At 42.9% G+C, this 288,358-nt stretch overlaps 1 protein-coding gene across 1 annotated transcript; it reads left to right on the top strand.

Annotated features, from left to right (window-relative positions):
- Nucleotides 1-82,763: 82,763 nt before the first annotated feature.
- Nucleotides 82,764-219,989, top strand: PLCB3 (phospholipase C beta 3). Its single transcript, XM_063437490.1, has 33 exons — nt 82,764-82,992; nt 155,223-155,300; nt 164,525-164,593; nt 184,092-184,232; nt 184,343-184,422; nt 186,218-186,271; nt 187,269-187,344; nt 188,884-188,984; nt 190,887-191,053; nt 191,220-191,366; nt 191,916-192,073; nt 192,845-192,927; nt 193,044-193,128; nt 193,597-193,777; nt 194,225-194,329; nt 194,445-194,509; nt 194,597-194,693; nt 198,263-198,347; nt 198,886-199,010; nt 201,229-201,383; nt 201,636-201,797; nt 201,975-202,074; nt 206,109-206,213; nt 208,784-208,881; nt 209,742-209,868; nt 210,179-210,214; nt 210,308-210,515; nt 213,278-213,413; nt 214,407-214,483; nt 214,681-214,770; nt 214,911-214,968; nt 218,990-219,076; nt 219,240-219,989. The coding sequence occupies exons 1-33, from the start codon at nt 82,894-82,896 to the stop codon at nt 219,465-219,467; spliced, it is 3,663 nt and encodes a 1,220-aa protein (XP_063293560.1). The 5' UTR covers nt 82,764-82,893; the 3' UTR covers nt 219,468-219,989.
- Nucleotides 219,990-288,358: the final 68,369 nt, after the last annotated feature.

The raw sequence follows: 288,358 nt of genomic DNA, 5'->3' as shown, positions 1-288,358 counted from the left end.
ACGGCCCGCTCAGACTATCAGCCGGACGTTAGCACGTTATTTGATCACATTAGTAGAGAGCGCGGCTCTCTCATACTCTCGACGCTCTACGGTGCCATCCGTTTGTTCATCACACTGGCTTGTGCCTGTGCAAGACATCGAGGACTACATGGAGGGGCGTCCCTCCTGCATTCAAGTAGATCTGACGTCCGTGCTACTGGTTCCGATATAGAGGACTGCCTGGTTCATGCAAGATATCCATATTTAGACTGGATTCCTCTAGTCTATCTCCTGCAATGGAGGGATATTCTCACAGAGGTATAACGAGGGGTGACTCCCGCTTATTTATACACATTCCTGGAGATGGTTCGCCTATCGGATGGAACTCAGGTATTATGTGAGTGCAGGTTTGGGTATATTCGGCACCATAGAAAGCAGAGGATTGCTTTCTGTTTTTGGATATCCAGACCATTGTAACAACTGCTCAGACAGTTTTTCTCCCATATTTAGGTGGCAGGAGATACGGGGACCTACATGGAGCAAACGGGCTCTGCCTTGCTCGGGTAACAGGATTAAGGAGGGCCTATTACCCGCTCTGAAGGTACAAACCGTACGTATGGTTCACATGGTAAGACCGGGAAACCCGGTTTGTCTTGACCTCCCCGGTCATCAGATCTTGGGATAAGATGGCAGGACTGCCCCGTCTCCTCGAAACGCATACCTGGTGATCAGAGTTCGGGGATGGAGGACCCTCCGTCTTTACTCTAGTTATTCCTCACGGGAGCCGTTTTTGTTGGATTCGCGCTACCCTACTCTTCAACTATCGTCGAGGAGACCTACGAGACCTTATGGTGGTACCTGGTATACCACGACTCCTACACAAACATCTTTCACTCTTGGACGGGGGCATTTCTGGATGGGAATCCGCGTTCCTGTTTTCACTTTCCATTCCTTTGAAGATTTCTGGGATTCCTTATTCCCAGAATAGTCGACCACCGTTCCTCCACCCAAGTTCAGTTCGGAACCCTGAATGGACGTCCTTTGGAGCCTTTTCTCTACGGCGTCCGAAGTTACACAGTCCGTTTGGAATATTGGAATCACTTAGTATGCGGCTGGTTTGCCCACACTATTGCCTGCATTATGAATTTATACTCGGATGCGACACCCCACCGGGTGGAACAGGAAGGTACGAAAGTTCCTCCTCGATTACTTTTGCGATTTTGGTGGTGGTCTTCGGTGCATTCCTTGGAATTGGAGATCTCCCTGCAAGGCCGCATCGCCGAATGGCCCTGGCACGATCGGAGGAGCCGCCTTACGGGTCATGAGTTGAGACTTGGTGTTAGTTTTCTCCTCGCGACCCTAGGTCCTAGATCGGATTTCGAAGTTATACAACTATAGGAATGTGGCTAATAGGTCAGCCTACCAGCTCATGGACCGACTTCTAGGAAACAGGTTGCTACACCACGTACAATGGATTTACCGGCGGATGGTGCTTTTTTTCCGTATCTGAGATTCTTCGTCGGTTGGCATCTTCTTTGACCCGTCGGCTGTCATCTATCGTATTGGGAAGGTCCAATTAGGATTACTCTGATATTTCCTGGAATATTACCAGCGACACAAACAGCGTTGGTTTGGTGAACTGAGCGTTGAAACAGCAAATACGAAGCCTCCTGTCATGTTATAAAATTGTAGATTATGCTAGCTTTAGTGTACCTATAATCTTAATTTTATTAATGACAGGAGGCGAGTATTTCCCACCCATTCTTGTCCCTCCCTTGTTTAAGGTTATAGTTTAGATTATCAGGTAAGTATGCAACTCTGTTTGTTGTCTCTGCTACCTGTCGCTTGTTCCTTATGTCTGTGTTTTTTTCCATAAGTAGGGTTGGGATATTTATATATTAGGTTAATTTTGTTGCTACGTTGGGTACCTACATGTTTATTCAGAGTACATTTCATTGGATAATCAACCTGTTCGATTCTGTTTTTCTCTCGTTTCAGTTTACAGTCCATCTACACTATCTAGTTTGACGGTTACACTTGGATGGTGGACATCGTTATATTCATCGTATCTAGGACTTCGTTTCTTCCCCATGATGTTCTCTGCCTTTTATTCTGTTTTGTCGCAGCTTGAAAGAGGAAATGATGCATGGGGAGGGGAGTTTTATAGTACCTAACTTTTTTCTGATTGGTTGTTTTCTGTGCTGCTGTGGAGTTCTAGTAAAGAGAGACTTAAGCAAATACTCGCCTCCTGTCATTAATAAAATTAAGATTATAGGTACACTAAAGCTAGCATAATCTACAATTCCCTTGCATCAACTCTTGTCTGTCTGGAACTTGCCTTCAACCTTGATTAACCCCTTCAGTGCTGTTACAACTTTGATTAACCCCTGCAATGCTGATTCGACTTTGGCTAACTCTGACCCTAACTTGCCTTCAACCTTGATTAACCCCTTCAACGCTGACCCAGCTTTGATTTATTTCCTGCAATTCAACTACAGCTTCAATCAAGTTTCTCTTCATTTACCAAGTGCTGAAACTTTGGTAAAAGAACTTTATTTTCCTTAAAGACTTTTATTTTTTTATGAAGGAATTGCTTTGTTTACTGTTTATACATGCATTGGGACTTGAAAATTCATTTGCTTTTCAAAAATAAAAAACTTTTAATTCAGTGACTGTGCCCGTATAAATCTCTGCATACCGAGCCCATTCACCCTAAACCTGTGACATACTTCTAAGTACACTTTGATTAATAGCCCCCAATATTTATATTTCTCTTCTTCTTAACTTGCAAAGTTTGCCCTGGCTTTGCCTTGTCTGCGAGTATGATATAAATATAAATCACATGAAAAAAAGGTGGACACACGTTATAGGTGATTTTCAGTATTCTATTCAATTGTGTAAATTCATGATAAACGCTGGCTCTCTATTAAAACTCAGGTAGGTACCGTATTTTATAAATGGCGAGCTACTTATTGGCATAAAGCATCAGCTAACCGCCCCAGCCAATCAGCAGCGCCCCTGCCCAGCCACGCTCTGTGCTTTCTGTAACTCAGATGCAGAAGGCGGATGCCACCTTGGGGGCCTCGAGATCAGTGCTGGAGGCAACCTTTGGTGTTTAACTGTTCGAGAACGGTTTAACCCCCTAAGGTAAGAGTGGGCTCAAGGGCCTCCTGGCACCATAACAACTTCATTTAGATGTCTCTTTGATCTAAGGCAAACAACAATTGATCTAACAAATATCCCACGATCTGCAAGCTTTTGTTAAAAATCTTGACTTGGTGCAAGGCTAACCAGGCCGTGGTACTCAAGAGTGAATAACCGTAAGAAAATCTTATTTTTTTAAAGAACAAAAGATCTGAGATATTTTTTGCATGTTTAAAGTTGCTTAGCTACAGTCAACATATTATTAAGTGCTTGTGATGTTTCCTAGATACTTCAGATTTATGAAGATAACTACCTCCTAAAAGCAAAGCACTGTTTGTGCACATTTATCTTGTGGCATTAATGTCAGGGTGGGTTATCTGCCTTATATATAATTACATTAAATATGGTTCATATATAGTCATGGCGATTTACTTTTTGGCTCATCCAAGGCAGGGATTAAACCCATATAATTTGTGTAATAAAATGACCTGCCTGTATTTCTTTCAGCGTGGCATTAACAGTTATACACTAAATGCCTCTAGAGCAGGGGTGCCCAAAATGTAGATCCCTAGGTATTGTAGAACTACAACTCTCATGATACTTTGCATACTTTTAGAATGCCTTCCGAATGACAAAGCATCATGGAAGCTGGAGATCTAACTTTCGGGCACCCATGCTCCCATTCGGGCACCCATGCTCTAAACGGGAAAAAATAATGATATTGTGTATGATTAGAACGGCTTCTACTTCTGGGTGCAATGTAGTCAATGACTGGCCCTGGCTTCATCCTAAATTACTCTGTGTTTGGTTTGGATTTTCCTCTCATTTGAACAGTATGCATGGTATTGCTGCTATTGTCTCATTCATAATATGATTGATTGTTTTTATTATTTCCTCAGAAAAGGTTTTAAACCTTGAGCAGTTCCACAACATGTCTTCATGACAGTACAGAAGCCTTCTAATTTCGTACTTCTCTCACCTTTCTGATGTACTCAAACAGGGACTGTCCAACTAGGATTTAATACTATGTTTATTTATTTATTATACAAATAACTGGGGGTTAGGCACTGTCCCACCTACTCCTATGGACCTCCCACCTTTGTGTAGGTGCCCTGGGCATTGCTAATGTGGCTATTGTACTTATTTACCAAAGGTTCCATAGTTGTCCATAGGGATATCCTTCACTGCCCAGGGCATTTCCCTTAGGCCCTTTCACTTTGACTCATTGGGCTCTTTAAAGCTTCACTCCTCACCTACAAGGCCATCCCATTCTAATAAAAAAGTGGAATGTGTTAACCAGTCAGGGGTACAGATGCCAGACTGTACAGTCTTCTGCTCCTTGAATAAAACTGCTCAGTCCCGTGCAGGGAATCCTGCTGGTTTTTATGATCCTACAGTCATTCCTCATACTGTTCCTGAGCACATCTAACTGGATTTGATGTGTCCTTTCATGCTGCAGTTAGTAGATTTCATCTGTCACACATACAATAATTATATGGCTGGGATTTGCACCGTACACTAGAATGCAATCTCTCACACTCTTCTTGACCGGCCTTTTCCATTTTAACACAGCTTTTCGTCTTTTCACAGCTCCTGCTGCATCTCCTGGTGCAGCGCCACAATGGAACCCTTTTCAAGGTGGTAATTCCATGTCTTCCACCAAAAGCAGCAGGGAAATTAAGACGGGACCCTGTTTTAGGATTTGGATTAATAATTCTGCCACAGTGTATATTTCTTCTCCAAGGAGAAACCCATACCAAAGAGGCAATCTTTTCTCCTTGGAGAAGAAATATACACTGTGGCAGAATTTTATAACATGACAGGAGGCTTCGTATTTGCTTAAGTCTCTCTTTACTAGAACTCCAGAGCAGCACAGAAAAAACAACCAATCAGAAAAAAGTTAGGTACTATAAAACTCCTCTCCCCATGCTTCCTTTTCTCTTTCTTTGCTGCTCCGCATCAGTACAGGTCAGTACCACTGCCTCCTGCTTATAGTGGGTGGCTTTGGGATTTTATTGCTTATATTCAGTATTTTAGATTCTTTTTTGTAGGTTGCACTTGTGGTATTTTGTCATAGATATATTTATCTTCAGTAATCCGTTTATTTATTTTCATGTGAGATTTTATTCTTAGGTATTTACATTTTCTGCCCTTGCTGGATTTGTTCCAATCATGCTGTTTTATGTCTTATGTGATTTCTTTGTCCCTGCAACTTCGTTGTAGTTCCTATATATTTGTGGGGGGCCTTTGGGGTCCTTACTGTTCTTTTCTTGGACTTGTGCCCCCCCCCCCCGTCCGTTTCCCTTGGATTATGTATCCCCATTTTTAATGCTATGTGCTTCCGCCTTTTCCTGGTGGTGTGTGTGCCGCTCGGGGGCTTCAGGAGGCTTACTTCATCTGCCTCCTTCGACCCCCGAGCTCCGGGACCGCGGATTTCATCTCCGGCGGTCCCATGTACTTTGCCGGCCGCGGGGGTACTCGTGTGCGCTTCCCCAAGTACCCAGCGGCCGGATCTTCTTTCCCTCGTGGCCGCTCACCGCGGCCGCCTCCGCCCGCGGACCTCGTGTGTCCGACCGGGCGGGGGAGAGTCCGACCGGGAGAGAGTGCAACTGCTCGCGGCCCCTCCCCCGTCGGTACACTTCATTACTTGGCACGTTGGAGGTCTGCCTCCACCCGTTTCTGTTACCATGCTGCATGTCAGTTTTTTTTTTTTTCATTAGGTGACTGCATTCAGCTTGTGTTTGCACCTTCTGTTTAGGGGACAATGTAGTGACAGTTTTCACATGAGATTTTATATCCAGGCTGATGTATGTATATGTGGGTGTATGTATTTGTATATATGTAGATTTGTGTGTGTGCATGTGTGTATAGATGTTGGGATGTATAGATTTAGATTTATTTTTTACTGGGCTGGAGTACATGCCTATAGGCAGTATCCATGTACTGCTCTGTCTATGGCACAGGCCCTTTTTTGTTTTTTGTCGCTGTAGGCGTACTCCATACGCTTACTTCCTATGGGAGCCCGTACCCTACATGCACCATAGCTACTGTGTCAAGGCCGACGCCTGGCCCATTATCGCATGGTGGACCAGGACCTATTATGTCGCTCAGTTTGCTGTGTGTTTGGCTGACAGGGTATATCACAGATTACTGCGAGTTCTGCTATCAGGCTATATACGATTACTGCGGCTTACAGGTTTATTGGAAACTCAGTTCAGGTCTCTGTACATGGCGTACACGGCGCCAGCTATTCTAGGATTCGTGTGCTTCTCAGTATATTTTTCTGGCCCAGTTATGAGGAATCAGATGAGTCTACTCTGGTATGGATTCCCTGTCCACGACACATATAAACATGCCTGGACCGGGCTCTGACTACCGGTCTACGCTGTTACTATACATTTAGTCAGGTCGTGGGGAGAGCCACTGAGTTCGCTATTTAACCCTACTCCTGGAGGGTCCATGGTTACAAAGGTGATATGATGGTAACCTATGATGAGGCTAAGAGATGTCAAACGGACCTGTGTGGGTATGTGCATACCGATTCCCAGTTTAAGGAGAGTATCGCTCAGCGTATCTTACATTCATTGACATGAGGGTCACTGGGACAACTTCCGCTTATACCCACTACAGCTGGCATTCCACTGTTTGCCTGCTGGGCATTTAGGGGCTGCCAGTCCCGGTTCGGGTTACTCACACGGCACCACGATGTCTAAGGGTTGGTGCATAAGGGTCCTATGTCACAGGATGCCATGAGGATGTACTATTTTTAGGGACCTCTACCCGAACTCAGAGGCCCCCGTTACTCGTTCAATACCCTTTGTAATGCGCTACGGAATTGGAAGGCGCTATATAAATACATGATAATAATAATATACTGGTAATTCACCACCCATTGATTGGCCTGCTATGTCTGTGCCCATCAGATTGGCCTGCTATGTCGGTGCCCATAAGATTGGCCTGCTATGTCTGTGCCCATAAGATTGGCCTGCTATGTCTGTGCCCATAAGATTGGCCTGCTATGTCTGTGCCCATAAGATTGGCCTGCTATGTCTGTGCCCATAAGAACGGCCTGCTATGTCTGTGCCCATAAGAACGGCCTGCTATGTCTGTGCCCATAAGAACGGCCTGCTTTGTCTGTGCCCATAAGAACGGCCTGCTATGTCTGTGCCCATAAGAACGGCCTGCTATGTCTGTGCCCATAAGAACGGCCTACCATGTTTGTGCCCATTAAAACGGCCTGCCATGTCTGTGCCCATTAAAACGGCCTGCTATGTCTGTGCCCATTAAAACAGCCTGCTATGTCTGTGCCCATTTAAACGGCCTGCTCGGTCCGTACCCATTTAAACGGCCTGCTATGTCTGTGCCCCATTGAATGGCCTGCTAGGTCGGTACCTACTTGAATGGCCTGCTATGTCTGTGCCTATTTGTTTGGCTAGCCATTCTGTATCCGTTCCTTTGGCCTACTCACGGGCCTGCACTATTGTTACCGAACCCCCTTTTGGCCGCAGGCCTGGGGGAATATCATTGAGGAAAACCCAGTGGCCGCCAGTGACATGGTGATAGGCAGGTGTCCAGACCAACACCATTGCCATAATGTTCAAGTGGACACCAGTTTACCGCCATCTGAATATGGTGGGAAGGGTGAAGGCCCTAAACCTCATGCCTGTAGGGCAAGTTTCTTATAAAGACCCCGGACACACCCACGGTTTACTCCAAACCGGCGACGGCACGTCTCCAAGGACCGATACCCAGACCCTTCAGGAGATAGCGTGTTTTTTCCTTGTCTTTGCCAGCTACTCCGTATCTGCCTCCCGGAATCCTTATAGGTGTCGGTAGTTTTTTTTCCCACGTTGGGTTCGCTCCGGGCCCTGTCCAGTGGGATTTACCTTTGTCACCTTCCGGCCTGCTATTTGCCTTCTATCTGAGATAGAATTGGTGTTTCTTTCTCTTATCTTCGTTAATTGTTGCCTTTTGGTTTTTTTCATGACTTCCTTTTCCTTTTTGCTCGGGTCGTCGCGAGGCCTGATTTGACCTCCTCCGACCTCCCTGGGAACTCGTGGATTGCGGAGAACGTCTCCAGCTTTCCTCAGACTACCAACGGTCTACCTGGACCCCGCGCGTGCGCGCGCACGGGATCCGGATAGTCGGTTGATAGTTTTCCATCGTTGTTTCCGAAGATTGCCCTCAGCCTTATGCTGACATTTATAAGAGGTGTGCCCTGCAGTTTAGTCACCTTGAGTCTCTAGGGACTCTAGTTTGCATCACAGGAGGGTGCGGCCCTCCATCACCTCGATCCAAGTATATTTATTTTCAGGAACAGAGGACGTATCCCTCTCATATACAGAACCAGATACTGATTTGTTTTAGAGGGCGCAACCCCCTCCCTCGACCTCAACATGATACTGGACTGGATACAGAGGACAGGTGGGAGGACACATTCTCATAGAGAGAACCGGTCACAGAGGTAGACTGCTGTTGGTTATTAGGGTGCGGCCCACTCGGGCTAGCACCCGGTCGTATTGCGGTATGCGATCTCATTAGTAGAGAGCGCGGCTCTCTCATACACTCGACGCCCCATTTGTTCATCACACAGGCTTGTACCTGTGCAAGTCTTTGAGGACTGCATAGACGGGCGTCCCTCCTGCATTCAATTAGAGCTAACATCCATGCTACTGACTTCGTTCTAGAGGACTGCCTGGTCATGCAATATATAAATTTTTGGACGGGATCCCTCTATTCTATCTCCGGTAATGGACCTATTGGATCCTGACCACTGTAACACGCGAGAAATACTCACAGAGGTATAACGGGGGGAGACTCCCACTTATTTACGCACACTCCTGGAGATGGTGCGGCTAAAGGATGGTCCTCCGGTATTACGAGTGTGCAGTTTTTTTGGTATATTCTGCACGATATAATACAGAGAATTACTTTCTGCTTTGGATATCCAGTCCATTACGAACAAACTGCAAAGACAGTCTCTCCCATGTCAGGAGATACGGAGGCCTTCATGGAGCAAACGGGCACTGCCTTGCTCGGGTGACAGGATTAAGGAGGACTGTTACCTGGTCTGAAGGTAAAACTGTACATATTGACAACATGGTGAGACCTTGGGTTAAGATGGCAGGACTGCCCTGTCTCCTCGGAGCGCGTACCTGGTGGACATGGTTCGGAGATGGAGGACCCTCCATCTCTGCTCTATTTATCCCTAACGGGAGCCGTTTGGTTGGATTCGCGCTAACCTACTTTTCACCTACTGTCGAGGAGACTTTAGGGAGGTGCCTGATGTGCCCCGACTCCTACACAGACATCTTTCACTCTTGGGCGAGGGCATTTTCTGGATGGAAATCTGCGTTCCGGTTTGCTTTTCCTATCCCTTTGAAGATTTCTGGGATTCACTATTCCCAGAGTAGTCGACCACCGTTTCCTCCGCACAAGTTCAGTTCGGAACCTTGAATGGAGGTTCTTTGGAGTCTTTTCTCTGCTGTGTCCGAGGATTACACAGTCCATTTAGAATATTGGCATCACTTAGAATACGGCTGGTTTGGCCACACTCTTGCCTGCATTATGAATTTATTCTCGGATGAGACATCTCACCGGGTAAGACAGGAAGGAATGGAAGATCCTCCTCAGTTTTCTGTTGCGACTTTGGTGGCGGACTTAGGCGCATTCCTTGAGATTGGAGATCTACCTGCAAGGCCGCATCACCGAATGACCCTGGTACGATCGGAGAAGCCGCCTTACGGATCATGAGTTAAGACATGGTGGCTGTTTCTTCTCGCGACCCTAAGTCCGAGATTGACCTTCGATATGACATCCCTATGGGAATATGGCTAATAGGTCAGCTGGCCAGCTCCTCAACCGACTGCTAGGAAACGGGTCGCAACACCACGTACAATGGATTTACCAGCGGATGGTACTTTTTTTCCGTATTTGAGATGCTTCGTCGGCTGGCATCTTCTTTGATCCGTCTGCTGTCGTTTATCGTACTTGGAATATCCAATTAGGATTACTCTGATATTTCCTGGAATTGATACCAGCGACACAAACAGCGTTGGATTGGTGAACTGAGCTTTGAAACAGCAAATACGAAGCCTCCTGTCATGTTATAAAATTGTAGATTATGCTAGCTTTAGTGTACCTATAATCTTAATTTTATTAATGACAGGAGGCGAGTATTTCCCACCCATTCTTGTCCCTCCCTTGTTTTATGTTATAGTTTGGATTATCAGGTACGTATGCAACTCTGTTTGTTGTCTCTGCTACCTCTCGCTTGTTTCTTATGTCTGTTTTTTCATAAGTAGGTTGGGATATCTACATATTAAGGTTAATTCGGTTGCTACATTGGGTACCTGCATGTTTATTTAGAGTACATTTCATTGAATAATCAACCTGTTTGATTCTGTTTTTCTCTCGTTTCAGTTTACAGTCCATCAACACTATCTAGTTTGACGGTTACTCTCGGATGGTGGACGTCGTTATTTCATCGTATCTAGGACTTCGTTTCTTCCCCATGATGTTCTCTGCCTTTTCTTCTGTTTTGTCGCAGCTTGAAAGAGGAAAGGAAGCATGGGGAGAGGAGTTTTATAGTACCTAACTTTTTTCTGATTGGTTGTTTTTTCTGTGCTGCTGTGGAGTTCTAGTAAAGAGAGACTTAAGCAAATACTCGCCTCCTGTCATTAATAAAATTACGATTATAGGTACACTAAAGCTAGCATAATCTACAATTATTAATCCAAATTGCCTCTTTGGTATGGGTTTCTCCTTGGAGAAGAAATATACACTGTGGCAGAATTATTAATCCAAATCCTAAAACAGGGTCCCGTCTTAATTTCCCTGCTGCTTTTGGTGGAAGACATGGAATTACCACCTTGAAAAGGGCTCCATTGTGGCGCTGCACCAGGAGATGCAGCAGGAGCTGTGAAAAGACGAAAAGCTGTGTTAAAATGGAAAAGGCCGGTCAAGAAGAGTGTGAGAGATTGCATTCTAGTGTACGGTGCAAATCCCAGCCATATAATTATTGTATGTGTGACAGATGAAATCTACTAACTGCAGCATGAAAGGACACATCAAATCCAGTTAGATGTGCTCAGGAACAGTATGAGGAATGACTGTAGGATCATAAAAACCAGCAGGATTCCCTGCACGGGACTGAGCAGTTTTATTCAAGGAGCAGAAGACTGTACAGTCTGGCATCTGTACCCTTGACTGCAGGGCCGGACTGGCCCACCGGGATACCGGGAAATTTCCTGGTGGGCCGCGGCACCTGGGGGCTGCAGAGGTATGTGCCACCGGGTGGCCGGTCCGGTGGCACACTCAAAGGGGGCCGGCCGCTTTCCACGCTGGTGCCGCCGGGCCGGGTGGCAGCCTCACCGGTCCGGCGGCACTTCTAATGCTGAGGACGGAAGGAGGAGGAGGAGGAGGAGGGAGGAGCATGTCTCTGTACCATGCTCCCTCGCGGTTCCTGTGCTGTGAATTGTGGGAACCGCGAGGGAGCATGGTACAGAGACATGCTCCTCCCTCCTCCTCCTCCTCCTTCCGTCCTCAGCATTAGAAGTGCCCGGCGGCACCAGCGTGGAAAGCGGCCGGCCCCCTCTGACTCCTCTCAGGTAAATGGAGGAGAGGAGGGGATGGGGGGAGGGATAATATAGAGACACAAAAGGGGGGGGATAATATAGAGACACAAAAGGGGGGATAATATAGAGACACAAAAGGGGGGGACTATAGAGACACAAAAGGGGGGGGGGATAATATAGAGACACAAAAGGGGGGGGAATATAGATACAAAAAAGGGGGGAAATATAGAGACAAAAAGGGGGGATAATATAGAGACAAAAAAGGGGGGATAATATAGAGACACAAAAGGGGGGATAATATAGAGACACAAAAGGGGGGGACTATAGAGACACAAAAGGGGGGATAATATAGAGACACAAAAGGGGTGGAATATAGAGCCAAAAAAGGGGGGAAATATAGAGACAAAAAAGGGGGGATAATATAGAGACACAAAAGGGGGGGATATAGAGACACAAAAGGGGGGATATAGAGACACTAAAGGGGGGGATATAGAGACACAAAAGGGGGGGATATAGAGACACAAGGGGGGAATATAGAGACACAAGGGGAGGGGGGAAAATAAAACAGAGATAGGGAAGAAAGAGACAGTGGGAGAATAGAGAGAGACAGAGGGGGAGGGAGAGTGAGACACAAGAGGAGAAAGATGGGGGTTAGAGAGATAGTAGAGAGGGAGAGAGAGACAGGGATAAGGGGGAAAAAGAGACAGAGGGGAAGAGAGATACACAAGGGGAGGGGGAGAAAGAGGCAGAGAGGGAAGAGAGTGACTGGGAAGGAAAGGGGTGACATGGACACAGAGGAGCAGTGAGGGGGAGAAAGAAATATATATATATATTTATATATATATATATATATATATATATATGACTGGTGGATCCAGGGGGGGGGCAACGGGCAATTGCCCTTTCCCCCCCAGATGCTCTCCCCTGCTGGCCAATGCAAGGCTGGCACTGTCCAAGCACCATGTGATTTCACGAACCGGAGGGGAGATCAGAGATATCCCTCCCTGTTCTGGAGGCACCATGCAGGCAGCCAGCAGGGGAGGGAGGAAGAGAGGAACCGGGAGCTCAGCCTGCAGCTCCTCCGGGTCCTTCTTGCGCGAGTACAGAACGTTGCCGCGGTTACAGTGGTAACGCTCCAGCTCTCCCGAGAGTGAACTCTAGCGCTGGAGCTACGGGCTAGAGTTCACTCTCACCACTGCGACCTCTAGCCCCATACACACACCCAGACCCCCCCACACACATTGCCCCCCCCACACACACAGCCCCACACACCAAACCTTTCAGACAAACTGCACCCCTCACACATTGCACCACTGCTCCTATACCCTACTACAGCCCCAACGGTTTGACTACTTACTCTGGGAGCGGGTCCCGGCACTCCTGGCACCATAACCACTACACAGAGCAGTAGTGGTTATTGTGCATGGATTATTTCTTTAAATCTATAAGTGCCCCTCCCGAGATCAGGCTCTGGATCCGCCACTGGTGTGTGTGTGTGTATATATATCATGTATATTTATGTGTGTATTAGTTATATATATATATAATTATGCCTATTATATTTACACATATATTAATGTACATATATATATACGTAATACACAGAGAAATTTAATTGATATGTACCATATGTAATGAGCAGATATTGGCCCAGTCTTGTTGCTAGGTGCATACTCCAGCACAATAACATATTTAAAGTGAAGAGCGCACCCACAGGACTTCAAAATAAACAAGATACCGTCATTTTTTACAGTTGTGCCCTACATACATTCACCATTTCAGTCCCATTACCAAGCTTTTCTTAATATGTCAAGGTAGTTGGACTGAAACATTGGTTATATGCAAAGGCACGTCTGCTTAAAATGAATCTGCACTCTTGTTTTTTTTTAAGCCTATATGTGCTTTTTTCACGTTGGAGTAATAATTTTTAATCTTAAATTATCTTTTCTAACGCTGTATTTGCACACTATGCTGGCGCGACGCATTATGGGGCTGGTAAATATTTTTTTCCAGGGCTGCTTTTAATTCCCAGTCCGGCCCTGCTTGACTGGTTAACACATTCCACTGTTTTTATTAGAATGGGATGGCCTTGTATATCCATGCCTTTAAGCATGACCTCACTAGGAGTGACAATTATCTCCAAGAGATCCACTGTTGCAATGGAGAACAAATTGCCCAGACTCCCCACATGAATCAGCTAGATGAAGAGAATGGGTTTACTAGAAGGAATACCAGATCTTTATATACAATAGAATGTTTTCTTAATGGGGTTGCAGACACAGGTGTGTGGAGCAAATGGCCAAGACTCAAGACAGCCAATATGGATTGGTTTAGAAAACCTCTACTGGTAAAACACTGAAAACTGAACAGTAGAAACACCACAGCACAAAAAAAAAAACAATGATTTACCTTAAAAGTATTCACTCCATAAAGAAAGACATGCAGCAATAGTAATAAGCATGTGTGCAAAAGCAATTAAGGAATAATGTACCCTTTCATTAAAAGCAAACAAATGCAACCAAAAACACAACCTGATTTGTATTAGATAAGTTAGATTTATGAAGATAACTACCTCCTAATAGCAAAGCACTGTTTGTGCACATTTATCTTGTGGCATTCATGTCAGGGTGGGTTATCTGCCGTATGTATAATTACATTAAATGTGGTTCATATGCAGTCATTTCCTAAGGTATTGCAAACAATTATGAAATAAAGTAGCAGGCAAGAATCCCCACAGAGTGGTTATGGGGCCCAAGGTAATAAGACAGCTATCCTAAAGAAACAGTGATCTAAGCCTAAATTGGAATAAGCAAACACTGTTGAGAAGGAAGAAAATTATATTAATAAGGGGTTTGAAAATAACATAATAAGAAACTTGGATTAGCTACTCTTTCAGCCTGTGCCATCTGTTGTATGGGTGACAAAGGGAATGATATATGACATGTCCCAAGTCTTAGGAGGCTCCAGCAGGGGTAGACCAAGCGACTTTAGGAAGGAGTATTGTCCACTACAGAGGTGAAAATGTAAATCTTGCCATATTTTGTAGTGGATGGAGAGCGTGCCTGTCCCCACCGATGTTGGCGTCCCACAGCGTGAAATGATCTTCTCCATTCCTGTGTGCACTTGCATAGATCTTGCAAGAACATGAGTAGCATTGATGAGTGACACACTGGATTTCAGCTCCTCCAGAACAGCCAATTTATCTATAGGTTTTGTAAAGTAAAGCAGAACATCCATGGTAGCTTCAGCTGGTTCTCTTGCTGATTGTTCAAGGGGCAATCAGCCATCAATATGGACAGATTTCACCTGCCTTTGTGGCAAAATAGTAGCCAATAGGCGACAAAGTGTGCCAATTCTTTTGCATCAATTGCCTCGGCAATGCCCCATACTTTGCGGTTATTGTGTCTCTGATTGTTGTTCAGTGCATTAAATCGAATTTACATCTTTTGGTGGGAGGCATGTAGCTGAGTAACTTCTTGTGCCCACCTGGTTCTGCGCCATTGAAGAAATATCTTCCTCTGCCCTCTGCACTCTAGTGGTAACAGCTGTAATCCCTTCCCTCACCACCACCAAATCTGCATTAAAAAATCTCTGTATGTTTTTCATTAGGTCCATTTCCATTATGTCACCTTTAGTAGCTGGAAAGTCTACATCTTCGGGCATTAGGTAAGTATACTAACCACCTGCGATCGGGAACTCCTCATGGGCATCCTTAGATAAGGGTGAACAGTCTGGGTTCGGCTGCAGCGCCGTCTTAAGCAGATGCTTGGCCAGTAGTAGATCGCTGATGGAGTGGGGAACCTCACCCAGGAAGGTTTGGAGTTTCTTGCTCTTCTTCCCCATGGTTGTCAAGGTGTGAGAGGATCAGTTTGGCACTATTGTCCAGACGATTTAGCATGCAAATCTGTGTATTTGATAAGATCTGGACAGAGCTCAAAAAACAACCGCTTTCCGTGCTGTCAAGACCACGCCTCATCTGTTTGGCATTATCATAGCTATGTGGGTGTTCTATACCTTCTCATCCTCTGTCTATGCGTGCTCATTATGTGTTCATACCATCCAACTTTGAGAGCACTTCCTGTCTGACCGGGCATAGCAGTGAGTGGGTACAGGATGGGAGGGGGGAGAAACACACGCAGGGAGGAAATGGGACACATGAAGGGGCATGGGGGAAGGTAATGGGACATATGAAGGGGCTGGGAAGGAGGGAATGGGACACATGGAGGGGCTGGGGGAATTGAATGAGACACATGGAGGGGCTGAGGGGAGAGAATGGAACACATGGGTGGGCTGGAGGGAGGGAATGGGACACATGGATGGGCTGGGGGGGGGAGGAATGAGACATATGGAGAGGGAGCAGGGCTATTTTCTGTGTGGTTTCTAATTATGCATTTGAAATGTTGTGAGCAGAAGCATAAACAGGGCTACTTTAATTTTAGGGGTGTGTAGCCAGGGGCAGGCCTGGTCTAAGACATTTTAGGTAACTTACTAATAGTGTAACTAAAATTAAATTTAGAACAATGCACCTAATTTACACACACTGATTTCTAAACACATTTATTGTAGTTTAAAGACACATTACTGGGAGTATTATTGCTGTGGAGCTCTGTTATACACAAGACATACCAACAATATGGAGTTCCCTTGAGTAAAAAATAGTGAATCTTGCTCCTAAATATGGACACTTGGGAGGTATGTGAGTTATGCATTTTGTTAGCTTTGCATTTGTTTTCCAGATGTTTTTTTACATGTCTGAGGTTACAACATTTCTCTTATTTCATCATCTAATCACAGTATATGGGAATTTATGATGCCTTCAGACAGTGTTTTGTAAATTGAGGAGGTTTTCCCTTTGATCCAATTACTTTTTCAGTTTTCTTTTTTTTTCCAGAATTTGTTAATCTTTGGTTTGCTTCCTTCCAAAACCATGATTTATTCTCCGAATCTCTAAGTTGTAATTATTTAAAGAAACTCGAGAGTTTGCAATGCTGCTTTTTGCTTCATGTGCTCTTGACCTTTCTCTTAAGTATCTTTATGAAGGAGTTATTTTACGTACTGCCAGATTCTCTTAGGTGTTTAAAGTTACAGGTTTTTGAATTAATATCATATATTGCATTAATAAAGACTGTTAAATTCAAAAGCCTGGAATGCCATTTGCTGTGAAGTGCACTTACTTTTTAAAGGAAAATTTCAAGGACAGCAAACACTACAGTCTGCTGTTGTGATTGTGGTCCCAGGAGTGCACTGGCATAAGATGCTAAACTATTTTAGTACTGTCTGACAACTTGCAGGACCATGCTCATTGGCTGGGATTGGTCACCTGGGCATGGCCCTGTTTTACCCGTTCAAGAGACCTGCGGTGAAATTTTGAATCTCGTGGTGGAGAAGATCGGATGTAGGGGAGGTGGTTGCAGATGGTTTGACATCTTTCTGTGGGAAGGTGCCAGGGTATTCCTGTCACTATAACCAATACAATGGGCTGCGGTGGTTATGGTGCTTGTGATGTTTCTATTAGTAACAATAGGCACTAGCCACAGTATATTCAAGATAGCAAGGAATCTGTGGGACTAAATACTGGCACTGGGTTTTCCAGCATCCCTTTGCTTATAGAGACATGATCAGTGGGTCCAGGTCAGATCCATAACAAGAGGTACATTCTAAAGTATAAGTTAAGGTCAGCATCTGAAAATGAAACAGAAAACAAAACCAAACATCACAGACACCAGAACGAGCCTGGAACAAAACAGAAGGTCAAAGCAGAAGTGAGACAAAGACAAATTAAAAAACTGAGCTGAAAACAGAAATCTGGGAATCACAAGAGGAACAGGGTCACAGGAAAACAGTAAGATCAAGAACAGGCTGCTGCCATTTAAAGAAAGAGACACCAGAGCATTTAAGCACCTCTTGGAGTCTGTTTAGGGGTTATATAGGCATGTGCCATGATATCCAAAGCATTAGTTGCCATCCTTTGCAATATGTGAGATAATGATGGAATAGACAACATAATAACGGTTTGCAGTAAATTATAAAAAAAAAGCCATCTGGGTTTGAGGTTTTCCAATGCTCTAAAGATGGAATAGTTATCTAAACTATTAAAGATTTAATGGTTATCTCCTCTTTAGTTTCTGACGTAAGTTAATAAATCATGCATTGAAGAAGAGTGATGAAGCCTGGGGACTTAAACTATCTCTGTAAAGTGTTATATAAAGAGGCATTAATTAACACAGCAGGTGGGGAATGAATCTATAAGGATGTGTACACATCCTTATATAATGTATGTATGAGAACACATTGGTACTTTCAGCAGGAATCCTGTAGTCATCGAGGTCTCCAATTTGAGTGATACGTTTAGATGAACCTCATCAGCATTGAGGAAGCATGCCAAAATCAATTTTATTCATTTTCTTTTTCATAATATTTCTAAATAGCACATTGAAGGTCCCAAACAGAACTGATAGTGTAAGGCAAATATCAAATATACTGGGTAAACACTGCAGTCCTATGTATCAGCAAAGACAAAAATAATTAAAATTCGGTTCCTGTCTTGTACAGAACAAAAGATCCATGGGGCTAGGAGAGCTGCATTGACCTCTGAATAACATAAAATTTGTAGCCAGAACTTCTGGAAGGAGAAATGGCCTAAACTAACCCTCCAACAGACCGGGTTTGAGAGTAAACAATTGCACATTATGTCTTACATTGGATGGCATGAAGTAATCTTTTTTGTACCTGTCACAGCATTTACTGGCAAAATAAGCACATTATTTCTGAGTGCATTATCTGAAAGCTTAATGAAGTGGTATGTGAACTTGTCTTTGTTCTTATGTCCTCTGCTGGTAGTTTTGTGGCCCATGGTCTCTAAGCATCTAGTCAAGCCTATTGCAACATGTCCCAACTATAATATTAAAGGAATACCATAACTCTTTCCTCCATAATCTTTTTCAAGTTTTATTCTGCCCTATTGGGCATATGGGTTTCTATAAAAAAATATATATATATGTATTAAATCATTTTTAAACATTCTTTCAATATAGTGCCAGACGAGCTCCTCCTCGCTCGTTGCCATGTCCCATCTGAGGTCACACTGCATCATCTGGGGTCCAAACAAATTGAGTGGACCTTTTTTTTCTGGGTTAGAGCACATGTGTTCACTCAGAGCTGTAGAGTGTAGGGAGGGAGTGTTACAGTTTTGCTCAAATGTTTTGGTAATATATGTACCAGTTTGAGTGAGCAGGAAAAACGCATTTCTTATGGGGTTCGTATTCAACTGTAGCTTATGACAGAATGACACAATCATAAATAAAAAAATGGCAACAATGACAAAAATTAAATGACCCCTGTTCAAAAGCCTAATTTCTGTGTATTGCCCCTTTAGCATCAATGACAGCGTGCATTCTTTGTAATAGTTTTCTATGAGGCCCCTATTACTTGCAGGTGGTATAGCTGTCCATTTGTCTTGGCAAAATGCCTCCAGGTCATGCAAAGTCTTTGGTCGCCTTGCATGAACCGCACGTTTGAGATGTCCCCAGAATGGCTCGATGATATTAAGGTCAGGAGATTGTGATGGCCTCTCCAGAACCTTTACCTTTGTCTGCTGTAACCATTGGAGGGTTGATTTGGCCTTGTGCTTAGGGTCATTCTCATGAAGGGAAGTCTAAGAGCGTCCCATGCGCGGCTTTCGTACAGAAGAATGCAAATTGACTGCTACTATTTCCTGATAACATTCTTGCTGTAAATTTTCACAAGATTCCCTGTGCATTTAGAGCTAACACACCCCAAAATATCAGTGAGCCACCACCTTGCTTCACAGTGGGGATGGTATCCTTTGCACTATAGGTCTTGTTGACTCCTCTCCAAACATAGCGCTTATGGTTGTGACCATAAAGCTCTTTTTTGGTCTTGTCACTCCAAATTACAGTGTGCCAAAAGGAATCACATACTCTATGTTTGACGCACATGCGCGAATGTGACAAGCGCAGTGACGATTCAAAGGAATCACATATTCTATGTTTAGCGTACATGCGCAAATGTTTTGACATGCGCAGTATTCAACTTCTCGTAACGAGATGTTTGGACGACACCGGTTGATGGCAATTAGCGAGAGGCGTTGGGAGGCATATAGGAGCTATTTAAATGGAGGAGGGGTGAGACCTAAACACTTTATCTTGCTCTTGAGAAAGGCGGTTATTCCGCAGAAACGCGCGTCGGGCTTTTCACCGATGTAATTTTTGTTTGTTTATTTTGCTTTTTATACCTTTAGCGAACTCTTATTAATAGTGTGTTGCAGCTACTTTGGGGTTGATCGGGTCTGGCTTAATACGCAGGGGTGAGCCTTAGTATGGAGTTTTTGTTAGTTCCAGCTCTTGTCTTATCTGGACTTACGCTATACCAATTTTTACTTTATATTTTCCTCTCCATTTATATGATCTCCCCTATCCTTTCGATTTCAACTATGTACTTGTAACTTTGCACGTTCTGACCTTTGGCAAGGCTTAGTCCTTTTTGTAATCTTCACTTCTAGCATCAACTTTGTTTAAGTTTAACTGCTACACTTACTAGTGATTGATATATGTTATTGTTACTTTAGCCGTGCAGCTAACAGGCTAGATTTATATATGAGTTCCTAGGTAATTTGGTTTTAATACTTTATTCTTAATCATAATTACTTAATAAAATGTATTTATTTTTCCTAGACGTTGCCTTGGGGTGGTTTGAAGGAGAGCGGCCCGTTTTGATACGAGGTGGTTTCTCCTTCACCTTTCGTTTTTTGTATATATTATATTATTATTCTGTTTTTTTTTCTCTCCACATAATAGTGTACTCTTATTATTATCCACTACCTTCTATTTATATATGTTTCACTATTTCACCCTGCCCCTATCCCCCATCACTAAACTATAATATGGCCGCTTACGTATTCATCCCACTTCCCTGCATCTATTTTCTATCCCCCTTACTGTTACTATGAGAAGAGTGATTACAATCACTCCCTCCTACTTTTGGCCGCTTAGGACCGCCCCCTCTTCTCTCTGATCACGTCCTGCAAATGGACGCGATCATAACTACACTCCCCACCCTGCTCTGCAATTTGCCGGCTCCCACCTCCTGTCACTTTAAAACACCCACAGTTAAAAATGGCTGCGACCTCGCGACCTTTCACCCTCAAGTTCAAAGCTTAAATGCTTACTTTTACTTTCACCATATGTCACTTTTCCTCAGTTGAATAAAGGTTCTGCAAGGGATTCAAATGTCCCTATATATAATATATTGGAAAACGAGCATAATCTACTGTTTTACTTGTTTTATTGTTTTAATGTGTATAAATAAAGAAGGAAAAAAAAAAAAAAAAAACATTTTTATCATGTGACCACAGTCATGCGGAAATGACGTCATTTTGGCGCCAATCTTCACATTTTAAGCCATTTTACTTGCCTTTAACCCCTTAAGGACCAAACTTCTGGAATAAAAGGGAATCATGACATGTCACACATGTCATGTGTCCTTAAGGGGTTAAAAGGTGAATAGCCAGGATCATTTGTTTACACTTGATAAAGCCTGTTTTGGCGAAACACATTGTGTTTTTATAAAAATCCAATAAAAGTATTTTGCACACTTACTTTTATTTGTTGCTGTTTTATCCTGGCTGATTTTTTAAAGATCCAGTACTACAAAAGAAATCCCTGGTGGGGATTATTCCACCTACGCCTGGTTCATAGAGCAGTGTGGCTGCTCTGAACACTGTAAGTACGTTTCATTTGACCTTTTACTGCTATTTTTTATACGGTAAACACTATGGGCCCTCTCTTGTGATTTTATTTTCATAAGACCGGCACTGCAAGCATCGCTAGAAGGATATCCAACATGTGGGGAGTTTAACCCCTTAAGGACACATGAGATGTGTGACATGTCATGATTCCCTTTTATTCCAGAAGTTTGGTTCTTAAGGGGTTAAATACCACTGTATGCTGTTTTACTCAGAGCTGGTTATAGCTCTCCCAATTGTAAGTTGGCACTCTTAGGACCTCAGTGTTGTCTGTAGTTGCAGTTAACCTACGTTATTGCACCATTGGGTTTTTCCCCCTTTTATGTATTTTATATGCTGACGCTTATCTGGAATGCTGTAAGAAGTCTTGAGGATACACCTCCAAGTGTCCAGTTATATCCTACATGTGGGGAGTATTAAATACCAGTGTATGCTGTTTTACCTAGAGCTGGGCATAGCTCTTTAAATTGTGAGTTGGCACTGCTCTACTTCTATGTTGTTCGTGATCCAGCTTTCCTAAAACGGTTTTGCACTATTGGTCTCTATTTTTGCTTTTGTATTTCATATTTACCACTGAGGATTCAAAGCAAGAACTGAAGAATATACACTCCAGGTCTTCGCTGTACTTTAAGAGACTTGTTTATTATCTCTCATTGTCCTACTTAGCGCACCCTGTATTTGTTGTATCTTGTTCTCTCCATTCTTTGAAGGGTCTGAGGGTTACCATTCCCCTCAGGTGTGCAGCTCTATTCTCCCCTGTGATCAGTACTGTAGCGCTGTTCCTCTCCTATTTTTTTTTTCTGTTATCGTCGTATTGTGCTCATTGAAACATCCACACCATCTTTTTCCAGAGCAGCCTGTATTTCTCCTCTCTCTTTGTATCCCGAACAATTTTTCTGGCAGTTGTGGCTGAAATCTTTCGTGGTCTAACTGACCATGGCTTGGTATCAAGAGATCCGAATATTCCACTTCCTAATAAATTATTGAATAGTACTGACTGGCATTTTCAATGCTTTGGATATCGTTTTATATCCTTTTCCATCTTTATAAAGTTTCATTACCTTGTTACACAGGTCTTTGGACAGTTCTTTTCTGCTCCCCATGGCTCAGTATCTAGCCCGCTCAGTGCATGCATGTGAGAGCTAACAAACTCATTGATTATTTATACACAAACACTAATTGCAATTTAAAAAGCCACAGGTGTGGGAAATGAACCTTTAATTGCCATTTTAGCGTGTGTGTCACCTTGTGTGTCTGTAACAAGGCCAAACATTCAAGGGTATGTCAACTATTGATCAGGGCCATTTGGGTGATTTCTGTTATCATTATAAATTAAAAGGAGTCACACAACTATGTTATAATAAATGGCATCATATTATCACTATCCTTAAATAAAAAAAGAAAAATTTTTTGCATGATCAGTCATATTTTCAAAATCAATGCCAAAATTTCACAATATATTTCTAAATGGAAGCAGGTTAGAAAATATGGCAGGAAGGAGGGAGGGAGGGAGGAAACTGTGAAGCTTCCCCTTGCAAGAGTGCTTCCAGTGCTGGCTGCAAGAGTAGAAGCCAAGTATGGCTGCCTCCAGCAAAATTTGAGCATTTTAGAAAAAAACCTATAGAATACGAAAAATTCGACACCAGTGCACGCTGACGACAGACATACTTTTTGCACAGTACTCACATTAGGCCCAAGTCACGTTTGCCTGGATGCAGGTGAACATGTGCAGAACACTTTTTCCCAACTTGCCTCTGCAGCCGATTTTGAGGTTTCTGCAGCTCACGCGTTTGGGTGAACTCAGATTTGGTGTTCTCTTCTGGGCATCCCCACTCTGGGTAAGAAGTGTGTGTTGTGGAGTAATTGGAGGTAAGGTAGGTGCCAACTGAACCTCTATAGATGCTCCCAGACAACATGCAAGTGCAGACCAAAAGTCTGCAAACTATTTATCCAATTTCTCCAGGATAGAGGGTGTTGGGTCTCTTGGTGCAAGGCTACACGTGGCATTCGCCATTATGTTAGAGACAAGATAGCTGAAACCATTAGAACACTGCTGTCACGTAGACAGTAGCTCAGGTTGTAAGTACAAGGATATCCCTCATCGGTGATGGGGGGGGGGGGGGGAATTGAGGAAGACCTTATGAGATCCGCTGCAGAAGGTGGAGGGATTGACTGCCTTCCCCCTGCAGTCTGTGAGTAGGCCTCTTGCAGTCCGCAGGTCAATCCCCAGCAGGAGGTATTAAACCCCGTCCGATTCGTTGCGGGGCTGTGTCCAGGGCCCCAGCGGTGAGTAGGCCTGGTAGGGCCACGTGGGGTACCTCGGTACCGCCATTGAGGACTGGGGGGAGGACCTCAGGTGGTCCGGGAACCTCCTCTGCCGGTGAGGTAGGCTCCCATGGGCCTCTCTCCCCTGTCCCCCCTTCTGTCTCTTCCCATCCCCTTCCTTTCCCTGGTTTTACCCTTGGGGCCCCTATGTGTCTGTTGGTGCCCAGCTTGCTCTGGGGGGGGGGGTCTGGTTTACCTCCTGCTTCTTGCGATCCTTTCCCCCCCCCTCCCCCTCCTTGCTGGGTCCTCCTTTCCCCTTTCTTCTTTCCCTCCTATGTTCTCTCCCTGCCCCTTCCAGGTCCCCTCTGCCCTCCTCTCCTGTTCTCTCTGTGTCTACCCCTCTCTCCCCCCCCCCTGGTCACTTACCTCAGCTGCCTCCTGGTGTGGAGCTTGGGCTCACCTCCTCTCCATTGCTCTTATCACAGGTCCTGGCTGCTGTTACTAGAACTGCCCAGCAGGTGGCGCCTGGAACACCTTTGAGGAACACAGTTGACTCTGGTTTATATATCTATCTACTTCCCCTTCTGTGCTTGCTGTGCTGCGGTCGGAATGCCAGGCTTTCACAGGTAAGTGTGTTTTTTCCCTCTTCGGTAAGTCATTCAGGTCTCTCGTTGGGGTGGTCCTCTCGGGTCTTTGTGGGTTTCTAGATCAGTGGGAGCGGGGGGCGGCAGTTTGCGGGGAGTCCATTAGAGATAGTCGACTCGGGTCTGTTTGGTCCACGGCCCCACAAGCGCCCTCTGTGTGGTCCTCGGGGCCTGCTGTATATTGTCCTTCATTGGTGGTGGTCCGTTGCCCGCCCATCCCCCTCTTTTTTTTGTCTGTGGTGTCTTGCTCCATTGCTAGAACAGACGGAGCTTCCCGCGATGTGGGTGTGTCGGACATGGCACAGGGCGCTGCTTACGGGTGCTGGTATGACCCACTGGGGCTTGCACTTGGGGTAGGAAAATAGGGATAAGATTTGAATAGTGGGGTTCATGCAAATGTTTTCCCTCCTGCCACCACAGGTCAGTAAGGTGTTTGTGAAGGTCAGGGAGGATTTCTGCTACGGAAAATTCCTGAGATGTTTGGGAATTCGTTACGGGCGTTTTTTCTATCCTGGCTAGCTTGTTGGGGGGGGAAGTCTCCCCAGAAATGCTCTGCATTGTTCGGCTATCAGGACACTATTTGGAACGCTTGTCGTAACTATGAAGGCCTGGGTTGGTGGAGGTACGGCTGGCAGTGTGACCCTCGTTTGTCCTGGGACCAGACGGACATAGGCCTCTGGCTCTCAATTATGACTTACTCTGCGGGGCGCTTTTCAGTCCTTTCTTTGGTGGAGCCGGTGGAGGGACATCCTCCTCCCCATCGGCCCCCAATCAGGGGTCATTCCCCATCGGCTCCAATGTTGTTGGAAATTCAATGACGGTCACTGTAAGTGGGGGTCCTTGTGCCGGTTCAAGTACGAGTGCTCCGGTTGTGGTGGTGCCCATCCCAGCTCCCGCTGTTTCAAGCGGGGTAAAAATGGGCTAGTGGGGGCTAAAGGCGACAGCTCTGATGGTTGTAAACGCGATGCACCCGTGGCTTGACCTTTTCAGGTTCGGCGGGCTGCACAGATCATATTGGAGGGTTTTGAGCAGGGTTTTGACACTCCCCTTTTTCGGAGCACCCTTCCCCTCTCTCGGTTTCGGAAACTTGGTTCTGTACGGGAATTCCCACAGGTGGTTCAGGAGAGGCTTGCTGAAGAAGTCTCCTAGGGCCGGAGGGCCGCCCGCCCCCCCTTTTTGTGTTCCCCCTATGTCCTATTTGAGGGTTTTCACCTTTGGGCATGGTGCCAAAGAAGGAACAAGGGAAATGTCATCTGTTCCCTCATTTGTCGTACTCTCCTGGGGGTTCGGTGAATTGTTGACGTTGCTGCCGAACTCTGCCGGGTTTCCTACGCGTCCTTCAATGCGGCGGTTCGCATGGTACGGGCTGCGGGCCCCGGGGCCTTGCTGGTAGGGGCGGTTGTGGAATCGGCTTTCCGTCTGCTTCCGGTGCACCCGGATGGTCACCGTCTCCTTGGTTGTACCTTTGACGGTCAGTTTTCTGGGGTTATGTGCCTCCGTAAGGGTGGCTCCCTGTCCTGTTTGTTTTGAGAGCTTTAGCACTTTCATGGAGTGGGTGGTGCGTGGGGAGGCGGGGGTGGGTCCCCTTCTGCACTGCCTGGACAGCTTCTTGTGTGTGGGGCCGGCGGAGTCCCATGTTTGCGCTCTGCTGCTGCGGGTTCTGGGGTCCGGTTACCTGCCTTAGTTTTCTGGGCATCGGGACTGTCGGTTGCCCCTGACTAGGGTTCATGACCTGCGGTTGGACGTGTCGCTGGCTTTGGGGCGACGTGTGATTCGGCTGCGCTGCCTGCAGTCTCTTCTAAATAAGCTGGACTTTTGCCTGTCGGATTTGAACAATGGGGCTGTCTGGGATTCCTTCTCGGCCTCCTATATTGGTAGAATGTACTCGCAGGCCCTGGAGGTCTCTAACGCAGACTTCCGCCTGTTTGCCGCTGCTGCGGGCTCGGGAGGTTTTGGGGCCATTTGTCTCTCAATGGTGGGGCTGAAAATTGAGAGCCAAATGGCCCCAGTAGACTGGCAAGCGGCAGGGCTTTCCCGGAATCTGGCTGTCCTGGAGCTCTGGGCATTGGAGGTGTGGGTTCCCACCTCACTGACAGGTGGGTAATTTTCCATTGCGACAATCTGGGGGTGGTGCCGGCTGTCAATCACTTGACCGCATCCTCGGCCCGCTTGCTGCGGCGCCTAGTTCTGCGCTGTTTGAGTCTTAATGTGTCTGGTAGGGCGGGGCATAACCGGGAGTTCACGATGTATTGGCCGATGCTCTCGTTCGCAATGGGACGTACTTCAGCAGTGACTCCAAAGGGCGATTTAGAGGGCATCCTGTGACCGGTGGAGATGTGGTCAACTTGGTCTGGCGGACTGATGGAGCTGGTCCGTGGGTCGGTCTCTGTGGCCACGTGGGCCCGCTACAGTATGGTGTGGAGTGACGGGGACGGGTAGGTGCGTTCCCTCTGGGGTTTCCAGGATTTGTCCGCTCGCTTACATGGTTTGTTACGTCTCTTAAGGGCGTTGAAGTCTGCGGGGTTGTCCCCCTCCGCGATTTCTTTGCGCTTTGCAGGGCTCAGCTTCCTGTTCAAGTTACGGTCGTCTCAGTGGGCCGGATTTACTTCAGGTTTCGCCACTCAAAGACTGTTGTCTTTGGGAAGGGTAAGTAGGTCCGGTTGGGAGTGGTGCCGGGTTCCGGCATTTGTCCCGTTTTTTCCTTCGGTGAGTGCTGTTCCTTCCACCAGGCTTCTCAGGTTCTCCCAGCTTCCAACTTGTTAGGGTGTTCCGCTTGGGGCTTGAATTCCTGGGTATTCCTTACACTTTAGTTCCTTTTGGCCCCTCCCCCACCTTGCACCTTCCCCCTTCCCCTGTGACTGCAACTGTTCGAAAAAACTATTTTAATACTTACCCAATTCCAGCACAGGGGGGCTAAAGCACAGAGCGTGGGGATGTCAAGCATCAATTAGGTGATTAAAAGTTGCTTAACCACCAACAAGTGCCTCTATCATTACAGTTTCAACAACTGCAATGATTTACATTGCAGGAGTAAGTGGGACTTGGACACTGCACCCAGAACACTTCAATGAGATTAAGTGGTCTGGGTGCCTATAGTGCCATTTTAATAAACACTTTGTAAATGTGAGTATACACTACTACATACTTTCAGGTTGGGGACTGAGGTGGGTACACTAGGCCTCGACTATAATGGTGTGTAAAAACAGTTCTCTGGGCGGAGCCGAACAGCCAAGCTGAACAGACGTGCCGAGACCCAGCTCCTGAACCAAATCGTACTTTTATGGGGAAAAACTCACGAATCTCGGCACGTCCAACTCTAGAATAGCTCCTGACAAGCGGAGGGCACCCAGGCGCACAACCCGATACCTCAAGCGAGCAGTTCGACCGCCGGGTACCCAGATCCAGCTATTGAGGCCTGCTGACACACCAACATGCGGCACACTCCCATGGGCAGCGCGGGAGAGACGGCCGCTCTCTCGCGACTCTCACACCCAGCAGAGGTACCACAGAGCTCACGTCCCCCCCCCTATGGACCGGCGGGGGTCATCCCGGTCCGTGCCACTCAGGGCCACAAACTCCTTCAAGCTCCTGCGGGCGTACGCAACCCGCAATCAGTTTCCAAAATGGCGGACGCCGACCGAGTTCAGGGGCCCACACTCACCCAGCCTCTGCAAGTGAGACCTACAAGCGGGACACCCCACGAGGCCGGTATAAAAGCAGCCTTTGACCACTTCTGGGAGCGACTATGGGCCACTTTGGCGCAGACCCGAACAGCCAAAACGGCCTCCCGCAAGCCAATCACCCCTCCGGCGCATAAACCAGCACCGACAAGCATCATAGAGCTACTAACCGGGACTAAGCGAGATAGAAGAGCGACGGCTACCCCCCGACTATTATGCCGCAGACCACGCATCGGAAACTGCCTACCTGGGTCCCGACACAAGCGGAGAACCCACAAGCGGAACCCACAGCTGCTCAAGCACAAGAGAAACAAACGGGGGACTTCTGCGTGGCTCTCAACCAACAGAGTCAAGATGGACACACAGCGCATTGCCCGCCAACAAACCAGCAAAGCTGCTACAAACGCCCTGAGGGGCTCTGACCCTCTGCTCGGAGGAAACACCCGGACATCTACTCGCAGGTCAGCATGGGGAGAGGCGAAGCAGACACGTCGCCGAGAACATAGGCTCACCACCCAAGGTACCCATGAAAAACTGGGGAGTTGTAGCGGAGCCTCCCTGATTCCCAGCGGTGCCGAAGTCTTACTGAGCCGGGATTGCGGAATCGGCTGAAGCCTTGGTCAGAGGCGCTGAGCCTACCTATTGCTCAATTGACTCACGAAGCTGTTTTACATTATACTAGTTTATCTTTGTATAGGCATTACTAAATCTTATAAAATGCTAAAGTTATGTTTTACCATATGAAACACTTAGGAGTATACTTTAGTTAGCCACTTAAACTAACCTCTCACCTATGCCGCACACCTGTCACTCTAAACGTAACTTTTATTTGCACATGCTCAAACAGCCTAGCACAAACACTACAGTTCACTACTGATCTAATGCTTGTTATTCTATACACACATATAGTGCAAGATCACTCTATGTTAAGTAGACTAATGCTAAAGCGACAAATGTTACAGGGACAAATGTTAAAGCGACAAATGTTAAAGCGACGAATGTTATAGCGACAAAGGTTAAAGCAACAAATGTTATAGCGACAAAGGTTAAAGCGACAAATGTTCTAGCGACAAAGGTTAAAGCGACAAATGTTAAAGCGAAACGTTCACTACAGTAACCAAACCTGTATCTTTACGATGTTCACACGATGATTTAAAACACAAAAAATATGGCGATCTTTCTTTGGAGGGCACTGCATACCTTCTTGTTATTGTTAATCTATGTTACCCCACAATGCCTCCTTTTTTCTATTCTGGATCCCATAACGTATATGCCATAATAAAAGAAAGATTTACAAAACAGTTCTCTGAGGGAAGGTTTAATATGCAGGAGTATGTCAGCCCAGTACTGCAATGTAACTAATTAGCAGAGCCAGTGCAAGACTATTTTGCGCCCTATGCAAGACTAGCTACTTGCACCTCCCCCCCCAAATAAAAATGGCAATTTGTTTGTTGCTTTTTTCCCCCAACCCCTTTGTGTGTGTCTTTCTCTCCCAACTCCTTTGTGCATCTATTTTTCCCCTTCACCAGCCCTACCGTATGTCTCTTCACCCCAAGCACTTTTGTGGGCTTATTTCTCCCCCCAGTTCCTCTGTGGGTCTCTTCCCTCCCAATAACCTTTGTATGTCTCTGTAGCGTATCCCGGGTAACCCGGCTGGTTACCTCCGCTAATTCCCTTCCTTCAGGAACCATTTCGGAATATCAAGAGACCCCCCCAGTAACTAGACGACACACAGTTCTGGAGGTACAACACAATTTTATTGAGCCACACTCGGCTTCTATGCATGTCCCCGAGCCTTTGTCTCCCAGGAACATAAAAACCTGCCAAAGTAGCCAGTGCCTCAAAAGTGTCCCCACCAGCCTCAGGTGTCCCCAACAGAACGCCTTCCCCGACCACTCTCCATTTGCAAGGCTCCAGTGCTGAAACCTGCAAGGGAAGCGTCTGCAAATGCTCCCCCTGGTTGGCGTTCGTCTATACAAAAGGGCGGCCACCCAGGGGAGCACTCATTAATTACTTCCCTTGCGGTTTCACACTATGTTGCCAGTGCGAACGTTGAGGTTTCACACTTATGTTGCAAATGCGAACGTTCTGATTAATTGGGGGGAACGTTCTAATGGGGCACCGGGGAGGTCCTCGTTCGGGAGACAAACAAGTCGGGAAACAATCCACGAACACTCCCCCTGGCATTCGTATGCACTGTAGCGGCCACCTGCCGGTCAGTGCCCTTGTTAGTCCAGCAGCCCACCCACAAAGCAGAAAAAACAGTACAGCCCACCCACAATAAATGGTTACTACACCTGGGTAGAGGAGAAGTTTGTCCATGTCCAGGTGCCTCACCACGGCTGTGTAGGGGACTGGTAGGTTGCCTTGGTGGGTTGCTGAGTGGGCAGAGACCAGCGGTACTCTGTCCTGGTGCCAGCACTACCACCGGAGTAGTCTGGTTGGAGCCTGTTTGCTGGAGACGGACTGTCTCCCCCTTAGCTGCATAGCTCTGCTGTGGAATGGGGAGACCGGTTGTCTCCCCCTTGGATACACAGTTCCGTCGTGGGGGGGTAGGACCGACCATCCCTACCCCCTGTGGGGTAAGTGCAGAGACCACGGTCCCATCTGCACCGGTGGGGGGCTTACAGTCTCCCCCTGGTACATTAAACTGCCGCTGGGGAGAGGGGGTAACAAGCTCCTCTCCCGATAGAACACTCTGCCCATTGATGATCCGCCGCTGGGGAGAGGTGGTAACAATCTCCTCTCCCATACATACTTCTAGTTTTTGCGGAGGGAGACCGACTGTCTCTCCTCCCAATACAGAGTCCTGCTGCTGGGGAAAGGAGACTGGGCTCTCTATTCCCTGCTGGATACTCTGCCGCTGGGGACTGGAGACTGGGCTCCCACTTCCCAACAAATCACACTGCCGCTGGAGAATGGAGACTGGGCTCCCAATTCCCGGCACATCACACTGCCGCTGGGGAATGGAGACTGGGCTCCCAATTCCCAAACAATCACGCTGCCGCTGGGGAGGGAGGACACTGCTCTCCTCTCCCTGTATTTCCCACTGCCTTCCTGGCATACCACTCTGCTGCTGGGGGGCAGGAACAACTACCTCTGCCCCCTGTAACTCAGCCTGCCGCTGGGGAGGGAGGATGCTGCTCTCCTCTCCCTGCACTTCACACTGCCCTCTTGGCATATCACTCTGCTGCTGGGGGGCAGGAACAACTACCTCTGCCCCCTGTAACTCAGCCTGCCGCTGGGCAGGGAGGAGGCTGCTCTCCTCTCCCTGCACTTCACATTGCCCTCCTGGCATATCACTCTGCTGCTGGGGGGCAGGAACAACTACCTCTGCCCCCTGTAACTCAGCCTGCCGCTGGGGAGGGAGGAGGCTGCTCTCCTCTCCCTGCACTTCACATTGCCCTCCTGGCATATCACTCTGCTGCTGGGGGGCAGGAACAACTACCTCTGCCCCCTGTAACTCAGCCTGCCGCTGGGGAATGGAGACTGGGCTCCCAATTCCCTGCAATTCACACTGCCTCTGGGGACTGGAGATTGAGCTCTCTTTGTCCCGTAACTGTAATTTCCGGTGGAGGTCCACCCAACGTGGCAGCTGACCATCACCCTCTGCCCGGTATAGCAGAGTCTTGAACACTAGACCCCTTACGAACTTCACGGATTTCTCAGCTGGATTAGGTCCGTAGAAGTTCAGCCGCAACCACATCATACGGTCAAATTCCTCTACAGAATATCTGTACTCCACTGCTGGTTCCATCCTGGTGCTGTCAGGGTCGCTGTACTGAGACATGCGTTGCCCTCAAATTGTAATATCCAAAGCAATGGTGTCTCCTGTAGCTGTCCTTCTGGCTGTAGGAACGATCCCGCCGCTTGCCACCAATTGTTACGGACCGTTTCAGCATAAAAGGGGAAAAATCACCAGGCTCCTCCAATACAATGTGGCGAGATTGGTTTCGTCACAGGGGTGGTCTCCGTTCGGAAGACGAATGAGTTCCTTTCGTGGTAGCTCTCCCAAACGGAGAGGGGCACAGTATACGGAAATTACTAATGAAAGTATTTAGGAAATTGGGCAAACTAGATGGGTCGAATGTTTCTTATCTGCCATTACATTCTATGTTTCTATGTGCTGGTGCACCCTCTGTGCGCCTTTTTGCTGCCCCTCAGCTCTCTGTGTGCCACTTGGCACCTTCTCTCCCCATGCCATTTTGTGCACATCTTTGCCCCACTCAGCCCTCTATGTACTTTTTTGTTCAACCACCCTTCTTTGCGCCCCCTCAGCTTCCAGTGTCTGTCTATCCCCCCAATCCCTTTGTGGCCTCTCCCCTCCCCACTTACTTACCTCCCTCTATGTAGCATGGCAGAGCCACAGACCGCGGTAGAAGAACTTGCTTTCTTATATAGCCCATCAGTGGTTTTAATGTTGTGGCTGATTAAAGGGTTAAACCATTCTCAAACGGTTTAACCCCAAAGTTGCCTCCACCACCGATCTCGACTCCTTGGACGGCAATCCGGCTTCGGAAATAAGAGTTTTTAGGAAGCGCGGAGTGCCACTGGGCAGGGGCACTGCTGATTGATTCAGAGCGGTCAGCTGACACTCTCAGCCAATATGTGACTCCCATTCAAAAAGCTGGCTTGGAAAATATGAAGTTGTTATGGTTCCTAAACTGTCCCTTTAAGTGCATCTTATTGCATTTTAATGATGGACAAACAGAACAACAAACGTTTGGGGTTTAATCACCCTTCCTCAGTGTACAAAAAAAGAAAAAAAAAGTTCATTTATTCACTTACCTGGCAAGCAGACAGCACAAGGATGGCCAGTGGGACCAGGCAATAGTGCTACTCTTCTGCTGGCTCATCTTCATGCATCCAGGATATCTTTCTGATGCTAGGAGGTAGACAGTTTTACATGGGGGAGTGAAAAGCTTAAAACAAAGGCAGAGAGTTTTTGCATGGTGCAATCCTGCCATCACAAAGATTGCAAGTTACAGCATCAACCTCAGACGGGCACCAAATGGCAAAATACAGTCAAATGGAGTGTGCCTTCATACCATGAAGTCATGCTGCAGCCATCAGGGGGAGCCACTCAGAGGAAGCTCATGAAGACAGGCATGCACGCATATTGCAGCCACAAGGATAGGGACAGAGATGGCTGGAACAAGCTCTCTAAACACACTGTGTAAGAATGCTGGCAGGCATACCAAATTACTGCAATTTAGTAGGCCCAGCATCATGCCCAGGCAGCCCTCCTATGTAAAGAGAGCCTGTAAGCTGACCTCATGGCCGCTACAGGACTGCAGGGAAAATGGAAGTAAACCAACAATCCATTCCCTGATCTCTTTTAGCCAATGACGGCCCCAGAAGAAAGGACAGTATGCAGGACTGAGTTTTAGGACCTGAACATATGTCGCCTAAAATAAAGGCACATTATATGATGGGAAGGCAGGCAGCCAATCAGAAGAAACAAAGTATTTTAAACCTGAAAACTGTGTTTGTTTTAAAAGCAACCAAAAATTAGGACATTAGGGTGGGGGCACCCTCAGGGCACTCTAGTGCCAGGAAAACGAGTATGTTTTCCTGGCACTAGAGTGGTCCTTTAAATAGTTAAAGGACCACTATAGCGTCAGGAAAACAAACTCGTTTTCCTGGCACTATGTAGTCCTTAGGTCCCCCCCACCAGTGGTGTATTTTAGTTTTGAGCTGCCCTAGGCATGACTAAACCTGGGCACCCCCCTAATCTAAATGTGGCCCACCCCTTCCTGTCCAGGCCACACCTCTTCCTCTTTAAACTACACCTTTTCCTACTACTTTTAGAGGGAAACTATAGTGCCAGGGAAGCAAAGCTGTTTTCCTGGCACTATAGTGCCCCCCTCGGCACTGAATGGATTAAAACCCCTTCGGTCACTTACCTTAATCCAGCACCGATGTTCCTCGGCGCTTGGTCAAGCTCCTCCTCTGAGCTTGCATTAGGCTTCCTCATAGGAAAGCATTGTATCAATTATTTCCTATGGGGATTTAGCAGACGCCTGATGTCCTCATGCACGTGAGGACATCCAACATCAGTTAGGCGACTGATAGACAGTCACTAGAGGTGGAGTTAACCCCTCAAGGTAATTATTGCAGTTTCTGAGACACTGCAATAATTACACGTGCAGGGTTAAAGAGATTGGGACACTCCACCCAGACCACTTCACAGAGCTGAAGTGGTCTGGGCTCCTATAGTGTCCCTTGAAACACACTCTGACACACACATTCACTGACAGTCACACACACAATGACAGACACACAGGCGTCACTGACAGTCACACACACTGATTTGACACACATTTATTGACAGACACACATGGGCAGATACACACACACACACTCAGTGACAAATACAGAGTCACTGATGTGACACAGACACATTCACTGACACACTCATTCATTGACAGACACACACGCACACTGACAGACACACACTGACTCTCATTGTCAGACATACTGATAGTCACACAATCAGAGACTCACTGATTTGACTCACATTTACACTCACAGACACACACATACACTCACAGACACACACATATACACAGAGACATACACACACTCACAGACACATACACACACACACACACACACAACTTAATAATGTAATTAAGAATTTTCCACCCAGCCTCCCTACCTGGAGAGCTGGCATGGATCCATACCTTGGGTCCAGTGGGGCTTCAGTGCAGCAGGCGGCTTCCAGGGCCGGACTGGGTATGAAAACCAGCCCTGGAAAAAAATTACATACCAGCCCCATAGCATTGCGTAATTATACCGGCACAACGTAATTTTCTTGTTCATAAAAGGTAAAATCATGCATTTTAAAGCACATCTGAAGAGTGAACTATTTATAGATAAGAGATATAAAAGCACACAATGCCTTATACATAAAGAGTAAAAAAAAGTGTAAACATGGGGCAATCATCAAGAGTAGACCATTTTTTGCTAGGGTGATTAGACTACATTTAGAACTTTGCCCCACAATAGCTCTTTATGTAGAACCCCCATTGTTCCAAATATCATAGTAGACCATTATCCCATGCAATTGTGTCTGCCACATCAATATTGTCCAAATAAAGAATAATCAAAGAGCTTTACCTCCAAGTATAGCAAACACAAATGGTTTCCAAAATGTATTTAACTTAACATATATAAATTACTCAAACACACAAAACAGTAGTAAATAATTTTTTAGAGGTAACAAAAAGTGCAAATGTTATACTAGACAGTAATTAAATATTTTAACAGTTATAATAAACTTGCTGTTAATTCTGTAACAGTACAAAATGTGAGAAAACCTTTGGAATTCAATAAAGTTTAAATACCTTGAAACATATTGCTGACTAGCTTTCTAGTCCAATTGTAGAACAGTAAAATTGTACCAGTACCATGGCAAGCAACCCAACAGTTTTCAAAATGTAATGTACAAACAGTAGATAAATACAGGGCTCATTACCCTTTAGGACAGACCTGTCTAACCTGTAACCTGTGCCCCCCCCCCCCCCCCCCAGATGTTGCTAACTACAACTACCATGATTCTTTTAATGAAACAGATGGCCAGGGAATTGTGGGAGTTGTAGTTCAGTAACATCTGGGGAGGGCGCATGTTGGACAGCCCTGCTTTAGGAGGTTGCAATATGTAAACTGTTTTCTAAAGTTTTAGAGGATAAAATATGTAACAACTTTTAAAAGTAATTATGACTTAAAAAAAAAACAACAAAAAAACTAAACTAATCCAGTCAAAATTTAAAAAAATAAATATTGATCAACATTGTAATTTACTGACATGCTTGTAAGTTATTTAAGCAACATCCCTTGTAGCAAGCTGCTTTTTGAAGCCAAACCATCAATGATGGTTTCATTGCTTAGTCCAATCAAGGCCTCTTTCTCCACGGACATTAGCATAAAGGCCTCCAAATGTGTTTGAGAGAGGACATTTCTCAGTCTGATCAAGATGTATTTAAGTTTTGAAAACGACCTCTCACATGCTACTTGCAAAGAGGAAAGTGTCAGTGTCAATTTGTATGCATTAAAAAGTGAACTATACGTTAGACTGTATAAGTTGTAACGCAATAATACATTGTAACAGCAGCTATACAGCTCTTATTTTGCACTTTCCACTTTTATCACCAACATTGGAGTATGGCTGTTCCTCAGTTTCAGAGATAAGATGAGAATGGATGGTGTCTTCATCTTGACCTTCATTGTTAGCATCAGTATATTCTTCATCAAGGGACATTTTCAATCTTTGCCACTTTGATGCAAAATCAAGTAGCTCACTTTGCAGTTTCTCTTTAGTTGCATTGGAGTCAAATTTAATTACAAGGCTACTCAGTCGTTCTAATGCACTGCTGGGAAGGTCTAGTAAAATATCTTCAAAATTTTGGGGATCTAAACATGCCAAATCTGCAAATAACTGACCATGTGTTGTAAATCGGCTATGCAGACTCACCAGCCATTCTTTTCTTACGTTGTATTCATCGAGGTGATGGAAAGTCTTCCTCAATCAAAACTTTGCAGTCGGTTGTATGCAACTTGCTGTTTGCCCAGACTGCAAACTTCTTTGCAGCATCTATAATAATTTGGGAATCACGATCATGTGCTTGCAAGTTGTTTACCGTTTCTGTCACCATTCGGTATGCCTGCAATACATCCATACCTTGTGTTTGCAGGTACAAGGATAGTGGAGTGGTATTCTTGAAAACAAATAAGTACTGCTGTGCCGTTATAAGTGTGTGGAATTTTTTGAGGGATTCTAAGTAAGTTCCAGCCTTGTATCTGATGTCAGCATTAAAATGATCAGAACGTGATATTTCTGCCATGGTCTGGATCAAATCTACATACAAGGCTTGACTTGGATCATTAAATGAACCAAACACCTTTGTAAGTGCTGCATCACTGGACCACCATCTTGTTTCTCCAATCACAGAAAGAGATCAGAATCTTTCTTCCTGAGACTTTTCACGCCATACATTCATCCGAAGGTAGGATTCACGGATAAATACAGCACAGGAGTTTAACAAGCCGAACAACAATATTGCCTGAACAGATATCTTTGTGACATCCATCATCACCAAATTTAGTACATGTGCATAGCACCACACATGAATCTGGCCAGGTGCTTTATTACTCAGCCATGTGCTGAATCCGTTGTACTGACCCTGCATATTAGAAGCTCCATCTGTTGAGTTCCCAACACAGTTCGTAACATCAATTTCCATGGATTCCAATACATTGCAAACCAGTTCACACAAAGCCTTACCTGTCGTGGATGTGCAATTTACCACAGCAACCAGACGTTCATGGACCACATCTGTGACATACCGAATTATTATTTAACACTGGTCTGAGACGTTTATATGCTGTGTTGTATCGAGCTGTATTGAGAACATGCCAGCATCTCTGATCTCTTGGGCAATACCTTTTTTCAAAAGTGCTGAAATTACACAGATGATATTGTTGACTGTAGTTTTTGAAATTAATGTAACAAAGCCACCACGTCCTTTGCAACTTGTTGCACTTTGATGTTGCTTTTTACTTTTTTTAATAACTGTATCAAGGTGATTTTTCAGCAAGGGATCAAACTTGCTTAAGAGTTGCAAAATCTCAAGGAAGTTTCCATGGTCCAACTTTTCATTATCTAACGTATATGCTGCTTCAGCTGTTGCCCGATAGCTTAGGCCTCTTTTTCCAATCAGCTTTATGGTTTCAATTATCCTCTCTAGGATGGCACGTTTTCTCTTCACTTCCTCTTTTCTGGCTGTTGTTTGTTTCTCAAAGAAATGACTAGATGTGTCCATATTCTTTGACCTCATCAAAAAAGATTCAGAGCTATTATTGTGGAGGTTGCTTCTTTCGTGCTCTTCAATTCTCTGGTACATGTGCTTTTCGTCTTTTTGCTGAAAGCTAGACACACCATGCAGAAAAAGGCACCATGTCCATGTGAATAAGTCAACCAGTGACGCTTCTTTCCATCCCTCCTCTGATGTAACTTTGTTGAATTAAAAGAAAGGACAACTGTTTGACATGGATGAAACAATAGGAAGGAATTCACATTTTCAGATTTTGGTCTGATAAACCACATTTTATCATCAACTGTGTCAGACATGCCCTCCTTAAGGCCAACTACTTCTGGAATATCTTCTTTTGCTAATGATTCTTCATGTTCAACAGTTTCTCCCTCAACAGGAACTCCAATACTGTGGTGAATATCTTCACCTGCATCGGAATCTATATCCAACTGTACAGTGCTTTGCATAGCGTTATGCATTGCTGTGCTACAGCTAGCGCCAATGTCTTCATGTGGAGATACGGGTGGTAAGTCATGCTTTGTTGCCACTATCTTAAACAAGCTACTGACTTTTTGATACTGGTGTGCATCTTTTTCTAACAGATTTTTTTTTTCACGTTCTTTTTCTGCTCCACCTTTCTGTTTTCTTTTACTTTCATCCTTCTTATCCATGGCAATCACTAAAAAGAGAAGATATATTTGCTATATTTGATTCAGCTACAAAACACAAATTAATTACACCTGAACCATGGGCAAAACGATCCAGAATCCCAAACTATGGGAGTGGATTGATTAGAACGGTGATTCTAATCAAATTGATTAAAATTGTCCGCTGGGTTATTTGAAAATGATAAAGACTGAAACATGTCCCAATGAAGCCAAATAATGACCCTCCCCTCCCCTCCTCAATACATTAATACCCCCCCTCAATACATTAATGACCCCCCTCCCCCATACATTACTGACCCCCCCTCCCCTCCTCAATACATTAATGACCCCCTCCTCAATACATTAATGACCCCCTCCTCAATACATTAATGACCCCCCTCAATACATTAATGACCCCCCCTCAATACATTAATGACCCCCCCCTCCCCAATACATTACTGACTCCCCTCCCCAATACACAAACGGCTCAGGGAAGAGAGGCCGTGATGCAGTCTCAGTAGATCTGCCGCCGCGCAGCTGCCGGATGTGACGTCATGTCGTCATTTGCCGCTCACATCTGGCGGCTGACAGGAAGTATCTGTGCCCTCGCACAGTAAGCAGCAGCGGCCGGCTCAGGTGTGACTGCGGCTGCGCGGTTGTGGCTGCGGCCGCATGGCCGCATAGGCTAACAGAAAATAAAATGTTTTTCATGTCTTGTGGCTGAGTGCAGCCACATGTCAAAGCGGCCCCAGGGCTGGCGGCCTACCAGGAAATTTCCTGGTATCCCGGTAGGCCAGTCCGGCCCTGGTGGCTTCCCATCCGAGGCGGCGAGGGAGCTGTGTTCTCTCTGCTCTGCTCCCTCGCAGGCTGTCTACTGATGCTGGAAGCCGGAATGACATCATATTCCGGCTTCCACGGCATCATTAAACGGCGCACGAGGGAACAGAGCAGAGAGTTCACAGCTCCCACACCGCCAACTGGAGGGAGGGGTCTCTATTAGCTGGCCAGCAGGTCAGCTCTTGCCCTCCCCCTCACCCCACCCCAATGACAGGGGAATCACACGGGACGCCTCAGTGGGCGTTTGGGGGCGGCAAAAAAATAGTGCAAATGCCTAGTTTGCCTTGTGCTAAATACACCCCTGCCCACCACCCTCATGGCCCTGCTCGGCTGCAGGGGTTAAAATCAATTCAGCAACTTACCTTTCCCCAGTGCTGGGCTCCCTCGGCGCTGGTGACCTCTCCTCCTCCTGCCGACGTCAGCGCAGAATGCGCATGCGCGGCAAGAGCCGCGCGCACATTCAAACCGCTTGTAGGAAAGCATTACTAATGTTTTCCTATGGACGTCAGCGTCTTCTCATTGTGATTTTCACAGTGAGAATCGCGGAAGCGCCTCTAGCAGCTGTCAGTGAGACAGCCTCTAGAGGCTGGATTAACCCCAATGTAAACATAGCAGTTTCTCTGAAACTGCTATGTTTTCAGCTGCAGGGTTGAAACTAGAGGGACCTGGCACCCAGACCACTTCATTGAGCTGAAGTGGTCTGGGTGCCTATAGTGGTCCTTTAAAATGCCAACCAGTATTCTAAAATGAAGAATGTGACTAGAATGTATGTACATTGTAAGACTGTGTACAATGTGTGTGATCTGATACCCTTTGTACATTTCAGTAATCTCCTCTTTCTACAAGCAAATAAAGTATGTTTGCATAGGGAAATGAAATGGTTAGAACACTTCTGTTATACTGGAAATTGCTTTCAGAGGGAAGAAAATCAAATCACTTGTTTTGAAACCTTTACTTCAGGCTTTTTGAACCAGTAAATTTGAGATTTTGTAATAGTTTGCAGATTGGAAGAAACTACAACTTTCATGATGCGTTGCCAATCTTAAGTATACTGCAGGCACCCAAACCACTTCAACTAAATGCCCAACTGGTTTTAACTCTGCAAGTGAAAACATTGCCATTCTGCAGGACCGCCAGTGTTTAGTTGGCAGGGTTTAGGGGGCGGAGTTTGACTGTGGAGCTGAACAGACATACTTTCTGTGAGCTCCCGAGCCCGGATCAGATTATAGGCTGGATCCGTGGGCACATTGCCTAATCCTGAACACCAACATACCAGAACTTGTTCTACAACAGCTGGTGAACCGGGGGATACCTTGCATACCTGAAATGCCCGCTGGACTGCACGAACCAAGGCTTGAGGGCTACACCACGCCGAGCTCGGGAGAGACGGCCGCTCTCCCGGCTCATGAACACACGCAGCTTCCATGGTACTCAGCTACCCGCGCCCCCTCAGGACCAGTGGGGGTTAACCCGGTCCACAATATACCGACCTACACATCTCCGTGGACCCCAACGGCTGACACAAGCTCCAACTGTGTTCCGTTCTCACGGGCCGCACGCCACTCGCAAATGGCGGACGCGCAACCCCACGGGGGTCACTAAACCTCCAGAGCACGTCACCAGCACAATCAAACCTCTAGACACCTGTCTGGATGAGCTGTTCGATACCCGTTCCATAGCGATACCTGTTCCCACATTGACCACCGCTGACCGAATCATCCCTATTCCCTCAGACATACCAAGTATGCACGTCCAATATGTGCCCACGGGGATACGAATGAACCTTCCCATAAGTGTATTAAACTTACTTAACTAAACCTGATCACACACATATGTTACTCCTCCTGTCACTAACCCCCTTACCCCTGATACATGTTCAGTGATTTAAGCCTGTATATGATATGCAAATTAAGCCTCCATAATCGAAACAGAATACATACATGTCTGGATCATCTTGTCAATTAATACTTTATTTCTGTGACAAGTTGGGAGTTTAACCCCTTAAGGACACATGACATGTGTGACATGTCATGATTCCCTTTTATTCCAGAAGTTTGGTCCTTAAGGGGTTAAGCCTGTTAATAATCTGCACACAAGGATCACATATGTAAACTTGCACGCACGCATGCTCTCCTCACCTTGTCACCCAGCTTATTATATCTGTGACATGTTAGGGAACTTAAACCTGTTTATAATATATTTTAAGCTTGCATATGATATGCAAATTAAGTCTCCTTATTCGAAACTGAATACATACATGACATGTTAGGGAACTTAAGCCTGTTTATAATAAGTTTTTGTTTACTCCATGAGAAAAAAAAAATGAGGCATTACTATCCTGGAAAGGTACAACAACAATATCAATGCTATGTTATCGCTGTATTATCACCCATACGTTTCCTTTTCTTTATTCTGTACCCATGACTCGTGCCTCAATAAAAGAAAGATTGGAAATTGCAGGGTTTAAATGCTTCTAGTGGCTGCCACTCTGATTGCCACTAAAATAGCCTGCTCAGAAACAGCCAGTAAAACTTGAGTATTTCGAGACCATCTGATTGGCGCAGAGCAGTGTTTTGCCGCGCATGCACACTAACCCCCCAATGCTTCGCTATGGTAAAGCAATGGATTGGCTAAAATCATCAAGCTTGATGATCATAATCCAGGTGGCGGGTCCAACTGCAGAGAGAGCAGTGCAGCATTGTATAAAAGATGAGTTAACTCGTTTTTGAGTTTTTGATCCATGAGGGATGAGGGGGAGGAGAGGGGCATCACCTTAACAGGGACTAGAACATTACAGCGTTAGTAATACACATTTGTATTCCTAACGCTATAGTGTTCCTTTAAGACTGAGAATATGTCATGGGAGTTATCGGTGGAACTAGCTTTTAACCACCAATATGACAGTATGAATAGGAAACTTCAGCCAGCCAATTATTGGTAGGCATTCCATGGTGCTCTCCCAGCCATATCATAGAGGATCTTGGGATGTGTAGTCCACAATCATCTGGAACCGGAAATGGCCCATATCCTGTGGTGTACAGCATAGAATTTATGTACTCTAGCATTTCCTAAAAGGGACACTATAGTTTCCACAACAACTAAAGCTTAATCTAGCTGTTCTGGTGTCTACAGTATGTCACTGCAGGCATTCTCATGTAAAGGCAGTGTTTACCTTGGTGCCTAGTAACACCTATAGTGGCAGTTACTCAGATGTAGGGATCGACCGATTATCAGTCTGGCCGATATTCTGTATTTTCAGCAATATCGGTATCGGCCAATAAAGATATTTTATTGCGGATAATGCAGACCAGGGCCACCATCAGGGTCCTGGGGGGCCCAGCACACCCTTACTTACCTTCCCAGCAGCACCCTTCAGCTCCCATGTCTAGCTCTAGCGAGTCCCGCGACTGTCAGAGCGTTGCATGGCAACTCTCTGCGCAGCATGCAGGCTGCGAGAGTTAGACAGGGGAGCTGAAGGGAAGGGAAGTAAGAGTGTGCTGGGCCCCCTCTGCAGAGTCCATGCTACCGGACCACCAGGGAATGCCATATCCCCCTCCCTGGCCAGGTAAGAAGCAGGGAGGGGAGACATAATAATAAAACATAATTTTAATAAAACATAATTTTACACACACTACATAAACACACACTGCATTCACTATATGCACACTACACAAACACACACTGCATTCACTATATGCACACATTATATACACATTACACAAACACACACTGCATTCACTATATACACATTACACAAACACACACACTGCATTCACTATACACACACTACACAAACACACACACTGCATTCACTATACACACACTACACAAACACACACACTGCATTCACTATACACACACTACACAAACACACACACTGCATCCATTATATGCACACTACACAAACACACTGCATTCACTATACACACACAAACACACACTCTGCATCCATTACACAAACATACACTGCATTCACTAATCAAATACTCTCACTGCACCTACTACACACATATATATTCTTGAAAACATAAAAAATTCTGACTGGCATGTATATTTTGTGCATATACCTTAATAAAAAAAAAGATTTGCAAAAAAATAAATAAATAATAAACATGTTCCGTTAACAGTAGATTTGTGTAGAAATAGTTTATTTTTTTAAAATTGTAAATGTACAGAATATCGGAATCGGTAAGTTATCAGCTGTCGGCCTGAAAGTTCACAGACTATCGGTATCGGCTCTAAAAAATCAATATCGCTCAATCCCTACTCATATGGCCACTAGAGATGTTTCCTTGGTCAGTGATGCATGTTCTAAGGTTCAGCATCTCAATCCTCTGTATGGAGATGCTGAACATTCCCCTTAGAGATGTATGGATTCAATGCTGCGCAAGCGCATTAACCTCCCATTGCCTTTCCTATGGGAAAGCATTGAATTGGCTGAGATTGTCAATTCTGATGATCTCAGCCAAGGGTCACAGCCAGTGCCGGCGGACCCACACAGTGCTGGAAAAAAGGTACGTTTTAAACCTATTTAAGGCGGGGGCCTAAATAGTGTTACACATTTGTATTCCTGACCCATGGTGTTCCTTTAAGGGATAAAATTGTATGTAATTGCTATGTGGTCAAAAAAAGCTACATAACACAGCAAAGGTGGAACAAAATATTATGTGATGATATATGCAGTAAAAAAAAAGCAAATCATGGATAAATTATTTTTTAAAGAATAGTAAAACAAACATGAAATTGGTTTTGAGCATGCTGTACAAGAGATGTTTGCTGCCTAGCCTGTCTGAGTTTAAACTATCACTGTTACTGTTGTATTTGAATATGACTGAATAAAGAGAGTTTTAAATGGATTTTTATCTGGTATCAGGCTGTGTGTGTTTCCATACTGCCATTAAAGGCGTGATGCAGACTTCCTTTCCTTCTGCTGTGATATTGATCGTCTGTTTGCGGGTCATAAAGATAAATGCTATGAACTGGAAATTGTGGGAACTGTCAAGGGAATTGCATATTTGACTCATTTTAAAAATGTCAACTTTTACAGAGCAGCTGGCATTATAGCAAGTATGACAGTTCTGCAAAGGGCCATTTATAATAAAGAGCATTGTTATAGAGCAAGATACCAGAGGTGGGACCAAATTGTTGTTTTGTAAGTCATGGAAGAAGCCATGTTAAAAATGAAAAAGTAAAATGTGCACCTTAAAATACACATTATTGAGGGGTGTGGCTTGGCGCCCGAGCTGTACGGAATAGCTGCCGCCGAACGAGAGATACAGAGCGATAAATAACTGGACTACTGAGCATAACAGCAGCCAGGACACCCAGCAATTACTGTAAGAATGTCACAGAGACAGAAAACCAAATCCGCTAAGGCGTTAAAGCATCCTTCTTCCTCCCCAAGGCGACGACCCCTAAACCGCGTAAGGGCCTCGATCAAGATGGCGGCACAACATGCTCGCGGGAGGGCTCACTATCAGCCTTCCCAGAGTCCGTTGCTGAAGAACAGCCCTTAACAGTACTGGCCATGAGGGCTATGATGGCTGAACTCTCAGACACTATCCAAATGAGCGTCAAATCGCAAATGCAAACCCTGACAGCAAAGCTCAGGAAGGACATCCAGGACATCGGTAACCGTACTGCGCACTTAGAAACCAAAATGGATGAATTCTCAGTTGCACACAATAGTCTGTCTGACAAATTAAAATAACTAGATGACATTACAGAGGCACACAGAATTAAACTGGCGTACATGGAGGACAGATCCCGGAGGAATAATCTCCAGTTATAGGGTATACCTGAATCGGTTACAAAGGGCGACTTGGTCAATTACCTCTAGGACTTATTCCTACAGTTAACATCTGGACCAGTTGCTCATAGACAGAGCACACCGCCTCAGGAGACCTAAACATCTGCCTCCCTCCCCAGCAAGGGATGTCATAGCAATGATACACTTTTTCCATGATAAAAGACGCATTATCCGGGCAAGCGGAAACACAGATATGCCGGAAAAGTATCGTAACATCAAGATTTTCTCTGACTTATCAGCGGAGACTTTGCAGTTTCGTAAGTCCTTAATGCCGATTACCACAGCACTACGTACCCATTGACTCAATTATAGGTGAGGCTATCCGTCCAAGTTGTTAGTGTACAACCAGGACTCTCTGCACTCCATCACTACCCCAACACAGGGCCAGCAACAGCTCCAGGACTGGGGTATTCCACTAGCTGAACCAACGAGCTCCAACCCAGCAAAGATCCCCAGACTGGCCCAGTATTGGTCTACTCGTTGATGCCGTCGACTGTCCACGGTAAAGTGGTGCATGTAAGCAGGCCCGTCGCTACCAGGCAAGCAAACCAAGCAATTGCTTAGGGCCCCGAGCGTCCTATAAGGCTGCAGCTGTCTGAGCGCTCTATAGAGAGCCTCAGGCGACTGCAGCACTGCCTCTCTCATCACCTCCCCTTCCCTGTAGCGTGGCCGAGCTCCTCTTCCTCCTGTCAGTCCTGAAAGGAAGTGAGCACTTCCTGTCAGTCCAGCCGGGAACAGGAAACTGAATCTCCTGTACCGCGCAGTACACAGGCACGGGGGAGATGAGGAGAACACAGGGAGGGGGGTGAGGAGAAGGGGAGATGAGGAGAACACAGGGAGGGGGGTGAGGAGAAGGGAAGATTAGGAGAACACAGGGAGGGGGAGGTGAGGAGAAGGGGAGATTAGGAGAACACGGAGAGGGGGGTGAGGAGAAAGGGAGATTAGGAGAACACAGGGAGAGGGAGGTGAGGAGAAAGGGAGATTAGGAGAACACAGGGAGAGGGAGGTGAGGAGAAAGGGAGATGAGGAGAACACAGGGAAGGGGGAGGTTAGGAGAAGGGGAGATTAGGAGAACACCGTGAAGGGGGAGGTGAGGAGAAGAGGAGATGAGGAGAACACAGGGAGGGGGGTGAGGAGAAGCGGAGATGAGGAGAAAACAGGGAATTTTCAATTGTTGAAAATGTTGGGGGGCGGGGCCTGCCTACCAAGCGAGCAGGACGCATGCTGAAGGAGCTCCTCGGCAAATGCAGAGAAATTGGCCCAAAACTTGAAACCTGCTCTAAAGTACCGGCTGAACCCAACCTCTGCAGGCACGGGAGAGGCCAGGCACCAATTTCTACTGCCCTGCTGAGAGCTTTATGGGCTTTAACAGTCTTTGCGGCCTACAAACTACACTGAGGCGGCGGACGCGGCCGATCCACTGCCTCGCCTACAAATCAACGACGAGCCGGGCCACGCTTCCCCCCCTATGGGCCGGCGGGGGTTATCCCGGTCCCCACGAAGCAACTGGGACACAAGCAACTGCTTAAAAGCACGGAGCAACTGACACCGCAAACTGACATGCTGGCTGCAAAGATGGCCGCCACACAACATCCAGATCCCTGGGCTCCCCACGAGGACAGCATAACAAGGGCGTTTGATCGCTTTTGGGCGCAACTCTCGGAGAAACTCGCTGAACAGGCACAAGGACCTGCACCCACAGACCCAAAACAAAAGCTAGCGGCAACAAAAGCACCACAGCCTGTACCGAGCGGCTGACCATAATGAAAAGGCGGAGGAAGGCACGGAGGACACCCCGACTCTATACGAGCCGTCCTGCTACCAGAGCTCACTCGCCTGAAATCCAGTCTGCGCACAGCGCACGGCCTCGGATGACGAGCACCCCGAGGAGACACCGGCTGCCGGCTCACACACTCAGCGAGCCGGCCCAGTCCACCCACTGCACTCATGCACGAAATACACAGCCGGCTCCTATGTATCAACAGAGGGGGAGAAACAAACCTCAATGGCACCCTCCACTAGACCCACATGCCAATCACCACCTTCCAGGGTCACTGCGCTTCCCACTATCGGGAGTCGGCTGACCGGGGACTTACCTCCACGGCGGATGTCACACTGGGGCTGTCTGACCTTTCGGACCCCCTGTGGACGCCACAGGGTCTAAGGACAAGCTTCCTGGACGAAAATCAATACTGCTGACAAAAGCCTTGATACCCTGCAGACCCTTGGACTGTAGCCGCAACACCATTTCAACCGACACCCTCGACATCCACTCACTGGGATCCCGCGAGAATTTGCCTGTTCATACCTGCGGCTCACCGAGGAGATCCATCGTAAATCCTGGGGTCATGAACTGTCCGCAACTACCCGCAATACTATTTAAAAGCTAGTGCAGTTTAAGTATTTTTTCCTTCTCGTTTCTAATTTTCTTTAACTGTTTTACACATGTTTGAATAATATTACCTAAATCCCTGAGCGGTGTTCCTTTGATCACAGTTTGTAGCTCATACTATCGCTATATTCCAAAATTAGAAGTAGCATACTACCGATGCTATCTCCAGCTCATGTTGTGTACCAAAATGTTTTCTCCCTAACACAGACATGCACAACTAACTTGTAAATTTGTTACCTAACCAAAATGTGTGCAGTGACCGCATATGTCTCGAATCTGTTAGAATGTGTAGCTTACAAATCTTGTTACTGCTGTTGGGGCATTACAGGAACAGGTGTTAAACTTTGCACCACAAATGTACATCCCACTGAGGACCAATTACTATCATTCTTGTGGAAGGTCTACTGTATGCCTGTGTGCCATTTAATGCCTGACTACTCTCGCATAGGTTAATCTAACTTGTCATCAAGCAAGCATACAGGCATACAACTAAGCTAGCAGTAAGTTAAATTATTTAAGCATGTTCATCTCTCCACCTGCCACATACCCTGAATATTAGCAAACAATGTGCACTGAATATCTATGCCATACGACTGTTCACATATGTTAGTGTGTCTGCCTGCACCAGCTGCTGTGGCGGTGCCGGCTTGCCCGTTCTACTGTTGTGTCCTTGGGTCCAGTGGTCTAAATACTCTGAAGTTTACCTATAGTTCTATACCTAAACTTGTCTTTTTCTGTCACTCTGCATATAGAACTATGACCCTGAAACGTTTCTACTTAATTATAAAAAGTGCAGCAACTCTGACGTCTTATGATACTTATTACTGTTGTTTTTTGCCATTTGAGAAATGTCTATGATACCATGCTTTGTTACTCAATGCACTACAAAAATAAAGAATTTAAAAAAAAAAAAAAAATGTTCAAATTTTATACATATTATATGCAACAGCAGTATTTGCACTGTAAACCTTTTTTATTTATATAAAGTGTGGGTGAACTTAAACTGTATGGCTATGCTGTGGTTGCTGTGGGCTTTGCGTGCGTGTGCGTGGGAGGGGGGGCCTCCATGTCCATTTTGCTTGGGGCCCACAAATTCCTTCAAACGGCCCTACATGTAAGGCAACAAAACACGCTAGCGCACCGTAGAAGGTCACTTGTTATATTTATTGTTAGTTAACATGGTTATTCTGTAATATTGTTTATCGTGCAATGCACTCTTGGTCGGGGTTAGCCAAGTTACAGACTCTGCCCACTAGACATGTGGTTGAACACTAGGGGACCCAGAACAGAGATACATGAAAGTTAAATTATGACCATAATGTTCTGTTACTACACATCACGGGTTAATTGCAAATGTGCATAGTTCAAATTTCATCAACACACTCTTGTATGCTATCGACAGTGGGAAATCCTCTACAATGGAGTGTCTAAATGTCATGACCCCCAGCAGCCGTGCTCCACCTGCCATCGGCACAGCCAGGCTCAATCTATATGAGCCATTTAGGGCCGAATACCCTTCTGTTTTCACCTCATCCTCCCACCCTGGAGTTGGTTGCCGCAGTCCAGTCTTCATTTCTCCCTTCCCTATGGGTCTCAATTCCCTGCAGAGACGAGTACATACCCTAAGTTACCTAGTCTCCCCATCCTACAGTGTGATAAGCGTCATGTCGGGTCTTAAATATTTTACTAAAGGTGAGCACAGGCCAAAGTTCCAAACTGTAACCATACTGTAATGAGAATTATGTCCTAGAGCGTCAAGGGGCTTAATTACCCTGGTAAACGCAGGTTTCTACTGCAAGACCTCAAGAAACACTCCGTAGGTATTGCATGCATCCAAGAAACGCATTTTAAAAAAACAGCCATCTTCACCAAAACATTCCCTACACAATATCATGCCCTATCAGATTCAAAAACGAAAGGGGTCTCCATCCTCTTACACAAGGATGTTGCCTTCACATTGCAAAGGAGTCACATTGACCATAAAGGGAGATACATCATTATTGTAGGTCTTTTTAACAATATACCCTGGTGGTAACATACTTCCCAAACCACAACCAAGCAGCCTTCCTTAAGTCCCTCTTGCTTACAATAGAGAAGAACAAACAAGGAGGTCTAGTTCTGGGAGGGGACTTTAACTTTATTCAACCCCCCTCTCTATATACTACAGCCACTCTGACGGTCAGGATGAAAAAAAAGAGTCAATTCCCTCTAAAACACTAGCCCACACCATCTCTCCATGATAGCTGAAGAACACTACACCCCACAGACCGGGATTACTCTTTTTATTCCAGAGTTCACAATACCTACACCCGCATTGACACATTCTATATAGACGACACAACATTAGCACAACTGTCAGACTGTAAAATTGGAGATATAACATGGTCTGATCATGGCCCAGTGTTTCTTGACTTATATGACACATTCAAATTTCAGGGAAAAGGCACCTGGAGACTGAATTAATCCCTCCTTCAGGTTAAATCTTTTGTAGAGTAAATGAGGAAAGACCTCCAAGAGTATTTTCTCACTAGTACCACTGGGGACATATCGGATTTCACTGTGTGGTCTGCCCAGAAAGCGGTGATGAGGGGACGATGTATTAGACAATCAGCATTCATAAAACGTCACCACCAATCCAGTTTACTAGAATGCCACAAACAGATAGCATTAGTCACAGCCCAAAATAAACAAACGTCGACATCAGACCTAGCCTCCAAACTTGACAAACTGTACCAGGACCTCTTAATGCTCAAAAAACGAAATACTTCCTACACAGATTGCGTGCAACCACATATCACAACAGTGGAAAGGCATCCAAATATGTTGCTGCCAGACTTAGGACACAACAAGCAGCCACCATAATCCCATACCTGGTGGGAAAGGATGGCGACAAGATCATGAATCCCATTGATAAAGTCCAAGAGTTTGCTCATTTTTATAAAAAACTCTACAACCTGAGCATGGGTGAGTGGGTCACAGTCCTTGAAGCTAACTCCATTCAAAGCTATCTAAACCAGGCAGACCTCCCTAAAATAGGCCAGGAACATGCAGACACTTTGCTTTAACCAATCACACTCCAAGAAGTTCTTAAAGTAATCTATAGCCTCCCCCGGGTAAATCCCCAGGGGGTGACGGTTTACCTAACACATACTATAAGAAATTTGTGGACATCCTAGCCCCCCCATCTGCTAAAGGTGTACCAGCGGGGGTCAGAGGAAGGCTCCCACCCTCCCCCATAAATGCTATTGGCTACAATTGTAATGTTACCCAAACCAGATAAACCCACCGACAATTGCAAAAACTTTTGCCCCACCTCCCTATTGAACACTGATGCAAAAATCTATGCAAAAATCCTGGTCAATAGACTTAACCACATTCTCCTGAATATAATGGGCGATGACCAAACAGGCTTTGTCAGAGGGAGACAGGGCCTGGAGAACACTAGGAAACACTCTTTGGTGCTGGAGAAATTGAGGGGGTCTGGCCAGGGCGGTCTACTGCAAGCCTTGGACGCAGAAAAAGCGTTTGACCGCCTGGGCTGGACCTTCCTTGAGCTAACACTAATACAGTACGGCTTTCCCACAGCGTTCTTAAAACAAATTTTCGCACTTTACTCACAGCACAGGTAATGCAGGCTGGTTTTCTTTCTGAACTGTTCTCCCAAACACATGGCACAACGCAGGGCTGCCCCATTTCACCGCTCCTATACGTCCTAGCCCTAGAGACACTTTTGTGTAAGATTTGGAACCACCCTCATATCAAGGGGATAGACCTTAACGGCCGCAAAATAAAAATCAGTGCATTCACGGACGATATCCTCTTATATATCTCTTAACCAGAGACATCACTGCCACACTTACTTGACCAAATTAAGACGTAAGGGGAGATGTCCTACTACTCACTCAATACGGGCCCAGGTATTATCCACTCTCAAGAGAGAATATTCCTTTAAGTGGAGAACAGATAACATCAAGCACCAAGGCCTGACCTTTACCAAACGACCAACGGATAGCTTCCCCACTAACTATGCTAAAGCTTGGAATGATTGCAAACACCTAATGAAAAAGTGGAGTTCTCTGTTCCTAACTTGGATGGAGCGTGTCATGACGATCAAAATTTAAATTTAAATTTTACCAAGGCTCCAATATCTGTTCCGCACGCTGCCGATGCAGGTACCCCTGTCCTATCTCCAAGATCCAAAAATACATATCCAGGTTTGTGTGGGGGGGAAGTAAGGCTAGGGTGTCTGGGAATTTGCTGCAGGCACTGACGAGACAAGGGGGTCTCGCCCTCCCAGATATTAAGGCCTACTACCAGGCAGCAGTGTTAGCATCGACTCTGCCTCACTTTCTTAGCACTGACCAACCACAATGGGTGTTGCTGCAAAATAAGGCTATGCAGCCTTTTGACCTACCCACTATTCTGTGGTTACCCAAAAGATTTTGACCACATATTCCATTAATACCAGAGCAACTCAAACTGGCGTTGAGAGTTTGGGACATGAACTGGAAAAAATTAGAAAGCCCTACCCCTCTATCAATGGCAACCCCAACTATGAAATACTGCATACCAACTTTCAATGCGAAACCATGGGTTGATAAGGCGGTTACATGCCTATCTCAAGTGTTTAAACATAACAATTTGCTAAATTTCGAAACCCTGCAAGTGGACTATCACATACTGCAGGCCTCGCAGTTCTCCCACACACAATTAAAATCGTTCATGCACAAGTATAAGACTTAGACCTCCTCCTATGACGGGACCCCTATAGCTGTGACGAGTTGGGAACAGATGGGTATTAAAGGTTCACTCTTACCAAATTGTAAACCGCTATCCTGGTGCTACCAGCTCCTCCGGTCTTCTATACACTTTCTGGTACTCTAAACCGGCTGAACAATGGGCGCACGATTTACAGTGCTTAATAACCCGGGAACAATGGGAAACCATCACAATGACACCCAAAAGACTAATTAAATCAGCAACGTTACTAGAACAACACAGAAGGACGCTTTATAGGTGGTATATGGTGCCCACGCGCATCCATAAACTATACCTAGACTCATCTCCAGTATGTTGGAGATGTGGCTCACAGGTAGGCACAGTGCTTCAAATATGGTGGCACTGCAACCTCATCACCAAATTTTGTAAATCAGTTCACCACCAAGGAACCACACTCACACTTTTCACACTAATAACACCTCCTGCTACACATACCTAATGATACTCCCAAGGGAATACAGAAATTGATCTTCCACATTCTCTTAACAGCCCAACGGCAAAGGCAAGATTGTGGAAATCCCTGAGGTCACCAAGGGTGACGGAATTATGTAACGAGACTGACACCCAACACATATACGAGAACTGCTACCGCAGTGCCCACCCTATGACAACGCCAGCCGTTGAGCCTTGGGAGCTCTGGAGCACCTGGAGAACGTGTCGACCCCCGACGAATGGATAACACTTATGTAACTTATGTCTATATAAATTGTATGACAGATCACACTACCGATGGCTCTAATGGATGTGGAAAGCCTGGGACACGACACGAGTAATGATACGCCTAACTGCCATGTTATATGTACTCACAAACGCAAAGTATAACAATGCCTATTCTAGATGTGATAATGCTGGAAATTGTGATCCCCCCCCCCCCACATTCCCTTTTATTTTCTGTACCCTATCCACAACCTTTGTTACTTTGTTGAAAATTACAATAAAAATCATCACATTTTAAAAAAAATACACATTATTTTAGTTATTGAAAATGCTATTTTTTTTTGTATTTAGCAAGCCAATGTATTCGAACTGTATTCTCATTACATAATCAATAGATTTGTCTTAACTACCAAAATGTGCCTCAGAATTGTAACACATGCACATAATCTCAGAACTCTACCAGAAATTTCAATTCAGATACATGGATGGATTTTAGCCATGAATGCAGAAAATTTGGTTTGACCAAAAGCTGAGGACCCTGAGGTTCAGCACCCTCATGTACCATACTGATAATATGGAAGGCCTTATTCCAAATTGCCAAGACTAAATTTGGCTTCATATGGATGAGAAGATCATCTGAAACACTTAGCCCATCAATGCAATTCAAATATGTACGAAAATTTATACTGTGATATCGCAAGTGGGGACCAGGTGACCAGACTTTGTTCAAACTGACTGTCATGGTCTTGCTACTCTTCCCACAGTACTTACTGAACTGGGTGAGTTATTTACTCTCCCCCTCTCACAGCAGTACCAGTGTTTGGCATCACCCCCAGTGCAAAATAGTGCTGGTGGTATTCTTCACAATGGCCATGCTGTGACTTGCCTCATCTGCATGCTCAATTGATTCAATAGGGATGCATATGCCCAACAGAGCACAAGTTATAACAGAGGTGGGTGGAACGATACAATATAGATGCTGGTAATTTGTGAACGACTCAGAAAGTGGTGTTCCCCAGACACCCCTATTTAAGGCAACTGTGGGTGCAGTATCATTGCTCAAACATTCCCGTACTTTGATTTTCTCCTGAATTAGTTGTCGACTCTTTAGCACAGTTCTAATGAACCCATGCCTACCTGACCTACTGTCTGCCTGACTTGACAATACTTTTGGATTCATCTTGCCTGTTACCTTACACCTCCGCTCAGCCATCACTTGCATCGAGTTCCACAATGTCAATCTTTGACATTGGCCTAGAACAGGTTTATGATACTATTAGCCTAATGACACTTTAACCACTACCGATGGGTGTAAAGATTTTTTTAATTAGACTTCCCTTTTAACTTCCACAAAAAAAAAAAAAAAAAGACAGTGCTAAACCAACTAGACCATATAATTGAACCAGCTGTATGTAACTGGAGTTTACACCATATTAAAGACAGCAGGCCTTGTTTAGGATTGTGACCATACCCTTGAACTCACTCTAAACCACACCGCCACCAGTCAATACAGCAACACACAAACCTTTGGCAAAAGGTATAGGCCATAGCTTTATTAATTAATGGATCATGCCAGCATGTAACATAACTTTTCCATCAGTTGTCAGAAGTCCATGTTCCCATTCAGGGCCGGACTGGGAGAAAAATTCGGCCCGGGCATTTTTTTAGCACAGCGGCCCACTAAGGGGGCGGGGCAGAGAGGAAGTTTTTCATCATCACCAATGACAAACACGCCCCCTCTCAAAGTGAGCGTTGGGTCAATGCTCTTCCAGGGCAGAGCTCTGCTAAAGAGCTCTAACATGAGAAAAAAAGCCCTGTATTTGTTCTGCATAGTGCAAGCAAATTTAATAACATGCTTGCACTGTGTTTCCTGTGTTTCCTTGCAACTTGTCTCTGGTGTCTCTATTAATGGATACCAGGAGACAAAAGGGCCAGGAAAGAGTATTGTCCATGTGTTTAGAGCCTGCTTGTGGTATTGTGTGTGTGTAGAGTGAGCTGATTGTGGTGTGGTATTGTGTAATAAGGTCGGTTTTAGTCGTGTTGTGTTTGTGGTGTAATGTAATGCATATGTGGCTAGGGGCTGTAGAGAATGTGTGTATAGGGGAATGTAGCAAGTGTGTGCATACAGGCTATAGTGTGTGTGTGTGTGTGTGTGTGTATAGGTGATGTAGTGTTTGTAGGGGTTGTAGAGAGTGTGTGTTTAGGAGTGTAGTATGTGTTTGTTTACAATTAATCTAGTGTATGTATAAGGGATCCAGAGTGTGTATGTTAGGAATGTAGTGTGTGTGTGTGTATACAGGAGTCTAGTGTGTGTTTGAAGGACCCAGAATGTGTAGGAGATCTAGTGAGTGTGTGTATATAACGGAATCAGAGTGTATATAGGCATCTAGTGTGTGTATATGATCCAGAGTTGGGTAAGGGATCTAGTGTGTGTCTGGAATGTAATGTGTTTAGGGGTGCAGTATGTGTGTGAGGGTGCTGTGTGTGATGTGTTTAAGGGTGCAGTGTGTGTGATTTGTGTGTGAGGCTGCTGTGTGTGATTTGTGAGTGTGGGTGCTGAGTGTGATGTGTGATGTGTGTGAGAGTGCTGTGTGTGATGTGTGTGAGTGCTGTGTGTGCTGTGTGTGAGAGTGCTGTGTGTGCTGTGTGTGAGAGTGCTGTGTGTGCTGTGTGTGAGAGTGATGTGTGTGCTGTGTGTGAGTGCTGTGTGTGATGTATGTGAGAGTGCTGTGTGTGCTGTGTGTGAGTGCTGTGTGTGATGTGTGTGAGTGCTGTGTGTGATGTGTGTGAGTGCTGTGTGTTATGTGTGAGAGAGTGCTGTGTGTGCTGTGTGAGAGAGTGCTGTGTGTGCTGTGTGAGAGAGTGCTGTGTGTGCTGTGTGAGAGAGTGCTGTGTGTGCTGTGTGAGAGAGTGCTGTGTGTTATGTGTGTGAGAGTGCTGAGTGTGAGTGCTGTGTGTGCTGTGTGTGAGAGTGCTGTGTGTGAGAGTGCTGTGTGTGAGAGTGCTGTGTGTGAGAGTGCTGTGTGTGAGAGTGCTGTGTGTGAGAGTGCTGTGTGTGCTGAGTGCTGTGTGTGAGTGCTGTGTGTGCTGAGTGTGAGAGTGCTGTGTGTGAGAGTGCTGTGTGTGCTGAGTGTGAGAGTGCTGTGTGTGCTGAGTGTGAGAGTGCTGTGTGTGCATGTTAAAAGGGATTTTGTTTTGGGGGTGGTAAAAAAAAACAAATATTAACAACTAATTATGTTCCCCCCCTCCCTTCTTACCTTTACCCTGGGGGGGACCAGCATGGTGGTACCAAGGAGAGGCGGGGGGGACCGGCAGTCGCACACCATCCCTGGTGGTCCAGTGGGTGAGTGAACTCTAGCCTGCGGGCTAGAGTTCACTCTTGCGAGATCCGGTCATTGCCATGGCAACGCACCGGATCTCGCGAGAGGAACCCGGCAGAGCTGCAAGATAGAGCTCCGCCGGGTCCTCTCCCTCCCTCCCCAGCCGCAGGTCTATTAAAGTGGGCCGGTGAGGGAGATCTTTGATCTCCTCACCGGCCCGTCATGGAATACAGCGGGGCCGGCGCTCAGATAGTGCCGGCCCTGCATAGACCGGCAGGGGAGATCCTGGTACTTCCCCTGCCGGCCTCGGCCCCTGGCCACCGCGGCCCACCGGGCATTTGCCCGGTGTCCCCGATGGCCAGTCCTGGCCTGTTCCCATTTCTTGGACAGACACTGCTCCCCACAACCCACTGCTGTAGCGACTTATCCAATTAATCTCAAACTGGCAAGGCACCTTCCACAGCTGTGACAACAACAAAAAGGGAAAACAACCAATAACACAAAACAAGACACCAAGCGAGTAAAACATGTAGTCCTAACAAAATCGTGTTAAACTAACTGTTTAGGTGACAGGCCCCCCTTCGTTCGAAAAAAATATTGTTTTACTTATTTTTATCCCTTGCCATGCTGGTCTTGCCATGGCTGAGATCATCAGTCTTGATGATTTTAGCCAATCCAATGCTTTCCTACAGGAAAACACTGGTAGACTATTGCGCATGCACGTCAAAACACCACACACCAGGAAGCTATTGCACATATGTGTCAAAATGCTTAGCTGTGCCAATCAACATCGCCTCATAGAGATGTATTGAATCCGAGGTGTTACTAGGCAGAAATGTAAACAATTCAAAAGGCAGCGTTTATAGTGAAAAGCCTGCAGGGAGAGGGAGAGGCTGTAGACACCGGAACCACTACATTAACCCCTTAAGACCGGAGGGGGTACTATTACGTCCTTTTTAAAGCGGCTCTAAACGCCGCAGGACGTAATAGTACACCCTCCGTTTTTTTGTTACTTACCCGGTTGCCGGCGATCGCGGTTGGGGGGACTCCCAGGGAGCCCCCCGCGGCACCTCCGTCCTCTTCAGCCCCCCCCGGGCCATGTGAGAGTGAGGTCCTTGCGAGGACCTCACAATCACATGGCCGGGATAGCTGGCTGCAGCATTGCCAGCAGGGGGACTGACTGTAATGACAGTTGGTCCCCCTGCTGGCTGGAAATAAAATTTAATTAAGTTAAATAAGTGTAAAAAAAAATATATATATACTTAGATCATATATATATATATTATATATATATGATCTAAGTATATATATACACATATACACACATACACTGTCTAGTTGTATTTTAATATTTATATATAATTATATATATATTAATATCAAATTACACGTAGACTGATACTGATTAAATATATATATATATATATATAATTATCGTTATATATATATTTATATATAATATAAAAAAAATATGTAAATACGTAAAAAAATAAAATAAAAAAATTATTAAAAATAAAATATTAAAAAATATATAGATGTGTTTTATTTCATTCTAACTGTATTGTGATATTAATATATATATATATTTATATCAAAATACACGTAGAACAAAATAATATATATATCTATATACATAAATATATACGTATATATCACTATATATATACCTATATATAAATAAAAATATTTTTAAAAAATTATATATATATATATATATATATATATATATATATATATATACATATGTATATACATACATATATTAATTCTACACATATATTTATGTAATAATTTTCCATAATTAGGTATCCTAATTAATTACAATTAGCGGGACCTGCCTGACAACCCATGCCGAAAGTATAGAGAATTTAATTTGCTAGCACTATATTTAACCCTATAACTTTCCAAGACACCATAAAACCTGTACATGGGGGGTACTGTTTTACTCAGGAGACTTCGCTGAACACAAATATTAGTGTTTCAAAACAGTAAAATGTATTACAACGATGATATCGCCAGTAAAAGTGACGTTTTTTGCATTTTTCACGCACAAACAGCACTTACACGGACCCCTTACGAAAACATAACGCTGCAACACCAGATAACTACTCTACTAATATATGCCTCTCTGTATCACAATGTTTTTTCTTTTTGAACTGGTTACACTTTGGCTATTGCATAAGCCCACACAGTATCTTTTGTGCAACATTCATGTCCATGTGAACTTTGTCAAATGTACAACGAAGAATATATATGAAAAAAAAAAAAAAATCTCGGCAAGACACCACGGAATTAAAGGCACTCACTATTGTAACATGATGTATGGTGGACTTTCCTGCAGCTGACCGTTCCTTCGACTACTTGCTTATTTAAGTACCATATCATTACGACATGCCCTTATATTGATGTACATTTGTATTGTATTTCACTACTGTTTTGCTTTTTGGTGCCTTGCCTTGCAATAAATAAAGAATTTATAAAAAACAGCACTTACACGGAAGATATTATTGCTGCAATACTTTTTACTGTTTTGAAACACAAATATTTGTGTTCAGCGAAGTCTCCCGAGTACAACAGTACCCCTCATGTACAGGTTTTATGGTGTTTTCAAAAATTACAGCGTCAAATATAAGGCTTGTGTTTCATTTTTTTCACATTAAAATTCGCCAGATTGCTTACGTTGCCTTTATGACCCTATGGTAGCCCAATAATGAAAATTACCCCTATGATGGCATACTATTTGCAATAGTAGACAACCCAAGGTATTGCAAATGGGGTATGTCCAGTCTTTTTTAGTAGCCACTTAGTCACAAACACTGGCCAAAATTGGCGTTTTTTGCATTTTTCACACACTAACAAATACTAACGCTAACTTTGGCCAGTGTTTGTGACCAAATGGCTACTAAAAAGATTGGACATACCCCATTTGCAATACCTTGGGTCGTCTACTATTGCAAATGGTATGCCATTATGGATGTAAATTTATTTCCTGGGCTACTATACAGTCTCAAAGGCAACGTAACCAATCTGGCGAATTTCAATTTCAAATGTAACACGCTATATTCGACCCTGTAACTTCCCAAAACACCATAAAACCTGTACATAGGGGGTACTGTTACACGTGAGACTTTGCTGAATACAAATATGTGTATTTTATTGCAATAAAATCAAACAGTATTATGACATTGACAGTTAAAATGTCATGTAGAACTAAAAAAAAAAAAAAAAATCTTATTTTCTCCCATTTTTTTCATATTAAATTATGTTTCATAGCTAAATATTTGATATTAAATGAAAGCCGTGTTTCCCCTGAATAAAATTATATATAATAAGGGGGGGGTGCATTTAATATGAAAGAGGTGAATTACGGTTGGACAGACATATAGCACAAATGCCAGGTTTTGTTTACATTTTGTTTCGTTCACAACTTGTACATTTGGCTGCGGTCTTAAGGGGTTAAGCTGTGGTGGTTCTGTTGACTACAATGTTCCTTTAAAGGGAAACTCCAGTGCCAGGAAAACGATCCGTTTTCCTGGCACTGGAGGGTCCCTCTCCCTCCCACCCCCCAATCCCCGGTTACTGAAGGGGTGAAAACCCCTTCAGTGACTTACCTGAGGCAGCGGCGATGTCCCTCGTCGCTGTCTCCGCCTCCGCGACGCTCCTCCTCTTCATTGCGTCGGCCGGTGGGCGAGACTGATCTCACCCACCAGCCGAGGGGACCTAATGCACACAGCGTGAGGACGTCCAGCGACACTCTAGCACAGGTTTCCTGTGCTAGAACCCAGGAAGTGACCTCTAGTGGCTGTCTAATAGACAGCCACTAGAGGTGGAGTTAACCCTGCAATGTAATTATTGCAGTTTATAAAAAACTGCAATAATTACACTTGCAGGGTTAAGAGTAGTGGGAGTTGGCACCCAGACCACTCCAATGAGCAGAAGTGGTCTGGGTGCCTAGAGTGTCCCTTTAACTGTTCACCAATAACCCAATTGGCCCAGGGGGTGTTCTTTCCTATGGAAATCTAGAAATGTGGCTAGGATATTAAGGGAGTGTTGAAATACAGGGATTTATTCACTAAATATTGAATTGCAGCGAATTTTAAAAGGAACTACAAAATTAAAGGTAAAATACCAAAGTGTTTTGATTTTTTCCCCCCAAATAAGCTATTTTTCCAGTTTCCAATTCGAGTCCAGTATTTAGTAAATAATCTTATAATGCTTTCAGAGTTACCTTGAGCAGGGCACTATTGCAAAAATAAATGTAAAAAAAATTTAAATGATAATAATACGTGTATTTTGCATATTTGTATATTGGAGACTTTATACTATATTTTACAGAAGTTACAAATTAATGTGTATCCAGGGTGTGGCTGTATTGTGCAAACCATCCAGATTGCTCCCTCATTACTGTGTCATGACTATTTCACAATCATTTGCCAATTAAAACCCTGACTCATTATTAGACTCCACCCACCAGGTTAAGCATCCCCGGATATTGTGTATCCTCCCACACTAGCATCATTAGTGCCACTACATTTGCAATACATAGCTAGGCCTATGTCACCAGAGAGGCCTGTATCTACATGTCCACATCCCTAAAGCAAATCACACCATACAAACATCGGTGGCATCCATTTTCTGATTCTCTAGGTGATGCTAAATATGTAATAAAGCTTTTATCTTGCTAAGTTAAAGTTTAGCCACTTAGAATGAACATTGGGAAACAAATATCATGTACAGATAAATGTACAGAGAAATCTAATTGATCTGCAAAACGCAATTTCTACAAAGTACACAAGGTGGCAGCAAAGACACACCTTGCACATTTCTTGCACAAATGTCATGAAAGGATCACTGTAAACACTATAAAATCTTTGTATCAGCACAAAGGTTATGGTGCAGAGAGCACCCTGCTTCCTGCCTAGTGTGGCTTATAAACACAGTGATTTTCACAAGTCTGCACTACTAGCTCCAAGGACGTCACAGGAAGAATTATTGCTTGCTTGTGCGGTGTGCTCATATTACACACAATTCGGATTGGCTACTATCAATTTAGCATATTTTATGTGTCAATTCCCATGAGAAATTTATACCAAAATACATCCTCCATTTTGGTTTACCTGCACCCACATTACTTATTATACAGGCTTCACAAAAGCAAGATTTTCAGGTCATGTCACACTGATTTAGTTCCCTGTATTTCGCTTTTAGGGACACCATAAAAACTGTACCCAGCAAGCATAGCATGAAAATATAATTAGACACTCCCGCTATATTCATTGCACTAAGGACCCTGCAGACAGCACTGAAACAGTATCGCAGCTGTGGGTAATCTACATGCTTGCCTCCCAACCGTTAATATTGGCAGGATTGTCCCACCTGCCCCTAGTGTCCCACTTTTGGGGATTACATGGATGGGTTCTAGACACTCATAGCACGAGCGCAATGTTCAGGGCATTAGGACCCTGCAGAGAGCACCCAAGCTGTGCTACCTGCAGGGTCTGCTCTCAGTGGACCTGCTAAAATGATTGGCATTGTGTGTATTCACATCAGACTGATGTTCCATTAATGTGGGTGGACCCCACCCTTTGGAGGCAGAGCAAGTGACAATCGTGTAACTGGCCAACACTCTTTACCCCCTGTCCTGATTCTTAGGATACCTGAGTTGGGAGGTATGCTATGACATATACCTCTATTGGACAGGTGTTTATATGATATGAAAAAATAAATCCATATACCAGAATGAGAAGCTCCTGATTTCTGCATGTGTCTGGTCAGGGTGGGATCAAAAAAGACCACTCCACACGTATAAAGCACTTCAGCTTGCTGGGAGAGGAATATCCGGTTTGTATTCGAGTTCATATTAGTGTCAAATCCCATGAGAAACCAGCACTTTTATAATTGGATTCTAAAAAAATCACCTTTGCTTCCTCCTTCCGTTAATTGCCCTGAGCTAACAGAGGCGGCAGGTGTGCAATGCTTGAGCATGCCTGCTTTCTCCCCCATTCCTTCTCACAGACCTCGCAACCGACAAGCGTTCTTCCTGAACGCTGTGGCAGGGTGCATGGGTAGGGACGACTCATCATTGACCTGGGACTTGTCCTGTTGCCTGGAATCAAGTGGGTAATTCCCATGATACTCATACAACCTACTGTATACTGGTTAAACTTCATGGCGGATGTAATTGCCACATATTTCCAGTTTAAAGGATTGCAGTGACTATAAAGGGAGTTGCTTTTGATGTACCAAATCACAGCTTGCACACATTTGAGTTTAGCTGTTCCTGAAGAGGAATTAAATCCCTCCTGCACTAACTATTTAACATGGTATGTTTTGCTATTTGGTTTTTAAACACAGATGGAGCAATCTGATATCCACGTTGAAAAATGTTTACCTAAATACTTGTGTTGAAAAAGAATCTCCCATTTTGGTTTTGTGGCTTGCTTAATCCTCCAAGTTTTCCTGCAACCACATAACTTATTACAGGTTTTCCAAAAGCCAGATTTTCAGGTCCTGTCCCACCTCCCTTAGTTCCTTGTATTTCGCTTTTGGGAAGACCAGAAAACTGTACCCAGCGAGCATAGCATAACTATGTTCAATGCACTAAGGACCCTGCAGACAGCACTGAAACAATACTTCCTGCAGGGTTTACCATTAGTTGGTCAGCCTGTGGGATTGACAGGAAGCCCGGTGTGCATTCGACCTGCCATTTAATAGCCAGGTGTGCATTCGACCTGCCAGTTAATAGCCCGGTGTGCTTTCGACCTGCCAGTTATTAGCCTGGTGTGCTTTCGACCTGCCAGTTATTAGCCCGGTGTGCATTCAACCTGCCAGTTAATTGCCCGGTGTGCATTCGACCTACCAGTTATTAGCCCGGTGTGCATTCGACCTGCCAGTTAATTGCCCAGTGTGCATTCGACCTACCAGTTAATAGCCCGGTGTGCATTCGACCTGCCCTCTTCGGATGGAGTTAGTGACACAACTGCATCATTGGCCGTCCCTTCACCCCCTCCCATTGTCGTATCGATTCTCGGAACACCAAAAATTGGGAAGTATATTATTATTATTGATTTTCAGCACACAAAATGTACTACCTTCCAGTATCTACAAAAGCTATGGAGGTAAACATCATCAATCATAAAAAAAACCTGAAGTATATGAATTCTACATACCGCTGGGCAACACTTTTCATGTGCTGTCTGCCAACTTGAAGAAGTGATAAATATCCATTAAAACGGTGGATGTGTGAATACTAATCACACACTGGTAGTGCCATTAACACCAGCACAAGGAAATCAGAAATGCCCATTTTTTTAAAAATTAAATGAATTGCCTTTTGCTATAGGGTATTCTCTATAGTGAGCATTCAAAGTGACTTCAAAATGTAAGGCAAAATAGCTAAACTCAAAAACTATGCTTCCAGTTCGGCTACTTTGAATTCTCATTTTAGTGAATAATCTCGTATAATCATTAGTTATAGAAGATTTCAAAATGACAACACAAAAAGTCAATAGTCAGAAGATTCAAATGGGGACAGAGCACAACACTTCATGATACATAAGGCAACACATAAACATGACAAAATATTGGCCGTAGGACAATGGAGATGCATCAGGTCGAGCAGGCACTTCAAACAAAATATCTTTTGGAAAGACAAGATTATATTTTACAATTATATTGTGTACAAGGAACTTTCTACTTTTAAAATTCCATTACACATTTCTTGGGTTTACTTGAAGTGGCGTGGAGAGATCTTAATATTTGGCACCTGACAATGTGACCTCCTTATCACAGATGATCTGGGCAAGGCCTCTTGAAGAATAGACTGTAAATACACATACATCAACTTTATCTCTATTATCTCTATTCTATTGTGATCTCCTGATGAAACACATACTTTCAAAGTTTTTCTTAAAAGTAAAGAAAACCAAGAGCAAAGATGTTGCCTAATATTGATACCCCCTTCTCAAAAAATGTGCTGCCTTTGTTTGTCTTTTTATCATACCATGCATTCCACAATTTAGGTAGGGTTATGAGATAACAGTGGTTTTGTTTGACATGTTATTTCTGAATTCCATCAAACAGGGTTTCAAAAGCACCGTCAGCAGTTTTTGGAAAACGAAAGCGGGAGCTCCTGGTTTGACATCAAATAATTAATAATGGCCGATATCTCATAGGAACCAGTGGGATCATTTCAGTAATATCACATCAGGAGATGTTGAATTCTCCTTACTAAGAGGTAGCACATTCATGCCCTTCCTAACAGGATGCAGCAATCATCCGTATATAGTAAAAAAAACATGGTTACCTGGCAAGCCTACTTGCAGGCTTTAGGACTAAAATTGTCTGTGAGCAATGTATGAAAGTAATGCAAAATTAACCCAAATCATGTAATCAGTTGGACAGCGTCCAGAAGTTAGAACAGGAGTGCATCAATGATGGCATATGGGTCATGTCCAACCAAACAAAGTTGCTTACTGTGTACATGGTTTTGAAAGCTCTTTGAAGAGCATACGTGAGATAGTGTATACATTTTAAATGGATCTCCTACAAGAGTGGTATGTTACAGTCCATAGAATGCTTAAAAGAACTCTATAGCATTAGGAATACAAATGTGTATTCCAAACGCTACAGTGCCCTAGTCACTGTTTAGGTGACCCCACGACCCAGCAAGGACAGAAGAGGTATACTGCTCTGTGTAGCTGGCCCCAGCTTTTTTAGCTGAGATCATCAATCTTGATCTAGTTTTCTAGGGTGGCAAAGTGCCACGCTGCACCATTCAGATGGTGTCTATTATTATTATTATTTTATTTATATAGCGCCATCAGATTCCGTAGCGCTGTACAATGCGACCATCTGATTGAAATAGCCAAGTTTTACATGGCTGGCTATTTTTTTTTTATTCTTTAGTTACGAGTTCAAGCAGACAAGCATTTCAGACAAATATCAGAAAATGACAGTTTTATCATGAACAAGAGGATGACATGAGACATCAAACAGCATGTTAGAGTACAAATAAGCTTAAGACTGTGATACGTGAAAAATAAATAAAAGCGATATCCTCAAAGATGATGGATCATTTATAAATGCTTATCTATGTCCCCTGCCTCTAAAAACTTTTTTTTCCTTCAATTTTATCACAAACAAAACTTTCCCACCCAGAATGTAAAGGGGAAAAAACGAAGGAAAGGAATAAAGAGGAAAAGGGTTCTTTTCCCAGCACCTGCCAGCTCAGATATCCACATTCAGAGTTTGGTTAGTTATTTCTGTGGAAGCTCTTCTAGAGGCTGTCAGTATGAAGCTGTACAACGCTGTATTCCTGGCATTATAGCTCCTTCTGCCTCGCCCCACTCTCACGCCTGCCCACCGGGGTCAATAAATAGGGATAATAAATAGGGACACTTTACCAAAACCCAAGTGCTCTGCGTGCCTATAGTGTCCCTTTAATCCTTGCAATGTGAGCAGTTCCATTTCTGCAGAACAGCAATGTTTTACGTTGCAGGGGTAAAACGAGAAAGACATGGCACCCAGACCACAACAATGAGATTAAGTGATCTCAGCGCCTACAGTGTCCCTTTAATGCTTCAGGTGACGATTAGAAGCTTTAGAAAAGCAGGTCTAAGTTTTGGGTTGTCAGTATCAGCCTGTAGCTCTACAGCTGTTATCGATACTACTATTTCCATGGGACCTGTAGTTTAACAACAGCTGGAGAGCTATAGGTTTGGAAATTTTTACTATTGACCCAGAAACATCAGAGGACTCGGGGATGTGTGGATTTGGGTTAGAGGGGGTTATTATTAGTATTTAGGATGCTGTGGACTGTAACTCCTATCATTCTCAGCCCAGATTTAGTTGCCAAAGAGTTGTGGTAGTTCCAGACTACAACATCTTGGGGACAGCCATAAGTCCCTTTAATTCTAAATCCACTAAACCTACTGCATATGGTACATTACTATACCCCATATAATTACAGCACATGCTTTGAACCCCTTGCACTAAGGATGCTCATCATGACAAACAAAGCAGCAATTCCTAAGCACTATTTTCATTGTGGCAATATCATAATATTGATTTAAAGGGACTCCAGACCCCTAAAGCACTTTAGCTTGTTGTGCTTTATGTGTGACGAGTGTTTCCTCTTTTTTTTCATTTTACAAAAGGGGCTTATTTCAATATAAACTGACACTTTTATAAATAAATCTTGTTACACCCCTTCCGGCTGTCATTCAGACAACTGTTCCTGTTACTTCCTGGTTGCTTAGCTCAGTGGAGTTAAACTTAAGAGGCAGCAATTGCTCAGAGGACCTGCCTTGCACAGACATCTCATTGAGCTGCATTTGGGTAGTTTATGACTGGACAGCCACTGAAATTCTGGGCGGGGTTAAAAGGGGAGGGCTTGCAAAGGCTTCAGACAAGAGATCGACAGCTTTTGCAAGCTGTTTTGGATACAGCCTCAATAGAAAAAAATGCATAATTGAAAGCATGTATGTTTTCAATGGGGTATATCTAGTAAAGAGTTATTTTTTTTATGTATTTGGGCAGTGGAGTGTACCTTAAATTAATTACAATAGACTTTTTAAAATCGACATTTCAATATCAAACTTTTTAAAATCAATTCAATCAGCTCACTGGGCTTCACAGAAAATACAGCTCAGAAACATCTGGGTGTTGAGGTGAAATTTAGCTGTTTCAAGGTATTTATGATACTTTAACATGGCTATTGGTGCTTTGCAAAACTGATTTATACTAGCCATTCTATACAGAGGAGTTGACAGATCAACCTGTAAACCTTCTCATATAAGGAAGATGAACTATTATTTTTCAATATGAAGGGGAAATAAAAATCAGGACTAATATAAGGAAAGGTCTGTATCAAACATTCAACCAGAGTCAATCAATGTGAAAAAGGATAATGAGATAACTAGAAAATATGGTACAAGGACGTAAATATACACTCAGCGGCCTCTTTGGTAAACTTGTTTTAATACTAGGTATGAACACTCAGGACAGGCTGAATTCTTCATGGGACGGATTTACAAGGTTCCTTAAAGATTTATGGTCCAAGCAGAAAAAACAGCATGGTGCATCATTTTTCTTATTCTGTTTTAAGTGGACAGTGGAAATTATGGAACATACACTTGAAGATTTGACGAGTTTTGTATCGAGAAATGTTCTTTTCCTTTACACTTTCCTACCTTGTGCTTACTTATTGTCAGCTTCACATCAGCTATAGCCAGTCTGGCCATCCTACTTTGACCTCCAATTAAGCAAGTGTTTAAAAACCCACTGTGCTGCCACTCTCAAAATGTTTTTTTGCTTTTCGGTCATTCTCTGGAAACTCTAGAGACTGTTGTGGGGTAAAATTACCAGATTTTACTAATTACATGACGTAAAGTCATGATTTTATAAAGGACACGGAGGCGAATATTATGCTTATCTCTTTCTTTATTATACCTCAGCAGCAAAGAGAAGGTATAAACATTCATAGAAAAAAAGTTTTAACAGGTTCTCCAAGGGTTAACACAACATTATACCCTTAGCCAATAGGAACAGTCCTTCTATCTATAACTACTCATGTGACCTTTCCTTTCCCTCTTTCTTTGGTCATGCCGAAGCTGTATCTTTATAACTTGAGAAGACACTGGAACACTTTATCCGTTGTGTCGAACATTCTCATATCGAACTTGTAGGAACTTGTCTGTGTGAACTGTGGTGACAACTGGTCATCCATGGTGTCGCTTATTGTGGATTAAGCTGTAATGGGATAGAGAAAAAAGTGGTAAAATGTGATCTTAGGAACTGTTTGTCACAATGGTAGTGACTAAATCTTACTATATGTATTAGATACTACAGACTCACAAGTATATAAGCAACTGTTATTCTATATAAATGAATTAAGTCTAGACAAAAGAAAACACCACACTGACCCTTATTTTATTGTTTATTGGGTGGGAGTTTCCCTTTTCTTTCGCCGATATAGGCTTGATATACTTACCGGGTGGGCCAATATTCGCCTCCGTGTCCTTTATAAAATCATGACTTTACGTCATGTAATTAGTAAAATCTGGTAATTTTATTAAAGGACACGGAGGCTCATATTATGCTAGTTCAAAGCTGTGCAATGACTGTTGATGATACGTGGTCTGTAGGGTGAAAATAATATTCCTTAAAGGTGGATTCTCGAGACCAATCTGCTGTCCGTAATAGGTCCTCCAGCCTGCATCCCAAGTTGAATACTTTAGATGCCATAGCTCCTCTAGTGGAGTGCGCTCCGTATACTGAGGTATCTATGTTTGCAGAGGTCATTATCCACTTCACCCATCGGGCTATCGTTATTGAAGATACTGGCTGATGTGGTGAGTTGATGGCCAGAAATAATTCATGATGTCCAGGGTTTCGAAATGCCTGTGTCCGTGTCTCGTATTCTTTGAGACAGGCTATTGGGCACAGTTTTTTGTTGTGGGGGAATGCTGGATATGATACTGATGATGTCGCTGATTTAGTACGTCTGGAAATATTAAACGTTACTCCTGTTGGAGTAAATGTGCGTGCGTCGACATCCAATGCCCTGACATCCGAGACTCTTTTGCAGGATATTAGGCATAAGAGCATGGCCAGTTTTGCTGATAGTTGTTTCATCGTGAGGTCAGAGTTCTGTGGCCATTGTTCCAAAAGGTTTAAGACCAAATTCACGTCCCATACTGAACTATATCGGGGTCGTGGTGGTCTTGCCAATCGAATTCCGCGTAAGAGTCTGCATACCAACAGATGTTTACCCGCTGGGAATCCTTCTATGCCCTTGTGTCCAGCGGATATTGCTGACCTGTATACATTGATGGTTCGGTATGCTAATCCTTGGTCGTATAGGTGTGTAATAAAACGTAACAGGTGGTTTACAGAGGCACATACGGGATCCACGTGTTGTTCCATGCACCAACCACTCCAGATGTTCCAAGCTTTAGAGTAGGATCTCCGTGTTCCAGGAGCCCAGGCTCCCGCCAGAAGTTCGAGAGTTGTTTGCGGAACGTTTGGCACGACCCAGGGTCCCCGGAAAGAAGCCATGCTAACAATTTGAGTTGTCCCTGCGTCATCAGAGGGTGTGGGTTCCCATCTGGGTCTGAAAGGAGACGTGGGTTCTCGGGTAGCATTCTGGGCAGATCTATGGACATCTCCATAAGTGAAGGGAACCAAGGCTGTGCCGTCCAGAATGGGGTTATGAGGACTAGGGACGTCCGTGCACGGTCTAGGTGTACTAGTGTTCGTGCCAGCAGAGCGAACGGAGGGAACGCGTATAATCGTTTGTTCGGCCATGGTTGTAGGAACGCGTCCGTAGCCAATGCGTCTGGGTCCGGTCTCCAGCTGAAGAACTCTGGGAGTTGTGCATTCAACCGCGACGCAAACAGGTCTATATACATCGGACCCCATAGTGTTTGCAATCATAGGAACGTCTCTCGGTTCAGGCGCCAATCGCTGGTATCCCGTAGGTGTCTGGAGTTCCAATCCGCTACGGTATTTGAAAGTCCCGGGATGTATTCGGCCCGTACTGTTATGTTGCGTTCTAAGCAAAACTGCCAAAATTCTGTGGCTAAGTCTGCCAGGATTTTGGACTTGGTGCCGCCGAGGCGGTTGATGTACTGTACGGCTGATACGTTGTCCATCCTCAGGATGATGGAGCAATGTGTTGCGGGGCCCAGCAGGCTCTTTAGCGCGAACGATCCCGCCATTAATTCCAGGCTGTTGATATGTAGTGTCCTCTCCGCTTGGGACCATTTTCCGCCTGTGGAGGTATGTCCACAGCGCGCTCCCCAGCCCCGTGTGCTGGCATCTGATTCTATTACGCAATCCGGGTTGTTGCCGAAGATTGCTCTGCCGTTCCACGCTTCCATGTGCTGTAGCCACCACTTGAGCTCCTCCTTGGCTGTGTGATCGAGTGGCACAGAGTCTGAGTAGGAGTGTCCTGAGCGTAGTTGTGCGGCTTTTAGTCTCTGTAGGGCCCTGTAGTGCAGGGGTCCCGGGAAGATCGCTTGTATGGAAGCGGAAAGGAGTCCAATTATTCTGGCTAGTTGTCTGACCGTGAGTATTGGACGAGCCAATGTTCTGCGGATCTCCTTCTTGATGATTTTTATCTTTGAGGGTGGTAGGCTTAGGGTCCCTAAGACCGCCCCTATCTCGAATCCTAGGAATTCTAAGGACTGGGAGGGGACTAGTACCGACTTCTCCCAGTTGATTAGAAATCCCAGGTTTTGTAAAAGTGTTATTGCCCAATATAAGTGTTGTTGTAGTAGTAGGGTGTCTTGTGCCATGATCAGCATATCGTCCAGATATATGATCATGCGAACCCCTCTGCTGCGTAGCAGCGCAACCACTGGTTTTAACAGTTTTGTAAAGCACCATGGTGCTGATGATAGGCCAAACGGTAGGCACTGGAACCTCCACGTCTGAGAGTCCCAGCGGAATTGAAGGAGGTGTTGACATTCCTTCGCAATGGGGATGGTGAGATATGCATCTTGGAGGTCTAGCTTGACCATCCAATCCCCCAGCCTGAGAAGATCTCGTAGGCAATGAATCCCTTCCATTTTGAAATGGTGATATCTTTCAAACGCATTGAGCGGGCGTAGGTTGATCACTGGTCTTACCCCACCGCCTTTCTTGGGGACCAGGAACAGGTTGCTCAGGAAGCCAGGGGAGTGAGGTGCGACCTGATAGATCGCTCCCTTCTCCTCCAGTGCTCTGATTTCCTTCGACACGAGTTCTCTGTCCCGTGGGGTGAACACCATCCGCCTTGGTATTACGGATTGGGTTGGGTCCTTTACGAATTCTATGTGGTACCCTGTTACTGTGTTGAGAATCCAGGCATCGGACGTGAGTCTGTGCCATGCCCCGATAAATTTGGAAAGTCTGCCCCCCACGTGTGAGGTACGAGAGAGGGAAGGGGGGAAAGCACTTACCATAAGGTCGTCGGCCGTATGTGGAACCCCTGTGTCCTCTGAGCTGCCACGATCTGCCCCTGACCGGGAAGAAAGGTGCGGGGTTTCTGGTCTCCGTCTGCGGGAACCTTGGAGTAGTGGGGCCTCGGTAGCCCCGATGGGAGCTCCGTGATGGGCGGCTGGACAGGCGGCCCTTGTACCTGCCAGCCCCTCCAAAAACCTTTGGGGAGAACACCCGTTTCAGGTTTGTTTGTGCCTTATCTATGGCTGTAAATGTGCTCACGTAGTTGCCCAGCTCTTTTACAAAGTTGTCTCCGAAAAGGAGGCCTTTTGCCTGGGGTCCAGGCTCGGTTATGGCCATGTTGACCAGTTTAGGGTCTATTTTCATGAGAATTGTTTTCCGCCTCTCAGTACTAAGTGCGGCATTGGAGTTGCCGATGAGGCAAATAGAGCGTTGCGCCCACTCTCGGATCTCTAAGGGATCTAGTGGTGCGCCACCTGAGAGTGTCGCTTCGACTAAGTCGAAGATTTTTGCGCTGGGGCCCAAGGAGTCAAGCACCTTGTCCTGGCAGTGGCGTAAGGAGTAGTCCAGCCCTTTTTTGGCTTTCCAGCCTGCTTTACCCAGGAACTGGGCAATCTTAGGGTCCACCTCCGGTGTGGCGCAAGCCATATCGGGGACCGTTGGGCGTGGGCACTCTGCTCTTAACTTATTCCTGGTTGTTTTATCCAGGGGCTTCCTGATCCTGGCCGCTATATATTGGGCCACATGGTCAGCTGGGAACCAGTCTGAAGACCTAGGATGTTGGAGGTCGTCTGGGTTAAATAGGGGCTCACCCTGAGGGTCTAGGATGATGGAGTCATCCGTGGACCCTTTACCCTTAGCTGGTGTGATTGCCAGGTTGCGCTCAGGGGAAGAGTTCCCTGATTCCAAAGAGCCGATTTCTTCGGACTCACTCATTACCTCCTCTATGTCCGAACCAGAGTCGGATGTCTCTGTCTGGGCTTTTGCCCATTTCCACGTCCTCACCGTTTTTGCCCGGCGGGTGGCTCTCTTACGTGGGGGCCCCACGTCCTCAGTAGTGACAGGGCGTGACCTGTCCGTCATGCTGGTTTTGGAGGTGTGTTTGCCCGCATGGTGGGTCTTTTCCGTAGCCTTACGGCCGCTGAGGGGCGCAGGCTTGTCAGTTTGGGCCTTGGGGCGGAGGCCGCTGGGGTTGTTGTTAGATGCCAGTATGGCGTTACTAATAGATTGTGTCAGGTTCTCTGACATCGCCCCCATTGCCGTGAAAATGGCTTGGGTGACCGATTTGGTCATGGTGGCATCCAGAAGCGAGTGAAACTCCTCCGAGTTCAACTGCTCCATGGATGCCATGTCCTCTCTCTGTGGTGAGCATGGACGTGTTAACTGGGACACGTGTATGGTGTCCTTGCTGATCTCAGTGGGTGTGGAAACCCCTTGGTCCCTGGGGTGCTGCATTATAGGCAGGTTATACAAAGTTCTTGGGACGCTGAGTTAGTAAACAGGTATGTTAGGGTATACTGGATGACCCAGTGAATTTGCCCCAAACTGTAAAAAGGTGTGTGGAAAAAAGGAGCTATCCCTTTAAACCCTGTGTAGGGAAAAGGCAGAAGTAACTATTTGGGCAGTGAGCTCTGCTATTTGCAAAGGGGATTAAGGCACAAACAAAGGCTGTCAGCTTACCGAGTGTTCCCTCCGGAATGGCCGCCAGGGAGCACTGGTAAGCTGCCAGCCAATGCCGATAGCCAATCCCTGAGCGTCCGCCCTCAGATACAGGGGGCGGGCGGAGAAAAAGCGCGGCAAGGACCAGCCAGACTGCTGGAAAATGGCCGCCGCGCCGTGCGACCGTTATTGCGCATGCGGTCTCTGGGTTCAGAGCGCTCGCGCCGGTAACGGCCGCCGCGATTCGCAGGAGGATGGAGTAGAACGGGTAATAAACTACCCGGGGAGGTGTGGGAGGGGGGTTAACCGCCGGAGGGGGGAGGGAAACCCCAGTGAAGTCCTCTATCTGCACCAGGCGCCGATAGGCACCGGTCGGTAGCAGAGCAGAAGGATTAACATATCCCACACATAGGATTAAGACATGTAAATAACATAGAAAATAACATTAAAATTAAAGACATCAATAAATTAACAATCTAAATAAGTTGCTCTGAGGAGAGCTAAAGTTAGATGGTACTTAGCTGAGGCAGCAGCAAAGAAAGAGGAAAGGAAAGGTCACATGAGTAGTTATAGATAGAAGGACTGTTCCTATTGGCTAAGGGTATAATGTTGTGTTAACCCTTGGAGAACCTGTTAAAACTTTTTTTCTATGAATGTTTATACCTTCTCTTTGCTGCTGAGGTATAATAAAGAAAGAGATAAGCATAATATGAGCCTCCGTGTCCTTTAATAAAATCCCAGGATATCAGCAGATTGTAAGATACTGTTTGGAACTTAACCATCAATACACAGTCAGAGTCACTTCAATCACATTACTTCCTCATTCTGACATTTGGTTTGAACAGCAACCGAATCTCTTAATCTGGTCTGCATGCGTTCTTGCTCGGAATTTGAAGTTTACATTAACAAGCAGTTGTAGATGCAACAAGTAAATTGCATTATAGTTTTTCAATAGAAATGAGGAAAGGTCCTTGTGACGAAGTGCCCTTCGCCACTTGGTCCTGGAAAGGCCTTTGTTACAAACAGTCTTTTGTCACTGTTTCTTTAAATGACAAATTGCCCTGTTCCCCTGGATTATGGAGAAGCCTAATTGCCAGCCTCCTTCCTCATGACTATGGCCCTGATGTGTATGGTAAGAACCGTCTGTGGGCACATTGTGACTTTGGTCCCCAGACCTGTAAAATAACTCGTTCGTGCCTTTTTCCCACTTGGTTGTAAATGGGGCTTGCTGAAACAAATATTACACAGGCGGACCACACAGAAGTGGAAGCGTGCGGCTAATTTACCTCCCACGCTGGGAGGCTGCTGTAGGTAAATTGCAGACCGCTGGGTGTCCGCCGTTTGTTCAAACGAACACGTGGCGACGGCCAGCTTTATTCAGTCGAACGCGGTCAGCGGTGTGTGCAGCCAAATCCATGGAACTGAAATCGGCTACACATTTACACGAACACCGCTGACCCTTACCTTCTCCTCCACTCAGTTTTCAGCTGCAGCGTCTAAGTCCCGTTCAGCGATTTGAACACAGTGAGACTAAGCTATTTTCACGAACAGTGCCCCTTTCGTGCATACGAATAGGACTTAGTAATTTTTTTCAGTGTAAAATTGACCGACCGCACAGCCCAAATCTATGGAACTGTTTTGGGCGGGAAAGTATGCTTGCGGTCAGTCACAAAGGACTTCCAGCTCACTTTTTAACTAGTGGAGGGATTTGTATGATTTTGGGTATGTTTGTATTTGAGGTGTGCTGATTAATAATATGTAACTTTTATGGAGATTGGATGTATAGTTTTAAAGTTATAGTAAATGTGTAAAAAGTATATTTTTGGAGGGCGGGGCCTAACCATCATGGCGGAGAGTCGTGTTTTCCGTGAGCTCCAGCACAATCTCCACAAAACAAGCGGCAATCACCTCAAACAAGCGACACAATCGGCAAAATCGAACACCCGCTGGTCGCCCACGATAAATGGCACACAGCGGGCCACTCTACTACCTGCCTGGAGCCAGATGGAGCCACGACCGGCATTGCGGCCTAGTGCACGCCAGGCGGGGGAGGCGGCCGCTCCCCCAAGCCGGAGGCGCTCTGGAGCTGTCAACCGCACAAGTCAACCCTGCTACCCCCCCCCTGGACCGGCGGGGGTGATCCCGGTCCACACTGGGGTGGCTATACCAGATAAGCTTAAAAAAAAAGGAAAAGTCACCCGCAATCGGAGGCCCACTTAAAATGGCGGACCCGACATGCGCGGACGGCTCCCTCGATGAAAATGATATACTCACACGACTTAACCTCCATTTCGAGGCATTCTGGAGGAAGCTGGAGCGTAAGCTAAATCGAACCCCACAAACCTGGCCTCCCGCTCACTCGAAGCGTTCGCAACCCAGCAACCCGCCTCCAACAGCTCGAAGATTGAGGCATCGCCCAGCACCAAAGACCACCCGAGCAGGGCACCAACGGAAACATATCTGCCCTACACGTTGATGCTGCAACACACAGCGTTCCGGCAGAGGCTTACCTCGTGTACCCAGGCCACTCGGGCAAAGGGGCCAAGCATCACAACGTCACCCACCGGCACGAAGATGGCCTCAGGGACTCACCCCAGCCCGGGAACTAAGCCGTGGGCCCCAGACAGCACGCACGTCACTGCGCTCACACAGGAGAAAGAATGAAGCTGAGCCCCACGTGGAAAAGCAAGCGGCAGCCAACCGGCACCAAACACACCTGTGGGATCACAGCACCAACCCAAGCCCCCGACACACCGACAACCAACAGGACTCACAGGGCTATATGGACTCCCTAAGACTCACCTCGCATCCACGCCCTGGGCTAGCACTCAGCAAGGGCATCGGCTGAAAGGGGCAAACCAACCCTCTGCAGCTCTGTTATCCGCGCTGCAAGTCCCCTACCACCGGAGGACACAGACCTACATTTGCCAATCTTACCCAGCCGTTCCCTCTTATCGGATTTGACTCACAGTTAAGCCTGCTTCACCATACCATACCTACAACTCAGGACTTGATGCAAACCCATTCTGACATAAGTTGTTGACCACCTATTGGTACAAACGTTTTATTTTGAGTTAATTTAAGCTGACAGTTTCAGAAGCTGGCGGCTACACATACTGGTATGCCCTAGTATTGCCCTTTACTTAGCCTTAAAATTGTCTTCCCATTACACTCAAACGACCAAGCTTGCTATGAGCTCACAGCTCCCTCCATGTTACTCCTCTACTTACACACACACTCTCCTACAGGCAAACCTGTGCGAACTTATAACCTGCCTGACACAAATGTATTGCTGTAAGCACCTTTCGCCACCAGTTTAAGCTATAATATTAGTAAGCCATTACGACCAGCTTAACTCTGTTATCCACTATTGATGCCAATAATCTACTGCTCTACCGTACTAGTGTCACACTGTTCCTCATGGCACATGCTTGTTAAAAGCTTACTCGATATTAAGCGTATGTCTCACTGTTCTTAATGTGCTTAACTTTATGTTGATAACTTGTTATTGTATAATAGTCTACACAAGAGCAGCGTAACCTGTATGCACATCACACACAACCCAACTACTGAAACACTGCAAACTGTACTGCCACTATACACTCATGTAGGACTAGCTAATCCAGTACTGTTAAACGTCGACTATGATAACTGTTATATTTTACTTTGTTTTACTTTACATATTGTGCATCCCAGCATAGCATTTCGTTTAACTTTACTCATGCACCCAGCAGATTGCACTCAGATGCTTGAACACAATAGCGACAAAGTTTAATGTTAACTAAGCTTGCTTCCTACCATGTTCATACTCAACTGCCTTTAAACACAAAATTTGTGCTAGATATTGCATGTACCTCTCTGTTAAACTGTCTACTATGTGTTGGAGGAATGCCGTTGGGGTACCTCACAACCGACTGTTAAAAGCTTATGCACAACAAAAATAAAGAATTAATAAAAAAAAAAAAAAAAAAAAAAAGTATATTTTTCCTGCCTGTGATAATTACATTAACCCATTGTGTACAGTAATTATATCACAGGCAAAGGAGAGGATTTTGTGGGAATGAATGGGAGTGTTTTACTGTATATTACGTGTCTTATTGGTTGTTCTACAAAACCCTGTGGGCGGTACTATGTGTGTAAAACCTGCATGAAAGAAAGCCCTTTGGTGCTGATTAAAGAGAACTACTTGACCCTCAACATAGAGTCTCATCTCATGATTGGGGGATACGGCTGTATCTACACTGGGGGATTGCTATACTCTACATACTCCCCTAGCTATAATCACCAAGCTCTTTTAAGAGCTTGTTCCAGCTTCGCTCTCTGCAGGAAGAGAGGTTCGGTCTGCAGTGCTTATGGTGTCTGGAGAAATGCTTGGAGCCCTCGGGAAGCACTAGGAGCATCCATCAACGGAGGTACCCAGTTGGAGTACTAGGAGCTCCGTTACAGTCCTTATTTCTTTCAGCCATAGAAAAGTCAATTTTGTTTCTATTTTGACAGAATTAATTGGCTGATGGTGTTAGCAGATGCTCTCAACCAATGAATTCAGCATGATCACGGGTGGATTTGATACCATTAGGTCCCAGGTATGTAGTGACTATGGTGATTAGAGTGCACCTTTAATGGATTATTTTGCATAGCCCCCTAAATTGTTCTAGATGCAATAAGACAGACTCTATTTTGTTCCCCTGTCCCACCAACCCAAATTTGCTGCTCTCTGGTGACCCATGTTTGGGGACAAGCGTCCACAATATACATAGTGCAAATTAATCATTAAACACATTTGTACAAAGTGTAAAAAACGTGGGATATTTCTGCCAATACAAGCACTTTAGCAACACTTTGCACATGACCAACCCATAGCTGCCAGTCAGCACCGCTTGAATGCTGACATATTCACTTTTTAGGAGGGCCTCCCCATTGCATCACTGATAACATTCATGACATCACTTCCCATACACTCCCCTTACCCTTGCTTATCTAATGTTGGGAATCACAACATTGCATCGCAGAGTCTGGAAATTCTTAGCAGTGAAAGTCCATTCTTACGCATAATGCGTGGCATTAGCCAAAAAGAGTTTGCAGCAAAAGCCTGTATAATAAAACATATCAAACAGGTTTTAAAGGCATATTATTTGGGGGGCAGGGCCGGGCCGCCGAGCCGAGCGGTCGCATGAGAGACCAGCTCCCGCACAACACGATCTAACAGACCCATTTATCGGCAGTTATGGGAGAAATAAATGCTTGAGCATGAGCATCCACGACCCTCAATGCGCACGGGCTACCGGAGCCGAGGTGAGGCTTGCCGTTGGGGTTCTAGTCCCTCGGAGGAGAGGTCCCTGCAGCACCAGGTGGGGGCCTGCCTAGCAGTGAGTGGAGTGGACGGCCGCCACTCTACTATCCTGCCCAACGGAACCCGACAAGCAACGGAACACCGGCTGATCCGGTCCCGACCCCCCCCCTCTGGACCGGGGGGGGGGTGATCCCGGTCCGGGCCACAAAGCCACACATGGAGACACTGCCGAACCACCGTGCAGGCCCAAGGCCTAACCTAAAATGGCGGCAGCTAAAAGAGCGGGAACCAGACTGCGGAGACTACTGCAGTATGCATGCACCACCTGGCCTACGCGACAACCTGCACCAAGCAACCCGTACCCTGCAGCGGCACCCAGGATAGGACAAACGACAATTACCCCGAGACCTGGCGCAATGCCCCGCAGAATGTACCTGATATCACACACGCTGGGGGATCGCAGATGAGAGACTACCACAACGATCGGGTAAACGCTTACCCCGAGGACTTCTGACAAAGTCCTCACAGGCACCTGCGGCAGAAACCCCATCTAGGCGGCGGACCATACACCGCACACCCCACAAGCTCAAGACACCACGAGCGGCACGACCCCTTGCTACAACTCTACATGGGCAGAGCGCTCCAAGGGGTACCACCTCACCGCCTCACCTACGCCGGATGCAGGCCAACCACAACCGGAGTCAGACACTACCTGGTTCCACTGCCTACCCACGGAGGAGATCAGATCCGGCACCGACATGTCCCCAGGTCTGTGAATCAAAAATGCTAGCACACACACAAGCATGGGGGCACCTAACTCAGCGACAAGGCCCATCCCTTGCTGCCCAGAAGCCTCTCGACACGGGCCTGCTGCACGCCCCGGGGAATACACCAGCCGCAACGACTACCACAGCCTCAACAAGGCATCGGCTGACCTCCAGGGGGAATAGGACTCAAAGCCAGGCATAGTACCCTCGGTCACACAGCCCTCTGTGCCCCATTTGAACTCTCACATATGTATGCTGGACTATTCTTAAATGCTAGGGCCACCTTAGTGTTTATTAGGGCCACTCAAGTTTTAGTCCAAGTCTAGCATAACTTGTAACCACTCTCTCAAAGCTCAGGCAGCCAAGACAGATGAATACTCATTAATCTTCACCTAACCTACTTTAACCATGATTTCCCTCTTGTTATTCACTATCTATTGAGCTCACTAACTCAGCTAATGTACCTAAACTAAATGAACATGCTATGTATATGCATCCACAATTTATCCCAGTTTTATTCTTTAATCTGCCTAAATAGCATGTATTAAGCTTGTTTGTAAAACAAAAAACTAGTGCATTGTACTAACATACCCCATTGCTCTCCCTGTTATGTAATCTTGGTTTAGAAATCTGCATGTGGATTGCCTTTGGGGTACCACATGCCTGTATGTTACCCTCATATGCACTGCAAAAATAAAGAATTAAAAAATAAAAAATAAAGGCATATTATTTATTTATTATTTTTATAGCACCAGCAAATTCCGTAGCGCTGATACACTGCAATAAACTGAAATGAAATACAGTATGTAATTAGAAGAAACTGTAACCAAGACACATTCCAGTAGATCTAGAAGAACATTATGTAAGGCTCCAATGTGAAAGCCCCATGTAATAACAGGGCATGTTAACACTGTGCATTCCGAAACACAGAGTATGTAAAACAACAATAAACAATGCCATTTTATCAAACTGGTTATACAAACACCATGGTAATTATATACTATAGTAAACTTGTTTGGGTATTCACCAAACAGAAATGGTCTTGAAATGACCAGGGGCTTTAACGTTTTAGGCCACAAAATGCAAATCTGAGAATTTATGCAATACGGCTAGTTCTATAACATTGCTATTTTGGCCACAATTACCAATTCTATATTTTCCTCTTGACAATTGCTGGTTTAGTGTTACCCCATAAGAATATGATCCATCAAACATTCGGCATTAACAACCTTGAGTGTCCCAAAGGAGAGAAGACTTGGGCAGAAAGACTACAGATTTGGGAATAACAATTACATACAACCCCCCCAAAAATAAAAAAGAATAACAGAATCTGGGACTAGAAAAAAAAGTACCATCTCAAACATCTTGGAACTGGGTACAGGGAGTCACTGCCATCCATTTGACGGATGTATGACCCTAGCTAGAGGTTGCAGTGAGCAAAGGTATACAGAGTTAGTCATAGCTATGTCCTCCCTATAATCCCAAGTATAGTTTGAAAGGATTAAGGGTCATCCACATCCTTTACTGTGAGTTGTTTCCCACCATGAGAAACAGACAGAAGTCATATAGGGCAAGTTCCAAAATAGCATGCTTAGCATGCTCAAATTGTATAGTGTGTTTTGGCAAACTTGATATAATGCAGAAACATGACAAATTGAAGGAGGCATTGCGTGAGCAGGAAGCATCCAATTGAGAAGGCCAGCAGAGAAAGACATAGGGGTCTAAAGTCTGACCTACAGTGAACAGAAAACCACATTTTAAAATAGTCAAAAATAGCCAACCAGTGACTAAGGCTAAATTGAAGAAATTTTAGAAAACAATCCATTTTAGCCAAAAGTTTGCATCTCGGGTTTTTAACCCCTTAAGGACCAAACTTCTGGAATAAAATGGAATCATGACATGTCACACATGTCATGTGTCCTTAAGGGGTTAAAGCACCACAATTCGTTGTTTGAAAAAAAAAGAAGAAAAAAAAACCCTACAGTCTACATTTGTAAAAAAAATAAATAAAAAATATTAAGATTAGACAAGGGAGGTATGACAAAACTGTACATAAAATGAAAATGTATGCCTGAATATATTTAAACCGATAAAGTCACCTTAAATTGTCAGTATTTAAAGAGCTTAAAGGGTCATGATATTTAATAATTAATGATACTTAAAGGGACACTATAGTCACCCAGACCACTTCAGCTCAATGAAGTGGTCTGGGCGCCAGGTCCCTCAGATGTAAACGTAGCAGTTTTAAGCTGAGAACTATAAACACTGCCTTTTTAGATAAAGGACAGTGTTTACATTACTGCCTAGTAACACCTATAAGTGGCAGTCACTCAGACTGCCACTAGAGGTGCTTCCAAGTCCAGTGCTGCTCAGCATGGAGGTGCTGAATGTTCCCCATAGAGATGCATTAAATCTATGCCTCTCTATAAGGACATACTGAATAGCGCAGCATAGCGTTTTGCCATATATGCACAGTAGCCTCCTAATGTTTTCCTATGGAAAAGGATTGGATGGGCTGATGATCTCAGTCATGGTGGCGGGGCCAGCCTCGGCAAGACCAGCAGAACGTGGGAGAAAAGGTGAGTAAAATTACTTGTTTGTATTCCTCCCGCTATATTCTTCTTTTAAACTTTTGGCTAAATTCAGTCTAATAGGAGTTGTAGTGAACAGGAGATAATCACAAAAAAGTCTGTTCAAGACAGGATGGAGTTGTGGTCTACAGTATTCGCTTAGCAAAGCATTATGTCAATTCCTTCTGAGAAAAGCATTATGAGAGTAAATAAGGCCAATTTCAAATTTAAAGCATTATAGTGTCAATAATACAAACATGTATTGCCAACACTATAGTGTTAAACTGTTAGATTATCCCCCTGAACGGTATTAAACGTACTCTTTCTACGTCACTGGCCACTCCTACATAGCTGAGATACTCAATCTTGGAGGCTATTGGACATGCAGAGCAAAACACCACACTGCGCCAATCAGGGTCAGGCTTTAGACTCCTTAACAACTACATTAGCCTGTAGTGGTTGTGGTGACTATAGTGTCCCTTTAAGGTCAGAATAAAAACTGAATTTTCAATTTGGCTATTTTGGCCTTAATTTTTAAATTCAATTTGAATTCCCAGCAGTTTTGAGTTTAGCAAGTAACCCTGTCAGTGTTTAAACATGATTGGAGTGAAGAGGGTCAAAGTTTGAGCACAATCAATGGGAGTAAATACACAGTTTGAGCATGGTGAGAGTGAAAGGAGACAAGGTTTTAGCCTGACAGGAGTATAGAAGGTCAGATTGTGTCTTGTGCATGACTTCAGGAGTTTAACCATTCCTTGTCTGATTTCTGAAATGTAATAGTCTCAGCCAGTCCTGGTCGGTGACAGCTCTGTTTACAGGGAGGAGTTCCCAGGGGTATGCAGAGGTAAAGGACTGGTATGTGAAGAATGTGCCTGGACAGGATACTCCCCAAATCATGGCTCCTATAGACAGGTGTAAAGGCAGGAAGAGGGAGGACAGTCAGACAGAGATAGGAAGAAAAAAAAACTAATAAAACAAAATAATAATAATTTAAAAAACCTACTGTGGAGGAATGACAAAGTAAATAGAATAAAGAATACAAAAGGCTGAAGAAATGGAATGTGGAGTATTCTACCCCGGGGCAGCTTGCTCTCTCGCCATTCAGTCCCCTGAGCTTGCTGCCTAGGGGCTCTCTCCTCCCTGCTGTCTCCCGCCTGCCTTCCTCAGCTCTCTCCTCCCTAGCTTCTATCTGACTGTCTCTCCTCCCACCAGCTCTCCCCCTCTCAGTCAGTCCCTGCTTCTCTCTCACACACTCTCTCCTCCCTCTCCCTCCTCCCCCCCTCCCTCCATCTCTCCCCGGTCAGTCCCTGCTTCTCTCTCGGTTCTTTTCTTACCCCCAGCTTGTCCCGCAGACATGGCGGGGGCCCGACCAGGGGTACATTCCCTCCAGCTGGAACCGGTCCGGGTACCAGACACCCTGCTTAAGGGCAGCAAGTTCATCAAGTGGGACGAGGTAAGGGGTGAAGTTCATGGAAAGGGGAGGGGGCAGACACTGAGTGACTGATGAAGATAAAAGTACTGTTGGGGGGTGTAGTTACAGTGACTGATGACGATAAAAGTTTTGGGGTAGTTGCAGTGACTGCTGGAGATAAAAGCACTTTTGGAGGTGCAGTTTCAGTGACTGATGGGAATAAAGTGCTGTGGTAGTTGTAGTGACTGAAGATGAAAGTGCTGGGGTAGATGCAGTGACTGATAGGGACACAGTGCTGGGGTACTTGCAGTCACTGATAGGGACACAGTGCTGGGGTACTCGCAGTGACTGTTGGGGACACAGTGCTGGGGTAGATGCAGTGACTGATAGGGACACAGTGCTGGGGTACTTGCAGTCACTGATAGGGACACAGTGCTGGGGTACTCGCAGTGACTGTTGGGGACGCTGGGGAACTTGCAGTGACTGTTGGGGACACAGTGCTGGGGTACTTGCAGTGACTGTTGGGGACACAGTGCTGGGGTACTTGCAGTGACTGTTGGGGATACAGTGCTGGGGTAGTAGCAGTAAATCATGGGGATACAGTGCTGGGGTAGTAGCAGTAAATGATGGGGATACAGTGCTGGGGTAGTAGCAGTAAATGATGGGGATACAGTGCTCGCATAGTTGCAGTGACTGTTGGGGATACAGTGCTGGGGTGGGTGGTAGGTGCAGTGAATGATGGGGATAAAGTTCTGGAGTAGTTGCAGTAAATGATGGGGATAAAGTGCTGGGTAGGTGGTAGGTGCAGTGGATGATGTGGATAAAGTGCTGGGATAGTTGCCGTGATTGATGGGGACAAAGTGTTGGGGGTAGTTGCAGTGACTGATGGGGAGTGTGGTTGTGGTGGTGGGGGGCGGTAAGCAGTGACAATTTTAGGGGGCACCATGAAGGTAGATTTCTTTGACATGTGCCTGTCAGTAGCTTGGTTACTAAATCGGAATATTTGGGCAGTAAGTAATAGATGTTTGGGTAATAGAATACATAGGTAACAATATTATTTATACATTTGTTTACTGCTGGACAAATCTTTTGGTGTGTGAAGAATGACTGGAACTCCTGAAGGTTTCTCTAATTTCATTGAGTGCTGGACAATGTGTTGCCGTAGTTATATAAATAAAGCTGTGGTGAATTGACTAATGTTAGTGGGGCTATATGTCATTTGGGCGAAGGGTGGAGTTGCTGGGGTTGAGTGATAAAGGGTAATACTGATTATCTAACTTTCAGACCAGTAGTGACCAAAAGTGTCATCCCCACATCTGTTTTAGAAAATAATGTAGCTGTCAAAGCATCGTGGGAATTGTAGTTGGATGACAGCTGGGAATCGCCTCTGTTTAACTTGCTTGCTCATTCCTACATTGTGAGCTTGTTTGAACAAGCCCCTCTTCGCCTCTTGTATCTGTCAACAATTGTTTTGTCTGACAATTTGTTATAGGAAATATCTGTAGAATTGTAAAGCGCTGCTGTTAATGTTGGAGCTATATAAATGTTTATTATAATAATAATTTAAGTGATGATAACCTATTATTCATATTTGCCGTACGTGCGTTGTCATATTAGCATCATGTTGTGATTGAGCATAGCATTGTACAGCGCTGCTGAATATGTTGGAGCTATATAAATGATATTTGGGTTTTTTTTAGTGCGAGATGGGGATTGATAACTGGCTACCTCTTAGGGAGGTAGGCACATGTCAGTAGCTCAGTCAGATTGGGCTCCTCTCCAAAGAGCAGATGTTTACCACGAGGGCCCATGTTTTAGGGCCAGATGTGCGATGTTAGTGGATGTAGTTTTTCTTTACTGGAGACTTGTAGTGAAATGACCCGGGGGGAGAGGGGAATCGCTTAAAAAGAGAGTGGCAGTAGACAGTACTGAAAGGAAGTGACTGTTGGTTAACCCCTCCCCTGCCAGAGACCAATGTATATCTACTGGGGGTGTGGATCTATAATGTCAAGCTCTGATAGGCCGGTTGATATTTTTGCCAGGGGCTGGATATGTTCTCTATAAGTTTGGTATTCTGTCAGCATGTGAAAAAGTTTATGCTCTGTATCGCATTCTCCTTACCTGCGCTTTTCACATGTACAGATAGAGAGATACACCACATGGCTGGTCATTGATTTGCTCATATGCATAACTTGCTTAATATTATTTATTTGTTCGGCATACATTGCAGTTTTCATGCTACGTGTCCCAGCAAGCACAAACAATTAAGTACAGTTACAAAGTTACCTATTGAAAACCTCCTAGACCTAGGCCAACATATAATTAAACTGTACTTGTTATACATACAGGGAAGCAGAGTCATTTCAGAGACATATAACATTCTGGGAAGTGTGAAGGATAAATAATTATATAGTTTTAAACGTTAGGTGTGTTCCCTTACTGTTTTAGATTAAGCTGTGGGGGGGAAAAAACTTGCCCGCTTATATTGTGGCGCAGTGACAGACTCCTGGTAGCAAACGTTTTGCCGCCTCTGAGATAATCAGTACTGATTATTTCAGTCTAAGCCAATCCTTTTTTTTGAGAACCACTTGGAAGGTATGGTGCATGCATGGCAATAGCTGCTCTCTGCCAGTCTGTGCATCTTTCTGTGAAGAGCATTAGTGGTGTTTGGAGTTACCATTTTGTGCTTAATAACACTGAACATAAAGGCCTTCGAAAATCAAAGGCATTCAATAAAGAAGTGTCTTTAGTGGCAATCAGTCTGATGGCTATTAGAGGCATGGTTTTGAACAAATGTAAATATTGTCATTTCCCTGAAACGTCAGTGTTTTACGCTGTCAGGTCAAAGGGACAGAATCAGTGCACCAAAACCACATTATTAAGGTGGACTGTTTGGTGCTTAGACTGTTTAAGGTTTTCTGGAATTGGTTTCCATAGTTTCCACGTTCCGTTGAACATGGCTACTTAATACACTTGCTTGGTTATAATAAATAAAAAGTCACCAACACCCCACAGGGTATATTACTGTGATTGCTAAATTTGTCTTTGCAGATGGTTATAATGTACTCTTACCATGACTCTCAGCCAGCGTTGCTATTGTATAACAAAACTAGTTTAGCTTCTTTAACATGGAACGCTGAGATGGACATGTGGTGAAGATGCTTATACAACACGCCTCACCTGGAATTGAAACAGGTTTGGTTTCTGAACATAGTACTAACTTTCAGGGAACATTTGGAGAAAAAAGTTAATCAATGTACAGTCCAAATTAGTTGTTATGGTCTAGCCACATACCAAGATATTTATAGGAACTGTAGTGGTCTTCGTTTTGATGTTTAACGGGGCTGTTTAACCCCTTAAGGACCAAACTTCTGGAATAAAAGGGAATCATGACATGTCACACATGTCATGTGTCCTTAAGGGGTTAATTTAAGTTTGTTGTGCTTTGTTCCAAACTCCATTGAGGCAGTTTTGTTAGTATCTGAGGACAGTTTGTTTACGTTCGCTTTTCTGATGGTTCTCCAGCCAGGTGCCTGTTTATCTGTTTAAGAGACCTGCACATTCTGAATATTTTTTTACAGAAGTGCCTAAGAGTTTTTGCTTTACAGGGCGTTTTTGAAAACTTTGATGTCTCTATATATAGTAAAACGTCATCCAGCCCTCCTTGACCTTTCTGTCTTCCCTTTTTGAGTTGTATCCAGTACATTTGTATATTTATGATGGTAAGTTCCCCAGGGCGGGTCACAATGTTGTAGGTGACATTAGTGTCTCATGTTCCTTCTTCTTCTTCTGCTATGTCACTTGTTTTGTTTACTTTTGAGTCACTTGAGCCACTTACAGCCCGATCACAGGAATTATCGAAGACTCTACACTAGTAACTATTCATTACTCAGAAAGCTCATCATTCACCGGCTTTAGGTCAAAGTGTTTAGAAGCCATTTGACAAAGGAATTTACACTCAAACCACTACTTTTGTTAATGTTGTCCAACCTGGACAGCAGTGATGTCTCTCAGCTAGTTACTTTTGTCAAGATTGTCCAAATGGATGTCATCAGTCCAGAAGTCTTAATGTTGCATTATCAATGTGGCTGAGGAGGTGGCAGGCGACTGAGTGGTTTGGAGAGTCCCAGTTTTAGTCATACCTCTTCTGAAAATACAACCGGGGCACTGTAAGCATCATGAGCTTAAGAATGGGCTGTAGTGGTTATGGTGCCTCAAGCCTTCTGGCACCATTCCAAACCGAGTGACGCTTGCATGTGTCCCCTAGGTATCCATGTTCTGGGCTCTTTTCACAGATAACACTAAAGCAGGTGTTTTCCTTCCACATTATATATATCAGTAGTGTCCATTTTTGGATGGAATACATTGGACAAGAGAGTCAGCTGACACTCCTCAACCCAAACATGGCCAAAATTGCTATCACTAATGTAGCAGTAGGAACTTACACTTTAGTGAAATCTGAAAAGAGGGGCTGGACAGCAGATGCACAGGATACCCAGGTACATGTTAAACTGTTTGACTCATAACACTTGGACAACACAGGGGTACCCCTCGCGCCATAATGTTTTGTAAGTCCAGTAGCAGGCTCTAGTAGTTATGGTGCTTTTAAGGGAACTGCTCAATGTAGTAGTTAAAATTTGTAGGATTGCCCTGGCTTCCCACCCTGCATGTTAAGTAATAAACTGTTTTAAAACAGTTTAACTTTTTTTCTGGGGACACCATCTGTGCCCGCCCTCCCGTCTACTGCTAACGCCTGAGAGCAGGAATTAGTAGTGGATTCGCTGTTTTAACAATTGGAGGTGCTCGGGGTACTCTTTGCATCATAACCACTAAAGCATGCTGTAATGGTTACAGTGTTTGGAGTGTTGTTTAACCCCTTATGGACCAAACTTATGTCATGTGTCCTTAAGGGGTTAAAGGAAGAAATACAGACTCTGGCTGCCTGGCAGGTATTCTGTGGAATCCAAATTCACATATATTACAAGGCAACACTATGGGTTAAAATATCTTGCCGATCATTGCAGAACTGAGACTGTGATGCAATGTTAGCAACTTGTTCATAGAAGCGAAGTCTGTCATACAGTTAAATGTTCTACATGCTCAAACACAGTAAAGTCGCTAAACATTCTTGTGATCTGTTTGATGGATGTGAACCGCCTTAAAATGTATTCCCGTCCTGGCTTTATGAAGACTAACACAACATTTCCCTGGCCTGTTACTAGAAAATGTAAAAACAATACATATCATCATGCTTTAAAAATGCCCGTATAATATGGAGTTCTTTTCAGTTCCAGGAATTTACTAACCTACAGATAAAAGTTTGCTTTTCTCCTTTTAACACATTATCTCTTACTGTACACGTGTGTGTGTGTGTTTCTAAATGACAGAGGTGTCACCGGTGGGGTCTGATTCTGGATGGATCACCAGATGGAAGTCCAGATTCTGATTTTGTTTTCCTTTCCATTGTTAGCCCTGAGTATATAAAGAGAGAAATAAATCATCAACATACATAATTTATCACACATACACTTTATTGCACCATAGTTGGAGTTTAGGGAACTCTATAGTGTCAGGAACACAAACCTGTATTTATGACACTATTGTGCTGGTGTGGCTGTTTAGGTCCCCGGCCACCAAATCTGTGCACTTTTTTTTCCCATGCCGCATCGGTCTCCATGGCTGAGATTCCCATAGGGAACATTCAGTGTCTTCATGCGTAGCGTGGAGATGCTGAACGCTAGTCCTGCACATTGTGAAGCACTGACATAGAGAGCACCTCTAGTGGCTGTCTGAGTGACTGCACCAAGCGATGTTACTAGGCAACAGTGTATACACTACCTTTTAGCTGAAATGGCAGTGTTTACAGTGCTAAGGCTGCAGACACCAGAACCACTCCATTAAGCTGTAGTTGTTCAGGGGACTGTAGTGTCCCTTTAATTATCAAGCACAATGTTGGGTATTGCTTTGTGTGCAGGGTTTAATGCAGTGAGTGGGTGAAGGTTTAATGACGCTGGTTTTGGGGTTAATGATGTGGGTGCAGATTTAATACAGCAGGTGTGGTGTTTATAAATACAAGTTTGTTTAATACTCAGAATTAACTCAAAAACTTTGTGTGATTCCTAGAACATGTTAGGATTTAGTGTTTAAGGTAGGGTGAGATATAGGGTTCAAGTTTGGGAGGGTCATAACATGTATCTCAAAGGGTTGAAACCCTGAAGCCCCAGTTAAAACTGCGGAGTCCAAATAAGTTCAATACTCACTTGAACAAAATTTATCCTAAAGTTACCAGTACCACCTACAAACATAGCTGACAGCCTACAAGAGGCAATACATGTATAACACAGAATACTAAGAAAACCACTATCTACTGATACTATTTCAATATCTCTTTATATCTGATTGTATGTAATCATATGGTGCTTGTTAGTAAGAGCAATCACACTTTAAATTTGATCAGATATTTGATCTTGTCTGTGTCTTTTGTCTCCATATAAAGAAGGTAGACAAAATAATGGAAACCCAAGCAGTATAATTCAAAGTTCCTTAGCAGGTCCACCCCTTTCCTCCAGAACTCTCCATAAGAATTCCGTGATGTTTACATTTGGTGGTAGGAGAAGACGTGGACGGTGTTTGACTTCATGTTTATGTTTATAGATCCACTCTGGTATTTATTTACCAGTGTGTCAATGTGTGTGGGATATTATCATCTTGCAGTATGGGAACAGTGTTTCCACCAAGATGCCGTGGCGTGTCCTTCGTATGACCATGTCTAACAGATGGCAGTTGACATTGTGGGTTGAAGGCATATTCTCTAAATGTAAACCTGTCCAGATGTAGAAAATACTGTGAGTCATCTAACCATGTCACGTGAAAGGGGAACTGTCGCTTTCAGGATTTTCAGTGTGTAACATTTACTTATCTCCTATATCTAACAAGTATGCGTTTTCAAGGCCTGAAACATATAAATGTTGAAATCCACACCGCTGGTTCTTATACTGGGACTGAGCGCTTTTGGCTTGGCTCCCTGTCAGTCATTGTTATAAGCCTTTCTCAATCTCCGCACCTGCCAGTCAGCGTTGAGAAGGCGAAAAAGAAACATAGTTTCTGATTCAATCCTGTCAATGCAATGTGCGTCCTACCTATGCTGGGATGGAACTGGATTGTGATGCCAAATCTTTGATATACATTGAAAAGAGTAGTGAACCTCATATGTGAAAAAAAAAATTCTTGGTATATTATTAGTATATCCTGGTCCATTTGACACTCTAATGATGTTACAACTATTTTTTTGATTAAAGAACTTGTCAAAAAACCATAACCACTACATACCTATTTAGTAGTTATGGTGCTACTGGCAGTATAAGGACAATATCACTTAAAAATATTTAGTAGTTATGGTATTATTGGCTTTATAAGGACAATAACCACTAAATTCTTATTTAGTAGTTATGGAATTATTAGGCTGTGGATTCTGGGTCTTACTGATTTTGTAAATTTTTACCAAAAATCAGCCTAGCTTCTTACTCTATTGTTAATGCAGAAGTTCTAACTTCTGCATTAGCAATATCAGTTTCATCCATATTTGGTGGGTCAAACGCTGTTCTCAGCCAATCGGTGCCATGTAAATGTGTATGAAATTGATACTAGTATTGCTAATGCAGAAGTGGAACTTCTCAATGAGTAAAAAAGCATGTGCCACGTGGGTTCCTTGGCTTGTCACAAATCAGGGGACGATGTCCACTGTCTGATGGAAACCATAGCCATTGCATTGTCATGAAGTGGTTATGATGCTATGACTGCTCTATTAAGGATATATTTTTGAAGAATTATTTTTGTCATGATTGACGTTTTATCCTGTTGTACGTCGGTCTCACATAGAGTGACTTCTGGAGATTGACACTGATATAGTGCAAATCAAACCTTGTGGGAAATTGGATATTTTGGTAATGTAGCTATAAAATTGGAGATATGTCTGCTTGTCTGTAAAGCACTATTCCAGTTTTGGTGTGTAGCCATAGATTCCATTTCCTTTTAAGTGCATGCAACTTATTTTTTAATGTTTCCATAAGATAGGAGATGCAGTTTGTTTCTGCTTATCAGCGTTTTCGATTAGAACATAGCGTTCAGGCGATTTTGGAAGATAGAAAAGGAAAAGATTCTATCTGCCTTAGGCTGTTGCCAGACGTGGCTTAAAATCCACCTCCCATAATGTCAATTTTTTTTATTGCTCCAAGAAAATGCAAGTATATATTTTATACAAATAAACACAAAGAGCAGCACTCTATATAATGCCTTAGAACAAACAGCCGCTAAACATAGACAAATCCAAAAAAACGGTGCACTCTTACAACTTTGAAAACATAAAAAACTTTGTTTAACCCACACCAATCATAATTTACATGATGATCAATATTTGTGAATCAGCTATGTACCCTTTAATGCTATGCTGGTGACATAGTATTAATGGTAAGAAAAGCAGTAATAAGGAAATAAAACTTTATTCTAGAAAATTTGGCATACTGCTGCATCACTTACCCACTCGTGGCATAGTAGTAAAGCCAAAAGGTCAAAATCTGAAAATATTTGATTAGCACAATCAATAGGGGAGGGGAGAGAAAAGAACACTATGGGACAGGGGAGGGGAGAGAGGGGGGAGAACACTATGGGACTGGGGAGGAGGGGGGAAGAACACTATGGGACTGGGGAGCAGGGGGGAAATAACACTAAAAAAGATGGAGGGGAGAGGAATACTAGAGGTGGGGGGGAGAGGAACATTAAGGGGGGGGGGACAAAGGCACAGGGAAGGGAAAGGGAACACTGGGGTAGGGGGGTCCACTAAAAGAGAAGGGAGAAGGGAATTTTTTCATATTAGTTTCATTAAATTCATTAAAAAGTCCAATATTAATAAAATTATAGAAAAAAACCATTTAAAATCATTTGGGCAAAAAAGTCATTTTCAGTTTCGGTTTTCGGCAAAGGGCATCCTGAAATTTCATTTCGGTGCATCCCTAATCCCCACAATTCACTCTGTCTGCATCCTAATTAAAATAATTTTACAGACTGAAGTCTTTTCCTTCCTCAGTTTTTCTGTTTTACAAGACATGGCACAAGTTGTCTATAAAATAAAGTGCACATCCTGATTTGTATTTTTGCCTTTACAAAAACATTCCTACATGGATCTCTTAGATAAAAAGCAGATTCATGCAATTGCTTAGGAATCCTAGAATTTGAGACTTTGTGGGATATGTATAAATGAAAAGGTTATGTTCACTAAACATAACACTAGCTGTGAGCCAAGTCTTGTGTTTGCTTCCACACATTTTGGTATGTGTAACAAGGACTGACAAATGTTTGTGTAATGAAGGTGCCAGACAGACATGTTCAGGATTCTGTGCAAATTTGGAAACAGGTGTAGTCCTAGAATTCATTACTTATATCAGTGATGGCGAACCTATGGCACGCGTGCCACAGGTGGCACGCCGGGCCCTTTCTGTGGGCACGCGGCCACAGGTCCGCCATCACTGCAGAGTAGGCACCTGCCTGCCCGAAACGGCAGGCGCCTACTCTGCTTCCGGTTCGGGAGGCAGGGGAAGGATCTGTGATGCTGATCCCTGTCCTCCCGCGCGATGCTGTGTGGAGCGTTGCCGAGCGTTACCATGGCAACGCTCCACAGCATCGCGCGGGAAGACAGAGGGTTCAGCATCACAGATCCCTCCCCTGCCTCCCGAACCGGAAGCACTGCCTGCCACCACCGGACCACCAGGGATGGCTGTGTGTCCCCCCCCCCACTTCATTAAAGGTAAGAAGGAGGGAGGGGGGGGGATACTGACACACAGCACCCCTACCCCCCCCAGAAGTACCCTTACCTCCCCAGCACCACCCCTAGCCCCCACAGCACCACCCCAGAAGTACCCTTACCCCCCAGCACCACCCCTATCTCCCCAGAAGTACCCTTACCCCCCACAGCACCCCCCACCCCCCAGAAGTACCCTTACCCCCCACAGCACCCCCCCACCCCCCAGAAGTACCATTACCCCCCACAGCACCCCCCCACCCTCCAGAAGTACCCTTACCCCCCAGCACCACCCCTATCTCCCCAGCACCACCCCTACCCCCCCAGAAGTACCCTTACCCCCCACAGCACCCCCCCACCCCCCAGAAGTACCCTTACCCCCCACAGCACCCCCCCACCCTCCAGAAGTACCCTTACCCCCCAGCACCACCCCTATCTCCCCAGCACCACCCCTACCCCCCCAGAAGTACCCTTACCCCCCACAGCACCCCCCCACCCCCCAGAAGTACCCTTACCCCCCACCCCCCAGAAGTACCCTTACCCCCCACAGCACCCCCCACCCTCCAGAAGTACCCTTACCCCCCACAGCACCCCCCCACCCTCCAGAAGTACCCTTACCCCCCCAGCACCACCCCTATCTCCCCAGCACCACCCCTACCCCCCCAGAAGTACCCTTACCCCCCACAGCACCCCCCCACCCCCCCAGAAGTACCCTTACCCCCCACAGCACCCCCCCACCCCTCCAGAAGTACCCTTACCCCCCCCCAGCACCACCCCTATCTCCCCAGCACCACCCCTAGCCCCCACAGCACCACCCCAGAAGTACCCTTACCCCCCACAGCACCCCCCCCACCCTCCAGAAGTACCCTTACCCCCCACAGCACCCCCCCACCCTCCAGAAGTACCCCTACCCCCCAGCACCACCCCTATCTCCCCAGCACCACCCCTACCCCCCCTCAGCACCACCCCTACCCCCCCTCAGCAGTACCCCTACCCCCCCAGCAGTACCCCTACCACCCCCAGCAGTACTCCTACCCCCCACACACAGTACCCCTACCCACACACAGCACCCCTACCCACACACAGCACCCCTATACCCCCCAGCAGTACCCCTACCCCCCACGCAGTACCCCTACCCCCACACAGTACCTCCACACAGTACCCCTACCACCCCACACAGTACCCCTACCACCCCACACAGTACCCCTACCCCCCCACACAGTACCCCTACCCCCCACACAGTACCCCTACCCCCCACACAGTACCCCTACCCCCCACACAGTACCCCTACCCCCCACACACAGCACCCCTACCCCCTACAGTATCCCTACCCCCCACACACAGTATCCCTACCCCCCACAGCAGTACCCATACCCCGCCAGCAGTATCCCTACCCCCCACAGCAGTACCCATACCCCGCCAGCAGTATCCCTACCCCCCAGCAGTACCCCTACCTCCCACACAGCACAGCACCCGTCTCACACACACATACAGCACCCCTACCCCACGCACAGCACCCGTCTCACACCCACACAGCACAGCACCCGTCTCACACACACACACAGCACCCCCCTCACACACACACACAGCACCCCCTCACACACACACACACACACACACAGCACCCCCCCCAAACACACACACACAGCACCCCCCCCCCAAACACACACACACAGCACCCCCCCCCAAACACACACACACAGCACCCCCCCAACACACACACAGCACCCCCCCACACACACACAGCACCCCCCCCACACTTACACAGCACTTACACACCACACAGCACCCCCCCAAACACACAGCACGCACAGCACCCGTCTCACACACAGCACCCCCCTCACACACAACACCCCTCACACACACACACACACAACACCCCTCACACACACACTTACACAGCACCCCTCACACACTTACACAGCACCCCTCACACACTTACACAGCACCCCTCACACACTTACACAGCACCCCTCACACACTTACACAGCACCCCTCACACACTTACACAGCACCCCTCATACACACACACAGCACCCCTCATACACACACACAGCACCCCTCACACACACACACAGCACCCCTCACACACACACAGCACCCCTCACATACAACACCCCCCCCCCCCACACCCCCCCCCCCCCCCCACACGCAATTGCCGTGTTGGCACTTTAAGGAAAAAAAAGTTGGCATGTATTGCGGTTTGGGCACTCGGGCTCAAAAAGGTTCGCCATCACTGACTTATATGTTCGACTCAGCGGTAACATTGTAAGGATCTGTGACTTCCTGGCTCCTGGCGTTTGTCAAACCGTGATGTATAGATGTATCTGAATGGGTAAAAAAATATATATATATTGCAGCTTTTTTTTGTATGAAACAGTCAGTTAGCATAATACTTTAAACAGAATGCTCATATTTTCTTCACTTATTTATTTAAAGTACAGCTGTTTATTGAGAAGTATTAACGGAATTCATACTTTGTACAAGCCAGATTTCTAAAAAAGTGATAAACTGAATAAAGTTAAAATTTTGGGGCTTAACAGCACTAAGTCTTCATTGGATATATATGTTGGTTATGCCATGCTAGCTTTTTTGAATAACACCAGCTGGGCTATTTCACTAGCTGGGACTTGCGAGTAAGTGAAATTTGAAACGCAAACCATACTGTGTTTTAAACACTATTATTTAACAGCAATGTATGTTTGTTTTTTTGTTTTGTTTTTTCTTTCATCCATGATAAATAAAGATTGTAAAAAATAAATAAATTATATTAACTCAAACCCAGACCCTTCCTACACAAACCCCTCTTATCACTAATGACTTGACTTATTTCTTGAGACTGCCAGGCTCCGATCATAAACTCCACAATTAATGCCGGAGAGATGGAAATTCCAAAGCAGAAGCTTCCGTTAGCTCTCCTGAGCTAAACCTTGCAGTAAGAGCAGGGTTTAGCTTTTTGGTTTAGACTTAAGAGTGATCAGTTGACCCCAGGTAAGAAGTTTGACTACTTAGTGGGGGGAAGGGGTAAAGGCTGTCCTGGCACCACAACAACTACAGCAAGCTGTAATGGTAATGGCTTAGGCTGTTCATTTAAACCTTTACCATTCTTGTCCAGAGAAAACAATATAGGTGGAACGCTCTCCTCCTACGTCAGCAATGGGGAAGACCTAATGTGCATGCTCAATTCTTTCTTATGAGGAGTTTTAAGATGCTGGATGTTTCACTTTGTGAAAGGCCAGGGAGTGCCTCTAGTTGGAGACAGCCACTAGAAGCAGTCCCAACCCTGCAATATAAGCAGTTAAAAAAAGCAAACAGACAAAAAACAACAACACAAAGACAAAGCGAAACAGCCACTGTCTAAATTTGAAAGTGTATCATCTTTTCTAGAACCCCAATATATTGTTCAAATGTTAAGAAAATAAAGCCACAGAAGGTTTTGTATTATGTGACTCAATTTATAACCATCACTCTTTGCTTGAACGGAACCCTGCGATCTCCATGACATATTGAATGAGTAGGGGTCTAGAATGTACAGATTATGACACTTGTCAATCAACCTGTCCTGCTCAAACAAGCTGGTTTGGTTAAAGTGCCTCCCCATGTATGCTTCATCAGTCAGTGTTTATGATAGTTGCTTGACAGATGGCATGAACCTGGTTTGGAGAATCACGATCGCTATCACTTAGATCCACACACCCTACACGGTTTTATGAGCAATCCTGTTTGTACAGAACAGCCGTGCGCTTTAACCCTTGCAATATAATAATATTTAAGTACACAAACCTATCTTAAAACAGCAAACTGTGAGTAAACGTTTGCTGCTGATTCTGTGTATTATAATGTGTAGATTAAATTACATTTGCAAATAACATGTCCTTTACTTAAAGACTCAGTTACGCCAAATGGGAACTGGTTAAATCACTTTACCAGTGACTCAAGCCACATAGAAAAATGGCCAAACCCATATGGTAGTAAAGGCAGTGTGATTCACCTTAGATGATCTATATCTGCTGCCATAGAGCATCTGGCTATTAAAGGGACACTATATTTACCTGAACAACTACAGCTTAATGTAGTTGTTATGGTTTCTATTCCCTGTTCCTGCAGGCCATTTAATGTAAGCAGTACTTATTCAGAGAAAGACAGTGTTTACTTTGCTGCCTAGGAACATCCCCAGTGGCAGGCACTGAGATGACCACTAGAGGCGCTTGCTGTGTCAATGCTGCACAGTGTGCAGCACTGGTGTTTGGCATATCTATGCTGTGCATGGAGGCTGAACATTCCCCATAGAGATGCATTTATTTAATGAATATCTATGAGGAGATTCTGTTTGGCGCAGCATGGCGTTTTGCCGTGCATGCGCAAAACCCTACTAATGCTTTCCTATGGAAAAACATTGAGTTGTCCGAGATCATCAAGTCTGATGATCTTAGTATGGGAGACTGAGTGGGGTGTAGCCCCCTGCGGCAAGACTCCTGCGGCTCTGGAAATAAGGAGAGTTTAATACCTTTTTTAAAGTGGACAAGGGGGCTGGACACCTAAACTATGTTTTTAAAACTATAGTGTCAGGAATACACATTTGTATTCCTGACACTATAGTATTCCTTTAATATGAGCTTCTTGTGGTGGTAGTCTCAGGTAGCAGAAAGGATCATGGATCCGTGCACTTCCATGGCCGTAATCACACTGTAATGTTGCCAGACAAGAGATGATGACTCTGTGGGACATGTAGCATCATTACAGAACAGGCAGTTGCATGGGAGCAGCTCAGGATATCTGTGCTCTTGGATAACTTCACCAAGCATCCTCTGGAAACCAGGGATGAGGCCACTTTTTTCACTTTTTTTTTTTTTTTTATGCCAGTTGTTTTTTAATGTTCATGTGCTTCCTACCTATATGATTGTGGTCAGATACTTCTCAGGTTGTTGTCTCCATACCTGCGTCATTCCAGCATTGTTTTTGGATTCTGGTCGGTTCCGAACATGCAACATTTTATGATGTTGAGACATGTCTGTGTCATTCTAGTGACATTGCTCTGGAACTATTTGTTGTCGTAGGAATGATGCAGACCAATCATAGAAGTCCTATGCCTATTTAAGGTCCCCTGCATTCTCTGCTTTGCCCTGTTGTGGTTTGACTTTAGGTGATTTGAGAACGTGTTCATATTTAGTATTGATTCCTGTTATCCCGACTTTTGACTTGCCCTTGACCATTCTCCCTTCTGTAATCCTTGATCCCCGGCTTGTTTATCTGTTCCTGTAACTTCCGTTGTCCTAGACCAGTTATGGTTTATGGACTACATTTCCCATGATGCTCAGCTAGCTTTTAGAGTCTAAAAGCTAGCTGAGCATCATGGGAAATGTAGTCCATAAACCTATTTATGGTGTCAAGGTTAGCCATAACTATTTAGACCTTGGCTAGTTACTGGTTGCTCTCTAACATGTTTTGCAGTGCGTTTATTATTTACTGTTATTTACCGTTGAGCAGAGCCAACATTAAGGACCTGTAATACGCGTCTGTCCATTTCTATTCTATAATTAGGTGTGACTTTGGTTGTGCTTATTGGGCCAGGTGATATTGTGACCCTTATACAATCATCTATCATTACAGGGTTAATCTAAATAAAGCGCACATTTAGCCTATTAATTTTACTGCTGTCTAATTTCATATAAAATCATAAAGTCTTATTCCATGCCTGTCCGAATTGACCTATATATTTATATTATACACATATTGAGTGCCAGTGAAATAGCATGAATCCCGCAGGCCAGGTTTTATCTCCAATAGACCTTTGATCCTTTGTTTCTGGAATAACTGGTTCAAAGTGTAAAGCTGAGATTTATATCCACCTGGAAACCTCTGGAAAGTGTGTGATTACTCAGCAACCCTGCTCCATCCTCTCTCAAACACGAGCTGATTTGGTCCCTGCTCTAGATTTGTTTCTTATCTTTCCGATTTCCTTTGCATTTTTTTTCATTATTTTTCTGTCAATTTTTTCCCCCTCTATTCTATTACTAGGTTATGAATGGAATTTTAAAATTTTTTTATTTATATATCTTGAAGTTAAGTTATCTTGAAATTATGTATCGCATATACTGATTTTTATTCTAATATAGACATTGTGGGATGCGTATTTGTGAATGCTTACACTTGGAGGTCCATCCACTGAGGTATCTCTCCTACTTAGTTGTCAACGCATTCTGCTCAAAGTCCGCTCCAAAGCTTAGAGACATTATTCAAAAGATTAAACCACCTGACTGTTGACTTTGGTATAAAGTATAGCCACACAATATTTAATCCTACCGCTGATTCAAATTACCACATTTTTCCAGGTTCTAACTGAATGATTCCTTTTATGAAATGAAGTCATTCTACGGTTCCTATGCTCTTGGCGTTGTCTAAAATCAAGAGATTTATAGGAGAACTGTGATGGTATACTTAAATTTACGGGAGCAGCAGAATGTTGGGATAGTATTTGATATGACGCAGTGCTGTTGTATTCTAGTTCCATTCTTTCCATTTAGGATCCTTAAAAAAAATCCCAAACCATGTGAAAAATATACTTTGTTATCAGAAGTTTTTATGAATATGATATTTGGATGCTTGGACTCAAAAATGTGGACCTTTGTAACAAACTCATACACCCACTTATTTTGATCTGCTTGACTAATTTCTCTTCACTTATGCATCCAATTTTTATGAATGCCTTTTTTATGGTACCCACATACTCCACAGCACGGGAGTAGAAAACCTTCGGCACTCCAGATGTTGTGGACTACACCTCCCATGATGCCTTGCCAGCATTGTGGCAGTAAGAGCATAATGGCAGATGTAGTCCAAAACATCAGGAGTGCCAAAGGTTGCCCACCCCTGCCATCGCATTACTATTAGGCAGTAGAGTCAATACACTGAAACATTATATTATTATAATCATACCACTAGATTATTATGATATAAGTGATGCAAGAATGATATATATATTATACAGTCTAATATAATGTGGAGGTGTTAAAAGCAAAAAATAGAAAATGCTTGGTGTATGGTACCCTGATCTGCAAGCCATAAAACCATAGGGAAGGGAGATGGTTCTGTGCAAGAATGTCAAGAATCTGTTGAAGTTTTGTGTGGGAGTAAAAGTTGTGTATTAAGGGCCTTGAGATAAGCTTCCTAGAACAGGTATCAGTTATATGTAAGCAAGGAGGGTGAGCCGCTAACAGCCTGATAACTAATTACACAGAGTGTGTGCCGAACAGGTAGTGGAAGTGGTGGTTGAAAAGTAAATATATATAGAGGATGCAGGCGCCTGTGAGCAATATTTTATGTAAGGTGCCCTGTTAAAGGAGAACTGTCGGCAATGTGTTTTTTATTCTTCGTTTTCTGCAAAACACTGTCTGGCAAGAGGACCACTGACTCGTGTGATCCATTTACAGGACTGAGATGCCATTTTCAGGGCCTCCATCTAGTATTTTCATGTCATGGCTGCCTGGCTTGCTGCATGCCTCCAAACTGTCCCAGATCCAGTGGGACAGTGATGTTTTTTCGGCCGATATCTGTCTATCCTAGCAATATTTTATGTAAGGTGCCCTGTTAAAGGAGAACTGTCGGCAATGTGTTTTTTATTCTTCGTTTTCTGCAAAACACTGTCTGGCAAGAGGACCACTGACTCGTGTGATCCATTTACAGGACTGAGATGCCATTTTCAGGGCCTCCATCTAGTATTTTCATGTCATGGCTGCCTGGCTTGCTGCATGCCTCCAAACTGTCCCAGATCCAGTGGGACAGTGATGTTTTTTGGCCGATATCTGTCTATCCTTTTGACTCTTTAATGTTAAATATGTCTGTCTGTCTTTAGCAAGTGTCCAGAAAGATTTTATCTGGAATTGTGTCTTTATCTGTGACTTTCCTGATGGGTGTCCCATGTATTCCAGCGAATTTGTTTGTCGTCTGTGTGATCCTGTGAGACATTTCTTCAAAGTTTCTGTATTTTGTAAGGAGATCATCAGTAACTCCATTGTTAGTGTGGTAGTGGTTTTCCAATGTCTTCTCCTTGCTGCTACTAATAAATACAGAATAACAGATTTGTCAGTCTTTAGGACCTGTGGAGGGAATCCTATCTAAAAGAAATACTTGTGGGAGTCTTGCGGGATTGTGTCCTGTGATATCCCTGATTAGTTGGTGTATTCTCCTCCAGTATGGTTGGCATACTTTGCAGTCCAAGGTGTGCAAGAGATTCTGAGGATCTTTGTTGCACCTCCAGCAGTTGTGAGAAAGGTTTGGATAGATATTATCTAGTTTAGTTGGGACTGAATCCAAATAAGAGCTTGTGGTTTGTTCTCCATTGTGCTAGACATCTGCACACTCTACTGAGGTTGGTGATGGCTTTTTGCCGTTGGGCAGGAGAGAAGGTAGGGTTGAGTTCAGCCTACCATTGGTTGGCACATGTAGGCTTTATCTTCATATCTGCTGTTGTAATTGAGTGATAACACACAGAGAGTGGTCAGATGTAAGGGTGGTTGGAGATGGAGGTTACATTTTATTCTGTTGGAGATTGTTTTTTTTCATTTTTCTTCATCTAAATTTTGAACAATACAACAAACGGACATCTAGAAGTGTGATATACATTTCTAGTCACGGTACAGTACATACATAGTTTGTATACAATTTGACACCTACAGGACCACTATAGGCTCCCAGACCACTTCAGCTTAATGAAGAGGTCTGGGTGCCAGGTTAATCTAGGGTTAACCATGCCTGCTGTAAACATAGCAGCAAATGGGTTAATCCAGCCTCTAGTGGCTGTCTCATTGACAGCCGCTAGAGGCGCTTCCGCACTTCTCACTGTGATTTTCAGAAGACGCCAGCGTCCATAGGAAAGCATTGAGAATGCTTTCCTATGGACTGGCTGAATGCGAACGCGGCTCTTGCTACGCATGCGCATTCAGCTGATGACGGTAAAAGGAGGAGGAGAGTCCCCAGCGCCGAGGGAGAAAGGTGAGTTTTTAACTCCCTTCCTCCCCCTTCATCCTGGCGGGAGTGGGACCCTGAGGGTGGGGGCACCCTCAGGGCACTATAGTGCCAGGAAAACGAGTATGCTTTCCTGGAACTATAGTGGTCCTTTAACAGTTCTATGGTTGTACCCTGGAACCATGTTTTGGTGGTTGGGTGTCCTGGAGGTTGAATGATACACTGCTATGATGGGGATGAACATTTTTTCTTTATATCGGTAAGTGTGGACTTATACAGAGGGGAGACCCCAAAAAGAGGGAGGGGTACTGTATACGACCGAAAATATACAACAGTAGCAATCAAATTAGAACAAACATCCGATAACAAGTGTGAACCATTGAAAGTATTGAGTTGTAACCAATTAGTGGCAGGGTTGGAGAGCTCCCTCTCTAAATTGCCCACTTGAAGGGATACAGTGGAAGTGGGGTGTTCCCTGTTAATGTTTTAGGAATTTTACCCAGGGTTCCCAAATAGCTGTGTAAAGGGTGTGTTTGTTGGAGCGTGAAGCCGCTAGCTCCTCTATGACCCTAATCGAGTCCACCCTCTGGATCCAGTCCCTAATGGCAGGGGCTGCTTGTTTTTTTTTCCAATTAATTGGGATAAGGGTATTGGCTGCCACTAACAAGTGATTACGTAGAAGCCGTGTAGGTTTAGGGATGGGGTTAGAATGTAATAGGAAAAGTAATGTGGTAGGGGTGCAGGGGATCTGAAGACCTGTAATGGAGCGAATCATAGTCGCTATCCTATTCCAGTACGTTTGGATTGCTGGACATGACCACCAAATATGGGTAGTGGTGCACCCTTGTTGATTACACCTCCAGCATACGTCAGGAGTTCATGGAAAGGCAGCCTTTAGATTGGCTGGTGAGTAATGCCATCTGACGTCGGCGAAGAGGAGAGGTCACCAGCGTTGAGGGAGCCCGGCGCTGGATTAAGGTAAGTGGCTGAAGGGGTTTTAACCCCTTCAGCGCCGAGTCAAGGGGGCACTCCAAGAGCCTATAGTGCCAGGAAAACAGGTTTGTTTTCCTGGCACTATTTGATCCCTTTAAGTGGTGTGGATGACTTTAGTGGTCCTTTCAACATGAGTAAATGATGGTTAGCCGTCTTTAAATCAGACAGCCAGAGACAGTCACACACCTGCTAGGTCCCATCATATAAAATTAAATTCTATAAATGATGCACACAGTAGCCAAGTAATTAAAGAGTATCCATGTTTTTCAGAGATAGCATTTTTATTTTTTCATAATGAGAATGGAGATAATATTCCAAACGTGCGCAGTACCAGCTTAAAGGGACTTCTGTCCATTGGAGTGGTCTGGGTGCCAACTCCCACTTCTAACCCTGCAAGTGTAATTATTGCAGTTTTTTTTATAAACTGCAATAATTACCTTGCAGGGTTAACTCCACCTCTAGTGGCTGTCTACTAGACAGCCACTAGAGGTCACTTCCTCCTTCATAGCACAGGGAACCTGTGCTAGAGCGTCGCTGGACGTCCTCACGCTGTGTGAGGACCTCCAGCGTCGCTCATTTCCCCATAGGAAAGCATTGAAATTATTTTTTAATGCTTTCCTATGTGGAGCGCTAATGCGCTTTAGGTCTCCTCGGCCGGTGGGCGGGATCAGTCTCTCCCACCGGCCGACGCAATGCAGAGGAGGAGCGGCGCGGTGGAGGAGACAGCAACGTGGGACATCGCCGCTGCCTCAGGTAAGTGACTGAAGGGGTTTTTACCCCTTCAGTAACCGGGGATTGGGGGGTGGGAGGGAGAGGGAACCTGCAGTGCCAGGAAAACTGATTGTTTTCCTGGCACTGGAGATTCCCTTTAATCCAATGTCCAAGATAATGCTTAAAGGATCACTATAGGGTCAGGAACAAAAACATGTATTCCTGGCCCTATAGTGTTAACACCACCATCTAGCCCCCCTGGGCCCCTCATGCCTCCATAAATATAGTAAAAATCTTACTGTATTCAAGCCAGAAGCTGTAAATCTGCATGCTGTTAGACTCAGAAAAACAAGCAGTCTGCTGACATGTGGGAGCCTGATCCAATCACAGTGCTTCCCCATAGGATTGGCTGAGACTGACAAAGAGGCAGATCAGGGGCAGAGCCAGCATGATTCAAACACAGCCCTGGTCAATCAGCAACTCCTCATAGAGATGAATTGAATCAATGAATCTCTATGAGGAAAGTTCAGTGTCTGCATGCAGAGGGGGGAGATACTGAATCACAGTATGCTGTGCACAGTGCTGCCCTGTGCTCTGCTGACAGCACATTATGCCTCCATCAACTCGGAAGTCCCTCTGGTTCACTCTGAGTGACTGCAACTGGAGGTGTTCCTAGCTTTCAATATAAACACTGTATTTTCTCAGAAAATACAGTGTTTACACGAGAAAGGCTGCAGGGAGCTATAGTTCTCACCTGAACAACCTCATAAAGCTGAAGTTGTTCAGGTGACTATAGTGTCCCTTTAACATTGTTTCAATAAAGAGGCAATGTGGCAGAATCAAAATTGGTACATTTTAAAAGAACATTTTAGTGTTAAAGTTGACTCCCTTGTGTTATGAGAATAATACATAAAAAGAAAAAAAAATGTTCAATAAATAAAGCTACCCACCATTGATTTTTTTGTCATTTGCTGCAAACCTGCAGGTGTTAGAAGTTTCTCAACCAATCCTTTCCCTCCCAGTGTTTTCACTTGAAGGATGACCACCACTAGAGGCCTACACAATGCCTTTTCACATAAAAGGCACAGGCTCTTTGCACTAAAACCAGTAAAATTAAATCAAGCTGTAGTGGCTCTGATACTTGGATTGTCCTTTAAAAGAGATTGCTTCCAGTAAAATAAAGAGGAGTGATTTCTACATTTTAATTTTTTTTCAAAAACCATATCTTGGTCATAATCCAAAAATTCACCCCCGCTATGATGCTCTTTTATTAATGCACCTCATGTGCCCAAGGTACAGTATATTACTGCGTATCTTCATCCTGTAGTTAAATAGTTAACCTTTCATTATGACCTGTGGGACCCTGATCTTTGCCTGTAGTAGGAGAAGAAATCGTGAATTTGGCAGGAGTGGGATACAAGTGCAACAAGACCAGTACCTCTTTCCTGTCCTACACGCTGAGTAGGAAACTCGAGGCAGCTTGCCTTAAATACTTCATTTTTTGGCTCCAGACACCTCCCTTGGCTCCAAACTCCCCCTTCCTCCCTTGCAAAAGGTTATCATGTAATTTAAAAATAAAATATTTTTGAGAACCCTGCGTTTCGAATACACGGATACCAAAAATTTTGGTTTTAACTCAGTAAATGGTGAGATCTCTATTACGTCTGATTCCCCCCCCCCCCCCCCTTCTCTCTATCTCTATGAAGTTCATTATAAAGTTTAATGAGAGCTTTTGGTGTGTTTCTACTTCATGCAACTGCTTACACAACTCCCAGAGTGACAGACTGGCCTGTTTTTCCTCCCAACATCATCAACAGGCGGGAATTCTTGCTGAATAATTTGGTAAACAACAATTTCTTTAGCAATCACAAAACTATGCAACATTTCTGTTTAAAAGTATCTCTGACTGGTTGTGTGTAGCAAAATACTGGCATATGTGAACAGTAAATTCTGTGTACATAGGCACCAAATCTGCTATTTTCACTATAAACGCACGCTATTCATAGTTCTAACCTGTGAAATTTCCATGATGTTGTCCAGAACAAACAAACTTTCATGTATCAATCAAAACTGCATCGTAGGAGAAGGAGGTAGCTCTACAACATGATTACGCTGCATTTTCATTTTATCTTATCTCATATTGTTTTGTTTCATTACATTTGTTTATTATTATTACTATATTTTGGAGGATTTTATAATAAACTTTCCCAGGCCTATAAACATGGTTGAGCGTACTAAACTGAAAAAAAATACCTCTCTACATTTGAAATCTTTAAGAAGTTAGTTATCTAATGCTCTACGTATGCCCTGCGCTTGGTGCACAGGCCCCTCCTGCGTTCTGGAAAAGTCCATCTTTTATAATTTGGGACGGGTCCTCAGGACTTATCTTTGCTGGGATTGTACCCAAAAATGCTGGACTGTTGGCACCTATGAAAATGCCTTAAATACCTTACAGTACTAGCCATTGTATTTACAGATCTGACAAATATCTTGGGTTCTGGCTTTTGGTAGCATTATTTTGTTTAATTTCATGGGGTTAAATTCCCTTGAGGAATATGTTAGGTCTCTCCATAAAATGAATCCAAAAAGACACAGGTCAGGATTTGGTTAATAACACTAAATAATAATTACATGATTACAGGCTGAGAAGTACAATAAAACTGAATGTCAGAAGCAGATCACAGAAGTGATGAATGTGTTCATAACCACAGCGTGATCTGAAACACTCATCTTTACTCAAACTGCAACTTGCTTCGCCTCCTTATCAATGAGTAGGTAATGAAGGAAGTGGTGAGAAGAAATATTTCTGAATATGGTTTTAATCATTGAAATTATACAAAAAATAAAACATTAAGAGTATTCTCCAGGCCCCTTGTAGTGGTCATGGTGTCAGAGGTGCCCTTCCAGAGTAAGTAGTAAAAGTGTTTAAGGATAGTTTGACAACTTAAGTTGGTCACTCCGACCTCCACTTCTACTTAAAGCTCCAACAAGGAGCTTCCGTTAACTCTGATGAGCCAAGCCCTGTTTTCAGTCTGCTGATTGACTGTCACCAAGTCTTATGAATGACATTGCACACTGGTCATATAGCCTGTTCTTTGCCATCGCACACTGATTTCATGATTTGACACTGAGCACTGTCACTATGTCTGAGGTTTGACTGTCACTTATTCTGTTACTGTGCGTTGTTACCAAGCCTGCTATTTAACTCTGCCCTGTAGCTAAGTCAGTTGATTGACAATACCACCGTTTGGTTGATTACGTACTGTTACCGAGACTGTATTGACAACGCACACTGTCACTATGACTGTTGCTTGATATTGCATACTTTTACGAAGTCTATTGATGGACATCGAGTGGATTTACTAAGACTGTTGATTGACATTGTACACTGGAGCTAAGTCTATTTATTGACAATATCATTGTTGGTTGATATTGGTCACTGTTACTGAGACTGACATTAGACATTGTCGCTAAGACTTTCTATTGACAACACACACTGTCACTATGACTGTTGCCTGATATTGCATATTTTTACTAAGTCTATTGGTGGACATCGAGTGGCTTTACTAAGACTGTTGATTGACATTGTACACTGAAGCTAAGTCTATTTATTGACATTATCATTGTTGGTTGATATTGGTCACTGTTACTGAGACTGACATTAGACATTGTCGCTAAGACGGTCTATTGAGAACGCACACTGTCACTAAGACTTTCTATTGTCAACACACACTGTCATTATGACTGTTGTTTGTTATTGCATACTTTTACTAGGAAGTCTGTTTGTCTGTTACAAAGTCTGTTGATGAACATTGAGTGGTTTTACTAAGGCTGTTGATTGACATTGTACACTATTACTAAGTCTCTTTATTGTAATTTCTCACTCTTGATAAATCAGTTGATTTACATTGCGCACTGTTACCAAGTGTGCGAATAGATGTTGAGTGCTGTTACTAAGACTGTCAATTGACATTTCACACTAATGATAAGTGTCGATTGACACTGCACACTGTTAAGCCTGTTCTATTACACTGTGTCAATTGATAAGTGCGTTATGTACAGTCGAACAATTAGCAAATTTGGAATAAAGAGCAATATAAAACCCATGCATTGAAGTATTTATTGTAACTAATGTAAAATCAATGTCACCCCCCTCCCCCCGAAGGAATAGATGTAGTGCCTTCATACTGGCACTAGTGAACAGGCGTTATTTTGTGACAATCCACAAATATTCTCAATGCAGCCGTCCGATCCCCTGGCAGTTGCTCTTCCGGTCCTCCATTGAGAATATTTGAGAACTGTATCACAGAATAACACTATTTTACTAGGACCACTACGAGTACCCTTCCATCGGGAGGGAGGGGGTCAATGATTTTGGTTTGAAATTGCTTACAAAAATATTGCGCTATTAGCATTTTGTACTGCGCTTCATTCCAGATTTGCTGATTGTTCTTTTTTTTATACTTGACTGGGATGGATATACCACTAGGACCAGGTACATGAAACCCTGCAGAAAAAATAATAATTGGACATTTCATCCTGTGAAGAAGCACCGATACTTCATTTTTTATATTGAATTTTCTTCCCTTTTACCATGTTGAGAAAATCTGCGTTTTAGTTTTATTTTATTGTAGAGAACCATCATTTTAGGTGGTTGTTTAGTGCGTTTACCTCTATTTACAGGGAAGCATAATATTTGTGTTTATATATTTATTATGTACAGTTACTCCCAAGTCCTTTATGATTACTGATTATTTAATAAAGCACCCCCTTCCCCTTTCAATACAAGTTGCAAGTTGATTTTTAATTTTACATTTTTATTTTGCAATGTCCAATTCCCACTGCAGATAAATAACGACGTTGTATTCAGACTGCGTTACCATATTTTTGCCTTGTGTTGTATGTAAATACTGAGACGTGGTAATTCAACAGAAAGCCCTAGACCTTTCAAACTCTGAAGGCGTCAAAATACTAAACATTCCTACCAGCGTCATTGCCAGTGGGATTGTCACTATTTTAAGCATAGGTCAATGCCTTGCAGCCCGTACAACAAAACAAAAAATAAATAGATTGCCTAGAAATACGTCATGAGGGCCAACATGAAGCCTATTCTTAGCAAATTCCTCAGAAGCAGACTTGCCGAGCAAAAATATTGGTTATCTCTCTCCTGGAACTATACGTTAGAACAGTATTTTTTTTTAAAAGAAAGATATGTGTTTTACACCAAATCTAAGTTACACCGCAGCATTTCACACTAGTGGTTTACACACAGCCATTTGTAACCATATCTGCAAAAATATATACCACGTATCCGCTCTTCAGCCGTCTCTAACTCTAATCAATGCAAGTCACTACAATGCCAAGAAAAGTTAAAAGGTTGTTGAGATCATACTCTTACAAATCTTCCCACTAAAATTCAAACTCTTGGAGTCTATACTAAAACACATCCTATCTATAACGATTTACCAGGTCCCAATGTCTGTAACAAACAGTTTGTGGCCAACAAAAAAATGTAAGCTACCTTTTGACCCGCACTACAATCACTTCTCTGCCGACTGTTCTTTTTCTCGGACATCAACTTGCAATAAAATAAGTGGGTGGGATAAAATTTTAATAATGGGGTCCAGTTCCTTTTACTTTTTTGTAATGTTTCCATATAATTTTTTCATCTTAGTAATTGTTTCCATGGCGATACGTTTCTGGTTTGATGCAACTTAACCATGAGTCTATGCTAACTTGGAATTGTATTCATTTTAGTATTTTACTTTACCACCTTACAAACCTGGATTCCTAACGCTATAGTGCCCTTGTCCCCAGTTGTATTAAGGTCCCCACTCATTTTTCCTAAAAATTAATAAAATAAAATAATTACTAACCTATTTGCAGTACTGAGGCTTGCTTGGTGCTGTTCACCTCTCCACCTCCTCCAATATCATCGTATGTCCTTCCCCACGATGGTGCAATCTACTGCTCCTAATGAGCATTGGGGATACAATGCGCACTTGCGGCAAGTCCCGCACGCATTCAAGCTTCCTCATAGGAAAACATGCTATTCAGTTCTTTCCTACAAGTCATGTGACTGGGTTCTACGTAGTCAGTGCAGTGGGTAAAAAACTGTAGTGATGTACATTACAAGGTTAAAATCACAAGGCCAGTGCACCCATACCTCTTCAATCAGATGAAGTGGTCTGGGTGACTATAGTGCCACTTTAAATGATCTATTATTTGTTACTTTTGCATTAGCCAATGCCAATGTTACTTCTCCCATGTTTTTCTCTTCTGACCATTCATTTAACCCCTTAAGGACACAACTTAAGAAATAAAAGGGACTCACGATGCAATATATTTTCGTCATGTGTCCTTAAGTGGTTAAAAAATTTTTTAGTAAATACATAAATAATAGGGTCACCCCTCTTTACAGTTTACATTTATTAAGACAATACTTTTCACAATCAATATCCCAAGAATACTTAATGTTGCTAACAATATATAAAACTTTTAACAATCTATCTCTCCCTCTTTCTTACTTTTTAAAAATATAATACGTGAAATGCGTGGGAGATATTGCCCCTCTGTGTTAATTGTTATTGAGTCTTACCCTAATAAGTCTTTTGAAATATTAACAAGAGATGATGCAGAAAGTTTTACAAGCTGCACCAAGATTGATTTACTATGCCAGGAAGCCAGAGAGGAACTGAAATCTACCAAATTGTTCCGAAATCTCTTTGAAAAAAATCTCTGATTGAAATGTCACAGACTAATATTATCCATCACAAATTCCTTTCTCTCTTCTGTCGGCTAACAACGCTAATTTTCTTCAGCTTTAACAAAAGTAACTTTTTATTTATTTTATTTTTATTCACTCACTTACGTTGTATGATTTCTTAAACGAACACACTAAGCACCATAACTACTACAGCCGTTTGGAATTTTAACCATCATTTATTTAACACTTGGGTATGTTCAACGTGGCAGACAAAATGTTTCAGAAAAATGCTCTGAAGTTCCGATGGAACTTCCTGTGTCGATTTTGTACTCTCGAACATCTCCCTCCTCCCTCCAGAGTCCTAAAATCATCTCTTGGCTTCTGGTAAGGTGACATAATATACAACTTTCTCCCTTCAAGTTATCATTCCCCAGCTCCTCTTATATCTGTTTGGCCTTTTTCTTCAATTCATTGGCAGTCGATCTTGTATACCTTTTGCAAGTGCTCTAATCTTCACAAATACCCTGCCTCTCTATATTTGGAAATCTGCAGTTATCTCTTAAGACCCGTTGCAGAGCGCTGAGAAACATTTGAATGGCTTGTAAAACTCATACAATAAATGTCGGCCTCTGGGCAAATACACTCCCTTTACACTTGCAATGGCCAGTTACATGTTTTTTCATTGCCTAAATCAGGCTGAATTGCATCTAAAACTGACAGACAGCAGTCTTCCTATATTTTCTGCTTTTTATGTGTCCGTAACATTTGTCCCAGTGGTAATCGCTGCTTATGATCTGAAATAGCAACGTTTTGCACTCCAGTTGAGCCCTGAGCTTTGCGTGGCTTCACGGTAGCTTACCCGAGGCTAAGACAAGCAGTGTGCAGTCATGTAGTAAATCTTACTAAGGGATAGTGAAGGTACAATAAAAACCAATATAAGGTATCAGAAGATGGAATTAAGTTGTTAGGGTGCCGTTGGTATGGTGCCAAGAGGTCCCTTGAGCCAGCATTTCTTTAGAAGTTGAACAGTTCACAGGCTGTTTAACCCCAAGTCCGGTATGCTGTGCTGCTTAGGTCTGTCCCCTGCACTTTCACTGCTTAGATTCTTGAAAGAGGAAGTCTTACACAGGGGTACCGCTGATAGTCTGATTTGAAGTGGTCCTGGTGTCTGGAGTCTCTGTTTCATTATGCTCGGTTTAACCCCTCTGCTGTCCGAGGTGCTACAGTGGTCTGTAGTGGTTATAATGTATGGAGTAATCCTTAAATGTGTTTATTTATCCCTTCTTGTATAGCAATTAATCATAGGTAGGATAGCAGCAAGAGGGCTAATATTGGACATATTGGTGGCAAGGGAGTTTAGAACTATGGTAATATGAAGAGTGTCGATTTCCCTGAGGGTTAAACAGTTGTATAACATCTAATTATTACTCTGTCTACACATTAAATATATTGGCACATACTTTAGAAATTGTAGTTATCAAGTAGCTCCCATGTGGCACAGAGTCAAGGCACTGACCTGCAAACAGTGATACCTGTGGTTAAAGCCCAGAACTGTGTATTTTCACTGTTATCTTGTTTATCACATTTTTATCCTAAGCTGTCTACCTACAACTAAACTAGATCCCTCCTCCCCCTTTTTCTCATTCTCTGCTAGTGATATTACTATACATACCTTTTGTTAGTGAAGCCATACATCACAATTGTCTCTCTATTTTGAGCCCTCGGAGCCTGGAGGGGCCTTGGTAAGGTGCAAACCATTGTTAACAGTTTGCCTCATTACCGGGGAACTTGACCTGGGTACTCCTCTGAGATGTAGTTGTTATGATCATTGGAGACAGACAGACAGTTGCTCAAAAAGCTAGTTTTATTACAAAGTGAATATTTGATTTATAAGAAAACAATATGAGTTAGCGCTAATAAATCAAAACAGAGCAAAACCCTTGGAAGTAATTAAGGAAATAAAAAACAGAGTTGGGCTGCGCCACAGTGTAATAATAGAAATAGTCAAATGAGGAAATTTTTGGAATAGTCCCGACTAGAACAAAGTACTTGAGTTCAATGTGGGTCTTTGGGGCCGGAGGATGATAATCCTTGTGCTTCTCAGGTATCGGTATATACAGAGAGGGGCGATAAAAAGATGGAAAAAAAATGGTGCAGTGCGTTCCACAAGGTATAGATAAAACAGTAAAGTAATTGAACACTCACCATATATCCTACAAGTGGGGATTGTATCGCTGTACGCTATACACACCAGAGCTGGCTTAAGCTCTACCAAATGTGAGTGTAACCCTATTACTTTACGGTCTTATCTACACCTTGTGGATCGTACTGCACTATTTTTTCCCATCTTTTTATCGCCCCTCTCTGTATATACGGATACCTGAGAAGCACAAGGATTATCATCCTCTGGCCCCAAAGACCCACATTGAACTCAAGTACTTTGTTCTAGTCGGGACTATTCCAAAATATTTCCTCATTTGATTATTTCTATTATTAAATTGTGGCGCAGCCCAACTCTGTTTTTGACTTCCTCAATATTAGATTTATGCATTAATGCCTTTCAGCTGGTATGAACGAATTAAAATTCCTTTTAATCTGTTCCTGAATGAATTGATCCATCCCGGATTTACCCGTGGTATTTTATTCAGTGAATAAGAATTCACGGGTTAATTTCAGATGGATCAATTAGTCGTAGATAAAAAGGAATTTGATTTGTTTGTTACAACTGAAAAACAATCATTCGGTCTAGTGTCTATCATAAAAAAAACTACACAACTAATCTATATAACTACGCACACAAAATCCAAATCTATTGTGAAGTACCAACAAACAGTTACACTACCAAGTATCACTGTGCAGGCAAATGTCTGTAGCAAAATAATAAAGCAATAAACCCCCCAAAAAACGATAATCTATTATTTAGAAAATTACTCAGGGATTTCATGTTTCTGTTTATGAGCAGATTTACCTGTTTGCTGTTTTACAGATTTACATATGCATTATTTAGTGCCCTATATATTGCTGAACAAGTTGGCAAGATGGCTCATTAGAACACTGAGGAAATCTGGAAAAACTGGATTTTTTTTGTGAAAACATTGAAGGATTAGGGTAACCCTGTTTCTTATTGGGTGATAAATTACAAAAGCAGCATTCCGGTTTCGAAATAATAGCACACCTGCAGGAATAGTAAGAGATTAGTGCTATAAAGTGGAGGAATTGATATCAAGGGACGCTAGAACTAAATGGTACAGAGAGATTACTTGGTGGTAACTCAGTGAGTCTGTGGGTTAATTTAAATCATTGTTTTATACTTGACAGCTGTTGTTTGATTTATCCTCCCACTTAACTGGTTTCTGACACCTACACCTAGTAGCTGTTATGGTTAAGGTGCAAGAAGGCTAGTACCTCTGATTTAGTTATTTTTTTTATTTTGCCAGTTTTCATTGTAAAAATTGCTGCATCCCTTTCTGCATTGCCGAATTGCATTTGGCCAAAAAAAAAAAAAAAAAATCCGAATACGTTGCCTGCAAAACAAAAAATGATCACCTAATAACTGAGTTGCAGCAAGTCTCATATCAGTATTCATCGCTGTTTAGTAGATGTACACCAAACAAAACCATGCAATTAATTATGCATTATTTTTCATTGGGATATATCTAAAAACAGTTTGCAAAAGCTGCAAATCTCTTGTCTGAAACCGTTGCAAGCCCTCCCCTTCTAACCCCGCCCAGACTTTCTGTTGCCGTCCAATCACTGACTTCCCAATACAGCGTGGGAAGCAATTGGTGCCCAGTAGACCCTTGGATTTTGTCAAACTTAACCAGGAGGGCAATTGGGAATTTGTATTCGCTTGTCTTAATTGTAGCACATTATTTGCAGTAATTAGGGAATTTGTTATTGAATAAGCCTATATATGTTGTCGTGTTTTAACCTGATAATCTATGAATAGTGCTCAAAAGCAGCATTCCCTGCTTGAAATTTTTAAGTTTCTCTGCTAAAGTTATTTTAAAAATTGGCAATTGTATCCAGCATCTGATTTTTGGATCATCATTGTTCCATTGTGTTTGTTTCTATATTTACATTGTTAGAATTACATGTACTATCTCGGCAATGATGGCAATTAGTGAACAGAAAACGGATTACCGCAGAGGTGGCATAATATGGTATAAATTTGCTGAACTCAACTGCATGCTTCATTTACGTGTGTTCTTTAGTGAATCATAGATACGTGGTAAAATAGGCTGAAAAGAGACATGTGTCCATCAAGGTCAGCCTTTCTCACATCTGGTTTTTCTGTTGATCCAAAAGAAGGCAAAAAAAAAAGTAAACACAGTTTGAAGGACTTCCAGTTTTGTAACAAACTAGGAAACGATACCTTCTTGACCCCAGAATGGCACCCACATCTCTCCTTGGATCAAGAATCTGTTACTCCACAAATTAAAAATTATATCCCTGAATATTGTTTTTTTGCAAGTATTCACCCAGTGGTCTGGGTGCATGGTTCCAGGCCCCTTAATCCTACAATGGTAATTGTAACAGACCGTTTGCAAATAAGAGGTTAAAAACCATTTAGGCAATATTCCCCTTTCCAGATGCACCGACAGCTACTGTAAGCACCAATATCCCGAACTGCAAACTACACAAATTCACCAACTCCCGAACAGGAAACACACGAATACTGGAAACAGCCGAACAGGAAAAGCCTACAATCAGTTTACACTCCTGGCAGTCAGCATACAATCCAATTCCCCCAATAACGAGACGACACTTCGTTTTGAGGATCAAGCAGGAACAGATTTACTGGAGCTACCTGCCCGGCTTTTATGCAGGTCTCCCACCTGGTGGACACTCCCCTAGGGGACCAGATGGGAAACTGGGAAACATATTGGACGTTGACCAATCACAGACATACACCTTTAAACACTCCCACAATGCATCACAATCCCTCCTCTCTGTCCTGGAGATAATTGGGAAGTAATCCAATTATCTCCAAGGACAGAGGCAAAACTCCATTAGCCACATGGCAGACAAAGGACAATAAAAGACATAAAATTACATACTGTTACATTTGTCACATAGAACATACACATTCTACCTATCCCCAGATAGCTTAGATCTGAGCGCACATTATTACCGGATGGCGCTCAGATCACATACATACAGTTCAATCGCCATGGAGCCAAAGTCTTTCATACAGTCTTTCAGTATACGGCTGGGCTCCATGGCATAGCTATCTGGGGTAGCATGGCTTTAACAGTCCGCAGAAAGGCACGAATACGCTTTTCTGCAGGGAAAATAAAAGGTTTTAACTGCCGGGCCATAGTCTAAAGGGAGCAGGCGAGCAACCAGGCTCCTCCAGTGGACAGTGGTGAGGCTGGTTTCGCCACAGTAATTATTGCAGTTTTTAATAAACTGCAATATTTACCTTGGAGAGTCAACTCCTCCTCTAGTGGCTATCTACCAGACAGCCACTAAAGGGACTTTTGATCGCCTAACTGACGTTGGACATCCTCACACTATGCATGAGGACATCCAGCTTCACGCGAAACCCCATAGGAAAACATACAATGTATTCATATGGAGGAAGTCCTAATTCCTGCCCATTAGGTCCATCCGCTGGATGACGTCAGCAGGGGAGGAGCAGAGGCAGAGCTTGAACAAGAACAAGGAAAATCTGCGCTAGAATCAGATAAGTGACAGAAGAGGTTTTAAACCCCATTTGCAGTACGGGAAGGGCCATGAGGAATGGGGCCCTATAGGGAGCTAAATATACTTTCTTCCAGTCTAAATGCATGTCCTCGTGTCCAATCTATAGTCCTGTTTATTAATAGATTTGCAGACAATGGTTTCTATTGGACCCAAATATATTTGTATAATGCTGTCATATCCACTTTGAGGCACTGTTTTTCTAAAATAAAGATTTTTAAATGTGTTAACCTTTCTTCATAACTAAAATGTTCCATTACTTTTATTATTTTTGTAGCCTGCCTCTGCACTTTTTCTAGTGCCATAGTATCTTTCTTTAGAACAGGTGCCCAAAATTGCACAGCATGTTCAAGGTGTGGTCTTACCAATGATTTATAAAGAGGCAAAATTATATTTTCATCCTGAGAATTAATGCCCCTTTTTATACATCACAATACCTTACTGGCCTTAGCAACTGCTGTTTCACATTGCACATTGACATTGATTGCCTAGTTCAGGGGTAGGCAACCTTTTAGCAGCACTGTGCCGATATAGGATTGTGATGTCCCATAGCGTGCCGGTCCTATTTTTTTTTATTTTTTTTAAATGAGGTGTGTATGCTGCCGTATCCTGCTTGTTATTTTTACTGTAATGGCTTTGTATCGTTGTATTTGTGCGTATATGCAGGGCCGTCTTTAATATTGACTGGACCCTGGGCAAAGCATTTGTTTGGGGTCCCCTGGACCCTGTCCCCCCTCCCCAGGCGTGCACCTCAACGCAGTGGCGGACCTAAATTAGAGAGGTGCAAGAATTTTTTTGGGCCTCCCTGTTGCACGAGTGATTAAAAGGTAGATCCCCATCTGTCGTGCAACTCCAGTAATGCATTGACAGCTGGGGCTCTACCGTTTACCCATGTTTCCAGGTCTTAGCACTAAGCGGTTTTTGTGTGTTTGAATGTAAACAGGTTTTTGTATGGAATATGTTTGTATGTGGTGTTGACGTGACTGCAAGCATGTATTTGTGTAGTGTTGGTTTTTTAATGCAGGGGTGTATTTACATATAATTTTGGTGTGTAACACAGACATGTGTTTGTACGTAGTGTTGAAATTTGAATGTAGGGGTGTATTTGTGTGTAGTGTTCGTGTGTGAATGCTGAGATGTATGCACATATACACGCACACAGAGATATATACACACTGAAACACACACACAGACATACTGACATACTGACACACACACAGATATACTGACACAGATTTACTGACACACACACACAGACATACTAAAACACACACACACACACACAGATAAACTGACACACAAACATACTGACACATACACAGATATACTGACACACAGATATACTGACACACACAGACAGACATACTGACACAGACATGCTGACACACACACTGACATACTGACACACACAGATATACCGACACACACATACTGACACACACAGACATACTAACACACACACTGACAGACATACTGACACAGACATACACACATACAGATATAATGACACACACAAAAATTACACTTTTAAACCCACCCTCCAGTTTCCTACCTTTCCTGCTGGTGGCTGAAGGTGTTGGGAGTTGGGGTCTGGCTCTCTCGGCCAGCCCCCCTCCACTCTGCCTATTCTTCTTTCCCGCACGCTCCTCTCTTTGTGGGAGGAAGTGATGCACGCCCGTCACTTCCTCCCAGCCTGTTGCCAGAAAGCAAGGGGCCCGCTCGCGCTGTTAAAGCTCCACAGTGCGCCACCGGGACCCTGCTGACAGAAGCCCACCGGGTGGCCCTTTGTGCACAGGCCACCCGGTGGGCCTCCTTAGTGTGCGGATTACCGGCCGGGGGTTAGAAATAGTTGAGGCCAGCGGGGCTCACGGTGCAGCTGCCTAGTTTGCCCCACATTAAAGACGGCCCTGCGTATATTAGCTATTATATTGTATATGTTCATGAGTAGTTTATGGTATTGTGTATGATACATATGAATGTGAGTTGTGTATGGGGGCTGCTTGTGGAATTGTGTGAATGGATATGTCACATTGTGTGTTTGGTAGTATGTGTGGGGGCTGTTTGAGGTATTGCATGTGGGGTTGTGTGCATGTATGTGGATTGTTAGTGGTGTTGCGTTTGTGCAGATTATGTGTATGTTTGTGTGTGGGCTCTCCGTACTATTTGTATGAGGGATTACACAGGAATGCAGGATTCTGCATTCCTGTCTATATCTAGCAGTCTGGGTATAAATTGAGGATTGTCCTTCACCACCTTTTCGGATTAGCAGATATCTGAAGTTTTACTGGGACTCCTGATAGGCCAGAGCCTATTTGTCTCTAGCAGCCTCGAGTGCCGTGCAAAGACACCTCGAGTGCCGTGCATGGCACTAGTGCCGTAGGTTGCCTACCTCTGGCCTAGTTTGTTATCTATAACTATTTCCAAATCCTTCTCGTTTGTTATCCTTAAGTTACTACCCTTTAGGGTGTAAGTTGCTTGTGCATTCTTTACCCCAAAGTGCATAACTTTGCATTTCTCTACGTTTTATTTCATCTGCCATTTGAATGCCCCGTCCCCCAATCTATCTAAACCCCTATGCAGTAAAGTAATATCAAATTGTATTATTTTACAGAGTTTTGTGTCATCTGCAAACGCTGAAACATAACTTTCAAAGCCTATTTTATTTTTTATTTTTTATTTTTATTGTGCAAGTGTTAACAAACAAGCTTGATATGCCACGACAGCTGTAATAAGCATAGTAAAAACAGTCAAAATATATTATTAGTATGGCATTCATTGAAAATGCAAATTTTTTTATATTTCAAGGTACATTAGCAAGATAGCAGGTAAATCCGGCTATATGGACTGACGAGATCTAATTTTGAGTTATAAGAAAGAACAATAGCTATGCAAGTACTAATTAAACAACAAGTATATGCATTGACTTTATTTCAATTGCTAAAATCAATGTAGGTACTGCCATATTTGAAAAACATACTATGAGGAGCAAGATAAAAGGAGAACTAAAAAACAAACACATGAATAGAGATGAACATTGAACAGTGCGTTGCGTTTTAGCCACTTGATCTGGAGCCTGCAGCAGCCCAGTTAGATACAGGAAGCCCATTCACACCTGGAAGGCTGGAGGTTTTGTAATGCCGAGCAGGCCCATAGAGCAGCCAGTCAACCAATACCCCCCTGGGGCTTGTGTCTCATGTAGAAGCATAGTCCACTAAGAGAGGCGTCACGGTGATACTGAAGCTGCAAACCCCTCCAGCCCCGGTTCTATGGAAGAGCCACTACCTTCCTGCCACGAACCTGGTTACTTGCAAAATTCAGGTTCCTCCCGTCCTAGATAATGTGGTGAGCTGTGAGAGTGGTTTGTGTTGGTTGCTTGCGTTATATAACTTTCCGCCTGCGTGGCTGATATGTTTGGGTCAGGACCCCATTCGCTCTCGTCCCTGGAGGCAAAGGACTTGAGGGCCAGAGGCTTTAAACGTCGATGTGCCCTTGAGAGACCTCCCAATTCTCTCCCCGCCATGCCTCAACTCACCCCACGGGTGAGGTAATGTCTGCGGGTTTTGAGAGATAGAAGTTACTCTTGGAGGCCATACGCATTCTTTTCAGGAATGCTTATGGCCTCCAAGAGTAACTTGTATCTCTCAAACCTTCCTCTTGCTCTCTCCTATAGGGCTACACTCCATTCTCACTTTCAGTTTTGCTACTTTCCCACCATGTCTTTTTGATGTCTATCTCAATACCCTTCCTATTGTGTTTTTATACCCCACCTCCTCTAGACTGTAAGCTCGTTTGAGCGGGGTCCTCAACTACCTATTGTTCCGGTTACATTTTGTTATTGTCTCATATGGCAAATTCCTCTTTTATTGTAAAGCGCTGCGGAATAAGCTGGCGCTAAATAAATACCAATAATACTAATATAAAATGCCCTTTTATTTTTTTTCATTTCCTGGCTTACTTTTCCACTAAACCACATTGGTTTCATTTTTTTTGTTTCTTTTATAATTATTACCCAATGGTACATACTGAGAAGTGTATCGTTCTAATATTTGTTTGAAGATACCCCATGTACCCTTTTTGTCACTAAAGAATTTATGCCAGTCAATATGTTGTAGAGCTGCCCTAATCTTATTGAAATTGGCCTTTTAAAAATTATATGTTTTAGTATGCCCCATGTGCATTAGCTTTTTTGCGTTTAATTCAAAAACACCATATTGTGATCATGCTTGTTGAAGCATGCAAGCACTCACCCAGGAAGCACCTCAAGTAGCCATCTGAGGAGTGGCCACTGGAGGTGTTCCTAGGCAGCAATGTAAACACTGCCTTTTCACGGAAAATGCAGTATTTACATTAAAAAGCCTGCAGGGACATACTATACACACCAGGCCAACAACATAAAGCTGTAGTTTTTTCCTGTGACTAGTGTCCCTTTAAAGAGTTATTATATTAACTAAGGATTGCAGGTAATCAACCATGGAAAAGCTATACCTAGGCTGAAATCGTAACATTTGTAATTTCCTTGTCAGTGGATAACAATTCTTGGTTAAATGAATAACCCTTGCAGCCTTATAACATTTAGAGCTAGGTGCAATGCTTGCTTAACCCCTTAAGGACACATGACATGTGTGACATGTCATGATCCCCTTTTATTCCAGAAGTTTGGTCACAAAGGGGTTAATTTCCCTTTTTTCAATGCTTGCTTGATGTCAGGATTAATGAATTTACACGCTTAAAGGAACATTATAGTCATCCAGACCACTTCATCTCACTGAAGTGTTTTGGGTGCAGTGTCTCTGTTCTCTTAACCTTGCAATGTAAAACTTGATCACGGGTTGCAGAAGCCCCACAGGAAAGTATTGATTCAATGCTTTACTATAGGAAAGTTTGAATGCGTATGGCATTTGCCGCAGATGTATGTTGGGTCTGCAATGGTTCTCTACGTTGCAGGAGTCAGGGAGTTGAGCAAGGTCGATGGAGCATCTGTGCCACTACAGATTTGTATTCCTAACTCTAAAGTGTTCTTTTAACTAAGTAGTCTTTGGTGTAAAAATTTCTGCTTCTGACCAAAGAGAAGTTAATGGAACAGTCTGAGCATAGATCTATAGTGGTTATGGTGCCCATGGTGTGGAATTTAAACCTCTGTATTATCAATGTCCATTTTATTCACCCTGGACATCATTGATAGGTTGTCACTGCTGTCCAAGTTGGAATCAATTTACGTTGATAATACGGAAGTGTTATTTCAGTAGTTGTTGCAATTGTGTTGCCTGGAGTGTCTCTTTAACCCCTTAAGGAGCAAGCTTCTGGAAGAAAAGGGAATCATGACATGTCACACATGCCATGTGTCCTTAAGGGGTTAAAGATGTTGCCACATCAGGCTAGGGTAAGAAAGGAAATGCGATGAAGAGTTATTTACTTATATGTAGGTATGACATAATTCGTATAGGCTATAATACATGTAATCCTTTATTTTAAATAATTTAAAAAATGTTTCATTTAAATAAGCAATTTACACAGAAATCAATGCATTAATATGTCTTGTAACTCTATCTCTATGCAAGTAAGATCACTCCTGATAGGTGAAGAAGAATGGTGAATGTGTTGAGAGATTATAGAAGGGGTGTGTGGTACAAGGATGAATAGACACCGTACATGTTATAGCTTGTAATTATAGAATCAACTTTTCAATGGAAATGATTAATCTGCTGCCTATTCTCTCTAAAAAGAAGACTGTCAATAGCCAAATCTCTGCTCATGAGCTGCAGTTATATTGAGGACAAATGGTCAAAATGGTGTTTGGCACTTCTATGAAGTTACGGTCAAGAGGTACTTGACACTTATGAAATCTTAAATCCACCATTTCCACCTGTCGGAGTAGTTTATTTGGCAAGGTGACAACAGGTCATTGAATGCAATATGGAGATGTCATAGCAGCAGTCACGAGGTTCCCCATTAAAGGCTTCTCACAGGGACACATAGGGACACTATAGGCACCCAGACTACTTGAGCTCATTGAAGTGGTCTGGGTGCAGTGTCCCTTCACCCTTAACCCTCAGCATGTAATTATTGCAGTTTTCAATAAACTGCAATAATTACCTGCTAGAGTTAACTCCTCTTCTAGTGGCTGTCTATCCACTTTTGGTCGCCTAAATGATGCTAGACGTCATCACGCTCTGCATTCCAGCGTCACCATGCATTTCTATGGGGAAATCCTAATGCAAGTGCAGCCATTGCCGCACATGCGCATTCGGTATCAATCGGCGGGGGAGGAGTGAAGGCGGACGCGAGCCAGTGTTGAGTGACATCAGTGCTGGATCCTGGTAAGTGACAGAAGGGGTGTAAAAGCTTGATAGAGGGGGAAGAGGGATGTAAAAAACTTGATAGAGGGGGAAGCTATAGTACCAGGAAAACAAGTTTGTTTTCCTGGCACAATTGTTTCCCTTTAACCCCTTAATGACCAAACTTCTGGAATAAAAGGGAATCATGACATGTCACACATGTCATGTGTCCTTAAGGGGTTAACAGACTCAGAGTGCATGTGCGCTCTCTTAGCCACCTAGAAAAATAGATATTTTTTTTGTTAAAGTGTATATGGAAGCAGAAATACTTACCTGGAGGGAAGGGAGACAAATGCTTTGCAAGGGAGAAGCTAATTACATCCGTTGCCGGCACACAGTGCGCATTGCCGACTGACTTAATTTTTTGCCCAGAATTGACATTTGGCCAAAGTCACGTGTGTCGATGGTGCAGCTAGCCCCTGACACACAACTATAAATATCTCAATATGTGTAACATTTGAAGCAGGCATGATCATGGTTGTTGAAGTAATCCTTTAAATAACTGGAGGTTTTCACATCAAGGCAAACCTCTTAGGTGAGTCCTGCACTAACCATTTACCCTGCTTCCTTTAGCTAAAAGGTAAAATCTCTAATGAAACATAAAATGGTATTTTTTTAGGAACCTTGAAAAACTTATTAACCATTAAAAGGGTGTAGTGGTTCGTAAAATTACACCTTTATGTCTTATTAGAGATTATATCTTGTCGTTGCAGGTGAACTTAAACTTTAATGGCCATTGGAGTGATACTAAAAATCTCCATTTATTTAAAAGTACAAAGAATTTTGGGATAGTTCTCAGATATTTGTTGTTGTTGTTTTTGTTTCATGTATTTTGGCTGATGAATACTATAGCCATTGCTGCCACCAAGAGTAGTGGGAGTTAGAGCACAGGGCTTAATTGTGTGTGTTCACCTTATTTGGTTGCATCTTGTGTCTGCATTAAAATCAGTAAATCTCACTTGCGTATTTTTATTAGACTGCAAATTCAACTGAATTCACTCTGAACGCATCTGGTAAAAGACAATTTAGCTTTATAACATCTGATGCATCTACATCACGTTGTGAATGATATAGGAGAGTAAAACCAAGGTGATGTTACAATAAGTATCCTATTACTTTGAGTTTAATTGTGATGATCCCCGCGACGATTGTGGACACGACTGGGTTGCTCATGGGCTCTGATGAAGTCTGGAGTTCGTGGATTCACTGCAGTCAAATATTTACCTTTAGTCATTCATATAACAAGCACAAAGTTATTTCCTGTAGCCTTCGGTTTATTTGTAAAGACCTGATATAAGCAAAAGATAGTTTGTATAAGCTCAGGGAGACTGTAAGGGTAATAGACTGAAGGTGAGGCTCCTTCTGTGACTGGCACCAATTTAACCCTGTGAGTGGTACCGGGGAGTATTAATCTGTGAGAGAATAACAGTGTTACTAATCCTTTCATACAACAGACTAAAAACTAGGGTGGAATTGATGTAAATCCTGCTTTAAAAATCACTAGTCAGTAAGACTCGATTTTAATCACGATTTTTAAACATAAAGACTCATTCTTGTAGGTTGCTATAATTTTAATATTTGCAACCAGATGAAGATTTCATATTTAGAGTAATACATTTTCACAGAACAGTAGTATAACCATTATATCAGAACAGCTTTTGTTATATACTATTAGAAATACATATATCATCTTGCAATAATTTCATCATTATTCATTTTCAGTTTATTAGGCTGGTCACTCATATTAGGACAACAATTTTATTTGTTTTATTTAGCTAAAATAATAACATAGTCTAGTATACACATTCTCGTATTTTCTTAAACATCAATATTTGGGAAGTGAAGTGGTTAGCCAAATATCTTTGAGAAAATTAAACTGGTCTTAGCATCTCTGATACTGGGTGATGCGCACCTGGCCTCTGGCCTGTCACTCTGACGTCCATAGATTTCTAGGCTTGGGTTAAACCCACAAGACAATTATATATTGGAAAAACTATTGCCATGTGTATATTTAAAGTAGAAGTGTCAGAATTGTTTATTTAAAAAAAAAAAAAAAATGTATGTATTGTTGAGGTGTTGTATACCCTACTTGTATACCTTGCTTCACGGTGGCAGCCATCTTTAAAACCCACTGGGCCATTAGAAGCACCACTTATCTAACCAAAGCTTATTCAGTTAAATGAGAGATAAGTCCTTACTTGCAAATCCTGATGTCATGCACAAATGGCGGGCACCTTAAAAATGCACTCTAAGCTAGATTCAGGTGATCATGTTGTGCAAAGTCTTGGCAGATATGTGATGCTTCTGACCAAAGAGTACCTAAAGTTGGCAGCACACACATAGCAAGAGTAAACAATCAGATAGACTGAAGAAAATATTTGCTTTTAATAATTATTTACAAAATGACACACAGGCTATAGTGCATACAATTTTTATTTTCAATAATAATAAGAAAGCAATAACAGTTTAATATCCAAATATCCAAATAATATTTGAAATAGTGACATAGTGTTTTCATTATTTTGTTATATCTAAACTAGTGACACATTTTAAATTTTTTTTTAGCAATATTTCTACTTGGCTCCTTACTGGACTATTCAATGTTATGGTGTAGTATATCGAGTATGGTGGGTGGATAAGTAATGGTAAGTAATCCACACTCACATGGCCCAGAGCTAACTTAGAGCTCAGCTGTTAACACGCCTGGACGGAACAATCCCCGTCTAAGGATATGTAGGTGTCTTCACAGTCTCAGGTGGGCGATATATGTAAAGATAAAAGAACTCCAAATAGTGCAGTATGTATGAGTAAAATATGTGAATAAATAATAAAATATCGTACTCACATTTGCTAGAGCAGAACTTGCTCTAGTCTTAATGGCATAGGTGGTATGGTCCCCACCAAGGAACAAGTTGGTAACCAGGAGTGAAAAATAATAAAATCCAAATATAATAAATAAGGATAATTTATTTAACAAAAATATATTAAAAAGAGATTAAGGGTGCGGAGCCAAGCTGCGGAGCTGAACGGTCGCATGCAAACTGCGCTCCGTGAATAGCGAACTGTTAAACGGATTAAAACCCGTAAATCACTGGGAGAAACCGGATCCCCAGGCGACCCGAGCCGATATGGGTCGGAAAGTTAAAAAACAAAAACCGGACAAGCTGAAGCCAGGCACCAGCATTGGGGACTTATGGAAGCAGGCACATGGCGCCTCTTTACCTAAAATGGCCGCCTACCTGGGCGAGAGTTCCGATCTCTTAGACGACCAGCTAATGGAGCCTGAGGACTTCCACATGCCCTCCCTGCGAGAGCCAGACCAGAGACCGGCAGCAATTGCCACCAAACCGGACTCGGCGCCGGTGACCAAGGCGGACATGCAGGAGCTTCTGGCAGGCCTGAGGAGGGACCTACAAGGGGACATGGCGGCCTTTCGAAAACATCTGCAGGGTCTGCAAGGTCGGATGGGAACCATGGAAAGGGACTCTCACGACGCAAAGGCACAAATTACCCAACTGAAACAGGAGATACAAACACTCCACTGACAACATGCAGCCACGGAACAGAAGTTCGCGGCATTGGAGGATATCAGGCGCAGCAATAATCTTAAAATCAGAGGCCTAGCTGATGAGATCCCGGACGCACCCAAACAGGCGCACCCAAACAGGCGAAAAGGGGTGATGATTGAAGACATGTTCCGCATCCCGAGGCCTTCAAAAGCACCCACCACGGCCCCACGGGACCTAATCGTCCGTTTTCAAACAAAACAAGACAAGGCTGCAGTAATGGGGGCACTCAGAGGGAAGACCCCCTACAATTTTGAGAACTCGAACCTCACTTTCTTTGCCGATCTATCGGGGAGCACCTTGGGCTGGCGCAAGACACTACAGCCTTTCACTTTGATGCTCAGAGCCAGGGACATCCCTTATCGCTGGAGGGGGTCTCAGGTCCTAACGGTCCTCCAGGCCGGCAACACATACCCAATCCGGGACCTTGAGGGAGCAACGGCCAACCTGGAGACTCTCTGCCTCCCACGAGATGCACTCACTATCGGAGGGGTGAGAGCCACGACCACAACACACACGTGGAATCCGGCAGGCACAGCCCCATTTATGCCAAGAAGACTCCACGAGTATAATTACAAGGCAGCCACTACCTAAACCTCGGACATAAAACCTAGAAGGGACTCATCTATCTGCCCGTTGCGGACATGGCCTGTGCCTGGGCATGTACGTGAGAACTCTTTTTACCTAAACACCGTCATCTTTAACCAAACCTTTTTTTTTTTTTTTTTTTTACTTATGCGTTTTTCCTACCACCGCAGTTTTCGTTAATTTGCTTTGCGCTGCAAGAAGCCTCCCACTTAGAAGCATGTTTCCTATATGTCTGGGACTGAGACGGAAGCATTAATGACTCACTTATCAACACCAGGCTCAGAATAACACCAAGCGGGCATTTGTTTATAGCCTTATGCAACACTGTTGTTGTCTGTCATGTATAGCGTGATTGCATATAGCAGGGCTACTTTTATTTTTTTTTTTGTTTTGTTTTTTTAAACTATGTTAGTCACAGGACGGTGCTCTGTCATCATAACCTTAAGTCCTCTCATTATTGCCCCGCCCAATCGACTGTTAATGGCCTTGTTATGCCGGTGACTGACCACATTATAATCTAAGCATTACATTTAAACGCGCCTGTCGCTAACAGGCATTGGTACACAATTTACCACACAAAGCATATCTCCTACGCTTGCCTCAACAATTCTTCGCTAACTACACACTACCTCACTCCAAAAATAGGGCACAGCTGCTCCACTATGCAGGCACCTTCTGTTAATTGACAATTTTTTTTATTATTCTATGTAGTTAAAGTTTGTAATATTATTTTACTTAGGCAGACTCTTTGGTTACGATAGGTCTATTTGAATATTGAAAGCTATAACTGCGCATATCCGTGCCATTACTATAGAGTTTGGGGTTTTATCTTAACGCAATGCCGCCGTGGTGGCAAAGCAAGAGAGCTAAAAACTAGCACTTAGCCCTCTTCTCTGTGAGATGGCGACATGTCCTAACCTTTTAACGCGCTGTGCTTCAGGACAGCTTGCTACTGACCACCTCCATGGCAACTAGCTCGAGTGTCTGTCGACCTTATACTTGTACAACGCTTACTTCTAGGAGCAAAGCCACGAGCGTATTATATTAGAGTGTATACATAACTAGTTTGGCTTAACCATCTCTAACGATAGCCTACTAAGGTACCATAACTCGTTCACTACATATATTGGCTCTTGTATTATTACTAACAAGTTACTGAAATACCATGATTTGTTAACCTTATGTTCCAGCATTTTACCACTCGTTAAGGATGTCATAAAGTTTAATAGTCTCACATTATACATATAAAAATGTGCTGTCTACTCTGCCACAAATTGTACTGCTAATGTTATGCTTGCGACGGCTGTTGTGGCCTTGCACGTCTGTTGTTATGTCAAGCACAAATAAAAATAATAATACAATTATAAGTATATAGTCTCTAGAAATCCACTTGACGCGTTTCACCTGTAGAAGGCTTCCTCAGAAGTGTGGAGAGTGTCCTGGTTCCATTCGTTTATATAAGAGTCCCAATAATGATAATTACTTCCTGATGTGTATGATTGATGCTTCCTGTAACCACCGGTGAACCGCACGCGTCATACCGGAAGTGACGCGGCGTAATGAGTCCGTGGTTGTGTCCGTGTTCCATATATGGAACACATACATAACTATGTTAGTGATGCTGTGTTCCATTGGAATAAGTGAGAAAAAAGTCCATTAGAAAGTTTATAATAGTTACTGCCGAGGTGTGTTATGTATAAGGCCTTTCAAATGCATCTTACGTATTCACTGGTGTCGCCCCGGAAGTGACGCAACGTCAGGGGCCGTGGGTGTATTATGCGTTCCACCTGTGGAACGCAAATGCTGCCGGAACTGTTCCGGTTTCCATTCTTGTTGGGGAAAAACGATCTTTAGGGCAATAATCTCGGATAAAGAAATGTGTTAATGTGCATCTTATAAATAAAGAACCAAGTGGGTTATACATATATGTGAATACAAGTAGAGATATGTATATACATATAAAAATATATATATAAAAAGATATAATAACATGTAAGAGATACAAAGGATAATATATGTATACAGGCAAATAAACACAAGTAAATAATATAATAAATAAATATGTACAGTCTGGTATTAGATCAGCTTAAAACCAGCAAAAATACACTGAACTAAATATAATGGATGTATAATAATAAATACCAATAATGATTCTGATATAGAATCCAAATAAAAGCAACGGATGAAAATGCAAATGTATCGAAACAGCTGACTTCACAAGTCTGTAAAATATATAGACTACTAAGACATAAGTGAGGCAAAATACAATAAAATAACATAAAATTGGATAAAATAAAATATAATAAAGCAAAATTTTACCAAAAATACCCCAAAATTTACCCCCAAATTTTTTTTACCAAAGACGCCAAACCTAATTTTATTAAAGACAATTTTTTGTCCTTAGGTAAAGGTTTTTTTAGATGTAATAGTTGTGCAGCATGTAGGAAAACCAATCCTACTGACAAAAAAAAGAACCTCATTTAAATCAAACAATACGGGTAAACTCTATACGATAAAATAAACTATTACCTGTGAAAGCAAGAATGTAATCTATCTACTAGAATGCCCTTGTGGACTCCAGTATATTGGACGTACAATAAGACCATTAAAAACACGAATAGCGGAACACTGTAGAAATATCGAAAAAAATTACATCAATCATTCAGTGTCATCCCACTTTTGTATACATAATAATGATCCAAAACATCTTACTTTCATGGGAATAGCCACAGTAACAAATGACTGGAGAGGTGGAGATCTGATTAGAAAAATAGGGCAAAAAGAGATGGAGTGGGTTTTCAATATGGACACCCTCCATCCTAATGGATTAAATATAGAATTTGATTTATTAAACTTTTTATAATTATTATTATTTTTTATTCATGATACACATTTCTTTTAGATATATTTTCTTTTGTATAGCTTATCCATTCCCTACCTTATACCTTAATCAGACTCCCCATCTTTTCATTTGAAACATTAGGCGTTGCATGCTTTATTATATTTTATTTTATCCAATTTTATGTTATTTTATTGTATTTTGTCTCACTTATGTCTTAGTAGTCTATATATTTTACAGACTTGTGAAGTCAGCTGTTTCGATACATTTGCATTTTCATCCGTTGCTTTTATTTGGATTCTATATCAGAATCATTATTGGTATTTATTATTATACATCCATTATATTTAGTTCAGTGTATTTTTGCTGGTTTTAAGCTGATCTAATACCAGACTGTACATATTTATTTATTATATTATTTACTTGTGTTTATTTGCCTGTATACATATATTATTCTTTGTATCTCTTACATGTTATTATATCTTTTTATATATATTTTTATATGTATATACATATCTCTACTTGTATTCTCATATATGTATAACCCACTTGGTTCTTTATTTATAAGATGCACATTAACACATTTCTTTATCCGAGATTATTGCCCTAAAGATCGTTTTTCCCCAACAAGAATGGAAACCACAGGTGGAACGCATAATACACCCACGGCCCCTGACGTTGCGTCACTTCCGGGGCGACACCAGTGAATACGTAAGATGCATTTGAAAGGCCTTATACATAACACACCTCGGCAGTAACTATTATAAACTTTCTAATGGACTTTTTTCTCACTTATTCCAATGGAACACAGCATCACTAACATAGTTTTGTATGTGTTCTATATATGGAACATGGACACAACCACGGACTCATTACGCCGCGTCACTTCCGGTATGACGCGTGCGGTTCACCGGTGGTTACAGGAAGCATCAATCATACACATCAGGAAGTAATTATCATTATTGGGACTCTTATATAAACGAATGGAACCAGGACACTCTCCACACTTCTGAGGAAGCCTTCTACAGGTGAAACGCGTCAAGTGGATTTCTAGAGACTATATAATTATCATTTTAATCTCTTTTTAATATATGTTTGTTAAATAAATTAAACCTTATTTATTATATTTGGATTTTATTATTTTTCACTCCTGGTTACCAACTTGTTCCTTGGTGGGGACCATACCACCTATGCCATTAAGACTAGAGCAAGTTCTGCTCTAGCAAATGTGAGTACGATATTTTATTATTTATTCACATATTTTACTCATACATACTGCACTATTTGGAGTTCTTTTATCTTTACATATATCGCCCACCTGAGACTGTGAAGACACCTACATATCCTTAGACGGGGATTGTTCCGTCCAGGCGTGTTAACAGCTGAGCTCTAAGTTAGCTCTGGGCCATGTGAGTGTGGATTACTTACCATTACTTATCCACCCACCATACTCGATATACTACACCATTATTGTTTTTATGTTTTATGCTTTCTTTGAGGTCAATTGTATAAGAAGACTATATACTACTATTTCTGTGTACGTATATTTACATATATTTTTACGTATTTATATATCTAGGGCGCGGTTTCCTTCTCTTTCTTTCTCACATTTGTTCACTACAAGTTTGGGGTTCCTTGTATTGGTTAATGCTGCCATATCATCCTATAATATATAGTGAGCGCCTAATTCACCCAAGTCTATTCAATGTTATGGAACCAGGAGAGTATTAACATGTTATGTATATTGCATTAATGATATTATATATACACTTACACAGTATGCATGACTGTATTTGTGAACGTGAAGAAGCCAAATGATACATATCAAGTAGTTACTTATCCCTCCAAAAATGCATATAGACTTGGATCGCCAATCCACCATGATCCCTTTGGTGCAAATTGGTTATAACTGCTGATTAGTACAAAATGAATTGCGCTGCCTTATAGTATGAATGATTCATATGCAGCGGCAGAGAGATCAATTGATTAATCAAAGTATTTTGTTTCAGATCACTTCTTAAATGGTCAACTGTTTCTCCATCTAGCAGTACACGCATTCTACATAGGGTTGCTGCTTCCATTGTCTGTCTTGCAGCATGGAGAAATTATGTTTCTTGAAAAACACAGTTGATCTGGAATCCTTAAAGGAACACTCCAAGCACCATAACCACTACAGCACACTGTATTTGCTATAATGCCAGAAAAATAATGGTCCTTCCGCGATGTAAGTAGTCAAAACTTCTCACCTGTGGTCCACAGGGCAACACTTCCTGCCTCCAATACAGCCTCCGCTCAATCAGGAAGCTCTCTGACTGAACTAAGTCTGGCTGTGCAGGACTTCTCTCCCTGACTGAGGTTATCAACTGACACTCTCAGCCAACAAGTTAGCCTTGCACTGCAGGGTTTGACCAGAAAAGCTGATGCAAGCTCCTAAGCAGGCGCCTCTGGCTGTCCTGAAGGGTGCAGAGAAGCAGGGAGCCATGTCCAGCGGGTTTGATGCCCAACAGTTAGACTACTTACAAAAGAGGGGTTGCGAGGGCACTACTGTCAACATATCCTCTTCAGTGCGCTGTTGTGGTTATGGTGCTTGGAGTCTCCTTTAACCCTCTAAGGACCAAACTTCTGGAATAAAAGGGAATCATGACATGTCACACATGTCATGTGTCCTTAAGGGGTTAAAGGGCTACTGTAGTGCCAGGAATACAAAGCTGTATTCCTGGCACTACCGATCCCTCTGCCTCCCCCCTCTCTCACGCCCCCTTAGTACCCAGTAAATAAAGGGTTAAAAACCCTTTATTTACTTACCTCATCCCAGCGCAGATGTCCCTCGGCACTGAGTCGCAGCTCTTCCCCCTCCTCCGCCCCATGGCGAGCGGGGTCTAAAGCGCATGCGCCGCAAATGCTGCACGCGCATTAGACCTCCCCTTAGGAAAGTGTTGAATCAATGCTTTCCTATGGGGAAAAATCTGACGCTGGAGGTCCTCATGCAGAGCGTGAGGACGTCCAGTGTCAGATAACGGACCAAAAGTCCGTTACGATCCCGGAAGCCCTCTAGTGGCCGTCTGATAGACAGCCAATAAGGGCAGACTTAGAGCTACAATGTACACATTGCAGTTTCTCTGGATCTGCAATGTTTTACACTGCAGCACTAGGTGCAAAAGGGTCACAGCACCCAGACTACTTCAATGAGCAGAAGTGGTCTGGGTCCCTACAGTGTCCCTTTAATTCAGGACATCCCTGCTTTCTCACATGCCGTGAGTACACACAAATACCAACTTCCCACATGTTCCCACATATAGACACTTTAGTCTGTAAATCAAAAATAAATTACTTTAAAAATACATTAGTGGTGGTTTGTAATATTTAGACATGGATTGTAATTTAGGATGTGAAATTCCATGTCCTGTTTATATATACCACCTGAATTCATCTTGCATTAGTATGGTATAATAAGCAGTAAGCATATTGCACGAGACTCTTTTTGTATACAGGATATGTGTGTAAAATCTAGTACAAGGTTAATTATATAAACACCCAGCTGACATTGAACTACAACCCCTATGATGATTTGCCAGCATATAGGGTAGCTTGGTGCCTGCTGTCTAACACTGCTTTAGTAATTATGTTCTGGACTGCGTTTATACCCTGCCAGCACACTTTTTGATGAACTTGCATTTATTATAAATATTTTTTTGTGTGTGTAGCTTGTTAGTTACTGTGTTTCACTGTTCTGCTAAAATGTTTGTGTGCATCTGTATGTCTGTGTTTTTAAATGGTCACCACATTTCTAGGATTTTTTCAAGTAAAAGAACAAAAAAAGCCAAATAAGGAAGTAGAAAAACAAGAGTGAGACACAGCACCCGAAAGAGGATGAGCGAGGGAGCGAAAACTAGCAGTAACAGAGGAGAGAAACAATCGGAGAACAAAAAGCTTAGAAGTGGACTAAGCCGGAGTAGATTCATGAGTTAAGAGCAGGACAGGGCAGGGAGAATTTGTGGTTTATTGATTAATCTAAAGCCCGAATGGTAAAATAGCTGATCTGGACAAATTCTCCAATGTACAGCGTGGCTATTTTAACCTGCATTTTTCCTACTGGATTTACAACTATGAATTGTAGTTCCCATCAATTCATAGTTTAGGGAATAAGTCCTAGAGTGTATCATGGAGAGAAAGCAGATTAGCATGGACGCTAAGCAAAGAGAATGAGAGAGCATTCAGCCACGCAGTCAGACAGTGGAGAAAATATTGTAAAAGTAGCGTAAAAAAATCACAAAATATGAGAAATGAAGAAAAGAACATCTTATATCAGGAGACGGGTCAAGGTCTGCCTTTGCTAGCTGTAAATAAGTGACCTGCTTTGGGGATTGTGGATAAAGTAACAATTCAACTCTACCAAGAAAATAGTTCAAGGTTGCTTTGCAGGCCTGTGGTATGGAGAGGCTAAACTAAGCAGGCCAGAATTTAGAATGTTCTGCTGAAGTCATTCTAACTAGTAAAGACCAGGACAGGTTTATTATCAACTTCATGACCAGGTGGTCAGGCAGATCCTATTATTACGGGGTAGTTATGAATAAATTGGAAGCTCTAAGTGCCATAGTCACTGGTTTATTGTATTGATTATGATACAAGGAAGCTAGGAGGGCCGCTTTTTTCCTTTGGTGTCAAGCAGTTTAAAAAAAAAAAATAATGCGGGTTCCCTTACACCGTGAGCCCACCCTCTTAGCCTCTAACATCATGATGAAGAATTCTACTTCCTCGTTGTCCTTTCAAATATTTGGAAGATGTAGGCACTCAGTGCAAACTTTGCAGTGCAGTAATAAGCTGTGAATACTGGGCTATGGCAAGATTCATCTTTGCTTGATTGCTGTTGGCAAAAAGATTCTTTTGAACCCATGGCAAAAATCTTTTGATTTTTTTTGATTGAATTCTCTCCTGCAAAATACTGAACTATATTGCTCTATAGAATGATGAAGTGATGTGTCTGGGGAAATATGGTGAACTTTGCAACGTTCGCCTCATCACTTCTAATTTTTTCTACTCATACTGTATTTTAAAAGAGGTATTTACATGTTTTGTTTACCCATAATCTACCACTCCAGGATTCATTGGCACAGTGTAAATACCAAGAATTTTTTTCTGCCATGCTTGACATATGATATTATGAGTATCCCTAGCGACTGTTGCCATAAATTAGAATTATGTGTGCTTTACAATTATATTCCCTCCAGCCAAGAGAATGTTTTATTTAATGTTCCCAGGCTGTGATTGCCAGGTCTATCGTGTTTTCCTGATCACATATGGCTTCTGCATGTTGTTGGACAGCAAATGAAAAGTGCTGCAAGAAGGCTATCAGTTACTGATCAAAGTGCCCTTTTTCATTCCTTCGTGTTTAAAATATTTATTTCCTGGAGCATCTAAACTTTATATATTCCATGGTATCAGTTCTATGTATTACACGTTACTTTATAGGAATCATATTTAACCAAAAGTCCATGGTGGATCTGGCACCTCACTCTGTGTGCTGATGTGCAGCACATGTTATGTTCCATTTGGTATGAAGTATATATGTCGTATGCTGTAAGAGAAAAATTAGTGAATTCGTAACTACACCCCCGGGAGCATCATTGTGGCATCAATAGCCAGCCAGGAACAAGAGTTCCAGGTGGGAAATGGGAATTTCATGCAAAAGCATGTTGGCGCCAGGCAGCCAATGGCACCCCCCTTCGTGCTGCCCATATCTTCACCTCACCACCTCCATCCTTCATCCTTCAACACTGTTTTTTAGCTGTTAAACCGTCACACTAAGAATTATCACAACCAGGTGAAGGTATATAGAGCGCCCAGAGTCTACACTCAGCTCTGAGAGATGCTTAGAATTGCAGTGGTTTTCAAATATCAGTACACCTCTAAGTAATATTCCCAGAGCTGTCAGTCAGGCAGCCCGAAGAGCCGGGTTCTGACTGGTGGGTACCAATTTTGTCCAAGTTGTGCATGTGCGCAAACTCTTTTTCCTTCTTCCTTCTGATCGGTGCCAATAGCAGACCACTTTAGGCCAAAATGAGACTTGATTCGCGTTTTTTTCCTGGTTAGAGAGGGGCTTGCCTGTAGCTGCTAAACGGTATATCTAACAGAAACGTTAAAGTTAAAAGGTTTCTCCAATCCTTTTTCTTGGTTATTAGGATAATGCCCTATTGGCAATATTTTATATGTCTTCCCCCCCAAAAAATAAAAAAATAACATTTACTTACCTTAATAGAATGCTGGACGAAACTCTCCTGCATCCCACAGTCTGACGTGACGGGAGCAGCGCCAATGTCCAATCAAAGGCTTCTCCTTGAGAGGAAGACCCCCGTTTCTCCCTTGAGAGACAAAGGCTTCTCCTTGGCTGGCTCTGGCTCCAAGGGAGATGCTGTTACGTATGTTGACCGCATGCAGTGCGTCCTGACAGACGTAAAATATGCACAGAATTAACATTAGGTAGCCGGACCAGAGTTCTGGGTTGCTTAAATCACAAAGTGCTGGGGGAGCAATTTGATCCCAGCACACAATTAAAAATATTTATGGATATGCAGTGGTTCAACCTAAAAGTAGTAATAGTAAAAGTAGTAGTAGTAAAAGTAGTCATGGTGGTTGGAGTAACTTCTTTGTTTGTTTAACATTTTTATTTTTTTTAAGAAAATGTTCTTTTTGTATTTTTCACCCTATAGTTTCCCGCAAATTAATGATGTACGTTTAGTCAACATCCTTGACCAACTCATTTATTTAGTTCCCATAGCTGAAAAATCCTACATGCCATAGGGTCATATTGCTCTTGGACACGTAGCATTAATAAGTGTCCACGAGATTGTGGACGATACGGCGAACCTTCTAATGTGAGCGATAGCATATGAACATGTAGAGAAAGCCCTCTGGATTTTGCCTTTATTGCAGACTGATCCAAATACAATAGAACACTAAATGAAAGTCTGTAGCAGCTGGCTGGAACCTAATGAAAAATAGTGAATTACATGATTATTAGCCAGACTCTAGAAGGAGAGGGTTGAGTAACCACCGATGGGCGGGGGGATGGCATGCTCTGGCAGTGTGCGCTGCTCTGTAGGGCATAAGGTTAATTCAATTACAGGATTAACTACTGCTGATCAGTACTCAAGCTAACGGGATTAAACCAGTGCATTACCCTCTCTTAGTGTGCAGAACCACAAACACAATCTGCTAACACACAGTCCAATCACAATTACACGTTTGTGACACTACTCGGATGGCCCGATCCACCATGTTTTCCTGTATGACAATCACTGCTGAAGGTGTTACATAAAAATTGGTTAACCTGCAGTAACTAGGAGGGAAATTAATCTTGGGAATTCTAAAGGAGCCCTGCTCTGATTAAAGAACATATTTTCCCCTATGTGACATATGACTACGACAAGCTGCATGTCTGCACTGTTCATGTACCGCCCAACAGCGCAGTAAATTCATTTCTGTTCAGGAAGAAAAGTTGACCGTGCAACCCTGGTAACTACAGTCTCTTACAGAAGCAGAGTAGCATGTCGTCACTTGATCCCTGGCACCCAAAATAATCTGTTGCTTTACATCAGATAAAAACTCAGATAAACAATGGAGTATAAGGAATGAACTTATACGTGGGGTAGACAGAGCCGTCATAAAATTCGCTGCTTACTCCACTGTGCTCTTTTCAGCGGAGTTTATGATATTTCTGTACCCAAAGGATAATTTTTCGTTTTATTTCTCATTTTAAGCTGTCAGAGATTTTTGATGCGTAGTGATTTATTATTTTATATTTGTGTTCTATTTGCAGAAGGGGCAATTGGGAGTATGTGTCGTGATAACAGCAGTGTTGCACTGTGCGTGTTTGTTCTACAGCCATTGTTGAAAATAAAGCATATTTCAAGAAAGTTCAGTTAGATCATCATGTTAAAATTAAAACTTAAGGCACCCAAGTCTGATGCAAATTGTAGGTTAGGTTGTGTATTTATTTATTTGTCTTTTCATTTATATTATGAATAATTAGTTTTACCTCTTTTTTACCCCTCACTCCAAACTGTAATGGATTTGCTTTGTGAATACAGCTGTATATGTGATGCCATGACTTTGGCCTTTTGCGATTGTAATGCAGCTTGATGGGTTTCTATATTGTAAAGCTAAAAAAAAACAAAAAAAACTGGCTGGTTAGAGCAGTGACCATACAACCGGGAAACACGGGTTTGAATCCTGATCAGACCGGCTCAAAACTAAGTATTCCCAATACTATATATATCTGCTTTCCTCAAATCCTCATAGATTGTAAGCTTGTTTGCATATCACCAAACGCAACTGTTCTTATTTAGGAGGGGCAGTCCCTATTTGGGCCCAAATCCCTCTGTTCCCATTTTCTGTCCTAATGTCCCTCAGTATTGTTTGTGTGTGTATAAATACAATACATTTACAATAAAGGTGCTTAGAAATCAGTCTGTGTAAATAAGAAACATTGTTCTTATTCTCAATTATATTTTAGTTGTATAAATTGTTATCATTAAGTCACCTAAAATTTCTCAGAAAAGCCCAACCCTGGACAACCCCCACTCACACCACTACATTTAAATTGTCCCTCTTTGTCCATTTGAAATGTTAGGAGGTATGAGTTTGAGTGGGACCTTCCAAACCTTTTATCTCTGTTAATGTTTTGTATGTTTTTTTACTTGTCAGATATCCCCTTTCTATAATTGTAAAGCGCTGTGGAATATGCTTATGATTACTGCAGAATCCATGCAATCTTAATTGTATATGGAATAAGATTAGCAATTAGTGATGTCCCGAACAGTTCGCCAGGAACCGTTCGCTGGCGAACATAGCGTGTTCGGTCCGCCCCCTATTAGTCATGGAGGTGGGAGGGTCTGGGAGGGAGGGTCTGCTGCTGATTGGCTGGAATGTGTCTGCTGACTGTGAGGTACAGGGTCAAAGTTTACTCAATGATGACGAATAGGGGGTGGGCCAAACATTGCGCGTGTTCGCAACTGCGAACACGCTATGTTCGCCGGCAAACGGTTCCCGGCGAACTGTTCGGGATATCACTATTAGCAATGAATGGTATGGTCATCCGGTTTAATCCCCTCGTGATTTTGTGAAAATTTATTACGGAAGCATTACTGCACAGCCCGGAAATTGTTTTATTATTTTAAATGTATGTATTCATTTATTTTATGCATATAATTTTTTAATGATATTAATACAAATGTAATTTTTTTTTTATATAATGCATTAAATAGTAATCGGTCAACTTCAGCCTCAAATGTCCTTTAAACGGAACAGACTTATAAAAAAAATACAAAATAAAAGCATAATTTAGGGCTGTATATGCTTATCAATGCTTTTCACTGAAACTGCAAAATCGCAAACCTAGAACTGCTATCACGTTTCATATATAATCCTAAACACTGCTGAGTTAATCTGTAAATGACTTGCCTAATTATCACAGCCAGCATATTTAAAGGGATAACAGACAGGCTTTTACTCCTCAAGAGACTTTTAAAGGAGAATTATCGTTCTCTGAAAGTTAAATCATTGCATACAAAGTTAAACTTGTATTATGTTCATCTTCTTTCTTTCACAAAAATTAGTAATTGGCATCACATACCAGTTCAGTACAGGCAAAATCAGTGCGCACAATGCATTTAAGTAGCAGAAAAAGAAACTCTGGGCCTATGTATAAAGTGTGTTTTGATCCATTTCAGGCTGATTATCTGGTGCTTTTTATTATTTACACCAATTTATTCCCTTATTCGCACCAATATAATCTCTGCTGCACATTTACAATCACTTTATTTTCGTTTTGGTTCTTTTTTTTTAGGTTTACAAATATGTCATTCCCAAGGTATAAAAAAAAAAAAAAAAAAAAAGGCACACGAGTGTGTCTTTTTATTTATTTATCTATTTTTATACCAAAGTGGCAGATTTTGGAGTCATTTGACATATTGTATGGGCATCTTTAACCCCAGTGATATTATTAAACTCTCAAACCTTGCATATTGGAGTCCATTAGTCACACCCCTAGGTAATAGAGGGGCCTGCAGCTGGAGCTATTTTTTATTTTCATTTATTTTACACTCTATCTGTATTTGTTTCTACGTAACTGTTTGGTGTTTAACAGGTTCTCAGATCCTTGTAAAAAAAAAACGCTTACTGTCTCTTAGTTTCCCTTTCTCTCCTGACAGTAAGTAATTCACACATTTGTGCTTCTTGTCAAACAGGAGTCACAACATGGAGTGAGGTGTCACTCCACATGCTCTCGCCCCCGTGTTACCTCTTTTCCTTAACCTCTCCTTCCCTGAGCTGACTTCATGATTTCACTGTATGACCAAAGGCTAGCAGTACAGATCTGTCCACATGAAGGACAATTCTGTTAACTCTTGAAACACTGAAAATTGTATTGCAAAAGTCAGGCTAAAAATAGTCAGCTGCGATTACAGGTGATTTTTTTCAAATCAACTACTTTGACCTAAATTTAGTGATATTGTTTTTTTTTTTTTTTTTTTTTAACCAACCTTCATTGTTTAGTGGATGTACCCCAGAGGGTTAACCAATTTGGTGCCACAGGTTTTTAAGCTGGTGATACGAGTTTGACAGGAATTCTAATATGATAAATGCATGTTAGGGCTTGCAAGGACTGGGGGCGTAAATTAGATAGGGGACATAGTTTTCAATGTGTATGTGGGTGGAGGGTGCGTTCAATGTACAGAAACAGCTAGGATATTAAAAACACATTTTGTTTTAACCCCTTTAACCAGTCTTTAACCCCTTAAGGACACATGACGGAAATATTCTGTCATGATTCCCTTTTATTCCAGAAGTTGTGTCCTTAAGGGATTAAATTATTCTAAACATTGGTATTTTGTAAATGCTCACAGAATAACCTCGGCTTCCATGGCCATATAAAGGCTGACGTGCTATTTAGACTTTTTGTCGAGTTTTCAAATGACAAATATTGAACTCCTAGGGGTGCACTGTTATTTTGACAGCTTCTAACATTGGTATTTTGTTTTCCCTATGTTGTAGGCTAGATTTGGCAAGGGCTCTTCAGAGAGAGAATACGATGATTTCTCACTCCAGTAGCTGCAAATATTTTCAAATACCATTTCTTTTAACCGTTATTGTTTTGTTTTGTTTTTAAACCAACTGCTTATTCTTTAAGTCCCTTCGACAATCAAGGCCATTCATAAAGCTCTGGACTCCCAGAGGCTGTATTTTCAGTTGTAGCTTCACTCTATGGTAGTGTGTCCAAAAAGTAGACCCCACTACAACCCTTGTGTTATTTTGACAGATTTATTCTCTAAAGTGTGAATTCAAAGTGAATTTTAAATTTAAAGGGAATTTATAGTGCCAGGAAAACGAACTCGTTTTGCTGGTGCTATAGATTTCCCCTCTGTCAAAGCCCTCTCCTGTGGCACTGAATGGGGTTAATAATCCCTTCAGTCACTTACCTGGATCCAGCGCCGATGACCCCTTGCGCTCGCTCAGCTCCGCCCACGCTCCTCCCCCCGCCAATGGGGGAGACCTAATGTGCATGCACGGCAATGGCCGCACTCGCATTAGGATCTCCTCATAGTGATACCGGAGAAACTGACGGAAGCCAAGCACAGAGAGATGGACACAGGTTTCTTCAGGAAGGAAGAGATTCTTTATTGGATCACCGATCGGGACTCAGAGGGACTAGCGTCACCAAAATACAGCAAAGTCTGAGTACTGAATACATAGAGTACATTCCTTATATAGCACTGTAGCTCCTCCCACAATTAACTACACCCACACATACCCTTAACCTATTTAATAAATAGAGTCTAAACTCATCCATCCGGTCTAACCACGTGGCTCATCTGATACAAAGGAGAGGGACGCGTAATTCCAGTTCTTACATTCCTGCACCTGGTCAGTACAGTGATAACAGTATCTTAGCTACGTGTAATTAACTAACTGATACTACAAACACATATACATACGCCTTGTGGCAATCTTAGCCTGCTAAACTTGTATTTTACTGGAATTACATCACATTCCCCCCTTTGATGCCTCTGATATTTCACAATTACTTGAGGCATCACTTAACCTTGGTTTGCATATACCTCAGGTTACCATGAACCAGACCAGACTTATCTTATGATGTGAATCTTTTAACACTCATCTTCCTGCATTGGTTCTCCTTGATCTAGAGCCTTATACTTATATATCGCCATTATCTGTGCAGCAGCCTTCCTCTCTGCTATACTTCCTATCAGGCTTTGCACAGACCTAACTACTAAGGGTATAAGACACGGTAGGAGTAGACACAACAGTAAAATCAGTAGGACTCCACCTACCACTGCCTTAAGCCCTCCAAACCACTCATACCAGCTACCAAACCAACTACTTGGATTGTACCCTTTCCATACCTGAGTAGGCACATGCACTAGTTTAACCATATGGCTAGTAAGCTCAGCTATTGCTTGCCCTTCGTCATCTATTTGAAGACAGCAATTGCTCAGGTTAAACTTCCCACATACACCTCCCTCTACTGCCAAAAGGTAATCCAAGGCTAATCTATTTTGGTACACTGCTGTCCTCATCCTGGTATTATGCTTCGCTAGAAGATTGAGTGCTTGTGAGGTCTCATTAGTAATAATCTCAACCACCGCCTGTAATCTTATAATACGGTTGAGCATATAAATTGGGGTTCTATAACCAAAGGTACCATCTTCTGCCCACGTGGCTGGCCCATAATAATCTATGATACGCTGGGGAGGCCATTCATTATCTTCCCAGGTGCCTATCTCTAAGGGTCCCCTTTTCTTCCTATGATTCACATCATACACTTTAACACCTAAAGTCTCACCTGTTTCAATCGGTAACAAGAAGAAGGATGGTTTGAGCATACCCAACACACATGCCCCTTCCCAGTCCTGTGGCAACTCCGAATAGGCTTTCTTACCACAGATCCAGTACAAATTTGCTGGGGCTCTCCAGGTAGATGTGATGGATAAATCAAACCACACATCCTTTAAACTGGCATATCTAGCAAACGGGTTAGATGGTTCTGAGACATTTGAAGCCGACCACCAAGTTGTATTTTTAGTATCATCATCATAAGCTTTTTGCCCTAGACAAGTTAATTCTCCTACAGAAGTATTATACATTATTCCTTTCCTTGCTATGCAAACATAACCTATGATGGAGGTCTTTAATCTCCACTCAGATTTACCTCTAACACTCAAATGATAATCGGCTTGTGTAGATATTAGTTGGTCAACTGCCTCAGAACCGGACATTACCTCCTTTGCTTCCCAAGGCCATTGGTCTCCCATGTTAGTACCTCCACACACATAGCAGTTGGTAACATTAAGACTACCGGCAATACTTTCAGCTAGGTCAATGAACAGGTTTTTAGCGTTATGGGGGATCTTATTATCTATACTCATCTCTTCATAAAAGGAATGGTATACTTGATGAGTCTGGGAGGATACCGTATCAGTCTCTATTCCTATAAACAATAATGTCCCAGGATCTAAACCCGTCCCGTATATCTGAAACCCAAATAAATTTCCATACTTATCTAGGAACTTGTCGGGGTTATTAATAAGTATATGGACTGGGTTGCATTCCATAGACTTACAATAAGGGCTAGTCGGCAACTTAGTCACTATCATGTCTTTATCTACTGTCTGTCCCCAAGTCGCCCACCCCACACAAGACCAATATGGACAAAAGTTATAGTCTTTATTTGGGCATCTAGGACTCACATATTTATTTTTACTACTGGGACAAATATATTTATCATTAGACCCATACGTCCTCTCCCATCTAAGATCCCCACATACATTCCACGGTTTTCTACCACTTGATATCGCCTTACATGCATCAAATAGCAGAACACCCGAAGAATGTACGGATTCTAACACCGTCTTATTAATTAGGGTCCCCTGAGGATCTCCATTCCTGAGAGTCAACCAAATTGTACGAGGTTGATACTCTGGACTGAAGCACTTAGGTTCTCCTACTCCTAAATGGCACACACTATAGTCTATATTTAGGTATCTACATCTTGATACCTCTCCTTTACATTCGTATTGTGAATGCCAAATTAGGGTTTGGGAAATATGGTTACCTGTTCTCATAGTCTTAATGCATACCTCACAGCTAGGAGTGTCGGTACCTCTACCTTCCTGAATATAAAAACACATATAAATAAACACAATCAAAAGCACATCTTTCGCCGTCATCCTCAGTCTTCGTCCGTGCGATGGAACCTCAGCTTCCAGGATGTGAGGGCTGCAGGGAATGGAGTTCTGCTCGTCTTCACAGGTGTCCCTTCGAGACTTTCCTGGCTTATACACTATGTGTTGGTAAGCGGACAGGCTTTATTATGGCCTTCTCACTCACACCTGTAACAATAAAATTTGTAATCCACAATAATTCCTCGTTACTCCGACTGAGTAGTGCGTTTCAACCGGATCTTGCAGGGATTCTCTGGATCTGCTGTAATTTGCCAAGAATCGACTGCTGCTGGTTTAACCCTGGAGTGATGTATCCACGGAGTTACTTCGGCTACTTTTATCGCTGTAGGGGTAGACAAAAGAACAACATAAGGACCTCTCCACTTGGGCCCTAACGGTACATTATTCCACTCTTTAATCCACACTTGGTCTCCTGGATGATAACTATGAACAGGGGGATAAATATTCACAGGTAATCTATCTTGTACCCATTTCTGTACCTCCTCCATAGTCTTACCCAACTCTACAACCTGCTGCCGGGTAATTCCTTCTCCCAACTGACTCAAGTCCCCCCTTAAGTTACCAAGTACGGGAGGTGGTCGCCCATACATGATTTCAAAAGGAGAGAGGCCCATCCTTCTGGTAGGGGTACTGCGGATTCGCAATAAAGCTATGGGTAAGAGAACGTTCCACTTAAGTTGGGTTTCCTGACACATTTTAGCCAACTGGTTCTTTATAGTTCTATTCATTCTCTCTACCTTACCAGAACTCTGGGGTCTATATGCAGTATGAAGCCTCCACTTTATACCAAGCATATGAGTCAGTTGTTGTAGGCACTGATGAACAAAAGCTGGACCATTGTCCGATCCTATAGAACAGGGTAGTCCATATCGGGGTATTATTTCTCGTAGCAGGAATCTTACAACTTCTCCTGCTTTCTCTGTACGAGTAGGACATGCTTCTACCCAGCCTGAATAGGTGCACACAATTACCAACAGGTAACGATGTCCACCCGATTTAGGCATTACTGTAAAGTCTATTTGTAGATCGGACATGGGGAGTCCCCCCATAAACTGGACTCCTGGTGGCTTTACTGGTCCTTGTCTTGCATTATTCTTAGCACACGTTACACATCTGCGTACAATGGCCTGAGTCAAGTTGGACAATCTTGGTATGTAGAAATGTTTCCTGAGAGATTCTTCAGTACTGTCTCTCCCAGAATGTGTCCCGTTGTGATAATTTTGGACAATTTCTACCGCTAGTGATGCTGGTATGACTATTCTTCCATCTTCTAGCTGATACCACTTGTTCTCCAAATACTTTCCCGGTTCAGTCTTTAACCACTCCTCTTCTTGAGCTGTATAAACTGGAGTCCATTGGGACAGTGGAGTTGGTATAAGAGCAGCTATATGCCCCACATACTCCTGTCTTCCTGATTCAGCAGCACGCTTAGCTGCACTATCTGCCATCCGATTTCCCTTGGTTACATCACCATCTCCTCTCAGATGCGCTCGACAATGTATGATACCGACTTCTTTCGGCTCCCACACTGCTTCCAATAGTTGTAGGATTTCAGCTGCGTACTTGATTTCTTTGCCTTCTGAATTCAGTAGTCCTCTTTCTTTATACAAAGCTCCGTGGGCATGAGTGGTTAAAAACGCATACTTAGAGTCCGTATAGATATTTACTCTTAAACCTTCAGCCAATTGTAACGCTCGTGTTAGTGCTATTAATTCTGCCTTTTGTGCTGATGTTCCTTTCGCCAGTGGCAGAGCTTCTATCACCTTGTCTATTGTTGTCACTGCATATCCTGCATAGCGGATCCCTTCTTTCACATAACTACTGCCGTCGGTGTAATATTGAACATCGGGGTTCTGGATGGGAAAATCACGAAGATCTGGTCTACTTGAAAATACTTCATCCATTACTTCCAAACAATCATGTTGACTTTCAGTAGGTTGCGGCAAAAGGGTAGCTGGATTTAAGGTGTTTACAGTCTCTAAATGCACTCTTGGGTTTTCACACAACATTGCTTGATACTTGGTCATACGGCTGTTACTAAACCAATGATTTCCTTTGTAATCCAACAACGTCTGTACTGCATGTGGGACTCGTACATAAAGTTCTTGACCCAGAGTGAGTTTATCGGCTTCAGCTACTAGCAGGGCGGCTGCAGCTACGGCTCTTAGACAAGGTGGAAGTCCGCTGGCCACTGCATCCAGTTGCTTAGACATGTAGGCAACAGGTCTTTGCCATGATCCCAAGTACTGTGTCAATACTCCCACAGCCATTCTTCTTTGCTCGTGTACATATAAGTAGAATGGTCGTGTGTGATCAGGTAGACCTAATGCTGGGGCACTCATCAAAGCCTTCTTCACATCTTCAAATGCCGTTTGCTGTTCTTGGGTCCATAAGAAGGGGTCGTGCTCTGTACCTTTGATGGCTGCGTACAGAGGTTTTGCCAGTATCGCATAGCTGGGAATCCATATCCTACAGAAGCCTGCTGCCCCCAAGAATTCTCGCACTTGTCTTCTATTCTTGGGTATTGGTATTTGGCAGACAGCTTCTTTTCTCTCTGGCCCCATAATCCTTTGACCTTCAGAGATATGGAATCCCAGATACTTGACAGTTGGCAAACACAACTGAGCCTTCTTCCTGGACACCTTGTATCCTGCCTTCCAGAGAATATGTAGTAGATCGTGCGTTGCTTGCTGACATTTTTCTTTTGTAACTGCTGCTATCAACAAGTCATCTACATATTGTAACAATACACATTCTCCTGGGATAGACTCGAAATCCAGTAGATCTTGACTTAGAGCTGAACCAAATAGGGTAGGTGAATTTTTAAACCCTTGGGGCAGTCTTGTCCAAGTCATTTGGCGTTTTGAGCCCGTTACAGCGTTCTCCCATTGGAAAGCGAAAATACATTGGCTTTCTGCGGCAATTCGGAGGCAAAAGAAGGCATCTTTGAGATCTAAGACTGTGAAGTAAGTAGCCCCGCCCGGAATTAAAGCAAGCAGGTTATATGGATTGGGTACAACTGGATGTATGCTAACAACCGCATCATTGACTGCTCTTAAGTCCTGTACAGGTCGATACTCATCTGTACCGGGCTTTTGAACAGGCAGCAATGGGGTGTTCCAGGGGGAAGTACAGAATTTTAGGATACCATACCGTATGAACTTATCCAGATAGGATTGGATGTTCTTCTTAGCCTTCTGCGGAATGTGATATTGTCTTAGGCTCACTGGATAAACCCCATGTTTCAGTTCAATTTTTATTGGTGGAATATTGCGGGCCAGTCCTGGTGGGTTGTTCTCTGCTCAAACTCCTGGTATGTTAAACAATGTCTCATCACTCCTAGGGTTTTGGCTAGTCAACACTGTATAAAGTCGCCACTCTTCTTCCTTTGGTACGGATAAAGTCATAATACCTGAAGGTCCATTAAACTTTAAGGATGTTGTTCCATTTGGTAGGAACGTAATCTGCGCTTGTAATTTTGATAGCATATCACGTCCCAGCAATTGTACTGGACATTCAGGCATATAAAGGAATTGGTGTTTTACTACGTGGCCTCCCAATGTACAGAGTCGACTTTTAAGAACCGGTTTTTCAGCACTTCTTCCAGTTGCTCCTATCACAGTAATAGTCCTTCCAGATGGAGGAGCAACTAGATTAGTCACCACTGAATGTTCAGCACCAGTGTCGATCATGAACGCACTCCTTTTCCCCCCTATTGATACATCGACCATAGGCTCCGCTCGACCAAGGGGGATGGAGCCCGGTCGGTATCAATAGTCCTCCATGACAGTGTCAGCCAATCCTACAAAGTCCCTACCTTCTCTATCGCGGGACCTTTGCGCTGCTGGAATATACCTGTCTTCCCTAACACTTCCTCTGTTCCCATTACTCCCTCTATAACCATTACTCCCTCCGGGGCCTCCTCTACCTCTCGCTCTACCTCTAAAGTTTCCGTAGCCTGCCCTGGGTTGGTCTCTCTCGTACTGCTCTCTTTGCGGACATTCGTTCCTCCAATGCCCTTCTTCCTTGCAATACGCGCATTGATCCCTACTCAAAGGCTCCCTACTCCATCTATTATTGCCTCTATCTGGGCCCCGTTTATCTACGCCTGCGATCGCTACCGCTAGCATATCAGCCTTTTTACGCATCTTGCGCTCTTCCTCTTTCTTACTTTCTGTATCCCTGTTCATATAGACCTTATTTGCTACCTCCATTAGTTGGGTGATGGACATACCTGCAAACCCTTCTAACTTTTGTAGCTTGCGCTTAATATCTCCGTATGCTTGGCTGACAAAGGCGGAGTTAACCATTCGGGAATTGTCTGCGTCTTCCGGATTAAAGGGGGTATACAAGCGGTATGCCTCCAATAATCGGTCATAAAAGACACTGGGCGCTTCATCGCTTTTCTGGATCACCTCAACTGTCTTCGACATGTTAATGGCTTTCTTTCCTCCGGCTTTCATGCCAGCAATTATAGCGTCTCTATAGGCTCTGAGTTGAACCATATCAGCACCATTTACGTTCCAATCGGGATCGGTGTTGGGATAGTGTGTCGCGGCCCATGCTGCTGGATTGGCTTGGTTCAAAGCACGGGCTCTATCCTCTAATGCTTTAATGGCTGCTTGATTTATTCTTGTCCTTTCCTCATTGTTAAATAAAGTCATTAGTAACTGCTGGCAATCAGCCCATGTCGGATTATGCGTCTGTACTATTGAGGTGAACAGATCAGTCATAGCTTGTGGTTTCTCAGTATACGAGGAATTATGGGTCTTCCAGTTTAAAAGATCGGTTGTGGTAAATGGGACATATACGAAGACTGGGTCAGCGTGTGCCATTTGACCTGCGGCATCGATATAAGCTGACCCGGGATTCAGACGAAGAGGCATCTGATAGTGCTTTAATTGTTGGGCACCAGTCAACTGTCGGGTTTGGATGGGGCTACGTAGAGAGGCGTCAGTCATGGGTTCCGGTCGGGGAGAGATAGGGTATGGGGATGTGGGAGGTCGGTTTGGGGAAAAGGTCGTAAATAAAACACTTCGAGCCGAGCTAGATGAAGCTTGACCGGAAGTCTGAAGTGGCGCCAAATCAGGATATTCGTTTCTAATGGGGGTGGATTCTGGTTCCGGAAGGGGAGATTTAGTACGAGGGGGGGTGGATCCTGTACTGGAGGAGGAAGCGGAAGTGGATGAGGGTAATGAGGGGAGGGGTGCAGGACTTCCTGCGTTTGCGTCACTTCTTCTTAACGGAAAGTAAGGGGGCGGCAAAGGGATCTCGGACTCAGGGGGCGTGTCCAAAATGGGCCTAACACCAGTCCTAGTGGACGAGCAAGTCCTAGCTACCATGAGGCGACACTGCTCCTCGTGGCATGTCTGGAGCCATTTTGGCGAGTCATTTACGGCCTGTCTCCAACAGTCAATATAAGGAAACTGGCCGTAAAGTTCAGGCCTACCCGATACAGCCACGTGTAAGCGCTGTACCAGAGTTGGATCCAAACTGCCACGTGGCGGCCATGCCGCAACCAAAGTAGGCCACTCCCTAGTACACAAAGTGACCAAACGTACAGGAGACATCTTTACCCCAAAATCACAAACTTTGAATCCCTTTTTAAAATTCTTAACCATACATCCTAAGGGATCCGGAATCGTTGACTGCGACGCACCCATACTTAACAATGGAACGTCGTCGACAACGAATACTATACACGCGTACTATTCAACAGTCACACCCGTTTCCTCTGGCAACAGCACCACGTGGTACGGTTACCAAGTGAAACGTACACAATAACAATAAACACTCAGGGAATTCCCGTACACACACAGCTGTTACACCAGTCACTATATAATCAATATTATGCCCTTTGGCGTAACTATACAGTCACCCACGCTATAATTCTCTATATACGAATTACCCGTCTATAACACACCCCAGTAACATCGTCTTTTACAAATAGCGGTTACAGTACGGTTAGCATAGGTCAAAGCACAAGTTAAGGTCACAATACAATTATTAGTGGTTATGGTGTTAAACATGCAATGGACGACAATGATTAGTACTTATTATATAATGTCAGTAAATATACAGGGTTATGGTACCGTGCACTATAATACAGCAACACACTATTAACACTCTCGCTAGACGGCTGAGCTCGCGCTATCTAACAAGATATACACTTTACTAAAACAATCGTTAACACATTTACAATTCCCAACTAAACTATTGGCCAGTACCTTGAATGGACTACCTAAAACTATATACACCCGTTTTGGTTAGCCACACTGCCCAATCACCACATATATAGCGAGCTAGAGAACCGAATTTACACAGGCGCCTCTTAGTCGCACTATCAAAAGTCTAGTGGGTTCCAAATTTACACGCCTTCCCACTTAGCCCAGATAGGATGAGAACTAGCGAACCGAATTTACACAGGCGCCGCTTAGTCTCCCGGTCCCTCCGACCTAGCGAACGTAATATACACCCTAGAACGCTAGTCTAGACAAGACACCGGTGTCCGGCTAGGGCTATTTACACCAGGACCCCGCCTGACTAACCAAATCAAACGGTCTGACTAAAGAGCGTTCGATCGAGCGGTGCGCCTTCGCTCCTTCCCTCCGACAGAGGGGGCAGATACACAGATTCAAAACCCCTTTGGGCCTACCGCACAATCGGTATACCCCTAGTGGGTCCTGCCGTCTAAAACAGCAGTTGTCTTACCTCCTCGTTCCTGAACCTGAGTTCACACTCATCGACGGGGACACCCCAGCACTTCTCACGTAGAGGCCGATGATCTCCTGGACAACAGACCAGTGGCGCCGAGACGAAGGGAGGTCCACGCAGAAGTTCAGGGGTGCAGCCGTAGAGAACGTGGGCAAAGATAGACCGTCTCACGCCTCTGCCTCTCAGCTACCGTTGAACGATGAGCTTCCCGGCCAATGCACCAAATGATACCGGAGAAACTGACGGAAGCCAAGCACAGAGAGATGGACACAGGTTTCTTCAGGAAGGAAGAGATTCTTTATTGGATCACCGATCGGGACTCAGAGGGACTAGCGTCACCAAAATACAGCAAAGTCTGAGTACTGAATACATAGAGTACATTCCTTATATAGCACTGTAGCTCCTCCCACAATTAACTACACCCACACATACCCTTAACCTATTTAATAAATAGAGTCTAAACTCATCCATCCGGTCTAACCACGTGGCTCATCTGATACAAAGGAGAGGGACGCGTAATTCCAGTTCTTACATTCCTGCACCTGGTCAGTACAGTGATAACAGTATCTTAGCTACGTGTAATTAACTAACTGATACTACAAACACATATACATACGCCTTGTGGCAATCTTAGCCTGCTAAACTTGTATTTTACTGGAATTACATCACAATAGGAAAGTATTATTCAATGCTTTCCTATGTGGAAAATCTAGCGCTGGAAGACCTCATGCAGAGTGTGAGGACGTCTAGTGTCAGATAACAGACCAAACGCTTGTTTCAATTCCGGAAGTCCCTCTTGTGGCTGTCTGTTAGCCAATAGAGGAGGAGTTAACCCTCAGAGTTAATTATTGCAGTTTATTAAAACTGCAATAATTACCACTGTAGGGTTAAGGGTGATGGGAGTTTGCACGCAGACCATTTTAATGAGCTGAAGTGGTCTGGGTGCCTAAAGTGTCCCTTTAAGGTCAAAATAGCTGAAGAGGAAAAACGCTCAAACTTAGCTATGCTTTCAGTTTGGCTACTCTGGCCTTAAATGAAAATTCACTTTGATTTCTCACTTTGGTACATAACCTTGTGAGCCTGAGAATGCTCTCTGACTTTGTTTTTCTCAAGGTTCTGTACGGATTCTCTATTCATGCTCTGGCTGTCTGAGGCTGCCTCTGTGAATCCAGGCTGCAGGATTCCCATTAATGTGCAGGCACCTGGATCTTATCTCCTGATCAAACAGGCATATAACCCAGCCTGTTTCTGTTCTTCATTACCAGATCCATCTGGTTCCGTTTTACTTCCTGATCGGAGTGACTTGTCTTGTTCTGATGTTTGTAGGCCATTTTCTGTCAGGGTTATTCACTAAGAATTCATGGTCTAAATAACCAAGCCTAAAATATTCTCCAAGTCTGCTATGCTTCCAGTTCATTTTTAATTCCCAACAACTCTCATTTAAGTAAATAGCACAGTGGGTGTTGTTGTTTGTGTTTACAAGGTCTGGAGAATTCTGGACACCTGATCACCTGCTACTGGTTTGCTGATTAAGCTTCTTTACACCCAAGGCCGGATGTCTGTGGGTGGGAGTAGAAGCTGTGCTGAATACCTGGTTGACAGATTTACGGCTGTATCTGCCATCCTTTCTCTTAGGATTTCTCTTAATGCTGGGTTAGCTGAGGTCTACTAGCCTCAGAATTACAAGTGTTCCAAGAGTACAATAGGATTTGTTAACCCCCCTTCTCCTATAGAGCCCAGCGTCTCTCAACTAACACTATAGAAATTGTTCGCCTACTTTCTTTTTTTCTATCAGTTTCTTTGAAAATAAATTTCAGAACATAGAGTAGACAAGGAGCTGTATTGATTGTTACTAAGCACAGTCAAGTTAAAATTCACAACCTTTCACCACATTCCATGTAATCTATAGTCATATACTATTCCATTATTAATATAGATAAGACGTAGCACACAGTCAGCCCGGGGATGAGTCCTGTCTTTTTGCGGGGTCTACAAATGTTGATATGATAAGAAACCGATGACCACACATTGAGTATTTAGAAAAGGTGTGTTCTGGTAAACTGTAACAGAACTTGTGACAAAATGACAGGAACTTTCATGAGATTATAGAACACGTTTATCAGGTGTCAACTCTTCAAGAAGGTAGAGAGGGAGGTCCTAGAGTGTCATGTTTGATATATCCGATCGCTGCATGTGGGTTGGTTACCCACGGTATCTTCTTAAAGGAACACGCCAATGGAAAAATATTTGGTTTTAAACAGTTTAATTGATATACGACCAGTGAAAACATGCATGCTTGTCTCATTGCGGAGGTACTTAAGGGATTAATGGAAATCCAGTTAGGTTGAAACCTGTTTTTCAGACAATGAGGAAGTGAAATTTCCTCGTTATCATGTTGACAGCCTGGAGCTTTGAGAGCTCAGGAGACCCTAACTTATTATCAAATCGCTTAAAACCTGGTTGACAAAGAGACTGCACCCAAAGCCTTCTTACAACATAATCACAACAATAATCTGTTTGGTTATGGTATCTAATGTATCTCTTTAATCTTATCATTATCACATCACATTATTTCATCTCATTATTATTTCATAATTAGCTGAAAGACACTAAATGTTAGATTAATTTTATTAAAAAAAAAAGAGGAAGCTTTTAAAATAAATGCGGGTGTCTCCTGATGTTTGACATATCAGGTTATGTATATAGAAACGTAAACATCTACTCTAAATATTACTTACTTGTCAACATTAAAACCGCCATAGGTAGGCTACTTAATAAAGGCACCCAGAGCACTTCATTGCTAGAAAGAGAACCGGGTGCAGTAGCCCTTTAGTTTTGTAGAAACTGTAATGTTGCCATTGCAGGGTTAAACACGCTTCTAGTGGCTGTTATCCTGACAGCAACTAGAGGCACTACCCTGTTAGAACCAAATCAAACTCGGTTCTCCGTCAAATGCTGCTCCATTTGTTTGGCACAGAGATTTGCCGTGCATACGCACTAGCCTCCCAATGCTTCAATATCGGGAAGCATTAGATTGGTTGAGATCATCTATCTTAAAGGGTAATACAAATCTTTATTTCTAACACTATAGAGCCCTCTGGTGTCTCCCCCCCCCCCCCACCCACACTGCATGTAAAGGGTTAAAAATCCTTTAGTCACTTACCCGATTCCAGCATAGATGTCCCTCAGCACAGGGTCATCCCTCCTCCTCCTCTGACATCATACGGCAGGGATGGGGGAGCTCATAAGCAGCGACCGCCGTTTCTCAAAAACTCCAATGATTTACAATGCAGAACTAAGGGTGGCAGGGACAGTGCATCCAGATCACTTCAACGAGGTGAAGTGATCAGGATGCCTATAGTGTCCCTTTAATGATCTCAGCTAGGGAGGTGGAACGACCATGGCAAGACCAGTGTGGCAAGGAAAGGTAAATAAGTGAAACTCAACTTTGAAACCTTTACAGGTTGTGGGTGGGGACTCATAAATAGGTAGGGGGGACACTATAGTGTGAGGAATACTTGTTTGTCTTCCTAGCAATATAGTGTTCCTTTAACAAACTAACATATCAGGTGACTAGTTATTCCTTACTCATGTTATTTTATATCGATCTAGGCCCTGAAATGACTTCATCCCTGTAAGATTCAATACCTTGCCCATAACCGTTCCACATTCCGTATTGTACAAATGATTACTCTAAATTCTTTTCAAGTAACTATACACAAAGCTATTCCTTGCAATTTCCCATTCCACACAAACATATGTATACGTTTGGCTGTTAGAATGCTGCATCCACGAATACTCCATTTTACATACACAGTGACAACTCCGTCAGTTTAAATGTGAAATTGCTTTTGTACAATTGCTTCAAGTTACAACAAACCAGATACTTGTTTTTGTGGTAACATTATGTGTAAAGCGTTTTATAAACCGGAATTTAAATGACACAAATGAGGTTTGCAGGAAAAAGAAGATCCTTTGTTAATTTTGCTAATCTATACCAGAACGTTGGAGCTGAATATATCAAACAGAATATGGACAGGAAATGCTACACATATTTGAACGATGATTAAGCTCCAGTTGTGTTTTTGGGGTGTAATTTCATTTAAGGATTACATTTTTTTTTTTTTTAAATGTATAGAAGTTATAAATGGGAATCATCAGTGAGAACAGGCAAGTGTATATATATCATTAACCCAAACCATAATTACAAGCTCAGTCAGACTTTTTGTTGTCGAGGATGAAAAGACAGAGGTTGGTTGGCAGAAACAAGGAAGCCAAACTCGGCAGTGATATGCCATAACCAACCATGAGTGAGCTTGGAAGAGGGCATATATAATACATTTGACTGTACTGTTATATCACAGACGGAACTAGTAGATTCATGTTTGAATCTCTACTGGAACCATATATCAGCTCATTTAAATTGTGTTCTGAGATAATTTGTTATGGTACATTGTAAAGACAGACAATATTGTCTTAATGTCCTCACGAGGATCTGTACAAACATAATAGTTGATGAATATTATTACCAAATGGGGGAAGCAAGGATTATTGACTATCTTGAACTTACACCTAGTTAGGGAGACCGCTTTATTCACTGATAATGTAGTAAAAAGTGTAGTACAGTATTCTCTACTGATTGATAATGGGGTTAGTGGTCATCTGAAGTCTATGGCCGGGACACAGTAGGGTATATTCTAAGTGTTTGTAGTTGTCATGTGTTTATTGTGATTATGAAAGAAATTCATGCAAAGATGCGTATGTCTAGTCTTACAGTAGGAGGGCTGCAGGAGAGGAGGAAACCACTGGTACCTTAAAGGGACACCTTCTGCTGGCTGCTAGATTACCATCCATGGTTTAATCTGGTTTGTGTCCACAACCCAGACATGTAGCAGTAACGCTGCTACCTCTGCACAATGCAAGGGCCGTCACTGCCCCACTGGCAGAGAGAATCTGAGAACCTTGACTCTCCCTGGTCAGAGTCAGTGTGTGTGTGTGTGTGTGTGTGTGTGTGTCACAGTCATTACCATTTTTATTTTGTTTACTGTAACCCTAGGACTCTGTGATTCTGACAACTCTCCTATCCTATTTCTCCCCAGGAACCTAGCAGCAAGTCCTTGGTGACGCTACGTGTCGATCCCATGGGATATTACCTCTACTGGACCTGTCCAAACATGGTGAGACCATAGTGGGATTTACAGCTACAAGGATAAGATTGGGCATCAACTGGATATATATAAAATATGTTTTAATGAGAATTGTCCCTTCCCAGGCTTTGTAATGACATGTTGAATTATCCTTTATATTTAACAAATATGTTTATGTGAGGCAATATGTATTCACTGGATAGCACATAAAATACACTGGTACACAAATAGGCCTCAATGTAATATTTTTGGATAAACTTTTGCAATATTTTTTTCAAAATATAAAAAATATATATATGTAAAAAGTATATGAATTCATCAAGCTGACCAGGAGTAACCATAGCAACACAGTGCATGCGTTGTGTTTGTTATTGGTGGAGTGTAGAGGGACCTCCATGAGATCTCTCTCACTTCCTGTCTCTCAACTCCTCAGTGTCTGCCTAGGAATTGAGAGACAGCTTGCATAAAAAACTATTTTTAAATAGGTTTTTTTTTACATTTGCTAGAATAACTGCCGGGGGTGTGGGGGGGGGGGGGGAGGGGGGAGACCAGAGGGCTCTATAGTGTTAGGAATAAAGATTTGTATTACTAACACTATAGAATCCCTTTAAGATAGATGATGTCAAACAATCCAATGCTTCCCGATATTGAAGCATTGGGAGGCTAGTGCATATGTGCGACAAATCACTGTGCCAAACAAATGGAGCATCATTTGACTGAGAACCGAGTTTGATTTGGTTCTCACAGGGTAACTTCTTTTATTGTTTATTTTTGTGTTTCCATTTTCCATGTTATTTTCCTGTATTATTTTGATGTATTGTTCTATACTTTAATAAAATATTTGAAAACAGAATAACTGCTAGCACAATGTATAGATGGAATTTGACATTCTTTTAAAATCGCTAAATTCACAACGGGCATGGCAGGTCCCCTTTAACGTTTACTGCACAATTTGTATTGAGCATGGATTAAACTTTAGAGGATAGTTTTTCAATTTGAGACCTGAATTATAGGAACTGACTGTGGATAAGTTACTTTGTCATCACGAGTAATTGAGGATTACCGGTAGTTGGCTTAAGCAATTTGTGTTTTGTTTTCTGAGTACCATTACAATAGTATTTAAAGGAATATTTTAAGGACAAAAATTACCTTATCTTAATCACTGCTCCTTCACTCTTAAGTACCCAGCACTCTTTTCATGTCATACTCTCTTATTTACTAGCTCACATGCCTTTGTTAACGATCTCTCACTGCGACCATTTCTGAGAAATGGCACTGTTTACATCTTTGAGCTTCCACACCATCTAGTGGCTGCAGCTCACACAGCCGCTAGGGGCTTCAAACTGAAATAGATTCACTATAGTGACTATATAACATCTGCGTCAGCAGGCTAAATTGTGAGCTGTGGGCATCCATTGCCTCTCTGTGAGTGCCATTGGATTCTATATGTCTCACTGACCTTGGCTCCTGGCATATGAAGGCTCAGGAGCTGAAAAGGACCTCAAGGAACAAGATGGTGGCACCCATGAGGGATAGGCTCAGTTAAGTAAAAAATACTTTTTCCTGCCCCCCTCCTCCCCCCTCCCATACCATACTATGGTGCAAAAGTACAATACAGTGGACTGTGTAGAAACCACCTTTTGCTATCCATGAAAAAACAAGCCTTTTGTCAACTTAGCAGTCCCTATGTTGTCATCTGATGTCTTAGATTGTCTTGGAATTTCAATGAAATTCCAAAGCAGTCAGTATAAATAATTTATAAAGATTGGACAAAGACCAAAAGTCAGATAATTGGAGAAAATTGGTTTACAAACCATCTGTACTTTGGTAAAAAGGATTTCATTTCATTATCTATTTTTTAATGTATTGGTTTTTTTTTTATGTCTTCTGTTAGTCTTCCCATTAGTCCCCAGTGCCTCATTTTCTCTTTATTGGAGTGTGTGATATAACTCGTTCTTTTAGTTCCGTCTTTCATTAATTTCCATTTCTCTCCATTTTTGTCCTTTCTTCCCTCTCTTCCTGTGTCTGTTTTAAGACTCTCCATTATCTCTGATGCACAACTGCTCTAGCACACTGTATCTTTCCCTTTACCCTCTCCCCCTTCACTCAGTGATTATCAGTCTCTCTCATTTTTGAATTCTCCCTTGTGTACGTTGTTCAACGCGAAGGCCTTTTCTGTTTTAGTTTCTCTCTTTGTCTTGTAACTATTCCAAGAAGATGAATTATCTCACCCTCACAGCTGCTCACACCCTGTGCCCATCTCCTACTCCCCCTTCCTTTTCTGCTCACTCTGTCCCATTCACTCTGGTTCTTCTAGCATTTTTCTGCCACTCTCTTGTGATTTACACTGGCACTTTCCACAAGCCATCCTATCCTCTTTTCACTTTTAGGATTTAGGATTTGTCTTTTTTGTTTACATTTGCCCTTATTTTACTTTATCTTGTTTTCTCAGGCCCTCACAAACTACTCTTCAATATCCAGCATTCTCTTCCTCTCCCACACTCTCTCATTTACTAACTCACATGCTTTTGTGAACTCTCGTTCAGTCTAGTTCACTGACATTCACTCGTTCTCTAGCATACTTTTGCTCACTCTAGTTTACTCTCGCTCACTCTAGTTTACTCTCGCTCACTCTAGTTTACTCTCGCTCACTCTAGTTTACTCTCGCTCACTCTAGTTTACTCTCGCTCACTCTAGTTTACTCTCGCTCACTCTAGTTTGCTCTCTCACTGTAGTTCACTCTCTCCCACTCTAGTTCACTCTCTCTCACTCTAGTTTATTCTCGCTCACTCTAGTTTACTCTCTCTCACTCTAGTTCACTCTCTAGTTTACTCTCTCTCCCTCTAGTTTACTCTCTCTCCCTCTAGTTTACTCTCTCTCACTCTAGTTCACTCTCTCACTCTAGTTTACTCTCGCTCACTCTAGTTTACTCTCGCTCACTCTAGTTTACTCTCACTCACTCTAGTTCTCTCTCTCACTCTAGTTCACTCTCTCACTCTAGTTCACTCTCTCTCACTCTAGTTCACTCTCTCTCACTCTAGTTCACTCTCGCTCACTCTAGTTTACTCTCTCACTCTAGTTTACTCTCTCACTCTAGTTCACTCTCTCACTAATTTACTCTCTCTCACTCTAGTTTACTCTCTCTCACTCTAGTTTACTCTCTCACTCTAGTTCACTCTCTCACACTCTAGTTTACTCTCTCACACTCTAGTTTACTCTCTCTCACTCTAGTTTACTCTCTCTCACTCTAGTTCACTCTCTCTCACTCTAGTTCACTCTCTCTCACTCTAGTTTACTCTCTCTCTAGTTTACTCTCTCTCACTCTAGTTCACTCTCTCTCACTCTAGTTCACTCTGTCTTACTCTAGTTTACTCTCTCTAGTTTACTCTCTCACTCTAGTTTACTCTCTCTAGTTTACTCTGTCTCACTCTAGTTTACTCTCTCTCGCTCTAGTTCACTCTCTCTCACTCTAGTTCACTCTCGCTCACTCTAGTTCACTCTCTCTCACTCTAGTTTCTCTCTAGTTTACTCTCTCACTCTAGTTTACTCTCTCACTCTAGTTCACTCTCTCTCACTCTAGTTCACTCTCGCTCACTCTAGTTCACTCTCGCTCACTCTAGTTCACTCTCGCTCACTCTAGTTTACTCTCGCTCACTCTAGTTCATTCTCGCTCACTCTAGTTCATTCTCGCTCACTCTAGTTCACTCTCACTAGTTCACTCTCTCTCACTAGTTCACTCTCTCTCACTAGTTCACTCTCTCTCACTAGTTCACTCTCGCTCACTCTAGTTCACTCTCGCTCACTCTAGTTCACTCTCTCTCTCACTCTAGTTCACTCTCGCTCACTCTAGTTTACTCTCGCTCACTCTAGTTCATTCTCGCTCACTCTAGTTTACTCTCTCACTCTAGTTTACTCTCTCTCACTCTAGTTCACTCTCTCTCACTCTAGTTCACTCTCTCTCACTCTAGTTCACTCTCTCACTCTAGTTCACTCTCTCACTCTAGTTCACTCTCTCTCACTCTAGTTCACTCTCTCACTCTAGTTCACTCTCTCACTCTAGTTCACTCTCTCTCACTCTAGTTCACTCTCTCTCACTCTAGTTCACTCTGTCTTACTCTAGTTTACTCTCTCTAGTTTACTCTCTCTCACTCTAGTTTACTCTCTCTAGTTTACTCTGTCTCACTCTAGTTTACTCTGTCTCACTCTAGTTTACTCTCTCTCGCTCACTCTAGTTCACTCTCGCTCACTCTAGTTCACTCTCGCTCACTCTAGTTCACTCTCTCTCACTCTAGTTCACTCTCTCTCACTCTAGTTTCTCTCTAGTTTACTCTCTCACTCTAGTTTACTCTCTCACTCTAGTTTACTCTCTCACTCTAGTTCACTCTCTCTCACTCTAGTTCACTCTCGCTCACTCTAGTTCACTCTCTCTCACTCTAGTTCACTCTCTCTCACTCTAGTTTACTCTCGCTCACTCTAGTTCATTCTCGCTCACTCTAGTTCACTCTCACTAGTTCACTCTCTCTCACTAGTTCACTCTCTCTCACTAGTTCACTCTCTCTCACTAGTTCACTCTCGCTCACTCTAGTTCACTCTCTCACTCTAGTTCACTCTCTCTCACTCTAGTTCACTCTCGCTCACTCTAGTTTACTCTCTCTCACTCTAGTTCATTCTCGCTCACTCTAGTTTACTCTCTCACTCTAGTTCATTCTCGCTCACTCTAGTTCACTCTCTCTCACTCTAGTTCACTCTCTCTCACTCTAGTTCACTCTCTCTCACTCTAGTTTACTCTCTCTCTAGTTTACTCTCTCTCACTCTAGTTCACTCTCTCTCACTCTAGTTCACTCTGTCTTACTCTAGTTTACTCTCTCTAGTTTACTCTCTCACTCTAGTTTACTCTCTCTAGTTTACTCTGTCTCACTCTAGTTTACTCTCTCTCGCTCTAGTTCACTCTCTCTCACTCTAGTTCACTCTCGCTCACTCTAGTTCACTCTCTCTCACTCTAGTTTCTCTCTAGTTTACTCTCTCACTCTAGTTTACTCTCTCACTCTAGTTCACTCTCTCTCACTCTAGTTCACTCTCGCTCACTCTAGTTCACTCTCGCTCACTCTAGTTCACTCTCGCTCACTCTAGTTTACTCTTGCTCACTCTAGTTCATTCTCGCTCACTCTAGTTCATTCTCGCTCACTCTAGTTCACTCTCACTAGTTCACTCTCTCTCACTAGTTCACTCTCTCTCACTAGTTCACTCTCGCTCACTCTAGTTCACTCTCGCTCACTCTAGTTCACTCTCTCTCTCACTCTAGTTCACTCTCGCTCACTCTAGTTTACTCTCGCTCACTCTAGTTCATTCTCGCTCACTCTAGTTTACTCTCTCACTCTAGTTTACTCTCTCTCACTCTAGTTCACTCTCTCTCACTCTAGTTCACTCTCTCTCACTCTAGTTCACTCTCTCTCACTCTAGTTCACTCTCTCTCACTCTAGTTCACTCTCTCACTCTAGTTCACTCTCTCTCACTCTAGTTCACTCTCTCACTCTAGTTCACTCTCTCACTCTAGTTCACTCTCTCTCACTCTAGTTCACTCTCTCTCACTCTAGTTCACTCTGTCTTACTCTAGTTTACTCTCTCTAGTTTACTCTCTCTCACTCTAGTTTACTCTCTCTAGTTTACTCTATCTCACTCTAGTTTACTCTGTCTCACTCTAGTTTACTCTCTCTCGCTCACTCTAGTTCACTCTCGCTCACTCTAGTTCACTCTCGCTCACTCTAGTTCACTCTCTCTCACTCTAGTTCACTCTCTCTCACTCTAGTTTCTCTCTAGTTTACTCTCTCACTCTAGTTTACTCTCTCACTCTAGTTTACTCTCTCACTCTAGTTTACTCTCTCACTCTAGTTCACTCTCTCTCACTCTAGTTCACTCTCGCTCACTCTAGTTCACTCTCTCTCACTCTAGTTCACTCTCTCTCACTCTAGTTTACTCTCGCTCACTCTAGTTCATTCTCGCTCACTCTAGTTCACTCTCACTAGTTCACTCTCTCTCACTAGTTCACTCTCTCTCACTAGTTCACTCTCTCTCACTAGTTCACTCTCGCTCACTCTAGTTCACTCTCTCACTCTAGTTCACTCTCTCTCACTCTAGTTCACTCTAGTTTACTCTCTCTCACTCTAGTTCATTCTCGCTCACTCTAGTTTACTCTCTCACTCTAGTTCATTCTCGCTCACTCTAGTTCACTCTCGCTCACTCTAGTTCGTTCTCGCTCACTCTAGTTTACTCTCGCTCACTCTAGTTCACTCTCGCTCACTTTAGTGCATCCTCGCTCACACTAGTTCTCTCTTGCTCACACTTTCTAGTTTTGTGACCTTCATTACATTCTTCTTGTCTCTTAAATGTATTTAATCTTGTACGTTCATTTTCTTTTGTTCACTGTCTCTCTCTTGCTCACGCTCCCTCGCTCATGTTTGCTTTAGTACTCGTATTCACTATTTCTCGTTAGCTCTTCCTCGCACTCCTTACTCGTTGATTTGTCTTTGCTCCCCACACTCCCTTCTTCACTGTTGCCTCCTCACACTTCATTGCTCGCTTATTTTTGCATTCCCATGCTCACTCTTATTTGCTGCCATTCACTCGTCTGCTCTAGTCCTGTCCCTTGCTATCTCCAGTTCACTATCCAATATTCTTCTATGATTCACCTGTTCTACTGCCTATTCTGTCTGTCTCTTTATTACTGTCACTCATTTTGTTTTGTTTTCTGTCCCTTGCTCACTCACCTTTGCTTGTTTTTGTTTGCACTCCCACAACAAGCTTTCTCATTTTCTGTCTCTTGCTCTTATTCACTCTCCCATACTCGTGCTTAGTGTTCAGTTTTCACTCTTGTTTGTTTTTGCTCATTTATTCTTGCTTGTTTGGTTTTGTTCAGTTTTTCTCACCGTTTTTGTTTTCTGTCCATCACTGACTCTCTGGTGCTCTAAACATCTTTGTCTCTATTTCTTTTCTAATCTTCCTTTCTCCACTCCACTAACCTTTATATATATATATATATACACACACTCTCACTCTCTCTCTCTCTCTCTCTCTCTCTCTCTCTCTCTCCATTATTTAGCAGTCTATTTCCATGCTCCCCTGTCTCACATACTCTCTCTCTATTCACTTTCGTATTTCTCTGTCCCTCATAGGGATTCACAGGAACTCACACATCTGGATTTCTCTTGCTGGGGCCCTGCCCATCCTTCACATCTGGAAGCCGGATGAATTTTCATCTGTCCCTTCCATTTTCTCACGGCTTCTTTAAAGTCTTCCTATCCTCTCCTCTACCTTTCTTCTTCCACACGGGGTCTGTTCTAATTCTCCCTGTCTACACGTCTTCCCATCAATCTCTCTATGGATATAGTGTGTAAACCCAGCAAACCTTATTTCTCTCTTTCTAACTCTTCTGTGCCTCCTTCTGTTTCCTTTTTAACTGCTATCTTTTCTCTGAGAGATGATGAACTCTGTGAAAGTCAGGACAGAGGGAATGGGGTGGGAGGGGGTAGAATGAAATGTTTACATTTTTTTAGATTCTCCCTCCATCCCTCTGCTGAGATCTGTTTCAACCTCGTAACACTGCACTGTATGTGAGCCTGTTCAGATACAGGCGTTTAAATATGTACTCCTTGTTGTCACTTTCTTTTTTTCTTTATTAAGGAGAATTCAGTTCATTTAAAAGTCAGATAATGTGGATGAAAGTGAGTTACACATGATATTAATGATATAATCTTTTATTTATTCAGTGGCCACAATTTACTCCAACCAAACACACTTCTTAACTCAATTTGATAGAGAGAAACGGATACTTTAAACAGGGTGGAAAAGTCCTGTAATTTAAAATGACATCAAAACATCCGGTGAACTATGCTTTATTTTTAAACAAAGAAATAAGACTGTGCATGGTAGCCATAGGGCATGGGACAGCTATTTAAAACTGCCCTTTAAATACGTCATTGTTGTATTACATACATGAACATGCAAACTATATAATGAGACTGCGGTTTTTTTACCCTATGGTAAAGGGCTATGGTTAATTTAATCTTTGGGCAGCACCAAGATCCATGTCTTCTCCAGATTGATGGGAGTTACACTTCCAGGAACCAGTTGCTGTTTGCAGCTGATCTTCTTAAAGGGGTACTGTCATATCTCTGCAATTAAAATCACTGAATAAAACATTGAAAATCACCTATCACCTTTTTTTTTCCTGAGATGTTAAGTCTTTTTAAAATTCATATTAAAGCGGCACTGTCAATGTCTGGTGCTCGGACAGTGACATCGCCGGTGGTTGTCTGGTGGCCGCAGGGGGCAGGTAAAGGTGGGATTTCTTAACCTGAACCTGACCCTTGCAGGCGCCACCATCTTACTTGTTCTGCTGCTAGAAGTCACTGCTGTGCGGGAGTATAGCATTGAGGTCTCCGGGGGATTGTGCAGGATCCTCTATAGACCCAGCCAATTCCCTGCGGTCAACACTAGTGACGGCTGTCGGGGTTAAATCTTACCTACTAGTCCCTACTTTGTCTCAGTAAATCTCTTGACTTGGCTGGAATGTTAATGAAATTCCAACACAGTCAAAATGAGTATTTCATAAAGATTATATCTGAGAGTGCTGCTTTAAAGCAAATAGTATCATAATCCAGTTCAGACAAGGCAAAGCCTTGCATGTGAAGAGGAGAAATGTAAACATTGTTGCATATATTATCTTAGTATGCTTTTTCTGTGCTGGCTGTCAGGTGCTAAGGACAGAGCTTATAATGATTGGTAGGGAGTTAAAATGGAGGGGCTGAGATGCAGGATAAAGAGGTGTGAATTTCAACATTTATTTTATTTTTAACACTTCACAAACACATATTTGGTAAATATAGTTAAAATTAAACCTAATATTAAACGTACTGGGAAGTGATAGTTTTCTTTTAATTCAGGTTCTCATGTTAATGATATGCTGGGAGAGGAGCTGAAGGAGGTGCTGTCTCTGTGTCTCATTGAAGATGATAAACTCAGTAAAAGTCAAAGATAGAGGGGATACGAGTGAAATATGAGAACGTGAGAAATTCTGGTCTTTAAAAAAAGAATATCAAAAATGGTTTACATGTTCCGCATTCCGAGTTGAAATGTATGAGGCTGATCGCATATAAACCTGATAATCTCCTTCAATATGTACATGTACAATAACATTACTGGAATACTGGATACTTAGTTTTGCAGAGTGATGAATCCCTCCTTTTTTCCCCCCACAGGAAGTTGATATTCTGGATATCAGCATGATAAGGGACACCCGAACAGGAAAATACGCTAAATTACCCAAGGTGAGAATCCTATTATGGTATATCTAAGCATACAGAAACCTTCATGTTAGGTACAATAGTTAAATAACCATATGTGGATGTATCACAACCAGGGTCGGTTGTCCCTGTCAGCCCTTCACTGTGCCTCTTTACCTCGCCCCAACTCCTCTGTGTGCCTCTACCTCCCCCCAACCCATCTGTGTGCCTCTACCTCCCCCCAACCCATCTGTGTGCCTCTTTACCTCTCCCCAAACCATTTGTGTGCCTCTTTGTCCCCCTAGCCCTAAGTGTGTCTAATTGTGCTTAATGTAGCGTGATCAAGAGGACCGCGGTAGAATATCTTCTATTTCCTCTACCTTGTCTGACAGGAAGCTGCTCGTTGATCTAAGCAAGCAGCTTCCTGTCAGACCGGGTAGAGGATACCTAAGAACTTCTATCGCGGTCCACTCGGCTACACTACATGGAGTGACCAGCAGGAGGGGTAGTGCTTTTCAGTGCTCTCCCCTCCTGCTGGTCACCCAGAGATTATGCCCCCTAAGATTATGCCTAATTTGCCTATTGGTAGCACCGGCCCCGATCACAATAAGAGAAAGCAAATAAATATTTTCTAGGTAAGTTCAATCTAAATGTTTGAGTTATGAATCTTTCTGTCAAGAGAAATAAGAGATTAACCACTTCACTACCAGAATCAAGCATAAATGGTTTTACATGTATCTACTTTTCAAAATGAAATTTAGTCCTTAAAGGGACACTATAGTCACTAAAACAACTTGAGCGTAATGAAGCAGTTTTGGTGTTAGGAGTTTAATCACTTTGTTTATATAGCCTTAGTCACACCTCCCTGCATGTGACGTACACAGCCTTCTTAAACACTTCCTGTGAAGAGAGATTTAATGTTTGAACTTTCTCTATAGCATATTCTGTTTAATTTAGAATTTCTTATCTCCTGCTCTGTTAATTGCCCTCTGTACCCTGCAGGAACCCCCAATGCATGCTTAAAGTTTAATTTACAGAGCAGGAGATATAAATCTTTCAAACAATTTAACATCGGAATATAAAATGAAACCATATTTTTCATGCAGGCTGTGTGAGTCACAGCCAGGAATGGTGAGGCTAGGGCTGCATGGACAGAAATAAAAGTGATTTAACGTCTAAATGGTAAAGAATTTAGCAGTGAGGTCGCAGGGGCATGATCTATACACCAAAATGGTTTTAGTTAGCTATAGTTGTTTTGGTGACTATGATGTTCCTTTAATCTCTCATTTATACTCAAGGAATGATTACCAGCCTGTAGAGCAGGCCTGCACAACCTGCGGCCCTCCAGATGTTTTGAACTACAACACCCATGATTCTTTGAATTAAATAGATTGCAAAGGAACAATGGTAGTTGTAGTTCAAAACATCTGGGGGGGTCGCAGGTTGTGAAGGCCTGCTGTAGAGGAATGCATTTGTCTGCCACAATTCTCTGGTCACTGTTTTAATACCTGCAAGTGTGCTGGAAATGTCTGCTTACCCCATGCTTCCAAACAACAAAGGAAGTTTCAATGGCTCATATCCTTTCTACACTCAATAAAGGGGGGAGTGGACTCTACCATTTCACTGTGATCGTTGCATTGGTCTTCCAGGGATTGATAAAGTTTGCTAATAAAGGTTCAAATACATTTATTTTAGAAATATATGATATAATTGTATTTACTGTATTCAGCTATTAAAGAGACACTATAGTCATCCAGACCACTTCAGCTCAATGAAGTGGTCTGGGTGCAATGTCCCTCAGGTTTTAACACTGTACATGTAAACATAGCAGTTTCAGAGAAACTGATATGTTTACATAGCAGGGTTAATCCAACCTCTAGTGGCTGTCTTCCTGACAGCCGCTAAAGGCGCTTCTGCTACGCTGGATGCGAAATTCGCATCCAGCGTGCAAAACGTCCATAGGAAAGCATTGAGCATAGTGTCATTATGCATCCCTTGCATCAAATAAAAGTGAAGATCATTTTTTTCCTATCACAAATGCTTTAGTATTAAAGGGGTTACCAAAGTAAGTCCTTGATTGAAAGGGTGATTGTCCGATTTTACTTTCACATGGTCCACATAGCAGAGTATTGCTGTGCTCAAGTTGAAACGTATTCGCAATAGGGGGCGTGGCTTCGACACCGACTAAGATGGCTGCTTAGAGTCTGAGCTCCGCTACACCTCACCCCTATGAAGCGATCTCCCATACGCAATAGAACACAAATAGGCCGTAGCCGCCGCACAGATAACCCACAGACCCCTAGGAACCCGCACTCAAACCCACAACAGGGGCCGATGGATGGTTTTCTGCAGCCGCCTCGTGAAACACCCGGTGAGACTGAGAACCCGGGCCCAAGCCCGACCACGCGGTTACCTACCTCGATGGCGAGTGGCGACTCCCCAGCCTTGGACCGGATCAGCACCGAACTGAGGACCATGGCAGCTGCCATGGCTGCCATGGCTACTAAGGCTGATCTCCTCACCCTCACCACCACGATCCAAGACGCCATGAGAGCTGAGATGGCTGGGCTGCGGTCGGAAGTGGGAGAGCAGGCAGGCCGTATACAGGCCTTGGAACACTCTACTGCCTCACAGGCTGCACAGCACGCGGCTACCGACCTTGCTGTCTCCAGACAGGGAGACTTAATCCTCCACATGAGACGGCACTTGGAGGATCTGGATAATAGGGGTCGGAGGCACAATGTCAGGATCCGGGGGATCCCGGAGACTGAAGGGAGGGAGAATCCCCAAGACCTACTCACGGAGCTCTTCACGAGCATACTGGGCGCCGAAGCTCCTCAAACATTTGCTTTTGAACGTGCACATAGAGCATTACGACCACGGGCGGCGGATGATGGCCCAAGAGATATGATCTGTTGCCTCCAATCCTTCCCCGTTAAGGACATGATCATGAAAAAGGCCAGGACACAGCCCACATGGCTCTTCCACGGTACTCCCATATCCCTATTGTCAGGATCGGGACAGGGATCCAACACGCAGAGTACAAAGAGTGGAAAGGTACGTATACCGGGCCTTAGAATGGCCGGACTAACGTACCGAGAGTAATAGAGAATAGTCAGAGACAAGCCGAGGTCGAGGGAACGGGAAGACAGATAAGCGAGAGACAAGCCGGGTCAAGGGAGAACAGAGAAGCAGGGTAGTACAACAAGCCGAGTCAAAACCAAATAGAGTAAACTAGAATACCAGAGCACTGAGTGACTAGACAAGCTAGAACCACGACAGGGCAATGAGCTGAAGAGAGAAGTAAGCTTAAATACCCTGGCTCTGGATGGTAATCACGCCTCTGACAAGTACCGATTGGATATCGGACACTTGAGTGACAGGTCGCTCGTGATAGCGTCATGACGTCACGTATTGAGCGTCCTGCTAGAAAAGGACGTGGATTCCTCGCGGCCGGTGTTTAAGTGACTGGATGAACCGCGAGGAACGAAGGAAACAGCTCGCCTGGACGGGCAAACCACCAAATCTCTACCTCCCTTAGAGGTAGAGGCCTCAGGTACCCTGACAGTACCCCCCCTCTCAGATACGCCCACCGGGCGGAAGGAACCGGGGCGAGATGGGAAGCGGAGGTGAAATGCTCTGCGAAGGCGAGACGCATGAACGTCCTCCTGAGGTACCCAACTCCTCTCCTCAGGACCATATCCCCTCCAGTTGACCAGATATTGCAATTTTCCCCTTGAAATTCTGGAATCAATGATGGAGCTGACCTCGTACTCCTCCCGACCCTCCACCTGAACAGGACGAGGAGAGGAAACCTTAGAGGAGAATTTGTTGCAAATAAGAGGTTTCAACAAGGAGACATGAAAAGAGTTAGGAATGCGTAAGGCAGGTGGCAGAGCAAGGCGATACGCAACCGGGTTGATACGAGTGAGAATCCTGTAAGGACCTATGTAGCGAGGAGCAAACTTCATAGATGGGACTTTTAGGCGAATATTCTTAGTACTCAACCATACCCTATCCCCAGGAACAAAAACAGGAGCCGCTCTTCTATGCTTGTCAGCGTGTTTCTTGAACAACGAAGAACTATGTAATAGAATTTGCCGAGTCTGATCCCATAATCTCTTCAGGTTGGCGACATGATCATCAACCGACGGTATCCCCTGAGAAGAGGAAACCGAAGGAAAAATCGAAGGATGAAAGCCATAGTTCATGAAGAAAGGGCTAGAGCGAGTTGAATCACAAACAAGGTTATTGTGTGCGAACTCCGCCCAAGGAATCAGACCGACCCAATCGTCCTGGTGTTCGGAAACAAAGCAACGTAGATACTGTTCGATCTTTTGATTAGTACGTTCAGCAGTTCCGTTAGACTGAGGGTGATAGGCAGAGGAGAAGTTCAATTTGATACCCATTTGAGAACAAAAGGATCTCCAGAAACGTGAGACAAATTGAGAACCTCTATCAGAAACAATCTCCGAAGGAATCCCATGTAGGCGAAAAACCTCTCTCGCAAAAATCTCCGCCAATTCAGGAGAAGTCGGAAGTTTAGGTAATGGTACGAAATGAGCCATCTTAGTAAATCTATCCACTACCGTGAGAATAACAGTATGTCTCTTGGAAGCAGGTAAATCAACGATAAAGTCTATGGACAAACAGGACCAAGGTTTCTCAGGAACGTCCAAGGGGTGTAACAGGCCACATGGAGAAGCATGAGGTAGTTTAGTCTTGGCACAAGTCTCACAAGCTGCGACGAACTCCTCAATATCTTTTCGAAGTGAAGGCCACCAGAAATCCTTGGATATCAGAGAGTATGTCTTGCGAATACCAGGATGACCAGCTATCTTACTTTCGTGAAAACATTGTAAGAGCTCCAGTTGAAGTTCAGGAGGAACAAAGTTTCTTCCCTCAGGAGTGTTTCCGGGAGCTAGATGTTGTGACTTCAAGATCTGGTCAAGTAGCGGAGAATGAATTTTAAGACTGGTATTAGCAATAATATTGCATTTGGGTACAATGGAGGACACAAGTGGTTCAACTGAAGCAGAAGGCTCAAATTGGCGAGATAGCGCATCGGCTTTAGAATTCTTTGAGCCAGGTCTGTAAGTCAGAACGTAATTGAAATGGGTAAGAAACAATGACCAACGAGCCTGCCTGGAGGACAGACGCTTGGCCTCTCCGATATAAGACAAATTTTTGTGGTCTGTTAGAATGGTAACAGGATGTAAAGTACCTTCCAATAAATGTCTCCACTCTTTCAAAGCTTTGATAACCGCTAGTAATTCTCTGTCACCAATGTCATATCTGCTCTCAGTACCGGACAATTTTTTAGAGAAAAATCCACATGGATGTAATGGTTTATCAACACCCAACCTTTGAGATAGGACAGCACCTAAACCAGTCTCTGATGCGTCTACCTCAAGCAGAAAAGGCAGGGAAGTGTCGGGGTGAACTAAAATTGGAGCGGAAGCGAAAAGCTCCTTGAGAGTTTTGAACGCAAGAAGAGCTTCAGTAGTCCAATTCTTAGTATCAGCCCCCTGTTTGGTCATATTAGTGATAGGTGCGATAATTGAAGAATAGCCCTTAATAAAGCGCCTATAATAATTGGAAAAACCAATAAATCTCTGTACGGCTTTAAGACCTTTGGGTAAAGGCCACTCTAGAATGGACTGGAGTTTATCCGGATCCATCTTAAATCCCTCCCCAGAGATCACATAGCCGAGAAAGGTTACCTGGGTTTGATCAAAGCTACATTTCTCCAACTTGCAGTACAAACCATGCTGAAGAAGCTTGTGCAAAACCCTCCTGACTTGCTTGTGATGAGTCTCAATCTCACTAGAATGTATAAGTATATCATCTAGGTATACAATGACGCACTCTTGCTGAAATTCCCTAAGAACCTCATTAATCAGATCTTGGAATACCGCTGGTGCATTGCATAACCCAAAAGGCATAACCGTATATTCATAGTGACCATAGCGAGTATTGAATGCCGTCATCCACTCATGTCCCTGCTGGATTCTCACCAAGTTATATGCCCCTCTGAGGTCTAACTTGGTGAAAATTGTAGAGCCCTTCAAACGATCGAAGAGTTCGGTGATCAAGGGAATCGGGTAGGCATTTTTAATGGTTATCTTATTCAAGCCTCGATAATCAATACAAGGTCTCAAAGAACCATCTTTCTTTTTAACAAAAAAAAATCCAGCCCCGGCAGGGGAGGAGGACCTCCTGATGAATCCCTTGTCTAAATTCTCGTGAATATACTCCTCTAGAACTGAGTTCTCTTTCGTAGATAATGGGTATACATGACCTCTGGGCGGCATGGTACCAGGGAGTAGGTTAATTTTGCAATCAAAGGACCTGTGTGGGGGTAAGGTATCGGCTTTCTTTTTGTCAAATACTGCCTTTAAATCTAGATACTGAGGCGGAATTTGTGTCTCTGTAGGATTGTCAGAGGTAGTCGATGTGTTAGTTAATCCGAGAGGTAAGACCTTCCGCAAGCATTTTCCTTGACAATTCTTTCCCCACGAAACTATCTCCCCTGACTCCCAATTAATAATAGGGTTGTGTCTCCTCAACCAGGAGTACCCCAGGACTATGGGAATAGACGGAGAAGAAATGAGCATTAAGGATATATCCTCTTTATGTAGGATGCCAACAGTTAAGTTAATCGGTATGGTCTCATGGAAAATAACAGGCTCAAGTAACGGTCTACCATCGATGGCCTCAACAGCCAGTGGTGTCTCTTTTAACTGGGATGGGATAGCATGCTTGGCAACAAAACCCTGATCTATAAAGCTCTCAGCAGCTCCAGAATCGATTAGTGCCATAGTCTTTACTACTCCCTTCTCCCACCTCAAAGAAACGGGTAACAGAAGCCTGAACTCTTTGTAGTTGTGAATAGAGGACAAAGTAGAAACACCCAAGGCCTGTCCTCTAGAGAAACTTAGGTGCGAGCGTTTCCCGAACGATTAGGACAATTTAGGCGTAAATGTCCTCTGACTCCACAATACATACATAAACCCTCCCTTCTTCTGTACTGTCTCTCTCTCTCTGTGAGATGAGTACTGCCTATCTGCATAGGTTCAGAAATACGTAAGTCCTCGAACTCAGAATTTTGAAAGGTAGGCGCTATTTTAAAGGAGGGTCTACGGGTCCTATCTCGAGTGTTCTGCCTCTCTCTTATGCGTTCATCAATACGAGATATAAAAGAAATTAAATCCTCCAAATTCTCAGGGAGTTCTCTAGTAGCGACCTCGTCAAGAATTACATCTGATAACCCATTCAGAAACACATCTATATAAGCCTGTTCGTTCCACTTAACTTCTGCCGCCAAGGACCTGAACTCTAGTGCATAGTCCACAAGTGTTCGATTGTCCTGTCTAAGGCGCAACAGTAATCTAGCTGCATTGACCTTTCTACCAGGAGGGTCAAAAGTTCTTCTAAACGCAGCTACAAAGGCATTATAATTATAGACTAGTGGATTATCATTCTCCCATAAAGGATTGGCCCATCTCAGAGCTTTCTCAATGAGTAAAGTAATAACAAATCCAACCTTCGCTCTATCTGTAGGATAAGAGCGGGGTTGTAATTCGAAATGGATGCTGATCTGGTTCAGAAAACCACGGCACTTCTCCGGTGACCCGCCATAACGTACTGGTGGGGTAATACGGGAAGAAGCACCTACAGTGGCTACCTCTAGACCTGAGACTGCAGGAGAAATAGAAGGAGTACGTGTCTCCTCAGGTGGGTTACTAGCACGAGACAAAAGTGCCTGTAGTGCTAGAGCCATCTGATCCATCCTATGCTCCATGGCGTCAAACCTGGGATCAGAAGAACCAAGCTGACTGTTTGTACCTGCAGGATCCATTGGCCCTGTCGTAATGTCAGGATCGGGACAGGGATCCAACACGCAGAGTACAAAGAGTGGAAAGGTACGTATACCGGGCCTTAGAATGGCCGGACTAACGTACCGAGAGTAATAGAGAATAGTCAGAGACAAGCCGAGGTCGAGGGAACGGGAAGACAGATAAGCGAGAGACAAGCCGGGTCAAGGGAGAACAGAGAAGCAGGGTAGTACAACAAGCCGAGTCAAAACCAAATAGAGTAAACTAGAATACCAGAGCACTGAGTGACTAGACAAGCTAGAACCACGACAGGGCAATGAGCTGAAGAGAGAAGTAAGCTTAAATACCCTGGCTCTGGATGGTAATCACGCCTCTGACAAGTACCGATTGGATATCGGACACTTGAGTGACAGGTCGCTCGTGATAGCGTCATGACGTCACGTATTGAGCGTCCTGCTAGAAAAGGACGTGGATTCCTCGCGGCCGGTGTTTAAGTGACTGGATGAACCGCGAGGAACGAAGGAAACAGCTCGCCTGGACGGGCAAACCACCAAATCTCTACCTCCCTTAGAGGTAGAGGCCTCAGGTACCCTGACACCTATATAATGATCTTTCTCCACTCACGCTGGAAGCAAGGAGGGCGCTCCGGCCGGTGACAACAATGCTCCGTGAAAACAACATCACCTACAAGTGGGGATTTCCTTTCGCATTGATGGCACGCCACCACAATACCTGGATATCGGCTAGATGGCCTGAAGACGTTCCGCGGTTCCTACAAGAGCTTAATCTACCACCTACTCCGGTCATGAACTGGATCCTAGGCCCTCAAGGGCAGGAACCTAGGCAGAGGGGTGCTCCCCGCAGACGCGGAGGTGGATCTCCAATGGGTCGACCATACCAGCGTCGTCGACAGGGTTCCGGGGACCAAGCTGAGTAAGTACTGTCCTCCCCTACCTGGGTCACCCCTTGCGCCCACCGAGCTGGGTCCGCACCCCCCCGTGTGACATTGGAGCCTCCTGTGCCAAAGGTATCATCACAGGGCTGATGGGGTTACACTCTATTTGTTTGGGGGGGTATGGGTAATGGGGTGTCCGGGGAACCGTCCCTATGCAGTAATCTTTATGCCTGTATTGTACCCCCCCACCCCTTGCCAGGACAGTGTCAGCGTGGGGGCAATTGGATCCTGGAATCGCAGGACTGCACTTCTGGACGCTGGGGGTTTTGGGAGGGGGTCTTGGGGTGGCATGCATTGGGCTATAATAGCGGGCATGGATGGTGTGGGGACTTATGCCTACGATGTGTTTTAATCTGTGATTGGGTCTCACCACTCCCCATATGCTCTTGTTTGCCCCGTTCCCCCCCCCCCCCCCCCACCTCTTTTTCCTTTCCCCCGACTAGACAAAGGTCTAGGGTATCAAAAGTCAGGAATAAAAAATACAAGCCACGTACAATATATATAAAAATAAATAAATAAAAAAATGAATAAAGAGAAAAGAAAGAGAAAGGGAAGAAAAATAATAATAAATAAACAAATCCTCTATAAAAATTCACACTGTAAGCAAGACTTAGGATATATTAGTCAGAGCAATAAAGGCTACGCCAGAATATGCATGTGTCCCCCCCCCTATAAATAAATAAAGCAAACAAAAACAAAAACAAAAAAAAAAAAAAAAATTGAGAAAAAAAAAAGTATATTCCCTGTATATTCCCCCCCCCCCAGCTACCGCATTATCAGCTTACTGTCTATTGCGCACTGTACTTTCTATTTTTACATTTTGTAACTAGGGCTGGAGTGCCCCTTACACGGGCTTGCTTGCACATGGGTCTCACTACTTTCCACCCACCCTTTTATATCGTTATTGTTTCTTATTATGCTCACAGTACTATGTCTCTAGCGGTACTCACAGTGTTGTATATCCAGCGACACTCTGAGTACTGTCTCCAGTGGTACTCACGGTATTGTATCTCCAATGACACTCACAGTGCTCTGTCTCCAGTAGTGTTCACAATGTTGAGTCTCCAGTAGCATACTCAGTACCGTGTCTCCAGTAATACTCGCAGTATTGTATCTCCAGCAATGCTCACAGTAATATGTCTCCAGTAATGCTCACAGTACTGTGTCTCCAGTAATACTCACGGTAATGTGTCTTCAGTAATACAGCAGTGTATAGCCAGTAATGCTCACGGTATTGTGTCACTGTATTCTCTGTAACATTCACAGTATTGTGTCTCCAGTAATGCTCACAGTAATGTATCTCCAATAATACTCACAGTATTGAGTCTCCAGTAATGCTCACAGTAATGTGTCTCCAATATTGCTCAAAGTATTGTGCCTTATGTAACACTCACAGTATTGTGTCTCCAGTAATGTTCACAGTAATGTGTCTCCAGTAATACTCACGGTATTGTGTCTCCAGTAATGCTCACAGTACTATGTCTCAAGTAATACTCACGGTAATGTGTCTTCAGTAATACAGCAGCGTATAGCCAGTAATGCTCACGGTACTGTGTCACTGTATTGTCTGTAACACTCACAGTATTGTGTCTCTAGTAATGCTCACAGTAATGTGTCTCCAGTAATGCTCACAGTATTATGTCTCCAGTAATGCTCACAGTATTGTGTCTCCAGTAATGCTCACAGTAATGTGTCTCCAGCAATGCTCATAGTATTGTGCCTTCTGTAACACTCACAGTATTGTGCCTTCTGTAACACTCACAGTATTGTGTCTCCAGTAATGTTCACAGTAATGTTTCTACAGTCCTAATCCCAGCATTGTGTCTCCAGTAAAGTTCACAGTACTGTATCTCGACGACGACTATGCATATGACACGGGGCAGGCTAGACCACTGTGGCTATTTGGGGCCTCACCTGGTAGGGATGCAGGACAGAAGTTGTGGCGCTTTGTTATTAACACCGCTTAAATTACATAGTTACTGGCTTTTGAATTATTGAATTATTGTATTATTATCATCCATGGGCTACGGTTGTGCCCTTATGGTTGTTCTATTATTCACACATACAAAAATTTTTTTACAGATCGCGCTAATTTGTACTTCACGTAACACATTGTCAGGGGTTGGGGTGTGGGGACCCTCCCAATCCCATACATACTCTGACACTCTTGTCTGGTGCCGAAACGCACATCCCAACACGCACTCGTGCTTACCCTACACGGCGGAACCTGGGGCCTCCTGATACCTGGCCTAGCTGCCGGTACGGACTCCCTGTGCCTCCGACCGTAGCACGAGTCACCCCCCATAAGGTGGTGGATCTTCTGGGACGCCTTCTGTCTCAGCTGTAACACCCGTTGCTACGGGCGTTTACTTCTCTTCTCTAATCTTTTCTCCTCGTTCTTGAGTCTCCCCCCCCCCCCCCCCCTTGCCCTCTCCCTCCTCAGACCTACCCCCTCCTGCCCTGCACCCGGGGTGGTCTGTCCCTCTGGGCCTCTCCTTGACCCGCGCTAGGGCGGTTGTGACCCCCCCCTGGATTTGCCCACCTAAGGTGACGGGAGGGTATACCTCATTACAATGGATCCCGGAAAGGGGAGTGCGGAGCCTGGTGCTTATCGCCCTGCTCCCTTGTCTGTCCGCACTATTAACTGCAGAGGCCTGAACATACCTGAGCGACGGACCCATCTACTTCGAGAATTAAAAAAGAATCATATCTCGGTGGCGTTGCTACAGGAAACGCACTTCCGAACTGGGGCAGCTCCCAGATTACATAACAAACATTTCCCGATCAATTATTTCTGCGATCATCCAACATCGCGGAAAGCAGGGGTGGCCATCCTAATAGCAGCGCACCTGGACTTCCAGAAGCTGGACAGTCAGCTTGATTCACAGGGACGCTATCTTTTTCTGAAGGGGACGATCTCGGGCATGATGTACACGTTTGCCACGGCCTACGTACCTAATGCCCGACAAGCTCAGTTCCTCAGAGGAATGCTGAATAAGCTAAACAACTTCTCGGAAGGTGCACTCATCCTGGGGGGGGGATCTCAACGCATCCCTGGACCCCATCATGGACACCTCCACGGGACATAGCAGTATCTCCCATCTACACTTGCGTTCTATGAAACGGTCGCTGGGAGATATGGGTCTGGTAGACTGCTGGAGGGCCCTTCACCCCTCCACCAAAGACTACACCTATTATTCGTCGTTGCATGATCGGTACTCCCGCATCGATTATGTTTTTATTCGCCAACTGGGCCTACAGAGGCTCATCTCCGCTACCATAGATCCAGCCACGTGGTCAGATCACAACGCGGTCACAGTGGACCTTGAATCTCCTCTCTATCGGCCCTCGTCGTGGTCTTGGAGGCTGAATGAAGCCCTTCTACTCGATCCTGGGACACGGACCCAAATTGCCCAAGCTTTAGAACAGTATTTCCAAGAAAACGACGTGCCGGAAACCTCTCCAGTGTCGATTTGGGAGGCACATAAAAGCGTTATTAGAGGCACACTCATCCGAATAGCGTCCCACAAAAAGAAAGCAGCTGCACTCGAAATGGCGGATCTATACAAATCAATATCAGCTCTAGAACAGCAACACAAACACTCTCACCTGATGGAGACATATGGGAAACTCATGCAGGCCAGACGACAACTGAAGGATCTTCTCACAAAACGTTATCTCAATTCCCTACAACGCAATCGGGGGTTCTTCTATACTCATGCCAACAAGGGGGGGAAATACCTAGCTCATCTCCTGAAGGGGAATGCCCCCCGTTCACAGGTTCGCAGCCTACGCCTCTCTTCGGGCACCTCCACGATCTTCCCGGCTGAGATAGCTGAGGAATTTAAGAAATACTATCACTCACTTTACAATATACACGCGACACACTGAGATCGGCAATTCTCCGCTATGTCTGGAAAGGCGAGAGACCGCGGCTCCGCCACGATCTGCTTTGCTTACCACGATGCCGTGGGGGACTGGCATTACCAGATTTTAAAAAATACCACCAGGCCACGACCCTCCAGCGCATCCTGGAATGGCATGCAACCACGCACCAGAAACAGTGGGTGACACTGACTAAGGATGGGCAGGAGGCACAACTGAAATACGCCATCTGGGCGGGAAGACCTATGGCAGTTGACAAGGGGAACTCGGTAGGCATCATAACACAAACGCTCATCAGCTGGAAACACGTGAGAGAACAACCACATGTCTCGCCCACACCTAGTCCCTTACTCCCCATCATCCATAACCCGGCGATAGGCGGGGGCATCCCACCTAGCGCATGGCCCTTTGCAGAGAGCCGCACCCATGTTCCCATTTCCACAGTCCTGCGTAATGGCGCCCTGAAATCCCTGGATTCCCTACTGGGACAATCGCCACGGACGCCTCTGCTCACACTACGTTATATGCAGGTACAGCACTACTACAATAATGTACGCAACAAGGAGAAACTACACAGAGACCTCACCTGGTTTGAACGGCACTGCGAAAGGGGCTCACCGCTGGGAAAACCTATATCCACCCTCTACCAACACATGGTGGTGGGACACTTGACAGAGAATAATGTCTTCCGCAGGCAATGGGAGACTTTGTTAGGTACTGCCTTTACGTCCCAGCAATGGGAAACTGCGCTGCTCTGGCAGCACAAAAGCTCCGTCTGCACTCAATACCAGGAAACGAACTATAAACTACTTGTAGCGAAAGCCACTTCGCCACTGTGGTTTGGAGGGGGCTGCTTGCCCGCCTCTTACCCTGTGACTACGGTCCCTGGGCGATTTGGCCCTTTATGCACGGTATTTGGGCATACTGTGGGTTATTGGGCTGCCCCAGGATTATGGGCCCTCTCATCAGCCCATACGAAACTTAAACCCCATGGCGTTTGAACTGTGTTTGTGGCATCTAAACGCTGTTTGGATATGTTGAGCGCTCAGATCCAAGCCATCTGGGGATGGGTTGAATGTGGGGGTTCTGTTTAGTATAACAGGAGTTATGTATTTTTATGTCTTTTGGTGGTTGCTGGTAACATGTGCTTAATGGAGGCTGTGTTTGTCCCTGGATATAATTAAATCAGCTTCTCCATTGTCTCCAGGATAGAGGATTCTGGGGAACTAGTTTGAGCTTCTAAAAACCATGCTTCCAGAAGGTCAAATGCACATTTGTACTAACTTTTGAACCCCTGGTCCAATTCGTATGATTTTTGAGTATGTTGTTCCCCCGAATGGATTGATTGTGTATATGTATTTTTATGCGAATGTGATGTATATTTTGGGAGTTATGAATGTTGTGTAAAAACTGTATTTTCCCTACCTAGGATAATTGTATTTCCTGTGTGTACAGATAATTAGTTTACAGGTAGAGGGGAGGGCTATGTGTGGGATGTAACTATTGTGTGATTGGTTAATGTACGTTACTGTGTGTGTCCCTCCCCTTCATTGGAGCACCTAATAAAAAGGGCTGCAAGCTAGCAGCCAGAGAGTTCTATTTTTACCCTCAACTTGAGTCCTGTCTCTTATTGGGGGAATCTGCTACAAGGGATTGCTATGCTAGGCATATTCCCTTGCTATAATCACTGAGCTCTTGTAAGAGCTTGTTCCTGCTTCGTTCTGAAGGGAGATAGCTGCAGCCTGCGGTGCTTATGGTGTCTGGTGGAGTGCTTGGAGTCCTCTGGAAGCGCTAGGAGCATCTTTCAACGGAGGTACCCAGTCGGGGTGCCAGTGGATCCGTTACACTACTGGCCCTATGGTACCGGACACCCATATTACTCCATAGGATTTTTCCAACGACGCCCCCGACATGCTGGAGGTGTCTTGAGGAAAGGGGCACGATCGTACACATTTGGTGGGACTGTCGCCTTATAGTCCCATTCTGGGAAATGGTCAGGGATGCGATCGTCGAAATCTTGGGGGCGACGGCGGAATGGACGGCGGCGCTAGCCCTCCTACATATTTCGACGCTGTCGATTGCTGGATACAAAAAATCGATCCTGCGCCATCTCCTTAATGCGGCCAAAGCATTGATCCCCCTATACTGGAAGAAGACAGAGATTCCCAAGAAGGAAGAATGGATTCGTAGGGTGGAGGAGATTCACGGAGCGGAAGCTATTCGGGCCTCGTTGCTTGGTAGAGGGGACAGACATGCGGAGCTGTGGCAACCATGGTTTGCATTCATATCTAATGGCCACTGAGAGTTGGAAGAAAGGGCACCTGGCCCGGCGGGGTTTGACCACCCCTACCCTCCATATCCTCCCTAAACCATCTATAACTGAACTTGGGAGCAACTCTCCTATCCTATTCTACTCTCTCTCTCAATTCCTTTTCTCTCTCCATCTATATATTCTTGATTCTTCTCTAGGATCCTCAACTGTTACAAACACATGACTATAATACACGCTAGATGTGGTGACACATTTCTATTAATGTAGGGGCCGGGCGATTCGGCCAGGTGGACATTGGGTTTGCCTCACACTGCCTCTCACGGAATTGGTTGAGGGTTTAGGGTCTCATACACAATTGACTTGAGTGGGGATGTGGTGTTTGGTAGAATAGCGGCGGTCCGCATGACCGCTAACGCACGCACATACTCCTACAAGTGGGTGACGCAGAGCCTCATAGCCACACGAAGACCCATGATATCTAGCTATACCCGACCTGGACTGCACCCCGCTATAGCGACGCTAATCACAATGCCTCACGTACCCCACCACAACTAGTAGGGTACACTTCAGACACGTAGCGCACTACACAAAGGTGACTTCTAGCTGTCCGCTCTGTTATGCGGCGCATTAGGATGGTGTCATTATATGTTGAACGCTGTTTATAACACTACGTCTGCCTTGCCGACTATGTATATGTCATGTATAATTCTGTATGTTAACAGTTCACTTATTTTGTATAATACTTTTTCAGGTTTCGAGCAATTAGGACCTGCGAGTCCTCGCTTACGAATATGTCTGTACACTTGAACCTCTGACCTCGTATCATACTAATAAAACAGATTTATAAAAAAAAAAAAGAAACGTATTCGCAATAATACATAAAACTAAAGCGGAATTAATCAAATACACATATAGGTGTATATTTTAACAGATTAGTTGTGCAAGCCATGGAAACTCCCAAGTAAAGTAAATTGTAAGTAGTATCTCAAAAGTTTAGTTGCAATAGTTTTGGTCATTAGTTGACTCAATACTGAGTATTGTAGAACAGAAGAACCTGAACGCTTTGTATGACACTTTCGCCCACCACTTTCATGGCTACAAAGGGAGATGGAGAGCTAGCACTGATATGTAATCTAGAGAACAGACCGTAGCAATAGGGATCTGAGAGTTCTACTCAAGACTCTACAATCTACCAATGGAAACACAAGAAACTGCGATACAACGGAGACAGGCGCTGATGCAGGAGTACTTAGACCAATACATCACCCGGTCACTAATGCGGGACCAGCTGGAGGAGCTGGACTCTCCCATCACGATCGAGGATATATTATTGATTGAGAATCTGTGATTGCCAGCGTTTATGACTTGGTTGAGAATTCCCACAGACAGTGTATTAAAGTTTTTCAATTGATTAGTTATGGCATTTTAACAGAAAAAACAGGAAGGTGGTTTAATATTTAGGTTTTGAAAAATGGGAGTGGGAAACTAGGAAAGTATTTAAAGTAATGTCAGTGCATTTCTGATGTAAAATAATATATAAAATGTACTTGTTTAATTTGAGTAACTAGTTTAGAAAATTCATTGTTTACATTGCAGCGTTTAAATGCCTAAGTGACCGCGGCTAGAGGTGCTTCTCCCAAAATAGCAAAAACTCAGCTATTTCAATCAGATGATCTCATAGAGACCATCTGATTGCTGCGGTGTGTATTTCTGTGCATGCACACTAGAGTGCAATTGCTTTCTTATGGTAAAGCATTAGATTGGCTGAGATAATCGATCGCAATGATCTCAGCCAAGGAGGTGGGACTTTAGAGATTACCTTTTTTTCCCTACAGGTTGGGACAGAGACCTAAATGACTACTAGGGATATAGCATTATCTATACACATTTGTATTCCTAATATTATAGTGTTCTTTTAATAAGATTTCCCCTTATAATACATTTCTGTGCTTTCCATTGTACAAAAGGGAAGATGTCACACTTCTCCTTTTCTTGAAAATATTGATCTAGGTAATTGGACATGAACTCATGAACTTGCTCATAAAGTAGTTTCATTTATTATCCATGATGTTGCTGATTGTACCTAGTGCATGAATCTGTGAGTATTCACATATACACTTTCAAAGTGTTGGAGTACTATTGAATGTACGACAGTCAAGTAACTGGTTTTCAAGTAGGCGGTGTTTAATTTGAGTATTTATAAGAAGGCTAAGGAGGCTCGGGTTGTACTATCATAAGTAGCTTCTATTGAAACATTAAATAAGTATGCTTTCTGTCACAGATTGTGTCTTTTACTACCATTTTTAGTAAGCTTAGGGTTGTGATATACTTGTTGAGTATATATTGACGATGATGGGTGTTACGGACCATGTGCTGATTATTTTGCTAGAGATCACTGATTTTTGTGGCAAATAAAAAAACAAAAAACAAAGGCAATGCCCCCTTCAGAACAGATCTGAAGGGATTCAACTCTGGACCTCACTGTTTTCAGTGCCGTCAGTCTTTATTTAATGGAAGACTCTAAGCACCTCAACCACAACTGTGTCAGCAGAAACTCTTCCAGTAAACAATATCCGAAATTCCAAAGTTCTTAGCTAGCAAAGTATTAACTTTGGCTTTAGCATGCCATGACCGGAAACCGAGGAGTATTGGACAGCACCAGGGGACTCCATAAACCATAAACACTGCACAATATAATCAAAGTCTATAAAAAATACAGATTTCCGCATGTCCCCTAAATACTATTTTAATATAGTGCTTGTGATACATACCCCATTTATCCATCCCACCCGCAATATAAAAGCTGGTAGCTAAGCTACTTCTGCTGCCTTTCTAAGCCTGCCTTCATCTAACATTTTCTGCTGTAATGGTACTCCTTCCGACCGATTATAATAAAACCTGAATAAGCCTAAACTATACCACTACTCACTGCTAAGCCTATTATGCAACAGTGACTCCCTCTTGGTGCCTTCCCTGAGTGGCTACTTACTGGTGTGTTCTTCTAATACCTGCCTTCGCCAGACCTTCTCAGCTAGTCCGCATACGGCTAAATTGTTGTTCTACAAGTCTGTCTGTATTGCCCACCACAGTCTGCCTTTACCCCACCTGCTCAGTTTAGTCTGCTTAAAGTGCTCTGCTTTATACTAACAATGCTTGATCTGTTCTGTTACAATCTAAGCCTGACCTGCACTATTGTACTCTCTTATCACCTGCACTGATTTGTTACAGTGCCTCATGGTCTGAGATACCGTACGTTACGAAGTTTGCTTTTTGCTGACCTATTCTGCCACAGTCTACCTTTGCTCAGCTATTGCCTGCATTGTCATAACTGGCTCAGCTAGTTTTCCTTAGTCCAGACCTACTCCAGACAGTTTCTCCTTGCTTGACCTATTCAACTGCTTATTGCTTGCCATGATTTGCTACAGTCTGACTTGTACTGACTTGCTTTGCTACAGTCTGCTGTTTGATGCCATGATTTGCTACAGTCTGCTGTTTGATGCCATGGTTTGCTACAGTCTGCCTTGTAATTCCATGATTTGCTACAGTCTAATCTTTAATGCCATGATTTTCTACTGACTGCCTTGTACTGACCTGATCAGTCTCAGTATGCACACATGATCTTGTAAGCTACAGGCGGCCTTGCCCTGGCCTGCTCACCTTCTCTTCCTTGATGTCCTAACCTGCTCAGTCAGCCGGTTCTCTACTGAGCCAGCATAAATTGCTATCATTGTTTGCCAGATTTGGATTCAGACCATGGTGCTGGTCATCACCAGGAGTTGGACATTGAAAGATATTGAACACATCCCTAAGTAAACCATGAACACAAACACATAGTATAAAGACCGCACATCAAATTATGTGCCCCAAACTAAATATGAACTGCTAATAATTATTTTAAAACCACCATACTGTATTCCAAAAGCACCTGTGTAGTAATATCACTAGAAAAGTTACACATGTCCAAGACACAAAAGAATAACGGAATATACATACCAAGTAAGCTACAATCGGTGCAGTAAGGAAGCAAGTGGGGAACCTATAATGTAAAGGGTCAGGGATACGCTTAAACAAATGGCCTCTGGCCTTAAACAGGGCCCAAAACAGGAAATGCTTCTTAACCTCTTATTTTGGGTATTGTTAAATGCCTGTTGCTGTGTTTCTGGTTTTGAACCATTAGTTGCCTTGGTTATTTGCAATGAAGTCATAATAATAACTAGGGGGTAATTCAGCATAGGATAGAATAGCATCCAAGGGGAAAGTGTTCATATTTTGCCTCTACACAGCTCTGTGTCCATCTGCTGGGCATCGCAAGTAATGACAGTTAGTATGTATGTATAATCAAATTTAAGGCATGTATAGATACGGCGAATGCTGGACTGTATACAATCCATACTGGTATTCACAGCATCTTGGGAGTTGTAGTTCCAGTTAGAGGTGAGTTAGAAGAATGAGTTTGGCTATCTGATCTGAAAGTAAAAACCACAACTTTTTGCTCAATCACAATGTTAATTGTTGATGATATTATGAATCAAAGTAACTCCTATTATCCTCTGATTTTACTATTGTTGTATTCCCATTTCTTCTATTTTTCAGGACTCTCGGATGAAGGAGACGCTTGGCTTTAATGGCAATGAACAACGCCCGGAGGATAAACTAGTCACCGTTGTTCACGGCACTGATATTGTTAATGTCAACTTTATTAACTTTATGGCTGTACAGGAGGACACTGCAAAGGTAATAGTAGTGTTTATTCTCTGCCTTACCATGCCTACTTTATACAACTTCTTTCCCTCCTCGACCTCATTTCTGTTCACATTGTATTACTCTATCTATGCCTCTCTCAGGTTTGGACAGAAGGACTTTTTAAATTGGCCACAAATATTCTAGCCCATAATTCTTCTCGGAACACCTTCCTACAAAAAGCGTGAGTATAACCAGTATTATCATTATTACTATTATTTATTTACAATTTGTATTATTTAGAGGATTATTATTGCTATAATTTATGTAGCGCCAACATATTCCACAGCACTTTACAATTCTAAAATGGGGATGTATGACAAGTAATTTACTTACATAATATAACAGAGACAGAGTACCTACATAATATAACCGAGACAGAGTGCCTACATAATATAACCGAGACAGAGTGCCTACATAATATAACAGAGACAGAGTACCTACATAATAAAACCGAGACAGAGTACCTACATAATATAACCGAGACAGAGTGCCTACATAATATAACCGAGACAGAGTGCCTACATAATATAACCGAGACAGAGTGCCTACATAATATAACCGAGACAGAGTGCCTACATAATATAACCGAGACAGAGTGCCTACATAATATAACCGAGACAGAGTACCTACATAATATAACCGAGACAGAGTGCCTACATAATATAACAGAGACAGAGTGCCTACATAATATAACAGAGACAGAGTACCTACATAATATAACCGAGACAGAGTGCCTACATAATATAACAGAGACAGAGTACCTACATAATATAACCGAGACAGAGTACCTACATAATATAACCGAGACAGAGTGCCTACATAATATAACCGAGACAGAGTACCTACATAATATAACCGAGACAGAGTGCCTACATAATATAACAGAGACAGAGTACCTACATAATATAAGCGAGACAGAGTGCCTACATAATATAACCGAGACAGAGTGCCTACATAATATAACCGAGACAGAGTGCGTACATAATATAACCGAGACAGAGTGCCTACATAATATAACCGAGACAGAGTGCCTACATAATATAACCGAGACAGAGTGCCTACATAATATAACCGAGACAGAGTGCCTACATAATATAACCGAGACAGAGTGCCTACATAATATAACCGAGACAGAATACCTACATAATATAACCGAGACAGAGTACCTACATAATATAACAGAGACAGAGTGCCTACATAATATAACAGAGAAAAAGTACCTACATAATATAACCGAGACAGAGTACCTACATAATATAACCGAGACAGAGTGCCTACATAATATAACCGAGACAGAGTGCCTACATAATATAACCGAGACAGAGTGCCTACATAATATAACCGAGACAGAGTGCCTACATAATATAACAGAGACAGTGCCTACATAATATAACCGAGACAGGGTACTTACTTAATATAACCGAGACAGAGTACCTACATAATATACCGTAACCGAAACAGAGTGCCTACATAATATAACCGAGAGGTGAAGCTGACACTCAATCTGTTTGGTTGCGCTCATATAATATTTTGTTCTCCACTTCCTGCAGACTCTCCCTACCTCCTCAATAGAAGTGTTGGGTTTATGTTCCAAAGCCAGTTCTCTTGTCTGGCAAGTTCTCAGCACAGTGTCACTCACAGAATATTGCCCCATTGGATTGTCACTGTACTACCTGGATGACGTCTCAAAGCGAGGAGTTTCGCTGTGTATGCTTCCCAATGTGTATTAATCCTCTGCACAAATGTTCTCACTCCCAATCAAATATTACTTTGGACATAGCACTATTCGGCGTATTGTGCCATGGCAAATCTTTGCCCCTCTTTGTATAGTTTGGGTAGATACACCACATCACAGATTTTCCATTTTCTCGTATCTACCCTCCACCACCCTCAGACTGAACCCCTCCCCCCCCACACAAACACACAGCTAATCACCCCACTGACTGCAAGTTAACTCTCGATTTTGTCTCTATTAGATACACCAAATTGAAGCTTCAGTTGAATCAGGATGGCAGAATACCAGTCAAAAAGTAAGAAATGTTTCTCCTTTTAATAGTTTGCTCCTCTGCCTGTCAGTCCCTGAGTCTGCTAGGCTACTATGTATTATGTCAAGGGATCAGACACTCAGAAATTCCACATCCTCCTTTGATATCCAAATTGTTCATCCCCTTCTGTCTCCAACTCCTGAGAGAGCCTGGTTGACTGCTCACGCAGTTAGAACCTAGTTCATAAAACTGTGAATAGGATGATAGCACCAAGCCATGTGTCCTCAGCTACAATCATCCAAGTGGAGCTGCAACTGGAGGAAAAACTACATTTACCATAAGCCTCTGCTGCGCAGGATAAGAAAATCCCCATAGACCACAATCAGAGAGGCTTGTAATTAGTGGTGCCTCTTCCAAGTCTGGGAGAAGGGTCAGCATGCTGCAGCATTTGCCTAGGCTAGGAACTTTAAATGGGGAGTATTGTCAGTTGTATTATTTTAATATTTTTCCATATCTTTAGTGAATTATAGTCATTGTGTGCTAAAAAAGGGCGGTTACTTCTGGCATCTTTTTCCTTTTGATAAGAAGACCAGGGTATTTTCTTGAAAAGCATACAGGGAGAGTTGATGTGACTATTGGATTTAAGCGTTCATCTCTCTCAGGATGGCTGAGAGTGAGGTGAGTTATAGAATAACAGCAGTAGTTGGTGTAATAGTTTACAGTTTGACCACGTCTGGATCGGAATTATGTCCAGATAGAAATCCTGCCCGTAGTTATGAGACATTTAATTTGATCACAGAGACATTTTGGGATTAATTTTCCCCATTTTTTTTTTTTACGTGTACCAGGTGGTTAGTTACTTGATCAACAGTCATGTGTTTGTGGCCCTGTCTCTACCAAGCATGTTATTTGTGCATGTTGTAAACTTCTGTTGACAAAGGCAAAGAGTCAGCGCAAACAGGGCGTAAGACCGTTAAACGGGTAAAACAATGGGAACATGTTATGCTCCTTTTTTACTGCAATTCTTTTCTTTCTTTCCCAGTATCTTAAAGATGTTTGCTGCTGATAAGAAGAGAGTGGAGACTGCGCTGGAATCCTGTGCCTTGAACTTTAACCGGGTAAAATTTTATTTAATATCTTGCTAAGAAGAACCTTCTAAGATATTATTTAAAGGGACAGCATCGCTAGTTTAAAAAGGAGAGTTTGTGTCACAGCTCAGAAATCCAGTTTGTTGTTCAAGTGCAATAATTTAAACACTATTTCCAAAGATGACAACAGCAAACAGCATTTGAAAAGATTTCATGTATTTTTTTTCTGGTTTGTGTTTGTGTGTATACACACACTACTGCGCACATGTTTTAGGCAGTAATGTTAATAGTTTATTTTTTATCATATTTTTAGCAAAATGCAGAGTGTGACCACCAATTGCCAGGCATCTTGAATGGGGTCTGTTGGAAAATTGCAATTTTCAGGTCTTAATAAAGATTTTTAATAAATAGTGGTCTGGGAAAGTATACGACATTTAGGGCTCATTTCCAATGTTATCAGTTAATATCTGCCGACAGCGGTTATAAACAACAGCCTGTAAAAAATTGTGGCCAAATATTACCTCTAATTTTTCAAGCTAAACCCCTTCCTTTAATGCCTGCTTGCTAGCAACATGAATCACAATTAATATTAATTATTACTTACTGTGTCAGTGAAAAGCACATCCAAAAAAAAACCTGAAATGAAACTAGAACAAAGATACTTAAAAGTCTCCCGGGCCCATATATTTAAACCCCCACATGAGGTTAACCTGTAAAATATCTGGGTCTAGGAGATGCGCAGACTCCTATAAATGTGCCCCTGTCCAGCAATTATTTTTTTGAAGAAACTTTAATCAATGCTTCTAATGGAAAGCATATTTTTACTTTAAATCATTTTCCCCCCACCCACACACACTATTCCTGTTATTGTGCAGGGGTTAGGTAGAGAAATATATATTTTTAAAATTTTAAAATATATAGAAAGATTTGGAATTCTGAAACGTGCTAAAGGAAAATATTGCCATCACTGGGTTCTGGGGACATCCAAACCTTCTGACCTTCAGGCTTGGAAATACAAGTCTTGTAATTGTGTCATTGACACTACACTGTGCAGGGAGTATTTGAAAAGATACAAAACAGACAGCCTGCATACTTCCCAGACAGACTGCCAGGATTATAAGACAAGCAAAAAAGAGTTTCTGTGTGTTCTTTGTAAATGTAGACGCACACGGACATTTGAAAAGTTGAAAAATGTTATCACAGCAAAGTTAATGACACATTGGTCCTGTAGCATAACAGTCATTACCTTTTACACCAAAGGTCATTTAGTAGGAAACGGTTTGCAATGGCTTGTAACCTTTAGCCCTTGTTAGTGACATAGGATTTGAAATGTTAAGCCCATTATTAGATGATATTTTATGAAATCATTCTAAAAGTTAACCATCAAATGACTCTCACCACACCTTCTATGTGCACAGATGTTGCATTGAATAATTTTAAGCCAGCTCTAGAATAACTATCTACTCTACTGGGACTCCCTGAGATTGCATAAACAAACAAACAACGAAACAAAGCTTTTCTCCTAAAACTTACAATGTCACTTTACTTTTTTCCTTTCTTTACTCCTAGGGCGAGTCTATAAAACCAGAGGAGTTTACCCATGAGATTTTTGAGCGATTCCTAAATAAGTTGTGCCTGCGTCCAGACATTGATAAGATCCTTCTAGAGCTGTAAGATTTCTGCTTCTTGATTCTCTAAAGTACCATTAATTTAATAATAGGAAAATGATACGTTATGTTCTCTTTCATTCTGTATTTTTTCCCAGTTCTCTTTTTATCAGTATTTTTGTCTGTCATTGTTTTGCTGTTCACTCTGCTTCTTGATGGGAATATCCTAATTCTCATTCTGCACTCATTTATCAATCTCTGTATCCTTTTTTTCACATACATTGCTTCCCTTTTCATTCTATGTCCACCCCACCGTTATTATCTTCATGTCCAGACTTTGATTACTTTCCTATGCCTTTGCCAGGAGTTATTGTTATTTAACGCTATCTGAAAAAAACTTACTGTCTATTAAAAACACACCTGCTGATCACTAAACATTTGATCTTTAACCCCCTATGGAACATAAAAAAGTCCAACAAATGCATCTTGCTGTTTATGGTTATAAAAATGTACACACACATCCCCTCCCTTCCAACAATGAGGAAGGGAGGTTAGATTGCAACATCTAATATTAAAATAATATATTCATTTTAACAATGATGATTGAAAAGGTGGGCAATTCATATGATTTGACTACCCATGACCACATGGATTTTGGGGTATTGAATAATATGCCTGGGTCCAGAGAAATGTGCATTCTCAGGTCTTGCAAGGATTGCAGAAAAAAACAGAAAATATGTGAACAGGCACAAGCTCAGAGAAGCCCCAATAGCTTGTACTGTAATAGGTTAGTCCCACTCAGGTCTAAAAAATGTTTTTGCTCACTTGTGCCATTACATATGAGACTGATCCTTCCCATAAGGGACAAATTGGTGGCAAGTTCTCTCTGCACAGGAGATACAGCAACAACGGAAGAACGTCTTCGGCTCATCAGTGAGGTGTAGCTGATACCCAACTAGGCACAGTGAGCACAGGGTCCACATCTAGATTACCCTATTTTTACTTGGGTAAAATCTAAGTAAATGCATTTCAGCAACAACAGAGAATATGAGAACTCTGAAAATGGACAAAAGCTCAGAGAATCCTCAATGGCGTGCCCTTTGGTTAGTCACTGCTCATGACTTAAAAATGTTATTGCTCACTTGTGCCATTATGTTTTTTCTGCAATGCATTTACTTGGGTTCTCCCCAAGTAAAAAGGGTAATTCAGACACAGACCTGGTGCTCGCTGTGCCTAGAGGGGAATCAGCTACACCTCGCTGATGAGGTCCAAAGAAGGCCAAAACAATTATCTAGGGTTGCTGTATCTCTCATGCTGAGGGAACTTTCAAACATTTTGGATTTGGACTGCTCTTATGGGCAGGATCAGTCTGATGTGATATGGTATAGATTCACTCTGTAATGGCACAAGTAAGCAAAAAAAATTAAGACCTGGAGGGGGGACTACACGCTATTTAGGTTTCTCTTTGAACATTCTCAGAGTTCTCACATTCTCTGTCTCTGCTTCCTAGCAAGGATGGTTGTACTGTCCTGGCCAAGAAAATAGGGAAATGGAGGTAAAGAATCTCCTAGTCCTGTATTATGCGGTTTGGTAATGTTTATCTGCCATAGGCATTGGGAACATGTTAGCCCAATAGTATATTTTACCTCCTATCTCTTTGCATTAAGGCTGGTAAGTGCTTTTTGTTGTTGGTTTTTTTTGCCACCAATAGCTTAGGCTATCAAAAACCACTGGTGTAGCAGGCCCCCCTTTGTGAGCAAGCGAGTGCTGTGTGGTGGTGGGGGGGCAGCAACAGTATTGCATAATAATTTGTACTGTGCATTAGTGGTCTAATGCATGTTCTGTAGGGAGAATAAATTAACCCCCAAAATACAATATTCTAAGTTAAAAAAGAAATGAAACGAATAGTGGGCAGCAATAACTGTAACCGCCCCTTCACTTTTGTTTGCATTTTTATCTACTTAGTGGAGCTAAAGGGAAGCCATACCTGACCTTGGAGCAGCTGATGGAATTCATAAACCAGAAGCAAAGGGACTCACGTCTCAATGAAATTCTATTTCCCCCATTAAAGAGAGACCAGGTGCGCCAGCTCATTGAAAAGTATGAATCCAACCAACAGTTCCTGGAGAGGGGTGAGTAAAGGAATCTAAGGAAACTTGAGTGTCAGGGGGAAATAGCATTCTGATGAAGACCAAATTTAAAATTCATTGTATCTGTACAACCTTTTCTTTCTTACTCTTCTCGTTTAACCTTCTCCTTTCAATTTTCCATCTTTCTCTGTCTCCCTTGTATCTGCAGATCAGATGTCAATGGAAGGCTTTAGTAGATTTCTTGGTGGGGATGAGAACAGCATTGTTCCTCCAGAGGCCCTAGATCTGAGTGATGACATGACTCAACCATTGACAAGCTACTTCATCAATTCCTCCCATAACACCTACCTCACAGGTGAGTGACCAGTCATGGTCTAGACAGAAAAGGGAAGAAAACTGGGTAACTACAAGGATCAATACAAGAGGGATTTGGAAAGGTGGGAGTGGAGTCATTCATATGACGTCTCTATAGAACTTAATGAAAAAAAGATAGGGTCGCACTCAGCCTCAATATACCAATCCAGGGTGCTACTGAGCATGGGTCAACAAAAAACCACATGAAATATACATGAAAAGAAAAAATCTCAGGCACTCACTGTGATTTTATCCAGGCATATTTATTTGCATGCTTGATAAAGACAGGTCGAAACGTTGCAAATAAATATGCCTGGATACAATCACAGTGAGTGCCTGAGATTTTTTCTTTTCGTCTCTATAGAGCTTGATTCAAAGAATGTGGCTTTCAATATTTTACTTGTGTAAAATAATGTATCAGAATATTTGTCCCTAGTTACATTAGTCTGATTTCTTCTCAGACATTATTTCTTTCTTTATTTCATCATTCTACTTGTTTTCTGCTCTTCCCCCATGTACACTCTTTCTTCTTCCTGGTCGCCTCCACCAGCTGGGCAGCTGACTGGTAACTCCTCAGTTGAGATGTACAGACAGGTTCTGCTCACCGGCTGCAGATGTATAGAGCTGGACTGCTGGAAGGGTCGCCCCCAAGAAGAAGAGCCTTTTATAACCCATGGATTCACTATGACTACAGAAATACCCTTTAAGGTAATATGCTTTTCCCAGTGTATACTTGCCTATGTACACAAATCCACCTGAAATTCTCTGTATTCGAAGAGAGTGACAACATTCTCTGCATGATTGTTGTATCTGACCACAGCTGTATGTCATTAGAAGAACATAAGCACCAATATTCTTGACACTTACTGGAATTTGTAGGATGGATGGAGAGGGATGTGCCATAACCACACCTTGGGTAGAGTAGTATTCCTTAAATAATCTCCTCCCCAAGTCAGTTTTGGTTGTGGCCACAAATACCAAGATTGGTATTACACGACTGCTGCTACTTTTTAATGGTAAATAACAAATAAAAAAAATGTATCAACAAGGATCTTCATTCTTCTTTCCTAATGAAACAGGATTATACCTGTGCTAATACGAGTGGTTTATAGTTCAGTGACCACTTTAACATTATATTAGTGCTGTCCATCTTTTCATATTGGGATGGGACACAGATCTTTTTAACAATGTGCTGGTGCTGCATTCATAAAACAGTTTTTTTTAAATATATTATAGCCTATGGTGTTCTAAGGATGGATTGAGGAAATTATAAAAGTGTGGGTCAGATGTGTCATAACCTATGTCCCCACGCTGATCATTTACAGGTATACAGTCCTGACAAAGGAATAACAAACAGCTGAGTGGTTCCCCATCTGGTGATGGCAGTCAGTTATTGGAATGCTTAAGTGATTGTAATATGTTAATAATCGTTCAAACTCTAACTCATTCCATCACCCTTTGCCCCCCTCTCCCTCACAGGAAGTGATTGAAGCCATAGCAGAAAGTGCATTTAAAACCTCTCACTTTCCCGTCATTCTGTCATTTGAAAATCACGTTGACTCGTAAGTCTTCCGTTACTCAATTTTCCTTCACTCATATAACCTAACCCTTTGTATATTCCCCCACTATACATATTATTCTGTCTCTGATTGTATACTTTCATTCCCATTCCCTACAGTGCAAAGCAGCAAGCTAAGATGGCGGAATACTGCCGAACAATCTTCGGAGATGCTCTGTTGACAGAACCACTGGAGAAATATCCTGTGAGAAGACATTTTATAATTACTCTTCAAGTCGAACATTTTATAATTTATCTTATGTTTTGTTTCACTTCTACGTTTTGTTTTGTTTCATTATGATTTATTATATTCTCCATTGGTTATGATATTCCTCATCGTATTTAATTTATTTTGGGATACCTGTTTATGACCATCCAGTGCGATCTACATGCTTGTGTCATTAATTATTTTCTGTAGCATCTATTCCTTTTTTTTATGGAACATCCGCAGTTTTATATTTTTATTTTATATTTTTTATCTCTATTTTTTTTAACTGCTTTCCTCTGGCCTCCTTTGTACATCTGTGTATTTTCAACCCAGCAGTCCCTTTCTTACCTGTATATTACCCGTGTCTTTCCCACACATGATGCTAGCACATCCTATTTTGCATATTATTTTTCCAGAATCTATTACTGGTAGTTTCTAATTTTCTTGCTGTTGTTGTGTCTGTAGCTGCAGCCGGGATTCTCTCTCCCCAGCCCTCAGGAACTAATGGGAAAGATTCTAGTGAAGAATAAAAAGAGGCACAGAGTTGGAGTGAAGGGTCCAGAAGGAAGTGTAAAGCGGAGAGTCAGCGAACAGCCATCTAACACCTACAGCGACACATCTAGCGTGTCCGACTCTCCCGCAGTAGGTACGTAGCTGTATGGGGAACATTCGAGATGCAAACTATATTTTTCTTGGTAGGTGTTGGACACATCTAGTCTGCAACTCAGGATGAGACGTGCAGTCCAACACAACCAGATATTTGCTATTTCCACGCACATGGTGTTGGAGATTAATTAATGAAGATTTAAAAAAATGAAACTAGTTATCTATGTCTACTAGATGTGTGATGTTATTTTTCTGTTGCATACACATTTTTTTTTTTTATCAAACTGTTTTTCATTTTTCACAAACCTTTAGAACCACATGTTCACTCTTAAACCAAGGTGGCTGCAGTGAAATATCAGTGAGTTATGAATTTAAGTAATAGCCTAAAGTAAAAGGTTATGTGAGGGGGTATTATTTATCAGAAGCAGACAAACAGAAATCATGCATTTTTAATACCTGGTTACTGAAAAAAGTACTCTCTGTTTAGGTACGCTGGTCTCTGACATGGCTGATATATCACTGACCCTTTCCAATGGAGATGAGAAAATTGAGGAAAAGCTCCCAAAATACATAGAACCTCGGAAGTCTATTGGTGAGAATAAAGATCAATAACCATTTACATGTGGATAGAAACTCTGTAATGCTTTATATGGATCTCTCATCTGTATTACGTCATTGCTCTATACATCTGTCTTTTTCCATTTCAGACCGTGAAGCTTATAGCGAGGAAGAGGAAGATGAAGAGTGTACTGACCCTAAAAAATCTGATGAGGTATGTTCCACTCTACTAGCCCCCACTGGACAGATTACCCAGCCTCATTCCCTTGGGATATCTCTGACCACTTACCTCTAATTCCAGGGGACAGCAAGCAGTGAAGTTAATGCTACTGAAGAAATGTCCAACCTTGTCAATTATGTGGAGCCGGTTAAATTCAAGTCATTTGACGTGGCCAACAGTAAGTAACTTCAAAGGAAGGTGCATCTAGGTGCGGGTCGGAGTTTGGGCAGTGGTGGTATGTGACCATAACTAAGCCAGAGATTTTGATTTTAATAAGAGAGTGCTAATGTTGGTGCAGTAATAATTTGTTAAGAGCATATTTATAATTAACATCATACCCTTGTTCTCCATACCCAATCAAACCAATTCACATTCTCTCTTTCTTTATTTGGAAACAACAATAGAGGGTCAGCGCTATTAAACCAAAGCAAGACAATATGGATAAGGCAGCAACCCTTAAGAATAATCACAAGATGGGTACCACAAAGGTAGGGTAGGCAGGGCCGGCCTTAGGCATTTGGGCGCCCTGTGCGAAAAATCTTCACAGCGCCCCCCCCTTCCCGTCTCCCCCTCCCCCACTCCTTCCCCCTTCCCACACACCCTGTCACACACACACACAGGCAGACAGCCATACACACACACACACAAACACACTCAGGCAGTCATACACAGACAGCCACACACAAACACACACACACACACACACACAAACACAGACATAGAATGTGACGGCAGATAAGAACCATTCGGCCCATCTAGTCTGCCCAGACAGTAACACATAGGCAGTCACACACACAAACACACACACAGGCAGACAGCCACACACACACACAAACACACACAGGCAGACAGCCACACACACAGGCTGGCAGTCACACACAGACAGCCACACACAAACACACAGAGGCAAACAACCAAACACACAGAGGCAAACAGCCACATACACAGCCACACACACACACACACACAGACAGTCACACACACAGACAAACAGTCAAACACACACTGGCAGACAGCCACACACACACGCACGCACACGCAGACAGTCACACACACGCACACGCAGACAGTCACGCACACGCAGACAGTCACACACACACAGGCAGATAGCAACACACACACACACACTCACTAACAGACACACTGTCAGGGACCAGGAACCAGACAGAGACAGAAGTAGATGCAAACACACCTTTATTAATAAATAACAAATAAATAACAAAAGCAAAGTCCAGGAATCAAGCAGGGGTCAGTCACCAGAGCGGGTAGTCAGACAAGCCAGGATCAGGAGCACGGAGAGCAGCGGAGTCAGGAACAAGGCCGGAGTCAGGAACCAGGAGCAAACAGGAAACACAGGAACAAGGAGACTTCTGGGGAACAGGAAACCACGCAAGGGCAAGGAGGTTCTGGGCTTAGCTGCTTAAATAGGCAGAACTGATTAGCAGCAGGGTTGATTACTACTCACAGGTGAGTAACCGTGGCAACAAGCAGAAGCAGCTCATAGTAATTGCAGCTGAAAACTCAATCACTGAAACAGAAAGGGTTGCTGTTTAAAACAGCAAAGAAACCCTGACACACACACACTAACAGAAACACACTAACAGACACACACTAACAGACACACACACACTAACAGACACACACACACTAACAGACACACACACACTAACAGACACACACACACTAACAGACACACACACTAACAGTCACACACACTAACAGTCACACACACTAACAGACACACACTAACAGTCACAGACACACACTAACAGACACACACACACTAACCCACATTAACACATTTTTTTAATTTTATTTAAACACCCCCCCCCCCCCTCCAGCCTCCTTACCTTTGGGAATGCTGGGGGGATGTCTCTTCCTCCCTGGTGGTCCAGTGGCTGCTGGGCGAGCGGCACTGGCTGGCGGGCGGGCGGCTGGCGAGGGAGCACTTCCTCTGAGCTGTCTGCTCAGCTCCCTCGCGCGCCTCAGAGTGAGACTGGGAGCCGGAATATGACGTCATATTCCGGCTCCCAGTCTCACTCTGAGGCGCGCGAGGGAGCTGAGCAGACAGCTCAGAGGAAGTGCTCCCTCGCCAGCCGCCCACCAGCGCAGCCCGACCGCCCAGCAGGTCTTGTTAGCCGCAAGGCTAACAATACATTTGCCTTGGGCATTTGGGGGCGGCTTTTTTTGCCGCCCCCTGGAAAATGCCGCCCAAGGCAAATGCCTTGCCTTGACGTCATATTCCGGCTCCCAGTCTCACTCTGAGGCGCGCGAGGGAGCTGAGCAGACAGCTCAGAGGAAGTGCTCCCTCGCCAGCCGCCCACCAGCGCCGCCCGACCGCCCAGCAGGTCTTGTTAGCCGCAAGGCTAACAAGACATTTGCCTTGGGCATTTGGGGGCGGCTTTTTTTGCCGCCCCCTGGAAAATGCCGCCCAAGGCAAATGCCTTGTTTGCCTCGCGGCTAAAATGTCCCTGCCGTGTGAGCTATGCGGCCGCAGGGCGCCCCCTGCTCCATGGCGCCCTGTGCGGCCGCACAGCTCGCACACCCCTAAGGCCGGCCCTGAGGGTAGGGCTGCGCCACAGATTATGAGTAAAGTGTATATATATATATATATATATATATATATATATATATATATATATATAGTACAAAAAAGTCTTGTTAAGGGTACTTTGGATCGAGTAAGTTCTTTTTAAAGCCAGGAGGAGGTAGTCTTTACACTTCTCAGATGACCGTATATGCAGAGAGGGTCGACTGAAAATGAAGAGGCTAATAGTGCATTAAATCTCTCTTGGTATAGATACATAGAGAAAAAATGTCTGGAACCCAAAACGATAACGATAAAAGGCGACAATAGTGCTCTCAATAAAATATAAATAGTTGGTAACAGTAATAATAGGGTTACACTCACATTTGGTAGAGCTTAAGCCAGCTCTGGTGTGTATAGCATACAGCGGTATAATCCCCACCAAGGAACTATTCCTAATATTAACACAGATTTAAAAGAAAAGTCAACATTTTTCTTGTCTCATTTTAAATCCGCCCCTCTGGTCATGTTCGAAAATATGGTACTAAAAGACCGAAAAAATCAGGTACAATAAGCACGACCCTCACAACCTTACATTGACAGAAAGAACGGACATTAAAAAACTTATAGTAATTAAGCCAGCAGATAAAGGAGGGAGGCTAGTCATCTTATCCAGTGACATGTGCACAAAAGAAGCCTATAGACAGTTACATGACACTAATGTATACGATAAATTATCATCAGATCCCACACCCCGAATACAAAATGTTTTATCTTCCTTCCTAAAGAAATATGCTGACTCTAATATTTTAAACAAACATGAAATTAATTACCTGAATATAAAGTATCCTATAATCCCGGTGATATATTTTCTGCCAAAAATTCATAAAAATGAAGAAAACCCACCAGGGAGACCTATTGTATCAGGTATAGGCTCCATCCATGTAATTTGTCCCAATGCATATACATCCTTCTCCAACCTTCTGTTCAACTAATGAGGTCCTAGCCCTACCCTACCTGTTTGGTACCCATCTTCTCTTTATTCATATGCCTCATTTCCTTTTGCTCCCTTTTCTTTCTCATTCCTTTTGTCTTTTATTTTAAAACCATGTACCATATGAATCATGTCAATCTTGCTGCTCGATGGTTTTGCCCTTGTCATCTAATAATCTGTCCACTTCACCTACCTCGCTGACACACTACTGCTCTCTATCTCTCAGAGAGGAACAAGTATTACGAGATGTCTTCATTTGTTGAGACTAAGGCGTTGGAGCAGCTCACTAAATCTCCTATGGAGTTTGTGGAGTATCCTTACATTCATGTCTTCTCTAAGCTGTATTTTTTATGTCTTTCTTATTGGATGTGCTGCAACCGCATATCATTTTCTCACTGTTTGATCTCTTCTAACTATCTTTCTTTGAATCATTTTTCCTGTTCTTTGTCTCAACCCTGCATTTTATCTTTTTCCTTTCTCTCCGTCTTTTTTTCTCTCCCTCCCACCATCCATATTAGTTCTCTGTCCTTGGATTATTTACTAAAGTCGATGTATATTTCATATTTTGGACTAAAATAGCCAAACTGAAAGCAAAACTTACACTTTAGTAAATAACCCTACTCATCTTATTTCTAGTTCTGTTCTGTTTGGTATGGCTTTCTGTTCTTTTATTGACCACACCACTCATTCGTTTGTCACCTAGTTTTTTGTTTTCTTTCTGCATGACATACTGTTTGTCCTCCTTTTTTATCCATCCATTGCTCCATTCTTTCTTCACCCGTCCTTCGTGCCTCTTTATTTTTTCCATTGCACACTCCACATTTTTCCCTGACTCCGCCCAAATCTCAGATATAACAAGAAGCAACTGAGTCGCATCTACCCCAAAGGAACTAGAGTGGATTCCTCTAATTATATGCCCCAAGTTTTCTGGAACGCTGGTTGCCAGATGGTAGCACTGAATTTCCAAACTCAAGGTAAGTCTGTATAATAAAATGAAAAAAGTATAAGCAAATATGAGTAAGTCTAATTTATGTACAGGACTGTATTTAGCCTGTTTTACCTTATTACCAAACTCCCAACATGGGGCGACGTTTTTGTAAACTAGAGGTTTAAATTTGTTAACCTTTCTTCATAGCATTTTGAACTTTAGTACACCCTTCTGGGGACTGAAAACACAGAATCATGGCGGATTGGTCCTAAATCAGGGAGGTACTGCCATTTTTCTGAATGCCTATTGCACAGTGAAAGACCTACCGTCATTCCATCATTCAAAACTGCCCTATGTAGGGTGATACAGTGATTTGGGATTCGGAGATTTGGCCTCCTATAAAACCTACTTCTACATCTATATAGATGGATATTTAACTCAACCAGGCACGGTATATTATGGGAAAATAATTCCAGTCTCTGAAAAAATCCATAAACCACTTGACCTTGGTTGCCATGGTTTATGATGTCTAGAATCCCGCAGTGGTATTATTTTCCCATATTACATTGTTCAAGGTAATGCATTTTCAATGTTTTATGACTTGGTTTAGAATGTTGTATAAGTTGTTTAAGTAATATTTTTTTTCTTTTCTATTATATATCTGGAATTCCTATTACATTGATACATTTGTGTGATCTCTTTTGGAAATGTTATGTTTTAGATTCTCATTCCATATATAAAGTAAGACAATTTTTCTAGAAGCTAAAGCATGACAAGGCAAATATATAGACACACAACAAACAATGTTTTTGTTAGACAGTAGATTGAGGATATTTGATCTTGAAACATTAAATATATATCTTTCGGGGGCGGAACTTGACTTCCAAGCCGACCGGACGAACCTGCTAAGAGCTCCTGCGTATGGGGCCAAGATTCTGTTTTTACTGCCCAACAGCTTGGTTACACTGGCTGCAAATAGCAATCATCCTGACCGGAGGACATCACTGCACACTGGGATAACCGACTCAAGGTTCCCCACGGCTGAGCTGTCCAAATCGAGGCTTGCGGCCTAAACAAGTGGGAGCCGAGGAGAGACATCCATTTTCCAGGTTCTCTGGCTAGCGGAGGAACGCTCACATATCGCCCCCCCACGGACTGTTGGAGGATAGATATCCGGTGCCCATTGAGTACTCACCTTAACACTGCTGAGAAGTGGGTTGTCAGGTGCATCCAGCAACAAAAACCTTCCGGGCTGTCTACACGTGTCTTACGAGTTAAGATGACTAGCGGCATGACATCCACGACATGGGCCCACCTTGAGGAGCGCATTGAGAGAGCCTTTAAACTCTTGTGGTCTCAGTTACGTGCTGCCATCAAGAGGCAATCGAAACGAGACTTACCTCAAGCGACCGCAGCAAGTCAGGCCTCTGAAACACTGCGCACTCATCAGCAAAGCCCCAGTGCAGCCAGCTAAATGGAGAGGAGGGAGGAGAAAGATGGCACCTCGACTCCACAGACGCCACTCCAAGAGCTGCCGACACCCACCTAGACCTCAGTCCACACGGTGACGTATCCCCAGGCACTGCTCACAAATACGGGTACTCTATGCTCAGCGACGACGTCAGCTACATGCGGGAGGGTCCCAAGATTCTATCCGGACCACGGGAAGCGAACGGACCAGTGAGGAACAAGTGCTGGACTGTATCAGAGTCTGGGGCTCGTGGGGTAGCCATGAGGAGTCCCGGTATTTACTTATACCTCTGGGCGGGCGACATGGATCGGTGGGCATAGGATGATGATCTTCCTCAATATAGGGCCCCACTCTCCTTAGGCCTCTAGGCCCATATGATGCAGTATTCCTATACCTGCACCCCCTTTTCAACCACTTTTAGTTTTGAGTGTCATGGTTTGTTTTTTTGTTCATAGAGTTTCTTTTAATCTTGCTCTACTCTGTGGCATTAATCTAGCTAGTATTACCTAGGTCCTCCTCATGGGCACTGTGCCCTCATTTACCCCTTATTGCATGCTTCCAGTGCAAGTGGCCCACACGTTACCCTGTCTATGATAACTACTAGCACTGTGTTATAGCCTGACATAGTTTAGCGTGTTTACTTTCTATTAAAAAATTGTGCATGTCTTCTCTATAGCCCCAAATGTACTGCTGAATGCTGTGCCTGGGGATTGCCGTCGGGGTAGCTCAAGCCTGTCTGTTATACCTTTATGCACTACAAAAATAAATAAATATATATCTTTCTGTTCCTTAGATCTCCCTATGCAGCTAAATATGGGGATATTTGAGTATAATCGACGTAGTGGGTACCTTTTGAAGCCAGAGTTCATGCGCAGAACTGACAAACCATTTGATCCATTTACAGAAAATATTGTTGATGGAATTGTTGCAAATACAGTGAAAATAAAGGTAAGAAAATTGCAGCATAAGGGTGAAAGATAAGGAATGGGGGAGGAAATTTGTTACCAAAGTATTTTCCATGGATTGATCGAAAAAGATTTCCCATCTATGCTCATGGAGAAAGTGCCCTTTTAGGGGGTGCCAGTTATCAGAACCAGAGCAGCCTCAACTACAAAAAGTGGTAGAACCACCCATGTCAAAGACACATTTCTTTAGTTCCTTCTCAATTCTGTCTCAATCTCCATATTTTTTTCCTTTTAGATTATCTCTGGGCAGTTCCTGTCAGATAAACGCGTTGGGATATACGTAGAGGTTGATATGTTCGGTCTTCCAGTTGATACCAAGAGGAAGTTTCGCACAAAGACCTCTCAGGGCAACTCATTCAACCCTGTTTGGGATGAGGAACCTTTTATCTTCCATAAGGTATGAATATTTTGTCACTGTTTACTTATTTGCTCTCTTTTCTATTTTTTTTTGTTTGTTTTATATTTGCTTTGATCACCATATCTTTTGAATATCTCATATTTTGAATCTGATATTACTAGCGTTTGTGTTTGTCAGTCTGCTGCTGTCCATCAATACCTTTCTATTCTTACCCAGGTGGTTTTACCGACTCTGGCTTCTCTTCGAATTGCTGCTTTTGAGGAGGGCGGAAAATTTGTAGGTCACAGAATTCTTCCTGTGTCCGTAATCCGACCAGGTAAGGGTATAGAAAGGTGAACAAAAACATTTATCAAAGGGGTTTATTTGGGGTTTATTTTCTTGTATTTCAGTAAAGGATGCTTATCACCAAACCGTTACTTTGTAGAAAATAATCACTACAGTATCTTTTGTGGATCTATTTTGTTATTACAATTTGTTTCCATGTTGACACCTTTTAACTTGTAAATGTTTCTATTTATTAGCCTTATTTTATGGGATGTATCTTATTAGCAATAGCATACTATGTACCCTTGGGAAATGCCTGTGGGTAAGGCTGGCTCTGGAGGGTCGAGACCTGGAATGACTTTCACTTTTCTATGTGTTCCGCTCTCTTAACCCCTTGACAACTGATGACGGTTCAGGACCGTCATCGGAAACATTCCCTTGAGGACCGATGATGGACCTGAACTGTCATAACGTCTTGGGGTACTTACCTGATCGCCGGCGATCAGCACTCCTCCCGGTCCAGGGGGACTGCCTGTCTGCCAAGGAAGTCTCCCCGCGGCAGATCAGGAACCCGCGGCCACGTGATCGCTCAATAACATTACCGCAATACGTGTCTGTGTATCTGCCTGCAGGGGGACTGTCTGTGCTAACAGGCAGTCTCCCTGCATCTGCAAAATAAAAAAAAAAGTTAAATAAAATCAATCAGTGTAAAAAAAATAATAATATATGTGTATATAAATAAGACATATATATATATATATATATATATATATAAATACATGTATTATATCTATATATAATATATGTATATATATTATATATACCGTATTTATCGGCGTATAACACACACTTTTTTCCCCTGAAAATAGGGGGAAAATCGTGGGTGCGTGTTATACGCCGATATCCCATAATTACTTACCTGTCCTGAAGCGTGGGCCGGCTTCACAGCGCGCACCGCGGTACAGGAACTTTAATTTAAGGTTCCGGTTTCCGGCGGGACTGAAAGGAAGTGTGCTTCCTTTCAGTCCCGCCGGAAACCGGAACCTTAAATTAAAGTTCCTGTACCGCGGTGCGCGCTGTGAAGCCGGCCCACGCTTCAGGACAGGTAAGTAATTATGGGAGGGGAGGAAAGTACACTATGGGAGGGGAGGGGGAGGAAAGTACACTATGGGAGGGGAGGGGGAGGAAAGTACACTATGGGAGGGGAGGGGGAGGAAAGTACACTATGGGAGGGGAGGGGGAGGAAAGTACACTATGGGAGGGGAGGGGGAGGAAAGTACACTATGGGAGGGGAGGGGGGGGGAAGTACACTATGGGAGGGGAGGGGGGGGAAAGTACACTATGGGAGGGGAGGGGGGGGAAAGTACACTATGGGAGGGGAGGGGGGGGAAAGTACACTATGGGAGGGGAGGGGGGGAAGTACACTATGGGAGGGGAGGGGGGGAAGTACACTATGGGAGGGGAGGGGGGGAAGTACACTATGGGAGGGGAGGGGGGGAAAGTACACTATGGGAGGGGAGGGGGGGGAAATACTATGGGAGGGGAGGGGGGGGGGAAATACTATGGGAGGGGAGGGGGGAGAATACTATGGGAGGGGAGGGGGGGAGAATACTATGGGAGGGGAGGGGGGGAGAATACTATGGGAGGGGAGGGGGAGAATACTATGGGAGGGGAGGGGAGGGGAGAATACTATGGGAGGGGAGGGGAGGGGAGAATGGGAGGGGAGGGGAGAATACTATGGGAGGGGAGGGGAGAATACTATGGGAGGGGAGGGGAGGGGAGAATACTATGGGAGGGGAGGGGAGGGGAGAGTACTATGGGGGGAGAATACTATGGGAGGGGAGGGGGGATAATACTATGGGAGGGGAGGGGGGGAGAATACTATGGGAGGGGAGGGGGGGAGAATACTATGGGAGGGGAGGGGGGGAGAATACTATGGGAGGGGAGGGGGGGAGAATACTATGGGAGGGGAGGGGGGAGAATACTATGGGAGGGGGGGAGAATACTATGGGAGGGGGGAGAATACTATGGGAGGGGGGAGAATACTATGGGAGGGGGGGAGAATACTATGGGAGGGGGGGAGAATACTATGGGAGGGGGGAGAATACTATGGGAGGAGGGGGGGAGAATACTATGGGAGGAGGGGGGGAATACTATGGGAGGAGGGGGGGAATACTATGGGAGGAGGGGGGAATACTATGGGAGGAGGGGGGAATACTATGGGAGGGGGGGAGAATACTATGGAAAGGGGGGGGACACTATGGGATGAGGGGGGGGAATACTATGGCATGAGGGGGGAAATTTCCTGGAATTTCTTTCTAAAAATGAGGTGCGTGTTATACGCCTGTGCGTGTTATACGCCGATAAATACGGTATGTCATACTAAGTGTATTTTTATATTTATATATACATGTATTAATATAGAAATACATGTATAATTAAATTACACACGTGTATATATATAATATATATAATAACTATATATATATTGTATATATATATATATATAATTATAAAATATAAATAATACATATATAAAAATAAATTTAAAAAATTTTTTTTAATAATTTCAAAAAATTATATATATATATATATGTAATTTTATTCTAACGGTATTTTGATATTAACATATATATATATTTATATCAAAATACACTTAGAATGAAATTATATATATATATCTATGTATAAAAAAAAATTATACGAAATATACATATGTCCATATACATAATTACATAAATATACACGTAGACTTCAAATATATAAATATGTATATATATTTCATTTCTACGTGCATATTTATATAATATTATTACATAATTAAGTAATTTTATTGATTGCAATTTGAGGGACATGCCTGAGAACCCAGGCCAAAAGTCCAGAGAATTTAATTTGGTAGCATTTGTTTAACCCTGTAACTTTCTATGACACCCTAAAACCTGTACATGGGGGGCACTGTTTTACTCGGGAGACTTTGCTGAACACAAAAATTAGTCTTTCAAAACAGTAAAACATATCACAGCGATGATATGGTCAGTGAAAGTGAAGTTTTTTGCATTTTTCAGACAAACGGCAGTTTCACAGATGATATTATTGATGTGATAGGTTTTACTGTTCTGAAATACTATTATTTGTGTTCAGCAAAGTCTTCTGAGTATAACAGTACTCCACATGTAGAGGTTTTATAGTGCTTTTGAAAGTTACAGGGTCAAATATAAGGCTTAATTTTTTTAATTGAAATTTGTCAGATTGGTAATGTTGCCTTTGAGAGCGTATGGTAGCCCAGGAATGAGCATTACCCCCATGATGGCATACCATTTGCAAAAGAAGACAACCCAAGGTATTGCAAATGGGGTATGTTCAGCCTTTTTTAGTAGCCACTTAGTCACAAACACTGGCCATAATTAGCGTTTTTTGCATTTTTAACACACAAACAAATATAAATGCTAACTTTGGCCAGTGTTTGTGACTAAGTGGCTACTAAAAAAGACTGGACATACGCCATATTAAATACCCTGGGTTGTCTACTTTAAAATAAAATATGTACATGTGGGGTGTGATTCAGGGATTTATGACAGATAACAGTGTTACAATGTCACTATTGATAAATGTAAAAAATATATATATTGAAAGAGCAATACATTTCCTACTTGTACTTATAGCCCTATAACTTGCAAAAACAAGTATATAAACACTGGGTGTTTTTAAACTCAGGACAAAATTTTTAATCTATTTGAATCTAGTTTTTTTCATTAGCTTTTGTAGATAATTAAAAGATTTTTCAAATAAAAGTCCAAAAACATGTTTTTTTTTTTCAATTTTTCACCATTTTTTTTTTTTAAAGTAAAATATACGACATGATACAAATAATGGTAGGTAAAGAAAGCCCTTCTTGTCCTGAAAAAAAACAATATATACTTTGTGTGGGAACCGTAAATGAGAGAGCGGAAAATTACAGCTAAACACAAACACCACAAAAGTGTCAAAACTGCTCTGGTCCTTAACATACAACATTGCAAAAACAGGCCGGTCCTTAAGGGGTTAATATTTCCTAATTCTTTGTTTACTATATTCACTCTTTCTCAGGATACCATTACATCTGTCTAAGGAATGAATCTAACCAGCCGTTGTGTCTCCCAGCCTTGCTTGTATACACAGAAGCAAATGATTACATTCCTGATGACCACCAAGGTGAGTATCTATTGCTTAACCTCTGATCATAAACATTTAATTGGGTTTCAGAGCTTGCTATTATCCCTGTGCAAATACTGTATTCTCTTCTATCAATCTTCCCCTTTTTAAGTCTTCTGTGTCTTACTGTCAGTGGTGGATAAAATCAGAAACCTAAAAGCAATTGTTGTAGCAGGTCTGCTAATTTCATAACTAATAAAACCAGATGCTTAATTCTAATATACAATCCTGCACAGGAGAGTTTTCATAATCGTTATTTTTCTATTAGGGAGTTTATTGGAACTTTACAGATGAGCAATCAGTAATTTATAGTATATGATTTACTACACAATGTTGCTGGTACACATACAAATGAAAGGCAGACTTTCAAACAAAAAAAAAAACACAACAGGCAAGGGATAAATTTGTGCCATCTAGCCCTCAGCTTCAGACCGGCGACCTTGTGGATTTTTAAATAATATGATTTATTGTTTCTAGCCGTATGCCATTTGCTGCACAGAGAAGAAAAACCTCCTAACGGAATCTTCAATCTCCTCTGCTGTTTAGGCATCAATAACAGGTGTAGGCAACCTTCAGCTGTCAAAAAAAGTTGTGGACTACATCTCCCCTGATGCTTTGCCAGCATTATCGCTATAAGAGCATAATGGGAGGTGTAGTTCACAACATCTGGAGTGCCGAAAGTTGCCTACCCCCTCGTCTATGACAAAACATTTAAATTCTTCATCTAGTTCCAGATACCATATTCTTGTGGAAAATCGTTGTCCATTTTCCATTTTTTAAACAATACTACTAAATGTATAGCAATAAAAAGGCAGGAAAATAATGCAAAGCCCCAGTCCGATTTTTATTAATGAGCAAGGGGGAAAAAGTATCCATAGGGAGATTAATTGCTAAATTTTGTGGTTCAAGCCAGAGCATATTCGGTGTTATGGCTGTTTAATCCTAGTATTTTATTTTTGTCAATCTTTGTTTTATTGAGGCAAGAAGAGAGTCACAGTAAATGAACAGACATGTGTATTACCAAGCAATACATGCCCAGGAAGTAAACATAAGTATTGCGATATGCGCATGAGCATAGAACTCTCGTTATGGTCTGCCTCATTATTATTTTTTGTTGTTGTATATAATGTAGAAAAACCAAAGCAGTTGGTGTAATAAGAGACAATATCACAGCACTACATACAGTGTAGATAAATATTAAAGATTGGAACCATTTATAGTGGTATAGTACAGTTGGTTGCGCCTTGTGCTTCTCATGCCTTAGGGTGATGGGAGTTGTATAAGAGGGTGCTTAAGGACATGAAGCACTATATGCCTCCATATACCACACAGGGTAGTGTTATGTAGGGACGGACATGAGCGCTACGAATGCTAAAAAAGTATCCCCTGCTAGTGTAAGTGGCAGCTTAGAGGATTGCTAAGTCTCGGGTTGGGGGGGCGAGGGTGTTCAGGGGTTGATGGACTTAAGGTCAACGGCCTGTCAATTAGACAGTAAGCTTAATGGGTGGAAATAGTAAACCTGTGAAACATTCAAACTATTAGTATAGTGCAGGACATGATCTACAAATGTTAGGGCACTGGGGTTGCCGAGGCATCTCCAAGCCGGGCTGCCAGTATAAACAGTGTGGTCCTGTAAGGGTCCCAGGAAGTGGATGCCACCGTATGTGGTTGGTCAGACTGCCCGGTGGTACGTGTAGCCAGGCCAAGTTGTTGCAGGATCAATGCTGCCTCTGATGTGTTGCTGACTCGTAGCGCTCCTGTAGCCTATGGTATTAGCAGGCATGAGGGGTGCTCCATTTATAAGGCACCTTATGGGTAGTGAGTTCCTGTGTCAAGGGGTCTCAAGGATCATCGCCAGTCCATGGTGGCCTTAGATAGATCCGCAAAAATGTAAGAGTGTGCTCCTCAAACTTGAACAGCGATCGGTTGCGCACTGCTGTCATAAAGGTTGTTCGGTCTTGGCTCATCTGGAACCGAAGGATCACATCTTTGCCTGCTCCCGGTGTGTTATTCAGAGGCCCCGCAATGTGGTACCAGCCGTCTAGTTGCATCAATTTTGCCTGTTTTGTTTGGAACAGTACGGTTAGCAGTCGGCGGAATACTTGTGGGAGTTCCCCAGTTTCAATATCAGTAGGTAAGCCGCGAACTTTGACATTCTTAAAGTGGTGCCCATTACGCCCAGAAGGGACTTCTCACTGGATGTTTGCGAGGGTCCGTCCGACATCAGGGCCATGTCAGACCTCTGCAAGTTTTGTGGCCTCCACTATAGGTCGCCAATAAATGCCATTGACGGGGGTCGATCGGGTTTATACTTCTTGCTCCGACGCCCCATGTCTGTAGGTAAGTAAGGAGCACGGTCAGTGCCAGCTGGGAGAGAAATGTCTCGGGTTTAGGCAAGTTTAGGGTATTTTCCACCCGGAGCTCTGTCAACATGCGTCCAGACAGTATGGCTGCTAGCTCCGCCCCCTTAATCCTAGTATTTAATTGACAATAAGTGTTTTCTGAAATGTAAACCATGTTGACTCCTGATAGCCTGTATTGTATAACCTGTGTTTTTCACATCTCAACAGATTATGCATTTGCTCTCACTAATCCCATCAAACACATCAGTTTGGATCAGAGGGCAAAGCAGCTCATGGCTCTGATTGGAGACAGCGAGGTAAGCAGAGTAAGCACAAACAAATGTTTAAAAAAAAAAAAAAATAGACCAGTATTACACTATTTGCATACAGGATATTTGTACCTAAATGCTGATATTACACTTTGTTGATCTACAAAAAGCATATTAAAGACACCGCTCCAAAAAAAGTTCCTAAATCAGAAACTAGCCAGAAAGACAGACCAGGGCCGTCTAATAGTTGAATCAATACCAAAATTAAAAAAGAAGAGTAAGTTACCAAAGTCTACTGATCCTACCTGGCCATAAGCTGCTCTCTTTTATTCCAGGAAATAATTGTATATTATATCCCTATAGGAGGGAAAAATGTGTTATCATGTCCATTAAGAGTGGTAATGAATTGTTAAAATGTCACAATGTATTACACAGTTGTGATGGTGAACCCTTAGGTTTTCATTTTATGATGCCTATGTGAACCACCAACCATGATTTAGAATAGTCAATTGAAATGATTAACAGTAAACATGTTTCTTGTCCTTTACACCTGGTATGGAAATCGGATGGGATGTACTTTTTGAGTTATATCACATTTTATGCCTGGCACATGGACCTCCATGTTTCAGTATAAAGTGTCCCTTCTATCAGCAGTCACTTACTGTATCCGACAGTGAGACCCTCATTACCACAGGCAGTGTTACCAGGTGTCCTGTACCAGTTCTAAATAGAGAGTCTCTCCTTGTAGCAACGAGAGACTGCACGCCACTGACAGACTGCATGCTGGCCCTGTCTGCTTGTGTCTGTGCACTGGTGCTATGAAGGTATTATTACACTATGATGTCCACATTATATATGTACCCTAATTGAATTTCCTAAATTGTGCATTTGAACATGTGACTGATCTGTCTTTACAGCAGGCCAACAACGTGGAGAAAACATCAGGGATTCAGAAGCAAGAGACCCCATCTATGTCTCCACAGGTCACAGCCGGCAATAGGAAGGTGTCCACTACACCTGTGGCAACTCCTGGCATGACAGGAGGCAAGTGGCATTACTTATTATGTGTGTCAGGAGAGGATGCTATTGCTTGATGGATGTGACATGGCATTGTCAAACCGTATGTATGTCATAGCATATCAATTTGCAGTTAATTCACTCGATCCGTGCACTTCTTGCTTTGTTTGAATACCTTTTTTCATGTAGTATTGTTTCTACTACTGTACTACTGTACTGTACTGTTTTCTTTTTATGTATACCTGTTACAGCATGGCTATTTTATTAGGAGAAAAGACTTGCTCTGTGATTGCCATGTCGTTATGTGTACCTATATGTTCTTTTCTCTCTCCCACAGTTCACCGAGATGACCTCATCGCTAGTATACTAACAGGTAGAGTACGTGATGGTCTAGTTGGCTGATGTATGTATTGCTAGTTCTAAATGTGAATTGTATGAAAATGTGTATAATCTCACCATTCTCTAGATGTGCATGCACCTTCTTTAGAAGAACTCAAGTTACAAAAGAGCTTTGTGAAGTTGCTATGCCGTCAGTATCGGGAATTGCGTCAAATGCATCGCAAACACCAACGAAAGGTTTCCACTCTGTGCAAGGAACAAAGCACCAGAATCACACAGCTACAGAGCATCCGCAAAAAGAAGAGCATTGTGAGAACCATAAAAGGGGGACAAGAGTAAGTAACCAGGGAAATCTATTGCCTTTTCTTAAAGTGTGATCTCTGTGAATGGTTTTATCAAACTTCCCAATCATGCTTTCTTTGATAGATCAGTCCCGTAAAATAAAATGTTGTTTCCGTCTATAAATGAAATTGCAGAATTATATTTAATTAGATTCCGTAGCGCTTTACAATAATATGAGAGGGGGGATGTAACTATAAATAGGACAATTACAAGAAAACTTACAGGAACGATACATTGAAGAGGACTCTGCTCAAATAAGCTTACAGTCTATAGGAGGTGGGGTATAAAACACATTAGGACAGGAAATAGAAATCAAATAAGGTGGGAGTCCAAACTGGACATGCGCTATGTGTCTTAACTCACCTAACTTGCAAATGCACACAAATCACCTTAAAGCATAGGTTAACCATAGCGACAGAGCTTAGAACTGCAGCTGATCCACCTACGTGTCAGCCTCCCCTCTCACTAGTCTAACACCTGATATCACCGACGATATGTCGGCCTGTTCCAGCCTGTTCCCTACATATCTCCAGCCTGTACAATATGGACCTTAATATAGGTGCTATGGTTCTTACATATACACCTCACCTGGGTGTAGGCTAACACTTCCTGAAATCTAAGGCACAACCACTTGATTGTACCCTACCACACTACTACCAAGCTACCACAATGTACAATGCCTGTTGTTATCACAGAAAATTGTGCAGTCTATTCACTACAACAAAAACTTAAAAACTGTGCTGACTATTATATGCCACGTTATGTTTATGATGCCAGTTATAAGCGTATGACTGCTATTGTGGCTGGGTAAGCCTACTGTTATACCATGCACAACAAAAAATAAAGAATTAAAAATAAAATAAGGTGGGAGTGAAGCAGAGCTGGAGGAGAGACTAGAGTGCAGCCCTTTAGGAGAGAGCAAGAGACAGGTATGTGAGGTAGAGGTTAGTCTGGGAGGCCATAAGCTTGAGATGGATTGTAAGGCACTTCTTAAAGGATTGAAGACTAGGGGAGAGTCTGATAACGATAGGCAGGCTATCCCATAGGAAGGGAGCTGCCTGCAAGAATTCCTGCAAGTGTGAGTTGGCCGTACGGGTGAGAGTAGTAGACAGGAGAAGGTCACGGGCAGAGCGGAGAGACAGAGAAGGGACATTATGGATCTGTGAAGAGATTTAAGAGGGACTAGAATTATTCAGTGCTTTATCGGTATGGGTTAGCACTTTGAATTGACTCCTATATGATACAGGAAGCCAATGTAAGGAGACAGAGGGGTGAGAGGACCGACTAGAGAGGAAAATCAGTCTGGCAGCAGCATTCATTACAGACTGTAGAGGGGCAATACGGCTTTTGGGAAGACCAATCAGGAGAGGGTTACAATAATCCATGCAGGAAATTACTAGAGCATGGACAAGCTCCTTGGTAGCATCTTGTGTAAGAAAGGGGCTATGTTTTTAAGGTGGAATCTACAGGATTTGGCAACATACTGGATGTGAGGCTCAAAGGTGAGGCCAGAGTCAAGTATGACACCAAGACAGCGCGCTTGCAAGGATGGACTTATGTGGATACCACTAACCTGAAGGAAGAGTGAAAGAGGAGGATCAGTATTAGGAGCAGGAAAGACAAGGAGCTTCTATCTGTAGTCACTGGATACTCAATACATGTTACAAAAATGTTAAAAAATTAAGAAATTAAGGTACTGTTTTATCTCTGTGTGTGTGTGGTGGAAATACACATGCCATGATACTCGGCAACTACTAGGGATAGATACTCCTAGGGATAGAATGCATGTGGGTCAGCTGGGCATCTTGGGAGTTGTAGATACATAACAGCTAGAGTGTTTAAAATATTAGATTGTTACCGAGTAAACTAGCAGAAGCCAAACACAGATGCAGGTCTTCAGGAAGTAAGAAGTCTTTATTAACATACCGATCGGGCCTCAGATGAACTAACGTTCCAAACAGATCTGAGAGACCAACACATGGTGTACATTCCTTATATAGCACTATAACTCCTCCCATTAATAGCTACACCCACATATACATTTAACCAATCAATGAGCAGAATATAGACTTGTACATCTGGTCAAACCACATGGCCCATCCAAGACAAAGGAAATAAGTGCAATTTCAGTTCCTGCATTCCTGCACATGCTCAGTACATTGATGACAGTATCCTAGCTACGTGTAGCTAACTAACTGACACAACATACACATATGCCACATGGAAATCTTGGCCTACTAAATTTACATTCACCGAAATTCCACCACAAGATTAACCCCTTAAGGACCAAGCATCTGGAATAAAAGGGAATCATGACATGTCACACGTCATGTGTCCTTAAGGGGTTAAGCTAAATTCTCAACTCAAATGGTATGTAAAATGTCCTCATCATGCTAGCAGAATCGCAGACAACTGTACAGATTGAATAAAAGGTGTTTAGATGTGTTATGACAGTCTTCTTTGTGGACAACACATGAAATAAGATTTTATTTTCTTTTTCGTTTTCTTTTAATTTGGCACACTGCTTGTTTATTGCATGTTTTCACTGCAAACATTGTCTGTAATAAGGCAATCTCTGGTTCTCCTGCTGCTGTGGACCTTGACATTACTGCTGCTTAAGGATTATGAAGGCAAGCTGTAATCCACAGCAGGTGGAATGCCAATTGTTGCTCATCTCTGATAATGTGAAAGGTGTTGTAACACCTGGGTCTGTTATGAACAGAGCGTGAATTAAAACCACTGTGATTTGCTGCAGTTTCAACTCTGAGCAGGAAGAGGAGCAGCAAAGAAAATTGCTGGAGGTGCAGACAGAGCAACAGAGACGACTCTTAGAGTTGAGAGAGAGCCAGCATGAGCAGGAGCGCAAAATTAAACACACCCACCAACTGCAGGTAATTATACCCGTCTTTAACTACAGACACCAAAGAGATCTTGGGCAAGATTTATTGTCATCACTGAAGGGGGAATCTTCCAAAGAGGAAAATAGTATGGGCTATTGTGTTTGCTGTGCCAAGCCCAGTGTCTAATAAGATGCTACTAAACACTAACTAAAATACCTTGTATTACCAAAACTTTACTTAATTGCTCTACACTTTCTGATTTAAAAAAAAAAAAACATTCACTGCCGGCCTAGTGAGCATTATATTAACGTTTTAAACACTGCAGCTTTGAAATAAACGTACTGACAGATAAACCTTGTTAAAATGCTCTAATAAAAATAAAATAAAGCATATTCGCTAGTGAAGGGAAATGCCATCAAGCCCTGTTTTAAAAAATCAGCTGTGGTCCCCAAAGCCACGTAGTAGTAGGTAAAGGACAAACATGGCTATCTGTTCCGTGTGAGAGAGATGAGGGTTTCTGGGTTCCTGGAGAAAACTAGGTGAATACTACCACGTGCATGGAGGCCTATCCTTTACTTTCCAACATACAATTTGTTGAGAGGATAGGTCCAAAACCCCATGAATTACAATGGGACGCACAGTCTCATGGTCCTCTATACACAATCGCAAAGTCCTGGCAATGGCAAAAATGCAGTAATATCCTCCCATCCCCACCTACCCTCATCTTCTGTCCAAGTAGTAGGAGAAGACATCAAAAAGTAATCCATTTGTCCAATAATCAAGGACTTCTAGCCAAGCTGACGAAACATCTGTCAAACAACCTGAACATTGCAGTTTTTAGACATGTTTATCCATAAAACATAAGGAGGCAATAAGTCTGCCACATGACCACATGGGACGGACAGCACAACACTTCTTTACAAAAACATTTGTAGGAGAGTGGGTAGAAAAATGGTTGGTGGGTAGGTGATAAAGTCATCAAAGTGTTAAGTTAGACATATAGAGTAACAGAGAAGTATTTGATTATTCTCTAATTTCTTTTAGTCTGTTCAAAAACTCCAAGAAGTAGCCCGTGTGTGCCAGTCTGCCCAGCTCAAAAAACTAAAAGAGATTAATGAGAAGTGAGTAACATTGTTTAACATCAGCGAACAAACAAATGTCAGTCAACGTGACTCTCCTTTATTCTGTCCTTGTGTAGAGTGAAGGTAGAGCACGATGATGTTTTATGTAATATAGGCTTGCTGGATGTTTGCGTGACAATCTCAGCTCTGTGAGAGTGGTGTGAGCAGTGGTGCTAATTGTCAATTCTTCGTTAAAGGGAGAAGAAAGAACTGCAGAAGATGCTGGACAGAAAGCGACATAACAGCATCACCGAAGCCAAATCGCGAGAGCGACAGAAGAAGGATGTGTATGTGAATACTACTTTCTGCTCTCCTCATCGTCTTACCTGCTGTTTTTTATTCTGTTAATAATTCATTCTTTTCTTTGCTTATTTCCCTTTTTTCCTTATTTTTTCATTTTTTTTGTATTTTTTTTCTCCTTTTACAGAGAACTGACAGAAATCAACAGGCGTCACATTAATGAGTCTGTGAACTCCATACGCAGGGTGAGTGCGCTGACACGTGTCTGTCTCTGTCTACCATGTATATGTAATATGTGTATTTGTATCCCTGTGTATACACACACATTGTCGTGGCTTCTCAGTGAGCACATGTTGCAGTAGTTTTAACTTGCTTAGACTCCCCTACCATGCGCTGATTTCTCATTCGCAATTGACACAGTGCATGTACAGTGAATTTCAAGATACAGATCACTCACGTATAACACATAGAGGATCAGTCATCAAGACCACAGCACCAGCCTAGCAATAATCAAGCAGACTGCACTCGTATATATTTGCCTTGAGCCATAATTAACGTCACGTAAGTAAGATTTGTGGTTTATAATATCCAATTAGAGAGCACAAATTAACCAAATTGCTCTCACACAGAATAAACGTGCATAACCAAAAATAGTACATGACACTAATAGATCCGTGAACATAGAATGTTTAGTTATGCAAGGAACTATTTACACTTCTATATATTCTACTATAGTATATTTGTTTATTATTATTTTATTTTTTGACACTGGTTTTTCCCTCTTTATTGTCATTGCTATTTTTGGTGTGTTTTGAGCATCACAGTAATTGTACAGCCACCTGCAACATAGAGATATATTGAAATCACTTTCTCCATCCTTTTTTAGATATTACCTGAACAGCAATTTTTTTTTGCAAATATAAATTATTTTTAGCCCCTTTGGGATCAGGGTTATGATTATGTTCTGCTATCGTTACAGTCCTGACATGCTCTTGTTCTTGAAGGAGTTCAACAACGTGCATTCCCTGCTTTGACTACATAAAGCAGAGCCCCTGCAGCTCAACATATCATTTCTCAGCCTTTGACACTAAGCCTATGGAGGAAAGAGAAGGGAAGGAGTTCTGTGTGCCCACGGGGAAGCTGTGGAAGGTCAATGAAAAGTTAGAACACACTTAGGATGCAGCACCAAGCACTAACACACACTGTTTAATCACATGGCCCCACGCAAAGTTCCAGTCTTTACGTACAGATTTTGGACCAGCCCAGGGTACAATTGCCGACTTGTGTCCTGTTTTTAAACCATTCCTGCCGTCATTATCAATTCTACTCTGTGCACCTGACCCGTCTCGGAAATAGTAGTTCCATTAACACTGCAGGAGGGGGAAATCACTGGTCTACTTAAATACTGTTTTGTGTAGGAATGCAAATGTTACTGCATAGTGTGTTTATGCTTTGTTGCTAGATTATTAGGAAGAATCATAAGTGCTAAACCAATTTTAGCTGAGGAACTCATTTGTATGTGCTGCTGGCTTTCTGTTGTCACTGATGTTTCCAAGCGATCAAACTAGAAATTAATTTCAATGCGCACATGACATTAGCATGGCAACCCGTTCTTTAAGTGTAAAATTGTCTCGGTGACCCGTTAATCAACTAATATAAATAATAAACTAAAGTAGTTCTGCAAAATATCTCCTACCAACGTCTCTTCATGGTCAGGATGGTTCCATTGCCCCTGAGAAGACTGTTCTGGTACAGTGACCAGGTTACTTTTAGCAGTTGCCTTTGGTCTGATGACTATAATGAAATAGTTTAGGGACTCAGTCTTGGGTCCTGACACAGGGATTAGGAATAAATGTCAGACTGTAGTGTAGACAAGGCCTCTAGAAATAGCAGAAATTGTTGCAATCGAAGACCGGTCATTTGCATGTTTGTTACCTGAAAAGCAAGATGTTTTATAAGGAGGCATCTTAAAGGTATTTGATCCCTGTGCCGCTAAGTGAATACTGCAAAAGGTGTTTTTCATTGCTCCATTACTTTCTACATCTACCCTCTGCTTTATTGATATGCCAGGCATGTTTGTAGACTTGGACATGGTTCACACACTCTGCTTTCTGTTGTTACGGTTACCAAGTTACTGACAGCATATTCTCTGTTTGAAGATAAAAAGATTTTCTCTTTGAAAAAGGACTTGGTGTTTAGCTTCTCCAATCTTGCTTGATACCAGTAAATCTCCTAAACAATACACACGTCACTACTAGTTACTAATAAGGGCTTCCATCAAACAACTTTGAAGCAACTCATCGACCTCGTGAACAGACCCTTTAACAGAGCAGGATTAACCATAAGACAACTTAGACAATCGCCTAAGGCCCTGGGGTTTTCTGCCTTTTGAATTAGGCAGAGACAAGGTTGGCTGACAGAACATCATAGAACATGTTATCTCCCCATTTTTATATATGTATATTTTTTTTTTTTTGTGAAGGCAGGAGGGTTGCTACGTAGCAAAAAGACAAGAGACTTCAGCCCAAAAATAAATTTCCTAACCCGTGCCTAATGACCTGCCCCAAGCTCTGCCATAATCTTAAGCCTGTCCTAGCCGAATCAGCCATCTTGCTGAAGCCCCTCTTCTTTGGCAGAGGTCATCAGTGTTGATAATCTCAACCAATCCAATGCTTTCCTATAGGAAAGAATTCAGAGGGAAGTGCGCTGCAAAACACTGCGCCAATCAGATCTCTTTGATTTTTCTATGTTTCCATTGCAAGGTTAGCTTGCCTCTTACATTATTATTATTATTATTATTTATAAAGAGCCAACATAATCCATAGCGCTGTACAATGGGTGGACTAACAGACACTTATTTGTAGCCAGATGAACTGGATGCACAGTGGCAGAGGAGTTGAGCTTACATGTTAGAGGGAATAGGGGACTAGCGACACAAAAGGTAGAGGTAGGGGAGAATATGAGGCATTGAATTGGTAGATCCATGAAATTGGTCTGATAAACGTTTAATGGCTTGTAATGTACACAAGTTTAAAAAACACTAAAAATAAATAAAATATTATATATTGTGACAGAGCTACAGTACTCCGACCGAGTACCTCCACCAAGTCTGCTTCCCCCTATCTATCAGGGACCCTGGAGCACTTCAGACACAGGTCCCGAGACTTGACTGGGATCACTGAGGGCCTTTTCCACCCTGGACCAGCTACTGTGTTTTATAGCCCTGGACACACTTTCCATCAGCAGATTATATACTTTTCCCTAACACCAGAAGGCACTTGGTGAAGGTTAAAACCGCAACTAACTTTAATATACTTAGCACACATATTTATGCCCTCAACAGCCTCATTTACATACAATAGGGTGAATAGAGCACTATAGTACTTGGAAGGGTGGGGCCAGACAATAGCAAGGGCTGATGGGAGATTGTGGAGGGACAGGGCAGCTAGTTTAAACTGGTCTGGCAGTGTCCCTGGGACAATGGGACAACGCCCAGCTGGAAAACAATAGGACAGGAAAAAGGGGGAGGGGGTAAGGCACAGACAATTACCACATTCAACATACCCTGCACAAATACTGGGCACAGGGTAACCAAAACACAAGAGGAATCTGTGGACCCACACATAGTCTCAGTGATGGTGACTACCGTTACATATATAATTTCATTTCATTTTTATTATTTAATTATTTATTTCACTTGTGCTCCTTTAGGAAACACAACCGGGTTAGACAGGTTAGGAGAGAAACGCAAAGGAGATCAGGAAAGACACACAATTGAGAGACACATAGTGGGGTGGAGCTACACACAGGAAGGAAGAGGTGGAGTGTGCCAACACACAGCTACAACCCAGGTGTCAAATAACCTACTACACCTCCGAGTACTAATACTTCTACTCAAGGTGTGGGTTTTTCTCAACAGCTAGAAGAGTGCAAGGCCCTACCTGTTTTGTATCATTTTAGTACCAATAATTGTGTTACTAATATTTCTTTCTTTTGAATTTAGAATTTTCTTTAGTGTTTCATATTCCATTTGGATTGTAATTACATATTGTAAATGTTTGTATTTGTTGCTGGGTTAGTAGGATTATTTTGAAGGAACTAATTTGGCTTTTTTTGTTGTTGACACTGGATGTTTAGACCTATTCTAGAAAGGACCATTAATTTACTCGGCAATGTAATTTTCTTCTGCCCAGTCTGACATTTGCATATAAGCGTTAGCCACAGTTAATTATTATTTTATTGATAAAGCATGTTCTGCTCTTTTAGTTAGAAGAAGCTCAGAAGAGGCGTTTGGAAAAGCTACTTACTGCTCATCAGGAGACTCTCCAAAGGATAAAGGACGAGGAGCCAAAGGTCAGCATTATCTGTAACCATGGGCAATGTAGACATCATGCTTTTCGTGTGTGGTTCAGATTTCACACCACTCTTCTCTTTTCTTTTCCTTTTTTGCATCTATTATTAAAGTCATATAGTCTAACAGCAGCTCATTGGTTTATTTTTTTCTTTTCTTTTCCAGCTGCTGGCCCAGTTGGATGAAGAATGCCAAGCTGAGTTCCGCCAACTACCCCAGGAGGTACGAAGGTACCTGCAGGACGAGGGAGGCTGGGGAGGCAGCGTTTCAGGAACTCCTTCCTCCACCCGCAGCACTCCCTCTTCTATAACCCTAAACTGGGGGTCAGAGTATGGTGAGGGTGATCATGTACAGACCCCTGAGGACTCAAGTGATGAAGCCACAAGACTCTGACCCTTAAAAATCTAGAACTATTTTCCCTAACAAATGCTGAAGACCACAATTCCATTTTCTAACCAAGAAAAAAGAAAAACAAAACAATAATCAAATCCAGCTGACATGGTACTCCTCAAGGTCTTTAAGGATCTTTGATTGCAGATCATCGTTTCCGAACATAGAAGACCTCATTTATAGAGGACATCTTGACAAAATAGCCAATGTTCCTCTCAGAAACAAAAAACTGTTAATGGGTTTTTGTTTAGCCCAAGTGTGCCTAAACTTGAACATCACCAGAAATGTTCCATCTCTCCCCTGGTCTGAATATTCTGTATAGTCACTGATGTGATAAGAAGGCCGAAAACATGGTGCGTGTGTGTGTCCTGAATGACATTGTTTGAGCATTATGAATGAGTACTGTTCGTATGCATGTGTGGTGCTGTGTGTCCTAATGTATCAGTGATTGCCTAGTCTTCTTATCTCATTCTATGTATTTTTTATTCACATTTTATTTCTCCAATAAAATGATAAAAATAAAAATCCTTCTTGGTAATGTGCAACATCAGCTGAAGGTGCCAGCGCCTTTTCAGCCTCTTAATTCCTCTGCTGGAATTTGGGAAGTTTTTGACATCCATTCGTTAATCAGCATTCTCGTTCACTCATTAGTAACATCATTTTCACTAATAGTAATTTGTTCACATTGAGCAATGAGACTAATTGCTAATGCACAGCCCCTCAATAATTGGACAGCAGAGTGTGTCCAACCTCTCTAATAGATATTGAATATGAAATAGTGTTAAGTATTACATTTCAGAGAATGATTCGACTATTATTACAGTTATGTAATTAATGCTTTTTGAATCTAGCTTTCACATTCGTTCATTAGTGGTAAGTGTTCACTGAGCAGCTGAAAGTAATGACACTGGAAGTGATAGAACTTTGCAGAACAGTGGACCTGAGCTTGTATGGAAATTATCATCATACTATATAGCACAATGTGGGTTATTTACTAAACTTTCAAACTATCTAACTAGCTAGTATAATACTGTAAGTTTAGGAATACGTGTTTCTTTCAGACCCCCTGGGCAGGTATCACAGCATCCATCTAGTTTAAGTTTAGAGGGTTATGCACTAAAGAAATAAATTATGGGAATTCAAAGCAAACTTAAAGTGAATTTTTAATTTAAGGATAAAGTAGTTGAAATGTAAAAATCCCTCATGTTAGCTATGTTTCCAGCTGAACTTCTTTATAATTACATTTGAAATTCACTTTGAATTCCTGACGATTCTAATTTTAGTGAAAAGCCCTGTTAGTGTCATAATGGTAGTTCTGACAATTGACTGCTGTGGCAGTGTACTCTTTGAACTTATACAGGGTTCACTAAAAGCGTTATTTTATTGCCTGACCATGTAGCTGCACTGAAATGTACCGTATATACTCGAGTATAAGCCGACCCGAATATGAGCCAAGGCCCCTAATTTTACCCCCAAAACTGGGAAAACGTATTGACTTGAGTATAAGACTAGGGTGGGAAATGCAGCAGCTACTGGTAAATTTCTAAATAAAATTAGATCTTAAAAAAATTATATTAATTGAATATTTATTTACAGTGTGTGTATATAATGAGTGCAGCGTGTGTGTATGAGTGCAGTGTGTGTGTATGAGTGCAGTGTGTGTGTATATAATAAATGCAGTGTGTGTATATGAGTGCAGTGTGTGTGTGTGTGTGTGTGTGTGTGTTGCAGAGCCTTGGTGGGGGGTGGGCAATTTTATTATTATTTTTTATTTTTTTATTTAATTATTTATTTATTTTTATTATTTTATTTTTTTTCGTCCCCCCTCCCTGCTTGATACATGGCAGGGAGGGGGGCTCTCACTCCCTGGTGGTCCAGTGGATGGGCTGTGTAGGAGGGGGGCTGGCAGAGCTGTTACTTACCTCTCTGGCAGCTCCTGTCAGCTCCCTTCTCCTCCGCGCCGGTCCGTGCAGCTCCCAGTGTAAGTCTCGCGGCCGCACTATGACCCCGCGGCTCTCGCGAGACTTACACTGGGAGCTGACAGAGGTGCTGAACGGCCCGGCGCGGAGGCGGAGGAAGCTGACAGGAGCTGCAGGAGAAGTAAGTAACAGCTCTGCCAGCCCCCCTCCTACACAGCCCCATTGTCTCTATTATGGCAATGTAAATTGCCATAATACAGACAATTGACTCGAGTATAAGCCGGCTTATACTCGAGTATATACGGTAAGTGGATTTATTGTACTTGTGTGCCAGCAAGAGCTTTACATATGTTCCACTAAAATATTTGCAGGCAATGCACACTCATATAATGCCATGGATACGCTCAGAGTACACTACTGCAGACGTTTCAGTGGTCTTTCCAGACTAACTACATCTGAGGAAAATATAGTCTTCTGAGATGTACCAGAGGTTATTTTAATGATGCGTTATCTATGGTCAACTCTGTATTGCTATTGTAGATCCTTTATAATTGACATTTTAGAATCATGTCTCTTTGTGCATTTTCTGCAGAGGTAACATGGCCCTGTCTAAATGCAGAAGCCAAAATACACTATATGGACAAAAGCATTGGCCTGACCATTACACCAACAGAGACTTTTATGACATTGCATTCAAAATACATAATATATCGGGGCGGAGCCTGGCAGAGAACCGGAGCGGACACGCTTTCTCCGAGCTTCGCAATAACGTATGATATCCACAAGTTTTACAAGTGATATCTGGCAAACGGTCTACAAACCCTACCTACCACAGAGCAACCAACATGGGTCGCAAAAACAAGAAGCCGAAAGGACATCGGGGAACTGTTCCGCAATAAGCAGAAGGCCGCGTGGGACAAGATGGCGGCCCTCGAAGAGGGTTCCTCTTGTTCCTCAGAGGACTACTCCGCTGACCCAGAGGAGGGGGCTGCCGCCAATCTAAATGCGGGCCCCAGGCACAAGAAGCTGGACGACAAGGAGCCTGTTACTGCAACTATGCTGAGGGCGATGCTTGCAGAGTTACGCGCCAATGTCGCAGGAGACATGGCCCACTTCCAAAAGGCTGTGGAGACTGCGACGACTAAAATTGCCCAACTGGAGGCGGCGCACAGCACCCACGACTCAAGACTATCAGCAGTGGAGAAGAGGGTGGGAGAGCTCGAAAAGCTGCACGCCACTACAACAGGCAGATTGGACACGCTTGAAGACGTGAGGAGATGGTACAACCTCAAGCTCAGTGGTGTGCCGGAATCGGTGGGGGTCTCGGACTTACCTCACTTTCTCCGAAGATTCCTTGCGTCCCACATGCCGCCCAAACAAGCAAAAGCGGTAAAACTCGATGGTATGTTCCGTATTCCAATACCAAAGGGTGCACCTCCTTCTACAACTCTGGACCTTATTGTTCGCTTCCAGTCACTGCAGGACAGGGCCCTGCTCCTCGCAGCAGTAAGGTGGAAGAATCCGATACTGTTTGAGGAAGCCACGCTACAGATTTTCCCGAACCTCACCAGGAACACACTGGCCTGGCGCCGCTCCATGCGCCCTCTCCTGCTGCTCATGTGGGCAAAAGACATTGCTTACCGCTGGGGAATGCCGAGGACTCTCCTATACCAGAAACAGGGGGAATCATATCGGGTGAGCACCCTGCAAGAACTCGAAGACCACCTAAGCAGGCTTGGCTTTTTCTCCCCGAACACTGCTTCTGGGTCTGGACTGGCTCGCTTTGACCCGGCTAGAATCCAGGAGTTCGTACCCCGCACTGCTCGGGCCTCCCCAAAACCCGGACCTATGACCTGACCGCACAATCTGAGGCCGTCCCAACAGCAGTCAGCTTGGGTTTAACAGCCCCTCACTATATCGGGACTTGCCTAACGATACCACCTAAATAGACTCTTTTGCCTATTATTGCCTTATAGTATTGTTTCTTGCTTATTTTACCTTTCATCTAATATGCACTGTTTCATGTACACACTCACAACAACGATGACACATACTCACATATCGGGGAGAGCCCCCCCAACACCCTACAAAGGTTCTTAACCAGCTTGGAGAACTGACCAAACCGGTCCCTAACTCTCTGATACTCTGTATTATGAATGACACATAAACAAATGAACCACCTGGAGTACCCCTAATCCTGCCCCTGCAGAGGAGAGAGGGAGACCCCATAAGTGGTGGCACTTCTTAGCTCTTAGCTGGCACTTCTTAGGTTCACCATACCACCACTGTACTGCCTTTCAGACACTTACTTTCTCTTATAATAAAAACTGTGCCATGACCATAATGTCACATATATGTACCATTGTTTTATTATTAAGCTTGCGTACGCCGTTGTGGCAATGTAGGATATCTTGTTATTTCTTGCACAACCAAAAATAAAGAATTTAAAAAAAAATACATAATATATCATTGGTCACCCATTTGCAGCTATAAAAGCTTCCACGCTTTTTGAAAGGCTTTTCACAAGTTTTTGAAGTGTTTCCGTGGGAATGTTCGCATTCATCCAGTAGAGCATTTGTGAGGTCAGGCACTGATGTTGGGCGAGAAGGCCTGGATGGCAATCTCTTTTCCAGTTCATCCCAAAGGTGTTCAGTTTGGTCGAGGTCACGGCTCTGTGCAGGTAAGTCAAGTTTTTCCACACCAAACTCATCCTTATGGACCTTGCTTTGTGCACTGGGGCACAGTCATGCTGGAATAGAAAAGGGTTTTCCACAAACTGTCCCCACAAAGTTGGAAGCATAGCATTACCCAAAATGTCTTGGTATACTGAAGCATTAAGATTTGCTTTTTACTTGAAGTAAGGGGCCTAGCCCAACCCCAGAAAAACAGCCCCATACCATTATCCCTCCTCCATCAAACTTTACAGTTGGCACAATGCAGTCAGGCAGGTAACGTTCTCTTGGCATCCGCCAAACCCAGACACACCCTTCAGACTGTACCCAGACACACCCTTCAGACAAAGAAGTGTGATTTGTCACTCTACAGAACACTGTTTCTGAATCCATGGTTGTTGTGCTTTACACCACTCGACCCGACGCTTGGCATTGTACTTGGTGATGTGAGGCTCGCATGCAGCTGCTCGGCCGTGGAAACCCATTCCATGAAGCTCCCATGCATAGTTTTTCTGTTGATATTAATTCCAGTGGAAGTTTGGAACACTTCTGCTATAGAATAAGCAGAGCGTTGGCGACTTGTACGCACCATGTGCCTCAGCACATGACCCCACTTTGTGACTTTACGCAGTCTTCCATTCCATGGTTGAGTTGCTGCTGTTCCTAAACGCTTCCACTTTCCAAAAGCACCACTTACAGTTGACCATGGAACATCTAGCAGGGCTGAAATATCACAACCTGACTAATTGCAGGTGGCATCCTGTCATAGTACTACACTTGAATTCACTGAGCTCTTCAGAACGACCCATTTTTTTAAAAAAAATTGTAAATGCAGACTGCATGGCTAAGTGCCTGGTTTTATACACCTGTGGGAATGGGTCTGATTGAATCACATGAATACAATAATTAAGAGGTGTGTCCTAATTTTTTTTCTGTAAAGTGTAAGTTGGTTCATGTCCTTCCCAGCTATTATTTATAGCCATTATATCTGAAACATTAAAATTGAATCCTACAGTTTTAGTTTTTGTCATAAGTTTGACAATAGTTTGTAATAAATAATTTTTTCCACTTGCCATTAGTCATTGGTAAGTGTGTAGTGGCAAGTAAATGTTAAAACATGGCTAGTAGCGTACAACTTTAAATGTTGTCATTTTAAATAATACAAACGGTATTATCCCCTTAAGGACGAGTGACGGACGAGGTCCGTCACTCAGGGGAATGCGTTAATGACGAGTGACGGACCTCGTCCGTCACGCGTTAAAATTAACGCCGCGATCGCGCAGTGCCGGCGATCGCGGGGTTAATGCTGTTGCTGGGTCCCTCCGAGTCAGGGGCAGACCAGCAGCAGCAAATCCGGATATCCCAGCCCATGTGATCGCTGTGACAGCCAGTCACAGGGGTCACAATACTGCTGGGATATCTGATCCGCCTCCCTCCACCTCGTGTGGGTTTGTGAAGTGGAGAGAGACGGATCGGTGCAACATTGTGTCCCAGAAGAATAGTCAAAGGTTTTAATAAGTTCCCAATCCCTTTCCCCTGTATAAAAAAAAAATTAACCCTTTCCCTGCTGTTTGATCACTGCTAGCAGTGATCAATATACAGGTCACAGTACTTTACTGTGATATTTTTTTTTTACTTTCAAGGGTTAAGTTTTTGGTTTTTTTTTAACCCTGCGGGGTAAAATTTTATTATTTGATTTTATTAGTGTATGATTTAGTTACTTGGGTGGGTGGAATTTAGTGGGAATTAGGGAATAAAAAATAAAAAATTATTTAGTTAAAGTTTTGTTAGCTTTGTTAACTGTATTTAACAATGTTCAGGAAGTATAGTGCAGAGGAGGCTTATGCCCTGTTAGCGGCAGACTCAGAGGCGACAGACACTGCCTCAGAGAGGGACGCAGGGGACTATGTGCCAGATACTGCAGGACCATCAGGGGAAATCGCCGATTCCCCTAATGCTGAACATGGCGCAGATGACTGGGTACCCCCTAATAATTTTTCCCCAGACATCCCAGTGTTTACAGCCAATCCTGGCATACAGGCTGACCTGTCTGGCTATAGTGCGCTGGATGTTATGCAGCTGTTCTTGGGGGATGAGATTTTTGGGGAGATAGTCACCCAGACTAATCTCTATGCGGAGCAATATCTGGCACGCAATCCAGACTCTCTTATCTCCAGGAAAGAGAGATGGAACCCAACCAGTGTGCCAGAATTTAAAAAATTCTGGTTACTGACCATGTTAATGGGGTTAATTAAAAAGCCCGCAATTAGGATGCATTGGTCCAAACATCCTATTTGCAATACCCCCATTTTTGCCGAGACAATGCCGAGGGAAAGATATGAAGACATACTGCGGTTTATGCACTTTAGTGATAATAGCAAGTGCCCCCCAAAAGGTGATCCGCAGTATGATCTTCTATATAAAATCCGCCCTTTAATTGCCCACTTTAACCATAAATTTGCCACTATATATACCCCCAATAAAAACATTTCCATTGATGAGTCCCTGATGAAGTTCAAGGGAAGACTGGGATTTAAACAATATATCCCATCCAAAAGATCCCGATATGGGATCAAATTGTATAAGCTGTGTGAAAGTGGCAGTGGCTACATATACACCTTCCGTGTATACGAAGGAAGGGATAGCCACCTTGATCCCCCAGGTTGCCCAGATATAGTAGGGACAAGTGGGAAAATTGTCTGGGACTTAATAATGCCCTTACTTAACTACGGTTATCACCTGTACATCGATAACTTTTATAACAGCATCCCACTCTTACAAATGTTATACTGCTTCGAGACCGTGGCCTGTGGCACTATTCGAAAGACTCGCACAGGTTTCCCAAAGGCTCTGGCAAACAAAAAAATGAAAAGGGGGGAAACAGCAGCTCTCTGCCAGAATGAACTGCTGGCACTCAAATACAGGGACAAAAAGGATGTTTTCATCTTAACCACCATTCATGGTGAAAACACTCAGAGGGTCGCAGTTCGTGGCAGAGAGGAATGCAAACGAGTGCCAGTCTGCATACGGCAATATAATCGGCATATGGGGGGCGTTGACCTGTCCGATCAACTGATGCAGCCGTATTTGATCATGCGTAAGACCAGGGCATGGTATAAAAAAGTGGGCATATACCTGATGCAGATGGCAATACACAATGCATTTGTCATTTTCAAAAAGGCAAATGCTGGGCTGAATATATCCTTTCTTTCGTTCCAGTTTAACCTCATTACTGGGCTACTTGAGTGCCACACAAGGAGACCATCAGTGGAGCCTAGCAGACGAATGGAGGCAGGTCACTTCTGCTTTAAGATTCCACCAACCCCTAAAAAACAAAACCCCCAGAAAAGGTGCAGGGTGTGTTACAAGAGGGGCGTAAGAGTTGAGACCAGCTATTACTGCCCCGATTGCCCCTCTCAGCCCGGCCTATGCATTGGCCACTGTTTTAAATTTTTTCACACCCAAGCCGAATAAGTAGACCAGTTTTGGGTTGTGATTTTTTTTTAGTTATCTGTCTGATTGGTAACCGAATCTTGGCTTTGTCTCCCGCTTATCCTTTCTTCTCTGATCCTTGACCTCGGCTTGTCCTATCGTTGTTCCGTTTCTCTTTACTCCTTTGACCTCGGCTTGTACCTTGACAATTCTCTGCTTGTATAGCCCGGCCATTCTAAGGACCGGTATTACAAGTTTCTCTCTGTGTTCTCTCTCTTTGTGGTCTGTCTGTGTTTTGGTTTCGGAATCCATGACAGCTTTGCCCGGGATGCAGTTTACCCCAACTATTCCCCCTTTTCACAGCAAATAGTATGCACTTGTTCATAATTTGAATTGATGAGCTGCCTATACTTAAAAATATATGTGGCCTTTGAGAGGCAATTTGCAGTCCTGAGCTGCTACAATGAGACTTCGGCCCAGCATCCACTTTTGAAAAATATGGAAGTGGTGTTTCTCCAATGTGCCCCTTCAACATCCACATAACCCTGAGAAAGGTACACATTGGGTTATCGTTGCACTAACATGACATAGCTGAGCAACATATTAGGTGTTACACTGCCTTAGCACACATAAGGATAGCAAAATATACAGTAACATCTCCAAGTGTGTGTCAAAAAGGCAGAAACAATGCTAATTGCAACTAGACTTGGTACAAACCAACTAAAAAATTATCCTACACTAAGGTTTAGAATATACCTTTTGAAATACCCTGGGGTATCTACTTTAAGAAATGGTAGGCCTTTGTGGGGTAGTTTGAATTTAAAGCCTGCTAAGATGCTTGGAAATTGCACATAGACCAGCGTCAAAATTCAAAGTTCGGTAAAAACTGATATGACTTGGTCGCCAATGTGCCCCTTCAACATCCACATAACTCTGAAAAAGGTACACATGGGGTTATTGTATCACTAAGATGACATAGCTGAGCAACATGGTAGGTGTTATACTGCTGTAGCACACATAAGGATAGCAAAATATACAGTAACATCTCCAAGTGTGTGTCAAAAAGGCAGAAAAAATGCTAATTGCAACTAGACTTGGTACAAACTAACAAAAAAATTATCCTACACTAAGGTTTAGAATATACCTTTTGAAATACCCTGGGGTATCTACTTTAAGAAATGGTAGGCCTTTGTGGGATAGTTTGAATTTAAAACCTGCTAAGATGCTTTGAAATTGCACATAGGCCCAGCGTCAAAATTCAAAGTTCGGTTAAAAACTGAAATGGCTTGGTCTTCTATATGGCACTTTAGCTTCCCGAAATAGTGCCAAAGACATACAATGGGGGTGTCCTTTTACTCAGAAGACTTAGCTGAACATAATTTGGGGGGTTTGAACTTAGTGGCACATGTTAAAAATACAAAATGCCCAGCAAAAATGCAATCCATATGTAAGAAACGCACAAAATTATTTTTTACCACATACTTTGGCATTTATTGGTGAAAAAATGGGGGCAGGTTAAGGCACAATATGCACCTTATGAGATACCCTGGAGTGTCTACTTTTACAAATGGTAGGCCTTTGTGGGTTTTTTTTGAACAGTCAAACTGTTATAATACCCCAACCGGAAGCATAGGCTCATTAAATCCGTCTCTCAAAATTCTACTGTGAGTACTGAAAAGGACAGGTCTCCTATGTGGCACTGTAGCTTCACGAAATAGTGCCAAAGACATACAATGGGGGTGTCCTTTTACTCAGAAGACTTAGCTGAACATAATTTGGGGGGTTTGAACTTAGTGGCACATGTTAAAAATACAAAATGCCCAGCAAAAATGCAATCCATATGTAAAAAATGCACAAAATTCTTTTTTACCACATACTTTGGCATTTATTGGTGAAAAAATGGGGGCATGTTAAGGCACAATATGCACCTTATGAGATACCCTGGAGTGTCTACTTTTACAAATGGTAGGCCTTTGTGTTTTTTTTTTTTTGAACAGTCAAACTGTTATAATAGCCCAACCGGAAGCATAGGCTCATTAAATCCGTCTCTCAAAATTCTACTGTGAGTACTGAAAAGGACAGGTCTCCTATGTGGCACTGTAGCTTCACGAAATAGTGCCAAAGACATACAATGGGGGTGTCCTTTTACTCAGAAGACTTAGCTGAACATAATTTGGGGGGTTTGAACTTAGTGGCACATGTTAAAAATACAAAATGCCCAGCAAAAATGCAATCCATATGTAAAAAATGCACAAAATTCTTTTTTACCACATACTTTGGCATTTATTGGTGACAAAATGGGGGCATGTTAAGGCACAATATGCACCTTATGAGATACCCTGGAGTGTCTACTTTTACAAATGGTAGGCCTTTGTGGTTTTTTTTTGAACAGTCAAACTGTTATAATAGCCCAACCGGAAGCATAGGCTCATTAAATCCGTCTCTCAAAATTCTACTGTGAGTACTGAAAAGGACAGGTCTCCTATATGGCACTGTAGCTTCACGAAATAGTGCCAAAGACATACAATGGGGGTGTCCTTTTACTCAGAAGACTTAGCTGAACATAATTTGGGGGGTTTGAACTTAGTGGCACATGTTAAAAATACAAAATACCCAGCAAAAATGCAATCCATATGTAAAAAATGCACAAAATTCTTTTTTACCACATACTTTGGCATTTATTGGTGACAAAATGGGGGCATGTTAAGGCACAATATGCACCTTATGAGATACCCTGGAGTGTCTACTTTTACAAATGGTAGGCCTTTGTGGTTTTTTTTTGAACAGTCAAACTGTTATAATACCCCAAACGGAAGCATAGGCTCATTAAATCCGTCTCTCAAAATTCTACTGTGAGTACTGCAAAGGGCAGGTCTCCTATATGGCACTGTAGCTTCACGAAATAGTGCCAAAGACATACAATGGGGGTGTCATTTTACTCAGCAGATGTAACTGAACACAAAATAAAACTTTGTACAGATATAGCACACACCAACTTTACAAAATACACACAAGAAGTTCTTTGTTATAAGTTTGTGTGCCAAAAACTAAATAAAACACAATTTTACTCCAATATTTAGCAGAGGTTTGCGGTGAAATGGCTACGTAGAAAGTGTCAAAACAACCATAGGTAAATAGCCTGTGATGTGTTCTTTCTATAAATATATACTTTTGTGTGACAATTTTGTTTTATTTTATGGCTATTAAGCTTACAAGACAAACATACCAAATTCTAAAATCGCTCCATATTAAAAGTTTATTTTACTCCTTGTGCTTTGTGACCTGTAACTACCAAAAAAAACTTTAAATCCCAGACACATTATATATTCTGTAAATCAGGACAACTAAATGAATTTATTTTTAATTACTTTCCTTAACCTGCACTAATTAGGCACACATTATTATTGCAAAAACTGTAAAAAAAACACAAAAAATTATTTTTTTTTGCATATTTATGTATTTTTTTTTTATAATAAATAACCATTTATATATATATATATGTGTGTTACATCAAATTAAAGCCCTTTCTGTCCTTTAAAAAACGATATATAATATGTGTCGGTGCAATAAATTAGTAAAATGCAAATTGCAGTTGAACGCAAACAGCAAAAAATGCAAAAAATGCCGTTGTCATAAAGTGAAAGACAAGCTTCCGAAGCTCTGTCCTTAAGGGGTTAAGGACCAAGTGATAGCATGCCTTGGTGGTAATTGTTTTGTATCATAAAACAGATCTTGATTTAAATTTTAATCATGGTACTGTCTAAGCAAGATACACGCAGTTTGGAGTGCATCTTCATACAAACCAAAATGCAGAAGGAGAATTTGGTATGAGAAATACTCAAAACTTTTACATTTTTTCCTGAAGATAATAAAAATATGATTAAAAAAAGGTTTAACACCTTAAGGACTGAGCCAAATGTACACGTTGTGAACAAAACAAAACGTAAACAAAACCTGGCATTTGCGCTATATGTCTGTCCAACCGTAATTCACCTCTTTCATATTAAATGCACCCCCCCTTATTATATATCATTTTATTCAGGGGAAACAGGGCTTTCATTTAATATCAAATGTTTAGCTATGAAACATAATTTAATATGAAAAAAATGGGAGAAAATAAGAAATGTTGTTATTTTTTTAGTTCTACATGACATAACTGTCAATGTCATAATACTGTTTGCTTTTACTGCAATAAAATACACATATTTGTATTCAGCAAAGTCTCACTTGTAAAACAGTACCCCCCTATGTACAGGTTTTATGGTGTTTTGGGAAGTTACAGGGTCGAATATAGCACATTACATTTGGCCAGTGTTTGTGACTAAGTGGCTACCAAAAAAGACTGGACATACCCCATTTGCAATACCTTGGGTTGTCTACTATTGCAAATGGTATGCCATCATAGGGGTAATTTTTATTCTTGGGCTACTATAGGGTCTCAAAGGCAACGTAACCAATATGGCGAATTTTAATGTGAAAAAAATTAAACACAAGCCTTATATTTGATGCTGTAACTTTTGAAAACACCATAAAACCTGTACATGAGGGGTACTGTTGTACTCGGGAGACTTCGCTGAACACAAATATTTGTGTTTCAAAACAGTAGAAAGTATCACAGCAATAATATCGTCCGTGTAAGTGCTGTTTGTGCGTGAAAAATGCAAAAAACATCACTTTTACTGGCAATATCATTGTTGTAATACATTTTACTGTTTTGAAACACTAATATTTGTGTTCAGCAAAGTCTCCCGAGTAAAACAGTACCCCCCATGTACAGGTTTTATGGTGTCTTGGAAAGTTATAGGGTTAAATATAGTGCTAGCAAATTAAATTCCCTATACTTTCGGCTTGGGTTGTCAGGCAGGTCCCACTAATTGTAATTAATTAAGATACCTAATTATGTAAAAATATGACATAAATATATATGTAGAATTAATATATATGTATATATATATATATAAAAATAATAATATTTTTATTTATATATAGGCATATATATAGTGATATATACGTATATATTTATGTATATAGATATAATATTTCATTCTACGTGTATTTTGATATAAATATATATATACTAATATCACAATACAGTTAGAACGAAATAACACACATCTCTATATTTTTTTATTATTTATTTGTAATTATTTTTTTACGTATTAAATTTTTTTTCTATATTATATATATAACAATAATTATATATATATATATATATATATATATATATATATATATATATTTAATCAGTATCAGTCTACGTGTAATTTGATATTAATATATATATATATATATATATTAATAGTAAAATACACCTAGACAGTGTATATGTGTGTATGTATATATATATATATATATATATATATATATATACTTAGATCATATATATATAATATATATATGATTTAAGTATATATATATATATTTTTTTTTTTACACTGATTTTAATTTCATTTTATTTTATTTCCAGCCAGCAGGGGGACTAACTGTCATTACAGGCAGTCCCCCTGCTGGCAATGCAGCAGGCAGCTAACCCGGCCATGTGATTGTGAGGTCCTTGCAAGGACCTCACTCTCACATGGCCGGGGGGGGCTGCATGAGAAAGGATCTGCCGCGGGGGACTCCCTGGGAGTCCCCCCAACCGCGATCACCGGCGTGGGATAGCCGGCGACCGGGTAAGTAAAAAAAAACGGAGGGCGTACTATTACGCCCTGTGGCATTTAGAGCCGCTTAGAATAGGGCGTAATAGAACGCCCTCCGGTTTTAAGGGGTTACGAAACTTTTTGCTTTTTGAAAGTTTGTAAATGGTTTAAGTGGATGCATGTTTGAATAATGTTCTTATTGCAGGCCATTCACATACATTGCAGGAACGTTCCACTGCCCAAATAATTTGTTTTCAAAATACTGTTTAGTAGATATACCCCCAATACAAACATGCATGTATTTCTTTGCTGCATTCTTTGCTGCCTGCAGTGGAACCCCCCACGTGGCCCCAGCATAATGTTCCGACGGGACAACACACGCACCCTTAAAATAAAGCATGGAGCCCGCAAGAGCACCCAACCTGCCTACCGACAAGCGGTCTCAACAACAGCCGTCCCGCAAAGAGCAAACCGACACAGAGAAACAAGCAGAGCTGACAGCAAAATAATTTACACGGCAGAGCCGCCCAGCGGGTGCAGTCAGGGACGGAGAGCTCTCCTACAAGCCGGAGTCTCATCAAGGTACCCACTTTTCCAGCAAAATCTGAGCCTCATCATAACGCTACATATGGATGTCACCGCGGCCCCCGCTGCAGGAATCGGATGAGCAAACATGGTCAAAGACTGATTCTCCTCTGCAACATGGACTCTATCACCACATTATCAGACTGCTACCGCAGGGGAGGGCAAGAGGTTTTTACTGTATTATTTTGCTTCAGTTTAGTTTTATCATATTGAAAACACCAGGGTTCCACACCAGGGTTACAGAATACCCACTCAAATCTTACAACAAGTCCCACGCTAGTATCCACTTTAATTCTTAAAATTAGACACCTAGCCACTTTAAACATATGCAAGTCCCATCAAGTGACCTCACCGTGTTAATATGCATCATAGGCTAAACTTACCTGTTACTTGCATTCTATGACCAAACCTAGTAATATTATCTCAGGCTAAAATGTTTTACGCAGCATGTATAACCTATTAGTTCCTTTTCCTTTATCTCACTACGCCTGTCCATGTATACTAAGCTACAGCTACTAATCGACGAAAAATTCACAATGACAGACGTAGTTACCAAGCTTCTATTTAGCTTGTATTATCAAAAAAAAATTAAAATTGTGCGTTTTCTCTGATGCTGTTCAGCAGTTAGCGACTAAAAGCTTGAACTCTGTTTGTGAATACTGTTGTGGCATTACTGATATACGACTGTTAAACCATGCACATCAAAAATAAAGAATTTAAAAAACAATAAAAAAGAAAAAGCCTAGGGGATGCCCAGTACTCTTTCCTATCAGGTTAACTCAATAAACCAATATTAATTCTGACAAAAAAAAAGCAAATAATAGTATCTTTAGAAAGACCATTTATTGGTGAGAAAAACGGTATATAATATGTGTGGGTACAGTCAATGAGTAAGAAGAAAATTACAGCTAAACACAAACACCGCAGAAATGTAAAAAGAGCCCTGGTCCTTAACGGTAAGAAAATTAAAAATCGGTCTGGTCACAGAGGGGTTAAAGTAGACACCTTGGGACCTCACACAGATCTTCCAGTTTCTCTTCCACTGTTCAAAACACTCTGCAAAATATTTTGTTGGAATCAGCTTCCTCGTCGTATTTACCTAAAACATCAACCTTCTGAAATCTCTTCCATTTCAAATGTGATTTAGTTTTGGGAAAGGCCAGAAGTCGCACCACGCTTTTAATTGCCCTGCAATCAATGCATCATCCTTGAAAGCCTTCTGAATCATCCAAATAGTTTACGCGGAGGAATGTTCATGCATGAGTATTTCAGTCCACTCTTCTTGGCTAAAGGGTAACATCGATGTTGCGCAAACCGTTCTCATTAGATTAGCAATGGCTGGGCTTTTGGCAGACAGACATAATATATTAAATATTTATGGCAGAAAAAAAAAATAACTGAACTCCCCTGCAAACACCTTTCCCACATACAATGCCCATACAACATTACAGGCAGTCACACATACACAAAGTTGCAAATATCCATATGAACACAAATAATACCATAGGCAGCCCGCACAACACATACAATTACTATAAGCAACTACATACAAACATCTAATATCACAGACAGCCTACATAAACACAAACTACTACAACAGCTCACATACACACAACACCAAAGACAGACTCTATATCACAAAAATAGTACGATCAACCCAATACACATGTTAATCTTAGCTGACATTCCACACACACAAAGGGCAGTTAGTCACAGGAGGTTCCCGCGTTCTTGCGGGATGCTCCATAGACATCAGTGTTGTAATCTTGTACATGTACGGAGTACAAGACTGACGTGGGATCCTGACAGAAGATGGCGGCAACTGTGGGAGATAGCATCAGGTAACTACTACTCACCATTGCTGAACCCACAGGCCACAGCACAACAAGAAGCAATGTCACCAAAATATGCAAAGATCTGGAAGGTTACGGAGCCGCTTTAACCCCGTAAGGACCAAACTTCTGGAATAAAAGGGAATCATGACATGTCACACATGTCATGTGTCCTTAAGGGGTTAAAAGGACACTCTAAACCCCTAAAGCACTTCAACTTTCACAGAACAAAAGAAAAAAAAAATACCTCAGAGTCTAAGGTGTTTTTAGCTTTTTTTTTTTTTTTTTAAACACCTTAGAAACATCCAGGTAATCCCTAAATCCTGGATTGTTAGGTGTGCCTTGAGGAGAGGGTTCTTGTGCACAGAGTTGCAGTGAGGGATCCTCTTACCTCCAGATTAGAGGTAAGTTAACACTTTTTGGGAAATCGTTTTCAAATAACTCCACCTTAATAAATAAAGGTATTAATAATGCTGGGGTGTTTTTAGTGTTTAGTTGTATATGTAGCTGGTCTTATTTCACAGATGCCTTTAGTACTGGTCCGTTAAAGGTTTGTGATGTGACTCAGAGCATCTGTGCTTTCCAGGAAGATGAGTGACTTACTTTAATCTGTGGTAATGTTTCCTTTTGCATTCACCTCCTCATTTAAACCTGGCCTTGCATTGTCAGACACTTTCATCGAACTAACCCAACTATTAGAAAATTACATTCATTTCTGTTGCACCTTGCACTGTTTGTACAAGTGATCTTCGGTAATCTACCACACAGCTAGTCTCAGGGATACTATAGCTGCTGTTATAAGTGTCAATGATGTTTTTATAAGTGTAAATTTCCTTTGCATATATTTATAAAACATATAGTTTGTTCTACTGTTGGTGATCTTTTGGTTGTGCTGTTTTAGTTACTGCGGTTTTATGTTTTATAATATGATCAGCAATCTTCTGCTCTTTGTATTAGTGTCAATCATCTGCACTTTTATTGGTATCAGTCATCTTCTAAGGTTTGTGATTTCTTTTTTGTTCTGCTCTTAACCTCAGCGGTTTTCTATGGTTTGCCCCACTGTCAGCAATCTTAGTTCTTTTTTTGCCTAGTTTGAGTAAGTTAGTGAATTTCTGCACACTTTGTCTTTTTTTTTGCTAGTGATCTTCTATTCAATATCTTTTAGTATCAAATATTTTGTATTGTTATGCTTGCCATAGTTGTTTATCTTTGTCATTGTGATCTTCAAACAACTGCTTGTGGTGACGCTATTAGTAGTGTTGCACAGTACTATAAATTTATAAAGTTATTGTGACCTGTTCCCACTGTAATAGTGCCACTGTTATTCTGCATTTTTTTTTATCTTTTCCGAGATCTCAACTGATTTCCTTTGATTGTGTCTGCTGGTTTTAGTTTTAGTTTGTGAAGTATCTTTCTAGTGTTGTATACATACTTGATACTATGCAATTTATTAAGTTAGTTTATGTTTAGAGACGTTGCGTTTCGAAGAATCCTGACATATTTTGGCCTGGGAGGAATGTAAAAGGTATGATCTTTTTTTTGTCTGCAAAACTCAGGTCCAGCCTTTGGGGTGTGCAAGCTTCATGGTCTTATGGGGCACTATTGTAACAGGACCGCAAATCTGCAATACGCTTACTCAGCAGCCTGCATTACAGATGCTTTCAGTCAATGATCTGGCTGTGCATCTGGCTGTGCACAGCACAGCTTAAGGTTAGGAGAGCTAATGGAAACTCATTTTACTACAGCCTGCAGACCCCCAGTGCATATTGCATGGTCCTATAACAATCTCGGATTATTGAGTATGTAGTAACACGGTGCAAAATTTTATATTCATATGGGAAGTCTCTATTGTTAATAAAGAATAGACCATGATAGACATGTGCAATTCGTTTCGGTCCGAATGTTAATTCGGACAAATTTCGGGAAATTCGGACATTCGTGTGCTTATTAAATATTACTCTATTTCATCCATTTATTTATTTTAAATCACATTACGTTATTATAAGGATGCTTCTAGAGAAGGGGATAGGAGCAGGTGCAGCAATTAAAAGAGAAGAGGAAACATTTATATGGATCACTTATTTATCTATTTTCTGTCTTCAATTTTCCCTTTCCCTTCAATTATCCTATGCCTTGTCCATATATACTGTTTGCTATGGTATTCCCCCCTTTTCATTCCTCATTAGATTACCTAGTTTATCTTTCTTTCAATAATTTATTAGGAGGGGGAAGATAGGGAAAAAAATAACTCCTTTTGTACAGAATAACCACTAATAATATACAATAATTTTACAATCTCGTTCTAATTTTAGCTGTGACATACCCTTTAATTTACCTCTCTTAGTGATACCAAACACTGCAATTTGATTATATGTCTATGTTTTATAACGTGTTACAATTCTTTATTTTCAAATTATCAATCTCATTCGTATTTTAACTGTGACATATTTATGTTTACATCCCTTAGTGACATTAACCTTTTCTTATTTAACTACATATCTTTGTGTTATAGTATATACATTTCTCCTATTTGTGTTGTATACATATCTAATCCCCACTCTTCTATATTTCCAAAATTCGTAATCTATACCTTTGTGTATAAAATGTGTGTTTTTTTTTATTTTTGCCTTTTTCCCCCCCTTTTTTCTGTGTCCCATTAATGTCCATATATCTGATTGTTTCCTCCATGTGAACACCCCCCCAAATTAAAAAACATTTTCCTTTTCCTTTTTTCTCTGTCCTTTCACCCTTTACAACTAAATACTTGATTAATCCGCTTCTTCATATTTTCTTTTCTTTTATCCATTCTTCCAACTCTTTTGGGTTGGTAAAACTTTTTTTTTATGTCTTTCCAGAACACTAATATTGATTTTGAAGGTCCCCAATGGTCTCTTATATTGTGTTGTTTAAGTGGGGTTAGCACTGTAGCTGTCACGCCGCCCGCCGGGTCCGCTCCTGTCAGAGGGGGGTTTGGGTCCCGGCGGGCACACATCGCTGCGGCAGCATTCCGTCACGCTAAGGGTAATGCCGTTGAATACTTATCTAGTCAGCAGATGCACTCTTCGGTCTGGCGGCACTCCCACTAGGCAATGGGAGTGCCGCCAATTACTCACCAGATCCTGGTAGTGGCTCCTCCTTCTCCTCTCACAGAAGCCGGGTCTGTAAACATTAGAGACGCCGGCCGCTGCAACTTTGAATGTTTTAAAGGTTTTTGTTTAACCCTTAAAGGGCCAGATCATTGATGTCTTAAAGGTGTATCACATTCACACACCCATTATCACATGCTTCCCTGCAGCCAATCAGGGAGCTTATACTATTTAAGTCTGTTTTGTCCATTTCTCTGTGCCCTGTCGTCCTTATTGGTCCTGTTATTGGCCCTGTCGTCCTTATTGGTTATCCGAGAGTGCTTTCCTTGTATTGATTCCAGTGTATATGGCCTTGGCCTTCCTTCTCACTATCCGATCTCTCTATTCCTTGACCTTTGGCTTGGCTCCTGACTATTCTGATATCTCCATTGCAAAAATCCTGGCAGCATGAGCAACAAATCTCAGCACAGGAAGACAAGAACCGAAGAAAGAATTTAAAGCTCCGGGGTGTCTCCGACTCAATGCCAGACGTAGAACTCCCGCACTTTGTTAGACGGCTCCTCGCAGAGTTACTGACCCCTAAAGCGGCAAAAGCAATCACCCTGGAGGGCCTCTTCCGCACACCAAAGCCTCTGAAGGCCCTGCCGACTGCCCCGAGGGACCTAATAGTCCAATTTCAGTCCGCCAACGACAAGAGAGCGGTGCAGGACGCCACTAGAAATCAAACCACCTACCACTTCGAGGGGATGTCCCTCTCCTTCTTTGCAGACCTCTCTGGCGGGACATTAGCGTGGAGAAGATCTATGAACGTATTCACGGCCCTACTTCGGCTTCATCACATCAGGTATCGCTGGGGACCCAGCCGCACCATACACGTTGACAAAGGAGAAGCCAAACACATTATCAGGGACATGCAAGAAGCGGTGGCGATATTGGGCCTGCTCAACTTACCCACAGACTCGCTCACAACCACGCCGTGCCCAACAGGCCGCACAATCACACTAGGAAGAGATGCCATGAATGCCCCGGAGTTTATCCCCCGGGAGAGGCCTTCAGACCCGTACGCCAAGGCTACCACTTGAAGCTGGACTCCAACCCAGGTGCACACTACTAAAATCACGCCAGGCCGTAAAGTGGCAACATGAACGGTTTGAATACTACTGGCAATATAGCCACACAAATGACACTTTTTATCACTATAATTTTTCTTTTTCCGTTAATTTTATTCTTCTCCTTCAAGCTATGTTAATCCGTTTGTCTTTTTGTTTTTCAAAGTAACCTCACGATAGTAGACTGTTAATTTGCTTTCACTGTAAGCCCTAGCATTTGCCTGAAAAATGGAAGGCTAACCTAGCTTAAGCACCACCTATGTAGTAGAATGGGTCTCAGGCCGCTGTTGTTTATTTCCAATTTTACGATGCATAATCCGTAGCCTTAAAGGCATGTTAGCCCACCCCCTGTGAGGACTATGCCCCAACCCTGCATACCCCATGTGTCCCCAGTGTATGTAACTTATTACCGTGACGTCCATAACGAGCTTGGCAGTAAATATATACTCAGGACACCGGGGTATACCTCACGGCGGTACCAAACCTGGGCAACAACAGGCAATGTAGGTACAGCGACACTTAACATTGCACAGCGACACTTACAAGGCTGAAGGCCAAGCCACTCACAACAATGCTACTACGAACTCCAGATACTGACATAGCTCATAAATATTAGCCACACACCTAGCAGACACATACAAGGGGCAATACCGCCGAGTCGAACGAATACTTAAGCCAATATGTACAACGTACAACCCTCACATTACATGAGAAGTTACACCGAACACCATACGGAACCACACTACATATAAGAGGGCTGGGCCATAAGCACTCAACTTATTTCACTAAGAAGGTCGGATAGGTTACCCCTATAAGTTTTCTCATTTACAACAGTGCTGTATGCACTATCACGCCACACTGGCAACATGTCGTGAAAACGCGTTCAGCAGCGTGGTCATGTTTGCCGGTTGCTCTCTCTGGCATAATAATAGGTTGCAGCACTGTCCCCCAACTGTTAAACGTTCATCACTAGTTCCTTCAAATGTTACCAGGCCTATAGGCATATACAGACCAACTTCCATGATGTACAATCACATATCCCAGCAACGTTTAGCATAAATGTTTTATAATGTATTACAAAAAATGTGCTGAATCAGCGAAACGAAGCAAGTGTTAGATTATGAAGGTTAATATTGTATGTATTTTGCTTCATTGTGTTGAATGCAGGTTCTTGCACTCGTTATTGTGACGGTGCAAGACGACTTGTATAATATATATATATTTATATTATTTTTTTAATTCAAACTGCATTTTTTGCAAGTCTCTTTTCAGCCTACATAACTATATAACTATGCAAAGACTGCCTAATGTGACAGATTTACTTCAAATAAATGTAAATATACAATTAATTTTTTTTTATTAAAGCCATATTATTATTATTTTGTGATGCAGCTGTGATCAATAAATTGTAAATTAAAAAAATGAAAAATCAATTAATTTAAAAAAGAAATCTATATCAATGAGCACATTACAAGGTCACACAAAATATTTTGCTTTATTTGACAATAAATTAGCTTCGATTACTCATTTAAAAAAAAAAAAAAGATACTGTTTTCTTCAAGTAATATGCAGGGTTTGTTTGGTCCAATGGCAAGATGCCGTTCTTTTTGTCTACTCAGGCATCCGATTTGTAATGTTCTGTTAGGGTCGTCTGCTCCTAAATGGTGATAGCTCTGGGAGTAAATGCACGTTGTCACTTTAGGTGATGGGTGTACAGCAGCAGTGGCAATAGCTTGCTTTTTAGCAGGCTAATAAGGGGTACAGATGGACAAAGGAGCTTAGGCATCAAATTGCTGCAGGCTGGCAAAGAAATGGGGTGCAAGCTGAAAAGGGGTAGCAGGTAGAATTGCAATCAATAGAGGAAGGAAAATGGAAGGTTGATCAAAAATAGGTAAGATAGATGCATGCCAGCACCATGTGGGTACAGGGTTGCAGTGGGAGAACGGTGACTAAAGGGAGCAAGGTGCTAGTTAAACTAAAGTGCGAGAGAGCTGGTTATAAAAAGTTAACAGTGCTAGGTGTCAGTATAAGCTGGGTGGATGGATGGTTGAGTGTTTTGTGTGGTGTTAATTGGTAGCAACACAAATAAAACAAAAATGAAAGGGCATATGTAGTAAAAAGATAAGGGTGATAGGTGTCAGTGTAAGGTTGGTGGCTCACGGTCATGAGATGAGAAAGTGATGAGTTAACTAGTGTGATGGGTGACAGTAAGAAGAGTGGGTGAAAAAGGACACATATGTGCTATTAGTGATTGGAATGGATGACTGAGCGTCTTGGAAGTTGCAGAGAGCCAGACAGCAATGAGTGACCATAAATGTATGAAATGCATTTACAAACCCAAATTGATTGAAGGCATGTCACTAATGATTGAGGACCTTCTTCGTGACAATTATAGTACGGAAGAAAAGAAAAATAAATAATGGTACAATAACAGAGTTTCCAATAACAATAGCAGTTACAGTTACAGGATAGCTCCCAGCAGTATGTTTCAAAAATTGGAAGATTCCTCTTTAATGAAAAACGATAAAACAGCAAACATAAAAAAACTAACAGAATAAAATGGAAAACTCTCACACGCTGTACACAGCCCTACTTCCTTAGGGGAAAGCAAGTGACAGTGCTTCTCCTTGTGGTGTCCTACTCTCAGTGCTGGGTATTCCGGCTTTTGAATCATCCCAAGGACTCCTGCGGGTTGCCATCAGCCATTCCGTGTAGAGTACAAACAGGTGTAATGCATCATAAGTAGTTAAGTTCCGACTTGCAGTTCAGACCTAATTTTTAAGTCTTGGGTGCGTTCCAAGATCAAGTTGAAACGTCATACCCGCTTCCTGGTATGTGTTCCACTGGAATTATTGCGTTCCATCAGGGATATCATAGTCAGGGCCGGCGCGTCCATAAGGCGGCACAGGCGGCCGCCTTAGGGCGCACCGGCTCCGGGGGCGCAAGATTTCAGTGACCGGCAGGAGGGAAGCTCTCCCTCCTGCCGGCCACCATCTCCGCCCCCGGCGCGGCAGTGCTGCGATCAGGCGCTGCAAGGGAGCTCTAACCTCTCTGCTCTGCTCCCTCGCGCGCTGTCTAGTGATGCCGCGGGAGCCGGAATATGACGTCATATTCCGGCTCCCGCGGCATCAGCAGACAGCCCGCGAGGGAGCAGAGCAGAGAGGTTAGAGCTCCCTGCCGCACGCCGCCCAGCAGCCCCACTGGACCCCAGGGAATGATCCACACCAGCTCTCCAGGTAGGGAGGCTGGGTGGATATTATTTATGTATTAAAATAATTTGTGAATGTATGTGATGTGTCTGTGTTAGAGTGTCTGTGTTAGAGTGTCTGTGTTAGAGTGTCTGTGTTAGAGTGTCTGTGTGTGTGAGTGTCTGTGTGTGTGTGAGTGTCTGTGTGTGTGTGAGTGTCTGTGTGTGTGTGTGAGTGTCTGTGTGTGTGTGAGTGTCTGTGTGTGTGAGTGAGTGTCTGTGTGTGTGTGTGCGTGAGTAAGTGTATGTGTTACTGTGAGTGACTGTGTGTGTGAGTGAGTGTCTGTGAGTGTGTATGTGTCTCTGTGTGAGTGAGTGTCTGTGTGTCTGAGTGTGTATGTGTCTCTGTGTGAGTGAGTGTGTGTGAGTGTCTGTGTGTGAGTGAGTGTCTGTGAGTATGTGTCTCTGTGTGTGTGCGTGAGTGAGTGTATGTGTTACTGTGAGTGACTGTGTGTCTGTGAGTGACTGTGTGTGAGTGTATGTGTGTCTGTGAGTGTGTGCGTGAGTGAGTGTATGTGTGTCTGTGTGTGTGTGCGTGAGTGTATGTGTGTCTGTGAGTGACTGTGAGTGTGTGCGTGAGTGAGTGTATGTGTGTGCGTGAGTGAGTGTATGTGTGTCTGTGTGTGTGTGCGTGAGTGTATGTGTGTCTGTGAGTGACTGTGAGTGTGTGCGTGAGTGAGTATGTGTGTCTGTGAGTGTGTGCGTGAGTGAGTGTATGTGTCTGTGAGTGACTGTGAGTGTGTGCGTGAGTGTATGTGTGTCTGTGAGTGATTGTATGAGTGTTGCATGGGAGTGTGTGTTTGTGAGTGTCTGTCAAATCAGTGAGAGTATCTTTGTCATTGAGTCTGTGTGTGACTATCAGTGTGTCTGTCAATGAGTGTCAATCAGTGTGTGTGTCAGATCAGTGTGTCTCTGTGTTTGTCATTGAGTGTGTGTGACTGTCAGAAGAACACTAAGGGACAGGGAAGGGAGGGGACCAATAATGGACGGGGAGAGGGGCTGGTTAAGAGGCACATAGGTGAAGATGTTATTTTTGAATGGGGGGGGGGGGGGCATAAAAATACATCTTCGCCTATGTACCCAAAAATCCTTGCACCGGCCCTGATCATAGTCCAGCTGTAGCCTGAGATTTAGGCTTACGTATGTCCAACAAATGTCACTCAGTAGGTTACAATAAAAATAAATCTAACTATAAGTTAGAACATTTTTTAAAATAGTTCAGAACTTTCATTTGTAAGTGGGTGATATATCAATAGAGATATATAGTGCTCAATTTAAAAGGAGGGCAGGGAGGAAATTACATTATAAAAATATTTAGATTTTTTTTTAATTTTTGCCTTCCCCCCCTTTTTCTGTGTCCCATTAATGTCCATATATCTGATTGTTTCCTCCATGTGAACACCCCCCCAAAAAAAAAACATTTTCCTTTTCCTTTTTTCTCTGTCCTTTCACCCTTTACAACTAAATACTTGATTAATTCGCTTCTTCATATTTTCTTTTCTTTAATCCATTCTTCCAACTCTTTTGGGTATATGAAAATAGATAATACTCAATATCAAGTACTCCCGCAGGATCCCACAGCTACCTTCCTCACCGAATTAAAAACCTTGCTTACTCAAGCCTTGGAGGATGAACTTATCAAAAAGGAGGAATATCAATTTATGATTCCGACCAATAACCCCACAATCTCAACTTTCTACTGTCCCCCTAAAGTTCACAAATCTTTAACTAATCCACCGGGGAGACCCATTGTCTCGGGGAACAACTCTTTAACTGAAAAAAATAGTACATTTTTAGAACAACTTCTCCATCCAGCGTGTCTCCACAAACTAAGGACACGCTTTAAGAATAGAGGGTATCCCAACAAGATCCTAAAAAAAGCGTATCAGAGAGCTCTTTCCCAAGACAGAAGTTCTAGCCTTCACTCCATAAAAGCCACTCCACCTAACCAATTGATTAAGTGTATAGGAACCTTTGATAAACAATGGCAACCTATCAAAGAGATATTTACCCAGCATTGGCCAATCCTACAATATGACACTGACTTAAAACCAGAAGCAGTTGCGTATCCTAATATCACTGCACGCAGGTCAAAAAACCTTAGTGATTTTTTGGTACACAGTCATTTTGAGAGAAAAACACCTTCCAAGAATTGGCTTACTGCACCTGTGGGAATCCACAAATGTGGACATTGTAAAGCATGTCCATTTATAAATCAGTCCAAATTGATCAGGTGTACCAATACTCAAAAATAATTTAAAATCAACCAGTTCATAAATTGCAGCACTACACGCGTCATATATGTCATTACATGCTCTTGTGGCATGCAATACATTGGAAAGACCTACCAAGAACTCAGGAGACGCACCTTGCAACATGTGAACTCGGTAAAAAATCTACATCTTAGCACCCCAGTGGCCAATCATGTACGAAACTTCCATGATGGAAATCCTAATCACTTATCTTTTCAGGCCTTGGAAAGAGTTAATTTAAACTCTAGAAAAGGCAACTTCAATCTCATACTCCTTCGGAAAGAGCCCAGGTGGATCTATGAATTCAAAACTCTTGCCCCCGGTGGTTTAAACGAAGAATTTAATTTGACTCCGTTTATTCACTTACATTAGGGCCTACTTACCTGTACCTTGAGGCTTAGATTCTCTCGCAACCCTTGGCTTATTGGCAGACCATCTTGCCCAACTCCCTGGGATTTGTATTTGGTAGACATCTTCAACTTCTCTTCACACTTAGCAATGACCACCGCCATATACTCCCTTAAGATCTGTTTTTAAGAACTGATCTAACTTTGACTCCATATTTATAAACTCTATTATTATTTGTCTATCCTATCATACTCCATACTTAAATGGGTTAAAGTACTATATCCTATTTACATCTAGGGTCCATTGGCCTTCCTTTGTTTAGAGGCTCTGCCTATTTTAGGCATTGGCACTCTGTTTCTTTATTTACTAATTTGGTTCCATGCTAATTCAGTTTTGTAACTGAGCGAAATTTTATAACAACACTCGCTCTTCTTTCTGAGTTCTTTTCTTATTATTTTCTTATGGTTCCTGCCTTACTAGTAATCTCTCATTATTATTTAAGTACATATGGCTAATCTCTCCTTTTGAGTCCGATAGTGGATTGCATTATGTTCACTCACCCCATGTTTGGCACTAATGGGGTTAATTGAATCCATCACCTGGCACTCTCACTTTCAATTTTACTACTGTAGCGATATCTGTATCACTATATTCACTAGTTCTTACTAGTTTAATAGTACTTAATTATCCCTACAGTTATTTCCTTTATTGTCATCAGATTATTATTGTTGGCTATCATCCCTTTTAGGATGATGCAACTTCATCTGATCGGTCTTTATTGTGAAATTCCTTTCATAACAGGCGGGGGTAGCTTATTAACTACGTGTATACCATTCAGCCATTCAACATAATATTTCTACCCCAAATCTTTATAGACATCCATTGGTGATTTATTTTTATTATTTTTCCTAATACTAACTTTGTCTGATCGCTATCATTACAATCACCTATCAGGACTATTAACCACACACAAGGATCGGCTACCGTCACTCTGCACCGGTATCTGTATTTAAGTTAGAAGGATTCCTCACTCTCCCATGTAATCATTTCTATTCAAGGAATTATTGGCAGTTCATCAGGTCTAACTTTATCACCGATCTATACACACATTTCCTTTACGGACCTGACAGGGTTAATCATGATACATACTTAATAGATTATCGTCATCACTGACATTTGTGATTGGCCAATCTGAACCAGCTGGCTTTTTTGAACTCACCTATCAGCTCTAACCATGACCTTTAAATAGCTGATACTTACCACACATCGGCTCCCCTCTGATGAGTTGTGGCGAAACGCGCGCGTCAGGGGCCAACGGAGATTCAGTGTAACAGCTTACTGTGTGGTCTCCGGATCGATAAAACCGCACTTTCACAAGAATCCCGAGTACCACTTCTGTTAAGACTAGTGCATACTTGTTGTGGGGTTAGACTCAGCAAACTGGGGACTACTATTCACTTTAACTATATATTTTACTGTTATGTTCACCCCCTTTCTCTGCTTCTATTGTCTCTAACAGACTCTGTGGTCCATTTCGAGCCATTCAGGCTCTACCATTTATTTGCATTTTTTAGTAACATTTAATTTTGTTACTAAGCAATAGTTATTATACTTAGTCTGAACTGCAACTTTGTTTTGTTGCAAGTAACTTGTACCAGAGGCATCCTGAAAACTTTTGAACAGGTCCTCTGTGTTTTTTATGTCTTTTATGTCTCTCTCTTTATGAAAATGCAGTAACTATTCACTGTTACACGTGCATGGTACTTTATTACTATGGATCATATATCTAGCACCTACTACTGTAACGTTGAATTTTATTTCAACTGAGATTTGGTGCGGATTTGCCGATATACTGCGCACCTAAACAGCCAACATCGTTTTTTCATATATATGGTTACAGGGTTAGCGCACGTATAATTGCTATCCGGTCATCAGACCTATATTACGGTAGCACATTATTTATCATGCATTATTTGCAACGTTGAATTTCATTTCAACTGAGATTTGGTGCAGACCTGCTGATACACTGCGTACTTAACCAGTAAACATCGTTTTTTTTTGTTTTGTTTTTTCTTTAAACTAATTGTCACTGTGTTGGTGCACATATATTTGCTACCTGGCCATCAGACTTATACCAGTACATTTAGTACCTTAGCACATTATTTATCATGCATTATTGGTAACGTTGAATTTGATTTCAACTGTGATTTGGTGCGGACCTGCTGATATACTGTGTATTTAACCAGTAAACATGTTTTTTTTTCTCTTAACAAATTGTCACAGTGTTGGTGCACATATATTTGCTATCTGGCCACCAGACTTATACCAGTACATTTAGTACCTCGTTTTTTTCTTTTCCCTTTCCTTTTGTTTGTTTTACATATTTTTGAATTAATAAAAGTTATATATATATATATATATATTTTTTTTTTATTCTTTATTTTCTGTTGTGCACGGTATAACAATAGGCTTACTCAGCCACGATAGCAGTCGTAAGCGGTAACATACAATAATCAAAACATGGCATATGAATAGACGGCACAATTTGTAAGTTTTGTTGAGATAAAACGTAGACAGTAGATTGACATATCGGTTAACATGTGAGCTTTCCTGTCTGACATGCACAATTTTAAGAAGTTAATATAACAAGAGTTAACCGTTGCTAGGGTTAAGTTAAGTAGGTACTAGCTAGGGAGGCTATACATATTACGCTTTGATATAGCAATATCTAGTAGTACGGTTTGCGAGCGTAAACATGCAAAGAGTAAAATAATGGGGGCGGGGCCGGGCCGCCGAGCAGAGCGGTCGCAGGGACCATCAGCTCCTGCAATTGAAGACCCTTTAAGCCCGGAAAAAAGATTCTGTCCACTCATACCTGCGACCATCGACAAGTAAGGGCTACCCGGAACGGGGAGAGGCTTGCTCCCAGAGTTTTAGTCCCCCGGAGGGGAGATCTCAGCAACACCATGCGGGACCTTCCCTGGCGGTGAGTGGAGTGGACGGCCGCCGCTCCACTATCCCGCCCAACGGAGCCCGAAAACCACCTCTGGGCGGACCCGGTCCCGGTCCCCCCCCCCTGGGCTGGGGGGTGATCCCGGTCCTTACACCGCAGCCAAAACCGGAAGCTGGAACCTGCCAGACCGCTGAGAAGGCCTGAGGCCAAGATGGCGGCGGCCACGAGTAAAAGCACCAACTCACAGAGCCAGAAGCAGGCCACCGCACCCCGCCGGCTAGACAAACGAGGAAACCAATGGTGAGCACACATCCTAATAAACGGGTACTAACGGAGGCAGAGGGATGAAGAGGAGGGGAGATGCACAGCACCCCAAGCACCGTTACCGGTGCCATACACCGAGCTACCCCCCCTCTGTAAGCAGGAGAGCCAGAGCCCAAGGTACAGCCACGTGTCCCCCTCCTACCCAGCAGATACTCAGCAGCGGCACCCCAAGCAGACACACAGCATGACAGTGGGGCCCTCATAGACGGAACAGAACGAGAGGCACGAGATTCACCTGGCGTGTCGCTGACTCTTACCAACGGAGCTGTGATTACTACAATCACTCAGAACTCTGACCCTACTCATAAGTATCAAGCGTGATTGACTAATTGCACACCTACCAGCTTAACCATAACGCACTCTGACTGCTGGAGATGGGACTTGCTGTCCAATCTAATGTGCATCGAGCAGGATACCCTCTCCCAGTTGTCTGGGTGCATTCAATATCTACTCCATGCACAGCTCCCACAACGAGAATGGAATGAATGCTACCGTCCTGATGTTCCATAACCTAATGTTGCCTGAATTCATATGGTTAATAGTATAATTTAATCTGCTCCTACCATGCTATCCGGTTAGAGGCTGCTGAGATAATGTTGTAGACTTACTATTACTGTTTATATATGTTACCTCATAGATATAATAACCAGCAATGTGCTAGTGCTAATGTTTCTGCAGCAACCTATTACAGCTAAGCTGGAACCAGTTAATCTGCCCCTGCCGGGTTACCCTGTAGGAGGCTGCTGTGATAATTATTGTTATTCTGATTATTAATCCATGCTACCTTATAGACAATCTAACCAGCAGTGCGCTAGTGCAGATATTTTTGCAGCGATCCTTAAAACTAAGCGAGAAATTACTCACCAACTCAGTCTATACTTAGCAGGGTAACTTTACAAAGTCATTTCATCCACCATAAAAATGTGCCTGTCTAGCGAATGTCACAACCTATGTTATGTACTGTACGTATACATACCTTGATACCGCTGTTGTGGCGAGCCAAGGCTGTTTGTTAAACTTGTGCACGACAAAAATAAAGAATTAAAACAAAAAAAAATAAAAATAAATAAAATTAAAATAAATTGAGACAGTATAGCATAAGTTTAGTGGGTGTGTAAATGCTAATGCCAGAGTACACCATTTCTTTTAGCATAGCGATAAGATAGCTTGTTAGCATTATTATGAGAAAACATCTGCTAGTAAAGATTATTCCGTTAAACAAACTAAGCATCGTGTATTCAAGCTCGTTACACTTACTAGACATTAAAGGACCACTCTAGGCACCCAGACCACTTCAGCTTAATGAAGTGGTCTGGGTGCCAGGTCCTTCTAGGGTTAACCCATTTTTTCATAAACATAGCAGTTTCAGAGAAACTGCTATGTTTATGAATGGGTTAAGCCTTCCCCCTATGTCCTCTAGTGGCTGTCTCATTGACAGCCGCTAGAGGCGCTTGCGTGCTTCTCACTGTGATTTTCACAGTGAGAGCACGCCAGCGTCCATAGGAAAGCATTATGAATGCTTTCCTATGTGACCGGCTGAATGCACGCGCAGCTCTTGCCGCGCGTGCGCATTCAGCCGACGGGGAGGAGAAGAGGAGGATCGGAGGAGGAGAGCAGGAGGAGATCTCTCCGCCCAGCGCTGGAAAAAGGTAAGATTTAACCCCTTTCCCCTTTCCAGAGCCGGGCGGGAGGGGGTCCCTGAGGGTGGGGGCACCCTCAGGGCACTCTAGTGCCAGGAAAACGAGTATGCTTTCCTGGCACTAGAGTGGTCCTTTAATCATAAGATTAAATAGATTATAGGCATGTATAGTATGTGGATAGGTCAGGCCTAGAGTGTGAGTACATGAGTAAGTGTCACTAAGACTGGTAGGATCTGGCTGTTAGTGCACATACATATGTAGGCATTGTTTGGGGTTCACAATTCACAAAAGCCTACTCAGTTAAAACTATCTGCATATACATGGGCAATTATAGGCAAGAAAAAAAAAAATTAAATAGAAAAAATTGTAAACAGTGGGGCTGCATGATACTGGGAGTCCATGGTGCTGCGCAGGGCCTTCTCCAGTGCTTGGGTGAGGTGTCTCGGCCTCAATCCACTGAGTTGACGGTAGTCAGCCAACGCCTACTCTGCTTATCCATTGGGGTTGTGTGGAAGCCTCTTGGGCTTGTATGGTCCACGCCTTGTCGGAAGGCTGAAGCGGTACATCCCAGACTCTAGGTCCCCAGGATGAAATAAAGTTCAGTGGGCTTGTGTGCCGGTTGGGACCCAGGTGCGCTGCTTGTACCCTTCTGCCCTGGTACCTCTTGAGAGCTGATGCCCTTGTGCCACGAGCTCGGGGTCCAGTGTGGCCCGAGGTCTCCCCTGTCGGGGTTGCGCGGTGAGTCTTGTTCCTTGGTAGCCGTCACTGAGGTTCTGCCGCCCTCCGCCGGTGTGGCTGGCATCTGTGGGGTACTTCCCCTCTTGCTCTCGGACCAGGAGGGCCTCCGGTTCGGGAGGATGTGGCTCGGTGATCCCAGGCGCTTGGAGGCGATGATCTAGTACCCCTCTTTGTCAGGGCGGCACGTGTAGCGAGCTTCATGTGACTTGGCCCAGCAGCCTGCATGCGATTCGTTAGTTGGGCCCAAAAGTTGTCAAAGATGATGTCTATCGGGTCCCTCTCGTTTTCGCTAGTGCCCGGCTGGGTAGATTGGGGTTTGTCTCGCTGAGTTAGAGACGCTTTGTCCGCCATTTTGGAGGTACCACTCCCCACATTGCTTGTGTGCATCGTTTGCTGGGTCGGGGGTTGTGGGGTGTGGGGCACTCCTTCTGGTGGGGACCGGGATCTCCCCCACCGGTCCATGGGGGGGGGGAAGTCGTACATATTCTTGTGCCGTTGCGTGCGGCTGGTGGGAAAGCGGACGCCATTCCCCATCGCCTCTCGCGGCAGGCCTCACTTCGCCATTGCGGTTCCCTGTAGTCCTTGGTCGGTTGTGGCATCGCCAAGTTCAGGTAGCGCTTCCCAACGTAGTGGTGCATTTTGCCAAGGGTTTATGTCACTGAATCTCAGGTTAATCCAAGGAATATGCTTTCCTCGGCGGGAGCTCAGGCAAAGCACGACCTGGCCGCTCGCTGGTTAGGCTCCGTCCCCAAAAGTTATATTTTAATTTTAATTTCACCATACTCCACTAAGGGCACTCTAAGCTTTTCTCCTCTTTCCTGTTACTACCCTGGTAGTTCATTGTGGGTTAACCCCATTTTTTTAGTGTTTTTCCCTTAGCTTCCACTCTCCCTTTCTTTTGGTATATGAAAATAATTCCAAAGAGATAAATTGCACTTATATATTAAAAATAGACACTAGATTAAACTCATAAAAAATAGACCCAATCAAAATCCACATTAAGACCCCTAGGATGCAACGTTTGTATCCTATGGATCCAGAAGCCTTCTCTCTTTCTCAATTGGATCATCAGGTCTCCTCCTCTGTGATCTAGGGGCACCTGTTCAATGATAGTAAAATTTAAACTATTCATATTAAAATTGGGGAATTTTTGTTGCAATGGGGACCAAGTGAGAAACTAGGTTGTTCCTAATATTCTTTTGGTGTTCTAAAAATTTCACTTTTGCCTTTGTCCCCACATACTGCATACCACATCCACAGGTGAGTAGGTATACAATATGTGTGGAAGAACAGGAGACCAATTGTTTAATCATAAATTAAGGACACAAAACACTTAATCCAAGAATTAAATTCAATCGAGTGGGAAGACTATTTCATATGACATGTGCAATTCGTTTTGTTCTGAATGTCCGAATTGCTGAATTGCCGAAATCCCAAAGTTCAGAAATTCCCAAGTGTCGAAGTTCCGAAGTTGCCGAAGTTCTGAAGCACAGTATTGCCGAAGTACTAATATACCTACCCAGTGGAAGAATGAAGAATGTTACACTGTATACAAGTTTAAATAAAAAGTATACAAACATAGCCAGGATTCAGCTGTAAGCATTTGCAACACTTACAACAATCAAGTAACACAGTCATCCAATCAGAGTGCTCTGACAGGTAAATGAAGGGACTGACAGGTAAGTCTCTACATTTACCTGTCACAGCACTCTGATTGGTTAGCTTCAAATCCAGCCAATCAGAGTGCTCTATGTCCTTTTACACAGCTTGGGAAAGTTCTTTGGAATTTTCCCATGCTGTGTAATTTGGCTCATAACTCTCTGATTGGTTTCTTTCAATTAACCAACCAGAGTGTTGTTATGAGTCAAATTACACCTTATTCTAATTTAGGGCGCCACCTGCCACTCAGGGGTCAGGACAATAGGTCCTTCCCCCATTATTTTACTCTAGGGCCCCCACCCGCCGCTCAGGGGTGGGAGGACAATAGGTCCCCCCCTTATTCTAATTTAGGGCCCCAACCCACCGCTCAGAGGTGGGGGCTGGGGGGGAGGACAATAGGTCCCCCCCTTGAAGTAATTTAATGTCCCTACCCACCGCTCAGGGGTGGGGGCTGGGTGGGAGGACAATAGGTCCCTCCACCCTTTTTTTTACTTTAGGGCCCCCATCCGCCGCTCAGGGGTGGGGGCTGGGGGGAGGACAATAGTTCCCCCCCCTGTTTTTCTGATTTAGGGCCCCCACCCGCCGCTCGGGGGTGGGGGCCGGGGATGGCAATAGGTCCCCCCTTTAGTTTAAAAGCCACCACTTGCGCAGCACGAGTGGGGGCTAGGAAGGGGGGCCCCGTTTTTGGGGTTTTTTTTTAACTGGCTGCTCACTGTTTAATAGACATGCCCCTATTTGCGGTATAGCAAGTAGGGGCAAAATTTACTAATACTAGGTAATTTTTACTTAGTATTAGTAAATTTGGCTGAAAGACCAATTTAGGTCTTTCAGCCTTTTGGTAGATAACTCCCTGATACCGTGGGAATTAGGGAGTTATCTACTAAGCGGCTGCAAGAGAAGTCCCGAAATTCGGAAATGCCGAAGTTCCAAAATTGCGAAGTGTCAAAGTTCGAATTCCCGAAGTCCCGAATTTCGGAATGCCGAACCGAAAATGTTCCCCATGCACATCCCTAACATGGGCTACTTTAGATGTTACATCCCTATATACTATAATTGATCATAAATTGGGAATACAAGCTGTAAAAGTTAAAAAGTTAATGTTGATTTCAATTTGGTCTGTTTTTTATGAGTTTAATCTAGTGTCTATTTTTAATATATAAGTGAAATTTTATCTCTTTGGAATTATTTTCATATACCCTTTTAAATATCTAAATATTTTTATAATTCTCAATTTTCCATTTTTTTCCTTTTACCATGAGCACTATATATCTCTATTGATATATCACCCACTTACAAACTGAAAGTTCTGACCTAATTTTACAATTTTTCTACCTTATTGTTACATTTCTTTTTATTGTATCCTATCGAGTGACATTTGTTGAACATACATAAGCCTAACACAGAGAAGAGATTGGGTACACACCCGAAAGATGTATTATGCAAGAAAGGTGCTGCCGCAGTGACCAAAATTCATACAGAAAAAACTAGTTACGGCGAAGTCTCAGGCTATAGCTGGACTATGATGTCTCTGATGGAACAAACTAATTCAGCTTGAACTTGGAACACACCCAAGACTTGAAAATGAGTTCTGAGCCGCAAGTCCGAACCTAACTACTTATGATGCATTACACCTGTTTGTACTCTACGCGAAATGGCTGGCAACCCATGGGAGTCCCTGGCATGATTCAAAAGCTGGAATACCCAGCATTGAGACTAGGACACCACAAGGAGAAGGACTGCTTTACCATGAGGAAGTTCATGCTAAATGAACGAAACGCATAGGGCTGTGTACAGTGTGTGAGAGTTTTCCATTTTATTCTATTTGTATTTTTATGTTTGCTGTTTTATCGTTTTTCATTAACCCCTTAAGGACAAAACTTCTGGAATAAAAGGGAATCATGACATGTCACACATGTCATGTGTCCTTAAGGGGTTAAAGAGGAATCTTCCTATTTTGGAAACATCCAGCTGGGAACTTTGTTTTATTGCCGCAAGGATACATTTTTGATGTGCCTAAAAAATTGCTTCTATCCTGTAAGTGCAACTTGTATTAAACACTCTTATTGTAATTGGATACTCTGCACCATTGTTTCTTAGTGATATGCCTTTAATCAATTTGGGTTTGTGAGTGGATTTCATACATTTACATCTCACCCCAATTTGTCGTACAATACTACTCTATGTGTTTTTGCTATATTTTGTATTGTAGATAACCCTTTTGGGTATTTGTTGCATTCTTTATTAATGATTTGGAGGAGTCTTTATCTACATACAGACAGTAAATAGGGGTAATTGATCTGTTTGCTACATTGCCCCAACTGCGTGTTTTTCCACTATTTCAGAGGTTTTTTTTCTGTTACTATTCTGCTTTAGGTATAGAGGGGTAACTCAAAGACTACTAACATCAGATCACCATAGCCTTTAATAGAATCTCATTTTATATATTGTCTGTTTGGACCAGTAGTAACATCACTGCCTTAGAAGAACTGAGAAACCCAAGTTTAAAGTAAGTGTCCTTAGGCAAGTCAACTAATCTAATGATTTAAATCTTCATATTGGATTGTATGAGCAGCGCTTAATTACTAAAACACATAACTAGGACAATAATCCTCTGGCACAGGGCTTGTAGTTCTGCGTTCTGCTATATATTTTCCTGGTCTGCAGAACCTTTGGACTATAAACAAGCAAATAGCGCACAGGAAGTTACTCCAGGGCAGGTGTGCTGCAATGGCCATTTTAACTTCCCTCAGGAGTGAGTAGGTCAGACCCTCGATTACAAAATGTCTACACTCAGGTGAAACACCTTAACCCCTTCAGGACGGAGTCAATAGTGCACGTTCTGATCAAAACAAAACGTAAACAAAAACTGGAATTTGCGCTATATGTCTGTTCAACCGTAATTCACCTCTTTCATATTAAATGCACCCACACTTATTATATATCATTTTGTTCAGGAGAAACAGGGCTTTCATTTCATATAAAATATTTATATATGAAACAATTTATTATGAATAAAATTAAAAAAAACTGTAAGAAATTAGAATTTTTTTTTTTAATTTGTAGTTCCGCCTCACATTTTAGCTGTAAATGTCATAATACTGTTAGGTTTTACTGCAACAAAATGCACATATTTGTAATCAGCGATGTCTCACGAGTACAACAGTACCCCCCATTAACAGGTTTTATGGAGTTTTGGAAAGTTACAGGGTCAAATATAGAACGTTCCATTTTCAAATTGAAATTTGCCAGATTAGTAATGTTACCTTTGAGACGGTGTGGTAGCCCAGGAATGAGAATTACCCCCATAATGGCATACCATTTGAAAAAGTAGACAACCCAAGGTATTGAACGTGGGGTATGTTTAGTCTTTTTTAGTAGCCACTTAGTCACAAACACTGGCCAAAGTTAGCGTTCATATTTGTTTTTGTGTGAAAAAAGCAAAAAACTAATATTTGGCCAGTGTTTGTGACTAAGTGGCTACTAAAAATGACTGGACATACCCCATTTGCAATACCTTGGGTTGTCTACTTTTGCAAATGGTATGCCATCATGGGGGTAATTCTTATTCCTGGGCTACCATACGGTCTCAAAGGCAACATAACTAATCTGGCAAATTTCAATGTCAAAAAAATGAAATGCGAGCCTTATTTGTGACTCTCTAACTTTCCAAAAAACCATAAAACCTGTACATGGGGGGTACTGTTATTCTCGGGAGATTTCACTAAACACAAATATTAGTGTTTTAAAACAGTAAAACATATTACAACAATAATATAGTCCATAAAAGTGCCGTTTGTTTGTAAAAAATGCAAAAAACGTCACTTTTACTTAAAATATCATCGTTGTAATACAATTTACCAGTTTTAAACACTAATATTTGAGTTCAGCGAAGTCTCCCGAGTAAAACAGTACCCCCTATATACAGGTTTTATGGTGTCTTGGAGAGTTACAGGGTCAAATATAGTGCTTGCGAATTAAATTCTCTGCACTTTCTCCCTGTGTTGTCAGGCATGTCAATCAAATTTTAATTAATTAAATGACATAATTATATTAAAAAATTACTTAAATATACACGTAGAATTTTAATATATATGCATTTATAGGTATTTAAATTCTACGTGTATACTAATGTAATCTTTCATGTAATTATATGTATTTATCTATCTATATATATTTGCGGTTATTTGTATTTTATATATAGATAGATATATATAGAATGTCATTCTAAGTGTATTCTGTTTCCAATATATATATATATTAATAACAAAATACAGTTAGAATGAAATTACATATGAATATATAATTTATTTTAAATTTTGTTTCAATATTTTATTTATTTATTTTATTATTTTATTTATTTATTATTGTAATTATACGTATATATATAATATATATATGTAGATCTATTATATATATAATATATATACATATTATATATGTAACGTCATTCTAAGTGTATTTTAATACTAATATATATACTAATATTAATATTAAAATACATTACGTATGACGTTACATATATATAATATGTATATATATTATATATATAATATATATACATATATTATATATATATATATATTTTATTTTAACATGTGTATTTCATTTTTTTTTTACACTACCTACCAGCAGGGGGACTCTCTAATATTTTAGACAGTCCCCCTGCTGGCAGATCCATAGCCAGCTATAGGGGGCCATGTGATCGCTCTTTGAGAGCGATCACATGGCCCCCGGGGGCCTCATTTGCCGGAGGGGGGCTGCCTGGGCTCTCAGGCAGACCCCCAGAAGAGGATCGCGGCAGAGGTAAGTATAGCTTACCTCCTGGGGGCTTCAGCCGTTACGGCGTTCTATGCCGCCGCAACGGCTTTAAAGCCCTTTAAAGCCGCGACGGCATAGAACGCCGTAACGGCGTTAAGGGGTTAAAAAGGCTGTACACTGGGTCATCAGAAATATAAAGTTTAAACTTTCCTTGATGGGTCTTAAAAATAATAATAAAAAAAAAAGCCTAGTGAGTATAAAATCTAAACTTGGCCCCCAGATTCTGCCTTTTTGAGAACAGGAACACAAGATTGAAGGACACTTGATCAGGGAACGTTTTCATAAAAATGTGTTCCTTCTCCTTGTCCTATCAGCTCTGTGAGTGAAGCTGAACCTATTGTTCATGCATCCATGGTTAGCCAAGAAACAATTATAAATTATATCTGCCTACTGGTGTCTGTCATGTAGGGGGCGCCTAGTCTGCATGTTAAAATCTCCCTCCCTACCTACAGCCTGGTGTCTCTTGGCTCCAGCTATCTGGTATTGCTGCATTCTGTCTGAGGAGCCTGAACAGTGCATGGCCCCTGAACACAGTGATTGCATGGTCCCGCCCCCTCAGATTGAACACAGTGATCTGTTCATGGCCCCACCCCCTCAAACTAAACACAGTGATCTGTGCATGGTCCCACCCTCTCAGACTAAACACAGTGATCTGAGCATGGCCCCGCCCTCTCAGACTAAACACAGTGATCTGTGCGTGACCCCGTCCCCTCAGACTAAATACACTATGTGCCTGGCCCCGCCCTCTCAGACTAAACACAGTGATCTTTGCATGGCCCCGACCTTTCAGACTAAACACAGTGATCTGTGCATGGCCCCACCCTCTCAGACTAAACACAGTGATCTGTGCATGGCCCAGCCCTCTCAGACTAAACACAGTGATCTGTGCATGGCCCAGCCCTCTCAGACTAAACATAGTGATCTGTGCATGACCCCGCCCCCTCAGACTAAACACAGTGATCTGTGCATGGCCCCGCCCTCTCAGACTAAACACAGTGATCTGTGCATGGCCCCACCCTCTCAGACTAAACAGTGATCTGTGCATGACCCTGCCCCCTCAGACTAAACACAGTGATCTGTGCATGACCCCGCCCCCTCAGACTAAATACACTATGTGCCTGGCCCCGCCCCCTCAGACTAAACACAGTGATCTGTGCATGGCCCCACCCCCTCAGACTAAACACAGTGATCTGTGCATGGCCCTGCCCTCTCAAACTAAACACAGTGATCTGTGCATGGCCCCGCCCTCTCAGACTAAACACAGTGATCTGTGCATGACCCCGCCCCCTCAGACTAAAAACAGTGATCTGTGCATGGCCCCGCCCTCTCAGACTAAACACAGTGATCTGTGCATGGCCCCACCCTCTCAGACTAAACAGAGTGATCTGTGCATGGCCCCACCCCCTCAGACTAAACAGTGTGGCGTACTAAGGGGGGGGGGTCAGCCCCGGGTTCCATCAGGTAGGGGGGTGCCACCAGGGCTGGCCAGGGTTGGAGTTCAGGGAGCTGTGTTGTGCACAGGTTGCCATAGCAGAAGGGCACCGGGCAGCCGACACAGCTCACACGCTATAATTAAAGTGATACAACACTTTAATATCAATTCTTAAGGTGTTTTAACACCAATATTACTGTTAAGGGTGACCCCCTTATACAAATACACTATAATTAAGTGATACAACACTTTATTACTACTCAGTGCTGAACCCCACTGTCTATGGTTATAATTAAGTTGTTAACCCCACTGTTTACTATCATAGTGGTACAACCCACTTGTGTATATTTTAGTGGACAACCCAACTAAATATTGAGTGCCGCCTACGTATTAAACTACACAAATATTTTGGGTGACCCCCATCTATACTCTGAAATAATTTTGGGTGAACCCCATTCAACTCCATTCTTTCAAATTAATATACTTAACTGTTTGGCAACCGCTCTAAGACATACCATGTCTGACAATAATGAGCCCACTATATCCTAGGTACTCAGAGCCTGGTTGGTTTCAACCATTGCAGATTCCATCCCCAAGGCATTAGCAGCCTTTCATGAGAAGACTTCGGCCGAAGTCACCCCTACTGCACGTCAACTGTCTGATTCCGAGGACTCTCAACCCTCGGATCAGGAGGTTACACGCAAACGCCCCTGAAAAAGGGAGAGTAGGTCTGCGGGCAAGGGCAAAGCTCCTGCCAAGTCCCAAAAATTGATTGCCACTCGCCCCGTTCAAGCTAACTTTAACCCCTTAGAGGGTCTACATCCCACACGTTAGACGGGGTTGACGATTATTTCCTTGGATTTTCTGATGAGGACCCCTCGGCGAATGCGCTAGGGGATACCCCATCGGAATTTGTCAAGGAAACCTCTCACACATAAAGATCTAGATGCTATACTACCTAATCAAAAGGACCCGATTCAGACATCCTTCTGGATGCTTCGGGTGTTCCTTTATTTGACCCGAGGGTCATCAGACACAAACGGTCGGCAGAATGGGCTCCACCAGAGCACATTTCCAACTTTTGTAAAATCTGGTTATGCAAACCACTGGACAAAGAAATTAGGGCAAAACTCAGAGCCGAGTGCCCTCGACCGACCATTCCAAACAAGGTAGCTCTCACGCCAGATTTGACCCAAACACAGTTAGAGAGTGGGCCCACCGAGAGACGCTAGGCGGCACTGTACAAACTGGATGCAAAATTAGCCGATCTGAGCTCCCGAGAACTGGGACCAGAGGCAATGGATTACTGTTTGGGGACTCGTTCATGAAAGACCTTTCCAAACATGTAGCGGTGTTCACCACCCTAAATAAGGCCCAATCCTCCTTGCGCAGGGTTTTTCGTTCTCAGTCAGGCCATTTTTCTGGGAGAGCTGGACGTTATAGAGGCCGAACGAACAGCAGAATCGTCTTCACAGGCTACAGGCCTCGCCCCTCTGAAAACTATTGGCAATCGGGACAACCCCGACCCTACCACAGGCAACTATTCACTAATAGAGGGTCTATCCAGGGACGTGGATCTGCCTCCCTACGCGGAAGAGCTGCTCCAGGTAATAAATCTCCCTTCTTTCAATGTACCTATAGCAGGTCGATTAACCAGTTTTTCCAACAGTGGGAATTACTTTCTCAGGATCTATGGATCCTACACACAGTCCAAGGGTTCAAATAGATTTCCTTTCCACCCCTTCCAGGACACCCCACCTACACCACTACAGATGTCTGCAGCAGACAACCTGACACTACAAACCGAACTGCGCAAGCTAGTAAAAAAAACGGGCAATAGAGAAATCTCCTTTCCCGCATACTTTTCTAAGCAACATTTTTTTGCCCACAAAAAACTGGAGACCTACGCCCAATTATCAACTTAAAAAAACCTGAATCACTTTGTCAGGTATCGCCACTTCAAGATGGAGGGCATCCATCTACTCAGGGACCTCCTTTGCGTGGGAGATTGGTTCTCCAGCTTCGATCTCAAAGACGCATACCTCACAGTTCATATTGCTCGCAACCATTGAGCTTTCCTTCAATTCCTCTGGCAAGAGGAAATCTGGCAATTCACATGCCTCCCGTTCGGACTATGCTCCGCACCATGATGTTTCACGAAACTGATGAAACCAGTGATGGCGCTACTCCGATCACAGGGGATTCGATCCATCATATATTTGGATGACATCCTGATAATGGCACAAGACATTCGCAAATTGTTATCAACCCATCAGATTCGCTTACGCGATCTGGCCCATACTATAGGCCTACTGTCCGCCTCTATCCAAGCCATTTACCCAGGACCTTTACACTACCGAGCCATGCAACGGCTCAAGACATACTACCTACACCGTTCCACCTCCTACGATCAGTACATCCAACTGACAGACGAAGTTCGTATAGAACTTTCCCGGTGGCTTCACAATATGGAAGCCTGGAATGGCAAAGCCATCTTCGGATCACAACCAGATTTCATTCTGGAATCCGATGCCAGTCTCCTGGGATGGGGCGCCACATGCACCCAAGGGTCCACAGGGGGACTTTGGTCCCCATCCGAACAAGCACTGCACATCAATTGTTTGGAATTGATTACAGGATCTTTCGCAATTCGCAGTTTCGTGAAAGACTGTTTCAACTGTTCACTAGTACTGCGCATGGACAACGTCTCTGCAGTGCGCTATGTGAATCGGTTAGGAGGCTCCCGATCCAAGCTACTATCCGATCTGACCAAAGATCTTTACCAATTCTGTCTAGAACGGAACTTATCTATCAGAGCGGAATATCTTCCGGGCACGGACAACCTAGTCGCGGATTGGTTCTCTCGCCATTGGAGGGATGTAAGCGACTGGCAATTAGACCCCCGCGTATTCCACCAAATTCATTGCCTTCGCGGGCCCCTTACACTGGACCTGTTTGCATCCCGTCTGAACCGCCAGACGGAAGCCTTTATCAGCTGGCTCCCAGACCCCAGCCATGGGCAGTCGACGCCTTTCTACATCCTTGGCCGGAGACAGGAGCCTATGCGTTCCCACCTTTCTCCATGATCCAACGCACCCTCTACCGGGTTAAAGCCCTAATAGTGACGATAGTCATTGTCACTCCACTAAGGAGAACCCAGACTTGGTTTCCAACCCTGTTAGAATTATCAGTGAACTATCCAATTCTTCTACCTCGATCACCCGACATCCTCAGGAACCCAACAGGGCACTTTCACCCACTCGCCCTTCAGGACCGGCTCCAGCTTGTAGCTTGGACCATTTCAGGGGATCTTGAAACGTCTCAGGACTTTTGGAGACAACTCAGGCTCTCCTATGGGACTCCTGGGCCCCAGGCACTAGTCGAGCTTACATCGCTGCATGGAAGACATGGGTCTGCTGGTGTTTGGAAAGGGACACCGATCCCTCTTCAGCACCTCTGACGATCATCCTAAATTTTCTGTCTACCCTATTTGATCAAGGTAAATCCTATCGATCAATTAATGTCTATAGATTCACTATCTCTGCGGGCCATAATCCCATTGACAATGCGTCAATAGGGAAACATCCTTCAGTCTGTAGACTTTTACGAGGGATCAGGTTAGCCACACCCCCTCTTCCTAAATACTCCTGTTTCTGGGATATCACTCACGTCTTTTCCCTTTTAGAATCCTGGACCGCTAATGAAAATTTGTCGCTACGTCAACTTTCGGCCAAACTGGCCTTACTCCTATGCCTGGTATCCTTCTGTAGGGTCTCGGATATCCGAGCATTTGATCCCCACGCAGTAGTCTTCTCGCCTGAACAAAACTAATTCTTCCTCCGTATTCTACCTTACTTTCCTAATAGACAGTCACTCTGCGTGGCATTATTTAGATGCCACCACCACTCTACGCCCCCCTACGGGACCCCTCCTTGTGTCTTATGTAAAACCACACAAACCGGTATCCGCACCCACCGTCGCACGGTGAATCAGATGGATACTAGCGCAAGCAGGCATTGACTCAAATTTTGGCGCATATTCAGTCAGAGGAGCAGCCGCATCCTCAGCCTTTCGCGCGGGGAGCTCCCTCTCAGACATTTTGTCATCTGCAGATTGGTCCAGAGAGTCCACATTCCGTACATTTTATTTCAAACCTATGACACATGCTGCATCTTCTATCATATAGGAGCGTTAAAACAGCAAATATGAAGCCTCCTGTCTTGCCATAAAATTAGGGATTATTTTAGCTTTAGTGACTGAATAATCTACATTTTATTAACGACAGGAGGCGAATATTTCCCGCCCCCTTCTTTATTTTAACTTTCTAACACCCGCCCAGGTAAGTTACTATGCATTCCAGTCTACTGGTTACACACACTTTATACACCATCTGCCATAGGTTCACGCCATAACACTTCTAATCTAGTGTTTGAAATATTCAATATTATATTCAAAGAGTAACTACAATTTGTTCTTAACATACATGCCATAAATTGCATTCACCCAGTATGAGAACCTATACTCTCACGTCTTTTCTCTATTCCCTTAGTGTGAAAAATACCTACCTTTGTATATACGGCTCCTTCAAGCACGCTGAAGATTCCACATGTTGACTACTTCAGGACTCCAACTTAGTCCGCAGTTCATCGTTACAGTTTACACGGTTGACACAGACATATCATCGACCACAGCAAGAAAGAGGATATGGGAGGAGTTTGATGACATCATATAATACTGTTTGTGGCGAAACCAACTTCGCCACTGTGAACTGGAGAAGCCTGGTTGCTAGCCTCCTGCCCTGCGACTATGGCCCCTGGACATATTGTACTGGAAAAACTATATTGGGGCATGTAATAATGTATATTACTGCTACTGGGCCTTTAAGGGCCATCCGTGGATCTATGGGGACTTTTGGGATACTGTACCTTTAAGACTGTGGAGCGTAGTACAGTAATCCTGCCTTTAATACTTTAATGTCATGTATGTATTTTTGTATGCAGTTAACCTGGGTTATAAATATGTACAGCATTCATCTGATTGTTCGGTAGAATCACTCCATTCATTGTATTGAGGAAACTACCGAACAACCAGACCACCCAGGACTAAGTGTGCCTCCAATTACCGTTTGCAACAATGTTGCAAACGGGTAATTGGCAATCAGTGTAGTGTGGTCTGTGTCCTCTGGGTTGCCGCCATTCGGGAAACAAACACGTGGCGGCGGCCATCTTAAACTACCGAACAGCGGTGTTTTGCCGTCGAGTGTCTGGAACTGAAATCGGACACTCGACTAGGCAAACACCGCTGAGACCTCCAGACTTCCAGGATTTCGTGGGGAAACTACCGAACGGCCCGCCGTTCGGTAGAAAGAAACGTACGAACTAGGGGATTCATGCGAATCCCCCTTAGTCTCTATAACACCAGTAATTCGTCTGTTTCATTCACTTGTTTGTGACCGACCGCAGGGCCAAAATGCATGGAACTGTTTTCGGATACTTTACCCATGCGGTCGGTCAAATCTTTGGAACCTCATATCTCCCGAACCATTCATCCGAATGACCTGATTCTTGCATATGTTGTCCCCCTGAATAAGGGCTACAGGATACCTGTTTTGGAGGTGTAGCATATGTATTTGGGGTACATCCAGGAATTGGGGGAAAAGGGTGTACGGTATAATTATATTAAGTGCTAATCTAAGGGGAGGAAATGTGTGGGAGGTACATCCCTGTGATTGGTTAATTTCATCCTCCCCCTGGGAGTGTCCTGTATGTACTTGTTTGTAATAAAAGCCAGACTGGGTGTCCCAGTCCAGAGTTCCTGCTTAACCCTCAAAATGAAGTGTCGTCTCGTTCTTGGGGGGAATTGGATTGTAAGCTGACTGCCAAGAGTGTAAGCGGATTGTACGCTTTTCTTGTTCAGCTGTTCCAGTTCGGAGTGTTATTTCGTATCCAGATTGGGAGTTTGGTGTTCTGCAGTAGCTGTCTCTAGAAAAGGGGATTATCGCCTAAACGGATTTTTCCCCTTTTATGCTGAAACGGTCCGTTACACTGTTATACTATCTGATTGGTTGAACTTTTTACATTACTGTTAACTGTTCCTTTGCTGCTGGGAGGTTCAGTAAAGAAAGATAAAGCAAATATTCGCCTCCTGTCGTTAATAAAATTTAGATTATTCAGTCACTAAAGCTAGAATAATCCCTAATTATATGCAAATGTGTAGTCAGATGCCAGCATGCAGAACACAGCATGCTGGCATCAGACAGCCAATGGCAGCATATTACCCCATCCCCTAGTGAAAGGTTGTACTGCTCACCCACCCTCTACCCTGTTTTGACTGTGGTATCTTATGTGCCCCCCCCCCCCATATATTGTTCCTAGAGTCGCCACGATGTCTGCATGTGTGTCAATGTGTATCTGTGTGTGACTGTGTTTCTGTGTATCTGCATGTGTGTATATGAATCTGCATGTGTGTATGTCCGTGTATATGTATATGTACAGACATTTCAAAATCTCGCCAACACTACACACAAATACACTCATGCATTTCAACGTCAACACTACATACAAACCCCACCATTATATATAACCATACCACTGCATTCAAATACCACACAACACACAAATGCATGCTTGCATTCAAATGCCAACACTACACACAAACACACCCACAGTGCTCAGTGCTAAATATATTTTAAAAAATTGGGTTGTTTTTTACATTTAAAGTTGAGGGCGGTGGTGCCAAAAATAGGACCCGCCCCGGGTGCCAAATGCTCTTGGTATGCCCCTGCTAAACACAGTGATCTGTGCATGGCCCCGCCCTCTAACACTAAACACAGTGATCTGTGCATAGCCCCGCCCTCTCACACTAAACACAGTGATCTGTGCATAGCCCCGCCCTCTCACACTAAACACAGTGATCTGTGCATGGCCCAGCCCCCTCTCAGACTAAACACAGTGATCTGTGCATAGCCCCGCCCTCTCAGACTTAACACAGTGATCTGTGCATAGCCTCGCCCCCTCAGACTAAACACACTGATATGTGCATGGCCCCGACCTTTCAGACTAAACCCTGCCCTCTCAGACTAAACACAGTGATCTGTGCATAGCCCCGCCCTCTCAGACTAAACACAGTGATCTGTGCATGACCCTGCCCTCTCAGACTAAACACAGTGATCTGTGCATAGCCCCGCCCTCTCAGACTAAACACAGTGATCTGTGCATAGCCCTGCCCTCTCAGACTAAACACAGTGATCTGTGCATGACCACTCCCCCCTCAGACTGAGCACATTGATCTGTGTATGGCCCCGCCCCCTCCGACTAAACACAGTGATCTGTGCATGACCCTGCCCCCTCCGACTAAACACAGTGATCTGTGCATGGCCCCCCACAGTGATCTGTGTAACTCAGGAGGCAGCAATTTTCCAGAGCACCTGCCTCGCAAAGACTTCTCACTGAGCTGCATTGGGAAGTCTGTGATTGGACAGCCACAAAAAGTAAGGACGGGGTTAGAAGGGGAAGGTTTACAAAAGCTGCACACAAAACAAATGCATATTTTGCAAGAGATATTGGGTGCAATGAAAAAAATGCATAATTAAAAGCGTGTTATTTTTTTCGTGTGTTACTATTCAAAACATAAAAAGGGCCAAAGTATCAATGTCATTATCAAGTGTCATTTTCCAACATAATAGTCTGCAAGTTGAAATAAAATTACCGTATGTAACAATAAAGTAAAGTAAAGCCTACAGGGTAAGCGTTAGTACAGGACTTACTTTAAGGACCACTATAGTCACCTAGACCACTTCAGCTCAATGTTGGTTGGTTCCTGAGTAAGCCCGTGAGTGGAAAACATGTTGAGCCAATTTTTCTATTGTTGTATTATTTATTTTAATAAATATATTGTCGTACATACCTACCTTGTTGGAATGGAGCCAAGCAGAAGGAGCTGTGGGCACTAACCCCCAAATATCGGGGGAGGCATATTTTATGCACTGATTACATTAGATGAACAAGCAAGCGTGCAGGCCCAAACCATCATTGGGACGTGAATTCACTACAACACGAAAATGCAGCAAAGAGAACTAGGTTTTTTACTTACCTCCACTGCGTTATTCACTATGGTAGAATATGCAATGGCACCTACTGGGATGAAAGAACAGCAGACTTCTACTTAGTTCTTGGCAAATGACTGCTCCTCTTTAACAGGTGAGCTTATACTTGTCATACACTATTTCTAGACTATTGTCATACACTTTCACTGAAACCTCTTTTAAAAGTGTGTCTGTCCCAAAAGTGGAGTTTGGGATAGAATGTACTTTTTCTGTATTTACTGAATACTGAACATGCAGCTGTCCAAGAGTGACTAGAGCTTGAGTCCAATACTTATTTAAAATGATATCTTTTTAAAGGCTGTAATAAAATGTGCAGTAGCTTCCAGAATAAATTATTATTATTATTATTATTATTATGGTATTTATATAGCGCCATCAAATTCCGCAATGGGTGGACGAACAGACATGTAGTTGTAACCAGACAAGTTGGACACACAGGAACAGAGGGGTTGAGGGCCCTGCTCAATGAGCTTACATGCTAGAGGGAGTGGGGTAAAGTGACACAAAAAGGTAAGGATAGTATTAGACTAGTGACAGTTGCAGAAGAGGAATCAGTCAGGAGCTATTAACAGTTTAATTGATACGCTTTTATGAAGAAGTGGGTTTTTAATGATTATTTGAAGGAGTGGAGACTTGGTGAGCATCTAACAGAGGAGGGAAGTGAGTTCCACAGGAACGGTGCAGCCCTCGAGAAATCTTGAAGGCGAGCATCAGAGGTGGGAGTACGGACAGAAATAAGATATAATAACTGAATACATTTTGATGGCAATATTAGTGCTATTCACTGCTTGACAATTGGCCTCCATAGAAAACCAGAGGTTAATTTCCTGAAAAATGAAGTGAATTAAAGACAAAATTTAAGTCAAATGTAACCAAGCTGGAAATAGTGAATACTTGGAAATTGTATTCATAGCTCAGCTATTTTGGTCTTACTATAGCAAATCCCCTTTAGAATTTACCACAATTTACTGTTACGTTATTCTGGACCTTCATTTATTTTTATTTTGCATCTCATTCAGTTGTGATCCTGTTATGTGACTAAGGTACATTCTGGGAGGTGTTTTAATATCTGACAACTAAATTAAACAAGGATACATCACCATGGATTATAATTGCAGCCTGTGTTGTTTCTTTATTTAAACAATACCCAGGTTATGCAAGCTCAGTAGCATCTACAAAACATCCAGGTCTCGGTGGGCAGGTCTGATGAAGATTTGAGTACTCTCAGGGGCAGAGCAGCAGTAATTTTGGTTCACTCAGTGTTACAGTGCTGCCCTCATCGGCTAATGTATAGGGTTGATATTAAATAACGGGAAACAAATCATGTTGGCATACAGTTTAATGGGCCTCTGGAGGTGGTAAATGGCTCTTGTGTGAAACAAAGATGTAATTTCTAGTTTGGATACCGTTTATTATAAATGGAGGTAAAATGTAAATGTGAAATTAATTGAGCATATTGTGAGACTATGCAGTTTGCATGGCCATAATTCTCTCCGTGTTTGTGAATGACTGAGTGGGAATATAATCTACCATGCAGAATAATGAATGATTCAGGGATCATGAAACTCAACCTTTCTGTTAAATTCACTCTTTATTAAGTTTTTTGTTTCCCCAACAGAGACAGATATGTAGATAAAAAAGACACATTCACAGAACTTGATCACAATATTAGGGCAGTGACCCTGGAAAGTGGCCCATGAATATAGGGTCATTCGTCTTGTAGTGTTAGAACAGCAACTGGAGATTAAAATGGGTTTTATTTTGGATTTTTCTCATTTACATAGTTACATAGTACCCTCCTTGAGCAGGGTCCTCAACTACCTATTGTTCCTGTAAAATTTTGTTATAGTCTCATTTGGTAAATTCCCCTCTTATTGTAAAGCGCTGCGGAATAAGCTGGCACTATATAAATGCCAATAATAATTATAACATAGGGTGAAAAGAGACATGTGTCCATCAAGTTCTGTCTTCCTCACATCTGTATTTTGCTGTTGATCCAAAAGAAGGCCAAAAAAACATTTTGAAGCACTTCCAATTTTGCAACAAACTAGGAAAACAAATTCCCTATTGACCCCAGAATGGCAGTCAGATGTATCCTTAGATCAATAAGCGGTTACCCTACAGTCAAAAAATTATATAATTGAATATTCTGTTTTTGCAAGTATGTATCTAGTTGCTGTTTAAACATCTGTACGGACTCTGATAAAACCACTTCTTCCGGCAGAGAATTCCATATCCTTATTGTTCTTACGGTAAAAAAAAACCTTTCCTTTGCCTTAGACTAAATCTTCTTTCTTCCAGTCTAAAAGCATGACCTTGTGTCCTATGTAAAGTCCTATTTGTGAATAGATTTCCACACAATGGTTTGTATTTGCATAATATACCTAACTCTTAGAAGATCCAATGTTTTTATTGTGACACAAAGGTTAATTTAAAGGAACACTGTAGGGTCAGGAACACAAACATGTATTCCTGACCGTATAGTGTTAAAACCACCATTAAGGTGGCTTGCCCCCCCCCCCCCCTATCCCCCCTTGTCCCCTTAGAAAGGGTTAAAACTTACCTTTTATCCAGCGCTGTGTGGGTCTGCCGGCACTGGCTCCACCCTTGGTCTGCATCAGAATTAATGATCTCAGTCAATCAGAATGTTATCATACAAGAAAAGCATTGGATGCAAGAAGGCAAGGTGGGGGCAAGGCCAAACTCCACCATGGCCAATTAGCATCACCTTATAGAGATGCATCAGATGCATGAATCAATGCTTCTCTATGAGGAAAGTTCAGTATCTCCATGCAGTACGAGACACTGGAGATGTCCTTAGGCTTTAATATAAACACTGCCTTTTCTCTGAAAAAAACAGTGTTTGCATGAAAATGCCTGCAGATACTGGTTATACTCACCATAACAACTACAATGAGCTGTAGTTGTTTTCGTGACTACAGTGTCCTTTTAACAAAAATACAGACATTTGTTGGTTGTATAAGTATTTACCATCCATAGTCAATACTTGCTTGTCAAGGCCAAATTAACGTATAATGTAACGGCTGTATACAACAGGCCCAAACTTACTGTTGTTATTTTTGTAGTTTTTTTTTTTATTGTGATGTGCTGCTTTTCTGAAATGCTGGCTGCCATCCTCATAGTGTGTGGACAAATATATATAAATGGCACTATATATCCTAAAAACTGTCAACATGAACAATATCCCAACAACTAATTGTATTATATCTTTATAAAAATAGTAATAATACAATTTCCTATTTTACAACCTTCAAAGTGGATGAGGACAAAGATGGCAGCTTCCCCTCAGACATTTCCTAATAGTACGTATACAGCCAGTATATAAAACTATAGTGTTAATACTTGTTAAAGTGATATTACACTATTTGAGATTTCATTCTTTTTAGAATTTGGCTGTATCCCTAATGTTTCCATTATGTATCTTAATTTGTAGCTGTGCCCTGGTCAGTGCTGCCTTGGTTCTCCTGGTTTTAATGAATTCAATTTAATTGAATTACTCCTTTGAAATATATTGTAGTGACAGCCTAAAAATATTCACAACATTTACTTAGACAACCAAATATGTTATCTGATCAAACTGTAAATATCTTAAGAAAGGCCTGGGTGTTTTTATTTGGTAAAACAAAATGTTCAAAGTTATAATTAACATGTATGTGGGTTGTGGATCTAAGCAGAAATCTGATTGCCATTATTCAGTCAAGAAATTTTCTTTCCCTTTTTGTGTCTTAATTGTCCATCGCTTTCTTGTATTCTTTTGGATCAACAGTACAAAAATGTTTTTTAAAGGTTTGAGTCTTGCTTCAATCTAGATTACTACATACCTCCCAACTGTCCCCCTTTCATTTCCTGATGTCTCGTACCTGGGGACACCAGGGAACTGTACCCAGGCACTATAAAGCGCCTACTTCATTAGATACACTTGCACTGTGTGTGGGGGGGTTAGTTTGTGTGTATGGGTCATTCTGTGTCTGGGGGGTCAGTCTGTGTGTTTATGGGTCAGTCAGTCTGTATGTATGGGTCAGTCTGTGTGTGTGGGGGGCAGTGTGTGTATGAGTTTGTCTGTGTATGTGTATGGGTCAGTCTGGGTTTGTATGGGTCAGTCTCTGTAAGTGCTTGAGTTCCAAGAGAGATACCTCTCATCTCGTGACCTCCCCTGTACCCTATGGAGCCTTCTCAACCACCACAGATCTGATTGTGCCCCCCCCCCCCCCCCCCCCCTACTGCAAGGTAAGAGGAGGGAAAGGGGAATATTCTTTTTTTTTCTGTAAAAATTGTAAAGCTCTTACCCTATCCCACTCTCTACACCCCCTGAACACAGTACACCCTCAGAGACAGTGAACCCCCAACATACAGTACACTCCCTCCAACACAGAGTACACCTTTGCATACACACAAAGTACACCCCTCACACACATCAGCGTGCTCTCTGTAGTGATGCTGGGGCCTGAGTGACGTCATGTCACTGAACGAGGGAGCAGAGAGGAACTGCAGGAATGTTACTGCTCCATCACGTGCTGCCTTCATGCTTCCCGCAGCGGCTGGCTGTAATGTTACCTGTGCGGCTTAACAAAGGGCTGACAAATGCCAGGCGCCAGGGCGAAATGTCTAGTCGCTATGGCGACCTGGCACCTGGAATTTGTTGAGCCCTGTGTATGTATGTGTTACCAGCTCCTTGGCTGAGATCATCAATTTTGATGATCCTAGTCAATCCAATTGGAAGCAATGATAGGCTAATGCACATGAACAGCAATTCGCTGCCGTGTGACAAATACTCTAAGAGCAACATTTGATTAAAAATCGAATCTGGCAAGGTTCTCACTGGGGAAGCACCTCCGGTGGCAATTGGAAGACAGCCACTGTAGGTGTGTTAAGCCTGCAATTGAAACATTGCCAGATCTACTAAACACCAGTGTTTGAGATGAAATGGTCTGGGTACCCTTAGTATTACTTTAAGTGGATTAATATTTACTAAATACCGAAAGATAATACGTTACACAGACGTATTCTTTATGTGTGTGTGTATATACAACAATTGTATCATACATTTTTATTTTAGTTTGGAAAAAGGGGGCTTGAGAATTTTGTGCCAAGAGGCTCTCGTTATGTAAATCCGCCCCCCCCCCTTGTTCCCATGGCGCCCCAGAGGTCTGCCTTGTGCTGAAATGCTTTATTTGTGAAGAGTGTGCCCTTTTTTCTCATTAATTTCTCTCTTTACAAAAAGTGCAGATTTCAATAGAAATGGGTACATTTAGTACTAAATCTTGTTACATCCCCTGCCTTTCAATCAGACAACCAGTCCATCCTGTTACTTCCTGGTTTGGTTATCTTAGTAGAGCTAAGCTCAAGAGGCAGATTATTGCCAAGGGCACCTTTATTGCAAATACTTCTCATTGAGCTGCATTGTGAAGTCTGTGATTGGACAGCCATAGAAAGTCTGGGTTATAAGGGGAGGGTTTTCAAAGGCTGCAGACAAGAGATCTATCTGCAAGCTGTTTTTAGATATATCTCCCTTGATTCTGTGTCAGCGTAAGAGCATTATGGAACAAGTTGTAGGGCTGAAGGTTACCTGTGTCTCACTTACAGGGTGAATAAAGCCATTTGATTTGAATGGTACATTGTTGGTTTCTCGTTTGACAACTGACACTCTCAAGCCAATGAATGAAGACTTGATTTGCTTCTGCAGCTCAGGAACCCAAAGGGGCAAACTGTTGATATTATTAAAGGGACCCTCCAGTTCCAGAAAAACATATCCGTTTTCCTCTCCCTCCCACCCCACACCCCATGTTGCTGAAAGGGTTAAAACATGCAATGGCCACGCGCACGTGCATTAGACCTCCCCATAGGAAAGCATTATTCAATGCTTTCCTAAGGGGGTTCCAGCGACACTGGAGGTCCTCATGCATAGCGTGAGGACACCCAGTGTCGTTTAAAACACTTTTTTGGGTTTTAAGAACTGATAGGCAAGAGGAGGACTTAACCCTGCAAGGTAATTATTGCAGTTTATAAAAACTGCAATAACTACACTTGCAGGCTTAAGGGTGATGGGAGTTGGCACCCAGACCACTCAAATGGGCATAAGTGGTCTAGGTGCCTGGAGTGTCCCTTTAAGATAAAGAGGTATCTAGGTTTTTGTTTATTGGGGAACCAGATGTTTGGGGTTGGAAAACATACCGTAATTGTTTTGGTGGGGAGGTGGACAATGGCACCCTTCTTCTATATTTATTTAGAGCCCCTACCATGGGTGGATGCTGTGGTTAACCACTAGGGCTCCCAATATCAATATCAGAGCCCACACGCACAGCCCTATTTATGATGAAATTACATATTTTTTAGTGGTTGCATTTTACAGGATCATGTTTAGTGGGGGTTTGTATGGATTGTGTTGGTTTTTTTTTTTTTTTTTAAAGATTCTTTATTTGTGGATTTTTCAGTAAAACAATCGTACAGAAAGGAAGAATGTTAGGGTGAAACAAAGTTGTAACATCAAAGAGTAAAATTCACTTGAACACAGGTTAACTTGGTACATGTGATATACATTGGATCATCTTGGTGTTAGTAAGGGTGTGTGGTCTGGTCTACGGTTGGGGTCTCTCTGATGGTGAGAGAGTTATGTCCGTTCATCATTCCCCTTTCGAATAGAGTGATTCTGTCTTTAGAGATGGGCTGAGGGGGGTGGGGGGTTGGTACCAGGCCAGTGTTGAGTTCCAATGTTTGGTGGTGGGAGTACTGTAAGGGGGGGATGTGCTGCCTGAAGGCAGGTCAGTGGACCTTGGTGAGGAGCCCCGGTGGGGGTGCTCCTTAGGCGTGGTGGGAGGGAGTGTAGAGGATATGGTGCCACTCGTCCAGGGCCCCCCGCATCCAGGAGGATTATGTTGCTCTTAAAGTCAATTTAGTGCTTAATAGCAAAAAAATTAAGTATCTCCTTTGCAGGTTACATATTTGCCAGATACACTTGGGAAATAGCTTCCTGTACGTGCTGCAAAATAATTACGCTATATTTGGCGGCACAAATAGAAACTGCTCCCTGACGGAATTCTAACACGGATATTGGAGTCAATGCTATATGTTTAGATGAACAATAGACTGTAATAAGTGCTGATAAACAGTTTTCCCCAGACACAGGACATGGAATAGTAAATTGCTGCTGATACTAACATTTACAATTTTATTTATTACATATTATTAAGTATTATATAAGGCGTTTTTTTTGAGGGACCTAAAACACTAAATTGAATATTTAGAAAAGGAAAAAGAGTGAAGATAAAGCAAACAGATAAATATATAGGTTAAAAATTAGGTAAAACATAAAAATATATGTTGTAGAGTATATTAAACTTTAACGAATAAGAATCCTTTGTTGTATACAAGATTGGCATCACTGCGGTGATATTTATTTTTATTATTCAAAATTTACATTTTTTAAAGAATATAATAACAGCATAATGAAAAACCATTGGAGAATGCAAAACATATGAAAATCTTCAAAAAAGAGATTACTATATAGAACAATATGTCAATTACAATCATATCAGGGCACACACACAGCTGGGGTGAGCTGAGTCAGGCTGTGAAGGAAGAATTAAAATTACTACTAACTCCTTAAGGAAGGCGCCGATTCTTCAACATCTGAACCTAAAATTCCGTTCCACCATAATTTAAAGTTTTTGTTTTTTTAAATTCTTTATTTTTTACTTGTGCATGAGGTAATAACAAGCGTGTGGCGCCACAACAGGCGCCACGAACGTTTCATAGCATTTTTAACATGTGGCAGGTTAAACAGCACAATTTTTTTTATAGAAGACATGAAAATAACAGGATATTAATATTAATTACTAGTATGTGTATTAATTATTATTATTAATTACTAGAGTATGTGCATCAGTGTGTTGCCTGCTACAGTCTAAGAGTTTGTGACACAGACTGAGTATTGGTTTAGGTACGTCTGAGGGTTACATGTTATGTTCATCTAATAATAGTTATAGACACGACTATACTCTTTAGTCTGACAGCTCACTACTGTGTATGAATCATTGTTTATCCTAGCAACAAATGTAATGCCTAAGACATAGTTTCAATGGCAAGCTAACCTGAGTGTGTCACGACATGTAAGATCTGATGCACAGCTAAGTTAGTGTGAGAAAGGTATGTAAGCAAGTAACAGTAAAAGGGTAAAGCCTGAGCTGACAAGAACTTTTGAACCTCCTCTAGTGGTGAAGATATGTGGGTAACACTGCCTGGCATCGCTAGCTAAACAAAGGTGATCTGTCACGGCCGCACGCCTGGCATGCTAGCACAGTTATGTTATCATTCAACTTTTGCCCCGGCTGGGCTATGAGCTTCCACACAGCGACAGTTCATGCCTGGTTGTCAATCAGGCTGCAGGTGCAGTGTAATTGGGTGCAGTCCTGAAGTTTGCTAGGGATGACCAGTAAACGGAGCCATAAACAACGAGGCACTGGCCGAGTCGGCTGTGCTGGGTCATCTCGAGAGGCACTCAACCCATGCCCGCTGCTGGTATGGTGTTGTCCCCCAGAACGGCACTCTGTGGGTCTCCCTGCCAAGGTGAGAGTTGGCCATTCGGTGGTAGGCTGCGGCCTATGGGTATACTGTTTAGGCCTGCGGGGTGTCGCGGTACGTTCTCTTGTGTGTTCTCTTGGCTTGTCGCTGCTGTTTGGGAGCGTGGAGCTAAGCTGTGTTAGGCTCAAGTGTGCAGGTCAGGTGGGTTGCTTGTTTGTGGCATTGGCTGGTGGGTGCTCTCTTGTGTGCATGAGGGACTGTGTGTGTACCCGGGTGGCATGGGTCTCTGGGCCCCAGTCCAGCTCCGGCCCGGCTCTGCGGCATTACCTTCTGCGTGCAGGCATGGCGTGCCGCTGTGACTCTGGTGTGTCGCTTGGGGTCTCGCTGGTTCTGTGTTTTATGCTCGGGTGGAGTGTTGGGGCTTGGGGCCTGCCCGGCTGCTTTGCACTTCTGTGAATAAGAGCGGGTATGTGGACCCGGGTCACGTGGCTTTGTTGCTTGCAACGCCGGCTTTTGGTGTCTGCGCGGCTGGGCGGCCGCCTTGAAAGCCCGGGATGGGAGATCATAGTAGCGTTGGCGGGTCGTAGGTCGAAGCCATGTGGCTACTGTTTGGGCTGCTTGCTGATAAGGTACCCCCCTGCCCCGCAGTGTCATGCAGAGGCTCATGCACAGCCGGTCTAGGGTTTCCATGGGGTGGGAGGGCATATAGCCGCCCACATTCTCTGTCCTTCTCCCTTGCTGGGAGGAAATCTTTAAATATGCCTCACGTGTCCCGTGTGCTTGTTGGTTGTGCAGTCTAAGTAGCTCGTTTGTGGTTAAGCTGGTCTTGTCAGGCAGGAGACCGGGATTTTCCTCACCGCTTTGGGGGGGGGGATAGGAAGTCTGCAGCGTTTTCTGAGGGATCAGGTGCCGTAGAGAGCGGCCATTTCTCCACGCTTCCCACTCCGGCAGGCCTCAGTCAGCGATTTCGTTGTGTACTTCCGACAAGTACCTGACGGGTATCACACGATACCGGAGTGCACCCCAGATGTGGGTAGTGCTCCCTGGGAGGTTTTTGGGCTTCGTAGCCGTTGTTTATGCTTTATTTGTTGCTTACCTAGCTGGAGCTCCTTTCCCCTGCATCCGTGCAGCTTGGCGGTCAGATTCCGACCCCTAAAGGTTTTTCTTTAGGTGTACCCAAACATATTATATATTGTTTTTTTGTTTTTTAATTCTTTATTTTTCTTGTGCATATGATTACTTAACATAACAACCTGTAGGAGGGGCGGGGCCTGGCCGCCGGCCAAATCAGACATGCGTTGTCTGAGCTCCTGCCTCGGAGCTGGTAAATCGGAGCAAACTGCGGGCCAGGGGCACACACCAGCCTGAAAAAGCAAGCACAACATCACCCAAGCGATGGCGATTCCAGGGGTACCCGATAGGACCCCCAACGGCTCCAAAGTCACCCGATCGAGGCCTGAGGCCTACGGGCTTGAGCTCAGGTGGGACGGCCGCTCACCCAGTTCTCTGGCCGGCGGTCTGCCACCCCCCCCCCCTCTGGGCCGGGGGGGTCATCCCGGTCCCCACGGGCGACCACCACCGCACACAGCTACACTTCTACTCGGATCGAGCAGTGCGCAGCGGAAGGCGCATACCAAGATGGCCGACCCCCAGCCATGCGGCATAACTACAAGCAGCGCACAAACGAGCCTATTACCTCGTGGCGGAGAACTGCTGCGGCTCCCTCACTAAGCCCACCTAGTGCCATCCGAGCTAACGACCTCCCTGGGCATTCCTCATCAGGCAACGAGGCAGGCACACAGGAGACTAATTTCCATCCACACAATCGGAAGCTATGACTCCACGCACCGCCAGTGGCCCCAAGGGGTCTCTAGCTGGACTTTCACTCTGCCCACACAAAGCAGCGGACACAGCACATAGGCAGTATTCTACACCCAAAGCTGAAGCTGGAAGACGCACAAACGCAAGTACAACCATGGCGGGCAAATCTCGAAGCAATCAAGCACCAAGCGGGAAATTATAAATGGACTTATAGATGATCCCCAGGATGCCAGCCGAACCAGCGCAGCAGCAAGAGTCGCTAAACTGCTGTATATATGTAACTAGCATTCTAGCAGAGCACTGTCTATTAATTGAGTCTAGCAGACCCCTCTTATTATTATTAATTTCCTTGATTTTAATGCAATATTTAGTATCACTGCTAACCTGCATAGATATTACCCAAAATTGCCTGAACCTTGCATGAAAGCGAAACCTGGCTAGCTCAGTGGCTCACTGCCACCTGGTGGTCAACCTTAAGCAGTGGGAAGAAACTTACACCTGACACAAATTTACACAAGCCTGTAACTTACTACTAGTAGCATACCTACTTAAATAAGCATGTATAGCTCAGCTATAACGTTTTATCAACGTACGCCAAACCTGTTATATCTAAAAGCTAAATGAGCTGTTTACATTACCATACCTTTGTAAGACGCTATTGTTTAACCCTTTTCTTCTAAAAAAAAAAATGTATGCATACCCAACTTGTCACAATAATGATATCATATGTCTACAAAAATCGAGCCTGTCAATGCTGTTGTGGCGACACAGGCAATGTTGTAACTAACTGCATACCAAAAATAAAGATTAAAAAAAAAACAAAAAAAAAAAACATAACAACCTGTAGTGCCACAACAGCGAGTACAGGCATATTAACGGCAAACACTGTCATGGCAGAGATAAACAGCAAATTTTTTTGTTTGTGAGAAATAACATGCTAGGAACACTTATTGTAATTCTAGACACGCTTATATGTAAAGTTAACGAGAATCTTTGCTAAGAATATCATGTCATTCTATACAGGAATGCATAATAACTAATAGGTGGGTCAGCACAGTACGTAACCAACGATCACGAGGTGGCTTGCATTGTGTAGATAAAACTCTAATGGCAGGCTATGTAATATGCATGTACCGTGTTTCCCCGAAAATAAGACCTACCCCGAAAATAAGCCCTAGCTGAATTTTCAGGGTGGGCTGCAACATAAGCCCTACCCCCAAAATAAAACCTAGGCATTTTACCTTTGCGGCCCGGCGGGACTTCCTTCTTCTATGAGGAGGAGGAGCGTTGCGGGCCGCGGCATCGCGCAGCGTGATGACGACGTGCGCAGCGTGATGAAGACGTGCGCAGCGCCGTCAGTCTGCCTTCAGGGATCTTCAGCGGAAGGATCCATTCCGGGCGGTGAGGCACCCAGTGGTCGGACTCTTTGAACTGTGAGTAGATACCGGTATTTTATGTCTGGGACTTAATTAATTAAAGGGGGTGGGGGGGTGGATTAATTAAAGGGGGGGTGGATTAATTAAAGGGGTGGTGGATTAATTAAAGAGGTGGTGGATTTATTAGAGGGGGGCGGATTAATTAAAGAGGGGGTGGATCAATTAAAGTGGTGGTGGATTAATTAGAGGGGGGTGGATTAATTAGAGGGGGTGGATTTATTAAAGGGGGGTGGATTAATTAGAGGGGTGGATTAATTAGAGGGGGTGGATTTATTAAAGGAGGGGTGGATTAATTAGAGGGGGTGGATTAATTAAAGGGGGGGTTCAATGTACATACCGGTACCGTAAATAAATAAGCCCTAGTGTGTTTTTTGTGACTAAAAGTAATATAAGACCCGGTCTTATTTTCGGAGAAACACGGTGTGTGCGCTGTGGATAACCACTACATCGCGCTCAGTAATGAAATAGTCGCAGGATTAGCAAAGTGCCATAGCGATAGTTATAGTGCCACAGCAACAGCTACTAGTTAAGAGAGCATCATCTACAGAAAACAATATCACAATTTTGGAAACACTATGCACTTTTGATATAATAACATTAAGGCTGGTTACAAACGTGACTTAGACAGTGCTGGTTAGGCTTAGACTATTGATTAGTTTAGGCACTGTATCCGATAAAAATTCCCCGAGGGAGGCTCCCCAGGTAAATCAGGCTAAAGTCTCTCTATGAGAACAAAATAAAGGAAACATGCTAGTAAAGTTAAATTAAACAGTTGTTACTCAGTTCTTGTGCTCAGTGCTGAGGTTAGCCAATGCCTCTCTGAGGTGACCCACTTTCCTGCCAAGTAAGTCTTTGTTGCTGGCCTTGTTGCCCCGCCGAGTAGGGTCCCGCATGTATGGTTTAGAGGGAAGGCAAAATATATGACCTCGGGATCCGATATGAGCTGTGCGTCTAGTTCTTTGTTGTGGTCAGATCTGGTTGTGGCAAGCTTCTTGTTGTGTCTTTCTTTGCCATTCTCTTGTTGGGATGTCTGGCAGGGTACCAGTGGGCGGCTCGCTGTTGTGGTGAGCTGGGTCTTTTGATCCGCCATTTTTGAGCCCCTTGTATCTTAAGCGCCATGCGTTTGCCACGTGGTCGCGAAGGCAGCTTGTGAGGTAAGTTTTCTCTCACTTCTGGCAACCGGACCTGTTGCTGCCCGAGTTCCAGCTTTCTCCAGAAGGCATTGAACAGGCTGTCCAGTCTAGCTTCAAGGTCCCAGTTTGCATGTGAGCACTTGGCATCCGCCATTTTCTGTTTCTTCGTGGCTGTCTGCTGCTCGATCGGTAACTGCTTATTTTGCTTGAGGAGCAGGGTTGCCTCCCTGGAGTGGACTGGGATCATCCCCGCCGGTCTCTGGGAGGGGGGGTAGGACCCCAATGAATCCGCACCGCCACTGGCAGGCCGAGGAGAGCGGCCGTCTCTCCCCCTCTCTGCCGTCCGCAGGCCGCAGTTGAACATCTCGGGCTCTCGTTCTCGAAATCTCTCAAGTAAGAAATCTAAGGATATACCGGAGCCCCCCTAGCTTGGGTTGAGCTATGTGGTGCTTATTCTAGTGCTGCAATGTCGATTTTCCTCCAAAAATCCCCTGAAATAGCGTGAGCCCTGTGAACATGCGGCTGTTCGGCTTGCCGGTCAGACTCTGCCCCCTATATATTGTCATGTTACATGATATTGTTTTATTATAATGTATTGTTTCTTTAATGTTTATCTTAAGTTTGTCTCTTGGGCCACTCCATAGTTTGCATGCTGCTTCAGATACTCCCCTCCCCCTCTCCTGTTCTAGTGTATTCTATGCTGTACATTTAATGTGACTTATGATATCTCTCCTACCTGTATGGAAGAATAGTTCTTTTACCTGTTGTGACTGCACATTCTACAGATCATACGACGAATAAACATCGCCAGATCTTCTTACATTTGAGTTGTGACTGAGTAAACTATCTGGGAAGGTGATTTGGTATGAAAAATCTCATCAGGGCGATGAGCGCCATGTGCTCCTGAAAAACACATTCATAGCCTTTGCAGCCGTTCCAGAATATATATTGTTTTTTTAAAGGGCAGAAAGGGCTTTCTTTTAATATCATATACATACCTAACACAACATTAAGTATGAATAAAACCAGCCAGCTACAAAAGTTAGGAGCCAGGTTTTTAAATGCCAAAAATACCACTCTTAACGGGACTCTGTAGTCACCAGAACCACTACAGCTTAATGTAGTTGTTCTGAAGTCTATAGCCTGTCCCTACACGCTTTTCAATGTAAACACTGCCTTTTCAGACAAAAGGCAGTGTTTACATTGCAGCCTAGTAACTCAGATGTTATCTAGAGGCGCATCCTGGGACAGTGCAGAAACTTCATGCTCCCCATACTGTTGTATTGATTCAAGCGTGTTTTGCTGCGTATGCGCAATAGTCTCCAAATGCTTTCCTACAGAATATATATATCTTGGGATGTATATATTGTAACCCCAGCTTGTTCCCCTATTTACCACTATAATGTCTTAAAGCATAGAACTTAGCAGGGCTAACCATACAGATATCTTTTATAACCATACAACCATAATTTTATATAGTTAGTAAGAGATCCTCTATTTAAGATATATAAATAATTGAGAATACAATATAAAATAAGGATTGTCTTGGAAGCAATAAAGTTTTGTCTTTTAGATATTTTATTAAATAAAAATATAAATATAGACATAGAAAATCCATTACAGTAAATTATAGCAGAGTTTATAAGATTACATTTATGCTTGCAAATATAATTAATAGAATAACATACCCTCCTGAACATGTCATCATGTCAGCCTCTCTGTCATTATAAGATTGTCATGGAGTAGCACTTCCGGGTTCGGCACTCAGCGGTGAGGAGCTGGACCCCGCCCCCTCTGACACAGCTCTGACGGTATTTAGGGAGACTGGGCCAGAGAGAGGGTGCTTGGTGATTGATTGTGTGAGCTAACGTGTGAGCTGCCTCCGTGAGACCGCGGGCTCCACAGGCTCAGCTGCTGGGAGCTACTTCCACCAGACTTATCTCTCCACAAGCTCAGACAAGCCCTTCCAGCCTTTGAGCAAATGCAAGGATTGCTGCATGCCATAAAGGATTACTGGAGAACGGATACTTTGCTACTTTACAAGTGGACCATATCTCTGAACTATTGGAGGACTACCCATATAAACCTTAAGCATATCTTTCAGCTATTTGTCTGCAATATCATTTATTAATGAGCTAATGCTTGCTTACTCAAATCTTCATTGCTTCAAGTTACTAATCTCATGAAGGACAACTCCCATCGTGCTTATTCACTATGAACTGTTTCTTGCTTTGCAATTACATTCAGTGCTTCAAGTTACTAATCTCATGAAGGACAACTCCCATCATGCTTATTCACTATGAACTGTTTCTTGCTTTGCAATTACATTCAGTGCTTCAAGTTACTAATCTCATGAAGGACAACTCCCATCATGCTTATTCACTATGAACTGTTTCTTGCTTTGCAATTACATTCAGTGCTTCAAGTTACTAATCTCATGAAGGACAACTCCCATCATGCTTATTCACTTTGAACTGTTTTTGCTCTGCAAATATCCTTAGCTACTTGATTATTGTTCCTATTGAAGATTATTCTCATGAACTAATGTTACTTAATGCATCTCTGAAGAAATATTTAATAATGAACGTTGTGTTGTTGATTACTTGCACTTCTTATTGGATTATTGCCTAAATGCAATTCATTTAAGTTTAACACTTATTAAAACTTCTGTTGAATCAAGTTACCAGTGATTCTCTCTTTTCTTAAAGCTACAGTATTGATACTTAAGGATTCTCCATTTCTTCACTATTGTAATTAGGGAGATTACAAGCTGCAGTTGAGTTCCAATCCAAATCACCCCTAGTAGCATAACAAAGATGGAGTGTCTGTCTCCAAATCTCTCCTCTCTCTGTTAACATTTAAACATATTTATACCTCAGGTGTCTTCATTTTAGGGTTACCGTAGTTCATATATGAAAAAGTAACACTTCTTTTACTTTATTCATTTTAGGACCTCCCTGACTTAGGACAAGATGGCATCTTAAAGTCTGAACATCTTTATCTAATTAGGGTTACCGCAGTATATTATGTACTAAAAGAGTCGTAGCATAGTCTTGAAGCTTGTTTATGCATTATTGTTATTGTATTTCCTCTGGGACAAAATGGCATAAACATATTATGCACTGAAAGTAGCTAAAAGGTTATTGCTTTCAAGAAACATGTATGAAAAACAATATGTTCCATTTCTAACACCTTGTCAGTTTGAAATATCTCTTAAAGACAAAGTACACAGTTTGAGAAATACAATATTAGCATTTGCCCATAACAATATCCCCTCCCCTTTCCAGCTTGTCCTTGGACCGTTCCCTCTGCCTCTTTTGCCCATTTGTGGAGATGTTGGACTGCTTTCCTTTTGACCACACCCCCATGGGGAGGGGGAGGGGCGGTCTGGTGTGTCTCTCTCCTTTTTCCCCTCTTTGGCCCCTCCCCTCTTTGGCCCGGCCTCTTGATTGACAGATGTTTCAAGTTGTGGGGCTACACTGAACTGAGGTAGATATATGTGAGCTGGACTAGGTATTAATCAAACATGTCAATTATTTGCCATAGTAGGCGACTTCAAAGGGCCGGACCTAACCAGATTGACAGGTCTATTATTTTAAGTATTTTTTATTATGGATAGTATTACACTTATACTCAATCATAATTATTTTTGGTTTGATGAGAAAAAATTTTTACAGCTTAAAGGTACTGCGATGAGAACCAGATTCACGCCCAGCTATGCCAATCTTTTTATGGCACGTTGGGAAAACTTCTTTCTTACAGAGGCTCGCTGGGCGCCGAATCTGGTTCTCTATCGCAGGTACATCGATGATATTTTTTTCATTTGGCGAGGTGACGAAAAGTCACTTCGATTTTTTTATTGATTTCCTTAACCATAACCACTCAGATATACGTATCACTAGTGAACATAGTACCGTTGGCATCAGCTTTCTTGACCTATATATATACATTGAAAATCAGACCATCCAAACTAAGACCTTTTTTAAGAAGGTCGATGTCAACGGATACATCGATACTTCTAGCTGTCACTATGGCCCATGCATATATAATATGCCTAATAGCCAGTTCCTGTGTCTATATAAAAATTGTAGTGATCCTAAATTATTTGACGAACAGGCACAGTTTTTAAAAACTAGGCTAGTTGAAAAAAATTACAATTCAAGGTCGTTAGATAACTTTATAGAGAAAATTAAAGAAAAAGAACGTAAATGTCTTAAATCCAGATAGTGAGATATCTATCAAAAAGAATAGGGACTCTTCAACTATTCCCATTATTTTAAATTATAATGAAAATGCCAGACAGGTCAAACACATTATTAATACATTTTGGCATATTCTTAGATCAGATCCAGCTCTTAAAAACATTACAGGGGAAAAAAACAACTATTGTGTATAGAGGTGCAAAAAATTTAAAGCCACTCTTAACCACCAGAATTATTAGAGATAAAAAGAATAAGACGGGGGCGGAGCCAGCAGCCGCACTGACAAGACGTGTCTCTCAGGAGCTCCGTCCAAGCCGGGAGAAAAACGGGCTGTAAAAGCGATGGGGCACAAAAGTAAATAATACCGGCCGGAAAAACCGCCAAACACCGCCGATATCGGCGAACTCTTGTGGAGGCCGCAAGCGTCCCTGAGACCTGTCATGGCACCGCTCTCCGACGCACCGTCCAGATCGTCCAGTGAAGACTCACTATCCAACCTGGACATGGTGGCGGAGACGCGGAATACAAGCAAGCCCAAGGCACTAAGCAATCCGCCTGTCACGGAGGACCGGCTAAAAGCCCTCCTGGAAGACCTACGCCGACATATTGCGGCAGACATCAACTCCTTCAAAGAGGAAATACATGGGGTGTCGGTGAGATTACAAGACACAGAAATCAGCACAGCGGCACACGATACCCGCATTACCAGCCTAGAAGGTGAGCTGACTAAGATCAGGAACGAATTAGTCCACACCCAGCATCAAGTAGCAGCGATGGAGGATCGCAGGCGCTGGAATAATGTTAAAGTAAGGGGCCTGGCCGACAGTGTTACAACTGCAGAAATCCCCCATCTATTCAGAAGGCTAATAGCCAGCCTATTCGCGCCAAACCAAGCTAAAGCCATGTTACTGGAAGGATGCTACAGATTACCGCAACCGCAAGTGAACTCCCAACAACACAGCAGGGATGTAATTGTGCGTTTTCAACATGGCCCAGACAAACAGGCCTTCCTATCAGCGGTCCACAACACCACTCCTTACCAATTTGAGGGACACTCTCTATTGTTCTACTCGGACATATCCAGGGCCACGATGACGTGGCGAAGATCTCTGAGACCACTTACCACAGTGCTGATACAGCACAAAAGACCCTACAGATGGGGAGCACAACGGAGCCTCATGATACCTCACGAGACTGGGACTCTTAAAGTTACCGACATATCCGATATGGGCTCCGTCCTACAACAACTGGGACTACCCCCTGCGGAGACAGGGTCGCATCCACCACCACCTAAGCCACAGCCACCAACATGGGACCCAGCTACTATCCGCCCCTTCATACCGGCTACCAAACAGAACGAAGCAGCCGCCATGGAGAAGACCTGACTCTCTTACACAGCCACGCACTGCATGCTGCAAAGTTTTTTACCCAAGTTAATGTTTTATATATTGCACTGTCTCATTGTGCTGCACTGTTTCCCTGTTAATCTAATAATTAAGCATGCAGAATGCGCACGCAGATAGCTGTCCCTGGAGACACGTCTCACCACACCCCTACCCGCTGGCTCCGGGGTATATATACCCCTCTCTGTTTACCCCCCCCACCCCTAACTTCGTCCTCAGCTCTTAGTATTAAGTTTACAGGGGTGCTCTACCTCCTATGCCTTAACTGCACACGCTGCTGTCACGCACTAACCGAACGCAGGAGGCCCATAGCATTCACTGCTCCGAGATAACATTAAAACTAGCTGATAATCCTCCCAGACGGGCAGTCGTTATAGTTATAGTCACAAGTTAGATAATTTAGCTCAGTTGAATGGCTACTTTTCAAATAGCGGTCGCAGGGAAACCCTATATACCTTCCGTGCCCAACGCGCCTACACTCAAGATATTGGGCAGGTTGGCTATATACTGCTACTGAGTAAGCCCCTGAAACCGCTCCACATAATACCCTAGAGACGCACAACCTTTGGTATACAAGCTGGTCCATGCGCTACTCTCAGCCTAGATTGAGCTAACCGGATTTATTCTAATGCTAACTAATATATAACTATGTTATTTTTTTTTTTTCAAAGTTTCTTCACATCAATACAAAAAAGGTGCATGTGACGTATTTGCCATGTTAATGTTATATTATGTATGCTGAAACACTTGCATTCGCTGTTGTGGCAATGCAGGATGCCTGTACACAAAAAGCACAACAAAAATAAAGAATTACAAAAAAAAAAAAAAAAAGAATAAGACCAGATTTTTTAATATAGAACAGGGTTTTTATCCCTGTAAATCATGCGTTGCATGTAAAAAAAAACTCTTTTAAAAAAACAAAAAAACACCTCTTTCACTTCTTACCATAATCACCGTACTTTCTCCATTCGCCAAGTTTTGACTTGCCAATCTACCAATGTCATATACCTCCTCTGGTGCCCATGTGGTCTGCAATATATTGGAATGACCACCAGAGCTTTAAAGACTAGGGTTGCGGAGCACGTGGGTAATATTCAGAGGGGGTATATGAAACATAGTGTTTCAGCACATTTTGCCGAGAAACATAGGAGTGATCCATCTGTATTATTTTTTTATGGCTGTTTTTAAAAAAGAAAAAAATTGGAGAGGTGAAAACAATGTTAAAGAGCTGGCAAAGATAGAGAGCAAATGGATTTTTGACGTTGATTCTTTATCCCCTAATGGATTAAATTTGGATTTTGAATTTATGAATTTTTTAAATTCATTTTGATTATTTTATCTTTACATTTATTATATATTTTTTTTTATATATAATTTTTAAATTGTGCATATATTTCCTATTATTCCTATTGCTTCTCCTTACTTTGCCAGCTCTTACCTTCTTTTTTTACCTTACATATGTGGTATGCTCTATTTCACATATATATGTTAAACATATGTGTTATATATATGAATTTTTGCGTTACCCATTGTGTATAAAAACTTATTGTGTATCTGTATATATTCATTTTTGCTCATTTTTATTATATTATTCTCTCCCATTCTATTGAGCATCACCATTTATATATATATAAGAACTTTTTTCCGGCCACCTTATACGGTAGAACGCTGTTTGCGTTCCATTGTGCGTTCCAACTGACGAAGATCGGAAGTGACATAATTTGACAATACCGGAAGTGACGCATATGGACGGAAACTACACACAGGTGAATTGAGATGCCGGGCATATTTAAACAAGCACTGAAGACTCAAGCATCAGCACTGGAAGAAGGCTATCGAGCCGCAACGCGTTTGCTGCTATCACTTGCTTGTTATTTTATTGTATTTTTATATATTACTCTCTCGGTTACTTTGTTTAGGGTAAGTGGAAATCCCTTTTTTTTTTCCTATGCTTTGCTACAGGGTTCCACTCCCTTAGTACCTTGAGTTTGTGGATTATTTTATCCTCAATAAAATAATTTTTTACAAATTGCCAAAGCTTCTCCATCTACTCTCTGGGAATTCGCTAGCCTGTATTGGCACCCTTGAGCCTGCTGTACAGAGCCTCGTACAGCTCTGTTAAATGTGAGTGGTAGTCCTTTTTGCTTTATTTTTATTTTTTTGTGTTACAGTTTATACTATGTTGTGTTATGTATTTTATTTTTAGATTGGATCTTGTTACCCTTCAATTTCCAGGTTGTACTTCTATTTTTATTTTATGTTTTTTTACTACCACTTCACTTTTGGGGTTTTCTCCTAAAATGTGGTTTTGATATATATTCTTTATTTATTTCTATAATTGAGTGGTCGTTTATAGGTCCCCTTCCCTCTTGCTGATTGGTGAAATCCTTAATCGGTCCCTTCCTACTTGTTTCCCCTTTCACCGATCTGATTGGACCTTAACCACATGCTAATTATAAGGAAAGTTATTTAACTACACTACACAAGGGAGCTCATTCACTTTGCCCCTGACGCCAAAATGCACGTCGGGCGTTTAGTTTTTCCACTCCTATATTCACTTGGGTAGCACTTT

This window comes from Pelobates fuscus, chromosome 12 (genome assembly GCF_036172605.1).
Source record: "Pelobates fuscus isolate aPelFus1 chromosome 12, aPelFus1.pri, whole genome shotgun sequence".
NCBI classification, from domain to species: Eukaryota; Metazoa; Chordata; class Amphibia; order Anura; family Pelobatidae; genus Pelobates; species Pelobates fuscus.
Note: the sequence above shows the minus strand (reverse complement) of the source record. Positions and strands in the feature narration are given on the sequence as shown.

Excerpts from the sequence above, each read along its gene's own strand:
- PLCB3 (XM_063437490.1), top strand. The coding sequence starts at position 82,894 with ATGGCGGGGGCCCGACCAGGGGTACATTCCCTCCAGCTGGAACCGGTC. Across the intron at positions 191,054-191,219 it reads CCAACAGTTCCTGGAGAGGG|ATCAGATGTCAATGGAAGGC; the intron begins GTGAGTAAAGGA and ends TTGTATCTGCAG. Across the intron at positions 199,011-201,228 it reads ACTGAATTTCCAAACTCAAG|ATCTCCCTATGCAGCTAAAT; the intron begins GTAAGTCTGTAT and ends TCTGTTCCTTAG.